Source organism: Odontesthes bonariensis, chromosome 18, assembly GCF_027942865.1.
Source record: "Odontesthes bonariensis isolate fOdoBon6 chromosome 18, fOdoBon6.hap1, whole genome shotgun sequence".
Lineage (NCBI taxonomy): Eukaryota > Metazoa > Chordata > Actinopteri > Atheriniformes > Atherinopsidae > Odontesthes > Odontesthes bonariensis.
The window spans coordinates 3,663,750-3,902,104 of NC_134523.1; the positions used below are offsets into that span (position 1 = coordinate 3,663,750).

At 41.7% G+C, this 238,355-nt stretch overlaps 1 protein-coding gene across 4 annotated transcripts; it reads right to left on the reverse strand.

Moving 5' to 3' along the window:
• Positions 1-66,561: 66,561 nt before the first annotated feature.
• Positions 66,562-199,635, reverse strand: khdrbs3 (KH domain containing, RNA binding, signal transduction associated 3). Of its 4 annotated transcripts, XR_012767184.1 has the most exons (11): positions 199,201-199,635; positions 148,871-149,001; positions 139,137-139,253; positions 128,038-128,184; positions 126,217-126,356; positions 113,224-113,404; positions 99,857-99,939; positions 83,959-84,011; positions 77,419-77,558; positions 75,321-75,375; positions 66,562-67,170 (listed from the first exon to the last, which is right to left on the reverse strand). XR_012767184.1 is itself a non-coding variant. In XM_075449845.1 (9 exons), the coding sequence occupies exons 1-9, from the start codon at positions 199,289-199,291 to the stop codon at positions 77,467-77,469; spliced, it is 1,032 nt and encodes a 343-aa protein (XP_075305960.1). In that variant the 5' UTR covers positions 199,292-199,635; the 3' UTR covers positions 76,715-77,466. The 4 variants fall into 4 exon arrangements, 3 of the variants coding, with proteins under 3 accessions (XP_075305960.1, XP_075305959.1, XP_075305961.1); XM_075449845.1 differs by lacking the exons at positions 66,562-67,170; positions 75,321-75,375 and having other exon boundaries at positions 76,715-77,558; positions 113,224-113,401; XM_075449844.1 differs by lacking the exons at positions 66,562-67,170; positions 75,321-75,375 and having other exon boundaries at positions 76,715-77,558.
• Between the last annotated feature and the right edge of the window lie 38,720 nt (positions 199,636-238,355).

Genomic DNA, 238,355 nt, shown 5'->3' on the forward strand with positions numbered 1-238,355 from the left:
CCTACCACAGTGAGAGAACAAGGTCTCATCTGCTGCTTTATTTCACACTTCACTTACCATATTCTTCACTGAACAGGACCTCCGACTTATCAGAGCCCCGCACGTCCCACAGAAACGTTGTGCAAATGATCCTTTGGTCTGTGAAACCTAGAGAGGAGGGGACGCACATATACTCCTGCACCAGTTTCCTTTAAAAGGCCAAACTATTTCCCAGGTGAGACCAAACGGAAATATCTTTAGCAAAGTGGGTGTGAATTTTCACTGAGTGGAAAGAAAAGAAACAGCAAGGTAACTAGGTGAGGTGAAAAACAAAGTTGAATCAACCCCCACTGTGGAATTTCAAAGGTCTAATAATAAAGCATGGCTGCACTTTATGTAGCAGCAACTGAGAAGTAAAGGTGACGGACGTGACTAATAATTGATGCATTTTTGTAAAAAAAAAATAAAACAATCATTTATTCCTGTTGGTGAACTCAGTTTCAACCCTGCAACACTTTTTACCACTTTGGCATCAATAAAGTATTAATAGTTAAGGGCAAACTGTATGGTTGAATATATAATGGTGGAACGCTGTAGACATGGTGTGATAACATTTGATGAGACCAGATAAGGCCTCGAGAGGTCAGTGAATGCCACTATGTCCTCGAATAACTGACTGTAAATATGTTTCTGAGAAACATTTTCATCACCTGCGACATGATACTGCACACACATAAATGCCACTTGCCTGTCATGTATTATCACGCCCTGTCTCATAATCCTGACAGAGCATTGCCTGTGCATTGTTCTCTGCTGATATGGTCTTGGTTAGCTGTGCTTTGAAACGTTTTCAATTGGACTGATTGGATGCTTTTTATTGCTCACGGCATTTGGATAGCAGGAAATGAGAGTAAATTGAATCAGCGCTGTGAGTGACAGAAGCATTATGGCCAAAGGGTTGACTGTCAGCAGGGAAGAAAGAAAAGGCAAATCACAGCGGTTGTGTTGCTCTGAGCCATTAAAGTAAACACTTGCTGGAGATGTAAACAAATATAATAATATTATGTATAGCAGATCATTTCATTTTTAACAATAAATATACAGTATTAAGATATATGCCACTAATATTTAGGTAGGCATAATGTAGGGTAGGAAGGGTTATGCAGATTTCTGTAGTGCCTGCTGCAGGGGAGGACTTGAAAAAGGATGTGTCCAGAAGGGGAATGATCTGTATCGATTTTTCCCTGCCTCTTTCTTGGTTCCTGAAAAATGCAATTCCTGAAGCGTTGGCAGGGGAGCACTAATTACCAGGTCCAATATTTCACGAGAGGTGGCTGTGGCTCTGGACAGGCAACAGTTATACACCAACAGAGTCAGTGCTTTGATTTCTCCAGCTCACATGTTGGTATGAGTGTATGTATATGGTAGTGTTGTGGCAAATGCCCAGAATAGGATTACAAAACATGATTATATTTGAAGATTGCTCATGTTGCTTTAACTGTAAACACCACCGAGTAGCCTTTACGACCAGTAAAGCACTGTTAAATGCAGTCCTACTGCCTAAGTAGCGACAATTTCATATTTTTTACTGTTGCCTAATTTGAAAGACCAAGGTTGATGTGCACAGAGTGGATTTGGTGTAAAGTATGACTACTTATAACTGCTGAAGACCATTGAGGGGTGTTCGAATGTCACAGGTTTAAGCATGTTTAGTTACTCAATCCCTGCTTGACCATTTCAGAGATCTGTTCCTTTTAGGTTTAATGGTTGAACCCTTTCAAATTTTCATTTGGTACACTTGTGCTCCCCTCATTGAATGGAATTGACCTGATTGGAGCCGCTGCAACTTGTTGCCTCTATTGTGTGGCACATTTTTAGATCACAGTGCAGCCAGGGCTACACTGAAGTGGGGTATCAAGAAGGCCAAGCACTGCTCCAAGCTGAAGGTTGAAGAACACTTCTCCAAATCCAACTCCCAAAGTAGGTGGAAAGGCATTCAGGTCATCAGTGACTGCAAGCCCATCAGCCCCCCCACCCTCATCAACCAGGAGCCTGCAACCAAGGAAGAGCTGACTGCTGACCACCAACCCCCCAACACTCTCCTCTACTGATGTCAGAGCTGTGCTAAGCATGATGAAAGCTGCTGGCCCCACGGCATCTCTGGACGGGTGCTGAGAGTGTGTGCTGTCTATCGTGCCAGTACCGAAACACTCCACTCCAACATGTCTCAACGACAACTGCCCAGTAGCACTCAGCCCCATCATCATGATGTGCTTCGAGCAGCTGGTCCTGGGACATTTCAAATCCTGTCTCCCTCCTACCTTGGATCCCAACCAATATGCCTACCGCAAGAATAGGTGCTCCTCTCACACCTGGAAAATGAAAGCACATACGCCAGAATGCAGTTCATTGCCTTCAGTTCAGCATTTAACACTGTCATTACTGGTTATTGAACTACCTGACCTACAGGCCCCAAAATGCTCAACTAGACCAGAACTGCTCCTCCATCCTCTAAATACCCTCCATCGGCGTACCACAAGGCTATGTGATGAGCCCATTCGCTCTTCACTAATGACTGAATGGTCTGACTACATGGTTTTAATACCATTATTGAGTTTGCAGATGACACGGTGATTGGCCTCATAAAGGACAAGGCATGAGTCAGGATGAGGTGGACCATCTGACTGCATGGTGTGATGCAAACAACCTGCTGCTCAGCACAAAAAAGACAAAAGAAATCATTTCAGGAGTTCAGGAGGAAAGGTGACACAAACCAGCCCATCCAAATCAACGGTGTGATGGTGGAGTGTGTGTCCCACATCTCACAGGATCTCTCCTGGACAACACACTGCTCCAGCCTGGTCAAGAAGGCTCACCAGCACCTCTTTTTCCTGAGGATTTTGAGGAAGAACCACCTCTCCTCGAACATCCTGTTGAACTTATACCGCTGCACCATCGACAGCGTACCAACTGTTTTACAGTCTGGTACGGGAATTGCTCTGTGTGTTGCAGAATGTGGTGAAAACTGCCCAGGGCATTGCTGGAGCCTCACTTTCTGCCATTGAGGACATATTTAACAAGCGTTGTCTCAGGAGAGCACACAACATTAGGAAAGAACTAGGACTACCAGGTTCAGGAACAGCTTCTTTCCAACAGCCGTCTCCCTGCTGAACTCTGCCTCCCGGTGACCCTCCCACTTTTCATCACCGCACATATACACACACACACACCAGATTGTACTGCCTATACTCTATTGCACTGCCATTCATTTCAGTTCTGTACTGCGATCACTGCACTTTCTCTGTACTTTAATATAGTCCAATTGCACTTCTGTAAATGATGAATATCTAATTACATATAGTGTATCATTCCCCACTGCCTGTTGTATATACTGCATATTTCCCATTAATAATCTGGATTTTTGTATATATATCCTATTATACAACAATTATTACTCATGCACTTCTGGTTACATGCAATCTGCATTTTGTGGCCTCTTACATGTGCAATGACAAAGTTGAATCCAATCAAATGTATGAATCAATTGGGTGTTGTCAGTTGTCAATTAATGAATCGTCATGAAAAAAGCTTATTAGGTTAGACAATTGTGCAAAAAAGGGGAAATGCTTGCTTGGGATAGAAAAGGAAAGAAGTGGATACAATATGGGAATTAATCTAAAGGTCAGCTAATAATTCATTTCTCCCTAAGGACAAATTTACCAAGGTCATGCAGCACAGTGGCACTAAGTATTTCTCACCTCTGAAGCAAATGAGCATTGTGTCATCATACATCAGGACATGATGGCTTTCATTTTTCTCAAAAGCTTGATTTTGCTGTTATGACAGTCTGAGTGATTCAGTTTACGCCTGCACGTCTGGTGGGTCTACCTGTCGAACACCAAAAAGAATGAAAATGGTTTCACATATTTGATTGGAATGCAGGTCCTCAAAGGATATTGTTGTTGGGTGTTGTTCATGTTTTATTTATCTTGTATTTCAAGGTGAAAAAAGGCTTCTCTCTTTTCTTATAAGTTTGGAACACACACAAAAATCCCCGCACTGAATCCTCCAGATACCACAACAACAAAGAGAAGCCTTTTCACTCGCTCAGAAGGAATGAACAGGTTGGATATTTATCCTTCTTTATTTGTTTAAACTGTGGCTTTGTAAAAGAGATCCAGATAACTCTGTAATTTTCACAAAACATAGCATTTTATACTCCCATTTCACCTTGATAGCTGAAGAGAAAATTGTTTGCAATTTCTCATCAATCAGCTGGATCCAAATTTCTGGATAACCAGATACACTGGTGGAGATTTAGTTGCAATTACAAATTGAAATAAGGGCTATTTTTTTTCCATATTATTCAAAATCATGTTTTTGAAACAAATCATTCAATGTTATCATTAAATTACAATAGTTTTGGGGAATTACGCCTTTGAAAGTTAAGTCTAAAGTAAATCTCTGTTTTATGGTTGGCAGACAACAATGTTACTAATTATCGCAGTGATTAACTGAATCTTTTTCTGTTTCACTGGGATTATTTTTTCTATTAAAAATACTTGCTTAAAATGAGCAAAATTACCGCTAGCAGCCACATGATCGCAATAGTTGTGTAATAAATGTACATTTTCATAATTTGTTTCTTGACTCAGACAATAAACATTAGTCAAAATGGACGATTTCATAGATCAGAGTTTTAATATAAACTCTCAGAAAATGTACACTCACATTTCTGAGGGATCTTAACTTGTTTTTGTTGTTGGTTGTGTGCTATCTTTATTTGACATTATCAGCATCATGGTGGTAACATTAGTTTATCACTACTACAACTCAATACGTAAAAATGTTGACGGCAAGTTGACTGGTTCTAAAAAGAGCACCTTACAGAGGCAGAGACTCTTAGAGGTAAAGCTGCCGGGCAGAGGTTCAGCAATCTGCAAAAAGCTATGTCTACAAAGTGCAGAGTAATTTCATAATGCTCATGAAAGTAAAATTGTCAAGACTTTGAATATTCCATCATAGTTCACACAAGTATAATCTTAAAACTGAGCATGAACTCAGGAACACTTTTAATAATCACTGTCAGTGAACACAGTTAATCGTGCCATCTACAAATGCAGGTTAAAAGAAGAAGCCATGTGTGAACATGATCCAGGCGTGCCGTCATCTTCTCTGTGGTGAGACAAATCAAAATGGGAAACTGTCTCTGGTAAACACCACATCCGTGGACGAAAGAGGGGAGGGAGGATCTGTTTTTTGTTTTTGTTTTTTAAATCGGCACTTAATGCAAAATCCTGCCTTTCTCATGGTATGTGGGTTCATTGGGGCCTATGAAGCTGGCAACTTACAAATCTGGAAAGACACCATCGATGCTGAAAGGTTTGTTGAGCAACATATGCTACCATCCAGACAATGTTTTTGTCATTTCTATCTATTAGAACACCGTGGCTTTGTTGTAGTCATAATGGTCAGTGTGTTGGAGTGGCCTGCTTGAAGTAAAAACCTTTCATCAATTGAAAACATGCGGTGCCAGATGAAATGGAAAATACTACAAAGAAGACAGTCATCCATTCATCCATTTTCTATACCCGCTTAAGCCAACTGTCGGGTTACAAAGAAGACAGATAAAAATGGGACAACATTTCTCTCCCAGTGGTCAAACAAAGTGTTTGCAGACATTTAGGAAATGTTAGAAGAATAGAGAATGCTACACAGATATCCCTGCACTCTGTTTTTATTCATATTTTACACAACATCCCACCTGTTTTAGAATTGGGGTTGTATATAAGAAGGAGGCTGTTTCAATAACATATAGTGTACTTAAAATGTTTTCCCATACAGGATACAATCCCAGCTGTAATTACCACAAATTGCTCCTCGGTAATTCAAGGAGCATATGCTGTTTATCTACAGCATATTGACAAAGAGAGATATGAGTATTTCAGATTAAGACATATGTTCGTGTACCTTTCAATGCAGTGAATATGTGCCCTTCTCTGCACCCTGCCAATGACGATTCCTGCAACGTAATCTTGTTAGAGCTGAAAAAAAAAAAAAAAACTGCAATGGAATGGAACAACTTGTATTAAAGTCTTGGCTGCAGAACATGATCTTTCAAAAACTTTTCATGGCAGCCTGCCTTCATCAGGAGTTCTGATGAGTTATGACATGTCTGTGGTGAAAAATTATGCTTAAAAGTAAGAGACCAAGCGATCAACATCTGTCGGTGAAAGTTTGACAGCTTTATGGGAATTTTTTCATAATTGCAGACCAAAAGAAACCTCAAACTACCTATTTTGTAAAAGATATAGTAGGGGATAGCATTCCATATAGAGGATGGATTAAATACAAAAATCTTTCACCAGTTTATTTTAAAAGTGTTGTTGAGGATTGAGAAGTCTATAAAATGAATACCACCAAATTCTGCAGAATCGATTGATACAGATTGTTTAATATAGTGAGACTTTCTTTTCCATACAAAGTCTAATAGAATTCTATCAACTTTTTTAAGGGTACAATTATCCACATAGAGAGTCTGAGCTGCATATGAGAGCATGGACAAACCTTCATCCTTTGAGAAAAGGATTCTACCTTAAAATAAATCTCTTTGAAGCCACAAGTTTAATTTGCTTTGAGTTTTGTCTACAACAGAGAAAAAAGTTGTTGAACATCTTTGTTCGGGATCTTTGGTTATAGTAATTCCTAGATGACTAACTGGGATTTCACAAATAGCAGTATCGGCATATTCTTTAACGGACATGAGTTCACATTGATCTAAATTCAGTTGGAGGCCAGAAGCTTCTCGCAAAAACAGGGTGGTATCGTCGGGCAGCTGACTGATAATACGTTTACCTGCAACTCTAATACCATTCAGAGAGCTCTGTGTGATGTATGTGGCAAGAAACTGGACCGCAATCAAAAGTAAATAGGGAGATATTGGGCATCCCTGTCTGATGCCACAGGATACCAAAAATCTTTGAGAGGTTCCATATTTAGGTTTGATAGAGCTATTGTTGTTGTTATTAAGATCCTGATTGTGTTACAGGTTTTTGAACTAAATACACATTTTTCTAATACCTTGAAAATAAAATTGTGCTCTACATAATCAAGATTCATGCATGGAACCATGGAGCCAGTCCCAGCAACTGCTTCCTCTTCTTCTTCTGTTGGTTCTGGAGCTGATTAGACTCTTTGCCGACTCACGTCCTGTTTAGTGGTATAAAGTGGCATTACATAAATGGTCAGTCTGCCCCTGATAGTTTCACAGTTTTATCTCAGCTGCATAGTACAAAAGCATTATTTATGTAAACCTCAAAGGCACTGCTTTTTCCAATTCTGTTGATGATTGTGTTTGAATTCTTATCGTTTTAAACATTAATTGTACAGAGAGCACCTTTAAAGGAATAAATGAGCAAGATGCAGTTTTGTGGTGGTTAAATAGCATAACATAGCATGCTTGTTTTGGAGCCTGCATCTGGTTTAAGTTAACCAATGGTGTTCTGGCATATTTGTTTGGACACTTTTTATCATCACTACCTGGAAACCATAACTGCTATTTTTCAATGTGTGTTAACATTATTGCGTGTGACACCATCTTGTTGTCTGCCATTAAGCTCCCATAAGCTGATTTGTCAACACATTGTTATGTGCCAAGTATAAAGCCGTGAAGCCTAGGAGGACATGTATGAGAATAATAGAAGGCCAAGGGGGACATTAACTCACCCGTGTATTAATTGTACTGACGGTTGTCTGCAGCTTGAAATTATGGGAGAGCTGGTGTACAGCCAGATGACAACAAGCAACTAAACAGGATGCATTAGGTTTAGAGTAATAGGTGGACAGTCCTAACTTTAAACACTAACCTTTTGACTTCTGACGGGCACATTTCATCACCAGAGATAAAGCAAATGAAAAAGCTATTTCAAATATTTTTCTCAGCTTTGGATGGTAGAACACCAGCCTACAAGGGTAACACAGGGGCTTCAATGTGATGCCTTTATGAGAAATGTATGCATAGTTTAATGTATTGTTTAACATTTAATTATTTAACATAATTGACCAAATTAGTCTGCTGGCTATGTTTATAAAAAGTGGGAGTCTTTAAGAAGAGAGGTTTTATAGGGTGACACTAAGGGTACAGGGAGCCAAACAGTTGAGTTGCCTCTGATTTAATGCCCTTCACCCCAAGCCCTGCCAGGCAACCTCAGAGCTGGATGGTTAGCGGACCGCTGGAGAGTCTTCACAAGCAAATTGAGTTAAGTAAATCACCACCTGTGTCCCACCAAACAAGATGATTTCAGGCTCAGAGTAAGTGAGCTATGGCGTCATTTGTCTTGCTTCTCCGTTTCCCAAGAGGACTGAGATTAAATGAGCCATATTTATCACCTGTGAAAAATGTTTGGGATATGGTCTACCTGTCGTAGTGGGAGACACTTTGATAAAGCCAAACAAATGATACACCTCAGTCCAGCTTGGACAGACAGTGATTCACATTCGCAGATTTACAACTCATGACAAAGAAAGTGGTTACACTTATCATTGTTGCCACGAAGGCCCAGTAAACCTGCAATAATTTAATCCTTAGGGATGTCATCTGTTTTCTCATATCAACAGACTTCCTGAGTGTCCATAGCTGCAGTATTTTTTGCCCATAGCAAAATTGCAAAATGCAAACACCCTCTGACAGAGGAGATGATACTGAGCCGGCGATAGCTGTAGTTGGACAAATGATGGCTTTGATGGCTAATTAAAGCAGTCAGCTGTCAGGAGAGCACTGGCAGAGATTGGAAAGTTTTGATACTACAGTCATGTTTATGCTTTCACAGCTCGCTGTTCTCTCAGGGATTACTGGGTTGCCGAACATGGCTGTGGTGAGAAGGAGGAGAGAAGAGAGGAACATCAGATTTCCCCTTCTCGCGCTGGATGTGACCACATTAATTATAGATCTTGGGAAGCAGCAGTTACATTCATTCAACATATTTTTAGAATATGAGAGGCTGATTTATGTCTTTGATCAAGACGAAAGGTGTCATCTCACTTCAGAAAAAGGATACTGAAAGCAGCTTAAGGTTGTCAGACGGTGACGTTTTGAGAAAGCTGAGGTGTGAATCGTCTATTTATGAATTCTTGCCTGAAGCTTGAGGTGGAGGTGAAGGCCTTAACTACAGTGCCTTTGACTTTTTAATGAATAACAAACACTTACAGTAGAGAGCACAATCTAAAAACATCTTCACCCGTCATGACCAGGGGTTTGTAGATATCAGAAGAAAAAAAAACTCCTAACATAGATTTGACTGAAGTAGGACCAGTATGAAAGAAAAAGCAAATCTTCTTCAAATGCAAATATGCTCATAGCCCAGAAAAAGATTTCCCTGCACAGAATTTCATCAAAGGAGAGGTAGAACTTGTAATTAAGTAACTGCTCTTACCTAATATCTTTTTTATTAACTTGGTATTATTAATGTCTTAATGGTTAATCATTAATATACCCTGCTTTATAACATAAAAAATACAAGCCTATCTTGGCTGATCTGTGCTGCAGCAAGAGCGATTACCTCTATAAAAGCAGAAGTTCTGACACTTTGCTGTTCAGAAGCATTCAGGTTTGTATTGACACAATGCCAAGGAGGCAGTAGCAATGATCTTAGAGAACCAATTGTTGCTGCCCATCAATCTGGGAAGAGTTGTACATTCATCTCTAAATTATTTGGAGTCTATCATTTTACAGTGAGAAAGATTATTCACAAGTGGAAAACATTCAGTGCAGTTGTCAGCCTTTCTCATAGTGGACGTCACAGTTAGTTCTCCCCAAGGTCAGACCATAAATTGAGCTACATCTCAGAATCTACAGGCCTCACTTAGCATGTTAAATGTTAACGTGTTAAATGTTAATGTTAAACATCTCGAGCAATGTCTTTTGGACAGACAAGAACAAAGTAGGAGATGGAAATGTTTTGGAGAAAACCAAACACAGCATATCGGCGCACGCACCTACTGTTAGGCACGGTAGTGGAAGGCTGAGGATTTGGGCTTGTTTTGCAGACACAAGACCAGGACACCTTGCAGTCGATCATGAACTGTTTACTAAAGTATTCTATAGTGAAATGTGAGGCCATCTGTCTGACAGCTGAAGCTCGGCTGAAACTGGCTCATCAACAGGACAATGATCCCAAACACAGCAGCAGATCTACTGTCTGAAAAAGGAAAGAATCAAGGTGCTGCAATGCTCCAGTCAAAGTCCAGACCGCAGTCTGATCAGATCAGATGTTGTGTCCATAGTCTATAGAATACTATAGATCTACAATCTAAAATGACAGATGATCAGAACTGCCAGAAAAACTACTTCAGCACCATAAGCAGGTCAGTGGCTTCATGAGAGCACTGCTTACAGTTCACAGTTAACACACTGATGATGGTGAAGTAGCAGGCCCAAAAGTAGGATCTGCCCTAAGCTGAATGCAGTCACCTTTAATACTACTGTTGCAATGGAATGAAAAAATGTTTGCTTTGCCAAAATAAAAAATAAAAAGATTACACGGCTGATGATTCAAAACTTTTTATCAAATACAAGCAGGTAAACTCCCTGACACAGAGCTGAAACAAGCAGGTTAGCACACTGAAAGTTGTCCCGTGTCTACTCAAACAGGGTACCCACCAGCTGCTTGGCTCAATCCAAACTGTCAATTTTCTCAGTTCACATACTCAGTATATGAGTATATACATACTGTCTCCTCTTTATCTTGACATTAAAGTGCAGGAATGGAAGCCTTGTTCTGTCGTGTTTTGTACTGATCATAGTTTTCTGATAAAAAGCTTTGTTTCTTGTATGTCTTCTGCCTGAAAAAAATAACATTAATACCTTTTAGGATTCTTCACAAGATTATGGACTTTTTCTGATCCTGAAAAGTACACAGTATGCTTTTATATGCACAGAGACATAAACTCCATTCATGCTGCAAGGGTTAATGATTAAATCCTGTGTCAGTATTTCTTAACAGATTTTGACACTTATCTTACCATCTGTTCGTTGGTTGTCTGTTAAGACAACAATATCACATACTCACTGTATGATCCTCTGTTATACACTCGTTGTTATTCTGCTTATCGTGGGTGATGTGCATGTCCATTTTTGCTTTTTTTAAATTTCTAGGTCTGAAAAAAACTCAATCAGGAAATATTTTTTTTTTTTTAAAAAGAAAAAATTAATCATTCAGAAAACATACTTTGAACGTGTTCTTAAAATAAGATTAAATTTAAAAAAAAAATGACCAAAAGCATTTGTATTGTGAACAGTTTTTTTTTTTGTTAGTGTGATTTTCTTCTTTCTAACGTGAGCAACAACTGCACACTAAAGAATTTCATCAAGATCAGCACAATTCCATTGAAAGGTCTGTTCTGTAGAAGCATCAGGCCTAATGTAGGCTGCATTAGATACGTATGTAGAGCTGCTGGAATGTAATGTTTTTCAATTTTTCCAATTTCATAATACTGTGCTCTCTCAGCCAATCTCTAATCATACCTGCATTTCCAAGAAGACTTTTGAATTGGCAAAATAATACATTGTCACTGACAATTTACAGCTTCGTAAAATAAACTTTGTACAGCGATTAGAAGCAGAAGCGTTCAATGTTTACTCACACACTGGTTGCCATTCATTTAGGTCTATTTGTAGCGTATCCATTAGACTGAGATGTGTGACTAATGGATGAGAAAGCAACTCACTTGCTTTTTGTGGATGCTGAGGGACCCTCACATTCTCATATGGCACCTCAGAACGATGAGGCCATTAGGACTTGGCACAGAACATGATACGTCTCAACTCTAATTTGTTTAGTCCAGGGATTCAATTAACTCATCTAAGAGCTAATTTGCAAAGGAGATGACTGTCCTTCCTTCTCTCTGGTGTTTTCTAATGTCACCTTGGGTGGAGTTTGCTCTAAATTTGGTGCAGAATGATCAATATTGTGAGCAGAGTAAAATGACAGGTGACATCTTCTAAAGGGTGATAATGGCTCCCCCACCACCTCTGATACGAGCAGCATGCCAGTGGCCTCTTCCTACGATCCCTCCTGCGGTCTGTGTGAGGTGTATCATATCAGCTGATTGTTTTCAATGTGACTTTGATTGATATCAGATCCACACTGTTGTGCAGTTCACCACCCAGAAGCTGGCTGACAAGAGGTATCGGTTACTTTTAAGTCACCACATTGCCTTCACTACTACACCACTTAGATACATGTGATGGCACCACAATACTCCATATCTGCTCCATCTGCCCGTCCAGGATGTGTCAGATCATGTAGATCAAAGGGAATGAATAGAGTCACTCAATTCCGACAGATCGATACACCCCTCAGGACAATGTCTGTACAATATGACAGCTCAGGTATCAGCTATTTCTATCTCTATCATTCTTCTCTATCATTCTTCTTTTTATTTGTCATTTCTTGTCCTTCAACCAAAGATGGAACTGTACTTTTGTTTGATTTGCTTCAGTGACTTGATAGCGAAGTTAAAAGCTGTAAGGGTAGAACATTTGCAAGGAAGGATATATAGTTAATGGCTACAGGAAACTTAGAGCAATCATCATTCATAATAAAATGTGTAATAGTGTAATAAAAGATAGATTTCTGATAGCAAGCAGTGACAGTTGTGCTTGCCGCCCTTGTCCTTACCATTTTGCTCTCTTTCTCAGATCATGGTTTAAGCCCAATGCCAAAAATGTAGTGCTATTCATAGAATGTTTGTAGAATATAAAACACTGAATTAACCATCTTTTGATAATGTGGATTTGCATTTTTAACCCAAAGACGCTATGCCCACCCATCTAGTAACTGGGAGCAATCTGTGCATTACAAGATAGTCATCTCCGAAAGTAAGGAGGGTAATTTATTGATGTTGTATTGAAGACTTGAAGATAAACTGACACCATGAACTTACTGAGATGATGTTTACTGAGTTAACAAATCAAGTGAGAAGTAGGATTATTTCTCTTAACCCTGGTATACACTGTGCGATTATTATTTCACCCAGATTTAAAAAATGTGAAAGCATAGTGGGGATGTCTTTGATTGTGGCTAAAAACTGTAGCCCTACATGTACAGTGAGAGAGGTTCAAAAGGTTTGCGTGACTGCTGTTATGACCTACGTCTACTAACCTGCTCGTAGGAATGTAGCGTGAACGAATGTGTCGATAGATGCTTTGCTTACGGCATTGTGTAAAATCAAAACAGACTACGTATAACTTGTGGTATTCAACTAAGAAGTGAATCAAGTTGAGTTTCAGCAGCCGAAGCATTGGGTCCAGTCGAATTGTCAAAAAAATTCATGTGCTTCTTTTCTTGATATCGTTGGGGGAGTATATCATGGGGATAAGGAAAGACGGTGGGAGAAATTTAAAGGACTTAGGAAAAGACGATTGTGCTGCAATATGAATCTGACCACACTGACACTAAGCTGTGATGTGAGTGTGCAGCACTCAAACTAAAACTGTTTAATATTCTACAAAAAAAGAGCTTTAGACCCTTCATTTAAAGCAGTCTTATCATGTAGTTACTCAGATGCTATCTCCTATATATCATATTAGTGTAATATGATATATTATATTACTTTTATTATCAAAGTCTGTAATTAACAAGAAGGAAAGAAAGGGGCACAAAAAGGAGAGAAATTGCTGTTACAAGCTGCTCACTCACCTTCCTATGCTCATATTTATCCATACGAGTCACAGTTGGTTCGCTATGAAAGTTGCAGCCGCAAGGAATTGTTGGAAAAAATGATCTTCTCTTTCAAAAAGGACAGCCCAGTGCTTAATGGAACAGCTCCCATCTACTTGAATGCTCTCACAAAGGCTTATGTGACGACTGGGTCAAAGGATTGTCATCTAGCAGTGCCTGGCAGACATCTCGGGGTGGATGTCGATGCACCACCTTAAGCTCAACCTGGACAAGACTGAGCTGGTGTTTCTCCCGGAGAAGGGCTGCCCATTCAGAGACCTGGCCATCACCATGGATGACTCCGTGGTGACATCAACCAGGACTGCGAGGAATCTGGGTGTGACCCTGGACGACCAACTGTCGTTCTCACCAAACATCGCATCAGTGACCCGTTCCTGCCGATTCCTCCTCTACAACATCCGGAGGAACAGCTCCTTCATACCTCCAGGCTATGGTCAAGCCCTACACCCCCGCCCGACCACTTCGCTCTGCGGCCACCAGGCGCCTGGCTGCCCCGTCACTCAGGGGTCCCTGCGCACGATCGACACGGTCACGGCTTTTCTCTGTTCTGGCACCCCGATGGTGGAACGATCTCCCGACTGATATCAGGACAGCTGAGTCGCTGCCCATCTTTCGCCGGAGGCTGAAAACACATCTCTTCAAGAAACACTACCCTGATCCGCCCTCTTAGGACATCACCTGCTCCGTCCTAGTTCCTTATGCACTTATTGTTTCCTCCACCACTGGCACCCTCTATATTTTCATTACCCCCTACCCGAACCAGGGTTTGCATCCCCACCCCACTGTGACTGGTGTGCAGTTGGTGAGAGGCTGAGGTATCTGACTTATCGCACTTACTCTAGCACTAGTTTTGCTCTTAGCTGTTTGGTTTTGGAAGGAAATGCACTTGTGATTTCTTGTGACCTGAAGTTCTTTTGCCTACCGATGTTGAACGCACTTATTGTAAATCGCTTTGGTTAAAAGCGTCTGCAAAATGACCGTAATGTAATGTAATGTAATGTAATTCAGCAGGTATCGTCATCTTACAATCTGAAGACAGCAAACATGATGTTGTAGCTTGTTGCACAGGGTGGCTTGCCGTGAGCTTAGTTGATGGTTAGAATACAGTGTAGTCTGACATCTTTTTGCGACCAAAGGACCCGTCCCCTCCTGACCTGCAGATTGAAAGAATTTTCCGACTTCCCTTTCATACCCAGCTATGTCCATATTTCATACACAGTCTCTGATGCTGCTACAGGAAGTAGTGGGCCTTCTGTATAGGGAGGAAAGTAAAGGTGTTTTTAGGTTGGGGTGGTCAAATTAAATTTTACCGCAAGTTCATTAAGGAAGATCTGTTCCTTAGCATCTACCCTTATCCCAAAGTGTGGGGGTCTTTCCCCCTCTTCTTATTGAAACCTTCACTCTCTCACTCCATCAAGCCCATTTCATATTTAATCCGATATTTAATATCAGAATTCTGGATCAATCCTCTTCTTTCTTGAGTTTTTAAGTCTGTTCTTTCAAGTGTAACTTGAAGGTCATCAACCCCAGTGACTGCAAGTGTATGAATGTTTACAACAAAATAGATATTTTGCAAAAAATTGTCAATATAAGCACTACAATAACACTGTTTTTACAATCAAAGTTCTTTACACTTAAAAAAAGAAAGTAAATAACAACTCAGATGTGGGAAGCAGCAAATGTAGGAAGAGAAAATATGGATCCATGTGGGAGATTAGATGGGAGGGGAGCAAAAAACATAAATACACAAGGACATTACAAACAACAGCTTTATTAAGGACACCAGAATAGACAAAGAAAGACAGAGAAATTGTGTACATCTGAGGGAAATTGGTTTGTGTTGAAAGGAGAGCGAGTGGAGAATTGGATAGGGATAGTGTAGTGGTAAAATTGCCACCTTTCATGTCGGTGACCTTGGTTCAAATCTGCATGAAAGGTACTACCTCCAGTAGGGGTCCTTAGGCAAGACCCCCGTTACCCTATACCTGTAAGTATCTTTGGGTAAAAGTGTCTGCCAAATACATAAACATAATATAATTGAACCAATGTGATGCTGAGTTGGCTATGCTAGCTAACAAATTGCTCATTAGCTAACATTTTCACAGTAGGCTATTACAAAGTTTTCCAGGGCTGCATGGTGTGGTGGTTAGCACTGTCACCTCACAGCAAGAGTGTTCCAGGTTTGATTCCCAGCTGGGGCCTTTCTGTGTTGAGTTTGCATGTCATCTCATTTGCATGTACAAATATCTGGGGCTGCAGCTGGATGACAGGTTGGACAGGACAGCAAATGTAGACTCTGTACACAGGAAAGGACAGAACCGTCTGTACTTCCTGAGAAGGCTGGGGTCCTTCAACATCTGCAAAAAACTGCTGCAGATGTTTCACCAGTCTGTGGTGGCAAGCGTCCTCCTCTACGCTGTGGTTTGCTGGGGAGGTAGCAGCAAGAAAAGGGACTCTGCCCAACTGGACAGACTGGTGAGGAGAGCTGGTTCAGTGGTGGGCACAGAGCTGGACTCTCTGGTGACAGTGGCAGAGAGAAGGACCCTGCAAACTGCTGTCCATACTGTACAATGCCCACCACCCTCTGCACAACACCTTCATCAGGCAGAGGAGTGTGTTCAGTGGCAGACTGCTGTCTCAATCCTGCTCCACCAGAACTCTTTTGTCCCTCTAGCCATCAGGCTGTACAACAGCTCTCAGTGATACTTCTGCTACTTGTACAGTCACTTTACATTTTTAAATAGTGTATAGTTCTATAAAACCTTTGTATTGTTATGTTTGGCTACTGGATGCTTGAATTTCCTTCTGGGTCAATAAAGTATCTATCTATCTATCCATCCATTGATCCATCCATCCATCTATCTATATATATATATATATATTTATATGTATAACTAAATTACCCCTAGCGGTGAGTGTGAGCATGCATGGTGTCTCGTTTGTCTCTATGTGGTGCTTTTTGGGAACTGGCGACCTGTCCACGGTGTACCCTGCCTCTTGCCCAATGACAGCTGGGATAGGCTTCAGCCCCTCCATGGCCCTAAATTGGATTAAGTGGGTATAGAAAATGGATGGATGGCAGGATAAAGTTTTCTATGACATATCAGAGTATAACAACAACAACAAAAAAGAGGTGGTTGTTTACAATTGAAGTATCAAATGGGAATAAAACAGAACCCAAGGATCAGCTGGTGGGCTATTACATATAACAAGGTATTCCATAACTTTGATAGATTTAATGACTTTCAAAATCATTTTTTAAAAAATAACATTTTGCTCTTTTGCTTAAGGTTTCTAGAGGAGTTCCCAAATTATCCTTTGAAATAAACCGTTAAGTGCATCAGATGAGGCCATGTAGAAGGAAAGTTCTAAATCGTGGTTTGCTACAGCAATAGTGGCTCAAAAAGGATCTCCTAGTTAAATTGGATTGTTGGTTACCTCTTTGACTAAGCTCCTTTGTTTGTGATTTTTCAGTTTGAGAAAGAGAGAGTTTGAGAGAAACGACTCCCTTTTAACAGGAGGAAACCTCTGGCAGAACCAGACTCAGGAAAGGTGGCCATCCGCCAGGACCAGCTGGGGTTTGAGAGGACAGAAAAGAGGGGATAACAAACACCATAAAACCATACCTGTTGAGACAGAGAAACACAAGTTAATGACAACAATGATGCCAAATGCACGTAATGTCATACGAGGAAATAAAAGGGGGTAAAAAGAGATAATACTAGCAGCTGTTTCCACAAGAGATGGGGCTGAAAACTGAAGGCTCTGCCTTTTAGCAACTCTGGGAACCACGACTAAACCTTCAGTTTGAGAGGAAGTCTGTTGGTTGTTCCAAACTCACAACTATCCTGTTAAAATGATGGAGCCAAGGCTACTGTACTCTTGTGCACATTCAGTCCTGAGGAAGTTGTTTTGCTTTGTTACCCAGCTCTGGGCTGTACCCTAAAACAACCCAGTTTCTAAGGCTCATGCCACTCTAAAACACACCGCTAATTATGAAACCTTTATATGAATAATTATGTATAAATGATTATGTCACTTGAACCAAACATGGATATGAATTAAGTTCATTTCAAGGACCACTGACAAAAGAAGAGGACCAAAACTCAGATGCAAGTGTGATAGCAAACACAAACTCATCTAAATAGGATATATCTGTATTTTATCTTATATTAAATTCACAAAACACTCCCAAATTCTGTTTTTTGCTGTGCCACTGAATATTTTAAAGGATCCATTTGCATAGTGTCAACTGCTGATGTATTCTTGTTTTGTCCAGGGAAGTCTTAATGTATACAAACGTACACAATTGGAAAATCACCCGAATACTATTCAGCTATCTCGTGGCAATCACAAAATGAGCATGCTGACAAAGCCTATATATTATCGCCAACACCATTTGGATTCTTTTCAGAAAAAGAAAAATGGACCAATTTTCTTGAGGGGAAGTAAAGGAGGGGATGAGCTAACATAGGTATTAGGCTCCTTGTGTAAATGAACAACTGTGGTCAACAAAAACATGCTGTGATTCATATCAGTGGAAAATGCAAGCAATTTGTATGGAGGCAGCCTTTTTCTTTTTTCTTTTTTGTCAGCTCTATTTGCTGGATTTCCATATCCTCACCCACACCCCCGTTGTTCTGCAGCCCCCTCTCGCACTGGCCAGCAGGAAATAGGCTTTCAGTGCTTTCTAGATGACTTCCTGAAAGAAATGAATCTCTCACGGAAAATGAGAACAATGAATAATGAAACGCTGGATGAGATGTGTCTGACCCATGCTATTCATACAACCTGGATTGTCGCACAAAGCCATGTATTAGAGTGAAGGTTGAGATCACAGGCTGGAAAGAGCTATGGGCAGGGCCATTAGAGTGAGGGGACACAAATAGGTTTTCTTGGGTGCACGTATAATCATTTGATTTAGGATGGATGCAGACCAGAGAGTCTCAGTCAGGATAAATGTTGCATTTGTGAGGTAGATTATGTGTCTTCCCTTCAGTCATACTGTAATATCCTACAGTTTTTTCTTGGAATGGTGGGATTTTCAGTTATGGCCCTTTGACAACGATTTCAGAATGTGATCTGAAAAAGATCTAAAAAAAAACATCTAAAACATGTTCTAAAAAAAATTAAAAGAAAGTTTATCGCCTTTCACAAATTGTGAATGCCTTCAATGTAATTGAATTCAAAGTTCTCCAGAGAGGAATAATACAGCTAGAACAGAGCAGGCCATTTTGCGCTGCCACTTTACAGCAGGAGAAGTGCCTTAGCTGCATCATAACCCGAAAGAGAAAATAAGCCACCAATGAGAGGAAATCCAGCTGTAGAGTTCCAGAGGCATACCAGGGCAAGAATGTACCTCCTATTAGCCTCAGTAGGATGGCTAAGAAAAGTGGAGAAGAAAGAATGAATAAAAATAAATGTTACTTGGGCCATTTAGGAGGGGAAAAAAGAGAAACCAACTGCAGCCCTCGAGCTGCTGTTGCAATCCTGACATGAAGGAGTCAGCTTGAGCACTTACAAATCTTTGTAATCCTTTCAACATAGAGCAGCATTTGGCAGACCCCTGCTCCTCCAGGGTCTTAGAAATAGAGTGTGTATGTGTGAATGCACAGGTCTGTCAGTTAGGGTAAGTTAGGCTGTGCAAAGGACTTTTGAGAGTCACTAGTGGGAGAGAGGAAGCACAGAGGCTGCTCAGTATGAAACTCCACACTGCGCTTTAGAGCTATCATTTACCCTACGGGTGCCTGGGTGGCATACCGCCGTGTTCTAGCAAAGCCTGTGAACGACAAGATCAAGTAATTACTGAACACTGTCAAGGCTTCTGACTGTGTGATCATGTCGCACGTTTTCATTGAAGTGAATAACTCCAGTGTTCCGTGTATAATCGTACTGAACGTGGAGGCAGGGGTTCCTATCTCACACCCAGTGACAACCGCTGTGTTTCGGGTCACTGATCTCCGTTTACGATTCATTGATTTTGTTGTACAACAGCAAGAGACACAAGGCAAGACTTTGCCTCATCACCAGCACTCCTCGTGAGGCACCAACAAACAGAGGGGGGAGGGGATGGGGGTGGGAGGCTACCGTGCCACAGCAGCCCAATTATGTGTTTGTAATAAGCCATTGTTGTCAGGCCAGTTGCTGGGTCCCCGGAGGAAACTTCAGTGCTGGCTAATTCCACCAGAGTTGCCAATTCTAATCTAATTCCCCGCATCATTTTCATTTTCTAAATGTTGGGATGGGTAATCAGATGATTGATTGAAGAGAACTGCTGTTCTGACAGAATACTGACATGGACACAGCTGGCTGCCTGTCAGAGGGGATGGCTGAATGATATATGAGTATCTGTGCTACAAACAAAGCAAAAAACATCCATGTTTGCAAGGTGATGCTGTGGTCTTCTCTAGTATCAGTGTTCACTCATTACGTGAGCATGTGAAGCATATCCAAAAACCTTTTTCCCTCATGACTGTTGATCAAATTCATACATTTTTTGCAATGAAGTTAGGCATCTCAGCAAGCTGCCAACAATTCTGTATCAGAAAGGGTTTCATGTAAATAAGAGTCCAAACTCAGATCTTAACCTCTTTTACAAAGAATGAAGCACCTCAGCAGCAAATAATCATCCATTCCCTCCTTAATGTTAATGAAGGTTATGATTACAGTGCAAAAGAGTGATTCTGTAATGCAGAAATGCTCCCACACATGATATCAAACTCCTTAAGTACAGCCCTAATCAGTACAAGGGAAAATAGTTCCAGTTTATTATAGTTTAAGCTCTATAGCTGCTGTTTTGATCATTAAAAAAACATTGAAATGCTATAAATAATCTGTTCACTTACAATATAATACAGCAGCAAGACAAAATAAAACTAAATAATGAACACTGTAAGCTGCACAAATGTGGATTTAAGTGCAAAGCTAAAGCACTAGTTTGAATTACATTGTACACATTACATTGTATGGATTGTATATTGTACACACAAGACAATATATCAAAAAAACAAAAACAACAGAGAGCTCTTACATATTGCTCCAATGATTAATTGATGCCAAGGAAAGGTAGTTTTGATTGATTAGAGTCTCTTTATCATGTTTATTGATTGCGTTTTGGTTTGCAGAGGATTAGAGCGACATGTTCAGGAAAAAAAAATGCTGCTTGAGGTAATGAAATATGTGGATCTATTGAATTGGAAAAATAAATGCTTTCGAAAATACTGTGCTGCAAAGCTAAACCGACGGGCTTCTGAAACGATCATCATTTATAGGGACAAGCTGGGTAAGATGACATGGCTCATGCCGTTCAGCATTTTTCATGCAACAAGATACCACTCTGTGGCTAAACTGTTTCCACATAAAAGGCTGGGCTGAGAGAAGAGTGCATGTGGCAATATGCGAAAGAAAGCAGGATCAATAACCAATCTACGGAGCAGACAGGGTCAGGTGGGGCATGGGGAGGTTACCATATACTGCCCCTCAATTCATACAATGGAGAGCTCGTCTGTGCGTGTGTGTGACACTTTTAGAATACAGCGTTGCTCTCACAGGAACATGTGGGGATGGTAGAAGAGTGGAAAGGATGTGAAGAGCATACAGGAGAGAAACCATACAGGAGCTTCGTGACGCCTCAACTAAAACAGTTTCAGTCACAGATATTAACTATAGCAAATTTATATTTTAGATGATGGGAACAACACGTTTCACAACATTTCTCTTACAAGTGAGAGCAAAAGAAGCTTTAAACTGCTTTTGTCTGTATATTTTGTGAACCATAAAACTGTGCTTCTGACTTTTTGAAAGTATACTGACTTTAGTTATGCAGATTCCTGGGTCTGCGACTACCCCCAACCGCCTGGGGGCTCAGATACGGCAGTTTGTGATTTTGGTTTCCATCCCTGCACCACACCGTTTTACTTTATGGTTCCTTGACATTTTTGTGGGTTTTTGGTCAAAATTAAACTCGCTTCGTCTTCTTAAATATATTCCCAGAAAGGATGATAAACGTTAAATGAGTGCACAAAAAAAAAAGATCCTTTATCAAATTTACTTTTGCTGTAATGCCTACAGTTATTCACCAACACAATCCTCCAAGTAGGATTTACTCTTTGTTTTTACTGACTCAAACCACACAAAATCACAGAACACCCAGTGAGCACGAGGAGCTCAGGTGTGGGTTTGCTCCTGCTTGGCAATAACCCCTCTCTCAGTCCGGCTGTATTTATGGTTCTGGTTTAACTCAGCATGCCGGCTCCTAAAACAGGAGAAATTCAGCAGGGGCAACATGACGAGCGTGGCTACAAATGCGAATTCAATCTAATATTTAACGGTTTCAAGCAGCTGTCTTCACCTGACCTGCAGGAGGTATCACAAACGCCCTTTATTGTGCGATTGCTGGTTATTCCTGGGTGGCAGATGCTCAGCAATACATAAAACTAATTTACTACATTCTGTCACCACCGATGCCTGTCACTGTAAGTTAAATGTTAAGATACATTTCAGAGTTCTTACTTCTTACTAACCCTTTGCGTTAAACACATAGCAATCTATTGATCCCAATAGCTTTTCTGATCTGTGACTTAGCAACAAATTTTAAGATCATATTTCTCCATTTTCTACTTCACAGCCTTAATGCGTATTGCTCCCCTTGGGTTACTGTAACAGCTTGTGCAGCTCAAAAGGTTTACAAAATAAGGTATTCCCTCAGCTGAGAATGCATCACTGATTACATTTTGTGGGGAGAGCTGTGAGTGAAAGGGGTCTGCCTTTTAAAGTTGATTTAAATCCCCTCAAATCCTCTGCAGGTCAGGTATGGAGCATAAGTTATGGTGATTTAACCCGCGGGAAGCTTCTATGATAAAATCACTGACCTTGTTGAGATCAGTTGTCCTCATGGGGACCAGTGCTCAGCCCTAATGAGGCAAAATATCATTTCTTGGGTCCTGGTTAAGGTTAGGGCTTAGATGTGAATTGGGGTGAGGTCAAGGTTAAGGACAGGGTGGGTTCAGGGTTTATTTGTCCTTGGTTAGAATTTGAGTGCACAGGCCTGTTTTCCAAGAACTGACGTCCCTCCACCTCCTCTCTTACCTTCAAGATCTCATTAGCGACAATGTGTGATTCATCAAATGAACAAAAGCCAGAAGGAACGACACTGTCTTCAGCATGTAAGTGCTACGGATGCAACAGTTATTATGCAGCCCACATCAAGCAGAGCACATTTTATATAAAAAATAATGCAAGTATAAACGAATGTCAAAGATATGAAATGAAGCCTTTTATGAAGATAATGTGGTTTACTTTTTTTTACTGAAGAGACATCAGTATTGTGCACAAAGTAACATTTAATGTGGTGACTTTTAGTAGGCATGGAGGGGTTGGCTGTGTTTTCAACATCCCTCTGGTATTAGTTGTGCTCTAGTAGTCTTTAAAGGGTGAATTGTATTTATTTATACGTTGAGAAAATAATTACTTTAGGTGCTGAAGTTTATTCATTTGATTTCCTACTTTAAGTGAAAAGAGGAAAAGTGAGTCATTTTGGACGCAAAGAAAGGAAAGCTGATTAATGATCTTTTAGTTCAACAGGATGCATTGAGTTTAGTTTCCCTGAACTGGTTTCTCATTATCCTTCTTCTTTGTCAAACGGTCCATATCGCTTTGACACAGATGGTGAGTTGACTTACTGCGGGTTCTGTGGACCAATACAATCCCAGATCCAACTCTCCTGGTGCTGTAAATTTGTTGCTTTAATCTCGGTCTCTCCAATTTATAGTTTTAATATTGTGTGAAGGAATACAAAAAAAATAGTATTTGCCTGAAAAAGGGATCCTGAATTGGTTATGTGGCTCAGTTCTCCTGGTGAGAAATAAGTTAAGCATTTATCTGCCGCCTGTGTCGCCTTCCTCCTTAACTCCTTAAAAATGTGTAGAAAAGTTTTAGGCTCTTTCTGTTTGGCTGAAGTGTTCAAAGAAAGGTAAAGCAGCATGTGATTTGAAAATCATTTCCATTGCTGGTCTTATATGTATTTGGAAAAATGGTGGTAACAATATTGAGGAGATTTGGGAACGCAGCAGGAACATCCAGGGGTCACATCAGTGTCATCAACCCAGTGTCACAGCGAAACATTTAATGTTTAAAAAACTTATTCTACTAAGTTGTGTCCACAGCCCCAATTTTTGCCGTTTTATAATACTATATGGCAAAAAAATAACTCCATATAGTAACACGTTGTCACTGCATTTTTTATGAAGTCGTGTCAAAACAAATATTTGCATTATGACTAAGACGTGACAAGGTATTCAGAGTTTTACGGGAGTTTGGGGGAACTTTAAACAAAATGGCTTGCATCAGGAGAGAAGCTGCAATAATGTATCACATGAAAATATCCTTTTTTTCCTGGATTACCGGCTGCTGAGTTGTGCTCTCCTGGTTAAATACAGAGCATCATGGACACACAAACCAGACATCTTCTTGAACTACAATGCTTTAAAAGTGGCGTGAGGTGGCAAGAAACAAAAATCGAATCTGTGCTCATCAGAACAATTCCAAGTTTTTTTGTTGTTTTTTTTAACCTCAAATATCACGATATTGCAGAGGACCGGGCTTATGATATATTCTTGCAGATAAGAATGTGATCACTAGTAAACGGTCAATGAACTTCAGGCTGAGGGCTAAAAACAGGGTTGGGTAGTAAGAAAGTATTGAAAAACAGATTATATCATTATTGGCTTTGTTCACTTCACGGGATTTGTCTCATTAAATGTTTACATCGAGGTCCACGCCAACATCGTTTATTCTCCCCTTAAGAGTCATCAGTTTAAGTGGAGAATGTAAAGACAGCGTCATTTAACAGGCACTTTGAGATCCCAGCCATAACCTCAGTGGCCAGAACAGACATCATAAACCTTGTGAACATTAAGAAGAATTAAATATAACCCCGAAACACAACAGGAACATTGATTCGGCTATTATATTGACGTGAAAACGAGACTTGTATCACGCTGTTTTGCTATATAAATAAGCAGCTTTAAGCAACGTAACACAGCAGGCCAAATAACTCACTCAGTTAATTAAAAGTGTTAAAGATCAATAAAGCTCCTGGTCCCTCTCTCTTAATTCTCCTGTATTAATTAAAGATAGTTGCTTTGAAGTGTACTTTTTTTCTTTTTTTATGTCTGGTTAATTAGAAACTTTGAAGCAGTAAATGGCTTCAAACTAGATGAACGAGAATTGGTTTCATGCAGCTGAATTTGTCCATTTAGTCCCGCAAGGTGGTGACACGAGGGTGAATTTCAGTTTTCTGACTGATCTGGTTTTACAGTCAGAATCTAAATGACATGCTAGAGGTCTGGGCATTACAAAGCAGCATTACTCTGAAATTGCTTGGCAGTGGCCTCGAGCAGAGGGATATGAGGCAAATGGATTTCACTGCGTCATAACCTTGACCACAGTAGCTGCTCTGCTTTGAGCTTTTGCCACTGATGCACTCGAGGGCCACTTTCTGCCAGTATTAGCCCTCCATGTTGTCCAGCCATCACAGCGCTGAGAGCCCAGTGGCAAAATATAATAAAATGAAATGTCAAATCAAAGAGAGGACACAGAATGGTCTTTACCACAGGGCTTAGAGTTTTGAGCGAAATAGAAAAGTAGATTTACTGCTGCTATTTTCTGTTTCGAGTAGATATGTTGCCAATTGAATCAATGAAACATGGAATGAGTTAAATTCAGACTCCACTTCTGAGGAAAGGCTCATCTAATGACAAGAATCTTTGGCAGTGCAACACTACATTGAGGAATTTATGCAAAGAAGACACAGAATTCTCTCAGTGCTAATGTATAATGTATTTGTCTGTATCATGTATTCAAGTAAGCCAGTGGCATTTAGCTGTAAATCTTGCAAAACAAATCAGTACATAATACCATAACCGAATATCACATAGATGCTTAAACAATTCATTTACTTAATCAAATAGTTTAGTTTAGTTTTTCTTTTCCATATGAAAACGAAAAATAATCAATTTACCAGTTATAGGAAATTATATTATTATGAAATTAAGCGCAAAACCTTTGGAATAGGATTGTGTTTCTTTTATTAAGTAAATGTTTGTGAAAACAGAGCTCAACAACAGTTCCCTGAAACCAATAAAATAACAGAATTTATTTATGAATTTTATGACTGAGCAGATAATCCAGTCATCTCAACATCTCATCAGGTCACTCTACTAACTCCCTCATCAGGAACACGATACACAGCATAATCATTTTGATTGAAATTTTGCTTTTTATGACTTGAGTTTGATCAGCCTAATTTAGGAGTCACTCAAACCACTTGATTCATTCAGTTAGTCTCTGTGGAAGCATTTCTAAGTTGTTTGCTTTGATTTCTAATTATTGTTCTCTCAGGTTGTTGATTATCCCATTTAGGCCTGAAACGCCTGGAAAAGAATGCCTGTAAAACCTATGGGCGATTTCAGAAAGACCCCCTAAAACCTGAAGTTTTTCTGGAAATTCAGATATTGTGTCAACGCCTACTAAAGGATTGATTTCTCAGCCTCTGTAGCAGATAGCAACAAAATTCAAAAAGTATTTGAGAGCTTACACCTGTGGCTTTCTTTGGAAATTGAGTTTATTTACATACACCTTCACGAAAATAGAAAATGTAAAAAGTAAAGTGCAGGAACAGCGCTATTTTCAATTAGAAAACAGTAATAAAATAAAATAAAATACAATTTTATTTATATATATTTATATTTAAATTATTTATTTATCGATTTATATATTTATTTTATCGCCAGTAATCTCTTCGTACTGGCAGCACAAGGAGTCCCATGCCCATACACATTCCAATAAAAGTTTTCATCTCCGGCACAGTTACGTGTGACCACCTTGCCATCTTTGCTCGAGCTGGAGTCTGAAGTACCTGCTCACTGTATCTATTCGTCTCGGAAACGAGATGCGCCCAAAGCTCCTCAGTAAAAACATGATTAAATGCCTGCAACGGTGTGGCATCTGCAGGTAAATCGACTTTCATCCCTGGTGTGCGGTTGAAATCTCTCCGTCGATTACGGTGGTAATTGTCAGTCTTCCACTCACATTCAAACCCTTCAAAATCATCCTCGTCGTTATCGTCATCCTCAAACATATGTGCTCGCCATAAATCTCGATCAATTGGGTCAGCACGTTCATCAGCATCATCAAAGCCAAGAAACTCCTCACAATCGCTACCGTCTGAAATTTCTTCCCACTGAAAGTCCTCCATGCTTGTTCGTAACTTAAAGCTGCAGTCTGCAAGATTTGTTGTTGTCATATGTAAAGTCCTACTTTTTGGCTTTTTCAGAGTTTACATGATCTATCAGAACGCTTGAAGTTGAAAACGGTGACCTCCGTAGTCGCAAAATGCAAGAAATGCTTATTTTTTAACCGAAAAATAAAAAGTTATTTAACTTCCTGTCCCGCCCCTTCAAAACACATGAGAACTCGTGCACGTAGACGTGCACGCCAGATGCGCCTACACGACTCCTCATTCATCAACTCACCTGTCATTTGCGATCATGGAAGACACAGTAAGTAGACTAGCCCGTAATGAAGTTCAATAGTCTAGATAAATAAGCGTGGGGACGAGCCTACCTTGTATCGCGCGTGCACAATCGGTGATTGACAGGCAGCAGAGCCCAGCTCGTAACCTGATTGGTTACCTTTTACCGGTCCGGTCTGCAATTTTGTAAACAAACCTGCTGGCTTTGGAGGGACCTAGCGGGACATATAGGGGACCTAGAGAACTCATTTTTTTTTGTATTGGGGTATTTAATGTGCTACTTTCAGAATCCCCGGACAGTTCCAGGCATTATGCTTGAAAAAGAGTTGCAGACTGCAGCTTTAACTTCAAAACAATGACACGAGGAACATGACGACACTCTCACGTGTCTATTATAATGCATTTAATTGGCGCAGAGGTCAATAATTGGTGCAAAACAACCTTATACTGTACATGAAAAAAGACGTGTACGCTTTCCCGCCTTAAAGGTAGAATAACGCAAGAGCTCCCCCGGCTTTAAAGGTAGAAATGCGGCAATGCTTTCCCGGCCTCAATGGGTTAAGCCCTCATGAACCCCAACGATTGGCCCACCGCTCCCCCAGCCCTTTTCTCATTTCTTTTTTTTTGGTTGTTTGTACGTCACTGGTCCCTTTTCTCAACTCCTTTCCTCACTTTTTTGTCTCGCCCACAGGACAAAGCAGACACTAAAGCCGTTTTCAGACATGCAAAGTCTTAGAGACAGTCTTAAATGTTAAATTGTGCTAACTTTCTCCTGAAAGTCTCTGGTGTTCATGTGTGAAGGCGGCTTAGAATTAAAAATAAAAGACATCTTTGCCTCAGCAACACAGTTTCAAATCAACATCAGTGAAATGTGGTGTGTGCACAGCTGCACAGCTGCATCATCATCATCTGTGTTTTCTGATGTAATCTTGTGTTTTGTCTTTACTTTTTTTTCAAATTTATGATACCAGTCTTTATGTGTTCTGTGGAGAAAGTGTCTGAGGAGGGGGAGGTCCGGGGATCTCTGCTGAGACGGCTGCCCCCAGTAACTCGGTAGGTGGCAGAAAATATATAAAAGCAGTATTGATTCATGCCTTGAATGTACCAAGGGAATGATGATAATAGACATTATTTTACAGCAAAATGGGTCACAAAGAGTCAAAAGACTGTTTGAATCAAAGTTCGTGAATCTTTCAGCAGCATAGTGACCTCAAGCCCACTTCTAACAGAACAGCTCTGAAGGAGAGCTGAAATCCATCATTGCTGAAGGGACCTCTGCAATGGTAGAATGGCAGAAACGTCCAGAAGATTCCAGACCTCTAAAGATTTAGGAGCTCGTCACCCATCTGGATCTAAATCTCAGCTATTATGTCAATCATTTTGTCTTCTTGTAAAGTGCGTTTTCTACCAGTATTCACCAAATCTAAAAATTCCACCTTATTTATTGATGTAGTAATTCACTTATTTATCGATATTCAATTTTTAAGATTACTCTGAATTACAGTCCAAGGGTTGCACAGAGGTGTGGTGGTTAGCTCACAGAAAAATGTCCCCAGGACGAATCTTGGCTAAGGCCTTTCTGTTTGCATGTTCTTTCCAAGCATGTGTGGGTTCTCCATGGGTAGTTTGTTAGGTTAATTAACCCTAGGAGTGATTGTGAGCATGTGCGATTTTTGGCACGGACCTTATGGATGAGGTAATGGTGGGGTTGAGAGGATGACACATACTGAATACGTGAACCAGGTATAAGGTTTGCCAGGAGTTTAGAGAAGTGGTTCAAGCGACGCCCTTTGCCAGAACCTAACGAGTTACTTCATTTGAATAGAATGTAAAATACAAAATCAAGTTCTGAAAACAGTTTAGGAGAAAACCAGTGGTTCAAAGCAGTATATGAAGATGTGAGCTGCAGTTTTGTTTGCGGTAACCATGGATTTATGGTTTATTTACAGATGTATTCTTCATTCGATACAAATTGTTTGCAAAATTAATTTAAGGATGAGTTTGAGGATATGTTGAGCTGAAAAAACGCTTTGTGGTTTGACAGCTGCACTTCATCACTTTTGAAATGCATTAAACATCCATCCATCCATTTTCTATACCCGCTTAATCCGTCGGTCGGGTCACGGGGGGGCTGGAGCCTATCCCAGCAGTCATCAGGCGAGAGTACACCCTGGACAGGCCGCCAGTCCATCACAGGGCCACACAGAGACAAACGAGACAAACAACCACACACACTATAAGTGGGAGTTGGAATAAATATATATATATATTTATATATATATATATGTATATATATATATATATATATATATATATTTATATATATATATATATATATATATATATATATATATCTATATATATATATATATATATATATATATATATATATATACATATATATGTATGTATGTATGTATGGATGTATGTATATCATGATAGATTATTACAATGTCTGTTTTAATGAAATCCATGATGTTTTCCTAATCTTATGGGAAAGTCCAAGTGGTGTGGACAGGACTGAGAGACTCTTCCACCTGTCAGTTGGGTATGTAGTGCCGTTCCGCAGTCCCTTTAACCTCCAAAGTCTAACCTTTTAGCCTGTTGAATATGACACAACTGTCAATATGTGACTCACATTTTGCTGTGAGACTGGCTGTGATTTCCACCTTTTTCTTCTGTACTGTATTTCTGTGACATTCTTCAGAACAAGAGTAAGGCGTTCCTGCGGAATAGTTTTTTTTTTTTTTAAATATATACAGATTTTGCATTGTTGAAGCACAGTGCCCAAATGCTACAATGCTGCTACTGTATTAGACTGTTGACTTATGGACTCTCGATCATCATAAGGTTGACTCCTGACCAAATTTGCTGCAGTCTATTATTTCATGTTTATATTTATCCGCAGTTCAGGATGTCTCAACCTTAAGTGTTCTATCAAAAAAAATGAGGACAAGATCTGCAAGTAAAACAATTTAGGGTGAGAATGTGCCCCAACCTTTTGCTTCATGCTTCAACAACAAATGTGTTAAAAACAACACGTAATGTGCTGAATCTTAAAACGCGTGCCATCAGTTCAGGGACAACACATGTTACAGATCTGACACAAGTAACACGTCTATTCCTTTAACACATCAACTGTATCAATTAGGTCAACGCAAAGAAGTGTAATTTTCACAATACATATATTAAAACATTAATTTAATTGAGTACAGATGACATTTTAGAGGGTTTTTTTAAACAAAAAAAACCCAACATAATTAACATAAGATTTATGGTTTATAGTGCACACAATCTTACTTTCTCCATGACAATATCTCAAATTAAATATAAATAAAGAATACATTTATACTGAACCAAATGTATGAGTGATGGAAAATATTTGTATATAACGTATGAAAATTCATTGATTAGTTTGATCTTTTCCCCCACTTCTCTGGTTAACTCTCCTTACAAATACATCAGATTGTTAAGATGTCCAGAACTGCCAATTCGCATGTTGTTCTGAACAATTATGTTAAAAAATCTACAACAGCTAACAGAGAACAGTTGTCAGAGAGTTTTCAGTCTCAATTTTGTGGTACATATTAACGTTGCACTGAACATAACACCAAGCCACAGTTTAATCACTATTATAAGAACCTGTTGAAAGATTTGACCATGGTATTTAGTTAAAAGAGTAGGCTGGGTCTGAGGACTTGGGGGGAGATACACGCATCACCTTGGCAGAAGTTGTTGAGATGGTTAAAAGCTTCCTGGCGGTATGGCGCTGGGAATGGACTCTATTGATGCTCAATGCTTTGGACTTTGTGGAGCCTCTCCGATCCTGTGTAGTCAAGTAATGTAAACTCAAAGGTTATAAAAAAATGTTGAGATATGACAGAGTAATGAGAAAATACTGTTAACTGTTCACTCTCAGTGCATTAAGTCAGCATAAGACCAAGGGTATGATGAAGAGAGTGAGTAGGTCTGTGAACACTTTGAGAAAATCCTGTCATTTTCAACATCTGCATGAATATTAAAGTCACCCACTACAATAACTTTATTTTAGAATAAAACTCAGAATAATGGCCAGGTGGATGACACACAATAGCAAAGAGAAGAGGTTTTTGTGATTTCCACTTTGGGTTGGAAAAACCCAAAAGAGCTAAAGCTAGTCTTGGGTCTAGGACTGATTAGTGACTCTGATCTGAAGATAGCTGCCACTCCTCCTCCTCTGCCTGTGGTTTGAGGAATATGAACATTTAGATAGCGAGTGGCCGTTGATTAATTAATGCTAACATGATTCTCCTGCTGCAGCCAGGTTTCTGTAAGACAAAATATGTCAATATGATGATCACCAATCAAGTCATTCAGACTTGGAAAGGAAGCTGCAGAGAAGTCTGTAAGACTACAACTTTATGAGATGTACTTTGGCCCCAAACCCTTTCAAGCTTTGTAGATCAACAGCTGTATTCTAAAATCAATTATTTGATGGACATGAAGCCAGTGTGGGCACCTCAGCACTGGAGTGGTATGATTAATTTTTCTGGTCTTCGTGACAACTCAAGCAGCAGCATTCTGAATAAGCTGCAGGCTCCTGGATGACTTTGGATAGATATGTCAATGAAAAATATGATGAACTAGTATGTGAATTAATCATTTATAGCCCATTCAAGTAGAGGTAGAGGAGTAGAAACAAAGTTTAATACATCAAACTCTGAAAACCACACCCAGTTGGGAGAAAACATTGTGGGCAGAATAAACAAGCAAAGGCTAAAAAACATAGAAAATGCCTGTGTCTAACCAAGTTTTCAGCACTCTTGTGCAACTCAGTATCCTTACCTTCCTTCTACAACTGTGAGATCATCTTTTTTGGCCTAACTTAAAGAGATATTGGAGCCTAAAATGTAGATTTATATTTTCAAAACACACAACAGGTACATAGGTCAAGGACGTTGGATATAGGATGGCCAAAGGGCCGCTTAACGCCCCTCTCACGCTTTAATTTCTGTTGCGGATCCTTTCTCCCGATTTCAGTTTCTTTTGTTCACTCTGAGGAACAAACCTATGCCTGAGCAAAAAGACATAACTTGCTAGGGCAGAATGGGGCTGTAGTGTGCATTATACACTATGGAAGCCTGGGGACCAATTAGATAGGAAAGAATTGTGTTCTCCAGTAATGTCGAACAGAGCTTGTCTCTTTCGAGTCATGATTATTAGTTTGTCCTCAGTTTCTTATCTCCATATGATCATGTTGTCGGGAAAGTCTTTCTTGTTGTGGAGAAATGAAGATGACAAAGGTATGGACAAATGGTAAACATTAAACTGGGAGAATTTTTACCTCTACCGAGGAGGTTTTGTGATTGGTGTGATCTAAATGTCTGTTAACAGTATTACAAAGCTCTGCACGGATGGAGGTGGGATACCTGTGGTGCTCGGAGGACAGATGAACACTCTTTGAACACTCAGAGTACTCTTTGTTGTGTTCTTTGTGCTCCTGCTAAACATGTTTTGCAGGACCCAGTGCTGTCCTGCTGGGGGAGGCTGCTGCTATATTGGGGCTGGATGGAAGCTACTGGTCTACAAAAATGTTTAGTTTGGCAGCTAGCGTCAAAGAACGTCAATGTAACAATGGTGATTTCCTCTGAAGAACACTGCAGTGTAACAAGAGAGTAATGGTAAAGCTTTTCTGGGTAAAAAGACTCAGGGAGGTGGAACTTGAAGCTTGATTTTATCAGCAACAAACTGAAACAGAACGAGAAAGCATACAAGCCAAAAACACTCACACCACCAGTGTAGCTAACAGAAGGTCACAAGAGCTGGTCATGTTTACAGACAACAGCAAACCAAGGGTGCAGGTGTGTAAATCCTTAAAAAAAAACAGCATCGTATTTCGAATCCAGAAGCTGAGGCAAATGTGCTGCAAAGCTTCTCACTACAACGAGCTGGTGGCCCGGAGCTCCAAGTACCAGAGCTTCATAAGTTGTTCAGATGAGGTGTGATAACGTTTAATGCCTGTAAAGAAGTTAGGGATACAAAGTCATTTAGAATTTTCCCTCAAAATACAAAAATGAAGAAAGTAAACACAACTTTAGGGAAATATCACTGTTTGGAAACCCAGGTCAAAGGTGTAGGTCATGTTTATTTAGAGAGCACTTTTTTAACAACTTAGGCTTTACATAGAAAAAACAAACAAAAACCCAAGAAAATCCAAAGATGTATTACATAAAGATAATTTAAGCAAAAGATATATACACACGTCACACGAAGGCTTTTGTCTCACCCAGGTCTGAAAGCCTGGGAGAAAATGTGAGTTTTAAGAGAGGATTTAAAATTTTCCAGAGATTCTGATGACCGGATATGCAGCAGTAAACTATTCCGCAGCTTAGGGGCAACCGCTGCAAAAGCTGGATCGCCTTTTGGTTTTTAGCCTGGATTTAGGTACATCCAGGTATAGTTTGTTAGCAGACCGCTGAGCTCTGATTGGTCTGTCAACATTTATGAGTTCAGCTTAATACTCGGGGGCCAAACCGTTCGAAATTTTAAAAACAAACATCAGGATCTTAAAATCAATTCTGAACCGGACAGGAAGCCAGAGGTAAGGTTTTACCCTGGCCAGAAGTCACAGCTGGAAAAAGGCACTTTTGACTACAGATCCAACTTGCTTGTCGAATTTTAGACCACTGTCAAGAATGACACCAAGGCTCTTCATGACAGAGCTTTTTTTTTAACCGAGAGAGGGGGGCGGAGAATCAGCACAATCACCGTACAGTCTATGACACCCAAACGCTGTGACTTCTGTCTTACTGTCATTTAGGTTTAGGAAGCTGAGGCTCATCCAAATCTTGATGTCACTTATACAGGCAAGTAGAGTTTGTACAGAGTTTTTACAGTTAATTAAGTTAAAAGGGCAGATTAATCTAAACATCATCAGCGTAACAATGAAAAGACACATTATGTTTGCGGAGAATGGATCCAAGGGGCAACATGTACAGTGAGAATAATAAAGGCCCTAAAATAGATCCTTGCAGGCACCCCAGATGTTAGAGGGGTCACACTGGAAGAAAAACCTCCCAAATGAACTGAGAAGCTCCTGTCAGTCAGGTAGGACTGGAGCAGCATGAGGGCAGCATCCTTGATACCAACATACTGTTCCAGGCGTGACAGCAGGGTCCTGTGATGTACCGTGTCAAACGCCGCTGTTAAATCTAATGTTACCATGATGGCAGCACACCCAGAAACAAGAAAGTCCTTTACCAGAGGTCTGGTCTCACAACACACATGGATGTTCAGATTACCTTGAATTAAAACATGTTCACAGTCAACCATAACACCAGAGAGGACATTTTCAAAATCCTGTATGAACTCCTTACTATATTTCGGAGGGTGGTACACCGCTGAAAAAACCATGGGAGGAGAGCAATTGAGTTCAAAAAGTTGCAGCTCAAAACTGGAGAAGGTGACAGATGGAATCTGCCGACAGTGAAAGCTGGATTTATACACACAGGCTACTCCACCACCCTTTTTCAGGGAGAATTTCTGAGAACGCCATGGACTCACCAACATGTATCCACGTCTCCGCCAGGCACATAAAATCCAGCTCACGAGATGTGAAAAAGTCATTTAACAGGAACGAGCATTAATCAAAGCTATCTTCAGTGTGAACTGGGAAGTCACGGTGATAGATAGAGTACGAAATTTTCTTTCCCCAAGGGAGGTATGTCAAATAAAACCACCTGAACTTAGAGGACAGGTGGAGCACGGTCAAAGGTGGAAACCTTTCATGTTTGGTGCACATCAGATTGCTTTCTTTTTGTGCTTATTCTTGAAGGCCAGTGCCCTAAAAAAGGTGTCACTGCAGAATTCTAAGTATAAGATGACTGTTGACGTTTGAATTCTTTCAAAGAAAAAAAAAGTAGTGCTGATAAACCATGCAACCATGGAAGGTTTTTTTTTTTCTCTCCATGGAACTCAACATTAAACCTAATTGAAATATTACTTTAGGAAGTCAGTAAGGAGCCAGGGCCTTTATTAAATATGTCATTCTAGGTGGTGACGCAGAAGGCAACAGGGCTTATTTGAATTTCTTTAAGATGTTTCACTGCTCATGTTAAAAGGTGCCAGTCATGCTAGGCAGTATTTCACTCAATCGCACAGTACTGCCTTCAACTGCATGACTGAGAGCCTACACAGCTAATATTTCATTTATGATATCCAGTATATCTTTAGGAAACTATCAGGGAAATAATGGCATTTTCCACAGATGATTCACTCCAAAACCCTGAGCGCAAACCACTCTGGAGCAGGCCATGTTCCCAGCAAGCCACCACGGTGACCTGGCCAGCTTAAAAGAAAACTACTTCTGTGACACTGCAAACTTTGACCCAAGGCTCGGCACATCCCACAGAGCCACCAATCTCACTTCCTCGTATGCCCCTCTAGACATCTTCAAGGAAAACCAGTGCATAAACAAAAACAAGGATTTCTACCGAAATTTTATCCCAACTCCATCTGTTGGTGACGATTCAGGGTGGCTGTAGCTCGGGAGGAAGAGTATTTGTCTGCTAACAGGAAGTTTGGTGTTTTGGTCCTCTGCTTCCCCTGTCCACAGGGGCTGTCCTTAGGCAAGACATTGAACCCTATAGGGGTTATGATGGATTGACTATGATGGATTAATTGGCTTGACTGTCTTGTCCTGCATAGCCTGTAAGACTGTACAGACTAAGTGCTGTGTAAGTGTGAATGGATGAATGTGGCATGCAGTGTAAAAATGCTTTGATTGTTCAACACGACTAGGGAAAAAAGCTCTACAAATGCAGTCGAGTGGCCCTACAGATGACCCAGTCCATATTTTGAAAAAGGGTTTACATAAACACTGTTGAACCCGGAGGAAGTGTCTTTCAAAAGTAGTAATACAGACAACTTATAACAGATATCTCCACATGTAACTAAGGAGCAATGTCATAATGATTCCTTTAAAGACCTTTTATAATGTGTACACACACCACTTTGATATATAGGTTTCTGTTTTAAAATAGTTTACCAGAAAGCCCCATCTTTAACTTAACCGTATGGCTTTGTTATATGGGTCAATATGCGTTTGTGTGGCAAGTGTGGGAAATAAATGAGCTGAAATGTATTCTGCTTATCATCCACATTTTACATATAACCCACATTGGCTATGCTCGGATTCATGGATTAAAATACTTGGAAGATATGGATTAGGGAAATGAGATCATCCTCCATCAGTTTTTTTTAGAAAGGCCAACAAAAAAATGATAATTGCAGTTTAGAATGAAAATGAACTGACTGCGGTAATTAGTCCAAATATTTTTCAGCAAAATATCAGCTAATTGTTATAAAACTGTGATGAAATTAACTGGAAAATCAAGCCTTCCAGACCAGAGGCAATGCAAGAATGTGAAACCATGTATGCTGGGATTCGTCCAGTAGGCGAGGAATTTGCTGTTGCGTTTGCCAACCTGGCGAACCTTCAGAGTCAGATAATCTTTCTGACACTGGTAGTAATGAATAATCCACCCACTTTCACACTGCATTATGGCCATTTTGTGCAATCAAGAAAAAAAAAGAAAAAAAATGCCAAACTGTATCTTTAAAGAGATTGAATGCATCAGTATAACACAATGCAACAACAACAACCTTGCATTGTGAGAGGGGTCTCCGTCCTTATGCCCAAATGAGACGTGATGCATTGTGGGACAGCTCCACTGTTCGCTCATGCAGCGATATTATCAACACTCCATGGATCAAGCAGTTGTGGCATCCTCCTGGGATTCCAGATGCTGCGGGAAGGATTTTTGTTGACCTCACAGCAGACCTGGGATCAGTGCGTTGTGTGTCTGCATCATCCTCGGGCCCTTTTTAGATAAGGTGTGCATAATGGGAAGGTTTCTCTCACTGAAGGATGAATCAATGTGGCATGAAGAAGAGAATTTCCACGCCATTTCCCCCCCTCTGATTACCCCACCACATACAGCTCCTTAATAGCTTGTTGTGTGTCATAAATCTCTTTTACAACCATAGCATCACAAATGTATTACAGTGTATGCCTTACATATTAAGGCAAAGGTGTCCTCAGGGTTTGATGCGTGTTGTGTGTTGAGACAGCAGTGGAAGGATTCAGGCAACATGTTTAATTTGTAGGGCTGTCAGGAATGTCTTAACCTGCACATAAAGCCCTGATGTGCAACCAGTCTGCTTTTCTTCAAACAGCTCTCTGGTTCATAATAAAGCTGTCTCTGTGTGGGGTGAGGGGAGGGATGCAGCTGTTTTCCCTTCACAGGTGGGAATGCAGTGGACATTTCTGCCCACAGGCAAAAGCAGAAAACATTCATTCTAGGGTGTGCAGGGTTGCTCAGGGGTCAGTGAGATCTGCTGTCACTGTGATCTTCTCTGAACCACTCCTTGAATAAGAAAATGCTGTTTTCAATCCGACAGTTAGAACTGTACCTGTATGACTTGTAATCTACATTTACAAATCAAACAGCCGATCAACAGAAATATTGTGATTATAAATGTAATGTCCACTCTCCTTTTTTTTTTTTTCTTTACTTTTTATTCGTTTTTAATTGGTAACATACACATACTATGTGCCAGTTGGGCACAAAAACATAACATGACATGACGAAGGGAGGATTGTGCACTAAGTAAAACGGCAGAATCAACATAAGCACATCATACATAGAAATATAAGGAAGCTGCTCAAAAATAGGGAAATTTGTTTTAAATAAAATCTTAATAGAGGGTTTGAGCTAGATCTGTATCCATCTATATGAAACCAGGTCTTACAGCTGACACATAGCTGAGTCATTTTGACCAGTTCTCTTCAAAAATATCAATTTGGTTTCTTAATTTCAATGTAATTCTCTCCATAACATATATATTATATATGACACCAATCCACTCATTTATTGTTGGTTCTTCTTTCTTAAGCCACTTTCTGGTCGGAGACTTTTTACACCCTACTAACAACACTCTCAAAAGTTATTTGTCCCGCTCTGTGTATTCAAGTCCATCCAGATGTCCACTCTCCTTTTGGCTATGTTTTGGTATTTACTATGTCCTGAGAACTGTCTTTCTTCCTGAGCAGGTAGAGGCGTAGAAGTAGTGCCAATACCAGCGCCATTGAATGAATATTTTAAGTCACACGCCTCGCACAACTTAGCTTATGCAGCATTTTGGGGTATACAGAGGCTGCAAATGCAATGAACCTTGTAAAGGTAATTAATTTCAATTCAATTTTATAGTGCCAATTTACAAAAAAAAAAAATATCTTAGGGCAATTAGAGAAAAACAAAAATCATTCCTATTGGACAAGCACTTGGTGACAGTGGGGAAAAATAACTCCCTTTCAACAGCAAGAAACCAAACAGAACCAACGGGAGAGAGGGTGGACATCTGCCTGCCTCATCTGGTTGATATGATGACACAGCAAGAAAGAGACAGCAGCAAAGAACAGTCACTGGGCTGGTTGGTTAGTAGAGCCGGACATACACAGTCACCTGAGGTCACTTTAACTGTGAGCTTTGTTCAAAAGGAAAGTTTATACCCTACTTTGAGAAGTAAAGTGGTGCCTGCCTCCTGGATCCAGACTGGGAACTGGTTCCACACAAGGTGATCTCTCCAGCTGCAGTCTCTGCTTCACATTCCACTTTTATAACTCTAAGAAACACAAGTAAGCCCGTACTCTGAGACTGAAATACTCTCTTGGGACAATAGGGTACCACCGAGTGTTTAAGCTGCGCTCGAGCTTGCTCATGAGGTTCTATTGTGGAGTTTAAAGGGAAGCTGTGAAGACAAATTCTAATTAGAAGATTAGAATATCTCCTACTTGCACCAGTCAAAACTCAAAACTGTTCTCTGTTCTTTCACTGAATCACTGCAGAATTTTAGATCAACAGAAGGCTTTTCAGAGAGCTATTTGGACATTTTAATAGTAAAAAAACAAATGCACAAATGACTTTTCTCTGCGTTACTCTGAAACATGGTGTTTCTAATTGTGTCAATGTTGTAGCAGTGGAAACAAATATTCCAAGAGACATTTTTTTAATGTATGAATTAAAGGCCATATATGGTAAAAAAAAAAAATAAATAGTGACCTAATATATGCTTTAGTGTGAGACTGGTGCAAAGTCTACAGAGTAATCTTTTACCCTGAGTCGTAGTGTCCCTTTAGCCTAACGTGTACCTTCCCAGACTATAACAACTTTAGCTTGCATATACTGTTACTTTGAATCAATAATGTGAAATGTCACAAAATGTAACTGACTCAGCTTTGCTCATAATGCTAACACAGATTAGGGTTTTAAATTCCCACAGTCAAGGGGCCAGAATAGGCATCTTTGGTGCAAAAGAGAAATGTTACCTTTGGAAACAATTTCAAAAGGAAAATATCGGGACATAAGACTGTAAAATGAATCTCAGGGTAACGGTCGTGCAGCAAAACAACAACCTCAAGATGAAGAAGAATAGAGGTAGAAGCGAGAGAAGAGTAGGACTCTGAAAAAATTACTTTACCAGTTTGGTAAACTAATTGACACTAATTGAAATCAATTGCTTCAGTTGGCATCATGTAAATTAGGTTATCCAGTTTAACAAGTTTCTTCCCTGCAGGAAAAAGCATCTGATGTAATGTAATGACCGCTACATCAATGCCAGCTTATTAAGTACTACAACAAGTTCTATTACATGTTGATAATTTGTCAACATATAAAACCACTAAACTCATTTAGCTTGATATTTGCCGATGAAAAGATGAGTTTAACAGTCAGTAGTCATTAGTAGCGGTCTTCAAGCTACAGCTCTTAGTTTGATTTCAAGTTTACAAAAGTTCCCGAGGGTGAAAACATGAAAGCATGATGCCAATGTTCATTTGGACAACAGACAAACAAAAATATTTATTAGTTTCAGTGGCAATTATTTCATCATTCTGCTTTAGTTTTATTCAGCAAACTTCCTTCAGTCTATTTTTGGGATGTTTTAGGGTGTCGAACAAATAATCAAAGCTATTGCATTTCAAACTTTATCTGGATACTTTCTTGTCATTTAATCAGTTTCAAGAAAATAGATTTTGTAAAAGTCAAATTGATTAATAAATGTTTCAAAGAGGTCAATTATTTTTGAAATTTCACTTATGATTAAATCAGACTGAATCGGACGTTCAGTTTACCCCCAGATGGAGCAACATACCTGCTGACTCAGCAGCTGGGGCAAATGTGAGCCACAGAAAAAAAACATTTTTCATCGAGGAATGCTGTTAATTTACATTGATAGAAAACATCCTGCATTTTGATTAGATGCTTTCATTGTACTTGTGTCTTTTTATCCATTATACTGAGAACCATATCACTAAAAAATATTACTCCCCAACTGTCTCCCCATCAAAACTAAAGAACATAAAGATCTAAAAAAAAAAAGGTCATCATGAGTCATCGCAGGCCAAATATGTCACGAAATGTGCTTTAACCTTCAGTTAAACCAAAAAAGCGACCTTTGTTATGTTTCAGTGTTGCTTTAGAGGTGCAAATGGCTATATTCACACTTTTCATCACTGGTATGTTTGTGCAATAGACCAATTACTGGTGTCAGCCAGCTTTCCGGTTAGTGTTTAGTCATATTGTTTCAGACAGAAGTGCAGTCTGTACTGGAGTTCACACACCGCACACAGAGCTCCAGCCACATGGAGAGGCGATGGGCTTTTTCTTTGCTGTCAAAGCTACATATGCAAATGTGAGAGCAATGTACCAACCGGTCATGAAGAGCAGTGGGAGAGCTCCACGCATTAGTCATCCCAGCAGAATGAACCGCACTGACAGAACCACTAATTAATGGTTAAAAAAAGATTCAAGAGTGATTTCCATCCTGCTCCCCTCCACCTAATCAGTTTATAATAGCGTTTTCGTCCTCTGGGATGATAATGTCTTCTCTCAGATGTCTGCTCACTCTTTCATTAGGCTCTTGCTGGAGATGATATCGATTTTTTTTTCTTTTTTTTTTTAAATTTTTGTTGGTACTTTGTGCTAATGGCACATGGTGAAAGAACCATTATATAAGACAAAAGAAAGGAAAAAAAAAAGAAAAATACAAAACAAAGGCAACATAGTAGGAAGGAGTTCAGGATAAACAATTAGTCAGCACGCAGGAGTAACAATTAGTAATTTATTATCTAATTTATTACAGTTTTCTTGCCAAAATGTGTTTACTATAGAATTAGAAATGGATTTTACATTTCTAACTTTTAAGTTTGAGTTTTAAGTCAGGCCAGTATCCATTAAGATGGAACCCCAACCATACTGGATGGTATCGTTCCTGTTTTGTGTTCATGACAGGAATTAGAGTCATTCATTACACCAGAAATGTGGGATTTCCTGGTTTTCTCAGACGAAAGTGATGCCCCTTTCAGACACGAGATATGTAAAATAAACGGCTCCATCCGTCTGTTACAGATATGGCATTCAGTCATTCAGAGATTGGTTACTTTTCTGTTGATGTTTTCTTATGACATCATTCAGACATGGACTTGACAAGATGCACATTATTTGCCGTTCATGCAAGATTGTGAGGTAAAGATTGGACAGGAAACGTATCACCGAGGCTGTCCACAAAAGGGGCCAGAACAGACTGTACCTCTTAAGGGAACTTTAGTCCTTCAGTGACTGCACCAATCTGTGGCATTTCTTTCCAGCCATCCGTTGGGGCAGCAGTATCAGAGGCCGTGACTCAAAGACACTGAACAAACAGATAAAGAGGGCCGGCTCTGTGCTGGGGACTGCTCTGGAACCCTTGGAGCATGCTGCACAAGTTAATGAACAAAAAGAACAACACTGCCCATCCTCTACATGAAATTGTGTTGAAACAAAAAAGTGTGTTCAGTAGGGTTAGGGTTAACCCTCTTAAGCTATGTTCAGAGAATATAAAGCCAGCAGAGCTCTTAGATCCAAGGACTCAGGTCAGCTGGTCCAGTCCAGAGTCCAGACTAAACATGGAGAAGCAGCATTTAGCTGTTACGCTGCAAACAAATGGAACAAACTGCCAGTGGAGATTAAACTTTCACCAAATGGAGACATTTTTAAATCCAGGTTAAAGACATTTCTGTTCTCATGTGTCTATGCATGAAATCTGCACGATATCTTTGAACTTATCTGGACTGTTGCTTGTTTTTAAATTCATTTAAATGATTTTATTTGTTTCTCTTTATCTTCTTTTATGTATTTTTAATGCTTCTTACACTCCCTGCTGCAATGCTTTTATTTTATGTAAAGCACTTTGAATTGTTTTGTACATGAAATGTGCTATACAAATAAACTTGATTCGATTTGATTTGATTTGATTTGATTTAAGCTACACCGTAACAGAATGATAGACATTTCTGCCAGCAGCCATAACCATGAACAATGAAAGCTTAGGATGATTGTTTATTAAGATTGGGTAGTATTTAAAGTGATGTGTAACACCAAAATCCTGTATATTGGTCTTTAGGCAATATAGAGCGATCACTGGTAAGCTGGTAATTTGTCCCCAATAGAACCTGTCATTGACCGGCGTTAGCAGAAAACTGGTGCAACACTGATGTTCATTGGTTGAAAATATGCAGTTCAAAGGAAAGCAACCATGGTATGCCAACGTGAAGCAGTGTAAAAACACAACATAGTTTCAGCTCTTAGCCCATGAGGTTTCCATTGTTACAGAAGGTAAAAATGACCTCTTCTGTTGCCACTCTTTAGAGCAGCTGCATTCATTTCACTTTGTGTCAATGCCCCCATTTATTTACTCCGCCATTTTAATTTATATCTCATTAATCAGTTCTTTTTCGATTCCTTCTTAAATGTTTAAATGTATCTATTTCTGTATTTTCCATTTTCTTACTCCATTTTTCCCCCCACCATTTCTTTTTAATTTATTGAATTAATTAATTTATTTTTTTACCATAACGACATCTTTGCCTAAAAAGTGGTGGAAATCACAAAATTGTTTGCAGCAGGGCACAGCAGAGATGTTTTCCCTCGTTATTTTCAAATAGTTTCATCAAAGAATATTGAGAAATATGTTTTTATTTCATTAAGTGTATGCGACTTACAGCACACTGTGAACTGAGGTGTGTGTGGAAGGGGGGGGGGGGGGGGGCTATTGTATCAGGAGGGGTCTGTGTCAGTGCTTCCTTGAGAATATGAATCGTGTTTTTTCTGCGTAATACTAAGTGTAACTTTTAACTGTCGAATGAATAGAAAGAATGCAAAGCACGGAGGATTCACAGTGAAGTGTTATTGAGGGTTTTCTCTTTGTATCACATTAGATCATTATGTGTTATATAAGTGTAATTTTGAGATATTTGTCACAGACCTTGTGTATGAAAACTGCCTACCCAGTATATGGGATTATATGACTGAAATAAAGACCATTTGCTTGATAATTTCAGCCTTTAATCATGTTTATTCCCTCCACCTGAAAGGAAAGGATTGAGAGAGCAGCTGTCGCCGGGGTGACACCGAGTTCATCCAGCTTTGCTTCGGGATTTGCATCACCAGCCTCATTTAAATAAAGGTGTCTGAGCAACAACTTGTTTATCACAATAACAATTCAATCGAGAGTTTGTCATAGACGGCTGCACTGACACTGTTTATTTGGATAAACAAAAATGAATCATCGGCCTCGTCCTGCACATTGTGAGTGTAATAATCATCTGCCGCAAGTGAAAGTTGGAGCTCGGTGCACACTGTTGAGATCATTTAACTTCTCTGAGGCTGAAACGTCTTTCATGGGTTTATTTTTTGTCTTATTGATACTTTGTTGAGGTGGATCCATGTTGTTTACAAAGACAGATGCTTCCCTGCTGCTGTCTGGTCATTGTAAACAACAACAGCGTTTTTCTCTTCGAAGGCTGAGCAGGATTATGATGGATGCAATCGCTGGTCTGTATTGATCCGGCTCATGCACTATCTGTACTCCCACTAATCAATACGGCAAGAAGCATGAAATTTTCTCCAAATTATGTCCTAGTTGATTTGTATGTTATTTTTCTGTAGACCAACAGTATTTATATGGCACATATATATATAAATGACCAATAAGTTACTCACACGGGGCCAATAAAGACTGACACATTGAGAGTGAGAGTACAAAAATACATCTGAAGAGGAAAAGAAGCACACAATGAAACGTTATATCAGCTGCAGAGCCATTTTTTAAACAATATGCAGTGTTTTTATTTATTTTTATTGAGTTAAAGCAACACTATGTAACAATTCTACCTTAAAATAACAGCTTGAAAAAAATTGTGCGGCTAGAATGAGTTTTAATATTACGATTGGCCTGTCTCCTATGCCCCTCGGGGGTCTGAGTTGGAAAAACTGCGCTATGTAACTTTGCTGGAGCGGCCCGGTGGCGGCCCGGGAGCTGAGCGGAAGTACTTCGACTTGCTTTCTGGCACTCCTACCACAGACCCCTCTCACGCTCCCAGGTATAAGGCTAAGCTAGCGCAACATTGTCAGTACGATCATCATGGCAGAGGCACCGAAGAAACTGAAGAACACATTGACTGATGAAGCAAGGAAGAGAAAGAGAGAGGCCGATAAAGCAAGAGACCGGACTAGAGTTCCTCTCGGAACAGCTTTTACTCGTTGGCGAGAGCTGAAAGCAACATTTGGATACAAGTTCGATTCAGAGCTAGCCACCTTTCTGCTGGATTGGTAAGTAGCTTATTTGCTGCCATGCTTTGTGCTGTGTTGTACTTGCTTGATGTTTCACTGTGTTCGGAAAGTGACTCGCTAGTTTGTTATAACTGAGGACCCAGCCCGATGACCCGCTCGGGAGGACCGGCGCCGCGATCTCTCGGCAGGACACCATGCCACAGGCGCCCCGCAGCTGAAACGGAGCCGCGGCCCAGCTGTGGAGCGCCTGCAGCCGGCGTCCCGCCGAGAGATCACGGCACCGATCCTCCCGTGGCGGCCGCTTCCAGCGGTGTTTCGGGCCCACCAGGACCCAGTTTGGTGGCCTGCTCGGGAGGATCGGTGCCGTGATCTCTCGGCGGGACGCCGGCTGCAGGCGCTCCGCAGCTGGGCCGCGGCTCCGTTTCAGCTGCGGGGCGTCTGTGGCATGGTGTCCTGCCGAGAGATCGCGGCGCCGGTCCTCCCGAGCGGGTCGTCGGGCTGGGTCCTGGTGAGCCTGAAATACCGCTGGAAGCGGCCGTCATCCAGACGCAACTCCTGGAGAAGGCGGTGAAATTCTCCGAGCTGACTGCGCCTCCGGAGGATGTCAAAGAGGCGTTTGAGGCGATGGAATTTAATTTACACCTGCGGCAACGATCGCGCGATGAAGGCGGTGCGAATATTCGCATCGCGTTTGGTGTGAACGCACCGTAAAACTTTTGATTACTCTTACCTTCTCAGTCGACATAGCTTGCACCTTCTGACTCCTCGCCGGTTCGTCAACAAACGTGAAATGTGAAAGGGTGTTGTATTTACGACAGTGTCGTATCCGTCCAAGCCTGTAGGGGGAGCTCCAGTTCTGGCTTTTTGAGAAGTTACATTGTACCGCTTTAAGGAGTTAAGGCTGATTTATGGTCGGTGACGCAAGACGCGAGTGTAAGCCACTATCTACATCACATCCGGCGGCGTGTTCATCTTCCGGTTTCATCCCCTAATAAAAGACCGCTTCTTCGCTTTCTACGCCAAGGTAGAAAGCGAAGAAGAAGCATGAATCCACTCGAAGAGAGACTTGCCGAAGAGCTCCTGGCGGTGAATTTCCTTTCATCGTAGTAGGCTTGTCATTGAAAAAACCCGCTGCTCTACCTACTGTCCTGGCGGTGAATCGCCACGCAGCACACGCAACCGCCGACAAAGCAAAATGAAGCATAAACGTCTCGAGCCATTAACACAAGCGCAAGGGCAGTTAAAAGAGGTATAAATTAAGCTTTAAAGGTCCACAGTCCAGACAGGCAGCGTTGAGAACAAAAGGATACCGTAGTTTTGTCACCTTCAGACAAACTGGCAGCGGCAGATTTAATAATTCAACTCCTTGACCTTGTGTTTTCCTCCCGTTGTGTTCATTCCCTCTGAAAAATGACATGAAAGTTTTTGACCCAGCTCAGCCTCTGTTGATTACTCTAAGCCAGCTCTTATATCAGAGATGCTTTGTTTCCTGTTCTGTTGGTCATGGTCACTGTGCATAAAGGACCTGCTCCTCCCCAACACGATTTGAGTTGGTGGGTTTCTTGTTGAGTATTGGCATTATATTGTGGTGCACAAGACAGGAAGGTGAAGGATTCTGAGCATTGAAAAGTGGCAGAGGGGTCGAGGATGTATGCGGCTTCCTTGAGAAAATTGCTGCACCTGCCACCTTTTTTCACAGCGCAGTTTTCAGAAAGCCGGTGTTGCTATGGCCTCATTTTTTGAAGCAACCAATCCTATGTTTTTTTTGTCTATTCCAAGCAGGAAGCTGTAACACGTCATACTAGAATGAAGAAAAGCCCCTTTCTGTGAGCAGAGAACTATGTTTAACAAGATGTATTTGGGAAAATAGGCTTAAGATATACAAAGGCTGATGGGTAGGGTAAAGAAATGAAAAGAAACTTTAGTTATTGCAAAGGAATAAATGCTGTTGAAGTGGAGATGTGTTGCCATGATGTAATAGAATTGAACCAGAAAAGAAAGTACTGCTCCTTCAGAGCGCTGTCTTCGTGAAACGCCGTCAGCAAGCACTCCCGAGTGCCCTGTCAGCGCCTTTCTGCCAAAGAAAATCATCATGTGGACACAGGCCCTCAGATTTGTTAATATAATTCAAATATTACATTTGAAAGTGGCTGAGCTTTCTTCTGTGTTTTTCCATCTCTGTTATAATGAGCACCCTATGGGAGTTATCACAATTGGAATAGCACGAGATCAGGTGTTTTTCTTTTTTTCAACATCAGCTATATACTTTATGCACTATGGATTTCATACATTCTTATTTAGTTTTAATCAAATATCACCATTTATCATTCAACCTATCTTGTATGATCTTTTTTGTGTAGTTACAAACAGAAGCCTGGGAAGTCTGGCGTATAAAGTTCAACTCTTACTTTCCTTTTTATTGTACTTAAACAGTCATTTTCCCCCAGTTTTGAACTTCCAAACTTCCGTTATCTCACTTTAGGGACACAACAACGGGATATGCTTGGAAAACATGTTAAAAATGAAAAGCTAAGTTGTTGAATTTTGCAGCACTCATCTGTGCTGTAGCCAAGAAATTTGTAGAACTATCTTTTATTCATTATTTCATTTGTTCTCTCCAACGGAAGGGAGTGCACATTAACAAACGGTGCTGTGGGTGTACCATGGGCTACTGTTCATCTGCAGTGCCAGGACAAATGTCACATGTGGTTTTAAAGGATGTTGCAGTCAAATGGGGTCATTACAAGTTTTACCATCCAGCTGTTTTAGAAACATTTCGAATTGGAGGATAAGAACAATTGGATGGAAACGCCAAACATTTGACATAAATTTAAAATGGTGTAAGAGGTTTTCTTTTGGGAGCGGTAGAGGATAAAAGGAAGATGCAACAAAGTGCAATGCTGTGGAAATAGATCCAGCTAAAGCTCAGTGAATAAATGATTACATTCAAAAACCACATGACTCATTGGTTTTGACCCCCCAGAACTCTTCAGAGAACTCGCAGTTGTGGTATTATTTGTTCTTTAATGTCAGTTTTATGTTGTCCACTGTGTACTACCCCTAGGCTTTCTAACATGTTAATTTATTCTGTTTCCTTTCACTTCAAGTTTGACGAGCCTTTTTTTAAATAAATAATCTCACTGCACTCTTTTGCTTTTCTGCTTGAAGAACCAGGGACACCTACTACTTATCTTGGAGGAACAACCCTTAATGATAGTAGTGGATAGAAACATGCATTTTCATCTGGCGTTTATGAAAATTCTCTTTGTCGACAATACTTTTGAAAGGAAACCCGTCAAGAAACACGTCAAGCCAAGAAATATAGACAAAATGGAGCAAATTGAGTTGCATTGTTAGATACCAACTGAAACATGGAAAACAGAAGCAAAGATGTAAAAATATGCACATTAATCAGACACAATAAAACCAAAACCAAGCAAGCACGCAGTCACATACCATGAGAATAATTATCACCGATGAATCACAAATTAATTCACTTTACTTCAATATGTTTGAAAGAGATAAACTGTATTTAGAAATGCTGTCACAGTAATGTAGTGTCTACACACAAGTAGTAGTGTCCACATTTTCACATGTTGAACATATATGAATGAACATACATTTAAAATGAATACACTCACTTTCACTTCTAAGGTTTTATGGATCAGGATATATTTAAAAAAAAATAAATCTTCTGGTCCTTATCAGATCTTGGAATTAGGCAAATACGACCTCAGATGATCAACATTTATTTTTTAAAAACTAAGCCAGATGAGGTGTGGAAAAACTAAGTCCATGCTTACTGCTTCCATTGGTTTTAAAAGGGTAAGTATCAGCTAGCTGCTGCTTATCAAATGTACTTGATTATCTGCTCATCAGCCAGTGTGAGCACCTCTGTAAAAGCAAATGTTTTGTCAGTTTGCTGCTCTGGAGCATTCAGGCGTGTGATAACTGAATGTCAAGGAGGAAAGACATCAGCAACGATCTGAGAAAAGTAATTATGGCTACCCACCAATGTGGAAAGGGTTTCCAAATTATTTGGAGTCCATCGTTCTATAGTAAGAAAGATTCACAAGTGGAAAACATTCATGACAGCTGTCAGTCTTCCCAGGAGTGGACGTCCCAGCAAATTCACCACAAGGTCACACTGTGCAATGCTTAAGGAAACTGCTAAACATCCAAGAGCTACATCTCAGACTCTGCAGGCCTCAGTTAGCAGGTTAAATGTTGAAGTTCATGACAGTACAATTAGAAAAAGACTGAACAAGTGTGACTTGTTTTGAAGGGTTACTGGGAGAAAGCCTCTTCTCTCTCAAAACAGTAAAACAGCACGGAGGCTTAGCTTAGTTTGCAACGTCAAATGTGAACAAACCACAAGACTTCTGGAACAATGTCCTTTTGACAGATGAGCCCAAAGTACAGATGTTTGGTCATAATGCACAGCAGCACGTTTGGAGAAAACCAAACACAGCATATCAGCACAAACACCTCATACCAACTGTTGAGCTCGGTGGTGGAGGGATGATGATGTGGGCTTGTTCTGCAGCCACAGGACCTGGACACCTTGCAGTCATTGAGTCCACCATGAACTCCTCTGTATACCAAAGTATTCTAGAGTCAAATGTGAGGCCATCTGTCTGACAGCTAAAGCTCGGCTGAAACTGGGTCATCAACAGGACAATGATCCCAAACACAGCAGCAGATCTACAGCAGAGTGTCTGAAAAAGGGAAGAATCAAAGTGCTGCAATGGTGCAGTTAAAGTCCAGACCTTGAACCGCTGTGTTGGGTCCTTAAAAGAACTGTGCATAGACAAATGTAAACAAACATCAATGACCTGAAGCAATAATGTAAAAACCAGTGGGTCAAAATTCTCCTCAACAATGTTAGAGACCTCTGACCACATAAAGAAGACGATTACTTCAAATTATTGTTGATATGGGTGGCTCTACAAGCTGTTGATGAAAGCACGAGATGTATTTAGGCTTAGCTTCGGTTATATACTAACACAGAGTAATATGTAATCAGTTATTGTTCATCTGAGGTTGAATTGACCTAATTTCAAGACCTGGTACGGACCAAAAAGGGCTTAAAATCAGACCTTGGCTGCCTCTGGCCACAACTTTTCAATTTGAGAGTGAATCACTTTTACCTTTAAGAAGGAATGCAAAGTAAAATGCAACTGATTCATCACTTAGTGACGTATTTATGATATGGCAGATCACACAGGTTCATGAACATGCTAGAAATCCTGGCAAACTAAAAAGATGATTTGTTTAAAACTGCCATAGCAAGATGACACGATCAACTTTAAACAAAGACCAAAAGTAAAAAGAGCAAGTCAACTTTTTTTTACTTGCCTGATTCACAGAGGAGCTCCATCTCATACAAACATCGACTCCATTTAACTTTGTGTTTATACATCAGAGGCAGACTGTGCAGCTGAGGGCGTCAGTCAGAGTTCATGCAGACTGAAGGACAACGATGCCTGATCGCCTGCTGTCACAGCCTGGTCCTCCTCTGGTCCCCCATGCCAAGCAGCCACATGCTGACCTCTGACCTCTGGCTAGTCATGGGGTTTTGATCCTACCATCAGCCAGCGGCAGCACAGCTGTAGTAGCAGAGGGAGGCATCCTCGGGCCCCAATTAGGCTCCTGAGTCCCAGCCGGCCCGCTGCGGAAGCCTTCCTCCAGGGAGCCGGAAGCCTGACACTGATGTAGCTGAACAGCAGCTGAAGGGGAGGGCAGCGGGAGGTGCTACCTTTGAGGCAATGCCAATAAGTGGTTTAAAAATGTATGGCACCCTTGTAAAATTTTCATTTCATGCTGCCATAGCAACAGATATGCGCTTGCGGCATGATTGGTGGTAAAAAATAGGGGGAAAAAAAGAAGAAAAAAGGTCACATTATTTCTCCTTTTCTTGCTTTTACTTTTCACACATACCTTCACATTTCAGTGAGTCTGATGGCGAGGAAGTCTTAGTGACAAAGTGCTTTGTTAGTGCAGCCTATTACCGACATATTTAGTCAGGTTCAGATTCAGGTTCATAAATGAACTTAGGTTATGTTTGTGCTTACTGACAAAAAGAAGACAATTGTAAAATGAGTAAGAGTACAATTTATTTTTCATTTCTTTCTTTTTTTATCTGATGTATTAGCCATGTTACTGCTGAAAAAGTACCACAGTGGGAAAAGAAAAAAGCAACTCAGAAACATGGATGAATGCTGCTGTAGACAGCAGTCAGCGCGCTCTCAAAATTTTTTGCCATCTAGAAAAATTCAAAACACAAGAAATTCACAGTGGTTCAAGCTAACACTATAAGAAGTAAATTTGACCCGATGTCAATTTTACATTACAGTTATCTACTTTCAATATTTTCACAATGGTAGACCATCTTTGTTGCTAAGTGTCGTTGCATGTACGGTGGCAACCTCAACATGTATTAACACTGATAAACTGTGACGCAGGTCTCACTGCATGCGGTGAGCAACATGGACGTTTTACAGTTAAAGAATATTTCGATTGTAAAAATGCATTCCCCTGTGGCCCCGTTCTGATAGGTTTTTAGCTAAGCTCCCTCTTCAGAATTCCCTCCTGATTCTCCAGCTTGATAAAGTTCTATTTTCTTCTGCAGGTAAGACTCTGGCCGTGTTTATATTATTGGACCACTGCAGGCTGGAGCTATCTTCAAGCCAGTAACTCTGGGTTTCTAGCCAATAATCTCTTTGCATTTAAATTGTGGAGCTACTGGCCCTGGAGGTTTGCACCAGTTTTTCCCCAATATTCTGTGTTGTCATACATTTTAACCAACCTGCGCATAAAACATAGAATCTATACATAGCAGAAAAAACTATTTTAAAGATTGTGCATACAGGCTAATAGTAGAAAAAAATAATAAAATAGTCACACCTGAAGCTCAAACCAACTTTCAAATTGTTGTTTTTTCTTAATTATTCCAGACAATGAATCTACAGTAGTAACTTTATAATTACTGGTAAGTTTTTCATCTTAAGAGAAGGATAACAACGGTGATGTACTGAATAAACTAAATAGGTGGAGATGGATAACCCATACTGATGAAAACATCCACTTGTGTGTGTTTTTAGAATCGGCCTAAAACCACATTCTCCTGAAGCATTTCCAACAGAATGCCTCTAGGGACATGGCCCTAAGCCTTTCTCAAGTCCACAAAACACACGAATACTGACTAACATGGCAAACCCTTACGCACCCTCCAGGATTCTAGCGAGGGCAAAGAGCTTGTTCAGTGTTCATTCTCAGATAAAAACGGTTTCTTCTGACGTTTGACGGTTTTCCACACACTTCTCTCCAGCACCCTGGCATAGACTTTCCCAGGGAGGCTTGTTATGATCCTCTATCGCTGGAGCACACCCGCCTGTCCCTCTGTCTACCCAAAGGCACCGTCTCTGACCCCCATACTGTGTAGAAGCATGTCAACCAAGATACCCCAAGGGCCTGACAAATCTCATCCACCCCACAGTTGTTTAACTGCCTCAGCAACCTAAACCCCAGTGATAGTTGAGCTCTTTCTCAGAATATCCTGGCCTAACCCTTTTATTCCTTCTGCTTCATAGAGAAGATAGCACTAATATTATTTTTCCACAGCTAAAGCTGTTCAATCAAGCCTCTTAAAGGGATAGTTTGCCCCTTTTGACATGAAGCTGTATGACATCCCATACTAGCAATATCGTGCATGAACATTAACCCCTAGCAGTATTTACTGCTCGGAAGCAGGGGACTGTAGACCTGTTTCACGGTCTACACTGTGAAACAGGCGCGGCTATCGGCAGCACGAAGTGATACAAAGGGAGAGAAAATAGCGCCAAGCGATTGTGAGGTCTGACTTTTTCCTGGACAACAATTTTGTGATGCAAATATATTACTCTTTTGAACGCATATTGTTTTGAGAAGCAAGACGCTTTATTTTTGTGGCCCCAGCCAACTAGCCGGACACAGTAGGGGGTAAGTCATGCACGATATTGCTAGTATGGGATGTCATACAGCTTCATGTCAAAAGAGGCGAACTATCCCTTTAAAGATGCTTAACGCTCTATTGTAAATACTGTATGCTCTTTAACTTGAACTTTTAAACTGTGGTGGATTGTTACAGTCACAGCAGCGCCATCACTTAGTCAGCCCAAAGGTAGGGTTTACCGAGTAGTACTTGTCCTTTTTGTTTTCATAGTTTATTCATAGTGTATTTTCCCATCTGATGTTATGCAATGTTCATAGCACAGCACTTGGATGGCAGCACCTTTCCAATTCATGTTAATGAGCATCTTCCAAGCTGAATTGTGGCCAGCAGGCTGGCAGTCCAAAAGAGTGAGAATCTATGCTGTCAATTATCCAGTGTGAAAGTAGCCTGGTAGGGACAGCTTGTGGCCTCATCGCTCAGCCACCAAATATAGTCAGCCTAATGTGCGCTTGCCTATCCATCAGCGCCTTTACGACACTTGTTAAAGCACATCAGTTTATTTAAATTAAGCTTGAGCCCTGCATTGTGAGAACAGAGTAGTTCAAAGCAAAGTTTGGGTTGACTTTTGAGGCTTCACATGAGGGGCTTCCTACCCTATAACACACAGACAGTCATAATGTGTCTAGGAGACGTTTTCGATCAATACAAAATGACTCAGTAATTGTTTGGCCTGGAGCTGATGTGTCTGGCTCCCTTCCCATCCCAAATGCCCCGCTGCTCACACACCAACACACACCTGTCAGAACCCCGGACTGGCATTTTCAACCAGACAGCGATGCAGGACGACACTAAAAGCAGCCAATTGAAGCCACAGAACATTTCGAAGGTTAAAAGTGAAGCTGACATGCTGACAAAGCTGTATTGTTATTTCTGTATTTATCATGGCAGCATGTTTCCTCGTGAGCAGGCATTTCTGTTGGAGTTCTATTCTAATTAACCTAGCACGCTGCTCCACAATGTGAAAATGGGGCTTGTAAAGAGGTGGGAAGGTCTGTGCCAAACACCTGGCAATGTTGTTGAAATTTCTGCCACAGACAGACCTCGAAAGAGATCATTTTAAGTCCCTGTAATTGGTCTTTTTGAACCTTCACCAACCTTTTGTCTCATTTTCTTGGTTTTGACAGCAAAGGGGGATCTGAATTTGATCCGCTCTAAAACCCATTTTCTCATCTTTGCATGTGCACCATGTGAGGAAGACAAAGCTCTCATTAAGGACTTAGTGTATGGTGATGGTAGCCCTATCAAATTCCACCAGACCAGCTGCTATTCAGCAAGGATGCAGACTTCCCTGGAGAGACCCCCTTTTGGGTTCACCCCCTGTCAATCACTCCAATGCTTTGTTCATTTGCAATTTTGCTCTTTTTGTGTCATTTAATTACATCAGAGAGAAGTAAATTGTTTCTCTGGCATTAAAATAATTGCATTTTCAAAAATTCAAACTTCTGCATTACTTAATCCCATAAAGACCTTCTCATCTGGGAAAACACAGAGGAAAAGAACACATCTTCAGAGGTGAGGGTCATGGTTTTAATATGAAGCGTTTCCTTATAAAACTCATCCAATGTTCCTGAAAAAGGTGGCCAACGGTTCACATGAAATACAGAATCATCCTAAAACTGCAAAGTAAAAGACCCATTCTGTATTGAATCATTCCTATTTTTGAAAATAAGTGCAAATCTAAGGGGTGGGAAAAATTACGATCTAGGCTATTGCAAAAGGGCAATGGGTATGAAAATGAGACTGAAGGACCCCTCTGCTCTTCCTTAGCTTGGCTGCCATGTTGTGTTTAACTACCCAAACAGAGATTGAAAGAGGTAATCTACAGATCTGTCAGCCAAAAATGACAGAAATACAAAAAGGAAAATGATTAACAGTGATGGATATGTTTGAGCAAATGTGTCCGAGCCCAAGAGCACCGCTTGCTGCTGGTTTTTCCCAACATGTCACAAATTACACCAGAAGAAAAATCTCAAGTGGAGAGGCACCAGGAGAAAGAATTCTCAAAGAATCTTTCTCTGGTTAATCTCAAGTTTTGTCATCAAGTTTGTGTTGTTTGGCATAATACCTGTGGTTAAATTAGGTCAGAGCCCTGTTGAGCAGAACTCAAGTCTCCGTGCTTTCAAATCATACGCTGTCAGAGCTCAGTTCTCTCTTTCAGTATCACAGCATTACTCCTGTAGTCCTCTCTGAATCAGCTTTCATACATGTTTTGCACAGCAGCATGCTGTTTTTAATATCGTTTTGATTTGAATTTGAGGCCAAAGCTGTTGCTGCTGCTATCATTGATTATATGTATGAATGTGCTCGTCTTTTGTAAGCTTTGGGTTCTGTGTTAAAGGCTCAATGTGCATCTTCCTCCACTCTGCTGTGAAAACAATTTTCTTCAACAAATGTAGTTAACATTATGATTTAATTCTGAACATTAGCTTTAAGGCTACAGCTATCTCTCTCAATGGAAGAAAAGGATGATTTATATTTATCTAGCGAACATTTATGTGGACTGCAGCTCATTCATTTATTCTGAACAGAAAGCTTCTGAAGATGAAAGTTGTTTTACTTTACATTCATATCAACTGATATTCAATTTAGCAATACAAAAACCTTTATTCTTTTTGAAGCACTGGCTCTTATTTAGGGGTTTGTCTCAGCTGCTCTGTTGCTGCTTCTTTATTAATTCTTATAATTCATTGAGTTTAGCTCATAACTATGTTTCTCTAAGGGAATGATCACCATGCCATGCTCACTAACCCACTATTCAGCCCTGTAGCCTTAAAGGGATAGTTCGCCTCTTTTGACATGAAGCTGTATGACATCCCATATCAGCAATATCATTTATGAACATCTTCTTACCCCCTGCTGCGTCCTGTGAGCAGAGTTCCAGCCTCGTTTTGGTGTTGACGAAGGTAGTCCGGCTAGTTGGCTGGGGCTTTAAAAATAAAGCGTCTTGCTTCTCAAAATAATATGCGTTCAAAAGAGTAATACATTCGCATCACAAAATCCTCCCTCCAGAAAAAGTCAGACCTCACATCGCTTGGCGCTATTTCTCTCTTCCTTCATATCACTGCCTGCTGTGTAAACTGTGCAGAGCGAGCAGTAAACACCGTAACAGGTGCGGCTGTCGCTAGGTGGCTGACCGTATTGATATGAAGGGAGGCAAAAATAGCGTAAGTTACATTGTGAAAATTGGTTAGCTAGCTCTATACCTTCAGGATAGCTCCTTACAAACGTATTGCCATCGGTGAGTTAAAGGGTGAATGAAACCCAAATCTCAGTCATCTCTCTCCGAAAGACAAATAACCTCGCATAAAATATCAAGTGGGTAGTTATTCTGATTGTTGTGACTGTAAATTTAAATGATTTACTTCCACTGGACTGATCTGCCATGAGATCATGTGACATGGTTCTGCTTATCTTGTCTAAGTAGAAAGTCCAAATTTTATTGTTACACAGCAAGAATGTCTCTATATTTAACCTTCATCCGACAGCATTTAGTTCTGACCTGTGTCGTGTTGAAAAAGGCAGCACAGATTGCTATCATGACAGAGCTTATGCAAGCATGAAGGCAAACACTGCGATCCAATGGATGGAACACAGAGGCTGATAAGATCTTACGGTTTTCTGTTGACTTGACTGGATGATGACTGGCAGGCAGGTGGCAAGAGAAATGAGATATTGGAGTAGTTAATGTTTTTTGGGGAAAATAATGTAAAAATTGTGTGAAGGACCACCCTTATGGGCTTCATGAGCGACATACATGTCACATGGGCGCTTCCACATCAGAGACGTCATCCTTTGGTACGGAAAGTTTGTCTCAATTCTAAAGGCTCTAAGTGTCCAACAAATGACCTGAGAAAAAAAAAAAGAAGGCAAAATTAGGAACAACAAAGACAGAGTACATTCAGAGTGTAAACATTACTATCACCAGGGGAAGGCATTTTGAAGAAACCTAGTTTAATTTTCTGTGAAGAATGACTCGAGTAAAGACAAAATAATGCTAATCTCACCAGCTCTTGGATGAATGTGACCCTGTTGGAACTCCGGGGGAGGATTTCTTGTCTAAGATACCTCTGAGATGTGATATTTTTCCCCAAGTGATTTATTAAATGGGGACGGCTGTAAAACAGAGGAGGGAGGCCCGGTATCATCCTCCCGAGGGACGTGTATTCGCACAGCTTTGTGACAAATTAACATCAGAAAGTTGTTTCGCGAAGCAAGAGTTGGAGGTAGCGGGAGGGGGAGATGATTAATGTCTTTTCAGCACTCCCACGGACGGCAGTCACGCCGACCATTCAGACAGCTCTCAGCCACATCTTATTGAGCTGTTTAATTAAATCTAAAACTAAATTACCTTTTTGTACTTGGCCTAAATCTGGTCCATCATAACATGCAACAATCTCTGAGGATGAGCAGCCTTATGAGGTTTCTTCATCTGCAAGGCAGTTTTTCCTTCTTTTTTTTCCCATGAAGGTAAAGTAAAGTGGTTCTTGTGTGATTATCTGCGATGGAATTCTGATTAAGTATTCACCGTTTGCCTGTCGGAAGGCTTATATGTAATTAAAACATGAACCAACTACACGGCTCTAGAACACGTTCCTTGTGATGTAAACCTTCTGACCGTACGGGTATTCCTCTGTTTTGATCCTAGAACAATGTGTGAAATAAAATAAAATTATACAGAGGAAGCAAGTAATATGTAAGTTATGTGACAGCAACATGCAATGTAAGTAGCTCCTCTTCTACTGACCGTAATGTATAAAGAAGTCTAGCTCATTTACCATCTGCCTGTCAGACCTGGCTGCTTGGTTACAAGGCTGATGAGTCCTGCCCAAGGTGAGAAACCTATTCATCCAGAGGAAAATAGTAATTGAACTGTATTGCCGTTTCCAGGTAATGTTTAAGCAATCCATATATATCCACCTCAACCAATTAGGCTAGGTTTTTGCTTAAATCTAACAGAAAATTAAAGGAATGTTCTTCTAAAAAGAGCATGGGCAAATGGTTTCTTCCACTGAAGAATCAACTTTTTTTTTATATTTGTCGACCACGCCACATAAAATTGCACAATGACCTTATAGATGTTGCCTGGGACAAAACCTGTGTTTTTCCACCACTGCTTGCATAATTTTGACACATTACGAAGTAAATCCTTCCGAAAAGGATTGTGCTTCTTTCACACATTTCTTTGAGATCAATTTAGATTCTTTTGTTGAAGATCAGAATCATAGATTTTGTATTCTTCAATGACAAAAATAACCCGAACCCAAATAAAAAAGATTTGGTCAGGTTTTGGGAGAGCAGAAAGAAATCCTGTTGTCTGGGTTGGAAACTAAAAATGAACCATCAGTTTCTTTGCTATGTCCAGTATTTTGTTGTCCTATCTTCATCTCCATGCAGATTCTGTTTCTCATGTATACTGTTGCTCCTTTCAGAAGTGCAACAGTCAGCAGTCGGCTCCCTCAGTTGAGCAGACACCATTAGCATGAATTAAAATTGCACATCACCAAAGTTTGGTTTTGAAGCCTGTGCGACGCCAACAGCGTATATTTAGCACCTTATTTTGTTAAAAGCCTGGATCTCTTAAACAATGAAGGAAAACGCACCTTGAACCAAAGCTAATACTAACAAGCTTTCCAAAAAAGTTCAGTAAGGAAGCTCTTTTCCCTCACATCTATCCTTTTAGGGTTTGGGCCTTTCATCCTGCTACACTTTCCCAAGCTGCCAAATCCACCTCATTTTTAATTCTCTTGCTACTGCTTTGATTCCGTGGTCCATCTGCCTGTTACTTTTGGAGCAAATCGATCTGATGCCCATTTAGTAAAACTCTCCTCTGTTCTGTCATAGTGCCTCTAAACTAACCCACCTCCTCCTGATCTCCACCTCCTACGGATTCCTAAGGAACTTCATCGGACTCATGCTAACTCTCCTCATCTACCACCATCATCTAGACTTCAGGGGATGCTATCATTTCCCTTTTTGTTTTGTCACTGCTCCATCTAGATAATTCATCAGAGTCTGATCGCCAAGGAAAATTGTTTTAAATGAACCTCTTATACATCAGTATATCTCTGCATCGAGAGGAGTCAGATGAGGTGGCTCGGGCATCTGGTTAGGATGCCTCCTGGACGCCTCCCTGGTGAGGTGTTCCGGGCCCGTCCCACTGGGAGGAGACCCCGGGGGAGACCCAGGACATGTTGGAGAGACTATGTTTCTCGGCTGGCCTGGGAACGCCTCGGGGTCCCCCCAGAAGAGCTGGAGGAAATGGCCGGGGACAGGGACGTCTGGGTTTCTCTGCTCAAGCTGCTGCCCCCGCGACCCGACCCCCAGACAAGCGGAAGATAATGGATGGATGGATGGATACATCAGTAAATGTGGGTCATCCTTTCAGCTAATCTCACCTTATTGAACCAAAACCCATAGCCGACCATTCGTGTTCGTGCATTTCATGTTAGCATTTCAGCTACGTTGTGCTGAGTAGGATATGTATTATATTCTAGTGCACATGAAAGTGTAGTAATTAACGCAATGAGATATTCAATTAAAAATTGGGGAGGAAAAAGATAAAAAAAACTGTTGGAAATCATGAGTAGCAAGGAGGAGAGGCAGAGCCAAAATTGCTAACATTGTGCAGTTAAACAAGCTGAAACTCATGCCAGGGGGAGTGAGAAGGGGAGGGTACTTCATAGTAAACCACTATGAAGACTCTAAGGGGGGGGGGGGTACTCCAGTCTTTTAAAACTTTCAAGTTCAGGTTTTATGCAAAGTATAGGTACATATAAGTTCATGTATATTAGATTATGTTTAAAGAAATATATTGGGGAGATGGGGATTTCTGCTAATGGATGTACCGACACATTTTACGTCAATGCATGGCCAAGTCCTCACACAGCCATATGTAAACTAGGCACCTGTATCTACAGACCTAAATAAATCTGTAAAATGTAGTCAGTGACCAAGTTTTAATTCCTAAAAATTTAACTGGAACGTTTTGTCATGTGGACCAACACAGCTATTAAATGCTCTGATATGAACGGGGGTCATCGAAGGTGTTCTGCTTCAATTAAATTTCGAATTTGCTCTACACCCAGAATGAGGTTGCAATTAAATAGCTTAAGCACCTTTTGTAGATGTTAGGGATGATGTGAGTCGATGAAAAAGAAGCTCACAAAAATCTCCCGTTACAGGGCCATAACAAACAAGAGGAGCTAATTCTACCAACAACACACTGTTTGACAGTGGTAGTTTATTCACAATTCAATAATCCTATTTGATAAACTGACTGAAAAGTATTGCTGTCAAATAAATAGTATTATAAAAGCAAGACCCTCAGGAATGTTGTAGATTAAGGGTAATAAATGGCACAACACACATCTGCTTCAACACTGTATTCAGTTAGCAATGTGCTTATGTATGTGCTGTAGTTTAGTTCAATCAAAATATAACACATCTGACCTCTGCCACAGAATGCTTCTAACAGGAGTGTTTCTAATAGTGAACACGCTAAGGGGTCAAAGTGTTTGCAGGCTGTATTAGTTTCTAATAATAAAGCAAGAAAGGAGAATAAAACTGAAAATAAAAATGGATGTGAGTAAGAAAGAAAAGGTCACACAGAGGCAGGCGATGGAACATAAACTCCTCCTCTATGGTGTCAGGAAACAAAAGAAAAGAAAAAAAGGTTGGACGGACCATCCAGGAGGTCAGGAGGTCCGTCTCTTTGCTTTTATTCTGGTGGAGCGGAGAGAAAACAGCTCCGACAGCTACATCAGTGCGGGATGAGATGATGAAACTCTAACAGTGAGACGTGTTCAAGTGGCTGCCCGGGGGGGGATCACCCTAAAACCTGAGACAAAATCAGCACTCAGGCTGACCACAGACACAAAGAAACAGCTCTGCAGTCCTCCTTATCCCACTTTACTCCACAGGCTCCATGTGCTTTCAGCAATTGATGTGTTGTGGTTCTAAAATTGTACAAAAGCTTTTTACAATCATTTTATTTTGATGAGCTCAATAAAGAAAGCATTTACATCAAATCCTTCAAGTCGGAAGCTCTAAAGAGCTTCAACTATGGCACACTGCCGTTATGCCGACAAAATCTGGTGATAATACTGTTAAAGTGGCCACAATGGAATGGGTGGTGAGGGACATAATGGAGTCATAATAGTTCAAGATAGATGAAGTAAACTGCAATTACTTTACAATCTATTGTAAAAATTGCTGTTTTACACCTCTCAGACAGAAGAAATCCCCTACCTTTAAAAAACCCAAAGATAATTTAGTGAAGTGCGAAAATAATGGGGACATGAATTCAACATTTTCCGAAAGTGGTCGAAAGGTTCATGAGACGAATAAAGTGCCCCGAATTAGTTTTGCTCTTTCTCTCTTTCTCCTCTCTCAGCCTAGCAACCCGGAAAGGTGTTCTGTGCAATGGCTCATCAGAACAGGAAGTGACGATTCATTAATAAAGTCATTTTTCACGACTCGTGACGTTCCTTTTAGAGGTGGTGATTTATCAGAGGGCGGACCCATTCTTCTTCCGTGCAATAAAGCCGAGCATTCACAATGGCACACTCGCTCAATTGTAAATGTGCCGCTATATCACAGCAGTTGTCACTGATAGTTTGAAAAGGCATTTCCGAACCCTTATAACCCGTCCATGCCCTACGCTGCATGGCTGTAGAGGGCTGAATAAATTCATCACGTTTGGTCTGTCTGACAGTCATCTGCCTGTTCCTTTACCACAGCGGGAGCCGTAGTCATGTACCTCTGCTGGGATTTTACTCCGTGCCTTTAAGTAACCATTAAAGGCCTTGCACTTGCACCCTGTCATTATGTTGATGTCTAAGTGGCAGGAATATGTGGACTTCACACACATGCTGCTGAAGTTATAATGGTATTCCAGCTGCATGCAGCGCGGTCAGCCTCCTCCTATCAACTAAGCGGACAGCTCATCGATCCTTTCCGTGGTTATTTACTGTTTCGGGGCAGAGTAAGGTACAGTGGCTGAAAGAGGGCATTTTAAAGGCCAAACAAGCTCAGATTGGAGGCAAATGTCATTTAGAAGGTCAATGTACCACGAGCAGACATAGGTGTTAAGGTGAACTGTGTAGGTGATGGGCTTTTAACTTTTCCTCATCCCAAGATGGTGTCTTTGCAGTGTTGCCCGACTCGATGGGTCCGTTCATACTGAGCTGGTGTACGGAAAGTGTGAACAATTGTTTTAACCAGTCGGGTGAGCCACAGTGCTGGGGGTGTACAGAGGCATCCTCCTCCCCGCTGCACCTGGAATGATTAACAAACAACTCCATCGATAAAACATCCATTTATTAGGCGGGTTGACCTCATCAGATTCACACCAGCTTTATTGCGGATACATGTTGTTTTTTTTTACTCACTTGGACCTGCAAACCCACGGTGCACCTTTATGGGTCCAGAGGAATGCCCTGCGTTCGAGGGCCACTGAGCAAAAACCTTTAAATGACTGCAGCCACAGCGGCTCCACTTATCCTACAAGAGCTGCTTCAACTCATTATTTTTGGCTCAGTCGTAATACGGCTCCTTTTGACCTAGTAAAAACTACTACTTTTGTGCATGGGTGTGTGTTTTTATTTATATATATATACATATATATATATTTATATATATATGTGTGTACGTATCGATGGCGGGGGTACGAACAGATGGACTTTAATCTCAGATTTCACAGGGCTGAGAAATGACTTCAAAGTGGAACAGCCTGAAGGATGGAGGCAGAGAAAAAAGCCCAAAGAGAGAAAAAAAAACATGCGGCAGCATTTACATGAGGAGAGAGATGTATCCGAGGCAGCGGTGGAAGAGAAACATGCAATATTTAAAAGGTTGGAGACTGAGACAGCCTTTACTACACCAACTTATTTGATCTGCAAGTATTATTTCAAGGGCGTATCAAGGTAAATAATATCCCTGCAGTGGTGGGTTTTTTGAAGTTAGAAAAACACGTCAACTACAAGAACGTCTCCCGGCAGTCATGTTTCCTTCTGCCTTTTGTTGGGGAGTGTCAGCCCTCAACAGTTAATTAAGTTCCTTGATGATTTTCTGTCTGACATGACGCACTACTATCAAAGTGCAGTGCCGAAAAACATTTAATATTCTTTTTTTTATCAATAAGCAGAAAACTCTAATGACACATATGAACACATATAGAGGCTAAACACGTGAGAGTATTTCAAGCCTTACAGCAAACATTTAATGCACACTTCCGAATACATATACTGATTTTTCATACACGTGTGTAACATTTTTTTTAGTCTTGCTCGTGTTTACCCACAAAGTACACTAACAGTATCAAATTTTCTTTCATAGTTTTATGTTATAATAATTCTTAGTTTTATCCTCCCATTTTCTATCCATTCTCATTTTTTCCACCTTCCATGAGCTTTGAAACACTTATATTTCCCAGAAAAGTAACATAATCTTCACTTTGAATATTGTAAGAACGATATCCATCAGCTGTGTGGCTGCTTTAATTCTCCCCTGCTGACTCACAGTCCTGCAATGATCAATCCCTCTCAATCTCAGCACCCACTTAGGAGGCGAGACACCCTGACCCGCGGTCACGTTAGTGCTTTGGCTGCTTCCAAAGGAGACACGGGGACCCTTCAACAAGCCTTCCACATTGATCAGGAGGTTTTAATATTAGTGAGATTAAGAGCCTTTCAGTTCATTACAGCCCAAATGGCAGGAGGTGGCCGCTTTACATCCCCAACCTGATTAAGAGGAATTATAGATAAGCTGACATCACGGAATCAAAAAGCCTCAGTTTTTTATGCATTTTTTTTCCTTGTCCAAGGAATCCAGAATGAACCATTACTAAAGTCAGAGGTGGGGAAGGTAAAACTGAAGCTGGAGCAAAATGTTAGGAACGGTCTCTTTCTGTACTCATTTTGAGTGAATGTAATTAAAGGAAGTATGTGTAGAATTCGGAGATTTCGCTCTATGATGCCACCTAATGGTAGTTAGAAAACGGTGCCACAGATTCACTAAATAAATTGGCATTTTTACCATGAAAACAACAAACAAAACATGTTGTATCTGTACCCGTTTTCCATGTTGAGAAAAACAACCTTCAGCTTTTCAGCGCTATATTTTCACAAACGCGTGTCATCAAATGCGAGTAAGTTCGTTAGTTTCTATGGGACTCCTGATAGGCGTGCGACACTCTGCCTTCTGTTTCCTCACAGAATTTGCCACAAGAACACTGAGCTTCTGTAAGTGTTGCAATGCATTTGGGAGAGGGACCCCCCTGTTTACCAGGAGGTTGGGTAAACAAAGTAGCGAACATGCTAACAAACTAGTTTAACTATTTAAAAATGTATTGCAGTCTTTAGCCGACATTGGTTTTGAAATTATGGGATTCTAGGTAACGTGCGTACATTATGGCTCTTACATTTTTTTTAACAAAAAAAGTCAATGCATGGCCAAGTCCTCACACAGCCATATGTAAACAACACACCTGTATCTACCGACCTAAATAAATCAGTAAAATGTAGTCAGTGACCAAGTTTTAATTGATTTTTTTTGTCATGTGGACCAACACAGCTATTAAATGCTCTGATATGAACAGGGGTCATCGAAGGTGTTCTGCTTCAACAAATTTCAAATTTGCTCTACACCCTGAATGAGGTTGCAATTAAATAGCTTAAGCACATTTTGTAGAGGGACTAAAATGATGTGAGTCGATGAAAAGGAAGACCTTTTGACTTACCTTAAACTGCTCATTTTAGTCTTTCCCATTGCTGTAGGGACGTTGTAGGAACAGAGCCAGGTTAGCTTTCCACTTTTTAGAATGATACATTAATGTGGCTGCTGGCTGCTCTTAGCTCAGTAGCATGCTAAGTATTCAGGAATGGATGAGTGCGAAGATTTGCCGAACAATCCTGGAAACACAAGCAACGTCCCCACAACGAGTCGCATTTGATTCCATTCCTCCAACTGACTGATGCACACAAACATGTTTTATTTGGCAACGACCAAAAGTTTGACCTCTTCAGGACCTCGTGACTACATGAGCGATGCACCTGTGAGGTTTTGATGGCCTTAAAACCTCTTTCTAATCATGTTGCACAATTGCATGGTCACATTGGTTTGTATTCTAAAGTGGAAATGAACTTGCCTCTCTCTTACAGATCACTACATCCTCCTTTGTATGCAGTCTTAATCAAATAAGCTGCTCTTACTTTATTAACTCGGACAAGCTTACTCCAGATAAGCCTGTCGCTTTAAGCAACTTTAAAGTGAGAATCAGGCCCCGGAGGTGATGAGATTTCATTCCGGTGGCCCGAGATGTGGGCTTGGGGTCGTTGTGTGATTGTCTGAGGCTTGGCCCGATGCTCCACAGAGAATCACTTTCTCTAATGGAAAACTATTGTCTGCCACTGTGAACATACAACTCAGCCTTTTTGGACTTATGCACGAGACAGAATGAAGCTTTCTATCTGCCAGAAAGCTATTTTGGAATTGTAATATCCACTGTAGCCGACTGTGATTAGGCAACACATGTGGAATCGACTCTTTTATAAGACCGTGAGGTGTTGTAGCGTTGCAGTGATGCAGAAAAGAATAAAAACTCTGTGAAAGAAGAAAGCGTACACAGCCAGTATTTTAGGTTTAACAATGGGAGTCAACATTTACAACTGTCACAACAATGCAACTGTAACCAGGTTGAAATTATATATTTATGTTAACATATAAAATGTCACCAAATCCTGATCAATATTGTTTTCTATATGGTTTATATATGTTTTATTGCCCATATCTATGCCTAGGTGTTGTATTCAGACCACAGTGTTAATACCTGTACTGTCGCTTTAAGAGGTCGCAGGCTTTATGCCGTCATTACGGTGCTTCTCTCAGTTCGCGCCAGACTAGCTGAGAGGAGGTAATGTATTGTTTTGGTCCTCATTTTTGAACATTTATTTCGGTTTTTGAGCAATGTAAACTTGTTTTATGCGTGTATGAATGTTAGGTTTTAGGCTGTGAACATGCAGTTAATGTGTCGGTCGAATATGAACTCTGTAAACAGACTTTTTACAAGTAGACAAAGTTTCCACATGCCAGTCTACAGGGTTTTCTTATCTGCTAACAGGAGCTTGAGACCTGTGTGCTATGTGGAGGAGACTGCATGTTGCAGCGCCTTATGTGCTTTTCTGTTGACTTGTACAGGTATGTGCGTTATGTTTATTATAATTCATTGGGCATAGTGTTTACATGTATTTACACTGGTTGCATTAGGCTTGTTAAAGAAATTCATATTATGAAATACATTGAGTATTTTATAATTCATGTAATTCATTTTCATATTTTTTATTTAAAAGTATTTTTGCTGTTGATACTAAAAGAGTGTATCAGTCATGTATTTATATGCAGTTCGCGCCAGACTAGCTGAGAGGAGGAGCTTGAGACCTGTGTGCTATGTGGAGGAGACTGCATGTTGCAGCGCCTTATGTGCTTTTCTGTTGACTTGTACAGACAAATCCATCATCTTGCCTCCAGTAAAAGAGCAACCAGCAGCTGGTCGTGGTCCGAGTCTTTCTTCATTCAACACAACAGAACACAACGCAGAATATACAAGGGTTAACGGACGTGCATACAAACTAATATAAAAACTGCAAAGGAAAATGCACGCCCGTTACACAACTATGAGGCACTTAGTGAATTACTCATTCATTAGGGGCAGATTTGATAAAGATTAATGAACGCAACAGTGTGACAGCAGAAGGCTCTTTGCTAGAATTATGACTTCCCTCTGTCGACATACTGCATTATTTATTCAGTCATCCTTCCCAGCAGGTAACGGTGAACGTCTAACATAGGAGATACACACATCCTCTCCAACAACAGTCAGAATCAAGAAAGACAGTTCAGGTTCACAGTCGGTTCAAAGCAGTCCTGTGTGTATGCAGACGGTATAAAGAGTCAGTGAAGCTCTGAAGGAAATTTTCTTCAAACGTCCCAGCGGATGAGGAACTCCATTTGCTTCACGACCATCCTCTCCTCCCTTCTTCCTCTGGAGAAATGATAAAAGTGTGATACATGCAATATCGTTTTCCCTCTTTTCTGCATCTCCATACAGGTCACTCCATCTTGTCCCCCCCGCAGGATTCACCTCATTCCAGACTGTTAAAAATATGAACGTCCACTGTTTGGCCAGGGGAGATCCTCAGTTGGATAGCTCTTTTCATCAAGATTCAGTCCGATATTGTTTGGGTTTGAATGTTTGGGGAGAGGCATGTGTGTGGTTCATCAGGTCTATTAAGGAAGGAAAGAAGAGAGGGGACAAAATGAGATCTCACAGTAAAGAAAGAGCAAAGCAGTGAAAGATTTTTTTTAAAGAACATGTTCGATCATGTTCCGTCATTTCAAGTGTTTTTCTGCTTATGCAGTCGGTCAGGCATCATATTTTCCCGCTTAAAGGGATAGTTCGCCTCTTTTGACATGAAGCTGTATGACATCCCATATCAGCAACATCATTTCTGAACATCTTCTTACCCTCTGCTGCGTCCTGTGAGCAGAGTTCCAGCCTCGTTTTGGTGTTGATGAAGGTAGTCCGGCTAGTTGGCTGGGGCTAAACAAATAAAGCGTCTTGCTTCTCAAAACAATATGCGTTCAAAAGAGTAATACATTTGCATCACAAAATCGTTTTGCATGAAAAAGTCAGACCTCGCATCGCTTGGGGCTATTTTTGCCTCCCTTGATATCAATGCGTCCAATGTAAACTGTGCAGACCGAAGTGCAGAGCGAGCAGTCCGCTGCTTCTGAGCAGTAAACACCGTAACAGGTGCGGCTATCGCTAGGTGGCTGGACGCATTGATATGAAGGGAGGCAAAAATAGCGCCAAGCGATGTGAGGTCTGACTTTTTCATGCAAAACGATTTTGTGATGCAAATGTATTACTCTTTTGAACGCATATTGGCCCTCATTTATCAAGCCGTCGTAGAAAGCATCGTTGATATGAGCGGAGAACTCGTCGTACGCAGAAGATCAAGTGAGATTTACAAAACATGCGTACCACACCAATCCCATTGTAAAACAGAGCGGCTGTTGATAAATCCGGCGGGTGAAATCCATCGTAATGATCCTAACCACGCCTTCTATAAAAGGGCCGCACCTCTGGATTTGCGACATGGATAGACGAAAGGCGGCAAAGAAACGCTGTCAACGCTGTTGACAGCTGGGACGGCTGTCAACAGCGTTGGCGATGTAGATCGCAGACCGGACGAGTTATGTATTTTCCCTACTGTGATGGTCAATAAAACGTGATAAACTCCAGATTAAATGAAATCTAAAATTTAACGATGTTTTAATTTTTCTCCAATAAGATCAGGAAGAAGTGGTCCGATATGAAATTGGCCACAAAAAAGGTCGCAGCTCTCCGACGCAGCATGTCACAAACGGGAGGGGGGGGGGCTCCGATCCAGGTTTGGATTTGAGTGCCTTGGAGGAGAGGGTGGCTGATCGGAGCTACGTCTTTTTTCCTTGAATAACAGAATGTGCAGGCTGGTGGGATCTCTGGGTACGGGGTCCTCTGGATGTACATCTGGAAATGGCACTCCATTTTTTTGGGCAATGTATGGAGAACCCCGCATGCAATAATAATATTGCATACCTTTTCGGGCGTATATAGAAGGGTTCCCCCGCAGCCGAGAGACAGATCCACCTGCCCTTTAGGTGCCCTAACCTCTCCACAGTGCGCAGTGTTAAAGCGCCTCTCCTGTTCGGTGTGAGGGTGCGCGGTTGAATAATAAGCCATCACTCTTCCAATTACGGAGTTGTACTTCTTTAATTTATTTAATTTGCGTTTATGTTTATATTTATGTTGAAGTCAAATAAAACATGGGCCTTCTTTGAAGTGATAAGTCTGTAATTTTAACCTAGAGATTTGTTGCGACTCCTGAGGCACGCACTAGTGACGCTGCTGTTTATGTATGCTGTTGCAGTCACCGCAAGTCAAAATGGAAAAGTGCGTACACGCCCTCAGACCTGTCGTGGCGATTTCATCTTTCCTGCGCTCACGATGGATTTGATAAATGCCAACCTTTGCGCAGAAAAGAACGTACACCCGACCTACGCACGTTTTTCGTCTTACGCAAGTTTGATAAATGAGGGCCATTGTTTAGAGAAGCAAAAAGCTTTATTTTTTAAACCCCAGCCAACTAGCCGGACTACCTTCGTCAACGCCAAAACGAGGCTGGAACTCGGCTCACAGGACGCAGCAGGGGGTAAGTCAATGTTCATAAATTATATTGCTAATATGGGATGTCATACAGCTTCATGTCAAAAGAGGCGAACTATCCCTTTAATACAAGCACAGGGTGCCATTTTCACTCTCCGGTAAAAGAGACCCTGTTGTGGTTCAGATGACATAAAAACATACTAATGGCATTGGTACAAAGAGAAGCAGAGAGTCCAGAATCCCCCGGAGGAGACTGTGGAAGGGCAGCTGAGGGTCAGGCTTTCTGGGGGTGATTCTGAAGGATTTCAGGAGCTCAGGAAACATGTTTTCATCTTTAAACATCCATTACGAGAACACCAAGTTGCCTCAAAATCCCATTCATATTTAATATGTCCTGATAATAGTGGTGTCCCCTACAGAATATTTCATTTTGTTCTTCTTAAGGGTTTTTGAATCAACACCCATGCAGGTTAGACAATGCTTGTTTGGAATACTGGGCTGTTGAGTTTCATCTGTGGATGAGCATTATGACACTCAACTGAAGTAATGGCCCATTTCATCTTGGAACCCTTTGGAAGAGTCCTTCTTTGAGGATCAAAATATTTTTTTTCACCTTAATTTCACACCTATTTGAGTCTCAGAATATGATGATGTTAACATCAGCCCTTTTTTTGAAAAAAAAAAAAAAAAAAACCCAAAGAGGACTGTTGAATCAATTCTCTACATCCTGCTTTGAAGCTGCTTCGGTCGGGTGAATGAAGATCTAGTCTTCAAGCGTTAGTATTTCTTCATTAAATCTGACCCTCGTATTTCGTGTTTTCAGCTCATGCAATAATTGTATTTAAAAAAAAAAAAAGACAAAAACGACAATTTAACCAACTATTCTACGGACTTCATGGAGGGTTTGTGGATTGAATCTCCAATGGTCACAAGACACAATCTTAGGCTGTGTTCGAAACCGCCTACTACATACTACAAACTTGAAAACGGCATACTCATCGATCAGACAGTATGCAGAGCGTTTACACACAGTGCACTTCACTCCTGCCCGAGCCGAAATCAGCCGGCCTGAAAAGCTGATTTCGCTTAAGCTATAAACTCTGTAAATATATAACTTTAGCAACATTTGAAACATTTTCAGGCGAGAAAGTAGTCGTTTAGACCCCCAAGGTGTTGAAAATCTGACAAAATACCGGCTATTTACAAGTTTGTTCCCACGAATTCGGCGCTACTAAAGCTAGCCGCAGTGAGCAACGCACTTCCGGTTATGCCGTTTTGACTGCTCTCGTCCCGTTAACGGAATTTGACCGTTCAAATGGCGATGGGCGACATCACATTATGTTGCATCTTGGGTAGTTTGAGTGTGACAAGTAACCTCATGATGAATACTCAACATTTCGGCGAATCTAGTATGCATCTAGTGTACATCCAGGAACTTAAAAAGGTATGACTAGTAGGAATAGTAGGAGAAGTAGGCGGTTTTGAACACAGCCTTGGTCTCTGTTTGATCCCAAAGATTCACTATTCGCTATTTTGACTTCCTGCTTCTGAAGAGTGCAGACGTGTCTCTGCTTCCTCCTGCGGCTTATTGCTTTATTCGCTTTTAAATCATTGTACTTCTTTCCACAAGCCTTGGATATAATTTTATTCTTTTATTCTTTTTCTTTTAATTGTATATTTGTAAATGGTATTAGCCCTCCTGTTTACAAAGAGAATCGGACAGAACAATGTCTCCTAACCCTGCAGTATCAGTGAGCTGCACACAGTGTGAGCTACTCTTTGCGAAGGTAGCACAGCTCGAGAAGAGGATTGAAACGCTGCAAGACATTCGTAACAACGAGGAATTTATTGACTCCATTATAGCTCCTGTGCAGGCTGTGGAGCCTTCATGTGCCAAAGGACTAACTCAGATATTTCTACACGGGATCACAGCTGATGTGGAATCTCACACTGCAGACCTGGCTGACACACTTCTCTGCTGGATCTGTCCAAATGACACTGGAATATGTGGTGAAGCTTCCAAACAGGGTGGTCTGACTGACATCTCCCACTGGAACAGTGTTGGTGCCAAACCAAATCATCAACCCCAGCCAGGATCTGGTCTCATGTTGTCCGTCGCAGAGGTAAACCCAGCAAGAAACCTAAACCTCCAGCACTCACTCCGCCACCTGAAGTTCTATTGCGTAATAGATACGATCCGTTGACTCAAAATAGAGTGTGTAATGATGAATGTAACCCAAACATGAAGACAAACAAGAGAAATGGCCCCAAACCTCAGCCAAGGGCTAATCAGATCATCAGGAGAAGCCCAAATCCCACAACCAAGGTGAGGACTACAGAAGCGATCGACACCTCCACACAAAATGGAATAGACACCATTCTGATCGGGGACTCTATAACACAGCATGTCAGAATGGCAAAGACGGAAAATATAACTTTTTCTGACACATCAGTCAGGGAACTGATAGATATTTTGCCGACCATTCTGTCTACTCATCCAGATGGCACGAGGATCATTGTCCACACAGGGTCTTTTGATATTCTGAGAAGGAAGACTGGCTCTGAGATCCTGAAGAAGGATTTTTCTCTGCTGTTGGAGAGACTGTGTCACTATGGAGCACACCGGGTCTCCATTTCTGGCCCCATTCCTACTGTGGGTAAAGGAATTGAACTTTTCAGCAGACTTCTTGGCCTGAACACATGGTTGTCAAATACATGCATCGCCCATGGGATTAAGTTAATTGATAACTTTAATATCTTTGGAACTGTAAGGAGCGTTTCAGAGCTGATGGCGTGCATCCCAATCGAACTGGATGCAGATTACTTGGTGCACACTTACGTCATGCTGCTGGGACGGCAAACCCAAACGTGACTGTACAGATTAGACTGAAGGACACAGCAGCGAGGCAAACAACCCCCAGCCCTCCCCCTCACCAGACCCTTTACTCCACATTACATCTATCTAATCTGTTAACGGTACCACGTACAACTTAGAATACAACAGAGACCAGTGTAAAAACTCCACAAAGCTAGCCTTACTTAATATTAGATCTCTGTCCAATAAGTCACTGTTAGTTATTTAGTTAGTTAGTTGACTTCATAATTTCACACAATTTAGATTTTCTTTTTCTGACAGAAACATGGTTAACAGAGAGCACAAGTGCTACTGTTCTTAATGAAGCAGCCCCCCCAAACTTTAGTTTTATGGATAAATGCCGAAATGGGAAGAAAAGTGGGGGTGAAGCTGCCTTATTTAAAGATACATTCCATTGTAAAGAGATCTCATTTGGTGATTTCACTTCTTTTGAATATCTTAGTTTTATTTTAAAGGCTCTTCCTAAAATCCTGTTCTTAATCATTTACAGATCTCCAGGATACTGTGCAAGTTTTATTGATGAATTTTCTGAATTATTGTCTGTTATTTCGACTGATTTTAACCATTTTATCTTGACCGGGGATTTTAACATTCACATAGATAATATGACGGATGGTAATGCCAAAGAATTTTCTTCTGTGCTGGACATGTTTGGTTTGTGGCAACATGTAACAGAACCAACCCACCTTCGAGGTCACATTCTGGACCTGCTCATTTCTAAAGGTGTTGATATTTCTTCTGTTTGTATTTTATTTGATTTACATATTACTCAGAATGTTCAAACAACCAGCTTTTCAGTTAAGAAGGGGTACATCAATGAGAAAACAAGTGCTCAGTTTAGGGAGGCCATAGCTATGTTACCAACAATGAGCGCAGAGTCGGTTGAAGGAATGCTGGATTATTTTAACTTGAAAATTTTTAATGTAATGGAAGCTGTTGCACCGATAAGAATTAAGAGCACCTTGATCAAACAGAAAACCCCATGGAGAAACACCACTACGGTCAAAAACCTGAAAAGAGAATGCAGGAAAGCTGAACGTAAATGGAGGAAAACAAAGCTTCAGATTTACTATGAGCTGTACAAAGAAAGCCTGCATAGTTATAACAATGAGCTGTGCAAGGCCAGACAGCTGCATTTATCTGAAATGATTAATAAGAATGTCAACAATTCTCGAACTCTGTTTGCTATGGTTGAAAAACTAACAAATCCTCCTAAACAGTCAAACCCAGACCTCCTCTCCACTGAGAAATGCAACGAATTTGCCAACTTTTTTAGCCAAAAAATCAAAACGATCAGACAAAACATTCACGCAACACAGACAAACAAGAAAACTAATCTGTGTCTAAAACCTAGAAATAACTCTGACATTATGTCACAATTTAATATTGTAGATTTAAAAATCCTAGAGGAAACAGTTCGGCATCAGAAATCAACAACTTGCACTCTGGACATAATACCATCTGACTTTTTAAAAACTGTTTTTACCTCAGTAGAAAGTGATCTCCTACGAATAGTTAACAGCTCACTGGCATCAGGCATTTTTCCCAAGTCACTAAAGACAGCTGCCATTAAGCCACTCCTAAAGAAGAGAACTCTAGACGCCTCTATGATGAACAACTACAGACCTGTCTCTAACCTCTCTTTTATATCTAAGATTATTGAGAAAGTTGTATTTAACCAGCTCAACGACTTTCTGAATGAAAGTGGAAGTCTTGATAACTTTCAATCAGGCTTCAGACGTCATCACAGCACTGAAACAGCTCTGGTCAAAGTGTTAAACAACATCAGGTTGAATACTGATTCTGGTAATGTTTCAGTCCTGGTTCTGTTGGACCTCAGCGCTGCGTTTGATACTGTAGATCACAGAATCCTGTTGCACAGGCTGGAAAACTGGGTTGGACTTTCTGGAGCAGTCCTTAACTGGTTCAGGTCCTACTTAGAAGGCCGAAATTATTTTGTGACAATTGGCAGCTATGAATCTGAGCGAGTGGCCATGATTTGTGGAGTCCCCCAGGGGTCAATTCTTGGACCTCTTCTGTTTAACTTGTATATGCTCCCTTTGGGTCAGATATTGCAGAATTTTAACATCAATTATCACAGTTATGCAGACGATACACAACTTTATGTGTCTCTGTCACCATGGCGACTGCAGCCCAGCAGACGTACTGTGTCAGTGTCTGGAGGAAGTAAACACCTGGATGAGAGAGAATTTTCTACAATTAAATGAAGAAAAAACTGAGATCATTCTGTTTGGTAGCAAAGAGAAGAGGGTCAATGTTGGTAAATATCTTGAGACTCGGGACCTTACAATCACTGACCAAGTTGGTAACCTCGGAGTGTTGATAGACTCAGATCTGACTTTCAGCAGCCACATCAAAGCTGTCACCAAGGCAGCGTTTTACCATCTCAACAGAATTAAAGGTTTCCTCTCCCAAACAGACCAGGAGAAACTCATCCATGCATTCATCTCCAGCAGACTCCATCACTGTAACGCTCTTTTAACTGGACTTCCCAAAAAGAGCATTAAACATCTGCAGCTCATCCAGAACGCTGCTGCTGGAGTTTTAACCCGGACTAAGAGATCTGAACACATCACAGCAGCTTTAAAATCTTTACTCTGGCTTCCACTCAGTCACAGAATAGATTTTAAAAGCCTGCTGATGGTTTACAATCTGTGATCTGTTCAGAGAATATAAACCCAGCAGAGCTCTTAGATCCAAGGACTCAGGTCAGCTGGTCCAGTCCAGAGTCCAGACTAAACATGGAGAAGCAGCATTTAGCTGTTATGCTGCAAACAAGTGGAACAAACTGCCAGTGGAGATTAAACTTTCACCAAATGTAGACATTTTTAAATCCAGCTTAAAAACATTTCTGTTCTCATGTGTCTATGCATGAAATATCTTTTAACTTATCTGGACTGTTGCTTGTTTTTAAATTCATTTAAATGATTTTATTTGTTTCTCTTTATATTATTTTATGTATTTTTAATGCTTCTTGCACTCCCTGCTGCAATGCTTTTATTTTATGTAAAGCACTTTGAATTGTTTGTACATGAAAGTGGCTATATAAATACATTTGATTTGATTTGATTTGATTATATGAGATAAACAAAAAACCATGAGACGAGCAAAACATGCATTTTTTAGCAACTGAAAGAACTGGAATATTATCCTAGCCTGTCCTTTCTGCTCGTCTTCAAAGTTCTTCCAGACTTCGGGAATTGCCAACACCGTTGACCCATTTTTCTTTTTTTTTAACCCTATCATTGGATCACTGTATATTCAAATGTGAACATTAAAAAAAAAAAAGAAAAATAAAACACCATACACATATTGCAGCAAACAACCTACCGTTAGCACCAGCGACATAATGCGACGAGCAGCGCCGTGCAGCCGGGACTTTGGCCTGGAGAGGAATATAAACTGTGAGCTTTCAAGTTCTCCACATAAAACATTGTTTGTAAACCTAGAAAAAAGACACGTCTTATTGTTAAATTATTGTAACAATGGGTATATTTTTATCAATGTCTTAGATTAAACACATTTTGTTGAAATATTACTGCTATTTATCTTTCTTCTTTTTTTTCTGTAGCTTTTTTCGTTACAGAATTTGAATTATTTCTAGCTTTGCGGATTACGGACTTACAGAGACAGGAAAACATATTACACTGAAGTTTAGAGAGGGTTTATGAGCAACTATGTTAGGGTTAAGGTTAAACTGGGTCTGGTTGTTTACCTTGTGGGACGGAGGTCGTTTTAAACAGCTACTGCCATCCTCTCTCTGCGGAGGTCAGCTGGGGTTCAATTTAACGGACGGGTGCGAGGGCAGGCTCTTTAAACGACTAGGAGAGGGTCACATGACCGGAGAACAAAAAGAGCAAAGACAAGAAGAGAAAGATAACCCCTCCCTCCCCTCCTCCACCCCCACCAGCCCTCCCCTCCCCTCACTTCACCTCACCCACTCAACCCCCACGCAAGCGCCATATTGAACTCAACATGGCCCCCGGTGGAGGTCGGCGGGGGGGCTTCCGAAGAGCCCTTTCTGTCGGGGTAAACACAATTTATTGCGTGTTTACTGATGATGCTTGACGCGAACATCGAATTATATGAGCAAACAGAGTTTCAAGAGTGGCGATGTTGTTATCGCTAAATCCTCTAAATCTCAGCTGGAGAGATTTCCTGTGAAAAAGCATCCCGTTTTAAAACCAACTGGGAGAGAATTCTTATCAGATTACCAAGGCCCTCTGCAAGGTCACAGCAGCCACTGGATGTTTGCACTGCTTGCATGTGCTTTTGGTCACGCCAACTTTAATTCCCACTTAACTTGTGGTGTTTTATCAAGTTTTCTGATTCTGTCCAGGCGATAATTGTTCTACGTCCCCACCAAATGCTCCCAACACGTCAAGCATTTTCATTTATCTCTGTTAGTTTAAATTATGAAGCGTTTAAATGAGTCCATAATTATTCTCGTCAACACAAGTGTTTTTCTTCCAAACATTTATTCGGCATCAACAAAGAAGGAAATATTAAAGGGCTTACATAAGCTCAAAATTAATATCGTTGAACAGATCTCCAGATGGATGGATGATTTAGGGTCTTGAAACTCAAAGTTAAGCTGACACAGTCGGCCAGGTATCTTTTTTTTTTTTTTTAAATTACAAAATGACATCAAAATGACTCATTGAGAGCATCTAATGAAAAGATAAATAAACACATACATTAAAAACTGTTTTGCATCTCCGGTCGTTCGGTGTACACAGAGTGTGTGCGGCTATTTCTAGATGTATTTATGTCGATGTTTGGGGGCAGGATGGATGAACACAACTACACAAGCTTTTTAGAGTTAATTAGCTGGCAATATCCACAGTTGCACACCATGCTTTTATAAGCCCTTTAACACTAACAAACTATTATCTTACAAAAAGGGAGGAAACAGCAATACAATGTGTGTACAGTAGGACTTTTCTCTTTTTTTTTCTTTTAGTTTGCAAATGTTTCATTTACAAGGGACACAAATTCCACCAGTTACCCCCCAGAAAAAATGTCTACAGTTAGAAACTTTCCTAGAACTAGGCTACTACATTTCAGAGGTCAAGGTCTAAAGAGTGGAGGGTGATAAATTAAGTTGCACCGGTTGCCGCAGACACGATGTATCCAACGGCTCGCAGTGGCTCGCTAATCGTTACCAAGTAAAATCGATCGATGCGGTGCCAAACTTCACAGTCACATAGCTGAGAGACAAACTTAATAAACTACGGAATCTTTCTTAATCTTAACGGCAAGTCAATTCTCCTGGAGGAAAAGGGTAGATTACGTAAATTTATTTCCACCGTTTAACCATCGGGACTATGTTTTTTGCTAATCGGGGGGGGATTCCACGATTGAAAATTATTTTGCGGTTTACTTTTCAATTCTAAAAAGGTGGGAGCGTCCATAAAAAATCCATTACTTGGGTTGAAACAGCCACGAGGACTCAGGTGCTGGTTGTATAAATAGTTCAGTATCTGGAGTACGGCTGATCTCTGTACACTGCCTTGGTCGTTCGTGCTGACGGAGCCTTGCCTCGATTGTTTGCCCACTCCTCCTGACCTGATTAAGAAGGAAAGACAAAACAGACGGGAAACAATTACAAAGACGTTGCCCTCAAATCATTCATTGATAACAACACTTGAAAGTCTTTGGAGCTCCTTGAAGTCATAATGAACATTCTCTCTTCTGTGAAAATATAGAAGTAGAGATTTGGGAGCACTTTGAGTGTCTGTTATTGACGCTGCATGTGAAAACAAAAGCTTGCTTTCGGGCTGAAAATACAAATGGCGACTCACGCAGAGAAAGCTTGAATTTTCACCTGGAAGGATTCATCTCGGATAATTGAATGAGAAGATCAAATAGCTACTTGAAAAGGACCCGTTTAGTGGCTTCTAGCAAAAAGGTCACAATTACCATTAGCCCAAATCAACCCTGTTCGCCCCCTGCTACTGTCAATGTCAAAGTGCCAGTATTGACGGCACCCTTTGTCTGATCTTCAGCCAGCGCCGAGACTTCCCCAGAGCTGAGGCTCACAAAGGCTTGTTCTTTTCTTTTCATTTTCTGTGTAGAGGCTCTCTGTTGGCAGCACATAGCCAATACCCCTTAATTAAACCTGTCACCCTTCCAGTGACAGTCACTTTGAAGAAACACACCAAGGTAACCTTGTGTTTTGAGAACAAGGATGAACATCAGCGCTGTTTATCTGTTTCCTTTCAACTGTCACCTTCTTTTCTGTGTGACCCACACAGCATTATCATTATCATTGTTACACCTTTTTTTATTTTTTGTGCAGGTAGGTAACACTAATGAGCAGAGGACGCTTAGTTCTTCCCCTCGCTGTGTTCAGAAAAGTTGGGAAAGTTTTTAATGGCTTTCACTCATTTCTAAAACCACATTCGTGAGAAAAAAAACAAAACAATGAAAAGTTATTATAAAGACAATAAAGAACTGTGCAAAAGTATTGAGCCATCCCTCGTTTCTTTATACATTATCAGGAATACGGCAAATAATTGCAGTGATATAGTGGAAACGTAAAGTAAAAGAAACACAGTATAAAAGGTAAAAACAGACTATTCTAACTATCTTGAAAGTCATTTTTGTATAGCACCTTTATTCTCCAACAGTCTGAACCCTCTTAGACAAAATTTCTATCATTTCTTAAAGTAGTCTTCAGCAATATTTCTCCAGGCTTCTTGAGGAATATTCTCAAGTTCTTCTTTGGCTGCTTTTTGTTTTATTCTCTGTCAAGATGATATCACACTGCTTCAATAACTTTGAGCTCTGAGAAGTATTCATCACTCCACAAGACCTGCTGCCACTGATTTCCAGCCCAGTTCTTGTATCATTTAGCATACCTCAGTCTTTTCTCCCCGTTTCCCTTCCTTAAGAAAGGCTTCTTGGCAGACACCCTTCCATGGAGACCTTTTCTGATGTGGCTTCAGTGAACAGTCGAAGGATCAACTGAAGATCCACATGCATCACTCTAAGAGCAAATCCCGCCTCCAGTGGTCTACTGCTGTAAAGCTTTTTAAAGGGATAGTTCACCTCTTTTGACATGAAGCTGTATGACATCCCATATCAGCAACATCATTTATGAACATCTTCTTACCCTCTGCTGCGTCCTGTGAGCCGAGTTCCAGCCTCGTTTTGGTGTTGACGAAGGTAGTCCGGCTAGTTGGCTGGGGCTAAACAAATAAAGCGTCTTGCTTCTCAAAACAATATGCGTTCAAAAGAGTAATACATTTGCATCACAAAATCGTTTTGCATGAAAAAGTCAGACCTCGCATCGCTTGGGGCTATTTTTGTCTCCCTTGATATCAATGCGTCCAATGTAAACTGTGCAGACCGAAGTGCAGAGCGAGCAGTCCCCTGCTTCTGAGCAGTAAACACCGTAACAGGTGCGGCTGTCGCTAGGTGGCTGGACGCATTGATATGAAGGGAGGCAAAAATAGCGCCAAGCGATGCGAGGTCTGACTTTTTCATGCAAAACGATTTTGTGATGCAAATGTATTACTCTTTATTACTCTGTATTACTCTAATACATTTGCATCACAAAATTGTTGTCCAGGAAAAAGTCAGACCTCACAATTGCTTGGCACTAGTTTCTCTACCTTCATATCACTGCATGCAGCCACCTGCCGACAGCCGCGCCTGTTACGGTGTTTACAGCTCGGAAGCAGGGGACTGCTCGCTCTGCACTTCGGTCTGCACAGTTTACACAGCAGGCAGTGATACGAAGGTAGAGAAAATAGCGCCAAGCGATTGTGAGGTCTGACTTTTTCTGGATGAACGATTTTGTGATGCAAATGTATTACTCTTTTGAACGCATATCGTTTTGAGAAGCAAAACGCTTTATTTTTGTGGCCCCAGACAACTAGCCGGACTACCTTCATCAACACCAAAACGAGGCTGGAACTCGGCTCACAGTACGCAGCGGGGGGTAGGAAAATGTTCATGAATAATATTGCTAGTATGGGATGTCATACAGCTTCATGTCAAAAGAGGCGAACTATCCCTTTAACCATATCAGCTACCTCTGCCGAGGTGATGGGTGAGTCTTTCCTCAAGTCCTCAGACTCTGCCTCCTCAATGGAGGACATGCTGGCTGGATTGAGAAGATCCTCAAAGTGCTTATTCTCAGTTCGGATCAGCAGTTCTCCATCCAGGCCAAGCGCAACCTGTCATGGTCCCTGCTTTCCCATTCTGAGTCACTGAATGGTTTGCCAGAGCATCCTTGAGGCCAACTGAAAGTCCTTCTCCACCAGCAGGTCCTTCGGTTACCACACCACAGGCACCAACAACCTTCAGGCCACAGCTCCTGGAAGCCGCATATCTGCAGTGAAGGTCCTGAACATGGTTCATTCAGATTCCATGTCCCTAGCCTCCCGCCGCAGATGAGAAAAAAATTCTACCGGAGGTGTGAGATGAAGATCTGGCGGACAGGGGCCTCCACCAGACATTCCCAGTTCACCCTCACTACCCATTTGGGTTTGCCGGGTCTATCTGGCAGTCTTCGCCACCAATGGATCCAACTCACCACCAGGTGGTCATCAGTTGACAGCTCCGCCCCTCTCTTCACCCGAGTGTCCAAGACATACAATCACATTTCTGATGGTACAACTACTAACTGGATCATTGACCCGGGGCCTAAAGTGGCCTGGGACCAGGGACACTTAAGGACACCTTAACCTCGAACATGGTGTTTGTAAGAGGCAATCCTTGACGAGCACAGAAGTCTTGAAGACTTCATCAAGTCCCCCTGGAGAACTGTCCAGGATCCCACCCAGAGACTTCGGGTAAAAAGGCCAGGTAATCCGAGCTTCTGTTTGGTGCATATGCACAACATTTTCCCACCTGAGACCTTCTTGCTCACGAGGGAGAACTCCAACGCGCTCAGGTGCCATACTCTCTGGGCAGTATGAGAGAGTCCAGCCCCTCTCCAGGAGTTTGGTTCCAGAGCCCACGCTGTTTGTGGAGATGAGCCCAGCTATATCTTGTTGCTACTGCTCTACCTCACAAAGCAGCTGAGGCAGCTGATGTTCCGCACGCCGAGAGCCCTTCTGCAACGCCAGGAGTCGGCAAGCCCAGACCCCCGCATTTACCTACCGCCCAGCTCACATGCGTTCAACCGGGAAATTCCTCCTCGCAAGTGTTGAGCCAACTTGAAGGTGGCTTCATCTTGCTTATTCAAGCCTCCCCTACACCGCTCCATTGAGGTCTTAGTCTGACCCCTCCCTTGAGACCACTTTTCTTTGGGAGACCCTGCATCCCTGACACAGCTGTCAGAGTCATAGGGATACTCAAACCCCCTCCACCATGTTATAGTAAAGGTATAAATTGTGATACTGGCCTTGATGGATGATGCTCTGTCCAACTGGACATGTAGTTGTCATGACTAATGAGGATAAATTTGTATTATAAAAAGAAAACGAAAAATAAATATCTCGTAAATTTCAGTATTGATTGTGATTTTGATAAATACATTTGAAAAAAAATAAAGAAACCAAACAGCGGAGCACTTGGACAATGGGATTGCTAAGGCCAGTGCCCCAACTTGTAATTTGATATTTGAGTCATTCATTTCATATCTAAGTCATAAACACAACATAATTAATTTGTTTCAGTTCAGTTCAGTTTAGTTGTTTAGAACCATTCCATAAAAAAGTCATCTTTACAGGAAAAGGTCATTACAAGTCCAATTAGACACAGTCCAATACAATCCAATTATAATCCAGGTCAGTCCAATTAGTTGTAATCAAGTAACAACAATTATTATATTCTTCCTTTGCCCTCACTCCACCTTTGCACTTTCTTTTACTACATTTGGCTGTGTAGATTCTGCATAATTATGCTGACATGCACACGCATGACAGAAACATTTCTCCACTTCAGCTCCGCCTTGGCATCTGTTTACAGTCAGTCAGTTTATATCCTTTGTTTTTCTTTTCTTTTTGCATTCCTGCGCACTGAATAATACATTTCGATAATCCAATTTGAGGACTGAATTAGGCCGAAGAGGCAACATAGTATTTTCCTCTTTGCACCGACATTGTGATAATTTTAGCGAATTGAATTGCATGCACCAAAAACCATACTCTGAATAACTCAGGTTCACACAGAGGCCACACATACAACACGTTATAAAAAATGAATCAACCCTCTGCTGTAGAGCAGTAGCGGAGCACTGCTATCATACCAATGCACTCTGCAGCAGGTATGTCCTTGGCCCACTTCTTACTGGGTCTTGTCAAAAGCTGACAGTGGTTTGTTGAACATTGTCTCAGTTGTGTTAGTTTTATCTGAACTTTGCTGAAGCTGAAGCACTCTTTTCAGACACCATAAACTTCTTTCAAACTGAAGGGCAAGCATCTAAAATGCCCCATTCAGAAAGCACTTTTGTTTAGCAGATTGACAGACATTACTAAGATATGTGGAAACAATGTCACAGGGAGAAAATCACATGGTCCAGTGAGACGTTAGCTGATCAATTTCAACTGCAGCGAGATAGAAAGAAATGCAACAAAAAGCATCTTTGCAGACTGAATTTTAGTCTATTAAGAAGCTTTTGAATGAATTGTTCTCTTTAATGTCTTTATACTATAAGTAATCTTTTATTTCTAACTATGTTTTTTTTCTATGTTTGTTTGACTAAACATTTGTACCAGAAACTTCTAGTGGATATTTTTATGGAATACACTTGGTTTTCAGCCTTTTTTTTAAGTCATTACATCCTAAAAATCAACTGGAAAGCTGTTTGCTCTTAGCAAACATGTGAGCACCATGTGGCTGTGGAGCAGCAGCTCTGATGTTCTGCCTGTGTCAGTGTTTCGCTACTGGTCATCCGCATTTAGAAAGCATTCTTATCTCTATTTTTAAATCTTTGGTTGTGTTTTAGAATCACTCTTCTGATGTCCACGTGTGCGTTAACCCTTATTCGGTTTATTTTCTAGTTTTCTGTTTTGTTCGTCTTGTTTTCAGCTCTCCCTGCACACCTGTTCTCCATTAGACAGCCATCACACCTGCCTGTTGTTAGTTATCAACTCCCTCAGTATAAACACTACTGGTTTTCCTTAATTCGGTGCCAGGTCCTTGTCTTCACCATCTCGATTTGTCATCAGTCTGTATTCTGCTTGTGAGCCTGCATTTGGATTCTCCACCTCTGCACTTCATGACACACACACACGTATTATTGATGAAAAATAGAAGTTACGTACAGCAAAATATGACTGAAGAGCAAAAACAGTTAAACTGTTCGAAGTTGCTGGTCGGGATCAGCTAGATTTTGGTTCTGAATTCCAGATGTATTTTCAGCTGGGGTTTTCTTAGGGGAAAAGGATGTTTATACGGTTCAGTTTTAATTAGGCCAGTCACTAATAATTAAATCGTAATGTGTGTAATCTTATATATATGTGTGTGCGTGTTTCCGTATTTATTTTCAATATATGTCTGTTAGTCTATATCAAGGTTAGTTGAATTATTAAAACCAAAAACTAACATGGACAATTATATAGTTAATAGTTGTTTTTTGTATGCAAATAATCGTCTATTGAAATTGAATGACATTTCCCATATGGCTACAGGAATTGCTGCTGCAGCTTTTGATACCTTGTAAAAGTTTTCCCAATGATTTCTAGAAAAAATATCAAAATAATGCGAGATAATTCAGATATGGTGTAAACATATGACAAGATTGCAATTTTGAGTTTCCCTTCCTGGAGGTTTGGCAAGACTTAAACTCCACTCTCTTTGTAATTATTCTATATTTAAATGGGCACTGCTTCCACCGACTAATCCGAATGAACTGAAGAGGTTCTCATTTGCGACAAATCACTTTTAAACATGCTCGTGCTGAATGTGTATAAAACGGCTCTCCGTTAGCGAGGTGCTATGCCAACTGAGATAAAGCAGAGCAGAGTCACTGACACTGTAAATACTGTAGGAAGATAGGTCTGCAACTCACCGTACGAGTCATACGATTCCCCACTGAGTCCGTATTCATAGTAGTCATCTGAGCTGTAAGCAAACAGAAGAACGGGGTGAATATCAGAGTTCATCAGGAGATGAGCTGCATATTCTTAATGTAAGAACATGTTTAAATTTCACTTGTTATGCAGACTGTCAAAATTACATTCATCACATCGTAATCATATCTAATTAATGCAGAGAAAATGTAGGAAGTTAGGTATCAGATTTGCATATTCTGTTGGCAACTCGTAAAAAAAAAAAAAAAAGGAAAAAATAACAAGAACCAGCTTTCAATCACTCAAAAGTTTGGACCCATTTGTGGCTCCGCAAGGCAATTTTCTCCTCCGTATTTCTGCACAAGCTTCCTGTTCCGTGTTGCTGCATGGAGATGTATGAGAGGTGGCAACATTAATGAAAAATAAAAAGATGTGGAGGCAAGTTGCATGGCGGTTCATTTCTGGCTTGTTTATTTATTTATTTTTTTGTTTGCAGTCACCGGTGAGATGCTGACAGAACAATCCTGCGTCAGTATCACTCAGTAACAGCGCTATCATTCAAGAGAGGCAATTCATCATAAGGCTGCCACTGAGCCGACACCAGCCATCACAGCTGGGTCCTCTCCGCCTGCCTGTCAGTCAGACTGTCAGCCACAGCGGCACCTCTCTGCTCTTCAGATTAGAGAGCTGAAAGCACCATCCAAAACCCCCAAACACCACGTCACCGCCGCCTGACTGCTGAGGGCAAAGAGGTGACAGCTATGACACTGGAAAAGCAACAAATTATATTTTACCCTTGTTAAGTTGCTTTTTTGCGCTGTAATCCTAAAAAGCCGACCTAAGATCCCAAAGGTTGAAACGCTCCGCTCCTTCATTAAATCACACCACGGTTTGCAGCTTGGCAGGGAATCGTTTTCTGCTGTTAAATCTGTTTTCAGTGATAAGTGTCTGTTTCACCAAAAATTAAAAAAAACAGAAACATTGGGAAACGGGTTGTTCTTAATCATCATCAGTCTTTTTTTTACTTTGTATATTCCAACACATTCATAAAAAGGTGAAGATACCATCTCTTACACAAAGCCCCGTTTCTCCCTTTCCCAGAGGAACACATCATACCATATAACTTCATGTGCCATTTAATATTTTCCATTCATTTTTTTTAGATTAATTTAGTCCTTCTAAAGCATATGGACAAACTAGGATTGATAGGCTTGCTGTGCAAATTTTATCAAATGATGCAGCTCAAGCAGTTAACTGGTTTGTGGTAGCTAAACCGTTATCTAGGTAACTTTCTGGCTTTGCTAGCACTCTGGATCGCCAGTGGCAAATGGATGGAAATACACAATATGATGTAAATTAAATCTTTGCTATCAAGCAATAAAGCATTTTTTTGTGAAAGTAAAATCCAGCGATACCCATTTCAGGAGAATAAGTGTTCATATGCTAAACAATACGCTACTGCTAATGAAATTGGGAGAAATGAGAAATTATTGAGGGTCAAACAGCTTCAGACATCCCAAGTCTCCCGGAAGTTCCGGGAGTCTCCCTGATACTGATAGTTAATCACGGATGCCCGCGAGTCGGATAAAATATCCCGGATTTTAGACTATGCGAGGGAGTGTTTTTTTATTTTTTTCAATGCGAGTGAGAGCGTGCAGGCAATAAAATAACTCGTGCACCATGCACGTTTTGACTGCGCAGGCACGAGAGAGAGGGGTGTGAAACCTGTGCGTATCTGTCCAAAGCGGTGCTCTGTTCAACGAGCGTTCAGGGCGACTGCTTGTCAGAGGGCGCGCTGATTGGTTTAGTCAGCAAAATAAGCCAATAACGTTCGGTGTGGGATGGCTTCGATTTACTCTCTGACAGTCACCTAAGTTACCACTCAAAACTGTGCATCCTGCCAAATGGCAGAGGGTGAATCCTCGAGTAAAAAACTAAAATATAAGACTCATTTTACAGCAGAATATACTAAAGTGTATCCATGTCTAGAGAAGGTGAAGAATGATGACAGCGTGGCGAGGTGCACTGTATGCAGCAGTGACTTCAGTATTGCCCACAGCGGACTTAATGACTGTAAAACATGTGGAGGTAGGCTGAACGCGCCATCATCTGCATTTTATTTCTGTTGGTTAAATGCTGTTATAAAATAAAGCAAAACATATCAAAGACTTATTTAAAGTATCAATACACATTTAGTTACTAAATTGTGTAGGCCTATATCTAACTAGCTATATCCAGCCTGTCTGAGCCTTTTAAAAAATCCCCAATTTAATATGTTGATAAATAAGCAAAATTAGAGACACCCAAAATTAAATAGGCGGCATTTAGCATGCATTTTAGTCATGTTAATACAATCATTTTGTATCCTTTTATTCCTTTTTTTTTATTTCTGATTTTCACGAGGGATAAACAGACATGACCAGCTGAGGACAGGGTATCAGTTTAAGCTCACTGAGCGCACTTCAGTAGCTCACTGAGACAGGAGATGGCTCCCTGAAGAGGCCTGCGACTTAAATTAGGCTTAGCATGAATTTTACAGCAGTGCATAACTCAACTACAAACAATGCCAAGCCAGCAGAGGCAAACAAGGCTGCTCTCCTGGGCCTGTCTAGCCTGAAGAAGCGAGACCAGCTGCTGTGGTTTCCAGTCGGCCCTCACGGCGGAGGTGCCACCGTGCATCTCCCATGCATGTCAAGTCACTGAAATATCCCTGACACCACTGAGAGGGAGACAGAGAAACATGTCACCACTGAATGCTTGTTTTGACTCATCATGTTGTGTACCCCGAGACAAAAACTGACAGATAATTAAACAATTAGATATGCTAAAATGCTCTGTATTCCAGATAAGTATAGTCTTTGAAATAAACATCAGCTTTCTTACTGACAGTAAATCAAGTTGTTACAATTCACAGGTGCCTGCACACAAACTGGGAAATGTTGGCTTTGTCTCTGTCATATTAAGTAATACACAACATCCAAATACAGTAACACAAACCAGGATGATACACCACCCTGCTAAAGCCTTCTAAAAGACTTATTTACATGTCTTTGGGAGCATTTCCTTTCCCCTGGAGCCCATATGGTACAGAATCTCAGAGGCTGGATTTATGAAGTTTCTATATTTATTTATTGTAGTGGAATGCACAAATGTTAGTGTTCTGCTGTGCTAAAAGCTGCCAGTGCAGATGTGCTCTTACCACAAAGATGAGTGCAACAGAAACTGTCATTTCTGGGGTGATATTTTGTCAAAAATTGTTGTGCAGCTTCTTGCGGTCGTTACTTTCTCCTCTCAATTACAGACTCGTGAGTTGCATCTTGAAGGTCAAGGATTCCTGTAACATTCTGACTGTGATTCTGACAGGCAACATTTTGGGCATATTCAAATTGAAGAATTCATTTAATTTGTTCGTGCTGTAATGTCAAAAAAACTCCTGTAAAGTTTTTCACTGTTGAACACTACACTCAAGATTACTTAAAACGGTAATATGGCTTTGATATTTGGCAATTCAAAATCTTTGTGAAATCAAACAGGATGTTTTTGTTGTTGTTGTTGTTGTTGTTGTTGTTGTCGTTGTTGGAGATACTTTGCTGTTTACATGACTTATATGCCAGCGTCTAAAATAAGTATCGCACTGAGGGACGGTATACTCATTTCTTTTTCAATAAAGCAGTAGCAGATGCTCATTGGTGACTTGTGTGTCCTCGGGCCACTTCAGTTGACCAATCACATCAAACTTTGCTCTTCGGCTTGAGGGTAGCCTGTCTAACTTCTGTTTTTATAGGAAATGTATATCCATCCAGAAGCAAATGGCCCTCTGCTAGGATTTGAGAGGAAGAGTGTCTGCTTTTCAAATATTTGGTAGACATGTTTGGTTGAGCGGTGAATAACACATTTCTGTGTGATGTGACACGCTTGGAACTGAGATTTATTCCGCTCAACTCCAGCTTTAAAGCAGCAACATGTAGGATTTACTGACATCTGGAGTGAGAGTCGCTGCCAGCACATCAACATAAATCATAAAAGCTGCAGTTTTTATAGTGTCATTTTAAAACTGCATGGGCTATACAAAATTGCTACATTGTCCAAGGTTGATGCTGCCATGAACTGATTAGGGTAGAAGGCGATTTAAACAAAAACTTTTGAAAACTTTCAGTGTCACATCCTCTTACGGTCTATACATTCATCATCAGGCAAGTCAAGAGAGCACAGCTGGCAGCTGAACACAGGCGTGAGAAGAGGAGCCTGTGGTTGATCTGAAGTGAGATATCACCCTGTCATAGGTGTGAAAGTGCTCTGACTTTCTAAATAGGTCAGCTTTTGATTTGACATTCATTAGCAGAAGTTGTCCGTTGCTTTGTGCCTTCCACGAACTTCAGTGGCCGGGAGAGAAAAACACAAATCACCGAGATGAGGCAAACATAACACCCATTAGGTATGTGTGTCTCGTCTGATTCCAGGCCTACATTTCCACAGGTAGAGGCCCTGGCTCTCTAATTCATCTGTCATCGCTGTAAATGCTCCATCTTAAGCACTGATGTTGCAGTTCCAGGGCACCACGAAACAGATGGCAGTGTTAAATCTGAATGATGTAGTACACGTCCCTCGTGGACTTTGTTTTCTTACATCGCCATTACTCTTCCGGTCCTCTGTGATAAATTTGAAGAAACCTAGCAGGACATTACAGGAGGCTGCAGAGATAATGCGGCGCTGGTCCGGTGTGGAGAGAAAGCACTTTTCTTCCGTTAGCCTACTTCCTGCTCCGTACATACTGCGCACCGATCTCGCCTGTGCATTGCAAAGCAAAGAATAGTTCCTGGAAGCTTCTTGTGTAATCATGCTTTTCATTCATTCTTAGCACAAGGTTGAAAAGTAAAATGGTGATGAAAAATGCCCTTCATTGAATGCTCTGATTATACGGCCTCTGTGATTTCATCCACAGATAACATTACAATGAAGACAGATGAGGAAAAGAAGGCAATTTTTTTCCCTCCCCCCAACAATTTTGTATGAAATGAGGCACATGTAATTTCAAATGAAAACCTTCGTTATGGATACACTTCTGATTGCTCAGTGTGGTGGCTGATTGCAAAGCTAACTCCACCGCTGACCCCCTGCTGGAGAGACACAAAGAGGGACAAAATGGCCCATAGCAAAGATTCAAATTTTCAAATAAATGTTCTTTCTGGTTTTCTGTGGATCATTTATGTAACGAAATTTCTCAAGAAAACACTGCCTCCCCAAGTAAAGTCAGGATACCGTATTCTGTCAAATCTATTATCAGGAGATTTGTTTTGGTTGCTGCATTGTCACTCTCTGGCATCTGTGTGATGCAATGTTATTAAATTTAAATTTGTGATTTTCTTTTCTTTTTTTTTCTCGAGACACAGTGAGCTCTGTAAATGCCGCCCTCCTCCCCCTAACGTGGCCCAATTCCCGCCACAGCGCCCATCACTCATCTTGACAAGCCGTCTACCTTGAAAACAGCATCGAGGTGCCCGGCGTCTGTGAAGCCACCGCAGGGGTTTCAGAAGCAGACAGCTAACACGGCCTACAGACACACCAATATTACGGCTTTACAAACCGTCTGCCAAAGGGTCCTGACGCAATAAGCGGCCCTAACGGTAGCAGTGCTGAGAAAGGCTGAGTGATCAAACACTTTGTGTCACCTCATGCAGTGGAAAACACTGTAAGGATTATAGCCGAGTGACGGCTGACATGCATGCGAGTTCTGCGTCTGTGTGAGAGGACAATTTTCTAAGCTGGACTTTGTCAGCCAAAGGTCCCCTGGTGTAACATGAAAAGAGAAGGAGGGAAAAATAAGGAGAAATGGCACTAACTGGGCTCAGGTCAAACCAAGGTCTCTATGACACTAAGGGATACGCCTATCAAACGTGCTTATTTACATCAAAGGGACAGGTAGATATACAGCTGATGTGTCGGAGCGCTTTAGCAGAGAATCTTGGCAATTATTTTTGCCCTCGCAATCAGCACGATTGTAAGGACGGCAATGGTCGTTCCCGACTGAAGTATGCACAAAGTCCAACGTTGCAGTGACATGCATGCCTGGCCAGAACTATGAGTCAACACTCAGTGGGGTTACATGGCCCTGAAAGGATCAGATAATTGGCTAAATTACAATATGAGTTGGGCAGGGGTAATTCTCCTTGGATATATGGCGGTGAATGAATCGAATCAGAGGCACAAAGCATGTCATACTCCGATATGATAGGTGGCGCTGTACCCATTTCAACTATAGCTAATAGAGCCACTTCCGGTTGACCCGTTCAACAACAAAGTCAGGCATTCGAGAAAATGGCGAACGAAGAGCAAGATGAAGCTGCGTCCCTCTACATTTGGTCTGTGATGAGCTGCTTATTGCACAAACGCCATGCACAACGGTGCATTCTCCATCGCTGTGTTTTTCTTTCTGACGGCGACTACAACAGTAATGTCGTCTCTCCCGACTTTCGGTTCCCGACCCCGGGAAAAAAATCTCGAGCATGCGCAGAACGCAAAGTCCGATTCACCGCGTCTACAAGCAGGTTTAATTTGACTTTAAACCGAGTTATCTCGGGGTCTGAATCCGATCTAGAGTAACTCGATTCGACCCAGTTTCTTGTCAGATTAAGGTGTCTACATGAACTTAATAACTCAGTCTTATTGTAATTTAGCCAATTATCTGATCCTTTCAGTGCCATGTGACCCCACTGACTGACTGAGACAGGTGACCATTGAGATCTTGCTTCTGGTTAATCTGATACTCCTTGGATTTCTAGTGGCACAAAACAGTTCAACGCTTGTCGTATTCTGAGAAATCCACTACACTTACGGTACATTCATTCAGACTAGGCAATGGAGGAACACATCAGAGGGCAATGTGGGGTTCAGTATTTTCCCTAAGGATACTCAAACATGTCGTCTGGGGAAGTTGGGATCAGCCTTCCAGTTGAGGGACAAACATTTTTCTCAGTAATATATTCTATCACATTTTAGTCTAAAGCTGCCAAGAGGTTGAAAATTTGGTTTGAGCTTCTTTGGTTTTGCAATCCCTTTAGATCTCATCTGACTCCATCATCATGTCAAAATAAAGTGGGACTGTGTGAAGTCCTTATGAACAGTCGGTGTACCGTCTGCATTTGGCAGCATCAGAGTGTCCTCAGTTTAAATGAGGGAGGGGAGCTGATGAGCAAGGGAAGCCAGCGATGTCTCGAGATGATGAAAAGAGAAGAAAAATCGAAAACAAGTCCAAATAAATCTAATTTTGCATTGATTCACTTTGGAATCAGATGGTTTTCGATATTCACGATGTTTTCCCAAATGAAAAACACCCGTGTTGAATAAGTATTCAAATGAAAATGTGTGCTAAATATGTCTAGAACAGCGTGATTGACAGGCCGCCTGGCCGTGGTGTACCCTGCCTGTTGCTCGACAGCTGCTGGGAGAGCCTCCGAGATGACATCTCATTAAAAAACAAACAAAAGAAAAAAAAAGAGAAAAGCCAACAGGCTATTTGATGAGAGCAGATTTTTTTTGGGTTCATGAAACAATAAGTCAACGGGAAAAGGCCCAAAGTCAACAATAGGGGAGTCTGATAGAAAATCTATAAATCAGTTCCCCTCTGGTGTTTGTATACTGGGACAGGGACAGCAGTCCAGTTAAATGGAGCTATATAACTGGGGCTGGACTGAACTGTGTATGGAAATGCGCTGACTGATTTGTCCCCAGGATAATCCCAATTTTCATGAGGGTGATAGATGAGGTAACTATTTATGGCACTTCTTTACGTCCATAAATAAGCAGAAAAGCTCACCCGTGCTGGCCTCTCCAAATCCTACATATCGTATAATACTGTACAAAAGTCTCGAGCCACCCCTGATGTCCTTACATTTTGCTTCCATATAGCCAGGCTTTCTTTAAAGCTTTTAAAGTGGTCCTGAGCAATAGTTCTGCGTGCTTTTTGAAAGTCTTTTAAAGTTCTCTTTGGATATTGGCTGCTTTTTCAACTACACCTTTTTTCCTGGCAATATCTAAAGAAATGAGGAATGGTTTTCCACAGTGCTGCATATTCATTTTCTGAAGGTGCATGCAGAACAATACTATGTCAAGGGAGCTGCCCTGGTTAGACACCCTCAATATTTAGAGGACTTATCAGCAGCTTTGTTTGGGAGCTCTTGCAGATAACTGATTCTAAAGTGCGACACCATGAAACCTAGAAATCCTTCCATTCGTCTCCGGTTTCCCCCATGCCCACCTCCTGTGCTAAGATTTACTGATGCTCCTCGGGGATGCACGCTCTCTTTTCAAATACTGACACAGCTATCCTTGTGCCTGCGGGCCTCCAGCCGATGGTGTCGTGCACCAAAGCAAGGTGTGAGGGAGGGTGCAAGGTGGCAGCACGGGAAAGTCTCTCAGGTGTCAAGCATGAAATAATGCTTTGATCACGCCCGTGCTGTGAGAGATCACCTCGTCGTGACCTCAGCGAGCGTCCAGACAGGGCTGTGCTGCCGCTGTCATCCCTCTCATTTCCCTACAGAAAAGTCACCTCCTCTCTGCTAATAAAAATTAAGGACGCTCTCCACACATGTAGCCCCCTCCAGCTTGCTTGACCTTAGAACTTGATTGGTAGCTAAGCACTGCAGCTCTCCATTACTCAAGAGATAAAGCCCTCCGCTGCCTCTCCAGAAAAAGATGATAGCTCAGTGCTCTGTGTCGTATAAACACGGTGAGAGGAGGCTCTGATCGGGGAGCTGGTGGACCGACTGCCACGGCTGTCGTGCTGAAGTCGCACTCTGCGAGGTTCCCCCAGGCGTCAACTCTCCCCTCCCAAAGATGTAAATGTCGTGAAATGTCTTCTGGGTGTCTAAAAACAGCTTTTTAGCTCGAGTCTCATGTCTTAAGGTCGTGAGTGCCTTATTTGCCTTTCAAGTTGTATTATGTCTAAATGACTCAGCTGTGGCGGTTTTGTGTGACACAGTGTGTACGCTACAGTCACACAGGTTGTCTTGTTTCATTTGTCAAAGTTGGCTTTTGCCTTTATGGACAGCAAGGCGCCACAGAACATTTTGTACAAGTTAAACGCGGCAGAGGATGTGATTCTATCACTACTGCTGTTGGTCAGTGTCACACAGAGACGAGAAGCAAACGATCACATGCACTGGCATCGCGCATTTAAGCAGCTGTGTGCAGAGATTCTGCAGACGGGTGTCGTCTCACGTGGAGGAACTCATGTCATATGTTTGTGTCTTAGTGTAGCGACCAATCCCTCCTTTGTTGCTACTGGATGCTGATTGTTTAGTTTTGACGTGTACTTCGGGCAATAATCCAACGAAACCTTCCTTTTGGCTTGAAATAATAATTAGCTTTTAATTTCTTTATGAAGCCACAATACTTATACTTTGTCCATACAATAGACAGATATCGCTTAAGCACAGTCGAAAACTGTGTGCTTCCCACTCATCAGCATCACCTGTGCCACACTGAGCACGCTGATTTAAACTGCCTGACCCCCCGCCAACATCCGGTAAAGGTCAGTGCACCGAAGAGAAACTGCCGCCTTGTGGCTTGGCAGTGAACATGTTCATAAATAAAACATGGCTCTTACACTTAGTGTTCTCTGATTGTGAGACTTTATCCGAGAGCAAAAACTGTACAAATACTTTCTATTTTGGATAAAAAATCCCTCCAAACATTTCTCTGTGTGAGATGTATCTGTTTCATTCAAACCAAATTAAATATTTCAAGGTCTTTGAAAGCAGGAACCATGACACAATTTACAAACTAATTGGGTTTAATACGCCAACTGTAAGACAAACACTGAAATACATCTTATAAAGAAAGACTGCGATCCTAAGTTAGTTTTACTGAATCAACTGTTGTCCTTCATCACTGAGACAATCTAAAGGCACTCAGTAGAGTTCTGGAAGCACATCGTTTTATACATGAATTCATATGCTTTGCTCTTGTTGGAGGTAAAGTACCAAGAAACGTAGCAATGTATCAAAGAGGAACAGAAAAGCAAGCAATGAGGGACGTTAATAGAATAGAACAGAAAAAAACCTGTTTCCATCCATCAGTTTTGTGTCACACACTGGCAAGTAATATTTGCTATACTTGTGGTTTACCTTGTTTTAACATATATATTCCTTGTTTACTGATTGCTGTTACTCGCAAAACTTCTAATTGCAGAGCTGTGCTAGCACTCTGCTTGGGTGCCGGCAGACTTAATCATGCAAATACAACGTGAGCTCGGTGCCTTTCTTTATCACTGCCGCAGTTTGTTGCCGTAAATATCGGTCGGTTTGTTGGGTGATTCACTGCAGAGCGCTGCGCTGAGTTTGGGATCCTGCCCGCCCCAATGAAAATCTCGCGAGAGCGGGAGGCAAATGGTGAGGAATCTAGCGGGAGCAGGCAGGAGTGGGATGAAGAAAACAGTCCAGCATCGGCCACTTTACAGCACAACTTCTGTTGTCCTAAGCATTTGTGATGAAAATATTATCAACAGACAGATAGAAAAGCTGGTGTTGTAAATGCAGAAATCACAGTATGATATCAACACAATATTATATTCAGTATACAGACTCAACCATAAAGCAAATATTTAGAGGGCCTTTTAAACACACACATTCTTATCAACAAGTAGATTATTATCACACAATAGCGAAACATTAAGGTGACACCATTCTGAAACAGTCGTCTGGGCACTGGACACCTGCAGCGTGAGGAAAAAGAGAAATCACCGCTGAATTCTGCGAGTTCTACGGTGGATGTAAATCAATGTAGAGCTCGTCTGCTTTGTTCAATCCATAAATGTAAGTGAGATGATGCGTAGTCAGATATCATATTGATGAATTCCAAGAGCAAACATTACCCCGCTGCATTTCCTAAACTCGCATAAAAAAATCTGCGTTATTAACAGCCTTGCAACGGGTTTAAGAGCAGCCGCTTTTCCTCATCCTTTCCTTTTCCTGCTCACCGACAGCCGGCCTGTTTCCAGCATAAGCCACTGGGGTAATACCGTGACAGAGAGACTGTAAATTGTTCTGCTTGTTATCCTCCGGCAACTGAAATTCTGCCATGCAGTTGGAGCTCCGGCTGGTGACTGAGAGCTCCTTAGGCAGCGAGAAACATTGTTAGGAGACTTCTTGTCCACATAGACGAACTCACACACACACACACACACACACACACACACACACACACACACACACACACACACACACACATTGAGACAAAGACAGTCTCCTCAGGGCCCGGCCACAGCTGGGACCTGCTCTGACTTTCCTCAAGCTGCAGGGGAGAGTAATGCACCTTTGTCCATCACAAAGCTAAAGAGGGCTGACTGTAAAGTGGAAGCTTCGGAGGAATAAGAGGCACCGAGTTGTGTTGCAGTATTAACCGTCGTTGCAACAGTTAAAGCGAATAAAAGGAACGTTTTAGACCTTAAAGTAATATGTAGTACGGAAAAGCAATCCTGACGTGAGTAAACATGCATTGTGCCTACATACAAACAACCAAAACATGATCAGTCCATGTCTAGTCATAAAAACTGCATGACGCTTCTGTTGTACACATATTTAGTGTCAGCCTGCGGTAACAGCAGCTTTTCAACCAAATCCAAAGACACAAATAAGAGAAGAAGTAAGTGAATCAGCTGTCTCTGGAGGCACAGGCTTCTAAGTCTGGGCCCTATTAGTCTGCTGCTTCAACCCCCCCCCCTTCCACCAGACAGCAGACATGAAAATCTCTTCGAGTCCACCTAGCCTGCAGCCTCTACATGATGGACTCTCTCCTTCTCCTGTACTGTCACCAAACCTGGCAATAAAGACACACTCGCCGTTATTCGCGGGGGCCGCTTTGAAAAGAAATAGCTGCAGATTCCCGAGGCGGACCAGCGTTCCCCCGCAGCGAGCATCTGCACACACCCGCCGCCAACACTTCAAGATAAAAAACCTCGGCGTGTTAGAGAGGCAGAGGAGTGTGTGTGTCAGCTGGAGCCAAAAAAGGAAAAAAAAATAAAAGAGGAGATAGCACAAAAGATGGATGAAGCCGCGGTGACATACAACCTGACACATCCACAAAAGAAAACATCGACCACCCCGCTCACAAAAGCCAGGGGACAGAATAATGCAGCTTTTTTTTTTCTCTTCTTCTTCCCTGGGACAGTTTTTCCCTTTAATTCCCCGGCTGCTGTCAATTCTGTCCAATTTCCGTCACTGTAAAGGTGGCGACAATTACTCTTTTTTTTTTTCCCAAAGTGGCATGGCCTGGCATACAGAAACGTTCGGCACATTGTGTGCTGATGAAATACGGTGGGAGACAAAAGCCTTTGACCTTGCACGGCTTGGAGAGTGTGATAGCTGCATGGCCATAAGAAAATCAATATTCTGCATTTAGCTGTGCATGACCCCCTGTGTTAAATGGAGCAGCATGCCACGAAGACGGTTTATTTTGCAACGACGTGCCAAACACAAAGAGTTAGATGCACCTCAAAGCTGGATCATTTGGAGGGTGATTAAAACAAAGATAACTAGTTTTATCGCAATGAGCTGCAGGTAATTCCTTGGAGGAAGCTGCGATTACATCACTGAGATTTCATTTAAGGGGCTGAGATTCAAAGATGAGCTTCTCAGCAACTATACACAAAACTTAAAGTTTAAAAATGAAAAAAAAGTTAGAATCTCGCTTAATTGCCACTTTTTATCATCATTTGTGAGCGGAACTGGGACACCGGGGGCGGCAACGTGTTCCACTTTTCTGAGTCGATCTTAAAAGGACGACAAAGGTCAGTCAAAACACGCCACGCTCCACGAAACATGTTCACGGGAAGCGTTCCTTATGAGTTTCAAACAGGGTATAAAATGAGCATAAACGACTCCAACCAGCTCATGCACCACCGTCCTGCTGTGTTCCGCCCGCTACACTTCAAAATCTGCTCGCTCGTATCGTCTTACATTTACTAAAAAAAAAATATCCGGCCTGCATGAAGCTCTCGCTGCCCACAGTCGCTCCGCATAAACTCCAGACACATAAATCTAACTTACTGCATATTCAAGTGTTCCGTACAGCCCTTCCAGCTGTTGAGAGCGCTGTCATTTCCTAGATTTAGTTCAATGCTGTACAATAATCTGTGATTTTGTTGGGAATTGTGTGTCGTATAACCGCTGTGATTATGGGCTCAGGCACTGCAATAAAAGGCTCAGGTCTTCCTTCTGCTGGACTCACTCCTACATTGAGCTCATATTCGATACATGTTACATAAATTGAAGGCCCACAGATAGAATCACACACTAACAGGGACAGCATCATTTCCAGGGTAAATCTATTCATTTTAAAATGCCTCCAAACTTTCACATACATATAAAACTACTACTTGAAATCATTTTTCATTTGTAAGGGGATGTGAGAGGCACATCACCAGGCTTAAAACAGTATTTTGACCCTTTTTCATAGAAGGTAAAATACATATGCAGTAACTCATTTCATTATTGCCAAACATACAACACCTTTTATGTAGATTTATTCAGAGAAAGCCAACAAATAACAGCACTACTATGCTACATTCTAAGCCAAATCATTTGCACAGCAGAGAACACTTATTATACTTTATTAAGTGTTATATATGTTAATATTCTTCATTAGGAAATAAAAAGCAAACAATATGTCAGCTCTGACGTAAAATTAAAGCTCCAAACTATTCTTTAATATGGAGAACTACTATATTTTATATTTTAATTTACATTATTTTGCTGTGGAGTAGGGTTATTATTATAATTATTATCATTATTATTATTATTGTTAATTGCAATCAATCGCTTGACTTTGTGAAGTTAATTGGGATTTATGTAAGGGATACGACGAGGTGTCTATTATCAGAAATGAATGGACGACCATTACTTTCAGATAATGGACACCTCGGAGGGCATTATCCCACTTATACCATGGTCCCTTACCAAAGAAAGAAATATTCAATCAATCATTAACACTTTAATGTGTTTTAGAGTTAAAATAGCGAGTAGTCACAGCCGAGCGGACTATTTAATATCTCCCGACCGGACAGACAAAATGTCTCTGAGAGCGGGGGCAGTGTAGCTTTCAAAGATGATGTCCATGTCTTTGTCAGCCAGGAAGTCTCTTTGTGTTTCAACTGCTGAGGTCGGGGTTTTCTTTGTGTTTATCTCGTCCTTGTCATCCTAATTAGTTCAATTCCTCCGGTGTCACCTCCTTGTGTCGCTTCTCCCTTTTCTTTTCTTTTCTTATTCTCTTCTCTCTTTTTCTTCTGCTGCATCCCAGTCTCCCAAGTTATCACATTCAACAAACGAGTTAAAAGAAATTATAAAATTGCTCGTGTTTTTTGTCTGTCTTGCCGTTGTGATAAATAAACTGTGAAATAACGTTGAGTCTCTGTTGCCATGGTTACCAACTAGCGTTTGAGCCAGCGCAATAATTTAGAACCGTCATCAGACAATTTGACCGGTGTGTCCATTATCACTTTTTAACCTACACCCTCCACCCAATCAGAATTGAGTATTCACCCAGACCGCTGTATAACAATCATGTGTTTAACTTTATAATCTGTTAAAAAACATAAAATATATATATATAGATTTTGAAATATTTCTCAGTGAAAATGTTCTGTTGTTCTATCAGCCGAGCTTTCACCTTTAAGGTGACATTTCGGTGTGATGTGGGCGGGAGCTGTTTTGGGAAGATGGATGCAGATGAGGAATATGTCAATACAGAGCTGATTCATTTCGCCATGATCAGTCAGTAAGTGTCTGGAAGGGTTCAGCTTTCAGAATTACTCAACTGAATATTGTTCGCTGTGTGGAAATAGAGACGTCCTTTTTTTTTTGTACTCACAACAGACTCAAGCGATCATGTACAGCTGACAGGCTGTTGGGTTTAGAGGTAAGAGGTGCATCTGTGGACATAGCAGCAGAATGGGTTGAAGGAGTCCATGCACCAACAATGATCATGGCGCCATGGCAGTTTTTCATAAAGTGCTGCCTGAGGGTTCAAAGATTACAACAAGTCAACAGTGGTGTCGGTCCTGGGTATTACCGCCCTGCAGATGTTGAAATACCAAAGTTCTTTGCAGTTTTTAATTTACAAATATTTTTTGTGATGATTCTCTGACAAAGTTTGACACAAACGGGTGAGCAATGACCAATCCTTACTGACAGACTGTCTTTGGTGGATGCTCCTTTTATACCCAGTCCTGACACCCTCACCTGCCACCAACTAATCTGCTGCTTCCAGAACAACGATAGCTTTTCTGTTTTTCTTTGCTTCTAACCCAACTGTTTCTTACTTGCATCAAATGTAAAAATTGTGTCTGATGAATAAAAGTTCCAATGAATCAACTAATTGCACTTTTAACTTTTTATTACATTGTGAAACCTTTCCTGGAAATGTGGTCTGGACATTAATCCTGCAATAAAATCTGAGCGAAGGTCAGCCGTTCTGTCATCAAAATGGAGCTTCATTGATTTTCGCAGCTTTTGTTTTAAGTTGGTCACGAGATGAAATGGGGCTACTTGTTGTTATTCTGTTTCAGAGCAACAGTAAACAGTGACTATTTTAATGGATGTTCGTTAGTGTCAGCATAAACACAAAGATCCTCAACCAAATGCTGGTTCCTCCGATTCAGCAGATGCTTCTGTGACTGCAGTACTCACAGATCAGGGGACGAACAGGCTATATGATCCTTTATGCTGGAGGATGAAAACCAGATGTTGTGTGTTTCTATCTGTTCAACAAAAAGGCAGAGCTCGGTGCTCAGATACAGTAAACCTCGCTGTGGGAAGTCGTGCATGGCAGAGTTACCTGGTATTGACATAAATCTGCGGCATGAATAGCTAATAGTGAGGAATATATAAAAAAAAAAAAACTTACTTTTGTCCTTGATTGGTGTAGTTGTTGTCATATGACTCATATCCTTGGTCATCGTAAGCTGTTCCGTAGCCGTCGTCATACTCCTGAAAAAAGCGAAGGGAAATCACTGTGTCAAATCCATGACAGTGGGACGTGAAGACTGTCGCATGTCCCTGTGTTTTCATTTCATCAGCCTCTCAAAGGATGGGGCTTGAACATCTGTTTGTGCTCATGCAGTCTGCCCCCCCCCCCCGCTCACTGTTCCACCCTGCACTCCACCCAAGGCTCCGCCAAGAGGAACATCAAAGCGAAACCAGTGCCGTGCCCGTCCTAATTTGGGATAAATGGGACTTATGTTCCACAAAAGGCATCGACCCCCAGCGACACATTTCTCATCCCCCACACACTTCTTTGCTAATTCCATCTGCGACCTTTTTTGCATGCTTGAAACGAATGTCTGTAAGATTTAGCAGCAGAAGAAAATACTCATCACACCCATGTTATTATTAAGGCCTTAATTCCTGATTAAAAACATGCAAATGACAGTATTTGAATCAACTCTTTTATCTTTAATCCCCCAGCAACGGAGTGTGTTTGATTCTCACAGGAGTCCCGAATGTAGCAAGACTTACTTGTTTCTGGGTAGCAACAGTTGCTCAGGCATCAGTTTTCCTAAGCTGCTGGGGGAGAACTGGCTGCTGCATTTATGGAATCTAATTCTTCGGAACATCTTGAGAGCTCGGCGGTCATCGTTTGCGAATGTGTTGTTCACATGCGTTCTTTTTTTTTTTTTGTGAAACTGTCTGTCAGTTCTTCTCTCAGCTTAAAGGGAATTCCATTCCTCGCTGGCATTTGTCCTGCAGTTGCCGGAGCTCTTGCAATGTCAACAATTCAACAAGCTGTTGCAGGGAGCAGCTTTATTCAGCAACTGTACTTTTCATTGTGTCAAACCTTTGCATTCCTCTCAAAAAAACATCATCAGCGGGAGTTCTCACAAAGGGATTCGGTGCTGTCAAACCGATGGAATTAAAAGGTTTTCTAGCAGAGAGGACATAGTGGATTTTGATTTAAACTAAAAACACTGACAAACAAATGTAATTTCTATGAGTGACAAACAAGGGAAAGAGGGTTGTCGACAGGCAATTTAACTTTGGGGATATTTTCAGCAATAAATTGTTGCTTTTAAAGAACTCCCGTTTCTCGTTCCAGCAGAAAATAACCAATCTTTGTTGTGTTTAACTGACTGGAGTTTTTTTCTTTTTAGATGCGAGTTAAGTTTTAGTGTCTATTGTCCAAGTTTTGTCACGCCCATGGACTCACGTTTTTAGTTTCATGTTTTAGGTTATGTTTTTGTGTTTCAGTCCATGTTTAGTTTTTAGTCATGTTTTAGTTTCCCTGCACTCTGCTAATTAGTTCACTCACTTCACCTGTGTTATTCCCCACCAGCTGCACCTTGTCACTAATCACTGTCCCTATTTAGTTTCCTGCCTTCCCTTTCAGTTTGTCGGTGCTTTGTTTGTTTCTACCCCTTCATGCCATGCCACGACTTATCCTGACGAAGCTAAGTATTTATTTTTTCCATGCCAAGTCTTTTTGTATGTTTTTCCACAGTTAAAGCTGCAGTCGGCAGGTTTTCAAAATTCCGAGTCTAAGTCGGAAAATTCGAACTGATACAACTTTCAGGTCCCTCCCCCAACCTCTAACAAGCTCCGAATCGCCCCCCAAACCCCTCCCCCTCTGTGGACGAGGTTGTGCACGTGAGTTCACACCAGTGTTGCCAATTTAGCGACTTTGTCGCTAGATTTAGCGACTTTTGGCCATCTCTGGCCACAAAAAAAATAATCTAGCGACTTACCGACTTTCGGGCTCAATCTGACTGAATCTAGCGACAATTTAACTTGTTTTGTGAGTGAAATCAGTTGCCCTGCGACACCATACAAGCCGAGACAGAAGCACTGCAGGACGGCGGCAACCCGGCATACCGTCATTTCCTGTCAAAACGGCAGTTTCAAGCTATCTAACGGCTAGCTACAACGAGGGTGGGTTCACTTCCTGTTTTCAAAACAAAAGCACCTTTTTTATCGTAATGGCTTTCCCTATGATAAAAGGCAACGGGTATTTTATTTTGTCAAAATAACCGGAAGTGCGTTGCTCACTGCGGCTAGCTTTAGTAGCGCCGAATTCGTCGGAACAAAATTGTAAATAGCCGGTATTTTGTCAGGTTTTTAACACGTTGGGGATCTAAACGACTACTTTCTGGCCTGAAAAGTTTCAAATGTTGCTAAAGTTTACAGAGTTTATAGCTGAAATCAGCTTCAGGCCGGCTGATTTCGGCTCGGGAAGGAGCGAAAATATATAATATGGGCGTGGTTACGTCACTTATGACGTCATGACGCAATCTAGCGACTTCTAGCGACTTTTCAGAGAGCCAATAGCGACTTCTTGTGATTTTTTTTTTTTGGCAACACTGGTTCACACCAGTGTGAGCGCACACAAGCTGGGGCAGACTCACGCTCAGCAGCGTGTGCACAAGCTGTGATTGACAGGTAGGATTCCTCCACCCTAACTTGATTGCAAGCATGATTACAGGCTTCAGAGGGAGCTACAGATTTCGTTACTTTTCCTAAACAGCCTATTTAATATTCTACTTCCAGAATCCCATGACAGTTCAAGCTAATATGACTAAAAAAAAGTTGCCGACCGCAGCTTTAAGTTTTTTGATATCCGGCTCAGCCGCGCTTTTCGTTTGTACTTTGTTTTTTGACCCCTTGAATCCTGAGAATTAAACCAAGTTTTGCTTTTGAAGTCCGCATCCGTGTCCTCCCTCCTCACCCCATACCTGACAAGTTTTGCTCATAACTATTCCTAAAGTCGTGTCCTTTCATTTGATATGATGTGTATAATGACTGTCGTGGCCTAAAAGGCTCTTACAGGGCCAAGATAGTCTGAGCACAGCCATTAGCTGGGTTTCCATTCACGAGTGGAGAAACTCTGAAAAAACTGAACAAAAGAAATGTGGATCAAACGTAACTTCACTGCAAATTGAGGGCAAAATATAGGCTGCACAGTGTGCCAAGAAGTAGTTGTCAGAACCGGAGGCAGCAAAAAACAACACCTGTGGTGGACTCATGATTGCATGACAGTTGTGGATCTCAGTGATCCACACTGATTAATCGCATTTGTACGCAAAATCCCAAAAAATGAACCCAAAAGTAGTGTATAGCTTTTAGCATTTAGTTTTATTTTAAATGTGCTGCCATATGAATGAAAGTGCCATAACATTTGTTGTGCAAACACACTTTTAACATCAGCATCTTTCTGTAGTTTTTATGTAGAAGCCTCGCTAGCTAACGTAACGAGTTGACACCGGGCAGCAAGCCGAGATGCTGCGGCAAAGCTTGGCATTCCTCAGGCTACCTGGTGTAGTCTAATTAAGCAACGAGAGACGGTCATGAATGCTAACGACGGAGAAAGAAAACAACGCCGCCCGGGAAAAGCACCTGAGGAATGCCAAGCTTCGCCGCAGCATCTCGTTGGCTCGTTTTTGGTAATTTGTCATACGCCTCGAGGAGACTACGTTTTTCATTCAGAGAAAATTACTTCCTTTTTCCAGCCATGATTCGCACGCTTGCTGCCCGGGGTCAACTCGTTACAAATTACGTTGGCTAGCGAGGCAGAAGCAGACGTCCAGAAAGAAATCAAGGGAGCAAAAGATAAAATAGCTACACATAGTTTTAAAATTATTTTTGCACATGTTTACATTCAGAAAATGGCCAAAAATTAACATTCTAAGTGGATTTCTTGATTCCTATAAACAAATTATTTAAACAGCATTTGTATAGAAATGATTCTGTCCCAAGCCTTTTGATCTATATAAGCGGTTGATTACTATATCCGTGACCACTATAAGCGGTTTCCACTGTAATAAAATAAATAATAAGTGGGTTGAGCAGGCGCCCCATGTACAGAGGCTATAGTCCTCGCTGCAGCTGGCCCCGGTTCGAGTTCCGCATCGGACGGCCCTTTGCTGCGTGTCGTTCCCCCTCTCTCTGCCAAATTATTATTATTTTTAATTAAAAAAATAATAATTTAATTAAAAATAAATAAAACCCGCCTTAATGCGCGATAAAATACTTATCGGCGTTAAATAATTAACGAGTTAACTCGCCCAGCCATAATTTTTACCTGCTCCAATCTATAATGTTCCACACGATCAGCGTGCAGCAGATTTACCGACGCAAATTGCTTTTTTTTTTTTTTTAGAAAAACTGATGACGTACCACCAAACGGACTCACAAGAAAATGGGAAACAAGTCTGAATCTAAAAACTGAATCTATCGAATCATCTTCACTGACACATTTCTCGCTGCCGCTCAACATAAGAAGAAATTAATTTCGTAGAGGAGCACATTCTCCCCGCAATTAAAGAAAATAGTCAAGAAGTGACTGCTGCATCTAACATTCAACAAAGTGTGCATTTGGAGATCAGAAGGGATGTAGGATGGAGCTGAACACACAGCTGTCAAACCAAATAACTGGGCTTTAAGATCCCATCCCTGTCAGCTTGAATTAAAAGACAACTAAAATGGGTTTGTGTATTGTTAGAAATGTCATCACATTTGAAATGAAAATGTCTCTGTTTTCGTTGCCCATCACCTCAAAGCAGCGTCCTATTTCAATCTGTTTAAAAGTCAGCTCTATTATACAGTGCCTACTGCATGCTGGAAAATACGAGTGTGGCTGCGAATATTCAATGAGAATGAATTCTCGGGAGGAGAACCAAAAGGAAAATCCCAGAACTGTTGTTGTGAACGGAGCCTCCGTTATCAGACCAGATGCTTTATTTGAGTCAGCTGCTCTAACCAGTCACTTCTTTCTCACCGCACACTTTTTCCACTCGAAACAAGGCCACATGCGTGCTCGCCAATCCAACACGCGGAAAAGTTCTATCGAGTTATTACATAAAGATATTTCCAAGGATTTTCTATTGAATACATAAACCACACATACAGTAGCACAAGAAGGCATGCGAGACAGACAATTACCACCAAGATATGAGGCTGCTAGCGTGGGCAGACGTTAAACGGAAAATGAACTTAACAAAGAAATTCTTGGCCGCCGAGTTAGACAATTTGATGACACACTGAAATGGTTGAGCTGAAAAGGTGGGGCTGATTAAAAATAATGAGCTGTGTGAGCCACGACCAGTCCACCAGCACAACTGATATCATGAACTTTCATAGCAGGTTTAACGTGCTGCTTCTTTGTGCTACAAGTTGCAGGTCATCTCTGAGGATCAAGCAGGTGTCCAACAACAATGGTAACGTCTCCCTGACAGCCACAGAATGTCTTTTCTTTGATTTGAACCTGGCTCCATTGAAATCAACCCGTTTTCTTTCAGCTTTCTGGAATATAGCTGTAGCTATCGCATCAGCCAGCAGTTGTTGAAGTTGAGTCTCTCTCACGCAGGGAAGACACCAAACAGAGGCAACCAGCCGCAGTCTGAAGATTTAGGGTCAAGTGAACAATGCAAAGATTTATCGAATAAAAGTTGATTGAGGGATTTAATTATCCAGACTTCTCAGAAAAATGTCTTTACTCTGGAAATAAGGTCCTACTTGAGTCCTACTCTGAGAATAATTAAAGTTTTTTTTTTTTTTTTTTTTTTTTTTTTGCTATGAAAAAAAAAACTACTCGCCTTAAAATGGCTCGATTTATGACTATAACTTTCTCCCAATTAAGTAAATGAGGATTTATGAACATGTTAATATGGCTCTGCCTATAATATATATATATATATATATATATTTATATATATATAAATAAGACCCAGCCTAGATGATGACACTGCCTGCCCTGTTTACCCCTTCTCTGTTCATGCTATGCTATGTTTAGCACGTTCAGTGTTGGGGTAATTCTGCAAGGCATGTTATAACCGGAGAGTTGAATTATACAAGTGAAACTATTAGAATCATGATGTATTCACTTTCTCTCACTTTGTTCAATTTTGGAAAAGCACCGCCGCATGGCCGGTTGGCTGGCTCCTGGCGAGCAGCTCCCCCAGCCAGCGTGTCCCCCAGCCAGCGTGTCCCCCAGCCAGCGCGTCCCCCAGCCAGCGCGTCCCCCAGCCAGCGCGTCCCCCAGCCAGCGCGTCCCCCAGCCAGCGCGTCCCCCAGCCAGCGCGTCCCCCAGCCAGCGCGTCCCCCAGCCAGCGTGTCCCCCAGCCTCCAGCTCTCCCCGCTCGCTCGGTTTTCACGTGGCAGGTCCTGGTTCCTGGCGGTGAGCCGTGGCTCGTCTTTTGGTCCTGCTCCACCTAGCTTGTGCTAACAGTTCCTTTTGCTTGCTCAGGCCTCTCTCATTTCATCGGCTCCTCACAGTGCACACAAAAAGACAGATTTGGACCAACACATCCACACTGATGACTGAGTACAGCCCCAATTCCAAACAAATTGGGACTTTTTCAAAAAAAATTATGGCAGGAGTAGCACATCTAAAAAAAAAAAGTTGGGAAGAAGCCACACAAGGCTGGTTACGTTATTTTATTGATCCCGGAGGAAATAGCTCAAATGGGTAAAAGGCAGAGTCTCTGAGTGAAGTGAAGATGGGCAGAGGTTCAGCAGGCAGCTCTGCTTTAAAAACAGACATGACTCTGTCATGGAAATCCCTGCATGGGCTCAGGAACACTTCCAGAAATCAATGTCTGTAAGCAGAGTTCACAGTACCACCCACAAATAAAGGTCAAAGCCCCATCATGCATACAGGAAGTCATCCGTGAACGTAATCCAGGAACACTGCACTTTGCTGTGGGCCAAAATGAACTGAGGCCAAGTGGTAAACTTACAATTCTTTGTCTTTTCTAAATCATGCGAGAGTTGTTGTCAAAGGAACACGTGACGCCACACAGTGGAAAACAACCATCAAATTCAAGATGAGCTCATATTTTTCAAGAAAAAGTCAAATTTCTTACTTCCAACATCTGACATTGTGAATAGAATATTGGTTGATGATACTAAATTTGCAAATCATGGCATTCTGTTTTTTGGTAAACTTTTACTCAAAGTCTTGGGGTTGTAGATTATTAGTCATCGAGGTCATTTTATACCTAATACTCGAGCTAATTGTAGAATGTCAAGTTTGTTCATAAATACTGTTACGTGACTTCTATCTCTTTCTTTTTAATTTCTTTTTTTTTTTTTTTTTTGTTCTTGACTTTTCAACTCTCACTATGAGGAATTCTCTCTAGTTTCTAATCATTGACATGAAGCTGTATGACATCCCATATTAGCTGTCAAGCCCATGGGATTTTCCCCATGTTTTTAGTTTTATGTTTTATCATGTGTTAATCATGTCTTAAGGCCGGCGCACACCTTTACGATTCGTGTACGTTTTTGTCGGCCCGATGACTTCGCATGGGAATCGTAAAGGTGTGCGGTAGCAGCCGACAAACGATTTTGTCGTTTCATCGGATCAAATCAAACATGTTTGATATTTCCGTACGGATTTCCCTTGTGCCGAATACAATCGTATGTGTGTGCGGTCTCTGGTCCGATGTCATCGCGCAGGATTATTTAAACAGCCAATGGGAATCGTGCACTTAGTCACGTTGGACGACTACGACACAAACATGGCTGCCTCCAGTTTGAAAGTCACGTGATTTGTGGCTTCCTATTTCGGTCATGTGACAACATTCGGTCAACATTCGGCTTGGCACTATTTTCTCTCCCTTGGTATCACTGCGTGCTGTGTAGACCGAAGTGCAGACCGAGCAGTCCCCTGCTTCCGAGCAGTAAACACCGTAGCAGGCGCGGCTGTCGGCAGGTGGCAGCAGGCAGTGATACGAAGGGAGAGAAAATAGCGCCAAGCGATTGTGAGGCCTGACTTTTTCCTGGACAACGATTTTGTGATGCAAATGTATTACTCTTTTGAACGAATATTGTTTTGAGAAGCAAAACGCTTTATTTTTCAAACCCCAGCCAACTAGCCGGACTACTTTTGTCAACGCCAAAACGAGGCTGGAACTCGGCTCACAGGACACAGCAGGTGGTAAGTCAAGCTTAATAAATGATATTGCTAATATGGGATGTCATGCAGCTTCATGTCAAAAGAGGCGAACTGTCCCTTTAAGCGAGTCCTCCTCTTGTCTTACTGGTAAATCTACCGAGGTGCTGTCCACTCACATAGGACAACGCCAGCTTGTATTAAGGGCCGCATTAAACTTTAACAATGGCATGTTATTGCCATTTATTCGAGCAGCCACTCTATAATTGAGTTACAAGTGAGCTGAGAGGAGAAACATGCCTGGTTTATAAATCACATTGGCACATTCAAAATGATTCCTCACTCTGTTGTCTGTAACGTGGAAAAAAAAAACAGTTTCCTAATGGAAAGCAGACAGCGATGATGGTGTGAGTGGGGCTATTATAATATATGTGGTGTGTTTGCATTGGTATACCATTTACTCAAAATATTTTGGAGCATGACAATACCGCGACAGCGATGTGTTTCCAGCACTAAACAGGATTAGTGTGACAGTGAGAGGCTGAGGGGAGGGATGATGAGACAGAGAGGGGAGAAGGAGAGCAGCCCCTAAGTGAGTCTTTCATTTGTATGCCAGTGCATGGCTGAGAGGCATGTTGTTAAAAGATAAGGACTGGCCTCTGAGGCCACTGAAAACTAACAGAGGGTCTGGCACCGCATGTTACAACAGCAGTATCACAGCCGCTCCACTGTGCTCTACAATACCACTGTAACAGATAGGATGCCACTGACACCCGGAGCAGGCTTTTCAGGAGCTGGATCTGCTCCCCGGAGCCTGTGCTCCATCTAAATTAGTTCAACAACTCACTGTCCTCACATCACAAACTTCATAATATGCAGGGCACATACGGGATGATCTGTGCTGGAACCTAAAAGGTTCGAATTGAGCGGATGGAAAGAAGAAGAAAAACTTTGCTCTTCCCAGATGACTAAATCATGACACCATCTGCTCAAGGAAAAATGTCCCACCTCTAAACAGCTGTGAGACACAGTAACTTTAGATTATTTGGGATAAAAGCAATATAAACTCCCATGATGTCGCACTACAGAGAACAAACAATCCACCGGTTGCAACCCTTGCCCATCGATCTTGATCTAAGTTTTATCAAAGCAGCTACGTGTCACTTATTCAGCTCTTCCTGCCAGCATATTTCAAAAAGCTGAACCGGCTGGAATTTGCTGAAGCTTTTCTGCTGCAGGGGTAGGAATAATACTCACGCCATCACACTGCGGATGCCAAAAAGTTGGCCCCATGCATCAAGATGAAGTATCACTTCCCGGTGTAAGGCTTGACGAATGTCTTACCTCCTCTTATTCCAACACGTTTGGTTTTGATCTTAGCCGAGTTTCAAATAAAGCCTACTCATGTCTGCCAAGTTGTATCTGTGGAATCCATGTCATTAATAAATTAGCCCCGCAGAAAGGCATCTGCACACTGAGACGCATCAATCACTGCTGCGTTTGTCGCAGCGTGCTGATCCCGAGGGCCTGGGGCCAACACAAGCTGATGCAGACAACGCACAGACAAACCTCTCACATTTACACCTGTGAATAATTTAAAGTAACCAATAAAACAGATCTACTTATTTCTTGATTATGGAGAGAACATGCAGATTGATGGAGAAAATACCTGAACACCACAGCTCTGACTGGCAGCAGACTTATGTGGAAAACAAAGTCTTGGTGTTGTCAGTTGGAAGCCCAGTTCTGTTTTTTTTACTTTCAACATTGAAATACTTTAATGAGCATGAAGGCAAACCACTTCAGGAGTCCTTATTGTACACCTAAAACCTGCATGTAGCTGCAAGGATGAGATGCTGATTGGTCAGATCCACAGTGCCTCAGTCACAAATACCCCATTTCGACCAGCGTGGATCCAGTACTGGTTCAGAACTAGTGTCTATTCTTTCAACAGCCTCAGAATCTGCTCTTGGCCGAGAAGACTGGTTGTAGATTTCAGTCTTTGTTGTCTACATCTATGAAATGTTTACGTTAAGGACTGGGGGTGGGATTATACAGAGCAACGGAAACAACTAATATATGCCGACCACCATGCTTAAAAACCACGGAGCCAGTGCAGCATTAAGTCTGCCTCTTCTAAGGGAAAACAATTAAAAAACAAGCTTCAAAGCAGACGTGAAATCGAAGCAGAAGGGGAACTGCCCCTTCAGACACTGCTACGCTCAGCAACACATTGTGTCAAACGTGCACCGTGCAGTGACGATCGGTGGCTGACTGGACAAAGTGCATGCGCAGCACATAGCTTGGCAAGCGACAAAGCTGACAACACCTTGCACGGACACGAGGCATCCATTCAAACACAGAGGGCAAAGGGAAGGAAAAGCTAATACTGTCTGTGTATGAATTTCCTGAACTGTATGACATGAGTTGTCGTGATCTCCCTTATTCCCACAATGCCACTGTTTAAGAATGCAGAACCCTTCTGCTGGGTATTGCAACACTGTGTGGCACAGTCGTGATCCTTTTCTCTAAACACAAACAGGACTAGTAGCAGGGCTTATATATTATTTTGGTTGGGGAAATGCACCTTCATTAGGGGCAGCGTATACACTGCATACAAACAGGAAGCCTCACACCTCCCAAATCTGCCTGTTTGCTCTGCAAATCCCGATTCCTCACTTGACCGGTGACGAATGCAGCTCATCTTTCAGTCTACAAGCTCATACATTTTTTAGTGGCATGATGATGTGGCTCTGTGGTAGCTCTCTGGCCCACAGAAGAGGTTTGAACGTTGAACCAGCTCCAAAGTTGCATCAGCACTGGCTCAGCAGAGGTGCCTGGTTTAAGATGGTCCAAGGGGATGGGGGTGGGTAAACTCAGAGCCTGACAAAATGGATTTCTCATCATCCTATAACTTTAGAGAGAATCTACAAGCTTTGTGATTGTAGGTAGTTATCTATATTCATCTATGCCTAGTAGATTTGTTTAAAAAAAATAAAATAAATCAATGATCCCCATGAAATTCAGGGGATCATTGATCACCACCAGATTAAAGCTCCAAATATCACAGCAATGCATGAATCATGAATCATTGAAATGTCTCCCCATAGAAATTCCAGATGATTCCAATCTGTCGGAAATAAAAAATAATAACGTTTTCTCAGCAATTGTTCCATTCATCAGCTTCGTCTCAGGTGAGGAGGTTTCAGCCTGATCTTTATGACTGCTCCTGCTTACACACACGCAACGTCTGAGATATTTTCCTAACCGTTACATCCAATTTAGATTGACCGGCTTCAAGGTGCAACGAACTCGACAGCAGGAATCAATTAACAATGCTGGGATCTATGCGGAAGAGGACATGCAGAGAAGTGCTTGAGGGGGGTTGATGGATTCTTGCCACAACAGACAGCAAAGACTCACAATCCTAAGAGAGGATTAACGGTATCTGGAGGGTTTAATGTAAACAATAGCGGCCCAAGAGCACCGCACACTTCTTGGTTTTCTCACTCAGAGGAATTAAGTTCACACGTGAACAGACCAAAAAAAAAACCCTATGAAAGTGAGTCTATTCCATTTTCTCCTCACATCCCTCTCCACGTTGAAAATGTTGGAGCTGTATAGAAGAGACGTCACGCAGCCTCTTTTTTAGAAATGACATCATTTTTAATTCTTCTCCAATGGGATTAGCAGCAGGTAAGGCAGCCGTCTCACTGTTCCTAATGAATGACATGAAATGAGATTTGGCTGCAATCATCGTAACCATTTAAGACAGATGGGGCAGCCAAGACCGGATCACGGGATAATAACATTTTAGTGGTTTTGTTTGGTAACAATTGGATTCGGAATAATTTAATGCTGATGCAAACAGAAGCTTTTAGAGAACTGGATTATTAAACCAGACAACTTCCAGACAAAGATGCCGTAAGTCTGGTTTTGTCGTCCCCGACAAAGCCGCCAAGAGATAACCGAGATCCGGTTGTTTTTGTCACCTGCAGCTGAACATGTGTTTTGGCCTGTGGCGATGACGTGCGGCACAAAGAGAAGACGCATGCGAGCCAAGCGGAGACAAATGCAGGCAGCACATGTGAAAAAGAAACATCTTTGTCATTTCCTTGATGAATATAAGAGCCTATTTATCAAGCGCTCGATGGAGAGCCCTTGTTGTGTGATAGTGATGTATTCATATAGTACAAAACAACTAATTTGCAGCGATGGGGTAAGATTTATCTTGTGGCAGATGTTGGGGGTCTGCCCCCCCCCCCCGCCCAACCAGACACACAGGTGCAGGTGACGGGGGATGCAGTTTACAACTGTGACAATGATGGGAAACAGCTGGTCCAGGAGTCATTCTCTCTGACCTCCATGCATTCGAATCGCAACCTCTGAATAAACCTGTCAGATATGGTTAGGTATGGGCTGCCGGGGCAATTTTCCAACGCAGGCCACCGCCCCTCTCCCGTCTAGCTGCTAAATATTCGGCGTCGATGCTGCCGTCTCTGGGGTACTTGCTTTGACGGTGCAGCAGGAGACTTTCTTGGCAAATGCATAAAGGCTCCGACTCTGAGTCTAATGTATTCGTCTCTGGCAGCTGCTGATATTACAGACAGGTTCACATAAGAATGTGCCGGTAAGCTAGAAGAACAGAGCACAATAATATTTGTGCTGACGTATTCATTCTTTGTTTAAACATTTTATGTACCAAGACTACATGGACAAATAAATGAATAAATAAGGTAAATTATCTAGTGCACATATGCTTCTATTCAGCTCATACTGCCATAAAACTTAGCACATGCATTTTCCTTTTTAAAAAGGGACAGTTCACCAAATCACAAAACACCACATTTCCGTAAATTGGATCATAGTGACATTTTATACATAAAAACCTCATCTGGAACCCTGATGATAATGGCAATACTCATTGCTGTAAGTTGTATGCTACGGTCAGGAGGACCCCTCCCTGTCTCAAAGGAGTGATATAAAGCGGGTTTTTATTTATCCACGTTAGGACCCATCTGTCGGGGCGGCAGCAAAGAAACCGAAGTGATAAAGGATGCCGACCCTGTGCCGGGGACTGCTTTGGAGCCGACTCTGCAAAGAATGCTGTAAAAGCTGCTCCGCGTAATGGACAACACTGCTCATCCTCTACACGGCATACTGATTAAACAACAGTGTCTTCAGCCAGAGGATACTCAAGGTATCTTACACAATGACTCCATAATAGCTATTTGCTCTTGTTATCATTTATAATGCGGCCATATAATTTCCCTTTGGGGATTAATGAAGTATTACTGGACTGAAATTCAATTCAATGTATTTCTGCAGTAGAATGCATTTGTGTACCTGATCTCAAAGCTAACGTGATACATTGTTATTAATATACTTACATATTCACCGTATGTGTCCTGGACTATGGGAGGAGCTGGCCTGTAGCCGGCAGCCGGCGGGGCGCCTCTGGCTCTCTGGACCCCTCTTCCTCTGGAGGATGGAGCCCGGCTGGGTGGGGCTCCTCTGGGGGCTGCTCCTCGAGGCACCGCTGCATGCAGAGGGGGCACGCCTCCACGACTCCTTAAACAAAGCACAGAAATCATCCATGTTTCCATTGAAAGAGCAAAAAAGCAAAACATTCTCGAGGGGTAAAGAGATGTGTGTACATTGCTGCGATGGATCATTGCAGATCGTGTTCAGAGGATCTTTGAGGCATTAAAGCAGGGCTACCCAAATCCGGTCCTCGAGGGCCGACGTCCTGCAGGTTTCAGATGTTTCCCTGCTTCAACACAGCTGATTCAAATGAAATGGAGCTCTTCAAAAGGTTGTTAAACCAGCTGATGAAGCATCGATCTGAATCAGGTGTGATGGAGCAGGGAAACATCCAAAACCTGCAGGACGTCGGCCCTCGAGGACCGGATTTGGGTAGCCCTGCATTAAAGGATACTGTTAAAATTACTGGATCATCAATACGAGTCCACTTCATTGCACATGTTCATGGTGACATGCCATAATTCATTATGTTTGCAGTCTGGCTGCCTCCTCTACTTCCAGCCCAGATACAGACTTCCTACACTGGCCAAAATAACTTGACAACAGCAGCGATGAATATGATCCATGTGGCAGGCAGGTTATAGGTGTGGGTGGAGAGAAAGGAACAGCGCGGGCGGAGGGCTCGTTCTTCCATTCGAGGTAAAGTGAGTCATGTTCATTACTCAAAACATACCATGTCTTGTGGCTGAATTGCTTTTTTGTCTAATATGAAAAATGTAGATGAAAAATTGGAATCTCTGCCTGTTTTATGACAAATGTTTCCTTTTTGTCTGGGTGTTTTATGCTGGAGGTAAAGCCCTGTGTTTGGACTCAGAGGAGCCGACTTCAAACACATTTTTGATATTCCTGTTTTCGATATTCTGGCTTCAAACAGTCAATACTGCGGCAAGTGAATTCTGCCTTTAAAATTTGAGCAAACGGGCATGTTGTTGATAAGAAAAAAAAAAAAAGCATTGATAAAACAGGCAAACACAACTCTGACCGGTCCTTAATGAAGAGGCAGACAAATTCAAACTGTGCTTTTAGAAAATCAAAGTCTATCAGACCTTGTGGTTCGGTAGCTTTTTACACCAACTGAGCTTTCTTTCAGAGGGAGTTAACTGATCTGAAGCAGCGGCAGCAAATCACCGAAGCCGCTCTCCGGATCATTTGCTTTCCATGTTTTTCTATTTCTCCTGTATTCCATGCATCTGTGGTAAAGCATCCCTGATCTGGGGCATGGGAAGGGAGGAAGGAAAGGAATAAAAATGAGAAAAACTCAAAACACTCTGACTAGGGTAGTGGGGGATGTGACTGAAAGAGAAAAAAACAGCACTGACAGTTAATTTGCCTTTAAGAACAGCACTCTTCTGGCAACAGCTGAAGTCAAAGGAAAGAGAAGCAGCAGTTGAGAAGTCGCTGCTCAGAGTTTTGGTACTGATCAAACTCGTGCAAATGAGTGTGAATACGTAGTGAACTTCCTGTGTAGGAGGCTGAGGGACCTCTGTCCTCCAGCACTCAAATAAGACATCGTAAATGCTAATTATGGTACAATTTAAAACAAAGTATATACATTATATTCTAACTCAGAGCCAGACAAGTATTCCATGTCGGTGACCTTGTTCGTCTCAAATCTGATGAAAGAAATATAAAGTTTTCCTTCTAACAAACAAACAACACAATTCTTCTTTTAAAGCACAGCGACGACGCAGAGAGGATAAAAGCTGTCTGATGGCCATGAGTACTTTTTACTTTTGGTCGTGAGGTCTTAGAGGAGCAGGAATTAGTTTGGCTTAACAGAGACTGGGAGAGGCAAGGATCCATAGTTTGCATCCAAAGCCTTTTACACAGGCGCAGCTTTGCTTTCCTGAGCGTCGTCAGACACTGCATCACTGACACTAGGCAGCGGTAGCCGTCAATGTTATTTAACTACTAAGGCAAGGCAAGGCAAGGCAAGGCAAGGCAAGTTTATTTGTATAGCACAATTCAACTACAAGGCGATTCAAAGTGCTTTACAGATGCATTAAAACAGTAGAAATAAAAAGCATGATTTAAATTTTAAACAAAAAAGAAAGAAATAAGAACAATAGATAGAATCAGATAAAATCATTAGTTAAAATGTGATTAAGTTTTGAAACTCAAGCTTCAGATTTGGAGCTTTATTCAAAAGCAGCTGAAAATAGGTGTGTCTTCAGCCTGGACTTAAATACAGTCCAGGATGTGTTTCAATAGAGTGTTTCAGCTGATCTGAGGCTTTCTGGGAGTTTGTTCCAGACAAGTGGAGAATAGAAGCTGAACGCAGCTCCTCCATGTCTGGTTCTGACTCTGGGAACTGATAGAAGACCGGATTCAGATGACCTGAGGGGTCTGGAAGGTTCATACTGGGTCAGGAGGTTACTGATGTATTTTGGTCCTAGACCATTCAGAGCTTTATAGAGCAGCATCAGAACTTTAAAGTCTATCATTTGATGGACAGGCAGCCAGTGTAAAGACCTCAGAGCTGGACTGATGTGGTCCACTTTTTAAGCTTTATTAGGGTGCGATCTCAACATCTGGCCTGTTCAACAAGTGTTCCTTTTGCCAGCTTGTGGTGGAGATTTGTAAAACTTCATGTCCCCACAAGCAGTTGAATCAAGAGAGACTAATTTACTGATATCGAGTGCTAAGCAGTAAATGTGTTTAGATGGAAAGTCAAGAAAAGCTTATGTGGGTTGTAGGGTTGGCGTGCTATGGAAAAAGGGAAAAATGAGGAGAGTTGCGTGTGCCAGGGAGAAATCGCTGTTCTATACCGAGGTTCCAAAGGAGTGGCCTGGGACTGGAATCTAGGGACAGGGACTCCAGACCTGGGGCCTCATGTACAAAGACTTGCGTGGATTTCTTACTGAAACATGGCGTACGCTCAAACCCAAATGACCTCCAACGTCGGATGTCTGAATCTGTGCGCACGCATCAATCCAAGCACATTTCGTTTGTACATCCCAATCAACGTGGAATTGAGCGCACATGTCGGAGCACCCGACTCCTCCCTGTCCACGCCCCTACTTTAATTTGCAAATCATATTTAAATGAGCCCTGCACCTGTGATTCCCTTCTGTGTACGGTCAGAAAATAAAGATAAAAGACTGAATAAGACGGGAAAAAAGATAACTTCACGGAAAGCAAGATGTCGGTGCTACTTTCTGAAGAGGAGGCCCGAAAAAATGTGTTCTTTGACACGCTGTCCTCCGGCATAAGCAGCAAACGCAAGAGGAGTGGGTGGGATAATGAGAGTGGGTTAATGTTGTGGGGTAAGAGAAGCCACATAAGCAGAGGTGAAGAAGAAGTGGTCCAACATTAAGGTGGATGTGAAGCGGAGACTGGCTGCCCACCGCTGCAGTGTGGCCAAAACAGGGAGGGGGGGTGACCGACTCTGTTTGAACAGAGAGTCGGCGCAAAAATGGGTGACACTGCTCTCTCTGGGGTGGTGGGAGCTCATGTTGGTGACTCTGATTACCCCCAAGCTAAATACCGATGTTTTTGTGTAACTCACAACAACGTGTTCATACAGTAACGTGCAGAAGTGCGCCGGGGAAAAGGTGAGGCTGATTGAGACATTTCACACTTTACGCACAGGGTTATTAATATATGCCCACAGAGACGATCAGGGGCTTGTTAGAAAGATCTTAAGCTGAAGTTTACCCAGCAAAAAACAGCAAGAAACTAACTTTAACTACCGACTGATGCAGTGAAGACAGGATAGAAATTGGGAGCGCACATGCTCAAAGCGCGTCACGGGGAATAATATTAGGACGAATACAAGAATAAAGTTACTCACCAAGAAGCCAGGTATCGCGGCACAGTGCCACCCTGTAAGTCTGTTCCCAACGATGCTGTTACTCAGAATGTATGAATCGTGCGTTGAACCACGGCACCTCGCCACAATGTTGGTTAATTGCATTTACGCATCACATATGATCTTACATCGATCGAATGAAAATGTTCCCTGTTAACATACAAATTCATCATGTGATTGCGCTTTTATAGCAATGTGTGCGCAGTCGATAGCTCCGATTACAAAATCGGCTCTCGCTTCAAATTGAGCTTTAATGTTGGCCTGTTGGGAATTTGATATACGTGGCTGAGATGCGGATAATTCTGTCCCACGCGGCTGGCATGGCTCGACTCAGGGTAGACTGGCACAGTCCCAATCGGTTGGCCAGCTCCCTCTGGATTGCCCCGGTTGGAACCCCAGTGTGCACATCAACTGTGAGCACAGGCAGCGCATGGCTCCTCGCTGTGTTGCGCTCCAACGCCGGCCGCAGCTCTGCACAAAGTTCCAGGAGGATTTCCCTCAAAACGGCTAATGAGTCAGTCGCCATCATATGCCAGCAATCCTCTCTGTTGTAGTGTCTCTTCGAATTGCACCATTTGCAAAGTCTTCTAATACTGCTAAAGCAGCCATTGTTTTTAATGGTATGCATTGCACCACTTTGCACTGCTTTTATATCCACTCGTGTAATTGCAGACACATGGGTGCGTTAATTGTTTATCAGTATTAATTGTTCATGTGTCTCAGATGTGCACATCACTGTCTGAGGACTAATTGTTTTCACATTTATTTATTATAACAGTTTCCCAACATCACCTTAGGTGTCGCCAAAGAATCAACAGCTGGAGATGCAGAAAAACTAGTCCATGCATTTGTTACTTCAAGATTGGACTACTGTAATTCTTTATTATTGGGCTGTCCCACATCCATCCATCCATCCATCCATTATCTGCCGCTTGTCCGGGGATCGGGTCGCGGGGGCAGCAGCTTGAGCAGAGAAACCCAGACGTCCCTGTCCCCGGCCACTTCCTCCAGCTCTTCTGGGGGGACCCCGAGGCGTTCCCAAGCCAGCCGAGATCCAACGTGTCCTGGGTCTTCCCCGGGGCCTCCTCCCAGTGGGACGGGCCCGGAACACCTCACCGGGGAGGCGTCCAGGAGGCATCCTAACCAGATGCCCGAGCCACTTCATCTGACTCCTCTCGATGCATTTGACACAGTGAACCACGACATCCTTCTCTCTACCCTGGAGGGAATGGGGGTTTCGGGCTCTGCACTCTCCATGTTCTCATCCTACCTGACAGATCGCTTCTACCAGGTCACACTGAGAGGGTCTGTGTCGAAGCCACGTAGACTCACCACCGGGGTTCCCCAAGGTTCGGTCCTGGGTCCTCTTCTTTTCTCCCTCTACACATCATCTCTTGGTTCTGTCATCCACTCCCATAACTTTTCCTACCACTGCTATGCAGACGACACCCAGCTGATTCTGTCTTTTCCCCCTTCTGACACCCAAGTGGAAGCATGCATTGCTGCGTGCCTGGCAGACATCTCGGGGTGGATGTCGATGCACCACCTTAAGCTCAACCTGGACAAGACTGAGCTGGTGTTTCTCCCGGGGAAGGGCTGCCCATTCAGAGACCTGGCCATCACCATGGATGACTCTGTGGTGACATCAACCCGGACCGCGAGGAATCTGGGTGTGACCCTGGACGACCAACTGTCGTTCTCGCCAAACATCGCATCAGTGACCCGTTCCTGCCGATTCCTCCTCTACAACATCCGGAGGATTCGCCCCTTCCTCACCGACAAGGCAGCACAGGTGCTCATCCAGGCTCTTGTCATCTCCCGCCTGGACTACTGCAACTCCCTCCTTGCTGGCGCCCTGGCTTCTGCCATCAGACCTCTGGAGCTGGTTCAGAAAGCTGCTGTTCGTCTGGTGTTCAACCTCCCTAAGTTCTCCCACACCACTCCCCTTCTCTGCTCTCTACACTGGCTCCCTGTAGCTGCTCGCATCCAGTTTAAGACTCTGGTGCTGGCCTACAGGGCAGTGGAAGGAACAGCTCCTTCATACCTCCAGGCTATGGTCAAGCCCTACACCCCCGCCCGACCACTTCGCTCTGCGGCCACCAGGCGCCTGGCTGCCCCGTCACTCAGGGGTCCCTGCGCACGATCGACACGGTCACGGCTTTTCTCTGTTCTGGCACCCCGATGGTGGAACGATCTCCCGACTGATATCAGGACAGCTGAGTCGCTGCCCATCTTTCGCCGCAGGCTGAAAACCCACCTCTTCAAGGAAAACTACCCTCCTCTGTCCTAGTTCCTTACGCACTTATTGTTTCCTCCACCACTGGCACCCTCTATATTTTCATTACCCCCTACCCGAACCAGGGTTTGAATCCCATTCCTGCTTTTCTTACCTCTTTTATTTCTTCCCCTACCCGAACCAGGGTTTGCATCCCATTCCTGCTTTTCTTACCTCTTTTATTTCTTCCCCTACCCGAACCAGGGTTTGCATCCCATTCCTGCTTTTCTTACCTCTTTTATTTCTTCCCCTACCCGAACCAGGGTTTGCATCCCTAACCCCGCTGTGACTGGTGTGCAGTTGGTGAGATGCTGAGGTATCTGACTTATCGCACTTACTCTAGCACTAGTTTTGCTCTTAGCTGTTTGGTATTGGAAGGAAATGCACTTATGATTTCTTGTGACCTGAAGTTCTTTTGCCTACCGATGTTGAACGCACTTATTGTAAGTCGCTTTGGTTAAAAGCGTCTGCAAAATGACCGTAATGATGCGGAGGAGCAGCGGTTCAACTCCGAGCCCCTCCCGGATGACCGAGCTTCTCACCCTATCTCTAAGGGAGAGCCCGGACACACTGCGGAGGAAACTCATTTCGGCCGCTTGTATTCGCGATCTCGTTCTTTCGGTCACTACCCACAGCTCGTGACCATAGGTGAGGGTAGGAACATAGATTGACCGGTAAATCGAGAGCTTGACCTTCTGGCTCAGCTCCTTCTTCACCACGACGGGCCGGTGCAGAGCCCGCATCACTGCAGACGCCGCACCGATCTGCCTGTCAATCTCCTGCTCCATTCGTCCCTCACTCGTGAACAAGACCCCGAGATACTTGAACTCCTCCACTTGGGGAAGGATCTCATTCCCGACCCGGAGAGGGCATTCCACCCTTTTCCGGCTGAGGACCATGGTCTCAGATTTGGAGGTGCTGATTCTCATCCCAGCCGCTTCACACTCGGCTGCGAACCGCTCCAGTGAGAGCTGAAGGTCACGGCCCGACGACGCCAACAGAACCACATCGTCCGCAAAAAGCAGAGACCCGATTCTGAGGTCGCCAAAACGGACCCCCTCAACGCCCTGGCTGCGCCTAGAAATTCTGTCCATAAAAATTATGAACAAAATCGGTGACAAAGGGCAGCCCTGACGGAGTCCAACCACATATTCTCTGAAAAGCCTTCAGTTGATCCAAAATGCTGCAGCCAGAGTTCTGATGAGAACTAACAGGAGAGATCATATTTCTCCAGTTTTAGCTTCTCTTCTTTGGCCCCCTGTTAAATTCAGAATAGAATTTAAGATTCTTCTCCTCACATATAAAGCTCTTAATGACCGAGCTCCATCATATCTTAAAGATCTCATTGTAAGATATTTTCCTAACCGAGCACTTCGTTCCCAAACTGCAGGTTTACTTGAGGTTCCCAGAGTTTCTAAAAGTAGAATGGGAGGCAGAGCCTTCAGTTATCAGGCCCCTCTCTTGTGGAATAAGCTGCCAGTAAATGTCCGGGAAGCAGACACCCTTTCCACTTTTAAGACCAGGCTTAAAACTTTCCTTTTTGATAAAGCTTATAGTTAGGGATGGCTCAGGTGATCCTGAAACATCCCATAGTTAAGCTGCTATAGGCCTAGACTGCTGGGGGGCCTCATCTGTCACACCTTTCCTCACTTTACTCTCTTCATGTACATGTGACATTATTGTGGTCATTAACTCGTGTTTCCCTGTTCCAACAGATATCCTTTGAATGGTGTTACAGTGGTTTTTCCCCTCTTTTCTGTCTTCTCAAACCCCAGCTGGTCGAGGCGGATGGCCACCCTTCCTGGTTCTGGTTCTGCCAGAGGTTTCTTCCTGTTCAAAGGGAGTCGTTCCTCTCCACAGTCGCCTCAGGCACGCTCAGGACGGGACATTGGACCGAAAAAAGAAAAAAAAAGTTTCAGTGCAATCTGTTGGTTTCCTTAGCTAGGAAATTGTTTTTGAATTGGCTCTATATGAACGAATTGGATTATTTTATGAATAATTATGATTACAATTAATTGAATTCCAATTGGCTTGAATTGGACTTTATTATCTAAGTGCCTTGAGATAACATTTGTTGTATTTGGCGCTATATAAATAAAAATGAATTGAATTGAATTGAATTGAATTGAATTGAGAAAAGTGCGTAAACCAGCCCTGAAGTTGGCGTGAGGCACCGCACATTTCCACGGTCTTTTCACTCTTGATACATCTGATCGTTGACGTGAAAAGGTGCGTACGCCACTATTTCGTGCGTACGCACCCTTTGTACATGAGGCCCCTGGCCTCCACACACCTCCGAAGGATCAAGTCATTTGATCACCTTTAGTTTAAGGTGATGTTCACTCGTTATACTCCCAGTTCTAAAATTAGTGGTGGCAGCCATGTTGAATGTTGGCGCATACCTGCCTAGTTAGAACAGTGAAGTGGGTACATGCCTTCTATTCTCAGTAGTCTAACAATGTAACATGTTGCTCCCAACACTGCTCATTAGCCAGGCTGATTATAGGATATGCTAATGTCCAGTCAAGCTTAAGCTGATCCATTTGGTAACTGAACCAAATACAACTTTACACCTAGGTTCCATAAGCATTTGCCATCTTATTTCCCACTCCCAGCCGATTGGTTTCCACCATTGGCTGATCAAAAGCTGGCTGTAGCGAGGCCATGACCTCCACAGGCCTCTCGCTAGTCAGAAACCGTCCCTTTTACTACACCACGGTCATTTTGACAAAGTGTTTGTTAAATTTGGGCTACTGATTGATCTGGACAAAAAAATTGATCATCAAGGTCACTTAAGTTTAATCTGAATATCCACTGCACTCGTCTATTATCAGGAAAGGTCAGGCGATCAATAGGAGTCAATAGGATTCATCTCTTGTTGGTCATCATTGCCTGTACCAGAAGATTCATCAATCAATCTCATTGATGAGGAGATATTTTGTGTCTGAAGTGTGTGCCAGGGTGAAATCCCTGAACAATGCTGAGGTTGCAAAGGAGCAGCCTGGGACCAGGAATCTAGGAACAGAGACTCCAGACCTGGCCTCCACACACAAATCGAGTCACTAGCTGTTCGAAGTGCGGTGTTTCAGTAGAAAGCAAGGCCCGGAAGAGAGCTTACAACAAGGGGAAATGCCAAGAGGCCAAGGCGATTGGCCTACATCTGCATACCGTGCGGAACGCAAAAGCAAAGCCCTGGGAGAGTGATGGTGGGCAGCTGGAGCGAGGCGGCCAACAACTGTCACTACCAAGAAGAGATCCCCAGAGTGATATTATCCTGGTCAGGCAAGCAAGCTATGCTGCCTCTATTTTAACTGAACATTTATTTTATCATTCAGTACATGCACACGTAACCACAAATGAAAAAAAAAAGTGAACATTGTAGTTACGGAGGTTGGTTGGGGTTGGTCTATCCATACCGCCATTCAGATTTTGGGTTTATTGGGACAACACTGACGGCTCGTTGTGGTTAGTCATTTCATTCCGTTGAGTTATCTCTACTCACTGTTTGCAGCCATGGGAGGAACTCAAGGACTGGAACTTTTCAGTATGCCACAAGTTATTTTCTAGCAATCACAAGAGATATGGAATGGGAACTGTTTGAAGTTTGATGGAAGGTCAGTAGGTTAACTCATATGCTGATGTGCTGCCTCTTCTTCCCGCTACAGGTCAAGATGCCACTTTAAAAAAGCAAGCATGAAACAGACAAAAAAAGAAAATCAAATTCCATTTAGTCTGTTTTTTCTAGGAATAATCACCTTGTGTTGAATGAAAAAAATGTGTGTGATTGAGATAATGAGACCACGCAGTTGGAAACGGTTTCCTAGTTGGAGGAAAAACGTTGTCAATGTTTAAAAAAAAAAAAAAAAAAAGGTGTAACACAATCTCATGAGGACTGGGCCACAAATTGCATGACACTTCAACGAATTGAAATTCAATCCATTCCTTCAATAACAGCTTTCCTCTCCTGCAGCCATATTAGAGCTATATTAAATTACCGCTAAAGCAAATCAAATATATTCTGCTGCTGCTGCTTTACATTAAAAATAGTCAAGACCGCGGAAGCATTTTGTCTCCCAGTTTAAAGCTCGCTAACTGCCTCCACAAAACCACACTCAGTCATTCTGTTGGATTTTTTGGACGACGGACCTTCATCAAAGACCGTGGGAAGTAATAAGAAGCAGACTTAGCTGCAGTTTACTGGCTGTGCATCTCCAACTCTTCAGCGAAACAACCAATTTTGCCGCCCGCCGCTCTTGTTTGGCAATCTATTTGTGCTGCGAAGCCCTTGTGTAACATGTCATCAGTCCAGCGTTGCTCACAGCATCATAAAACAGGAACTTTATCAACTGATTCTTTATTAGATTGGGTAAGTGTGTCTGGCAGCGATTCCAACAGATACACAAGTTCCTTCATGAGTTATACTCCTGACCATTTGGTTTCTCAGAGAATATTTGCTTCAGTCAGACATCCAGTACCTGCAGTATTCACACAATGGTGCTGTTATCAACACGACCAGGACTGAAATCTTGAGAATGATAAGAATAAAAAGGAGATAAATGGTTGACAACGGGGATGTTCAACTAATGATCACAGAGCCATATGCAGCCTTTCCATCACTGGACAGAATTACAGGAAGTATGCTGAGCAAGTAAGTGATCAGGGAAGCTTGAAGCTTTTCTGACAACTTCGCCTTGCCTTGGCTCCCTATGCCTCATTAGATTTGTTTGGCTTATCACTTATCTGTTTAAGTTTGCTTTTGGAAAACAATAAAAAAAAACGCTAAGCGGGTAAAAGTTCCACAGCAACTTTAAATAATCACAGCTGCGCTTTAGTTGTTAGGTGTGTGCCAAACCTTCCTCTTTGGGATTCCTGCACAGTCAGCATAGTTAGAAACACCCAAGCTCATTTTCCTGCCTTCAGAGGAACCCATTCGAGGCCATTCATTCTTGTGAAATATGTGGAACAGCTTCCACCCTCGCGTTAAACGGAGAGTTTTTGTCTGGTTTGTTGTTCCAAGTTAGATTTTACTGTGGTTTTTCCTGTTGAAACTATTTTACATCGGTGCAGACACATCGTGATCCACTCTGCATTTGCATTATTTACAGCTTCTCAAAAAGCTTTCCTAAATTACCCATTCCACTGGAATAACAAGATTTACTGTCAAATGTTTTTCAAGATTATTCAAACAGAACTACTTATTGAGGCACTGATGGGGGCTTAAAACGGGGGATAAAAGAGACCAACATCATCTGTTGGCAGGTGAAAAAAAATAACATTTTGCTCGCTTTTCAGTCTCTTTCCTACATCCATGTTTACTCTCACCGCGTTGGGCACTGTGCCAGCAAACTGTGACACCAACATGGCACCTAACAGCTTATACCGACCCTGATGTCACTACAGCATTCATCCTTAAACAGTAGGTGTCTCTAATGAGAGAAGGACGGCGCTACATTGCAGGAATGGCACCAGAGGAAGTTGTACAAAGAAAAATGATTTTTGTAACATTAACAGCACCTTTTCTGGTTTTGATGGGGCATAAAGATGCCTATGGAGACGGATCTACCCTCAACTTTCCCTGCAAACACGCCACTCACGTGCGTCACAACACTGTACAAAAGTGTCTGGACTGAGAGTGGAAAGTGGAGTGAAAAGGATTTGTTGAGAAGCGACTCGTTGTGTATTCTGGTGAAGTGAAAAAGGTACAACACTTCGAGATGGTCAGCTTTTGTAAAACGAAAAAACAAAAAACAAATCTCTACCTCTATCAGCCAGGTGGGAAAATACCACAAATATGGTTTGGTGGGAGTCACAAGGAAGGCTGTGACAAAGAAGAAGGACTTTAACCTTATTCTGGTGATGCATCAAAGGACAGAAAATGTTCAAACTGAAAAAAAAAACTTTGAGCATCGCACTGTTCTAAGAGTTAAATAACAGGGATAATAATAAAGTTGGCAAATTGCAAAACAAACAGGAAGCTGGAAAACTTAGGCCCAACCCCAGTTCCTACCCACGGCCCTATCCCTCCATTTTACAAAGGCAAGGTGTTCCTTTTCATTTAGGGATCAGAGAGTACTGATCAAATAGCTCCTCGGTCGGAATGTTGGAGGCCGTTTCAGATGACCACTTCTCCCTGATATCAAGACTAAGATTGCAATGTGTTGATATTATGTCACATTATCAAAGGGGGGGAAAGTAAAACAAGTTGAGGTTGATGTACAGACCCCAGTTTTCCTAGACAACGATATTTCTGACGATATTTCTGACGATATTTCTGACGATATTTCTGACGATATTCACCTGACTGATAAATCCAAAAATAAATACCCCAAAGAAGCTGGTGAGTGTGGGGGTAGGAGGCAGCGAATCCAAGCTCAGCAACATTTTACTTGTACAGATGAGCAGTCAATACAAAACTGTTTCTCTACTTTATCTGTTTAATACTGCTCCGTTCACTTCAACTTTCTTTGTTCACTGTAACAAAACCTCCAGAACGGCCCCCAATAGCTAAATAAAGCTAGCTATTATTTGTGTTGTCGAATAAGGCAATGCTAAATGTGCTGGAACTGTAAATGACACCATTAACGCCGATAATGCAACAGAATACTGTGTACATCCTTTTATAGGAAAAAAAAAAAATAGTCTTCCCAGTAACTCCTTAACTGTAAATAATACTCATTTCCCAGCTGAATCGAAGTGTGCACACAGAAACACACACAAACAGACAGCGCGCGTACAGATTTGGAGGCAGGTTACCTGGGAGGCCCCGGAACAGGTGTCCCTCTTCCACGGGCGGCTGACTTGCCCCTGACCGACGGCACCTTGGCATCCTCCGAGCCACCGTTCAGGTATGTGAGCTCCTGCAGCTGGGCCTGTCTGATCTCATCATTGTAATCCTGCACACGGAGAGGCATCGTGTTCATACACACGCACACACACACACACACACACACACATACAGACAGCGAGAGACTCGCTTTCAATTACACTGTATTAAATTACGTCCTTTATCTCCAGGGCTACAGCCCCGGGAATATCTAATTAATGCACTTTACTGTAGTGCCGTGACCACTGTTCCTGGAGCAGCAAAACATTTCAGATCTCCTGCTGATAAATCCTCCCGACCCCATTTGCCTTTATCTTCTCATGCGGTTGTTTTATTTCTTATGCTTGTTTTTTTTTTTTGCCACCGAATTAAAACACATAATTAATATGGAAATAGGTCTTTAATCACAAAATGACTGATACGATTGTCATGTGATGTCTCTGTCAACGAATACGTTTCTTCAGCGACAGCGAGAATCTGTGACGCTGACGGGGGGGTTGGAGGGGTCGGCCCATCATTTACAATGAGATGAAAATGGTTATAGCTCTGAGCATCGGGGAGATCATCCATAATGAACAGAGGAAGAGTAAATAAGCTCCATGCAGCATGGTGCTGCCAAGGAGGGTTTGGCCCATGCAGAGAGATTCCCTCCTGCTTTCTTTATATCCACAGCATACACAGACACTCCAATGGCTCGCACAGAAATACAGCACGAGTTACAAAGACGGTAAAGGAGCGAGCGGGCTCCCGTGTTACTCGCGTCACTGTTGACAGGCTGAAAACGAGGTTGGCCAGGCCCAAAGAGCAGCTAGAAGGAGAGTTGGGAGGGAAAAGAGAGGTGGGAGGAACTGTGTGTATAGCCGCATTCGCACTGTAGGAACCTTTGGCAGTTCCTATAACCTTTTCAGGAACGGGGCCGTTTTTTCCCTCATTCGGACATACAGGAACTCGGGACCACGGCCCTCAGTTCCTATAACCATTTTAGCTCCTTCTCCTCAGCTGGGTCTGTTCTGGTTCTATAGGAACACATCTGACAGAGGTGTTTGGTGGTTGGTAGCTCCGCCCCTTGTCATGCTGTCACGGCTGAAATGTTTATTCATACGACACGGACAGAACCGGCGCGTGTTTAACAAGTTAAACTTACACGTGGTCTCATTTGTCTGCGGCGCTCTGCTCTCCTTCCTTCATGAAACCAAGAAGTAACGCCCGCGCTCGATCCTTCGTCTCCTGACTCTCTCTGTGAGCTCTTCCAGCCTCCATGTTAGACGCCCGATGTGATCGTCCATGATTAATATCACCATCATGCAGACCATGAACACGGTGGCCTCCCCGCTCTCCATATTAGCTTCTTTCTGGTGTTTTTTCTTATCTCCTTACTTTTCGCAGGTTTGGTTTTGTTTTGTTTTGTTGTTGAATGTGGCGCTAAAGTAACACATCACTCTCGCAGACGGTTGCGTCCCATCAGTCTCTATCAGGTCCCGACTCATGTGCGAATGCAAACTGAAACAGTTCCCCCGAGGAAGGACAGTTATCAGAACGTTATTCGAGGAGGACCGTTCTTAGAACTGCGTTCTTAGAACTGCGTTCTTAGAACTGCGTTCTTAGAACTGCGTTCTTAGAACTGCGTTCTTAGAACTGCGTTCTTAGAACTGCGTTCTTAGAACTGCGTTCTTAGAACTGCGTTCTTAGAACTGCTCTGTCCGAATGCAGCTAATGTGCAGAAGAATGAGTGGAGGGTGAGGGGAACATACCGGGATGAGAAACTTCTTGATCTCCTCCAGAGCGTGGCCCATCCTGGCGTAGGCCTCGGCCGGCGGGGCGAACACCTCGATGAGGACGTGCAAGTCTTCGTTCAGGTGGTGGTATTTGGCCTCGCCGCTCTGCCGTAGCTCTTCTTCCTGATGACGCACAAAAAAAAAAGAAAAAGAAAACAAGACAAACGAAAACAGTTTTTGATTAGCAAAGATCTGTAGTCTCTGGCTTGATTTATGTTTTCCTGCAGGGAATTTTTCCACAACTGTTAGCTTAATGAGGTTTGATGCCTCGATGCTGACAGACTAAACACAGGCGTGTGTCGCTGCAAACAGGCAATCTTCGGCATCTTCAGCGCTTCACATCATTGTGCCTGTCACATTTAACAGATCGCTTTTGTCCTCCCAAAGCGGCCTGTCCTCATAAAAAAGATGATGTCCACTGTGTGCTAGCATGCACTCCACCGCGATATCTGCTCTGCTTGTTGCACATTAACGCATCTACGCAATCGCTCTAACGTCATTAAAGCACATTTAGCAACTCTGGGAGGAAAGTAAAGTTCTGATTTCTATTTCCAGTGAAAAACTAAGAATTCTTTCACCAGTTTACATGAGAAGGGTCTGTTAGGAGTGATGTGATTAAGTAAAACACAGAGACGGCCTGTAAGCAGCTGAAAACAGGGAATATCGGTCTCCTTACATCACAGAATGCAGGGGTCATGCAAATCAAAAAACAAACATTCCACTTAAGACAGACATGAGGATGTAAAAGCAAAAAAAGTATTTTTCATTTTTTAATAAGGCTGATTTAGTTTATCTTCCAGTAGGAGAGAGACTGAAACGTTCCCCATTTTCAGCCACAAAATGTCTCCACATCAATGAGATGGATTGACGCACGTTCCTATAGAGACACCGACACCGATGACCAGCTGGAGATAAGCCCGATTGATTCCTATCGATCACTTGATCTTTCCTGCAGATAGACGGCTGTAGTCGTCATTCAGATTAAACCTAATCGATCTTTAATGATTTTTATCCGGATCCATCAGCAGCCCAAACTTAACAAAAATGGCTTTCAACATGGCTGCCTTTGCTAGCTGTAGGACTGGGAGTACGACAAGTGAACCCTAAGTTAAAGGCTGTAGGTCTTGACTGGAGTCTTTGTGACCCATCAAAGAATCTGTGGTTTCCTGATGTTTGTACCTCATTTTGACGATGAGAAAATTCCCGTAGCAAAGCCTGAAAGCACATCAAAGCCTGCATGCCTGCTCATAGTTCAAAGAGGGATTCGTCATTGAAATTAGGGTGGGCGAAGTCCCTGATCAACAGTCTGGTTGTACACGGACAGGCTTGTACGTTATTGTAATTAACATAACATGTACTGATGAAATTATAAAACAGAATGCACAGTACCAGCACAGTACGCTTGAGACAGTTCAAATGTTTTGGGTGCGCACTTTTTGCCACCTCACCTTCGTCTCTAATACACTTTTTCCCCATTTACACCACTTACACTATAATAATGGGTCCGATGAAGGTGGGGATTAGAATTATAAAAGCAAATTTTTGCCCTTTTTTGACAATTTGTCCAAATTTTCTGAGGTCTTATTGAGGAGTATGAGAAAAGGTTTCAACACAGTGGCTCTCCTCTGACCCTGACTCAAACAGTTCTGCTGGCAGCACTGTTTGGAGGGGTGGAAACTTCACCAAAAGGTGTGCTCAACCCCACCCTTCTGGTGAGGTCAGCAGCTCCTCGCTGATGTGAAATGCGTGTTCCTCAGGTCTGAAAAAACTTCAGCAGAGGAGGTAAAGTGAACTTAAGGAGTGACGTAAACTCACCGGCCACTTTATTAGGTACACCTTGTAAAAGGTTGGAGCCCCTTTTGCCTTAAGAAACTGCCTTAATTCTTCGTGGCATACTTTCAACAAGGTGTTGGAAACATTTCCCAGAGATTTTGGTCCATATTGGCATGATAGCCCCACGCAGTTGCTGCACATCTATGATGCGAATCTCCCGTTCCACCACATCCCAAAGGTGCTCTGTTGGATTGAGATCTGGTGACTGTGTAGGCCGTTGGAGTCCAGGGAACTCAGTGTTGTGTTCAAGAATCCAGTTTGAGAAGATATGAGCTTTGTGACAGGGTGCATTATCCTGCTGGAAGTAACCATCAGACGATGGGTACACTGTGGTCATTAAGGGATGGAAATGGTCAGCAACAATACTCAGGTACTCTGCGGCATTTGAACGATGCTCAGTTGGTACTAAGGGGCCCAAAGTGTGCCAAGAAAATATACCCCACACCATTACACCATCACCAGCCTGAACCGTTGATACAATGCAGGGTGGATCCATGCTTTCATGTTGTTTACGCCAAATTCTGACCCGACCATCTGAATGTCGCAGCTGAAATTTGAGACTTGTCAGACCAGGCAACGTTGTTCCAATCTTTCCAAATTGTCCAATTTTGCTGAGCCTTTTCGAATTGTAGTCTCAGTTTCCTGTTGTTAGCTGACAGGAGCTGCACCCAGTGTGGTCTTCTGTTGCCGTAGCCCATCTTCTTCAAGGTTCCACGTGTTGTGCGTTCACAGATGCTATTCTGCATTCCCTGGTTGTAACGAGTGCTTATTTGAGTTAGTGTTGTCTTCCCATCATCTCGAAGCAGTCTGCCCATTCTCCTCTGACCTCTCACATCAACAAGGCATGTTCGTCCACACAACTGCCGCTCACTGGATATTTTTCGGAGCATTCTCTGTAAACCCCAGTAGATCAGCAGTTTCTGAAATACTCAGACCAGCCCGTCTGGCACCAACAACCATGCCACGTTCAAAGTCACTTAAATCCCCTTTTTTCCCATATTCTGATGCTCGGTTTGAACTACAGTAAGTCGTCTTGACCACCTCTACATGCTTAAATGCATTGAGTTGCAGCCATGCGATTGGCTGATTAGCTTTTTATGTTAACAAGCAATTGAACAGGTGTACCTGATAAAGTGGCAGGTGAGTGTACTTTTGAAATGAAAATCAGATTGGCTTGTTCAATGAGGAACTTTCAAACAAAGGGGAACTAAAAACATTTTAAAAAATCCAGGTTGTGTTTTAAGGGAGTTTTGCTGGCGACTTCAGGCAGGAAACAATGATTTTTTCATAATATGCCCCCTTTAAGTCATTTCCTGTACAGATTTCACATACAGAATGCACCTGTTAATGTTACTGTTTGGTTCATGTTTAGCTAACCCTCATCCAAAACACAGACCAGAAGAAGCACCATTTCTTTTTGCCATCAGTTCCCAAAACATTCCAGTAAAACGGACTGCAAATGGGTGGTGCTAAATAGCCCATTGAGGCTTGTTAGAATATTGTACAATAATGAAATATGAATTGTAAACTGTTCATGAAGTCATTCCAGTCGGAAACAAAGAGGGGATTTGGTTATGCTCGTAATATATTGGTACTGTATCTCCAAGTTCACTATTTAAGAATGTAATAGGATGAGGAGCTGAGCCATAAAATAGACTCTCTAAAACCATGGGGGAAGTTTTGCAAAACTCCTTCAACATTGTTTCATGCAGGCATTTGTTGTTTCGTTCCACTCAAACCTCTAAAAGCAGAGCCCTCTCCACCTCCACCGGCTGCAGCATTTAGGCAGCAACAAAAGAATGTTCCGTGCAAACATAGGGGGGCCGCTGCACAGGCCACTCACGCTCACCAAAAGCAGGCCACTATAATGTTATTGATGGAAAGAAATAGGACAGCAAAAGCCCCAAATGTCTTCCACCGCATCACGCAACGGAAACAACAGGTTTGGCGTCCTAGTTTCTCCTTTTCAATAAAAAAAAAAAAAAAAGGGAGGGGAGGCAAAAAAAAAAAAGTCTTCTCGAAGGCATTTCCAGCGGCGGTAACTTCTTTTCCCCCTTCTCCCTCTCCAGCGCCATGCTCACCAGTGTCTCTGATGTCATCTAATTATAAATAACCTTCTTTTAAGAGTGCATGCGGTATGTTAATGATATGTTAATTCCTCCCATAAATCTGTGCTTTATGAGCCGAGGGTTCCTCTGTGCATAGCAGCAGAGCTGCTGGTGTCGAGCAGGTTGTCGCAGACAACTGCCTGTAGATCCGTCTCTTCTCTTCCCTTTCGAGTGTTCTGGGGCTTATTTGCATGAAAAGCAATCATTATTAAGTTATCATGACTGAAAAGCAAATGCACTGGGTATACAGAGTAATGTTGAAGTGTAATCTGTGAACTTCTAATTTGAGAACACTTCTTTTACTTCACGTTTCTTGAAAATTGTCTCTGTTGCACATAATAAAGCTGGTATAAAACCAGTCTTTACCTACGTGTGACCACATCCTTTGCATGTGATGCTGTAGCAGTTCTCATACCCCAGGCGCTGATAAGAAGCATCCATGATCCAATAGAGTCCTGTAGCAGCTAAGCAGCCCACGGCAGGAGATTACAGCTGTCTGTTTCTCATATCTATTGGCAGCATCTCCCCTCTGTTTACTTATTTTCTCTTTGTAAATCTGCCTGTGAAAAGCCGTTCGCCTTGGAAACAGGACGGCAGAGCACAACTCTGGACATCTGAGCTACCACAGCAGGAGCTCTGAGGTATGGGAAAAATGTCAAGCTTCGAGCGTACAGTTGAAATGTTTAAGGACAGACACTGTGAAATTCTGCCTGCATAACAGATGATGCATCTACTGTGGTGATGAACTGCACCGCTCTATCAGCCCCGCTCGTCGGCGCATCTCACAGCAGAAGTGGGTTATAAACACAGAGGCCAGATACTGTCTTGCCTGACATGCATTCTTGAATGTGAATAACTAGGAATTGCATCTACCCCCCCACAACAGTTCTAGATCCAGAACCCTAAACTTCACTGCCCAATTACTGCTGTCTATTCTTAAGCAATCATTTTCAGTTGTTTTCCTCTTTTGGACTGTTATTTTGGCTTTTCATTGGCCAATACTGTGAGAAATGTGAAAGGCTTGTGTAAAAGTAGTCCCTTCAGGGCTGCTGTTGTAACATAATTGACCAAACATGGCGAATGTTTCCATGGTCAGAAGCCACTGTGCAACTTTTTCATGTCTCCAAACACTGGCAAGGCTCTCACTATGACAATATTCTCAGAATCTCATCAAATAGGCTGTGAATATATGTATATATGCACACACACACACACACACACACACATATGCAAAGCCACCTTGTCTTGAGTTTGAATCTCTGCCATGTCTGTGCTTGAAAGCTAAGTGCACAAAATCAAGAATAATCATGAGTATTGAGATTTCAATGGAGGCACCAAAAAACCAGCCTTTCTTGAGATATTTTGAAGTGGTCTTGAATAAGTCTTCTGGCTCTCTGTCATTTTTATCAAGGTTTATTTTTGGACATGGGCTGCTTATTCATTCCACTCCTTGTACTTGATCATTTTCAGAGGAATATTTTTTTCCTTTTAGTTTGTGAAGCGTCTTAACATGGTTTGATAGCCATAACATGCTCCAACAAGGTGATTTCCAATGAGCTATTAGCTTAAAATGTGTTGTATCTTTCAGTTCAGTTCAGTTTGTCCTTAAAACATCTGAAGAAAACTGAACAAGTAGAGGACAAAAGGGAAAGTATTAGGCCTCAAAAAAACTATCCAGAGCAGATGATCGGTATCTAAAAGTCATGTCCTTAAGAAAAATAAATTAAATCCATAAAAGACCTGACAGAGGACCCTGAGAGATGCATCTGGACCTTCAGTTAATCCATCAATTGAAGCCTATTCACTGAAGCCTCATCAGAAATGGTCTCCATGGAAGGGTGGCTTTCAAGAAGCCATTCTTAAGGAAGGGAAGCAGGGAGAAAAGGCTGAGGTGTGCCAAATGACACCAGAAGTGGACTGAAAATCAGTGGCAGCAGGTCTTATGGAGGGACAGCGAACAGAACAAAAGGCAGCCCACATCCAAAGAAGAGCTTTGGGATGTCCTTCAAGGAGCCTGGAGAACTGTTCCTGAAGATGACTTAAAGGGACACTATGTAATAAATTAAGTCATTTATTAGCTCAAATCAACATATTCATTCATAAATTAGTCCTCATTGGTGTAAAATTATCTATGTCAAAAATCTCAATTATCCTCCTGAGTGAAGAATAACTTGTTTGTATCTACATAGAGCAGGTAAGCTCTATGGAGGCTGCCATGTCCTTCCGGTCTATGAAAAACGACGAAGTGCCGAGAGGGACATAAAGCACTTCGAATCACGTTTTCCCCGCCAGGCCTGCAAGCGGAAATGACGTCATTTTGACGTCACGTCCGCCGAATGGCTTATTACTGGCGCCAATGGTAAATAGATTTTATCTCGTAAATTATCCCACTAATAATGCATTGATTGTTACCAAACTTCTGCCGTAGTACACATTGGCTCTTAACTCACAAAACGAGGCATTAGAAAGTTTGTAAGTTTACCGGGAGTTTATTTAAAAGAACACTTTCCAGATAGCAACTACACACTGCTGCTAACGCTAACGCTGCGTCGACGTCACTTCCGGTAACTCCCGGAATATGACTAATTGCATTGTCTGCACACCAAAGGCTATGTCAACTTATGTTATCTGACATTTATCTGTCATCTGTATTTATAGTGTTATTGTATGTGTGTTCCGTAATCCTTTGTACTGTGTGTCTTGATGTCTTTTTGTTTGCATGGACCTTGAGTCTGAAGCTATTGCTTCTTGAATCTTGACACATACCGCCTGCCGTAGTTCAAGAAGTTGCAACGCACATTTGAAAACATGAGGCGCTAGAGAGCAAATTCATTCGACTTTGCAAAATAAAATTGCACCACTAGATGGGGGAAGAAATTACAAAGTGTCCCTTTAAAGAAATTACAAGAAGGCTTGTCTAAAGCTGGGCATACACTGTGCGATTTTTTTCAATCGCGGTATTCAGCTGCTGCTCATACTGTACGAGTGAATCGCAAGGGTTAAAACGTCACAGCTCACGATTCCTGTTCTCACACTGTACGATCCGATGGTTTGATGCGATCTGGCTGCTCACACTGCACGACACGTCGGACTCGGTCGCCGGTTGCTGCCATGCTGTTCTGTTGTCTTCTTCTTCTTCTGTTGACAATTTTCTCTTCCATACCTATGTTCGCGCATGCGTAGTGTGACAGGATGAGGTCAATCGGCTCGTGCAACTGCTTCAACTGTGCGAGAGCCTCACGAGGAGCGACCAGGATTTCAAACAAGTTTGATTTTCATCCGATCGATCGGGAGGTGGTCGGGAGGGCTTAATCGTTTGTAGTTACCCCATGTATACTACACGATGCGAGACGCACGATTGAGCCAAAACTCGGCCCGATCTCCAAAATAGTCGCACGAGTGAAAATCTTGTCGACATCGGGCCAAAAATCACACAGTGTATGCCCAGCTTAAGAGGGTTAAGGCTGTGTTGAAGAATAAAGGTGCTTAGACCAATGATTTGACTTTGAAGCTTGTTAGTATTGTACAACCCTGTTTTTGCCTTATATTCTGTATTTCAGTTGATGTTTGCACGTTTCAATAAATCTATTTCCTTTTTTCCCTGCCTACATATAAAGAAATGAGGAGTGGCTAAAGACTTTTGCACGGTACAGCATCGCTGATGATTGTCAATAAAAGGACCGATGGGGCATTTTGCACAAGTTGTAGAAGTTATTGAAGTGCATCAACTAAGACAGACAGGAGAGTTATGGTGGGGGCACTGAAGCACTGCTTCATCACTTTAGCAAACTTTAGAGACGCTAAAGGTATGTTAACCAAGCTTTGTGGTGGGTTAAGCATAGATTAGAAAAATGTTGTTTATTTTTTGTTCATGATCCAATCACGGTAAAATGATCATGCTAAAAGTTAGAAGAAGAAACGGTTTCTACTTTCCTTTATTTTGTTTTGTTGCATTGCTATTGTTAATTGAACTACAGCATCCCTTGGATTCTCAGTTGGCAAACTGACTTACTTGATTTATTTGCCACCGCATACACAGACAGCAAGACTCCTTTTGAGGTTCAGGACAGATGTTACACATGCAGAGGGTATTTCTCTAAACAAGCAGCCTGTACGTAAATCAAACCTGACACATGACTTAATAAAAGTGAGACAAAGCAATGTGATTGTTTTATCTCTCAAAAAAAATAAAGAGGGAGTACAGGTCCCGAGGAGGAAAATTTGATGAGTTAATCATGTTGCTAAACGAGAAGGGGCTGCAGAGCACAGATGCCATTATTTCATCTTGCTCTGACAACAGCAGGACCACCGAGGTGCCATAAGCAGGCGGGATGACTCTGACTCCGACAGCCTGGAGCCTTTCAACCTCTTTGCATTCGCATTCTTGTCAGTACAAGATCAAGGTCCCGCAGCAGCAAATATCTGGGCAATTATATCAGCTCTTGCAGAGCCTTTGCAATATGCTTAAAAGTATAATCTACAGAACATTGTGTAGTTTCTCCATCCAAGTACAAAAAATGAAATAATTATTGCTATCTCGTGTTTTCCACAGAGTGAAAACAGTAAATTAGCTTCTTTATTGCTAGACAGGTGCAACCAAGAAGTACAGTACGCCATTACATTTTTATCAATGCATATAGAAATGCCTTTAAAAGCAACAGTGCCTCACTTAGTGCTTCTGTGCACACAAGACAGCTTGTATTTACTTGTCTTGAAACAGCCTTTGGGTCCCTCTTTTTGCACCGCATTGACCCAGTTCCTTAACTTAACTAGAAATGTTGCACGCAGACGTCCACAAGGACATATGCAGTGAAGCTGAAAACAGACAGTCAGCAACCAGCTGAACAAAGAGCATTAGTTTTGCGCCAGGAGTGCATCCCTCAAACCCTGCAACCAAAAACAGAGGAAGCAGCCCTGCCCGCAGCGTCCCTGACAGAAAGTTGTCTGTCATAAATCCTGTGTTGGCTTTGTGCAGACAGGTAAAGGCTGCAGAGGTCAGTCTATCTCCATGACTGATCTTTCCTACAGGTACTCGAGAGGAGTCGACTACCAAAGACTATTGATCACGGTAATCAAAATAAATGCACTGTATGATAGCAAGAATCACTGCAACACTACCAAATCACCCCTGACACAGAGAGAGAGAGGAGATGAGCCAAGTGAAGTCGTTTTTATTCCTAGTTAAACAGTCCAGTGTGCAATCAATTCTGCTGCTAAAGAGCCGCTGTTAGAGACATTTACGTCCTCTCTTTATGCGCTGACATGATCATGGATGATAGAAGTCTTTTCTCCGGGTTGCGTTTGACATTTCGGGATACTAAAAACAGTCGTGTAAAAATGAAAGTTGTGCGGTTTTACACATCCGGATAGAATTAAAAAGTCTTTGAGTGAAGGTAAACTCAGGCTCAAAGCACAACATATTACACGGTGTGAAAAATTAAGTACACCCCATTATTCAGTAGCTTGTAAATCCACCATTAGCAGCAATAACGTGGTGTAATAATTTTCTGTATGATGCTATCAGTCTCTCACACTGTTGTGGAGGACTTTTGGCCCACTCTTCTTTACAATCTTGTTTCAGCTCATTGATTTGCAGCATTTGTTTATGCACAACACTATTAAGGTCCCCCCACAGCATTTCTACCAGACTGAGTTCTGGACTTTGACTGGAGCATTGCAGCACCTTGATTCTTTCCTTCTTCAGACATTCTGCTGTAGATCTGCTGCTGTGTTTGGGATCATTGTCCTGTTGATGAGCCAGTTTCAGCCGAGCTTTAGCTGTCAGACAGATGGCCTCACATTTTACACTGGAATACTTTGGTATACAGAGGAGTTCATGGTGGACTCAATGGCTGCAAGGTGTCCAGGTCCTGTGGTTGCAGAACAAGCCCACATCATCAGCCCTCCACCACCGTGCTTGACAGTTGGTATGAGGTGTTTGTGCTGATATGCTGTGTTTTTGTGTTATTATAACCAAACATCTCCACTTTGGCCTCATTTGTCCAAAGGACATTGTTCCAGAAGTCTGGTGGTTTGGTGAGATGCAGCCTAAGCAGTGCTGTCGTGTTCTTTTTAGACTTCCTAAAATGTTTTCCTCTTGTGAATAATCTTTCTCTGCAGTGGAGAGAAAGATGATGTCTTTCCCTCAGGAAAGTTTTTCACTCACTTCTTCTGCTTTTTGTCAAAGTTTTTGTTAAATAAATGATTAAACCGTGTAATATGTCACATGTTGACATTCTGTATCATTTTTGCCTAATGAACATATCTGACACGTACCAGATAATCTTTTCAATAACTAACAAGTGGAACCTAAGAATTGAAAATAAAGTAGGGTGTACTTTATTTTTCCCATGACTGTATATGTTCTTCACAAATTCCTATTTTGTTTAAATCACTGCAGTGAATTTAGATGAAAAAGGGCATCAGTCTGGATGATGTGTTGACTCTGAAGGATGTTAGGCCTGTTCGGCGATCATTCTCATTTCCATAAACGTTTGAAATTTGTTTTCAAGCCGTAACTCTTTTGGCAGATGTTTTTTGCGTCCCGAGGGCTGTCAATCAAACGTAGTCGGAAGGCGCTGACGCGACCAGAGACAAGCAGATAAAAGGCAGAAATTTTTGAGATCCACTTCCTCCAAGTTGTAATGAAGACATGAAAAGGCAGCCACTTTAATGATAGGGAAGATTAAAAAGTGAGTGAAGAAAAGTTCTCTCAATTTGTTGTGAAGTGAAACTTAATTAGGATCATTTTTAATATGCTGAAGATGGGCATGTTGTCTATGAAAAGATAATTAACCAATTAGCTCATTGTTACAGCCATTCATACGCAAACTGTTGCTTGTTTCCAGCTTGTTTTTCTATGATTGCAATCTTTTTGTATTTTGCCATTATGTAGCTCGATCATGAAAACACACGCCATATGCTCCAACAATATGAATAAAAAGAGTGTTCGAAAGCTTACACCTCGTTTTTGTGAAAAAAGAAAAAACCTGATGGGGAAAAAAAACTGCGTTAACAACACAAAATGGTCTCAACACCTTCAAACCCTGTCAAAGAGCAGCAGAGCAGCATAGGATGGTGGTGCAGGTAAAAGAGGGAGAGAGCTGAAAGTGAAAAATCAGACTGCAGGGTTACCTTCTCTTTGTCTCGCATGGATCCCTTTCCCAGAATCGACATCTTTGTGAGGGTGTCCTCTTGTAGTCTCTTTAACGAGTTCCCGCGCGGCCCGAGGAGTTTGCCGACAAAGTTAAACTGCAACAGAAAGAGAAGGGAGCGCCGATCGGTCACAATCTGAGTGTTCCCGATAAGGAGAGAGACTTATGCTGATGAAAACTTACCTTTTTCACAAATAAGGTGTCTCAGTTTGTCACCTTTCTTAAGATGCTTTTTTTGCTGATTTACTTTCCCATACTTTACATTTTTTATGCCTCAGTGTTTGTAAAAAAAGAAAGTTTGCTTCAGAAGTTGGTGAAATGTGCCTGAACCCATGATTATATTTCTCCCAATGGTGCTTGTATTCAAAACAAAATAAATGCCGTGTAACTTGCTGTAGGGTTAAAAAACAAATTTTGTATTTACCTTTAGTAACTCTGTCTTTTAAGGTCGTAAACTGTGCATATAACTATGAATAACATTTCACCTGAGAGCATGCAAAGGAGGCTGAAGCACTTCTACTAGCAGTCTTCCTCTGTAATAATAAAGCCTGGGTGTTACCTGACGAATAGAAACCGGGCCAAAAAAAAAAAAAAAGACTAGATACAACCCATAAAACAGAGAGGAGACACTATTTCCGCAGATCTAGGACAGTAAAACACACTGAAATTGAAAGTGAGATCCTGGGTACCTTTTTTTCTCTCTTTATATATGAAGCTGCTCCAGTGTACGTGTACGGCATTTCAGTCTGAGAGAAACATCCCCACAGGGACAGTAAGTCATATTACTGCCCACTAGGCTTCCAGCAACAACTTCTCACTTTCTATTTAACTGTTGAATCGTTACCAATTCTAATTTACTGATTAGGACCAAAGGTGCGAAGAAATATATATATTTTTTTTTTAAATAAAATCCATATTCCACGCCCACGATGTAATATCATAATTGTGTGCCTGAGTCTTTATCCACCCCTCATTACTTTACATTTTGTTCCCAAGCAGCCAGACTCTCTTCTCACCCTGAGAAATAGTTCTCTGGACATTGCTTTCTCACTCATCTTCTGCTCTTCTTCTTTTGTTTGTTCGTAAAGCCACTTAAATCTGACCGATCAATAATTCGAGCATTAAAAAAGGCACCTACCTCAAGGGATGAACCAGCCTACACATGACAGACAACTTAGCAAAGAACCATGTTTTCCTCAAAAAATCAAAGTCGCTTTGAGACTTTTGGACTGTAATGTAGCAGCAAGCAAATACTTCATGCACAAGATCCATCTTGTTAAGACGAGATGACAATATGTGCATGCAGGTTATCTTGTGTTGACTGGACAAAAATCCTTTGTTATTGCCATGCATCAAAAAAGGGCTGAAAGAAAACCAGAAAGAGTCTGAGGTGGGTATCAGGCCTGATACCAATGATGACATCGAAGACCCTCCCCCACTCACCCACAACCAACAGGGCCGAACGAATCCCACTAGCATCCTGATACTAGACTCTCCAGGTCAGTCTCTGATGTTCTCTGTCCGTGCTGTCACTGGTCAGAACTCTTTGGGCATCATGGGGGGGACTCAGTATTAGGTAGGGGCTCATAATGTTACAGCTGATGAGTGTATTTTAGGCAGTAGTAGCTAGAAGATACAGCAGTTTTACGGACAGAATTGGATCTAATCAGTAATCTATTGAGTACAAAGTCTTCCTAAAATGGAGACTCGTCAGATTGGAAAGAGGTTTCGCATCAGTCAAAGTGAGACTGGAAGTATCATGCACTGATTTGGGGGGAAAAAAAATCCGAAATTACATTCAGAATACGAAATCGAGGAATGGTCTCAAAAGACCTTGTTGCTCTAATTGTGCCCTTGTAGGGTACAAGGAAATTGGTACATTTTGTACCTTCTTGTCCATCCATACTTTGAATACTTCTGTGCTCTGAATGATAGAAATCCACCCGCTGAAGACAGCCATTGCAACAGTTTGGAAGGAAACCAGAGTACCTGAGGAAAACCAATTTGGCCAAGATTCAAGCAGGGAACCAAACTGGGAAGCCTTAAGGTCATGAAAGGTACCATTATGCACCCGGAGTGATGATTTTGTGCCTTTGATATTAAACAATGAGCCACAATATTTCGATGAAAGGCCTTATCTGTACATTGCAGAGGATGTTTCTGAGATGTGTATCTTTTCTCTGTGTCTGGGAAACTGTACTAATTTGTCATGATTAAACAACATTCAAGGTCGTGGTACTCCATTCCTGAAATGGAGCTCTCTGGACAAAAACGTAAAGTGTTGGAATATTCAGATTTAGCCTTTCAACGTGGAACATTATCATAACCTTCTTGTGTGTTATACATTGAACTTGACCTCCTTTAATCAAAGGCTGCCCAGGTTAGATGCCTTCACAAGGCCGCCGCTTTGTAGCCATAAAACAGCAAACTCTGCGCTTCACTATGTTTAGGTTCGCGGTGCGCAGACACCCATCAAACTCATATAACCTTAAAACAGACAAAGCACAACTGCACCGGCAGCCGGAGATGGTCAGGGAAGCAGGAGGGGAGCAATGCCCCCACTCGCCCCACCCTCTACGGTTTCCTATAGCAGTGAGTTATTCAGCTGTCTTCCACCACTATCTAGGTCATCAATTAGTGAGCAGGAGGTGAAAAAAAAAGAAGAGACAGTTTTGTTCTGCCCCTCACCTATCTCTTCTGCCTTTTGTTCAGAAAGCGAGTGCTTATTAGGAAACTACCGCCAATTCCTGGGTGAGGGATTTGAGAGGCAAGCTTTAGTGATTCGCTCTAATGCAGTAACCACTGTTTTTTTAAATTTTTTTTTTTATCCAGGCTGAACTCAAGCATTTCTCAGCCACTGTATGCTCCTTAAGCTTTTGATCTGTGATTGGGTGCTAATTCAACTGGGTAATAAATCCAAGTAGCCAATGGTCTCCTGGCACGTTACGATCTGGAATCGATGAATATGTTAGACGCTCGTTAGCATGTGGGGATTTTAATGCGCCGTTTTCAACCATTTTGTCCGTTCCACTTGTGTAAATTGCACACTAATTTCATACATATTGCATGAATTGCTGCGTCAGGAAAGAAAACTTGCCCACCCTCTAATGGATTCCGGTTTACAAAAGGATCATCAAAGGAGACAGGTGCACCAGGGCAAACAGAGTGCGTCAGGAAATGTGCTGAGTTAAACCGATGTCCGACACATCCATCATTTCCAACTGGATGGAGCCTTGATCGCTGAGCTGTTCCATCCCTCGAACAATGATCCGCCGAGCCGGATCACACAGCCGGCACCTCTCTGCCTGCTACAGCTTTTGTGCACCCGTTCCATCCTTCTGACAGTTTGTGTATAAGACACGGCGTTCAGGATGTTTGGAAAGATATCTCAGTCGACTGACTCCCAACTGTGAGCTCGCCGATGGGTAAAAACACTTGAACGAGCATAAAAGGCTTGTTTTCTGATGGAAAAAAAGAAACATTTTTAAAAGAAACTGAAATGACAAGAGAGGGCTCAATCAAAACCAAACAGACTTGATTCGATTATGTTGGGAAAAGTTGTCCGTAGAGGACAATTCTAAACAGAGATGCAATCTTCTGAAAGAGTAAAATAAGAGTAAAAGTCCATCAGACGTAAAAGAAAAAGAAAAGAAAGCTTTTCTGTTAAATCGTGCCCATAAATGTCCATTAAGTTTTAAGTAAGGAGTGAGCACACTGTAGAGTCCCCTCATAGGTCCCCACCGTCACACTGGTTTGCAGAATGAATAAAGGGAATAAATTACTGATGCACACATTTAGGCAGACTGAGGTTTCCGTGCAGCTAAAGTAGGTTAAGAGTTACAGCTCAGCCAGGGGTTGAATCCCTTTCTCTCAAATGCTCTGGTATCTAATCTCTGTCGACAATAACGGTGGAAAATAGAAAGATACAAAGAAGAGCGTGGGGACCAAAGATCACGGACAAAAATACAAACTGCTGCAAACGCGAAGGTGTGAAAGTCAGACTGAGCAGAAGCGGAAACTGACATACAGTACATCATTCCGCCCACAAGCTCAAAGCTCTGCTCATCTTTGGTAGGTAGTATTGCTTTTCAAATGAAGCAAAATATAAACTGGTGCTCTAAGCTAAAACCTTAAACAAACTATAAGCAAAATTAGGGAAAGAAAAAGGAAAAAAAAAAGTTGGATTGCACTGTGTGTCGCCTTCTTCCTGCCAAATCTCACCAGAATAATACGAGTATCGTCACAATTCATGGCTGTTGGCCTACATTATGACATCCCTCAGCTGCTGTTTTCTCCAAGGCAGAGTTCACATAACTCAGCAGGAACTGCAACGCATGGACATAAAATGTGTAAACCATAAACATTTAGATTTAGCATGAATTCTAACCCTTACCGTGTACTTTTGACTCCCGACCCCCAACCATTTGCTAGTGAAAGTGCGTTAGAATAGTAAAAAATTGATGTGCTGCTGAATCAAAACTTAAACTGTATCTATGTGGGGAACAGAGGAACGGAAATTTAGTAACTGTAACATTTTATGGCATTTGTGGTATAACTACAATGTTTCATGCTGTGGACCATTGTAGCAATTTCACACTTTGTCATTGTGATGCTTCTCAGTGCATTTACAGCCACGCAGATGGTGTAATGCAGTGGTCAAAAAGCTGACTTTGAAGCGTTGCCAACGGCAATGATGAAGCAATTTTCACTTGCTAGCTAGCATCAAGGCATTGATATAAATGTGTTGGGGGGATTGTTGAGTGTGTCTCTATTCTAAAATGTCATCTTCACTAGGGGTGGGTATTGGCAAAGAAGTCACGATTCGATTCGATTCACATGCCACGATGCGATACTATCACGATGCATCACGATACTTGAATTATTGCGATGCATCGCGATGCATTGCGATATTTTCACTGAACATACAAAAAAAAAAATACAGCCATTACCAGTGGCTGACTGGCTGTGTATGATCTGGATAGTGTATTCAATTGATACATAACTCAAAGCAAATCAATTCATAACTGTATTTATTGAAACAACTTTTGGAGGTATTGCCATTAAAACAAATATTACTATTACTGGACACACTCCTCACAAAAAGTGCATAGGATTTATAAAACTTAAAATAACAAAATAGGGATGATCAGTACAGACAAAAAAAAGTGCATAGGCTTTATAAAACTATAAAAAAATAAAATAAATATTGCAAACATCCCTTGCAGCGAAATGCATCAATTGCATGTGTCCTATCATTAAAGGCATAAAAAGCCCCCCCCCCCAAAAAAAAAAAAAAAAAAAAAAAAAAATCGATACTTAGCGTCAAGAAACGATGCAGTAGATTGCGAAAATTAGAATCGCGATGCATCGTCATGACAATTATTTTGCACACCCCTAATCTTCACTGTGAAATAATAAATGTGTGGGTAGAGGCTCGACAAACTATTCATACTCGAGCTACAACTTACTATCGTTTGAAGCGTCTGAAATCAGAGTGAAGAGGAGCAAACATGAGCAACAAAATAGATTTTTGTTTTAGCTACAGCATTTTAGCAGCTACCCAACTGCTACGCCCCCGATCTATGAGGACACTAAGCTAATTCAAAAAAAGAAAAAGAAAAGTCAGGGAATTAGCAAGCAATTAGCAAGTTTGAGCTGTTGCTAGTTAGCCAAAAGTATAAAAGATTTAACGGTTGAATCATCAAGCCTTGTGCGTAAGTGGCATTAATTATAAACAAATTTGTCAATTCATATTTTAGCATAAACACGCCGGGAATCAGCAGCCCATAGGTAATAGATGAGAAGTTTTTTTCCTCCAGGCTGTGACAGGTCGAGTCTGGCAACAACGTAATCTAATATTGCATGTGTTTCACAGAATATTCACTGACATGATGTGATGCTATTAGCGCTGAGCTATTTTCAGTTCCAGACTATTTAAGAAGAGATCATGCAGATTTGCTTCGTATTTGTTTGATTAATGCGAGCAAATGTCAAAGACAAGTCTTAATCTGAATATTTAAACACATCACCAGCCAGCCGGTACGCACACATCTCCATCTATGGACGAGTCCTACTCAACAAATAACCGTAATCCCTGCTGTTTATCAGATATCAAAATCTACTGTGATTGATGCTTTGGGTTTTGCTAATGCTTTGGTTATCATGGGGGATTATGTGACAAAAAACCTCTTTGGAATTCTGCACGGGTTCATATCTTTAGTCTATGTTAGAGGATTGTGCTGCTGCTTCCTGTAAAACCGGTGTGTTTAATCACTGACTGTCACCTTTGTGTTGTTGGTTGCAAGAGAAGGAAGTGGAAAGAATCGGAATTCTTGCCTGCTCGTGCGGCTGAAACATAAACCCAACTAAAGATTCATGTGAACCATTAGGGAGACAAGGGACAGAGGAAGTGAGAGGATGTATGATTCATCAACTTGAAAAAGGGTGGGGTTGCAGAGGGGTGGGGTTGGGGTTGTTACTACATCTAACATCTTCTTATCATTCGCTGAATGTATTTCTGCGACTCGGGTGGAAGGTGTAAGAGAGCCAACGCAGAGTAATTGTGCTGAGGGCAGCAGGACAGGAACGACAGCAGGAGGATAAATCACCACTCCCAGCGCAGAGAGAAGCCACAGTCTGAACTGGAAATAAACCAGTGGGACTCCTTACGCCTCACTAATGACCTGTGGTGCTTTCAGCTGAAAGATGCTCTCTAGGAGAAGCCCAATGGATCCAGGAAATGTGCATTTGAATTTCTTAGTTAACTTGGTGTAACATTATGTATCACGATGTCATTTGAAATCCTACAACGACTGCTGTCATGTCTGTTTTTTTTAAGACTGCATTACAAATCACACAACAAAACGCTACATTATCATCAATATTATCCCTCCGAAACTCTAAAAATTAATCAGCAAAAAGTCATCAGTCACAGCTCTATGTTATCAGAGTCAGCAGCCTGGAACTTGCAACATGGCGTCCTTGCCTGCTTCATTTTGATAAAAAGCTGTGTTTCCAGAGGATGGATTTAACTCCTTTTAAATGGCTGTTTGGAAAATGGTTGTGCCACTTCAATGCCAGAAGCCAAAGGTGATTCTTGCAGCTCAGGAGAAAACCCATTCAAGTCAGGCCTATCAGTCTTGCCATTGCTACCTGTCAGATAGAACAAATTGAATTTGTCTTTCTTTGGTGGCTTGTTGAGGCTCTAAACAGCATATTAGTGGCTCTACTTATCAAAGCTGTCAAAGCAAATCGGTTTAGCTGTGAACCTAGGTGACTCAGATCAGCCTCAGATAACACTATATGTAGCACATAGTTAGTGCCTGTCAAGATTGTTTGAAACAATTAATTTGGGCCCTACAATATGTCAAAATCTGTTTACTAGAAGTTCTTTTTCTAAAAGTCCCCACAAAACGAATGATTTTTGATACGGTGATTAGCAGGTAGAAAAGAAAACTAAAAGAAAACACTTTCATGTGAATTGAGGCTAAATTGGGTTTATATGTTTTACCTTTTTGAATACTTCAGATTCCTTCAGTCACTCTATTTTAGCTCTGAAGCTTATACTCACAATTAAATATTGTCACTCAAATGAGTTAGAAACAGTCGCTGTGATAGCTAATTTCATAACACTTTAGCTAGCAAATTGCTTTATCTGAATTAGTCTCAACTGTTAAAAGTGTGTTTAAACCTTTTTCCCCACAAAAGCTCCATACAAAACGCTTAGTGGAGTTCACGTTGTGATTCTCCACTCCCATCGCATTATTCATATTAAATCGAACACAATATTATCGCACAGCAACTTGTTTCTTGTGTCAGCACTCTAACACCCCATCCTGACTGAACGCGAGCGAGCGATTGATAAAAAGTGATTAGAATGTGTACTTTTCAATCAGCCTGTCCTGACATGCCAGCGATGACGCCGACCCCTTAAAAAAAAAAATTGCCTGCGCTGTCTCTATTTGGACGACATTTTGCGGCGTCCCGCCCCTAAACACTTCTTATTGGTTGAAATGAACAGGCTGCTTCCTGTTGACAAGCTAGTTAGCAACAGGTCAGCATCACTCAGGGAATAATGGACGAGGAGAAGCTGATCTTTACCGTGGAACAGCACCCAATGGTGTATGACCCCAAACACCCGTACCACAAAGATCTGAACCCAAGGGAGGCCGCATTGGCGGTAATCGCCAGAGAACTCGGTGTTTTAAGTGAGTACTTTCTGAACCAATAGAATCACTCCCGAAAAAATCGTCACGCTGCATATCAGGACACCCTCGCGAAATTTCGTCGTCGTATCGCGTTAGTTTCGCTCGCTCGCTTTCAGTCAGGATGAGGTGTTATAGAAAAATATGTACTGATGAATGTAGTATCTTGTAAAAACTCTTCATACACCTACAACATATAATAGGGTCATTCTTTTATGAATTCATGAATAAATAAGCTAAATCCTTCTAAATGTATACAGAGAAAATGATTAAATTTGTAGGGTTTTTTTCTTGGAAGCAATGCATTGTGGGATACTTATAGCACATATTTGCTAGCTGAGCAAGTATCAATTATACGCTGCTTTTAGAAGTGTGTTTTAGGATACTTTAAGAAAACTGTATAATATATCAAAAAACATATTATACATTCGAACAACACTTCAAAATGGTGAGCTCATTATGTCCAGACAGTTAATGTTATACCTGCTACATGTTAGCACATCTTTGATGATTGGATTTCACGCTGAGCTTCCACACAGCAGTTGTCTCCTTGGCTTACTCCTCTTTTACTTTGAGCAGCCAAACTCAAATCAAGAGAATAATTAGAGAAGCCTAAACCTCGAGCTACATAGGTCCGGCGTTTCACTCATGTGCACCGCTACCCTCCCACTGCCCTCTCAAGCAACACAGTGCAGGCTACTGCTGTCCTTCTCCTTGGAGGGCTGAGGTGAAAACTTGAGTAATGGCCCCTCTCTTAGAGCAGTCCTCTCACTTTTACACCAGCCTTCCCATCATGCTCCCAGTGGGAAATCCCTGTCATGCAATGAGCTCCAAAAAACAGCAATGCTGGTGAAGGCTCCTGGTGGCGAGTCCGAATTGCACTTAAAAAGGTCTCCCATTGTGAATCTGACAATCATGGACTTTCTATATCAAGAGGTGTGTTGTGTAGCACCATACAAGTTGTTAAGTCTTATTTTTTTGCAGCTATTACTGCTTGAGAAAAATAGGTTCCCACTGCTTGAAAAAGTCCTGGAATCAAATGTGTATCATGGAAAATACACTCAAATACACACAAGGAAATTAAATTCGTTGTTAGATAATTACTGTAAAATCGGGGACTGTATTCATAAATATTCATCAACAAATGAATACTCAGAGACCTTAAAGCGTCGTTAAACAGGGTCAGTGAAACGGAGGCGACGATGTACATGAGCTGAGGAGTCAGTTCAAAAGCTTCAGCGGTTCTTCAGGCAGTAAGTAACATCTCTAACATAGTTGTACCCCAGTTCTGTCAGCCAGCCCTCTGCCTGTACACATGATATGTTACATCTAATAACATAAGACATCAACAAAAAGTGTCAAGTGGCTGTTGGAAGGAATTCAAATCAAAATCAGAGCCACTGAAGTTGGATTCATTATCTATAAATAACACAAGCTAGGATTCTCCATCTGTGAACTTGACGTTCTTGGAAAAGTCTCTGGTGGCGCTATCGTGATTCGTGTCACTTACTTTAGGAAACTGCTTGACTGGTATTAAAACTTTTTGGCCCAGTTTCATGTTCTTGTTGATGACGACATCGATGAACTTCTCCTCTTCCTTCCCGTCTTCCTTCCCCTCGTCTTTCTGAATTTTTTCAATCTCTGGAAAAAAGGAAGGACAAAAGAGATGAGTCGTTATGGAAAAGCAGCAAAGAAACAGGAGAGGTGCAATCCAGTGGATGTATTCGTCATCAAGAATAAAATTGGGACTATTCAGATGGAACAGTTTGGGGGCCTCTCCTGAGTGTAATGGGAACTGGGGAGCCCACCTTCAAGGTCTTTTACTCCGCTCGATACTCTACTCAGTCAGCAGATTGAAGCGTTGCACCCACCACTGGGTTCCAATGTTCCACTCGTACATTCAACCAATCACTGTGCTACATCGTCGGGGCTGATCAACTGATGGTGGAACATCACTGTACAATGGTTGCCCTCATGTCGGAACTGAGAGACAGACCCTGAGAAAGCAGTTCTATGAACCGGTCGGCCGTAACTCCTCCAGTAGTTAAAGAAAAATTAAAAGGTGTCTGGGTTCCGAAACAATGCTATTTGCACCCTGCATGACATTTTTAGGCAGGCGTTCAGATAACAATACTCCATCTGCCGTGCAATTAAGGTTAAGGTTAGAGACTCTGGTGAAAGGACTGAGTGTGAACTCTGTTTGAGAATGCTGATTGGGTGACCAATCTGACTAATCTTCTTTTCAATTATCTAACTGCATAATAAAGCTAAAAAAGCTTCTTTTTTTTAAAGCATTTCATCTAATTGTATGTTTTGCTCAACATCCAACACTATGAAACAAACAAATAATGTAACATATAAAAAGTCGATACGGGCCAAAAAACAGCACCCCCAACCGTGTTGCACATGTCAGTATACTTTGTCAGAACAAATCCATGTACAGTATGACTCACATAGCGGCTAACAAGGTTTTTATTCTCGGAAAATCAGCCTCATTAATCCTGTTTTTACTGCCTTCAGCATCACACACTTCATCTACCGGCTGCAGCTCAGTCACCACGAGGACTTTTGAATTTTAACAGATAACAGGGTTTTACTCGGGCGTATGCTTTGGTCCCGGCTTATATAAAAAGACTGAATGGAAGGACACAAGAGCTCGCACCTCCAGGCTACCAAAAATACTGTCTGTCACATTTCTTCCCTTTGCAGAGGTAGACTTTGATGTATTGGGAGATGTAACCTTGAACGTTTAATCAGATGGATAACATCTCTGTTTCAGTGCCAGGAAAATGTTTTTTTGCAGAGAAGGGAGCAGGGAGGTCCACCACAAAGACTCCAGGCTAAGAGCCCGGCAGAGGGAGAGGATAGAGCGAAGGGCAAACTCCATCACAGATTTATTTCTCCTGTGTGAAATGATTTTTAAATAGGAATTCGGGGAGAAAAAAATGGGATAAAACGGGCAAAACGTGACGCTTCTGCTTTTTTTTTTGGTTCAGATTTTTGAGGAGTGTTGGTATGGTTTTGTATGCATGGTTAGTATTTGCCTCGACGGTTAGTATGAGGAAAATAACATTTTAAAAGCCGTTTCAACCGGAGAGCACGTTAAACGTGCTCACGTGTTCAAACGCCACGCGAGGAAGCATTCCACATGTTTCAATTAAGGGAAGCGGGGCGCAGCAGAGAGGCAGTTGTGACTCCCCGAACAAAGCTCTGCAGCGCTGCATTAGCAGAGTGTAATTAAAACCTGATATGGGTTTTAAGTAGGATAAAAGAAGTATCAGAGAGATGGCGATATGTTTAAGCCTCACTTTATCCCAAGGGGGGCAGAGAGTGCACATGCTCTGAGCAAAGACAACATTAATATTAATGCATCGCCTAGCAACATGCCAAGACAGAGTTTTCTCCTTCCACCGGGCGTTGTCCTCAAAACACTCCGGCTCTGATGTGTTGGGAGATTGCGATTGAGATTACGATGTGTGTGTGTGTGTGTGTGTGTGTGTGTGTGTGTGTGTGTGTGTGTATGCGGCACACTTTGGTCCCAAAAGTTAAGTATTTGGGACGCAAACTGAACCTAAAATCGATCAGCGGGTGTAAAGGCTCAAAGTGCGGCTTCAAAAGGGCTCATCCTGGCGTCAAAGGATCAGCATGTCACCACGGGATCTCTCTGAAAGTTCCTCTTTGAGAGCAGTTTATGAGAGGAAACGTGGCGGTGGGAGCTGGGAACCTCCTCCACCTCAGAGGCATTACACTGTGCTTAAACGAAAGAGATTAAACATGCATCCAAGAGACGAGCACAATGCACCTGCTGTTTCGCTTTTCTTTCCCACCGGCTCGCTCGGATTCCTCCGCTCTGACAACATTTGGGGGCTCAAAGGGGAAAACACAAACCTTTATTACCTCTGAAAAATGGAGTCTTAGAACTAAACGAACAATATCTTTAGAAAGCTTTTTTATCACCCGTAATGGATGCAATTGTTCATATATGGCTCTTCCATTTCATAACAATGACGAGTTGTGGAACTATGTGAACAATGAAGGGAATTCAGTGGGTCGACACGGCTTTTGAAGCCAATATGCTGCTCAGAGGTGTGAATGGAATGAAAGAATGCAAAGCAATGCAATGTTTGACTCTATAGCCCTTTTTCCATCAGATTCTGTAGCGAATTAAAAGTTATATCGCATTACTTTGTTGCGATATAAGATGCGTTCGGTTGGTTTTCCATCAAACAGAACGATTCTAGCAAAATAAAATGACATCACCGGAACGTGCTGATTCGCATTATTCTGACTCGACCAGATGATTTTCCATTACAAAAGTGGCGAATTGTAGCGAATTAGAATGCTCGGTAGCGGGAGTTTAATTGCTCGCGCTGTTATTGTCAGCCTCCTGTTATAACAGTTGCTATAACTTTCAAGGCTACGTACTTTTTCACCACCGGCTTTCATTTTATTTATTAGGCTAGTTACTTATTTAGAGTTATGGACCGCAGGATAGGACTAAACATGCTGCTAGTGCTGCTATGTCAGCTTATAGCCGTCAGAAATTTAAGAAGGAGGATGAGAGCGAGGCGAGAATTAATTATGCTGCTTCAGGACCTTCCGAATTGTGTTTAAAAAAAGCAGAGTCTCTGCTCTCGACCAGTTGTTTCTTTTATCATCGGACATTGTTGTTACTGGTTGTTGCTGCTGTTTTGATACCGACAGGATAGGTGAAATGGGGCGGCTGAGCGGCTCAACAACAACATTCGAATCCTCGCGCTTTACCAATACCATATGCGCATGCGTGGCTAGTCTGAATCGCATTAACCTTTTCCATCACTTCTGTAGCGATACAACTTAGCCCTGAACCACCTATTTCGAGCGAATTGATTTCATGCGACAAAACAGGCGTCCTAGCGATTTAACCGTTTTTCCAACTTCTTGATGCGCATCAAATTAAAGCGAATCATGTCGTTGATGGAAAAAGGGCTTATGGCTACTTGGCCTACATAGTGTTGGAGGTGTTCCGTACAGTCAAGTGAAAAAGAAAGTAAACTTAAGTAAAAAGATGTATCATAAAGCTGACATATCAACTCAGCCATATAACAGATTGATCACATGAAAAAAGGTGAGAATGTTCTCAGATCAATCAAGACTTTCAAGCCATATAAGTATAATCAAGGTTGAAGTTTAAGCCCCTGTGATTGGAACCTTCTTTGACGGGTGTTTTGTGCGCGTCAGTGAGTATGAAGAACAGACATTATAGCTCCTCCAGGGTGCATGACTTATTGATCTGAAGGAATGAAGTACCGACACAACACAGGATACACACAGAGCGCTGGAGGGAAGGCCGGCCTAAACAAAATCTTACAAATTCTACAATTCCTTTAATCCATATGTTTCTCTGCACAGCTAAGAAATGTTAAAAACAATTTCTGCGTGAGAGTTTTTTTTAAATATTCTCTCATATTTAACGCTGTACAAACTCAAAGTATATTTGCACTCAGTGAAACCCATCTGCCAGGATGGTGACACCCCTCGACGGGGCGCCATCCCAGCTGTCTGCCTTCCCATTAGAAGTGGAATCGCTTTAAAGCCGCCCCGTTATTAGGCATTTCCATTTAGAATTCATAAGCTATGCAGATTCTGAGGGACTGCGCGTGACGTGAGCTGCGAGCTGGAGAGCGGAGTTGGAAGACGGAGGCAATTGGGTCATTTCATTTCAAGCGTTGCGAGACATCATAATTTGCACAGTGGGTGTGCCGACATTGTAACAAGACAACACAAAGAAACTGACATCTAATAGGTTCATGTGGTGAACAGGTAACATAGTTTAATATGGAATTAAAAGTTCTTTGGCTTGTTAGTGCTTCTGTTATCAGGGAACTATATGGTCATTCGTTCTTCTATTATCACGATTACATGCTGACTGAATTTTATTGAGCAGCTTATTTGTTTCTCATTTTAGAGCTCCACCGAAAGTGTTTCTTATTTCTAGGCAAATACACAAGGATTTTTAGAATGGTAAAACTTTAAGCAACTCACGCCATGCTATCTACTTAAAATGTCGTTTGCTTGCATGTTTTCTGAACAATAACATTTTCCAGAAGCTAAACGCCACCTTCGCTGAAGGAAGAACTAATTCTTTTGTTTATTGGTTTATTCGTTATGGGTGGATTTGCAAATCATTGCCCCAACCTCTTTTTGGGGTGCTGGGGCGCCCAACCAAGTCTCTTCTATGAAGGCCAATGGATTGGTGCCTTCTCCTATCCCCCTCCTACCTCCTTTGAAGTGTTTGTTTCTCAATTTATCAGCGTTCAGTCGAGGGAAAATGGACGTTATCGTGTATGAACATGTATGGAGATGTAGGACGTTGACATGACGATGAATAAATTGACGTGTAGTTGCAGAATTTCTTTTTGGCCTTTTCTGTGAAATTGCGACATTTTCCACTATGGACTAACTCAGTTATGAGGTCTGGTTGAGTCATTCTAAAACTTTTGGTGCCATTGTGTAAATGGTAAAAAAAACAGAGATTCTCTGAGATTTACATTGTCCCTGGTGCTATTCATCCAACAACTTATCGTGTTTATCAAATATATATACATATATAAAAATAAATTGATACCCCAAATTTACAGTTGGCACAAAACTTTGAACTGGAGCTCAACTGGCACGTTTTTACAGTGTATCTGAAAGCTGTGGCAGAGGCTTCGGTAACATGAGCAAAAATAAAAACTCAGCCCGATGTTTAATTCATAGAGCGGATGGAGCTTCGGTTTATAGCCAGTATCGAGGCTCTATTTTGTGGAACCAGCTCACTGTTGCATTGAATTAATTGCAGAAAAAAAAAAAAAGACACTTTTTTCTTCTTTTATGTTAACGGTTCCACCTGCAAGTGTGTATCTAAATGTGGTGTTTGCCTAACAATGGCCCCCCCAGGCAATGTATACTTCTCCCAAAAACCTTTTAGCTGTAATGAGGACAGTTTGTCTGGCTTCCATCTGCCTTTGTACCACGCTAATAAAAGCCTTTGGCCTCAAACAGGAGGAGAAGCATCTGACATTTCAGTTTAGTAACACTGGCATCTTTCATCGTGTTTGATGTAAAATGTTGTCTGTTGAGTTAAATTTGTTATTTCCAGCTGACACAGCTCACATTCCTAATCACAAAGTCCCAGAGAAACAGACAATTTTCCTGTATTCATTGGTATTTTATGAACATTATCCTCATTTGCACCGCTCATTTTACCCGAGGAACCCTTTAGCTCTCAGTGTGTTTCTCTTCAAGAATAATTGAATTGAAAATCTGAAGGCAGAGTTTCTCCTATTGTCTACCAATGAAAAAACACTTTTTCTTCTACATATCATAATGGAAGGTTATCGGCTGTTTTCAGCCCCCTTCCTTTATGTAACTGATACTGTATGCACCAGACAGACTCATTATTTTGTTGTTTTTCAATTATGGGTCAAATGAACATTATGTTTCAACAGAAACACTGCGTTTTGCGGGTTCCATCCAGCAGGGAATGCAAATGGAAAAAAACAAATCAAAGGGCTTTGATGTCACCCAGACAGTTGAGATAATAAAACCAAATTGTAGGAATATTCAATCCTCCGCATAGAGAAAACATCTTTTCCACAGTCTGTGGGAGGTGGGTTAGGAGTGGGGCAGACTGAAACAGATCAGATCATGTTTCCCGTATGCCGCAGCTTGGGACAACCAGGCAATATGAACAGGGTGGCGTCCACGAAGAAGGAAAAAATGAAAGGAATTTAAGTCAAACCGTCACAAGTTTAGCGAAGATGGCAAAAAAAGGAGGGTTTACAATGAAGCTTCTTGTTCAGATATATAATAATAACTGTGTAAATAAAGAGTGAAGTAACTGGTATGTCATTGCGTTAAATTAACTGACCGTAATTTCAGTTAAATGAAAAAAATTGAATGAATTGGATTATTTTGAAAATAATTATGATTACATTGAATTGGACTATACTATTTTAGTGCCTTGATATGACATTTGTTGTAATTTGGCGCTATATAAATAAAACTGAATTGAACTGAATTGAATTACAAACCGGTACTTAAACATGAGCTCAAACTGGCTAACGAAAAGCTCGAGGAACCAACTGATCACAACAAACTGAGTGTTGGCGGCTGTATTCCAAACCTCCTCGAAATATTGAAAAAGGAGCTTGTTTTGTTGTTAAATGAGATGTCAGAGAGAGAATAAAGTATCATTCAGTGACAAACTTTCAAATTTGGGATCCTCAAGGTTGGAACATTTCTGATTTAAAATACCAATTATCTAAATCCATTACAGAGTAAGATTGGGACCTTTGTGTAAATATCAATTAAAAAAATGATCTTGTCCTAAAATGAAAAGATAAGATTTAAGGGAAGCGTTTTGAATCGGTTTGGTTACCAGTTTATCCGGTTACCTTTTTTATTCATATGACTCATGGTTACGGACTTTAACTCTACTTTGCTACAGTCACATGTTGACCATCATCTATTAGCTGAATAAAAGACAAAATACAAAATAAACCTGAAAAACAATTTGACCGACTGTATTTATTAATAACGTTATCGTGGATTTTTCCACTGGCCACAGTAATGAGTAACAATTCTGATATCGAGCCAGTCTTACGAATAAACGTGAAAGAAACGCTGCTGCCTTTTTCCTTTATAAGTCCAACTACAAACCATAAATCGATCATTAAAAATAGCTTCAGCTTTAAATAGAAGTATTCCAATCGTTTGTCATAATTAATATCACAGTCTGGACGCGTGACAAAGATATCAAAAACCCTGCTGTCTCCCTGCCTGAATGAATAAGAACAAACAATGACGATTTGACCCTTCTTTTCCAAACCCCCACCACCCTGACTGCTGAAGGTTTCGGGCAGTCAGTTTCCCCCAGCACACGTTTCATGTGTGCTATGAGTGTGACCACACACAGTTAGTGTGAATCATGGTGTCATGGCTCTGACCCTTGAAAGAAAAATGCTTACGCTCTGGAAAAAAGAAAAAGAAAAGCGTCTCGACTCGCCCCTGTCCTGAAATCTCAATTTCACTCTGGCTCCTCCGCTGCCTTGACAAGGTCAGGCTGGCAGCAGGAATTCGTCTCGCCCCCTAATCTGGAGATTACATTCTCGGCGACCGGGCAAAGCCCTCCCTCTCTCCCCTTCCCTTTCTGCCTCTCTCCCCGCAACCCTGCCAGCCTGGCTCTCTACTGCGAGGTAACGAGCCAAGACCTGCTTACAGTGTAGAGATAATGTCCACGGATTAAGACAGAGAGCCCCTCGAGTGGTGCCTCTTTCATTCTAGTATCTGGCCTGTGAAGCGTCATAAATACACCCAGCCGGTCACACACTCCACTCTGTGGATCTCCGTTGAAGTCCCACTCTGTCCTCTTATGGAAGTGAGTCTCAGCATATGGTCCAAAGCCACCAAACTCATTGGTAATGGCTACAGCGTGACGAAAAATACAAAAAGAGGATTTTCAAAGCAAAAAAAAAATCATGCGGGCTTTAGGGATGCTCTTTTTACCCTCAGGGTGAGTCACCAATTTAAAATGGTTGTGTAAGGACGTTAAATTTCCCTGAAGATCCCTCTGGGTGGCTGGGTTGTTTAAAGTGCATGAGCTTGGATTTTTAAGGCCCTATTAATGCTTTAAAAATACTTTTTAATACCTTAAAGATTAGAGAGTTGCGGCAGACTTCTGCACCTTGTGCGACAGCATCCCACATAAGCCAGATGTGGGCGGTTTGCTCATCACTTGGTTAGTTACAGGCTGCACGTGTGCTTCTGATCCTAAACTACACTTTGAGCCTTTGTTTGAACAAGGTTCGGAATATCGCGACTTAACTTAAAAAGTGATCTGTGTATTTCTGAGTGTCACTGACAGACATCATTCAGGACGATCCGGTTGTGCTGTGAACAGCGGGTGCAAGTTCCACTGCAATTTCAAAAGAAAACAATCAAAGTTGCATGAATACGGAGTGAATTTAGTCCTATGTAGGTCAATATTATTCTATTCCCGTGATAAAATATTCTGTTTTCACACAATAGACGGGGAGAGCATCACACTGCTGAAGTAAAACTGATTTTCTGTTGCCTATGGAATGGAACTGAAATCCCTAAAACAAACCAGATGAATCTTTTCTCTATGACGTCATGAAAATCATGGATTTACTATGAGTACTTTCCATTTTTCTCATACATTAGAGAAAGTTGAACAGAAAAATTTAACAAACTAGATTGAACTTTCTTATATTCTATTTGCATCTTTAAAAGAAAAACTATTTTTCATCTTCTTTTGTCCGTCCAGCTAAGCCGTGATGTGGCTCATTTCTGGACTTCCAGAGCAGTACAGAAACGTTTTGTAAATGGACTTTTTTCCATTCTTAAATTCACTGAGAACCGAATGATTTGTGCCAGTTTGGCTTGGACGACGTGTAAAATAGGTGCATTTGTCCACATCTTCAAAATGTAGAAGTATCACAGTGAGTTGTTAGAAATTGGAAGATGGTAGCAACGCTGGTGTTTGTGGAGGTTAGGACCGATGTGACATGATGCAAACTCATATCATGTAAATCACTTCCAACTCTAACCGTGCATTTTTAACTCCGATCCCTAAACATTCACCACGAAAGAAAAAGAAAAAAATGAAAGGACAGTGGGGAGCATTTTATGGAGTGGGTGTCAAACTTGTGATCTGTTGAATGGAAGTCGGCAGACTGCTGCCTCCCGCCACCTCCTCCTTACAAATCTTTGTGGCCAAATCAACGTTGAACGTGAACATCATCATGTAACGCAGAGATACTCCACGAGCCACATGCGGCTCCTCAAGCTTTAGTTGGCGGCTCGCACTCGCATAGTAGCTATAACAATATGATAACAATAACAATACATTTTTTCAAATAACATACAGCGAATACTGCACAGTATTAAGTATTTTTATTAAGTATTAATTAAGGCTTAATGGTGTTTCCTAAAGGGGGAACTGTTAAACCTGGCAACGCAGCCCGCTTAAACCACCGTCACACTTGACCGCAGAGCACGCTAGCTCCTTTAGCCAGCGCGAGATGCAGGCACAATGGATCGGTTTTTAATTAAAAAAGGGCAAAAACCAGCACAAACACCATGCTCATCCTGAATGTCTCACTATGATTACAACAACAAACTACAAATACAACATGAAGAAAGTCAAGGACATGCACGCCAGGTTCCGCTCATCCCAGTATTAAGGTAAACATGGTCTTAATTGAAAATGTATTGGCTGTGTTGTTTCTTTTTTGTGGGATGTTTTATATGTAGAAATGCATATTTGCAAAAGGGGACTTTAGTATGTTGTGGTAAAAGTGGCTCTTCTCTTGATTTTGCTCTGCCACTGTGGCTTTTGTGAACAAAATAGTGAGTATCCCTGCTGTAACGAGACGTCGAACATAGACTTGATGGTCTATGATGAGGCCAAATTTACCAACAGCCACATCGGTTCTTTTAACTGTTGCAAGTGTAATGGTCAGTGGGACCATTGCCGGATATTTCCAAACTTCTTAAGACTATTCCACTGTGTGCTTTTCAAATCCAGGGAACGACTGTGAGCACCCATTCTACTCAGGGAGCATCCGTGACTTTAAGAAGCACTTACAGACTGTAAAAAGAGTGGTAACAGTATCTTTAACAGTATGTATGCCCCTGTTTATTCAGATTAAACGGGGGCACCTGGACGTTAAGCTGTCGGTTTCCGTCCACGTTACACACCAAGAGAGAGCTGATGATTCCACAATGGCAGTCTAACTCTAGAAGACACCCACTTACTGTCCACAGCTGCGATTACAGCTCGGATGAATCCCTATCTGCGTTTAATGAGATGTTTTCTTCTTCATCGGACTATCTGCCCGTCTACTGAGAGCAGCGAGAGCCCCAGTGGCTGAGCTACGGCCCGGATGAGCAGGTAGTAAAGAAGAGCTGTAAAGATAAATCATTAAGAAAAGAAGAAAAAAACAAAACCTACTACACCCCAACCTATTTTCTGTTAACCTGACAGGACCACCGCACAGCCACTTTATCCCACAATTATAAGCTGATGTTTATCGTTTCGACATCGCTTCTCCTAATGAAGTTTCCCATAAAACTGTCATTAGGCTGTAAAAAGGTGGGGGGGGGCCGGGGAGGAGAGATTTGAAGAAGAAAATGAAAACCGTGCAGTTTAATGTACATCATTATCTGGGACTCATCTCAGTCTGCATTATCAAAAGACACTGAATCATCATAACTCATAATGACCAGACCACCTTCATTTTTCATTTCATTTACTCACTGCATGTCAATTATCACTGCAGACAAATGTTTGAGAGTGCTCCTTAAAAGCGTTTGCGGCCTCGTATTCTGGCAAATAAAAAAATTCATTTCCACACTAAGTCCTCGAGCATTAGGGATACGTTAAGGAGAATGTGAGTGCTTGTGATGCTATCATGTGCATACTACGCTCCAGCATTTGTGGAGCTAACACTCACAGCAACGCTTTCCCTCTGATCGCAACAAGCTCAGTCAACCTCTGTTCCTCACTGAGGCAAATCAATTAGGTGGCCTTCGTCTTTTCATGGTGGTGAGCATCAAACAATTCAAGACGGCAAAGAGATCAATATTGTAAATGAAATAAGGTGTTTGATGTTCTCCAGCAGCGATGCACTCGTTTCCACACGGAGACGGTGTTTGGCACCCACCGCCAGGCGCTGGCAAAGACTCGGCTCAGCTCTACAAATACATCCTCTGTTGCTTTATTACCGCAGATCAGATGACACTTTGGTATCAGGGATTAGTTGTCAGTGCCACGGAGTGCATATGCACACAGTAGACGTTTATCCGTCTATTCATTTGAATTCATTGCACACTTTTAAAGATATCAAGGTTGATATCATACATCCTCACTGTATTTTCTTACAGAGCGTGACTGATATGCCATCGAGTGCAGCAGCTTCAGAAGCATCTTTGGAACCTAAATTATGCCTCCACTGTTTTTGTGCCATTAACTTGTATTTTAGACCCTCTCCCAATCAGACTGTTCTATGAGATAGTTCCCTTTCACTGAGACTTCCATATTGGATTTAATCAATCTATCTTTATTGACAGGCGATGTACCACAGACGTTTCATTTAAGCTGGCCGTAATTAAACCTTTAACTAATTGCGCACCTATGTCCTATCTTCCTTTCATGTCTAAAGTTCTTGAAAAAACTGTCACAGCTCATCTTTGAGATCGTTTAGATAGAAATAATCAGTTTGAAGAGTTGCAGTCGGGATTCAGAGCACATCATAGCACAGAAACAGCAAAGATCTCAGGGCTGCATTTGATACGATTGAGCGCAGCATTCTTCATGTTATTGGGATTAAAGGAAACCACATAACGTTGGATTAAGTCATAGTACTCAGATGGATTCCAGTTGGTTCATGTGAACAATGAGTCTTTGTCACACACCAGAGTTAATCATGAAGTGGCATAAATTTCCATTGCTACCCAAACGATCCGCAGCTTTCCTTATCTATGCAGCCGGATGAAACCAATCAGTTGGTTAGACCACACGCATGTCTCAAAGGCATAAAGACCTGGATGACTCTGGATTTTCTGCTTCTAAATTCAGATTAAACGGAAGCTGTTGCCTTTGGACGTCAGAACTTCAGGAAACTGTCGAGCTCTGCGTGGTTTCTCTGGATGGCAATGCCTTGCCTGCCAGTACAACCGTGTGAAACCTAGATATTACATTTGACCAGGATCTGTCCTTTCACTCCCATCTAAAACTGGTCACGAGGACCACCTTCTTTTCCTTTGCAGTATTGTTAACATTAGGAACATGCTATCTAGACTGATGCACAAAAAGTAGCCCATGCGTTTGTTACTTCAGAGTTGGACTACTGCAGTTTCCTTTCTATCAGCCTGTCCCATAAAATGATCTGAAAAGCCTCCAGCTGATCCAAAATGCTGCAGTGAGCATGAGCAGGACAGATCATACTGTGTGTCTCCAGCTTTAGCTTCTCTTCATCGGCTCCCTGTTAAATTAAGAATTAAATTTAAAATTCTCCTGCTCACACATAAAGCTCTTAATGAACAGGCTCCATCTAACCATAGGAATATCATAGTTTGATATTTTCCAAAAAGAGCATATCCCTCTGAAACTGCAGGCAAACTTGTGGTTCCTAAAGTTTCTGAAAGTAGAATGAGAGCCTTCAGTTATCAGGTTCTGGTCCTGCTGGAGGGCAAAAAGTAAGTTTTCCCCTTTACTGTAACCTCGTTCATACTCAGGAGGGGAGTTGAATTGAAGAGAAGATTCAACGTGATAACATGACCTGGCATAACATGACCTGCTGTGGTCCGTCACGGTTGCTGTAGCAACACCATGGAGAGGCGTTAATCTGGACAAACTTGGCCACCGGACCAACTTTTTAGGCTGTGGTTGTATTGTCATCTTCAGTTTCACATTGGGCGCCACTTAGAAATGTTGGCAAATTGCTGATATTTCCAAACGAAGCTGTAAAGTAATTACCTCTTTAAGAGTGCTTACACCACAGTCAGCTTTGAAAGTTACCGTTAACGTTAATTTACCTCCTCACATTCTCAGTGTACCTTGCAACATTAACAGCTGGTTGCTGTGACAGTGTACACGGGAGCATCTCTTTACGCAGTAGGGTGGGAAGTATTCCTAATTGCACCGAACGATATATCAGCCACCTACAGCCTCTTCAAATCTAGGCTAAAAACCTACTTATTTAGGATGGCTTTTAATACCCAGTAGTATGATGACACTTTTATCTTATTTGATCTTATTTGATTTTGTTGTATGTTATTGCTTTCACTGTTCTTTTATTGTTTTTATTTGTTTTTACTTCTTCTCTTTATTTATTACCTGCTGTAAAGCACTTTGGTACATCGTAAGGATTGTCTGTAAAGGGCTGTATAAATAAAATACATTTACTGCAGTGCAAAGAATGGCTGCTATGGAATGAGTAGCGCATGAGCAAAGTAGAGCGAGACACTGGATCGGAAAAAAACAAAGATGTCTTGATTTAGCTGAGGTTAGACATTTTAAAGCAGCTCCAGACGCTTAAAAAGATCCCTTATTCTTACTGCTCAGGGAGCGGACCGTGACGAGTTTTACAGTTATGAGGGAGGACCTAATGAGTCTCAGAGGGCCTTAAAGAGGGAAGACTGACTCCATGCTTGTATAGATGATATTTCTCCTTTGAGGAAAAAAAAAATCCTTCAAACCTTCCATTTGTTCTTCTCCCTCGTTCGCTTGGCTCCTCGATGAACTTTCTGCAGTTTTGTGAATAAGTCGAGGCCATTAAGGATCCAGAGCCCCCCGAGCTTCTCATTTGTCTACGCTCGTTTTCAAATAAAGTTTGCTCACTCAGGATGAAGGCTTTGGCTGGAAGTGGTAAATGTCACGAGTGGCACGTGGAAGATGATCTCCGACACACTCACAGCGGGAAACATCTCAGGCTTACGGTTTACGGATGGCCGTGCTGAAAGAAGGTGTTTTTTTGACCTTGAACTTTACTCTGCGGGGGAGGAGAAAAACAACCGAAAAACGCAGACTGAGTGCTGAGACAAAGGAGGAGGGAAAAAGGGACCGCTGTGTTCTTTCCTCTTACTTTTATTTCACACGTGTGAAAACTGTTTATCAACACTTTTGCTTTTTTATTCAAGTATTCACGGACTTCACAATTGCAAAATTGTAAACAATCATTTTGTCCTTTCCTCGTATGGAATAACGCACCACATCATTTCTGCATGAAGGATCACTTTTACAGGCAATGTATATGCAAAAATTCTCTAATGACTTCAGGAACTAATTAAATAGTTATGTGATATGTATATTCCACATTTCCTTTGCTTGAACCTTCATTACACCACTGTCAAAAGTTTAATTACAAAAGGAGATTAAAACGACTTCATGACTATCAAATATTAATGCAGCCGGTGCGATCATTCCTCTCGGCCCTAATATTTCTTAATAGCAGCCGGACTTGCAGGAGAAACTTTTACTTACACGTCATCTGTCTGCAGGAGACCTGACCTCAATGAAAAGCCAGTGACAAATTATTAAAGACGAAGCTTTTATCTCCTATATTATTCTCAATTTAAACGTCCGCTCAATTACGGACGTTTCATGTTCCGTGAGGCCCATAACATCATGGCCTTACTGCCGCCGCTCGCCGCCTCAGACACAGTTTGGACAGCAGTGAAAAGTACTCCAGCGCCTTCTCTGCGTCCCATGACGACCTATAGAGTTACCGTAAGTGATAGCGTTGAATGGAGCAGAAACAGATACACCCCGGTCTCTTATTTCCAGGCGCGCACACAGAAAGCATTGTTCACTTTTACTTTTTTTCATTTTTTTTTTTCATGTGCACCCTGCACTTTCAGCCTAAGACTGCTACGAATGGAACACGGGAGCTAAATTTAGCTGAAAGAGCATAGTGGCAGAAAGCGTTGGAACAGGAAACCAAGGATGTGGGGGGGGCAGCAAATTAAGATGCTAAACATTAGCCCGTGAATCATTAATTTAAGAGTGGAATTACATTTGTGCCTATTACTGTGGTTGAGCACCTTCATTTATTTGACATTAGATGGTTTTACTTGCAATTACGGAGACTAAACTTTCCACTTAAGAACATTGGACTGTATGTTATCATTATGTTGTATCTCAAATTTGTTCTCGAGCAGCTCTGTACGTTTTCTAACCAGAGGCTTTTGTGTAATATTTAATTCACATGCTCTGATTTTGCAAAGGACGCACTGACATAACAGCCTGAAGTTGGTACATTCATGTCTTGGAATTCACAAAGATCTATATACATATCCTTTAGCAGACAAAAAGATTTTGTTGGGCCAGCGAAGGCACTGAAAAGCCATTTTAGCCGGCAATGAGTTGACCTCCTAAAAGGTCTTTTGAAATACTTTATTTTCTTTTTCACAAACGATCACATGTTAGATGTTATGACAAAGTTTGTCTCTTACGTCTCCATGAAAAACATCGAGCTCATTCATGGATAGAGTGATGAAGTAATGAAATACTGCAATTCAGTTTAATTATGTTGTCATAATGCAGACATTAAAAGGGAGAAAAAAACGATTACGTCAACAGTCGGTATCAGCTAAGGGTAATTTTTCTTAGATAAAATAAACCGAAGAATTAAGCCTGACTCTGATCCAAAAACTTTTTTTTACCTTAAAATTTGACCCCCTACTATGCCTTCCCCATCCACATACCCTTACCTTAAGGGTCACAGGACCCCGGGCCCTAACCATAAGTTCCCCCCCAGGCCACGAAAGACATAGAACTTTATTTTTTAGAAGTGTTGGTGAGCAGAAACCGAAGCTTGTAAAGACGGACACATCCCATTTCATGCATCCCAAATAGAAATCTAAAATGGCGGCTGTGTCATCCTGCCCACCACCAAAAAAAAAAAAAAACATTCAGTCGTGTTTGCCCACAGGAGGGGCTCACAACAGCTTCAAGTGGGCGCTGTTGGAGGAGTGAAAGTGTGAAAATTTGTAAATGCGTAAATAGGGGGAACACGCCTATGTCATTAATGCATTTAGAGTCGTCCTCCGAACTGCAAACCAGCCAACATGGCTGATACCGGCAGTCATAGGACAGGGAGCGTCACAAGGGAACATAGACGGGGATCTTTAAGGTGGAGTGCAAAATCAGCACACTGTGGACATTACCAGCTGGCCAGAAATAGGGTTTCCTGACAGTTACATGTACCTCATTTCTACATCGAGAAAATTAATGAAGCAAACCCTCAAAGCACATAAAAGTCTGAATGGCTGACTGTAATTGAAAGGGGGGGATTTTTCATTTAAATTAGGGTGACTCCAAAGGATGAGATGGTTTTATAGAGAAAGGTCAATACCAGCAGTGTTTTATTTTACTCCGTTTGTAAGGAAAACTGTGAGCTTTCTGTTCTTGTTTTAGATTCATCTGTGTCGTGCAGGTCAAACTCAGCCAGAAAGATGATGCTAACACAGACTGTTAAGGTTCCGTGGACTTTAAATGGATTCCAGCTGTCTCTGTGGGTTGCAGCCATGCGTTTGACTCTCTTTTTTGGAAGTTTGTGGAAAGAAAAGCCCAACTCTGCTGAATATGAAAAATGAATTTAGCCCGTAATGATTGCATAATTTGTTTTATAACTTCATTGTTTTGCTTTTATTTTCAGCTGAATTGTTTTTACTTTATTAGTTGAATGTTAATACCTCCATTCATTTGCTTTCTCATTCTGTAAATGAATTATTTGATTGAATCGGTTCAAATTCCTTTATTTGCACATTTATTGAATCTATTTCTCTGCATTTCCCTCCTATTTATTTCCCTTTATATTTCTGTAATGTAATGTATTTCTTAATTAAATCAATCAAATCGATGTTTTTTTTCCCATGTATTTACTTTTGCATTATTTTTGCCTTTGCATTTTCTCCCCTTATTTATTTCCCTTGAGCGCATTTACTTCGGTCTCCTTCTCTGCATGCATTTTCATTTCTTTATGCAAATGAGAGGTCTCTCTCTCTCTCTCTCTCCATCGAAGTGCAGGCAAGCTTTGACACATCTTGACTTTGATACTTTAAAAGCTTAATTTTTGCGAGCGGCTTTGATTCGACGTGACGACAGGTTTTATGTCCCAATGACCACTGAAAGGGGGACGATGACGCTATTCCTAGATGGCTGCCACATAGAAAGACTCGCCCCTATAAGAACCAAAGGGATCCACACGAGGTGTCCTCCTCAGTTGATATGCAGCTGACTCCATATTCAGCACCTGGGTGTAATAGAGGTATTGATCTTCTTTTGAAATAAAAAGAGCAAAAAATCTTACACCTGATCAGAAAGGACTTGTCTTCATGTACAGAGCAACAAAAGAAGGTATTCATCCGTCTGAATGTTGTGGTACTATTCTTATCTTCAGTTGTTTCCACATGCACGTTTAACAGATGGAGGTTTCTAATGTATTTACAATTACATTTAGGTTTTCTTCAAATGCTTTTGCTAGTGGTGAGGTCAACGAGCAGATATTTAGGTCTGATAAATTATCAAAATCTTTGGAGGCTTTTAGTGCGCAATATATCTGGACAGCGAGTGTAGAGAAGCAGAGGATGGCAGAGAGAGAGAGAGATGTCGATGGGGGAGGAAGGAGGGGAGTCAGAGGGAGAGGGGCAGGAGTGGTTAGCAGTGTGCAGCTGGGGCCGGCTGTGCTGAACGGGCAGCAGCCAGGCTGATGGATTACACCGGCCCTCTCCTGGGTAAACGGACACCGCCACCCCTCCCCTTTTAACAATGTCTCAGCCTGTATCGTCATTGAAATGTCTCCAAAGATGGAGGTGAACATGCAGCTGAGCCACTTAATCTGAGAGGCTGAATTTCTGCCACAAGCAGTGGATGTGAGAGACCCCTGCAAAGAGATCTTTTCTAAACAAGTCTGATATCGTTTTCGTTGAAACGTCTACAAAGACCAATATCCCCCGCGAGCCAGGAGCTGGGCTGGAAAACAAGACAATCCAGTCGTTAATCGATTCAGTCAAGACTAATTGCCAGGAAAAAAGCCCATATTGCTTTCATACATATCTCCTTATTGTCATTTGCCGCGCAGCCGTGAGCGCAGTGGCTCCTTTGCCGCGACTTGACATGCGGTTTTACAGGTTATGACACCAAGAGTCACCACTGCTTCTCTCAGCGTTTTCAGGATCAACCGATAGATACGCAAGCTGCTTCAATGAGGACCACGTCTGAAAGGTCGCACTGCTTAAGAGTGTACTCTGACTAAATAAATAATGAGTAATGGGAATGTAAGGCAGCAAAGCAGTGCAAATGAACCCCCCACCCGGCCAAACACACTCACTTTCACATTTCCTCTCTCGGTGTGTATATTGGAGGGGCCGTCGTCATGTTTCCCAGGTGCCAACTGAGTCCTTAGCAAAGCCCTTGACATTTTCCAAACTACTTCATCAAGCTGTGAAGCTCGGAAATCCCACAGTCGTGCCCCTGTCTGAGCACTTTCCTTTGCCGAGCTGCAGAGTAACAAATTACAGGAACTGATACTCAGCCCCTGCCGTTTCAATCCCCGTTTTTGCAGTTTATCACCAACGGAACGCCAAACTTTTTGTTTTGGAATTAAAAACAAACGCGTGGCACACAGTCACGTCATTACTCCTCACGTTTAGTCCACCTAATGTGCTGCTTACTTCTTTAGTTGATAGATGAACTACTGAGTTTTTGAAAAGCATTGGCTTTATGTTCACCTTCAAATGTTTATACAAGCACCAACAAAGTGGACAGCTGCTTGATAAAAATGGGCTTGATACAAACCGATTAATAAATTGGCATGCTCAAAGGAGCCACAGCCCAATTTAAATGTATTCCCATAAGAGGCAAATGCACCTCCAGTTTCCTTTCTGTTTTGTTCCTGTTTTTGGTCTCTACCAAGTCCTGTGGGGAAAAATCAGACCCTCGTGTTGGCTATTTGATGCTAAGCAGGTAGTGTATAATTGCTTTTTAGAGCTTGTTAAAAGAAAACAGCCTCCCTGTGAAAATATAAATTGTGCTGTCTGCGCAGGACAGCTAAAAATGGAGCTTAAACTTCCCACAAATCTTTGCAATCTCTCAGGTCTCTGGTAGGGATGAAATATGTATGTGCTGGCCCACCAACATATTCCTAATCCCTACCCATCACATAATGAGGATTGGTCAGAAGCCCTCCGTGTCAGTTTTCAATAGGCCGGTGCTCTTGTCCTACTTTTTTCTTGATTAAAATCAGACCCTAAAGGTATTTAGGAATAAAAGGCACTTGATTTGGGGTTAGAGATGGAAAGTACCAGGTTAGAGTTTGGAGTTAAAAACATAGTTTGGGTTAGGACTTTAAAGTCTGCTCAGGGTTCAGAATTAAAAGATCTTTCTTTGGCTGAGGTTTGGGTTGGAAATCCTGTTCTTGGTCAAAGTTGGAAAAAGATTCCAATCAGGCCGTTGATACGAATGGACTTCAAAACCACAGCAACTGTTCTTTTTTTTTTTTTGGTGTGTTTTAATTGTCTTAATTACTTTACAAATCATAAACAAAATGATAAAGATAACTGTGCTTTGTGCCATGCTTGATCATAATCATCATTCTTGATGCTATCCACTGCGACTCACCTACTGACGAATCTGCAGTTGGTTCTTGAAAACAGCCCCTTTCATAGCACAATCTTCAACAGGTCATCATATCTGTCAGCCTTTTTCGTATGTGGCCAAGCTTTTAAAGGCCGAGAAAGATGTGAGCAGAGCCTTCCTTTATTGTCCTCCTCCTCTAAGTGATTAAATCAACTGTGAGTGCTCACATTCGCTTTGGGGCCTCGCTGTAGGAGCGATAGTGTTGGCCTGTTGATTCTGTGTTCGCTGAGTCACCCGGCGTGCGCTGCCAGCCACTCAATGGATCTCTGGGAAGCACATCAAACCTGGGGTCTTATGAAAGAGGATACGCAGAGAACCGCAAAGGGGAGCCAGCATCGTGACCAGAGCGACGGGGAGAAAATGATCAAAATCATCAACGAGAATATAAGCCTTTGTGAGGCTGATTGTGTTTGCCCAGAGCCTGAAGCTTATAGGGGTCTTGTCCAGCCGGAGGTCACAGGTTGCTGCCGGGCTCGCAGTTGCAAGGATTCTGCAATCAATCACCTAACACGGAGCTTAACGAGGAGATCGGTTCACCGTCTTTATTAAAGATATTGAATTACTTAGCGATTTTCATTCGCGCAGTGGCTTTTCCCTTCTTTATCCCACCCTGAAGCAGCCGATATGTGTGATCAAGTAGCGAGCAAACTGATGGAAAATAATTGACTCAGTGTTGCTGGACTTGCCTGGGGGCAGAGATTAAGGAAATGAAAAAGAGTTCATGGAGTTATTCATACCGCTCTCCCAGTCTCATTATCGACCACACACCAGAGGGGATGACACTCCAGCTTTCAGCACCTGCGTCCTCGCAGCCCAGCTAACTTTGCCTCGACTCCAAACAACATCAGAATGGAGAAAATGAAAGCTGTAACTGCAAGCAGCGGTGGGGTGGTGGCAGGAGGGGAAAAAAAAGCTATCACGGCAGCCGTGGCTCCGTTGACTGGCAGCTTGATACTGTAGATGCTGCCTTTGTATTCCTTAGAGTTGCTTTAGTGTGTTCACATCTCCAACGTGTATATGCACGGTTATGCATTGAGGGAAAAATAATAGCAAAAGCTTCTGACCAGTCAGTGTTGTTATATGTTACACACACAGTGCTGCACAAAGGAGTGAAAGTATAACTGTCGACGGGGCACAATTCTATCCTTTTACCTTCCTGCTCAGTCATTTTGGCAAACAGACACAGTAGTAGGCGGTTATATTTGTATAGGCCACCAAGGTTTACGATCGAGCTGCTCCACCAACTCCTCCACACCGCGGAGAGCCTTCTCCCCGCATCTGCAGCGGCCAAATACACACAAACACTCCAGGTAAGGCCAGTGTTGTGGGGCCACATTCATTCTGCAGATTGTAGTTTTCGTTTGACAAACATTTTTCGGAGGCCGAGTTGTACCCGAGCAACGGGTGGGGCAACTCTGAATGCGGAGAGCTCTGAAGAAATATCGGCTGGGGATTTACTGTGTATGTGTAGCAAACAAATGGTGCTGAAAGATTAGAAAAAAGGCAATGTTAGTATAAAAACCTAATGTTTGCTGAGTTTGTTTGTGATGTTAAACCTGTACCAGTGACACCTCGCCACCAAATGGCTCAACATTTTTGATCATGTAAAAGACCACTGGAACTGCTACCAAATTCAAATCCAACATTTTCCAACGTAGTAAAGGGTCTATATGGGTCTTTGGGTGCCTGATCAGCAGCAGGTTTAAAACAAAACTGAAGTTTAAAACTGAATAACCTGCCACATGTCCTTCTGTAGGTCAGACAGGACACAAACTCAAGTCGGGATGCAACCAATGCAAGCGTTTTCGCCTGATGATGCCAGGAAATGTAGCATGAAAGTGATCTCTTTATATCAGTGGTATCCTCTCTGCAGTCATGACCTGACATAGAACAACAAAATTAGCCAGTGAATGAGTGAGGGATGTGCTAGAGCCAGATTTTTACAAACAGAGCAAAAAAAGACTTTGGCTGTGTTCGAAACCGCATACTTCTCCAACTACTCCTACTACTCATACTGATTTTTTTCCCGGATGCATACTAGATTCGCCGAAATGTTGGGTATGCATCATGAGGTTACTACTCATACTCAAACTACCCAAGATGCAACGTAACGTGACGTTGCCGATTGTCATTTCCTGTCAAAACGGCAGCTTCCAGCTAGCTACAACTAGGGCAGGTTCACTTCCTGTTTTCAAAACAAAAGCACCAATTGTATCGTAATGGCTTTCCCTATGATAAAAGGCAACGGGTATTTTATTTTGTGAAAATAACCGAAGTGCGTTGCTCACTGCGGCTAGCTTTAGTAGCGCCGAATTCGTGGGAACTAAATTGTAAATAGCCGGTATTTTGTCAGATTTTCAACACGTTGGGGATCTAAACGACTACTTTCTCGCCTGAAAATGTTTCAAAATGTTGCTAAAGTTTACAGAGTTTAGAGCTTAAGCGAAGTCAGCTTCAGGCCGGCTGATTTCGGCTCGGGTAGGAGCAAAATGCATTGTGGGTAAACGCTCTGCATACTGTCTGAGAGACGTCGTATGCAAGTATGTAGTATGTAGTATGTAGTATGTAGTATGCGGTTTCGAACACAGCCTTTGAGTCTTTGAGCGGCATAATTACAGTCAAGCGTCACGGTCGTGCGTAATGGCCGTGGAATAACTTGCTATGAAGCGCACTATGGCTCGTGCACTTCTTTAGGCCAGGGCTGTGTTGGAAGACAACAAACGTATCGAGATACATCGGTACATCAGAGTCTTCCTCCTATATGTCTCCACACAAGGCTGTGTACCGTACGGGCTATGTGCTCATCTGTCATTCAAACTTTCTAAACACCAGCTCAGGATCAGTGGATGAAGTTACATTACAGCTGATTTGTGTTTTATCAGAGTTGCTCTGTGTGACTGTGTGATACTCTGTAGTTACACAATTACCAAGACTCACTTCAGTAGATACACCGTAGGTGGTTTGTAAGCATCTGTGCAAGTGTAGATAAGTGCAGCAGCTACCACGGCTAGTACCACTAGATTTCTGATGTTGCCTAGATACTGTAGCTGCCGGCTGGTAAGGCTCATTTAAACACGGAGGTTAACAGGCCAACTTGGAGAAGTTGGCACAGTCTGATGGTCCTCTTTGTTCCTTTGTTCTCCGCAGTTCGGTTATATATTTTGCTCATCTTTTGCTTTTTGCTCTAAACGGCCATTTGCAGTGGCACTCAGTCGTGAAAATGGTGGTTCTGCAGTGCCTCTGTTTAAAACTGAACAGACAAATGACATCATGTTGGTTTGCCTGCAGGAGCCCTGTGCTTCTCGTTAGGGTGTTTGAAAATGTGCGTTCACAAATGTTTCAGCGAACGTACACAAAAAAAAAATAGATACCCCGCTTCCTCTGTGTGACAGAATGTGTTGCTCCAACAACAAAAAAAAAAGGTAAGCCCTGTATGAGTGATATAGCTGTCTGTGCGTCGGCATCTGGGCCAATCCCGGCAGCTGAAACGCAGCAGAATGTGCGGGCTGACACAGACCTCCATCTCCCAACGGCTGCGGCCACAGCCGGCCTGTCAGGAAGATGAAAATATGCCTTGCTTCATTTAGTGCTTTGGGGATCCTGCGGAGAAAAGGGGCAGGTAGAGCTAATGGACTTCTCCAGGACACAGCGGGTCTGTCGACTCAGCAACGCCGCCGGCCGTCTCTCCAGCGCGCACCATTTTTATGACAATCTCTAAGAGGCCACAGCAGGCGGACGGGGACCCAGGAGCCATCACCTCAGCGCCCCGGTTGTGCAGGATTTACTGTAAACAAATCAATTTTCATGGAATTTCACTCTTTTTTTTCTTACAGCAGGCTGTTGATATTAATCACGCACCATGCTTTTTTCTGGCAGCACAGACAAGTCATTTAGTCAGGGGTTAAAATATACTCCTCAGGGCTACTTTCACATTTTAGAATGTGTAATTATTTCTGTTTCTTATTAAAAGTGAAACTGCCAAAAAAAAAAAAATCTCAGTGACTCATTAGGACTGGTACACGAAGGTGTGCGCAGGTCTCGCTTGCATCTTTGCATGTATTTGATCGCCTCTATGTAATCACACATTTCTGCCAGCTGACCGAGAGCAGATCTGACATGAGCTGTCAGCCCAGCGTGTAATAAGACAGGTCCAGCCGCTGCGCTGATTGACAGAGAGGAAATTGAAGTGTCACGCCAAACATGTTAACCATATTTTGCTGTGTGTCGTCACCCACTGGCGCGCTGCTTCAGTCAAGCAACCCGAGCTGAGAAGACAACAGCGGGGAGGAAGAACTGAAGGGGAGAAAACGCTGGAATAACAGGGGTCGTTTCCCAACTGCACAGCTTGTAAACCGCAAGGTTAGACATCGCTGTGAAAGGCAGTCATCCTGTGCTGTGTCCTTTATCTTAGAGGCATAGCTCGGCGTATAACTGCCTGATGGTAATCCTTGACGGTGTTGTCAATATCAGACCAGTGACATGAGAAATACCAGCAAATAAGCTGTGAAAACGATAAAAAGAAGGGAGTGTGAAGGCTATGCATACTATTTTGGACAATTGCTCACAATGCAGCATAGTGAATAGTGAAGATGCAGCTTTCTGTCATCTGGAGGTGAGAATCCGTTCTCACACTCATTGCACAGGCATGTGTAATGCCTCAGTGCACCACCACCCACTGCACATCATTAACATGGCAGCTGAAAAACACGGGGCAGTTGTCCACTGCCGTCATTAAGTTCATCCAGCTCAGGTCTGACTGAGCGCTTGCATTACACCGTACCTCATGGGGTTAAAGGATAATATGAATTCTACGCAGAAACATGTGGACTGCTGTGCAGTGATTGCAAGGAGCTGGCAGCCGAAACTCTCCGTGAAGCGATCGCTGTGAAAGCCTGGGTGTGAAACATGCCTTTGGAGCACATACATGGAAACGGTGGGCAGGTGATAATAGGATGAAATCTCAGCAGGTCATGCACGAGGTCCAGTGTTGTTAACTGTGCTGCTGCATCATTAGCAGTCTTTTTTTAGAACTGTCAAATACAAACATATACTGATAAAACATTTCAAAATACCCTGAAATATTCTCTATTAATATCAGTTTGAGACATCTAACCCATTCAAATATGATGAATCCACACTAAGAAAGATTAGACCAAACAGATTAGTAATTGTATGAGCATATGCAGTCAAGTTAAAAAGGGAAGTACACCCTCATTTAATTCAAAGTTTTTATGTATTAAGACGCAGTTAAACTCATCTGGTCTTGAGGACCAGGACTGGAGCATTGCAGCACTTGATTCTTTCCTTCTTCAGACATTCTGCTGTAGATCTGCTGCTGTGTTTGGGATCATTGTCCTGTTGATGACCCAGTTTCAGCCGAGCTTTAGCTGTCAGACAGATGGGCTCATATTTGACTCTGGAATACTTTGGTATACAGAGGAGTTCATGGTGGACTCAATGACTGCAAGGTGTCCAGGTCCTGTGGCTGCAGAACAAGCCCACATCATCAGCCCTCCACCACCGTGCTTGACAGTTGGTATGAGGTGTTTGTGCTGATGTGCTGTGTTTGGTCTTTATGACCAAACATCTGTACTTTGATCTCATCTGTCCAAAGGACATTGTTCCAGAAGTGGAACTTGTGGTTTGTTCACATTTAACATTGCAAACTAAGCTAAGCCTCCATGTTCTTTTTAGTAAGGAGGAGGCTTCCTCCTGCAACCCTTCCAAACAAGCCGTTCTTGTTCAGTCTTTTTCTAATTGTACTGTTAACATTGAACATTCTAACTGAGGCCCGTAGAGTCTGAGATGTAGCTTGTGGGTTTTTTGCAGTTTCTCTGCAGTTTTCTCATTGCACATTCTGACCTTGTGGTGAACTTGCTGATATGTCCACTCCTGGGAAGATTGACAACTGTCTTGAATGTTTTCCACTTGCAACAATTGCTTCTCTAAGATCATTGCTGGTGTCTTTCCTCCTTGGCATTCTGCTGACACAGACGAGCAAACTCACAAAACCTCCTCTTTTACAGAGGTGCTCACACCTGATAAATCCAATGCATTTGATGAGCAGCATCTGGCTGCTACTTCCCCGTTTAATTCTCATGGAGGTAGTAAGGGTGGACTGAGCGTGTCCCACGCTGCTTCTGCATCCCGACTTGTTTTTGTTAAATAAATAACGGCAGAGAGGAATATCTCTTGTGTTGTTATTCATATGAGGTTGTGTTTACCTAATTTTATGACCTGGTTGGGACCGGATGATTTAAAACCTTTTAAATGAAAGAGGATGCTCTTGCTCTTGAACATGACTGTATGTCAGAGTCAATAATATGAAGACACTGTGTTAAATGCTGTAATCGAATCCAGTGCCGATCCAGGGTCACAAAACCACTTCGAAACACAACAGTATTTTCAATTTCTGCCAAAACTATCAAGATACATTCTTTAAGGAAACAGAACATGTCCTGTTTAAGATGATTTTAGCATTGCCGCAGGACATAAGCCATCGAGCATTGCTGTAATTGTTGTGTTTACTACCCTGCTTTCCAGAGCAACTGACGAATAAACTACAGAAGTAAAGCAACTCTAACAGAGTGCAGACCGCCTACACAATATATATAGATATCTATATATACATATATATATACATACATATGTATATATATATCGTTGTCAAAACACTGTTCTCCATCTCAGCCTTTTAGCTCTGCAGCTGGTATTCGGGAAATGCAAGCTTCCCCATTTTCCTCCCTAGTTTTGAATGCCTTCAAGCAATTTGGAGAAGGTTCAGCTTTCAAAAATTCAGGCCTTTGAGTGCAAAAAAACACTGAACACGTTATGTGAGAAGAGTAAGGCCCTTTTACTATGTTGATTCAGAGGCCAAATGCTCAATCAGTTGCTCACAAAGTGAATCCCGCACCACTCTCGAAGATGAAAGAACGTGTCCTCGAGGAGAAACAAGAAAATCTTCACTGTATAAGAAGGCTTCATTAATCCCGGCATAATTGTTTCAGCTACTATCCACCTGCATCAGCCAGGTGAATTAAGAAAGAGATTGGGGCTGCACTCCAGATTATTTTTCATTAGTAATTCATTAAAACAATTATTTTGGTGATACATTGATTAAATGTTTGTTAAAAGTGATGTCTCAAAATACCTTATCCTGTCCAACTAAAGGTCCAATACCCAGAGCATCTGGTGTGTGGTTACAGATTACCCTGAAAATATCATTGATGAAAAATATTTCTCAAAGGATTTCTTGAGCAGTTGATTAAAAAAAAATTGAATTGAATTAATCTTAATTAACAACAAACAATCGTAATCCTTCATTTGGGGACATTTCTTGATGATCTTTTTTCACAGTGGTAACATTTTCATATCACTGTTACAGTTTTCTTTGTAAGTCAATTTGTTTTCTGATAGAATCACAGTAACTTTCAGGGTTCTATGCAAAGTGGTTCAACAATCAATATTATTTCCACCCCCAACGAAAACCACGCAGGTCCATGTGAAGGGTAAGATCAACGCTGGGCGTGAGATTATTTTTCATTAATACTTCATCGAACAATAACTTTGGTGACACTGACTCTACGTAAAGAAGCAGCAAAACTAACTTTTAAATGTAGAATCAGCCCATCAAACAATTCAAGGCCGTTTCTTTCCCCAAGGGTCCATGTTTCGACATATATTCCCAACATCGATGTTAAAAAGTAGCAACTGCTAATGACTGTTCTGACCTCCCTGTGACCTCCCTGTGACCTCCCTGTGACCTCCCTGTGACCTCCCTGTGACCTCCCTGTGACCTCCCTGTGACCTCACTGTCTAGTGACTGAGCTCTGGTTGGAATAATCTTTCATATCGGTTTCTCTCGCTCGTGTCGGCTGTACAAACATCCGCAGGTTGCGTATCGGCCGTCTCACCGCTCCACGACTGCGTTATGCTCACTGTATTTACTCAGCAGACCTTGAAAATGGCCTGACTTTTTCCCCAATTATTCTTGTTGCATAAAAGATGTGATGGTGCGATGTAAAAATCATGTTTACTTTGAAATTAAGAATACACAAACACTTAACTCTCACATCCATACAGACATCCTGTGTTGACTTTGCCTGTATCTGTATCTGCAACCATACTTATATCAACTGGATCTTAATTGTGAGCCAGTACACTATTGTAGCTACTGGACTTTAAAATCGATCCGGGGTCGGCATATTACTGGGACTGCATCTTTGAAGTGAGACCAAGCCTCCAGATCATATCAGTGAATCTTTGCGCCCCTTACTTTTAACACAACTTCTGTTTTTCCTGCGCCAGGAGGTTTTCTCCCTGCTTTCTCCCTGCTTTGCTTTCTGGATTTGAATCTCTATTTATAAACAGCTACAACATGCAATATAGAATCATAGGAAATTCTTCCGCTTAAGGCAAATTGACTTTACAAGCACAGTAGGTTTTCTGTGAATCCCGGGCCCCGAACTGATGGATGTTCTAATCAAAAAAATGCACAACCACTGAGTGAAGCTACAGAAAGCACGTGCAGTAAATTCAGGCTAAGTGCAGTCATTGTGGTTTTTTCGTCTCGTCAAACATGCTAAATTTCTTATTATCCTGGTTCAACATACGGTTTGCTCCTCCTGCTGCTCTCGCCCTCCCAAGCTTAGTCCCAGCAGACGTCTTCCAGCACTTTGTTCAACGTCTCATTAATTATGTCTCAGCTGGAATATCAGTTCAGAGCTCCCGGCCGTTTGACTAAGGCAGAGGTAATGGAACCCGGTGCACTGAAGCTAAACCAGACAGCGCAGGGACGGTGGCTGGGACTGGGGTTGCCAGGGTGGAAAGGATCTAAACCTGAGGCTAAAGCCTGCGCTCAGGTTGAATCAATCTGAAACTACAGTTTGGCTTTACAGGAGTTTGTGGGTTAGGCTGGAGTTCTAAAGCCAAATACTACATCTTTCATCTCAAAAAGCCTAGAAAATATCCTTACCTGTAAGTCGTGACCTTAACTCAAGTGCCGTAGAGTGTGAGAGTCTGGAGAAATACTTTAAATCAGCAAAAAAAGAAAAAAAGCTAACAGGATGAAAGGTAACATCATATCAGCGTGTGCTGTATTTAAAGCGTCAGCAGAGCAATGCTTATCAATAAACATTTCCTAAATGCAAAGCATTGAGAAGGTCATGGTCAATTAGATGTATAAAATAACAGCGATGACATTCAGCTTGTCACAAAAGGAGAGGGTTCATCCCACTGGGGCGGATGAAGTTGAGACCCACTGCTGCAGCCACATCTGCTGGACGCCAATGACTGATGCCAGCAGAGACAACAATGTTTTTGCCTTTGTGCAAATTGAAGAAACATAACCATAAATTTGCAAGCGGCAGATCAATACAGCCCAGACGCAGCCAAGTCCTGAGAAACGTATCCAAGGGAAACCATTCGATAGCGCCGATTGGAGATGGACCGGCTGCCTGCTATTAATCCTCCCACCAGCCACAGGCCGGTGGCCAACGTGAACCAGCTTGAGACGTTTAGTGACAGATTCCACCATTAAAGCTTGCACTTGACGTTAATACCCGGTAACTAGACAGATTTTTCCGTATATCATTGGTGCAATCATCGCCGTTCATCAGATGTGGTCCATTAGAGTGGTCAGGTTACAGAGGGCGGCGCTGCGGCCCTTTCCTTTCACCAGCATCACTCTATACTACATCACTAGGCACTGGGAAACAAATTCAGTATTTCACCTCGTATTGCTTACATGACAGATCATTGATCGCCCTGAGTTGGATTTCCAGCATTCCCTCCATGGGAAGATCGAGGGCTCCTTTCTTTACAGTCTACAGTTTTTGAATGTAATAAAGCAGTAATTGTAATGTAAAACTATTCTTAGTTAGAAACAAAAGAAGGGCTCCTCTTTTTCCTTCAACGACAAGGACAGACCTGGTACTATGCTTAATAGTAATGTTCCCATTATGCACAGCAGCATCTCCGGAGACGACCCTCAAATATGGGACTACTCAATCATGACGAGAGGAACCCATGTTGGAATGAAATGGGTCATACGGTACTTTAAATAAATATGATAATGAGGCAGACACCCCCAATTGCCAGGGGGGTTAGTTGTGTTATATGGAGAGAACATTAGAAGTGAATAATTCTCCGACGGTGGATGTGTTGTGTGAGTCGACAGCAGCACCGGTCGAGGTTCGGTGAGTTTAGCCGGGTGTGATTGGTGGATTTTTGAGGTAAAACAAAGCAATAGTGTGTGAGGCAATGAGGCGTCTCATTAGCAAGTCTTGTTAATGGCCTGACATTAGCAATGCGTACATCAGTTGGTAACATACGGAAGTTTAAGTTACAGGACAGTAAGTTAAGTTTACAGAAAGTAAGAGTAATAACGGAGTCAAATTTAAAGATGGCAACAGAGATAAACTTCCTGGTGGCAATACGGTAACATTTGTGATTGTAGTAATTAAGTTATTGTACCAGTGCAAAATTTAGATGATAAAAATGGTCTTACAATTTAGTGTCATAAATGCGGGAATAATGAATTCCTAATATTTCAACTGACAGTCAGTCCACCTTCAAAACTGGTTATTACCGTATCACCGTGCTGAAATTCAACCCTTGTGGGCCTGTTTCTGTTTTATTTAACCGAGCAGCGACCCCAACATTAGTAGGCGTACTGATTATACCGACTATGTGAATCAGAGATGCAATAAGCTTGTTTTTTTTTACTTATTCTATCTTGTTTTTTTTTTCTGCCTTTTACGAACATGTATTTTCAGTTTGGATATTTGGAAACATTATTATGCCTCCATTATATCGAGCCGTAAAAAGTGAAGCAGATGTCAGTAATTAGTACACACAAAATATTTGTATTGATCTGATTCAGGCTTTTTAGAGAATTTCAAAATAACGTTTAAAGGTTTTTTTCTTGAATCTAAATGAAGCACAAATGAACCGCAGCTGTAAAGCCGGAGGTTGAGGTATGAAGAAAGAAAACCCAGCTGAAGACTTCAGTGGATTTGGATTGTTATAGGAAACCTGCACTTTTCTGCATACTGAAGAATGTTAAAAACAGAACAGTTTTGACACAGAGGATAAAGACATGAGAATGAAAGAGGAACGTCCCAGGAATGAGCTCTGGATTAGCGCTTTAGCTCTGAAGGAAGTAAAGAAAAAAAGCTTTAAATGAGGACCTTGTGGTGAAGGAATGAGATCCTTCCCTCGCAGCAGGGGCCAAAATTATGTCTCACGACCTGAGCGACCTGAGAAGCTCGGCGGGGGTAATGGCCCTCTGAACAATGAGATCTATGACACATGCGGCGCTCTCTGTCCTGCAGCGCCGTGAATTCTCCGGGCTGGAACGCCAGTGAAAAAAGAGCCAAGCGGTCGGAGTGATGTCACGTTACGGGAGGGTGTAGATGTGTGAGGTGGCGTGTCCTGAGATTTGGCTTCTGTTACACATCACGCATCGACCGGTCATGTGACCTGCTCTGACACACACTGAATTCTTTCTTTTTTTTTCTTTTAAAGGTTTGTTTGATGAAAATGCTACAGTATTTTTCAGCGATGTTTTACGATGTTGTAAAGGCACGAATTCAAACGTGATGTCATGAGTTGTTCCATCTCTGGGAGAGTACAACATACTGTAGACAATGCACACACTCTTAATTCCACACGCTTTTTTTGAGGGGCATATGACGGCGTGAAAACGTGACAAAAACACTCGGCAGGTGCTACTAACACTGATTTTTTTCTATAGATTTGTCTGAATAGAAGCTCCCGTGCGCGAGGCAGCGCTGAAACAGTGACCCAACACAGAAGGCTGCGAGGTCTCCTGTGTTTGTGTTTTGTTTTGTAAATCAATGCACTCTCCCGCATCGATTCAGAACACGATGCTCCTCAAGCATGCAGGTGTTTTTCATTTATGCTACAAGGTTGCAGGCGCTTTGCTCATGCACTCCCTTCCTAAGCAGTCGTACTGTTAGCCTCTCTGATACTTTGCCCTGATTCTGTGCCCTTCAAACGTCAGATATGAGTGTCACTGCAGTCAAACCTAACCCCTCAGAAAAAGGAAAAAAAGGAAAAAAAAAAGACTCTAATTCCTGCCCCTGAAATGCAATCCACTCCTTCTGCGTGTCTCTCTCGGCGCGGCGCTCTTATCAGCTCCTCCGGGGTGAGGAGCTGTCAATACAACAACCACAGAGAAAGAAAACCAGTCCTTCCTCTTGATTCTTGTATCAACGCGGCACATCTTCACACAGTGCCAGCGCTGGTCAGACGGCAATTAAAACCACCCCATCCCTCGGTGGAGGCACGGGCACGCATGAACCACAGATCTATAAACCTGATTTCTATCCGTTCACCTCTTGCAGCCTCTCATCGACACGGCAGCTCGGCAGGCGTTGGCTGTGTGGACTGCATGCTCCCTGTAATTACAATCATCTTCACCAGAGATGCATTACATATGACAGCAAAGAATTGAGCTGTGATGGTTGTGATCCCATCACTAATGAATGAGCTGCCTGCCTAATAGCTCTAGCTGCTCAGGCTGGAGAGGTTTAGCTTATAAATACCTCTGTGGAAGACATGCCGCAAACTGCAAATCATTTATTTCAGCTAAACTTTAGTTTTTCCAACCTGAAAAATAAAATCACTTACTGAGATTCACCGCACGCATGTCTCTGAGCCGTGACTCCTTGTTGTTAACAACCCAGAAACGCACTGACTGACATTTGCTTTAGCAGGAATTAGTTTATCTGGAGTCAGTCCCACATTCACCTTCCAGATGCCATAAATTCTCACTAACACACCAAACGCTGGAAATATTCCACGACAAATTAGCTTCCACCAGCTTGGGTAACATTTGCTCTCTGCCCGACTTCCTTTTGGGCAGAGACAGCGTGCAAGTGTCGGCTATAAATGAACCCAGACTGCTAATGTTAATACGTTGCTATACATCTACAGTATATCGGTGTGTCCTCAGTAAGCCAATGAAATCAAACAAAATCAGCTTAAATTCACTGAATGACTGAGGAATCCTCTGACTGAACCGTTCTGTAGAGTGTGTTCGGTGTTGTCCGTTATGTTCATTGTACGTTCTTCAGATTTGTTCAGTTTTGGTGGTCTTTAGGGGGGGGCTTAGCTGAACCAGAAGATGTACCGTAAGTATTAGGGATCTAAATTTGAGGAAAAATACAATTTGAGATCACAAGTAATTATTCAACCCTTTTTCCAAATGGGTTGACGTGCAGTCAGTGCAACCCTGCGGACACAACTGTATAGGATGCTATATTTGGGCTGACACACCAAGAGAACCAACATGTCCAGCTTGGTTAGATATTATCATCAAGAGCTGACCTGTTAAAAGAATATGAGCGACGAGCTGGAAAGTTGATCAATATTTATTAAATGTAAATGTATTTTATTTATACACCCCTTTACAAACAATCATTACGATGTACCAAAGTGCTTTACAGTTGGTAATAAATAAAGAGAGGAATAAGCAAAAACAAATAAAAACAATAAAAGAACAGTGAAAGCAATAAAATACAACAAAATCGAATAAGATAAAATAAGATAAAAGTGACCATCATACTACTGGGTATTAAAATCAATCCTAAATAAGTAGGTTTTTAGCCTAGATTTGAAGATATTACTTATAAAAGAGATGTTAAGACCACTTGGTTGGTGTCCTAAATGGGCTGATTTTCAGTTTGACCAGCAACCGGCAAATTCAGAGAGGCACCAGGGTGTGATGTGTTGTGGGTGTTAAATGTGTTGAATGTGAGACAATACGATGGTTTTGACTCATTTTGCAACCGTAAATCCACCAATAAAACGTCCCTTTAATTGTTCCGCGTGAGCACTGGCGTTTTTGTGGGGAAAGACATGTGGACTGCTGGGAACTACTGGGAACTGTTATGTTATGCTATGTGTGTGTTATGTGCCGAACAAATCCTAAATATCCTTCAAAAAATAAATGTCCTTGCACCCCAGCTGTGCCTTTAAAGATTTCAAAGATTTGTATAATCATGCATTTTGTGTTGCCGATGCCACACAGATATACAGAATGTACAGACTAATGATGGCCTCCGAGATTGAAAGAAAACTAACGAGCAGAGTGACAGAGATCCGCTTCCAGGTCAAACTTTAACGAGCCTCTCATTCAGCAAATCCTTTAACAAGAAGTGATGCCAAATGGCGCGGCAAAGGACACATCAGCACCGGTGTCCAAAAAAAAAAACAGCGGCAGGCGAGAGAAAGTGCGTAACTGGGCTTGTTATCGAACCGGGTGTTTCTGGTTTTACTATCAGACTTAATGAACGCGTCACAGCAAACGGGAACAGCAGCAACATGTCAACAGAAAACGGGGCAAATGCCACAGCTGCTCACTGTGCCGTATCACCCAAAAACGAGGAGGTGGGGTAATTCATGGAAAAAAAGCACAAATTAATAATCTTGCTCCGCAGCCTTTTTTCTATATCCAACGCTTTTGTTGTCATGTCTTATGAGAGAAACGGAGGGAGATGTCCCGAGAAACTCTGAATAAAATTAGGCTTTAATATCAGGTTCTTAAAATAGAGATGGGAGACACAGCGAAGGAAGGCAGCCGCCGCAGAAGACTGCTGGTAAATGAGCATCCGTCTCTCCTCCTCTCATGGTGCATTACAGGGTAACTTTCCCTGCTCCAAAAACCCAGAAAATGCACTTAACTTTCATTTACTGATATCCCAGCGCCCTGTCTCATTAAAGATTCATGGCCACCATCACTGAAGCCTGTCCTTCTTTTTCTGTTTTTCAAAAGGTGAGCCGGACATTTAATACTTAACCCACCGAAGAGGATAAATGCCGTGAGCAGTCGCTGATGAAAGAATAATGGCATCTGGAAACATTTTTGCCTCGTTGCATTACGTCAAACTAACACTTAATGTAAATGTAGGCTGATGGGAAAGCGGAATTGTGCACGGTGGAATCCTGCGATATCCTCCATGCTCAACATGGAGAAAAGTATTTATTTCAGCACAAACTGATTAAAAAGGCTGAACTGAAATAAAAGAAATGAAACACTTTTTCAAGACAAAGAGAGCGAATCCATTTCTAATAACCGAAAATAACAAGTTTTTACCAGAGAAGTGTTCTGTCATCCTCACTGCTTGTTGGGCTGCAACATCTGCTGATCAGTGTGGGGTCGAGCGACGCATGGAAACATGGAACTCTGGGACTGGAAGCATTTTTCTTCTACATACAGCACTGTGCAGAACCTTTGAAACATCTCTGTTTCCAGACTCCCTGCTATTTTTTTAAAGTAATCTTGTGTGATAGCTTTCCAGGGTTCCTGAAGGCCTTTCTTTGGAGGTTTTTCTTTTCACACTGGCTGCTTTTTCACTCGATTCTTATTTTTCAGTCAAAACCTTGCACCTGACCGTTTTCAGAGGTAGGTTGTTGTTGTTTTTTTGGTTTTATGCTATGCCAACACTGGCCTATGAATCATCCAAGCGTATAAAAGACACCTCACTCCAGTTTGACAGACATAAAACAGGCATTTTGTACCAGCAAGGTGATTCCTAAAGAGCTATAGGCTGAAAACTCTGTATATCTCAGCATGCTGTGCACTGCGTCCTTAAGAGAATGTGAGGGAAGTGTAAGATCTAAAAAAACTACCTACAGCAGAGGAAGAGCATCTGAAAGTGATGTCCTTAAGAAATGAAAAAAAAAAAAATACAGCACAGACCCGACCTGAGAAATGCATCTGGACCCATCTTAAAGGGATAGTTCGCCTCTTTTGACATGAAGCTGTATGACATCCCATATCAGCAATATCATTTATGAACATCTTCTTACCCCCTGCTGCGTCCTGTGAGCAGAGTTCCAGCCTCGTTTTGGTGTTGACGAAGGTAGTCCAGCTAGTTGGCTGGGGCCACAAAAATAAAGCGTTTTGCTTCTCAAAACAATATGCGTTCAAAAGAGTAATACATTTGCATCACAAAATCGTTCATCCAGAAAAAGTCAGACCTCACAATCGTTTGGCACTATTACTGAAGCAGTGTGGGATCGTGCTGACAGAGAACAGAACAAAAGGCAGCCCACATCCAAAGAAGAGCTTTGGAATAGCCTTCAGGGAGCCTGGAAAACTATTCCTGAAGACTGCTTAAAGAAATGACGGAAAGCTTGCCTAAGAGGGTTCAGGTTGTGTTGAAGGATAAAGGCGCTCAGACCAAATATCGACTTTTTCATCTCATTAAAACTGTATAAACTTTTGCTTTATATACTGTATTTCCACTTCATTTGCACACGTTTCAATAACTCACTGACTCTATTTCCAATTTTTATGTTAATATATAAAGAAACTCGTAGCGGCTCCAGATTTTTGCACAGCTCAGTAGAAATCCCTCAATCAGCAGCCAAAGGGCGTGAATCCATTTTGAGTTGCAACAAACATTTAGTGCAGTGTACAGTTTGCAACATTCACAGGGAGGGAAAACGATTTCCAGCATGGCCAGGGTAGCTGCGAGCCCTCAAACTGTGAAAAAAAAGTATTTTAGGCTCTGGTGAGCATTTGATATCTCATGCCAAGGATTAGCCTCACAGAAGTAATGAAGAGGACCGTATATAGAGTTGGCACATTAATGCTCTCAAGTTCAGAGGGTTCGAGGGATGGAGAGCTCGCTAAACTTTATAAATCCTGCTAGCAGCAACCGCAACAACACAAATAAGGTTATGATCTGCAACCTTGGATGTTTATCTCATGTCACACTGACATTTGAGCGCTGCTCCGCAGCATAATATTGCAGCTAACACATTATTTACAGAGTGTGGCTGAGTTACACCATCTGTTTATAAAGCAACAGGCTCAGGCAGATGCTCTGCCAGCAAACAGGCACAAGGTCCCCGGGCTTATCTCGGCAGAGGTGTGCTGCTGCTCCTCGGCACCAGCGAGGTGGAACGATAAACATAATTAAATTGAGTTGGATTACACAAAATGGATCGGATCAGTTGGGAAGGCGGAGAAGCTAATCCAGTGCAATCCTCTCTATAGAGGTGCCAACCACACAAAACAACATAAATAAAGAAGAGGGGGAGGGAGGCGGAGGCTGTCACGAGGAGATCGAGGCGAGGCGGGGACACAAAAAGGACCCCTTCATAACAAAAAAAACACAGCTCCAAAGTCTAATATCAGCTCAAATAGTGCAGTTTAGTGCAGGAAATAAGAAACTGAGCTGGAAGCACATCTGTTTTTCCACTGGTTCGCAAACAGAAATAAAAGACTCTCTACATAAAAAGAGGACACTGTAGGTGGACAGCTCACAGGGATTGTCTGGAAAGGTTCAATAATGTCAGAAATCAATAAGCAATTCATTTCCCTGTCGTGTTTGTTTGTTTTTTTTGGAAGGAAATTGCATTCATTTCCCAATATATCAGGAATGAGAAAAGCTTCCCTCATGAACACAATGTGCCACTCTTTCTATTACCTGTCGTTCATCATTCATTAACACGTCAACAGCAGCCCTCCTATGACCGCTTCTTATTTTCATTTCAGCTCCTGCTCCCCTCCTCCGTTACATTTTATTTTACGCCCCCATCCTCAGACTGCATTTTCCCTTTTGTAACTGACTTTCATACAATCCCTTTACAAATACCCTTTCCCCGGGGAAGGGCACTCTTACTTTCTCCACAGCTCCTGCTAAACCACTCCTACCCTTCCTTTTTTTCAAATCCCCGTCTCCCTTTGTCTCCCAGATGCTGCACACAGAATGATACAGGCGCGACTTTCTACCACTTTTCCAGCTAATCCGGTGTAATCCCGGTCTGTCTTCGTTATGTCTTGGGCAGCATTGCAGAGTGCATTATCATCATCGAGTGAAATGATGATTAATGGATGCAGGAAAGAACAGAATTAAGGCTGAACTATTGAGGTTAGGACGTGAGCTACGCTCAATATCCGTCCTGCAAAAGAAGATCTATCTTAACAACAAGTTTGAAGGAAGTCAGTATTCTTGGTTTGATGTCAGTGTCATTCATGTTTATTTGGAAGAAGACTTGCAGCGTTTAAGCATTTTAAAGAAAAAGAAAGGTTTTGATGTATTAGCATAAGGATCTTAGGATCTGCGTGCACACTAAATGATCTCCTTACCAGAGAGGTGGAGTATCAGCTTTCAGCATCCTCCTGCCTTAACGAGTGCAGTTTGCATTATTAAAGCTGCACTGGCTGGACGCTTTAATTGAGTCTCTTCTTGGACAGACGTCCTTGCAGACTGCTCAAGGCACGCCCTCGGCAATGTAGGCGTACAGGTGGAGGAGGAGGAAATGCCCATCTTTGTGGCATTTGAAATATGAATGCAGCATTTATGCTGGAGCTGCATGTCCAACATGGAAACCTGACAGTTTGGACATTAAATCAGCCGGCAGAGCCCAGGGCAAAGCTAACCGCCTGGTGTAGACCGGATGCAGCAGGATGCAGGATTTGGTGTTGCAGGGAAAGACCAGTGAGCCAGCAGCTAGAGAGGAGCACGCGAGTGTCAAGTTGTGTTTTGTGGTTGGTGCTCATGCTGTGATTGTACCAAAATTATAACTGGCTTTTTGTAGCATACATACGACAAAAGGGAATCGTATGACGTGTCCCGCGTCGGTATTTTATATTGCCTTAACACAAAAAGAACTGTGTTTGAATATATTTAGCATGAATTGTTCAAAGACAGTCGTGTGTCCTCGTTTCCCAGATGTAAAAAAAAAAAAAAATCTTAATCTGTCCCAGATTGTTCATGCTAATTTTTACCATTAAGCAGTTTTTCATAAACCTCACACACATTTAGCCAGCACCTGAGAATCACTGGTGTTTGACACCAACCGTTTGAACTGTAAAACTTTGCCTACAGCAAATACAGAAACAATTTGCATTCTTATTTCTGTACGTGACTTTAATTTAAACTTTAAAGTCCCTTTTTCCCTGCTGCTTCCTTTCCTATAGTCACTAACTTTGATTGTCTTTTTTTGCTGCTGATTCGGCGCATTACGATGTCTTATTACCTCAGAACAGTTACCTGTTCCAATTCAAACCAAGGCAGAATTAGACACCAACAGTGGATGCAAATGTTACTTCAGGATATTTCTTTACAAGCGCCAAAGCAAGGTTGCTCTTGAGTTCAACACCACCTTAGAACTCTTATTTCTACTGCCTTGTTTTCATTCATTTCCTCTTTCTTTTTAGTTTCAGTAGCTGTTTGGCTTGATTTAGGCACAACGTTTTCCTGTTTAGGCTTAGGAACCAAAACTACTCAGTTAGGATTAGGAGAAGCTGTTGGTTGGGTTGAAAACAACATTAATGTCATATTATGATAGGCCATAGGCCAAGACATCGTCTTCACTAGCTTGGAAATCGTGCGGTACCTCAAGCACAAGAACTGCAGATACACAGGCACTGCCAGTGACAACAGAACAGGCAAACCTCCACTCAAGTCCATCAAGGAGATGGACAGGAAGACTGTCCCTCAAGGCACATGTGACCACATCACTAGTGATGATGGGATCTTGGCCCTCAGGTGGAAGGACATCAAGATTGTCAATCTGCTGTCCACAGACATGGGGTTGGATGTCATGTCCTCAGTCTACCGGTACTGCAGTGACACCAAGATGAAGGAGCAAGTGAGCTGCCCTGCTGTCATCAGAAGCTACAATGCCAACATGGGGGGTACAGGCAAGAGTGGCATGCCGGTCCACCTCTACCGTACCCCAATGAAATCATAAAGATTTGTTTGCATTTGCGGTTGATGTCAGCCTCACAAATGCCTGGGTCATATACAGGCGGCACAGCAAGGCACTTTCTGTGGATGGCCTATCACTGAGGAACTTCAGGATCCAGGTGTTCAGGGGTACCAGCAGCCAGAAGCCAGTTTCGTCTCACCTCTGAAGGAGCTCAGCACTTCCAGGCAACCCCAGCACCCCCTGTCGATGTCCCCAAGCTTGTACAGGGACACTGCTCTCACACCCCACATATTTCTGACCCGTCCCTGTTCAATGCCCCTGTCCACACCAACCAAGACCTGCAAGTACTGAAGCAGGAAGGAAAATACCTTGAGGTCAGATGTGGTCTGCAGGGTCAACCAGTGCCTCAATGCTGAGCACAACTTTTTAAGCTTGTTTCCACTATGCAGTCCGGCACGGGTCGTTTCAGAATGGTTCGCTTATTTCAGTGTTTCCACTACCACGAAAGCGTACTGGTCCCATGAAACTATTACCATTTTTGTAACCCTTCTGCTTGGGGTACCTTGTTTCCACTATGCAGTCCGGTATGGGTCGGTTCGGAACGGTACGCTACGGTACGGTACGGTACGGGTCGGGTCGGGTCGCTTTGGGGTCAGCTTGCGTTCCCACTGTACAAAGGGGACCCTCAGGGGTGGGCGGAATGTGTGCCGAAGCGTAAATAGCAAATAACAGCAAATAACAAATAACATCCATAATTTGGAACCACCTCCAAGCTTCTTCAGCTTAATGCGACACTGGCTCGCCGTCCGGTTGAAACCACTCTCTGCCATTTTTGCGGCAATCAGCTGGAAAACTTTTTCATTTCGCACAGCACCATCGAGCTCCCGCTGCACAGCCTCCTCACCAACAACGGAGAGCAGAGCCTGGAACCGGTCCTGTGTGCTCGGTACCCCAAGCAGAAGGGTTACAAAAATGGTAACGGTATGGATCGGTACGCTTTCGTGGCAATGGAAACACTGAAATAAGCAAACCGTTCCCACCCGACCTGTACCGGACTGCATCGTGGAAACGAAGCTTATCATTAAATACCATGAAGCTGTTACTAAGTCACTTGTTCCCAAAGTTGGCCCTGAAACAATATTGCTGTCAGGGCTGTTTTTGTATTAATTATGCCCTTGTTTTAAATAGCTTATTAGCAATGTTTGTGCACTTCCACCAGCAATAGTCAGTGTTGTCACAATTATTCAAAGAGCCAGAAAGTTTTACCCCGAGTTTTACTGATGTGACTGGGCTATGAGATGGGATATCTTTGACAGAACCAGTCCTTTATGAAAAATTTGATTATATGAATTTCCCTTTAAATTAAAGTGTTTTTCCTCACATCTTTCTCATATGTAGGTTTTTGGGAAATCTGTTATCTGAAACCGGCAAGAAACCATATATGGTCGTTTCATTTATCTTGATTTTAAACATAGAAATGAGAAATCTTGACAAACGTCACAAAAGTCAAACGTGTCTTGTATCACAGTCTTGTAATGTCCAGTATTTCATAAGTGCCCTTTAATCAGGTTAACTCTTTAATGTATAAAATATCAAACACAAAATGAATTGACACAAATTATGAAAACAGTCTTCTAAGTAAAATTAAACCGATTTTTTTTTCTTCTCATTTCTATAATCTTCTTGATATTATTCTAATTTATGTAGAGGAGATAAAAATCTTTCTTTTTTTTAGTGAAGAAAAGCACCCAGATGAAGCTACAAGCCATTCTTTTTCTTCCAGCCATTTAATAACACGTTGAAACACTTCTCACTGATAACTAGTGAGCTTGTTTGTTTACATGTCAACATTAAGTAGGTACTCCAGGTTTGACATTTCCGCTGCACTGAAACCTCTTGTGTGGAGGAGCTGAGTGAGAGAAGAGTCAACTCAGACTATTGTCAGCTCATTACGGCTGCCATAATGAGTGAGAACATGTGCCGCAAATTAGCAGTGAAATCAAAGAAGCCGCGCGACTCTTCACATCTGCAAACAAGACGCTGTCAGGTATTCTAGCTGGGGCCATGCCTGCATTCGGCTTGCCCTACTTTTCACCCCTGGATTCCAGTAAGAGCTGCTTCAGAAGAGACGGGAGCTGTGCAAACACCTCTCAGCCACACCGCCGCCCAGCAGCTACCCCTCTGAAGGCGAAGCGTGTTTCTGGAGCTGCTCTGCCTGCATCCTTAAAGTTCACTTGCGAGTTCACTGCGTCTGCGGGTCGCATCGGAGCTCAGGCCTCAGCCACAGATGTATCCGGCGCTGTGGCTGAGCTTTAACCTCCAGCTCGCTGTGAGGCTCAGCGTGTCGGCCCGGCCGCAGATCATTACTGCTATGAAGCACTGTTTGCCCAACAAAACGATCTCTCTGCCTTTGATCCAACGCTAAGGCTTCTTTATGTGCACTTCGTGACCGTAGCCTATAACCCAGGAGCTGCTCTCATTAGTGGCAAGAAAAGCTTAAAATACCCCTCTGTTCTGATGTTGAGATGGAAATGTATGAATAACCGATGGGGCGTCATGATTTCCCACCTGCACAGGTTGTGCAGATAATGTATCTTTTTTTTGTTGTTGTTTCTGTTGTTTTCTTCTTTGCGGGTACTCTAGCTGAGACTGTTAATGGAATGCAAACAGGGCTCCTGCTGCGGAACACCCAATTAAAAAATAGTAGATGTGAAGCTTATGTGCACAAATTAAGTTCTGATGTCCAAACTGGGCCAGAGGTCCTGAAACATTCAGAGCGGGCTGCGCGCTGCTCTGCATCCACATCCTGAACAAACAGAATAAATCTGGCGCTGGGGGAAGCTGCGCTTTTTTCAAACGTGGCATTTGCACAGAAACAAGATTAAATCGGCTTTTGAGCAAATTCTTTTTTCACAGACCTTAATTATGACACATAATAGCGTAACATAAGCAGTACCCCGAGCCACCGACTGTGCTTTTTATCAAACGGTGTCAATCCAAAGTCACTCTCTTTTATAAAGGAGACATAAGGAGAAAGAACGTGGCGTTCTTGTGCAGTAGAATGTAATACTTCCACGCTGACTTCAACAACCAAATTTTGCATGAAAACCTGTACCTGTACCACATACAGCACTTCCATGTTTCCTTTCTTCTAACTTCTGCACATCTTAAACATGCATTTACGATATTTGTGACTTGCTATACAAATGTCTCCCCTCCTATTTCTGGGGTTGAATTTCTTGGAGAGTTTTTATTGGAAACTGCTTGAATTATTTTAGGATGTTTATCAGTGTGGGTGGTTGGCCTCTCATCACAGAGTCGACCAGCCCAGGATCACAACATCTATTTCAAACTTTGAAATAGGCCTCTCCTCAAACGGGAGACAAACAGCTCCTGGATAACGTTGTATATCCATCGAGTATCATTTTAAATTAAGTGTCTTTGGATTTTAAACTGTTTCCCTGGAAAATTAAAATCAAAAAGAGGAACTGATGAAGACTGCTTGCTAAAAAGAGAAAGAGAACTATAAGGAGAAATTGTTTCCTCAAACTGAGTCAAAGTGGTCTTCCGAAACAACATCAATTCCGGTAAAATCTTAATTTTTAATCTTAATCTTGGTAGATTTCAGACACTGAATTATGATTGAATAATTTTCCTGTTCGACATTGACTGGTAGATTTTAAAAGTTAAACTTCCCTCCCTGTTTTCATTCAATGAATTAAAGAAAACAAGTTTAAATCGTCTAATATCACAAACATGTATGTTGCTGACATCTAATGTTAGTGTGTGTTTCCACTCTTTGAATTCATCACTGCTGTCAGGCAGAAACTTTTCAATGCTGTTGGGTAACCATAACCACATCTGTCTTTGGGTTTCTCAAAGATCTGGTAAACCAAAGGGTACTAACAAAGAGTTTGTGACCAAACCCCACCTCCATCTTTAAAAGCTGGAAACGGTCTGTGTAATATAACGCCTTCTCACTTAAGCTAGTTTCCACAAAGTGCTTAGCAATGACTTTCTCTATGAGCTCAAATGAAATCGCAAACCATTTCAAATGTAAATGAATGTTTCTAAATGATCGAAGCGCTTGTGGTTGAAAATCAACTTGTGTTCTCCTGTGAATTAAATCTAACTGAGACATTTAAGTTTGTGCATATGTGTGGAGGGGGGGGGGGGGGGTTTGTAGTGTGAATCCTGACTGTCTTCGTGCCTCGTGCCGACTGAGTGCGGCAGCTCCTAAAACTGAAGTAGGTTTAGTAGACGGATGCCAGCGACTCAGATGGATTATACTTAATGATGATGTGGAAACACAAGGCAACCATTCAACACTTATAAAGAATGTATGAGACATTCATTTGCTTTACTGTTATTTAAGTTCAACTTCACTTCCAGGGCCTGCGGCCAGTCGGAGGCAGTCTAACCTAACAGTTTCATTTGTTGTTGAGTTGTTCCTAACTGAGTGGAATGACCACCACTTTCTAAGTTGAAGCCATGATTAGAGCTGCTAGAGGTTGTTTTTAAACTCTAAGGAAAAAAAGAGCTTTCAGTGCCTCACTCGATTATTTCACCGAGTCATGCTAACTGTGATTCATGTCAGAGATCAGGTCAGGAGGGTGAGTGTGAGACGACAAGTATTTCTTTTTTATGTAGCGTTTTCTTTTTAAATGAACAACATTGATAATTAGGTACTATTTTACATATAGTTGTAAACATATATATATATTCGTGTTAATGTGGTTACATGTTCTTAAGTGTTTCTCTTACCAAATTTCCTTAACCCCATAATGTTTTCCATCGAGGTCTTTTTCTGACTCCTCGACTGTATTCAGTTTAAAACTCGATGCTCAGTTTTGCACGCAATTTTCTGCACTTCTGTTTTATTCGTCCTAATGGAAGCCGATTTCTTTTTTTCTCGCAAATCCAAATCTTTTCCACACGTGCGCAAAGTTGAATTTCTCATTGCTGTTGGTGTGATACCCGGAAACAAGTCTTTAGGAGGGAAAAACAACTGCGGTGGACATCCACAGGAAGGAAATGGAGAGCTTTTCTTCGGGAATTACTTTCATCTCTGGTAATATCTGGGATATTCCATCATGTCTGGGAAGATGCCACAAGGATTTGTTGTTTAACAGCTCACACCATCTATTTCATCTTTCCCAGGTTAGACGCAGTCTGAAAAGTTGTTTCCATCTTCTGAATGCGTATCAAGTCTTTCTTGAAACTGTCGCCTCCTGTGAACATATCAACTTTTTTTAATGGTTTTCATTTTCCTTTTCTTGTTCTCATGTTCTGAACGTGAATCAAAAACCAAGATGGAAACACTACTGCTGGCTGACACCACTGCTGGCTGACAATAGGTATAATGCAAATACTTTTGCGTTCTATAGTACTATTACCAGCATCATCCTCGTAAATATTCATTAAGATTACCAGTACATACTATTTGAAAATACCAGCATTGCCCTGCCCTATTACACGATGACTGTATGTTTGGCTCAGAGTGCTTCCACAATGCAGGTGACCTACAGCTGTCTGAAGACCCCCTGTCAAGATACACACACACACATACACACACACAGTGCATGCTAGGCCTGCAGTGAAGACTCAAATCCAAAGTCCTATTTAACAAAGTGAGCAAACGTCCTCCCAGTCACTGTTTTTCCACGTGTTACATCCACATGGCCTTCTAGTTTTCTCCCTTTTGTGTCGGTGAAGAGAACAGCAGGCTTGTTCCTGAGAGGAAAAAGCCCTGCAGTGGGTCAGCTATTGTTCAGGTATTGTTTATTGTTGGAGATGCAAGCAGAATACAAATAATAAAGGAAAGTCTTGTAGTAAGAACTGCTTTCAGTTTCATGCTAGCACAACAGTTCAGTCCACAGAGAAAATAATTGTTATTTGCGGGCCTCTGTAAAGGCAAGAGCTAATTTAAAGTAAAAGACAGATGCACCTCATGCCACAAAGGGTTTTTTTCATACCTGAAAGCGGCTCATTAGTATGCTGCTGAGGATTTTTCATTCCATGTAGACTGCTGGTCTCTTACTTTGGCTTAAGATTCTCCTCCGGCTCCATGTGCCTGCTGCTCGCCGTATGAGGCTTGTCACAGAGCAGAGATATTGGTGCATGTGGGAGAAGAGCTCTACGAATGGCCCAAACTTATCAAAGCGGCTGTCCCCGAGCTTTCAACACAGTAACGCCACCCGCCGCCCCTCCCCTCCTTCAACCCTTGTAATTTTTTCCTGAATGGAAGTCTCTCCAGACCTGGGGTAATCTCACATTTGCTTATTTGCACACAGTAACTCTAGGAACTCCGGCTTCTGTTCCTTGCATCCCCTGCCAATTGCATAATCGAGTCCAGAACTCATCAGCAAGATGGCAGAAGAAGAGCTCCATTAAGCTGCATCGTGTTCCATCTGTTGTGTAAGAGAGCGATAACAGTATTTACAGTTTTGGAGTCGTGGCGGACTGTTTTGGCCAAATTTTCTGTGCGCAGCGGCGTTCTGCTCGCTCTATAAAATGTCAGATTCAGTTTGCGGCCACGGCAACTGCAATCCTTGCCATCAGTAGGAATGTAATACATTAACTTTATTGGGAAGGTTAGAAGAGAAATGGTATTAGGACGAGAACTTTTCCTGCACAGTTTCTTTGTCCAATAGTTGCAGCCGTGTGGAAAAAGTTGCGCAGCTGGCTTCCAGCTCGTATTAGGCCTTCACCACTCACTATCAATGAGGAGAATGCGCACCCCTGAAGATGAAAAAAAACATCTTAACCCAGATTTGACTAATGATGCGGCTGATCATGAAAAGTGCTGAGTGATATCCGGTGTCATCTCCTTCTGAGAGTGGAATTAATTCACCTCGCTGTACGTGAATCAGCTCTCTGAGGGACGCATTAACCCAAGTGTGTACGCCGGAGCGAGGCTCCAACCCGAGACTGACATCGAGTCATTACATCTGTTATTCCAACACACGCTGCCCAAAGGGAAGCTATTCTAGAAGTCTGGAGCGCATTCATTTCATGCTTTACCGTATATGATTATTATTCTGGTGTTCTTTTCCTATCTCTCTGGTATGAATGTGTTTGCTTCTGATGTTTGTTCTTTATCTTATATACAGTACTGTGAGCCACCCCTGATTTCTTTATGTTTTGCTTCCAAGGAGCCAGACTTTACTTCACTCTTGAATCTTTCAAACAGGTCTTGACCATTAGTTCTTCAGGCTTTTTGAAGGTCTTTCAATTACTTTTCTCTTTGGACATTGGCTGCTTTTTCACTCATTTGAAAGTCCAGTCCTTTTACGTGACAGTTTTCAGAGGAATGTGTTTTTGTCGTTTGTCTGTTAAGCCACTTAAAGGGACAGTTCGCCTCTTTTGACATGAAGCTGTGTGACATCCCATATCAGCAATATTATATATGAACATTTTCTTACCCCCCGCTGCGTCCTGTGAGCAGAGTTCCAGCCTCGTTTTGGCGTTGATGAAGGTAGTCCGGCTAGTTGGCTGGGGTTTAAAAAATAAAGCGTTTTGCTTCTCAAAACAATTTGCGTTCAAAAGAGTAATACATTTGCATCACAAAATCGTTCATCCAGAAAAAGTTTGAAAAAAGTCTCACAATCGCTTGGCACTATTTTCTCTCCCTTTGTATCACTGCGGGCTGTGTAGACCGTACGGACCGAAGTGCAGACCGAACAGGTGCGGCTGTCAGCAGGTGGCTGAACGCAGTGATATGAAGGGAGAGAAAATAGTGCCAAGATTGTGAGGTCTGACTTTTTCTGGATGAACCATTTTGTGATGCAAATGTATTACTCTTTTCAACGCATATTGTTTTGAGAAGCAAGACGCTTTATTTTTTAAACCCCAGCCAACTAGCCGGACTACGTCAACACCAAAACTCGGCTGGAACTCGGCTCACAGGACGCAGTCAAATTTAATAAATGATATTGCTAATATGGGATGTCATACAGCTTCATGTCAAAAGAGGCAAACTATCCCTTTAACACCAACTAATGAATTAATCAAGCATTAAAAAAACCACCTAACTCAAGGGATGAACCAGTGTTGTGTACAGAATGATGGCTTTAGGCCCTTTGTAAATGGAAGCCTTTTTAGAAGACACATGGTTTGTTCCCATTTTTTTTAGTTGCATGTATAAAAATGCCAAAGATAACAGTCTGACAGACAGAAAATAGTATTTTTCCCCCAACAAGGTGATTCCCAAAGAGCTATTAGGTGAAAACTTAGCACATCTGAGCATGGCGTGCAGTAAGTCCTTAAAACATTTGAGGAAAATGGAGGAGTGGAGGATGAAATAGGAACAACATCCAGCAAAGACCTGAGAGGACCTGAGAGATGCATCTGGACCTTCAGCTGATCCACCTACTGTTCACTGAAGCCTCATCAGAAATGGGCTCCATGGAAGCGTGGTTGTCAAGAAGCCGTTCTTAAGGAAGGGAAATGGGGAGAAAAGGCTGAGGTATGCCAAATGACACAAGAGGTGGACTGAAAATCAGTGGCAGCAGGTCTGATGGAGGGATGAATCAACATTATCAAAGCAGCGTGCGACCATTCTTACAAAGAACGGAACAAAAGGCAGCCCACATCCAAAGAAGAGCTTTGGGATGTCCTTCAAGGAGCCTGGAGAAATATTCCTGAAGACTGCTTAAAGAAATGATGTTCAAGCTTTTCTAAGAGAGTTCAGGCTGTGTTGAATAATAAAGGTGCTCAGACCAAATACTGATTTTAAAGCTCGTTAGAATCGCACAAGCTCTGTTTTTACCTTTAGAAACTATATTTTCCTTCATGCTTGTTCATGCTCCGTGTCTCCTGTTTCCCTGCATGTATAGAGAGAGAAACTAGGAATGGCTGAAGACTTTTTCACAGTACAAAAACCACTGCTGAGGCCTGCCATGAACAGGAGACCCCCCCCCCCCCCCCCGAATCTCAGATTTTAATGGTAAAACAAAAGCTTAGATTAAAAAGAAGAAGAAGTGAGCAAACACTGAGTGACATTTAAAGGTGGAATCGGTGGATCTTTAATATTTCATTCTCTCCACCGCGGCAAAGCTTGTGCCACATTTTCAAAGGAGTGATATTTTTAGGATTTGTATCAGCAGACTATCTGAGGAAGAAGTGCCAAACTCTTTCATGCAAGAGTCTCCAAACAGTTACAAAATGCACAACAAAGCTGATAAATCTGATTCTACGGCTATGGGTTTTTGTAATATTCCTTTACGGTCGAGCTGAAATGAAAGTAGAGCTGTTCCCTAACAACTCAGCTTAAGTGTTTAGTGGCTCTGTTTGTTAGAATTAGCTGCTTATGTCTTCGTGATATATCTCGTGTTGAATATTCTTCTGTTTTGGACCGTCACTTATCAGCTTGAAAGAACTGCATGAGTGTTTTTTCTGACATTTCACGCAGAAAGTTTGATCAATGAACTGACCAGATATTGAGCAGAATGACACGAATTATAATAAGCTGCAGATCTGAGGTGATGCAATACCCATACCGAAGGGGCCCAAAAGGTTGAGAGAATGCACCGATAACTCTTTCTGTCTGTGACTTCCGAAACTAGACAACATTAAAATGAATTCCTGCCTCACTTTGTCTTAGGAACCCTTTTATGGACCCCTTGAGGTCCCTCAGTGTGAGAACTCGAAGAGACACTGCTGTCAGAATAATAACAGCAGCAGGAGCTGCGCACAGGGATTCAACAGACTTAATTACAGTGCATCAACACCACTTACAGACTAGGGCTCCTTGTCTGCTACTTTTAAAGCCAAACAACGTGGACCCTCGACCAAAGCCAACGAGTGGTCCTTGATGGATGCACTTGGATGCTGTAGCAGTGTCCTTCCCACATGAGTGGGCTCCACAAGACCGGGTCTCAAGAAGTGTTTGCAAAAAAAAACCTCCACGGCTTCGGAGCAGAGGGTTGTGCGGTGGATTCATCAAAGCGTCTCTCCTCTCAGTCGTGTCTGCTTCTTCAAAGTGGGGGACACGTGTGCATTTACATGAGAGTGGGACTGTTTCTAACACGCGCAGCTTACAAATGTCTGCACGGGATGGAGGAGACACCGAGATGTCAAGTGGCTTGGAGTGTTGAGCCTCCTCTCGGAAACTGGGGGCTGTAATTCCACACTACATGTTAATAACTGGGATAATTTCATGTTCAGATATTCAATTGGTCAAAACTTGCACTTTAATAACAACCTGAATAGGAGGCACCAACGGTAAGAATTTCATTGAATCTTAATGAGCCACTAATTTAAGTCAGGGGCGAGGCTAAGGTATTTTTAGTGGTGCCAAGGCACCACCGTGAGATAGCTCGGCACCCCCTGGCTAAGCACATTTTTAAAATATTATATTATGAAAAAACTTTTTTTTTTTGCTCAAGGATGCATTATTTTAGTGACCATTTTATTTATTTTCTAGCATTTGTTTTTGTTTTAACTCTTTACTCCCAAAATAAATGTTGAGTTCTCTTCAATATTTGTCTCAGGCTCTCTGTTATCCCTGTCAAGCCACAAGTCTTTTGAAATGAAGAGGTCAAAATTTAATTTTGTAGGGGAAAACACTACTCAAAGCAAAACTAATACGTCTCCAAAATTGATAAATGTACTAGTTCACCTCAATTAGTGAGAAATAATTTGCCTCTGTGAGCACTGGGGGCTGGGCACCCCTAAAGACCAGATCCTAAAATTGCCTCTGCTTTAAGTAGAAAGTTATTAACCCAAACCTGCAGGCCGAAGGTAAGGTCCAAAAATCATCCATGACACAAATAAGACCTCGCTATTTAAATGTGACCAAACAAGAAATTGTGAGTACACCCTCACACCTCTTATTTATGAGTGGAAGTAGGCGGGTTGGAGGTATCATGCAGCCCCCTCCAATCAACTGTTAGACCTCAGCACAGTGGTGGAGACTGAACTGTTTACCTCAGTATTCAATCACGGACATTTACCTTGATCCAGTAGCCGAAGGGAATGCAGAAAAGACGGGTCCATCGTGTCCTTCTCTGCCATAAGCTCCGGCAAATACTTCTCGCTCTCCATCTCGTCCGAGACTTCAGGCTCCGAGTGGGCAACTCAAATACACTTCAGGCAAACACGAAAAACAAAACTTGCTTTTGACGTCCGGGGGGCTCCAAGTTCGAGTATTTCTGCGTAGCAAAACCGCGGGCAATAATGTCACTCGTGCTCGCGCTAGAACAGCATTTCTCAGTCCTCTCACGGGACCCACACTCACACTCTCGCGCGCGTACAGTGAGCGTATGGATACGGGCAGCAGGTTTTTATCCCATTGAAGTCTCGCTCAGTCCGCACAGCCGACAGCCGCAGCGCTTCACAGCCGGGGAGCTCCTCTCCTCTCTGGGTCGGCAGGCTCTTTGAAGCTCGCTCTGTTGTATCCACAGCTGAGGTGAGGCGGAGGCGGCTATTGGTCGCCGCGCGAGACACGCAGGCGGTGGAAGGGGCGGTGCCACACGCGGGAGCTGTCCGCGGTGCTGGTTCCTTCATTAACATCTCATTGTCATAAAAGTAGAGCTGCGGGGGGAGGAAGTTCAGAGACGCCCAACTAGGACAATAAAGTAAATGAAACCGGGCTAACACAGCATGTTTGCCTTGGTGCAATGTTTAATTAATACACGCGTTCTACAGCAGACCATCTTACTTTCTTTTTGAAGATTCCCAGTAAGATTTTGAAAACTTGCTTTGGAGAAAAAGCTGGATGTTTTCGATCACATTAATATTCTCAGGAACTATACAAAATTTTAATAACATATGTATTTGTTACGAGCATGACAAGGTTGAAAAAAAGGGGCAAAAAACTAAATGTGGTGCACTTCTTTACAATTCTACATAAAGAAGAAGAACCACTGTTTGTGCACCATGAGAGCACAATAAAAACTTAACTAATAAAGCTGATTTCAACTTAATTTTGAAGCACAGTCCCACAGAGCAACATTAGGCAGTAACACAGGATAATATTAGACTGTCATACATTTAGTCATTTAGTGTTGCCATTAGAATATTTAATAAGACTGCTAGGCTAACTTTTCAGGCTCAGATTAAGAGCTGCAAGTTCTATATTTAGCTTAAAATAAACAATTTATTAGATTTCAACGTGATTGATGTGACATGTTTTGGGGTTTTCTGTGGTTTTTTTAATGGTTAATTCAAAATTTGCTCTTTGCTACAAAATATCAGCATATCTCAACATGGTGCACGGTGCATCTTTAAAAGATGTGAGGAAACTGGATAATTGATGGACAAAACCTAAAAAGGTGGAAGACCTAAAAAACTACTGACAGCAAATTAACAGTATCTGAGAATGATGTCCTTAAGAAATAAGAACAAATGACCTGACACGTGACCTGAGAGGTGCATCTGGACCTTCAGCTGATCTACTGTTGACTGAAGCCTCATCAGAAATGGTCTCCATGGAAGGGTGGCTGTCAAGAAGCCGTTCTTCAGGAAGGGAAAAAGGGAGAAAAGGCTGAGCTGTGCCACATGACGCAAGAAGTGGACTGAAAATCAGTGGCAACAGAATTAAAAATGTAACATTTGTGCTATGAATTATTGACAACATGTACATGTACAGAGGTCAGGGGGTCTGGAGAGAGGTATAACAGTATCTACAGCCATCTGTAAAATACAGTGGGGGGTCTGTCATGGTTTGAGACTGACTTTCAATCAGTTTAGTTGGAATCTTAACAAAACTGATCATCAGTTTTTGATTCACCACACAAAAACATTTGGGAAGAGTCTAATTGGCACTGGCTTCAGTTTTTTTAACGTGACAATGATCTCAAACACAAAAGCATACTAGGACCCTCTTTTTTTTGCCTTTTATACTCTATGTCCTGTTATGTTTGCACATGCTTCACTAAATCAATAGGTAAATCAGTGTACCTATTACTTTTTTCCCTGGCTAAATAGGAGAAATGAGGGGAAGATCATTACTTTTGAAAAGTACTTCAGATTACGTCTTAATAAAATTATTTTCAATCAGATCTCTTTCTAATATATTACCTCTGTTTTTACAGAAAATAGTAAATTAAAAAAAGAGTGCAGATACCACAGTGGCCGGACAATTTTGAGAACACAGCCAACGGGGAGGGAGACAGCAGGAACGATAAACTCCTTGATGAGTAAGAGACACAGCGATGAATCAGTAAATAGATATTATTTTAGGTCAGATACAGACTTTTTCCTCTTGTAATTATAGTAATAATAGAAAGACAAGGTGTGGGCATGTGAATGACCTGTGGTTACCAAAGACAGATCCACCCAGCATATATATACGACTATGAATTGTTATGCAGTGTGCCAGGAGTACAAATAAGTGCCCTTTGTGCAGTCTGAAAACATCTGTGGCACATGATGTAGGGGCACACGTCACAATTGTCTGTACTGTTAATGGAACGTCTCAGGAGGCTGCATAATTGTCCTCTTTAGTCATTTAAGCAATTGATTAGGACTGCATGACTCCTTGGGTTGCTTTTACTTGTAAGAACAACCTTGTCAATACCTCTCAGGAAATCCATTCACCTTCTTATAGGTCAATCGTTTTTTTTCCTCCAGGGCGTGTTCATGAATTCATTAAAAAAATCTTGTTTGAACAACACGGTCACATAAAGCCCTGTTTGATTATAGTTGAGGCTAAACTTGATGAATCTTCATTTTTGTAAACAGAGACAGACAATGACATTAAGAGAGTTTATCCAGGAGGCAGATATCGAAAAAAAATAATAACAATCCAGCTACACAATCCACTGTTTTTCATACAGCTTCATGGTTCCTGGAAACACACAATGAATGCAAAAATTGCTTCTCTGACCAATTCATTGGATGAGAAGGAAACAGGATTTGTACACGAGCTTCACATTGGTTAGAAAATGTGCAAAAAAAAGATAAGAATTCTGTCAATATATGTGGAGGATGCTGAGGTGGCCTCAGGTGGGCGGCTATCTGTAGGCTGATCGACACGGCTTATATAATTGAGATTCTTCATTTTTTTCCTCCATTCTATTTCAATAACTTGGAGAAAATGTGACCCAGTGGCTAAAACCAAGAAGAGTTTATTTGTATTTATCAATATTTATGTCCTTTGTGAACTTTGAAATGTGCTTTTGGTTATTTAGTTATTTACTGATGATTGTTTTTGTGTGGAATTATAATATATTTAGAAATTAGAAATCAAGTGGACTCTGGAATACATGTATGCGTATATATATATATATATATATATATATATATATATATATGTATATGTGTAATATACATTTTTCATAGCTTTACTATATATTATTGTATAAATACAGTAAAGCTATGAAAAATTGATGCATGTTGTAACATATGATACAACTGATCAGACATGTGTCATAAAACTTCTCGTCTTAAGTATGATGGGGATTTTCTCCTCACTGATTCCTCCTAGACTCTTGTTTATGACTGATTCATTGCAAAGGGAAACGCATTATGAATCAGCTTACTTTTTAATCTCTCCCGGAGACCATTAAAAACCGGCTCAAATGCACTAAGCTCCTATTCAGAGGAGCGACTTATTTATAGAAATGCTTGCCATCTGTTGCTCCCTGTCTCCATAAACAAAGCCTCACATTATCATGGAGTCAAACTTGCTGTCCTATCCATCTTGCTCAAGTCGTCTGTCTGAAAACGGGAATTTGCTAAGTGGCTGCAACCCATCATCTGCAGTTAAAATGATTATTGTTTATGGGGCGATGTGTTTATGTAAGTCAACCACAAGGGCAAAAGCATGGGTGTAAACAAAGCAATGAGAAATGTTTTGTTTGAAGTGTGTAAAGAATCAAGAACAGCAGGCTATTACACTGACAGAGTGGTATCATGATCATTAGAGAATGGCTGCCCCTTTGTCACCTGTCCAAGCCCACAAAATATGTTGTTGACTTCACCTGTGTGGCCTGTGCAGCCCTTCGGAGCATCAGGTGTGCTGTGCACACAAATACTTTTAACTGCACGAACGTCTTGAAACACCCCTTGTGTATTTCCCCTTGTGAAGAAGAAATAGGTCTATGTTTTTCATGTATGTGCAAACATAAATAGAAATACAGTATATAAGGCAAAAAACAGAATCTGTGCAATTCTAACAGGCCTGAAAGTCAATATTTGGTTTAAGCACCTTTATTCTCCAACACTGCCTGAACCCTCTTAGACCAGCTCTCTGTCATTTCTTTAAAGGAGAACTGCGATATTTTCAACATTAAGCCTCTTTTCTGAGTTGTCTGCAATGTTTTAGAACCCCCCTCACCGCTTTTTTGATGTTTACTGCTGTCTCCGGTATTTGCCTAATTTTGATTCTTCTCAACCTGCTTCAGAATGGCAAGTCATGTGCATGTCCAAAAAGGTCCGTAAAAGCACAATAAACGTCCGTTTTCAAAATAATCAACTCACCGGAGTGGTTACTGGTGTGCACTGGTAATCCATATCAAATTTCGTTGCGAAAAGTTGCTTCTGTCGTGTTTTATTTGGCAGCTCGTTCATGCTCGCACTATTTTCTTAGCGGTGGCGGAGTAATATCAACGAAAGTCCAGGACAAAATGTCAAATAAATCACGACAGAAGCAACTTTTCGCAACTAAATTTGATATGGATTACCAGTGCACACCAGTAACTACTCCGGTGAGTTGATGATTTTGAAAAAGGACGTTTATGGTGCTTTTACGGACCTTTTTGGACATGCGCATGACTTGCCGTTCTGAAGCAGGTTGAGAAGAATCAAAATTAGGCAAATACCGGAGACAGCAGTAAACATCAAAAAAGCGGTGAGGGGGGTTCTAAAACATTGCAGACGACTCAGAAAAGAGGCTTAATGTTAAAAATACCGCAGTTCTCCTTTAAGTCGTCTTCAGGAATAGTTCTCCAGGCTCCTTGAAGGACATCCCAAAGCTCTTCTTTGGATGTGGGCTGCCTTTTGTTCCGTTCTCTGCCAGCATGATCCCACACTGCTTCAGTAATGTTGAGCTCCGGGCTCTGGGGAGGATTCATCCCTCCATCAGACCTGCTGCCACTGATTTTCAGTCCACTTCTTGTGTCCTTTGGCACAGCTCAGCCTTTTCTCCCTGTTTCCCTTCCTTAAGAACGGCTTCTTGACAGCCACCCTTCCATGGAGCCCATTTCTGATGAGGCTTCAGTGAACAGCAGATGGATAAACATCTCTCAGGTCCTGTGTCAGGTCTTATTGGATTTTGTTTCTTTTTCTTCAGGACATCACTTTCAAATACTGTTAATCTGCTGAATATATGTTTTTAGACCTGACACTTCTACTTTTGTGCTTCATGTCTCCAGTTTGTTCAGTTTTTTTCAGCACAGACTGCACACCATGCTAAGATGCCACATTTTCAGCAAATAGCCCTTTGGGAATCACATTGTTGCTGCTAAAATACTATATATATATGCCCGTTACACTGTCATCTTTGGTATTTTCATAGCTGCAACTAAAGAAATGGGAACAAATTGCATGCATCCTCGCAACAGGCTGCTTGTAACAAAGTGCTTGAAGATTCCATTTAAAAAAAGTTCTTAAGATTTCTTTATGTTTAGATAAAAGACTGGTCCAGCTGTGTCAGACACCTTTTTTATGCTTGAATGATTCATGGACCAGTGTTAAGTGGCTTAAAAAGATAAAACACGTTCCTCTGATAATTGGTCAGGTTGATAAATAGGCTGAACATAAGTTTTAAAAAAAAGCAGCCAATGTTCAAAGAAAACCTTTGAAAGAGCAGAAAGTTTGGAAAACTGTTGCTCGAGAACACTTTAAAGAATAAAAACATGAAGAAACATAAAGAAATGAGACGTGGATCAAGACTTTTGTACAGTGCTGCATGTCTGCACTCTTGTGTTTTCATAGTCTATCTGAAACAGAACGCAGGGGCAATTAGAGATCTGGTCTTCTTCTCAGTGGCTTGATGCAAGTGCTCACTGATTTAAAAGGGTGCATTTTTCTTGTCAGCTTTCAATCTTCATAAAATCCCATTTCAGCAAGAGGGTGTCACCTGAGGGGTAATTAAACCTTGATATGTCCACGAGCTGATTGCCTTGTCACTTAGTGTCACATAAAGAACATGAGCGGGGATCGCCGAGCCTGGAGGGTTTTGTTTTAGCTCTTCTAAATGGACAGCATTACACTGGCAAACGAGGCGCAATCTCACCACCTTAAAAAGGGGGCCTCTTTTAATCAAAACATATTGCTGCTGCAGACAGATTGCAAGGAGAGTGACAACACTGCCTCCTTGTGACCATGTTGCATTGCTTAAGCAGACTGGAGAAAGAAACCTGTTCTAATATGAGTGTGACTTCCACTGTATGAGCGCTGTATGAGATAAAAAAATGGTGCCTGTGCTCGGAGGCAAAAGCTTTCTTGAAAATGGGGCAGTTTGTTTAATTCAAAAGTGTAAAAGAGTTGGACAATCTCATGTTTAAATCCAAAAAACTTTAGTCAAAGAAAAGAATTGTTTTAATTGGTTGCTATAAAATGAGAGGAGAATCATAAGGTAACCATAAATTCAGACGAAACTGTTTTTGTGCCTCTGTGCTACCCCATTTCATGTTATTAGTCCCCTCTTTGACTTGTTTTAAGGATTCTACAGTCAAAAACAAAGGAATAAGGCTAAATTGCTTTTCAATCTCAGAACACTGTGCTAATATTTTCCACACTGTCCAGTAACAGTGGAGTAAAACACAATTTATCCTGCGGTCACTCTTGCCTTCCAAAGTAATTCCAACAAAGCTCTTCTTTCAAGACATTGTTTTTCTTCCTCGTGCAGCCCCACGATGCTGCCTCCAACACAAAGGGCACCTTATTGTGGCTACTAAATGGAGCACTCATACGCATTAAGGAGCCATTCAACAGAATTATATTGCCAGTGCCAATCTTTCAGGTGCATTGATCATGCATCGTCGGCTGTGAAGTGCAGACTCTGGTCTCCGCTCCTGGAAGTGTTGTGCAAAAGAAACCTAATGAGAAACTGTCAGCAGCACACAGGTAAACAAATCAATGGCATCCAGCAGTGCTCCCAAGGTCAAGACAAACACAGAAACCCACTACAGCCCATCCTAAGAAAAAAAAAAAAGCCTCTGCAGTAAAGGGTGCAGTCAGTGTTTGACTTGTAGCTGATTAACAGGGTTCAAATGGGATGACTCTACTTTTCTTAAAGAATCCTTTTTCCTTTTAGGAGTAGTTTGGGGCGTTATTAAAGACATTAATCTTTGCTTTCTTGCTGTGAATGTGATGAGGAGACTGATATCTTTCCAGTGATTGTACGTTGTAGCTTTGCAGTTAACACAGTAAGGTGGGTAGCTATTTTTTTCTGTCAGTTTTTTTCCGTGATCGGTCAGCACAATCTCACAGAAGTTCATGGAACTGTCATAAAATTGTATCTATTGAGGATAAGTTACCTGAGAAACAAACTGCTGTACACAAACATCTGGACAGGTCTCCAGTCCATCACAAGACCGCACGGAGACAAAAAACCATGCATGTTCACACTCCTCAATTTAAAATGATCAATTAACCTTACATGCATATTTTGGGATGGTGGGAGTACCTGGACTGCCAGGATTCAAACCAAGAACGCTCTTGCTGATAGGTGGCAGTGCTAACCACCACAGCACTGTGCAGCCAACAAAGTAAACAATAAAAGGAAAAAAACATTTGCATCCACAAGATGCAACCAATCTGCACCAAATTTCATTAAATGTAGTGTGAATATGTACAACTTTTATTAAAATACAACGTTAGGCTTTTTGGAAGGCGCACCGTTGGAGCTGTTTCTTGTACGTTTTTTCTTTCTTTCGGTCTGACGGGGTAAGGCTATCATTACAGGATCAAGTAAAATACATTTCTTCATTTTCAATCTTCATGCTAAGGCTACAAAGCTAACCGTCTGCAGATCTAAGTCTCAACAAGGAAGCTACAATCATACTGTTACAAAAGATACCCCTGAGGCTGCATATATAGGTGCACACCATTTTTATCTGCCTATTTTCTCAATTAGCCAACAGTCCATACAGGATGGGGCATGTGTATGTATGAAAGCTTGTGTGTCAGGATCTGGGTTTTTTGGTTATGTTTTTGTACTTTGTTTTTGGTATTTTTATTCAGTGCTCTTTGTGTTTTCTTTATAAGATCAGTCTTTGTTTCATTTCATCATTAAGTCTGTTTTGTTATTTTCTCAGTTTCCTGGGTCCTCCCTTAACACACCATGACAGTGTGAGTATCAATGCAAATATGTAACCAGATGCTTTTCAGATCTTTGGAACAGTGCTCTAGAAGAGGAACATTTAATTTTGAAAGAGAAAAAAAAAGGTCAAGTCTGCATTGCTGTGTAAAACTGAAATGACAAATAATATAAAAGTGCACTCAATAACTTCTTCCATTAGGCTTTGTGCTGCTGCAGATGATTATGTTATCTGCACAAATGCTTGTTTGAAGACTCTTTTTAATTCTGCCTGCCTACAGATAAATGAAGGCTTCAGTGGCACAGATTTTCTCTTTTTTTTTTTGGTTTCTCTGTACTAAGTAGGGGCTTAATAGAGCAGACTGAACAAACCTGAATCAAAGCGTGTGGTAAGAGTTTCTCGTAGTCCACTTATATACCAGAGAGAGGCACAAGGTCAACAGCGGTAATTATTCTGTGGGAAGCGTGCTGGTCTTCAGTGGGTGATTCCATTTCCTGTCATTAGCCACAGCGATTAAGCACAAGAGCAGTGATAGTGTGATAGCATCAGCAGCCACCGCACAGCCCTGGGCCGCTCTCAGTACCCTCCAATATTCTCTAAATGTCGCTTTGCATGGGTTAAGCCTCCTGTTGTGGTGAGGTAGCCTGAGTGCATTTATGAAGCCTCTCTCTGCTTGCCTTATTTAGCAAATGATCATATTAGTTATTCCAGTATAGTTAATCAATCCCACTTCCCTTCTTTCTGTGTCTGTGCGTCCATCTGTGTGATAAATGAGGCACTAATCATTTTATATTAAGTCTGTAATCCCATCTTACTCTCAAATTGAGGGAAGCACAACATCACACATTATTACATAATCCATACCAGTTTTACTCATACAGTAGCATTTCACAACAAAATATCTCGAGCCATAATGTGGAAAGAAACCTGATATTTTTTCTAGGAGCAAGCATTGGCTGACAAGAATAAATCTGAAATATGTCACAAATGCAAACAAGACAGACGGAGAGCAGAATAAACATTTATTGGAAGTTGTGCCTTCATTTGTGTCACCTGACCTCAATAATTCTAATACTGACTCTCCCTAAACCCTTACAGTTCATACTGTTTATTCTATTCATTCATGTAGGGTTCAGAACAACAATCTTTACCAAACCTTGAACTATACAACTATTGTAAGTGTATTAATACTCTAATTGCCAAGGGTGATTAATCCTTTTATGTTTCAGAGAGTGGGAAAAGAGTGTTCTTTAGGAATTATGGCCCTGGTTTACAGAGACATAATATTCTGAGGTGCAATTGTGATTAGTAAAATTATGTCTTTCCATTTTCCATAACCACTTAATCTAATTAAGGGTTGCAGGGTGGCTGCAGCCTATCCTAACTGTTATTGGAGGAGAGGCGGAGTATACCCTAGGCGAGTCATCAGTCCATCACAGGGCCACACAGAGACAAACAACCATGTACACTCACACGCACTCCTTGGGACAACTTTAGTCACCAATTAACCTGACAGCATGTTTTTGGAGGGTGGGAGGAAGCCAGAGTGTCCGGAGAGAACCCACACATACACTGAAAAAAAACAACTCATAAGATTTACTTAAAAAACCCTTTGTAAGTATTTGCACTCAAATGATTTAAGTAATATTTAATGCTGCAATATCAAGTAAATTTTACTTACCATAAAACATAACAGTTTTGAAGATATCAAGTAACATTTACTTAATTACATCTAAGTTTTAAGTTATATTTATTTAAACAAATTAAGTAAACTCTACTTCTTTTTCATAGGCAGGAACATCATTTTACTCAAAATTTTAAGTAAATTTTATATATCTGAAGTATTTGCTGTTATGAAGTAACTTAGTAGATTGTAACAATACACTTTCAGAGTAAAGTTTATGTAGTATTTCTAGGTTTATGTACATACAACTATTAAACATTTAAATTGTATGAGGAAACCTAAGTAAAACTTACTCTTCCCCCATAATTCATGTATTACGTTAATAAAATGTTTAATTTTACTTAAGAAGCTCTAGTTCTTACTGAATCTTAAAAATACAAGGTAGAAATGATGACAGTTACTCTAATAGAGTTTACTTCACCAAAAAGTCACTTTTTTCAGTGTACACGGGGAGAACATGCAAACTCCACACAGAAAGGCCCCGGCTGGGATTTGAACCTGGAACCCTGGCTGTGAGGCGACAGCGCTAATGACCACACCACCGTGCAGCCCTTTGGAGTATGTATGTTACTGAATTATTCTCAGCATTGTGTATATATGTAAGGATTCATTCTTTGTGTTCCAATTCTATGGTGTAGTTTTAAGCAAATACTTTGTGGACTATATAGTGTGGTCCTATCTCAGTATTCTATTCCAGCTAGTTGCCTTCAGCAGGAAGGCTATAAAAAATCAGAGCTATAGTAGCTCCACTTGTAAGTTGGTCTATTCACAGTAAAGTGTTACGAAGTGTAAATAAGTGTTAATGTTTATCTTTGGAAAACTACTTAACCTCGTGTCTCTGACCAAAAAGTGAAGCAAGCGTCAGCTGAACTGAAAATGGCAAGAAAAACAAGAAATAGCCACATACAAACACTCCACCATCATCTTGGCAAACACGTTGACCACTTTCATGAAAGTCAACTTTAGAATCTAAAAAGCGGTAAAAAGTTTCTCGACCCTGACGATCAACAAAACAGATCAAATTTTAAATTGTGTTATGGTCACTTCAACTCCCTGAAGGAACTCCTTCTGCACTTCCTGTGAATTCAAAGCTGTCAGACTCGGTTTAGTTTGGAGACTTTGTTTTGTTTAGAGCTGAGTCAGTAATCTACAGAGGGCTGTCAGGGTTTTGCAGATGCAAACAGTGTCCAAGCGCTGCTGTAAATGGGGTCGATGAGGTCAGTGCACATCTATCTGGGTGCAACATTAGCACTTGCTGTAATCATGCCTCTGTCTGCCAAACAAATGTGAGTAAGCTCTTTAGCTGCTAAGTACCCTGCTCTGTTCACCTCAAAGTTTGCCCATATGCGAGGCACTTTTGCAGGTAACATAAAGCTGAGCTGGAAAAGGTGTTGCTGAGAGCAATGAGAGGCAGTAATGTGTCTGGCTGCAAAACAAAAACTGGGGGATAATAAAATGCTCAGAAATGCTGAAGTGCATGCACAGCTGATAATTCTATTCAACATTTCTCTTAATTCAACTGTAAATGTCTTCGGGATTTACCTTAAAAACATTATCATTTGTTGCTCATTTTGCTGAAAATAGCTAAATGAGAACATTTCGCATATTTTTGGTCACTAATTGTTTGTTTGGTTTTATTATAAGCTCTTTGAAAGGGTAAGTTAAGCAGCATTTTTAGCAGATTTTAGGCTCTTTTAGGGGGTCCTTTCCTCCACCCCTTTTATGACCCCTGCAGGAACCAGGAGCTACACAAAGTCCCAGGGGAGAAATTTTACCTCCGGCTGTGGTCAGGAGGTATTACTTTTGAGATTACACAGAACTTTCTGGGTGGGACTTTGCAACCCTGAAAATCACCTGAAAGTGCCACCATTGCTCATTAAATATGTTAACATTTCATTTATACCTCAGAAAAAGTTGTTACTGCTTGTAAACTCAAAAATGTGTAACATGAATAGATTTTGAGGTTATATACGTAAAACACACTTCCTGCTTTAACTATGTACCTGCCATGGCAGCGCAGTCTGACCTTAAAGGTGTAATAGCTGATTTTGTTCACGTCGAAAATTTGGTCGTATCATGGATTATGGTTTTAAACTGTAAGATGGCAATATCTACCCAGGCTGTTATTTTCTGTCAGCCAGCACACAGATAACATGAAGGCAATCACACCCCATGAATCTTAGGTGCCATTTATATTAATCTGTTTCTATATCGTTTCTATCGCGGATGCACTGTCCATTTACATTAAAATACTGGAATACGACTTCATAGGTGGAAGGATTCAAAGACGCCGGAGCCCACGTAAGCATTCGCATACGATGCTGATTTTAGCAGTTGTAAACGGTGAAAAACGAGGATACGCAGTGCTGAGCCCTAGCTACTCGGCTTTTATAATGAGAACCCAGCCACTGCAGCAACGCAAGCCGTACATGGAGCGCCGCTTTCGGGTTAGACCGGGAAGAAGCAGCGCATGGTGGGACAATTTCATGGACCAAGTTGTTGTCGCCGAAGAATGGCGCGAGAACTTTCGAATGTCCAGAGCAGCCCTGATAAATCTGTTAATATAAAGCAGTTGCTCATGCTCCAGATGCAAGCGCGATCATGTGATGTGATGGCTGATTAGTCATGTGACTAGCGAATCAGCCGATCCCCGTTTCAGTGTAAATGTAAATAGTTTGCAAGACGCCGACACGAAGAAATGGTGAAATGAATTAATGTAAACAGAGCCTAAAACTACCCTTCATGTTTACAGTCCTGAAGATACTCTACACTTGCCCCAAAGGGTATTTAATGTAAACAGAGCCTTAAAATGTGTAAGACCAAATCACGTGGTTTTTTTGTAGCTCGAACCATGTACTTTCTGAAATGAAGGAATCGCGATTGGGCGTGGAAGAAGAAATGTGCGGTGACTGAGATGAATGCTGCATGAACATCCAGAGATTAACGACCTCTGGCTTCCCCTTTTCAGCATCTGTAGCCAAACGCAGAGGGTGACATGGACAATGGTCACGCCATCCATCCATTTTCCTCCGATCCAAGGTCGGGTCAAGGTGGCAACAGGTCCAGAAAAGAAACCATTACCTCCTCCTAAGGGAACCTAAGGCATTGCCGGATCAGAAAGGATATATAATCCCTTTTAGCAAATTCTCCAAGGAAGACAATCTGGAGACATCTTTATCGGAACTACCTCAGCTGACTCTTTTCAAAGCGAAGGAGCAAGATGTACAAGTTTCTCATCCTAGCTCTACCCGTAAGGCTGAGCCCAGCCACCCTCCAGAAGAAACTAAATTCAGGGGCTTGAATCCGTAATCTCATCATTTTGGTCACGACCCATATCTCATGACCATAGCTGAGGGTTGGAACAAAGATTAACCAATTAACTGAAAGCTCTGCCTTTCGGCTCAGTGTTCTCTTTATCATAACGGACCAGCTTGAGGCTTCTTACTGCCGATGAAGCCCCAGTTCATCTGTTCATCTCTTGCTCCATCCAACCATCACTTCTGGACAAGGTCCTTAGATACGTTTCTCCTTTGCTTAAGGTAAAGGGAGCATTCCATCCTTTTTTGGCTGAGAGTTTCAGATTTGGAGGGCCTTGTCTATATATTATAACTTAGGCTGCAAAACTACAGTGAACGAAGTAAAGAAGGCATAGTGACTGTACAATTTTGAGCCTTTATAGTGAAATATATATTGCTCTGTGGATCGATGCTGATATTTTGCGTTTTCTCATGAGTTTGGGTTGGCCATGGTGGAAGAGAAGCGGCAGTGATCAGCGGTTTTAAAGCAATACAACCTTGATGTCAGATTGTGTCACAGCAAGTACATTTTAAGGCACAAATAAGAATACAAAAATGTTGCAGAAATGTGTAAGATGAATGGATTTTAGAGTTTAGACAGCTTTCTGGTTTCACTAACAGTGTAGCAGCTGGCGACCAGCTGAAACCTCAGCTCTTTAGCAAGGAGTGGAGTTAATCTGCTTAATTTACCCTGTACATTAGACCTTAGTAGAAATGCTGAAGACTCAGCAATGAAAATAAAAAAAAATCTGTTTTTTTTTTTTTAAACCCAGATTGTTTAGGTTCTGTGGGTTTTTGGTAGAAATGTGCTTTTTGTCTGATACTTTATATATCATTTATTCAACATTGTGAGGAAACTGCAGAAACCTCATCATTTTCTATGGCATGCTCAAGACTGTCTAACTGGGCGAGAATAAGGAGAAGAAGGGCCAATAACAGCAGAAATAGAGCTTGAAAGCTCATTACCTATAATGGAAGTAGCAAATAGCAGCTGGATGAAATTAATTTACTGGAAATTTTCTGGGGCTTTCAGCCACATCATAGCCTTTATAGTTGTGTAAGTTGGTATGGAGTTTCGACAGAGCCTAAATACCAAACTTCCTATACTGTAAACATCGAAAGAGCCATTTGTGAACAGAAACAGGATTTAGCCTCCGTCCTCATGTTCAAAAAACAGCGGGGCCACATACAGATAATCAAAGGATGACCATGTCAACTGGTAGTTTCACCTTTTTTAAAAATTCGTCGGTCGTTGAAAAGAAAAAGAAAAGGCATGAAGGCAAAAATAAAAATTTTGTGCATTTGCAAAGTGCAGAACTGAGGTTTGCTAAACCTTCTCCATATGCCGTGAAATATCAGGATACATGGAAAAGACGAACTGTAAAAGCAGGACGACAAAACTCCTATCGGGCCAGAAAGGATTATAATATTCATCTCTAAGGTTTTCTTAGGTGGCAGGACACGATTTCATCGTGTAGCAAAAAAGGACAGGAAGGTCACATGTTCGATCTCAATAGATGTCAATATCTGTCACTGCAAGTCTGCCTGGATAATAGAGTCGGTTACTACAGTACGGAGCTGTAGATTCATTTCAGGGGAAGGAAAATCATTACCTGGAATTCACTATTCAGCAGCACTTAAGTAAGAAGGACTAATCTGTTCTACATTCTCTCAAGTTACAGGGCAGAATTAAAAGATATACATGGTTTGAATGTTTCGCTCTCATTCTCTTCAATCACTTAGAAGAGTAAAGAAATACAATAGATGTTCAGAAACACTCCAAATTCTGGTAAGCAGAACTGGGTGCGTGTAATTTTTTTATATCTTCTAATTAAAATAAGTAGAATTTAAAGAATGGAACAAGCCTTAGAGGGGTTTTAACTTAAAAAAAACCCAAAATAATGAACACACAAAGCCAAATAATCTAAATAGTGAGGTAGAATTCTCCATTAGATATAGTTATTTGTACCAGAAACCTGAAACATGCACATAAATAAAACCATTGCATTTGTACTGATGGGCAAACTTGAGCATTTTTGTGAGAAGAACTCCTTTGAAAATCTTTAATTAAGTGGAATATTTATTTTCTATCCACACACACACACAAAAGAACACCACTAAGAGAGGAAATGAACAGCTGGGGCTAGAAAACGTGACCTCATGGCAGATCATATAATACATCAATTGGTTCATTAAGCTGAGACATTGTACAATAAGTTTTGCTTCTACTGCTTCATGTTTCTTTGTTTCCACACATTCACACTCCTGACAGAATGACTTCTCACTCTTTACTAGGACAAAATATTTCTTATTGGTGGGAAGCCTGGGGTGGTGGAAGCCCCTGACCTCCAAGTGAGAGATTGCTGGATCAGATCCCGTCCTTCACACCCTTTTCCTCAGTCTGTTTACTTTTCTATTGGCCAATTACTTCCTTTTCTACTTTGCCTTTAACCGCTAATGGTTACAGTTAGTAATTAAAGGTAGACGGTTTGGTTCAGAATTAATAAACATCGTTATGTTTACATGTTAAAAAATACATGTTTAGGACAGAATACCTGCTAAGGCTGAGGGAAAACAAAAGGAACATCAGCACTCCAAGAAAGCTCTTCAGACCTGTGGATATCCAAACTGGGCCTCTCTGAAGCTAGAGAGAACAGGCACAAACATATTGTAATTCCATGTGGCAGGAGTCTCAGAGAAACTTAGAAGGATCTTCTTCAAACATGACATTGCAGTGCACTTCAAACCCAAGAACACCCTCAGACAGAGACTGGTTCATCCAAAGGACAAAGCACCCAAACACAAACTGAGTGGTGTTGTGTATGCAGCGCATTGCAGCGAGGAGTGTGTGGACCTCTATGTAGGAGAGATCAAATAACAGCTCCTCAAGCTCATGGCACAACATATGAGAGCCACCTCCTCGGGTCAAGACTCAGGGCCTGGTTACATGGAAACGTTTTTCACTATAACCGATATTTTTGCTTATCGTTTGGCTGTCGCGGCCATATGGAGCCGGCGTTCTGGGTACCCCAAAATGATATTTTTGGAGAACGGGTTCCAGAGTGGGAAGATCTAGGAATGCCGCCGTTCGCGTTGCCATTGTTACAGCCAGAACGGATTTGTTTACACCTGCGTCACAGCCACATGACCAACGCCAGTGACGTATACACATACGTCAGTGACCAGAACCACAGCCCTTTTACAGACAGCCGTTCCGCTTCCTATTCGCCCCATTATACAAAATTTGGCTGCAGTTCAGTTGACTTTGTCTGGGGGCGCTGGCGAACGAGTGCAGAATGTCCATTGGCCATAGGGCTGGCGCTAATAACTCAAAAAATGTCCCCGCTAGCGGCTGAAACCTGAAAATATTACTGTGATTTCTGACAGAGGGATGTGGATTTATATCAAAAGTACAATAACCTGGGAGTTATATCTTTCTGTTTTCTTACAAGTCTGGCATTTGCGAGTCAGTCTCCGCTAGCATCTAGCTAACGGAATCTGAAGAACGCACGGCTGATTACGACCGGCTGCTTTACGGCACTCGTCCACTGTGCCAGAGTGCTAACCTGGTGCTGCTAACAACAACCAAAGCTTAAAGTTAGCAAAGCCCACAACTTTAATATGCTTTATAGTACCTATTCTAGCCACGCAGACCCATAACAGGATGCACGAGCTGAAATCTGTAACTATTTGAGCTAACACCTCTCTGCTAGCTCAGCGCTAGGACTGACCATGCCGTAAAGTGATGCCACATGCGTGACGTCACTCGTGATGCAATACTGACAATAAATGTGTATTTTAAACAAATCTAGTGAGTCTAAAAAATCAAACCAAGTGCCGTGTGAAAGGATAATTTATCCTGCCTTTAGGAAAATTAAAATGAAAAAATATAAAAAAAATCTATCCAAAGCAATGGCTGCATCTAATGCCCCTTTTCCACCGAACATTTTTGTACCAACACAGCTCTACACGGTCCCACTCTACCCTGGTTGGGAGCTTTTCCACCGCGGGTTGAAGGTGGGACCCGTTACAATTTTGAGCCCCGGCAAGTACCTGCTTCAGAGGTGGGTCTAGTAGGTACTTGTCGGTGCTAAAACTTCACGTGATCAGTGCTGTCCACTGATTGGTCAGGTGAAATTACGTCATACACGCAACGAAGCTCGGGGAGCTTTATGTATGAAACACCCGCCATGTATGAAAACACAACTGCGAGAGAAACAGAGAATAAACAGAATTGCGAAGATGGAAGACCAGAGAAGGAAAGCCAACCCGTGGACAGTGGGCGAGGTGCAGACCTTTCTGTGTGTGGTGGCTGAGGACCGTATACAGAAGGAACTGGACAGAGCAACACGAAATGAGAAGCTAATGGCTAACCATGCTATCACCGGAATTCTCAGCAGTGCCGAGACAAGCTGAAGAGTGATTACCGGCAGGTAAAGGACCACAACAGCCGGAGTGGGTCAAACCGAAAGACATGGAAGTGGTTCGACCAAATGGACGGCATTTACGGTCACCGCCCGGCGAACGGCGTGGATTCGGTGATGTCTTTGTTGGAGGCGATGGAAAATGGTAAGTGTTGTTCTTATCCCCTTGGTGCAACGCTTATATCTTAACAAATGCATGTTTTATATCGTAACAAATACATGTTCAGTCTTTAACTTGTGTAAAAAGTTACACAGGTGTCTCATGTAAGTTGTTCTGAGTGAGCTAGCAAACAACGCTGTTTTGGAAGGCTAGCAGTGTCTCACCGATGCGGTTACGTGTATGCGTTTTATATGTTCACACTTTTTTTTTTTTTTCACTCAGACTCGGTTTGTTCAACCGATGAGTGTTCGGTTGCTGAGGTCAGCGAAGATCCTCCAACCCCGCAGGCTTCAGAACCGACACTGGCATCACAATCTGCAGCTGAGGCAACAGCTGCTATCTGCATTCCACCGGCACCAACACTGGCGCCTGTATCTGAGACAACTCCTGCTGTTTACTTTTGTGCTGTCTTTTTTAATAAAGAGCTTGGTTTAACTGAACAATATGGATTGTCAACTGCATTACACATTACACTCCATCTTGTGTTTACTTTTGACTAACCGCGGCGTGACACTTTGTAGTCACCTGAAACCGACGTCACGTTAGTGGTGACCGGGCCGACTCCGCCCACTTCCAGGCCACAGTTTGGGTGGAAAAGAAAATGTTACTGGTGCCGTGTCGTGTGGTGTAGTGTTGGGCTATATCGAACCGAGTAGAGTAGGGCTAGCTTGGCGGTGGAAAAGGGGCATAAGGTGGATCTCATAGTACCACCAGAGAGTTCTGCCTGCTCTGCACTGCTTCGTTGGCGCCCCCTAGAGTGCAGTACCACCCGGAAAAAGCCGCCAGCTTTCTCTCTCCTCATAATAGAGACTCTCTGCCAGAACAAAAAGCGGCTTCTATTCAAAATCCGGAAGAAGAAGACAACACAACAAGGACAGACAGCGATCATCATGGACCCCACAACATTGATAGCAGCACTGCTGCAGACACTGCTAACTACAGCGGCGTTGTTGAAGGAACAACGTGAGCTTCGCGATGGTAGAAGTAGGGGCGTACACGCATTGCTTCTTCTATTGTTTCGGTGTAACCGGTGGGGGTGGCTTACAGCGCACATAGAGGTGTGGCGTGTGTACTGCATCGTTTTCAGCAAGCGTGGCGTTGCCATGAGGACCTGATATTTTTACAGAAGCTTTCCTGTGTGGTCGCAATAATTTTCGTACTCTGTTTAAAAAAAAAACCTTGTTTCATTTTCGTGTAGCTTGTAGCCTCAGCAGTGCACCTACATCTCAAGGAGAAGGGACACTCTTTTGAGGACAGTGGAGCACACATTCTGTACAGAGAAGACGGATGGTTTGAGAGAGGTTCCAAGGAAGCCATCGATGTTAAACTGGAAAAAACAACTTTGAACAGAAGAGGTGGTCTCAGGTATCACCTTCCCAGCCCTACAATTAGCATGGTCTCTCCTCCCCAGGCAGTTTCACAGCCATTCACACCTTGGATCCAGTGTCCAAAACTCCCCCTTTCAGACAGACAGACAATTCAGAGGTGATAACGACTCAAACAACAGGCACATCAGTCAGTGGGTTCTGTGACACATATGACAGTAACAACCCTCTCCCCACCATCTAGCTCAGAACAGGAGAAGCCTTTCGGATGAGCTGAAAGCTTCAAGAAGTCCAGTTGCCGATTGTTAGCTCGATTCTTTCATTGGAAGCTCAAGAACAAGCCGGAGGAATCTCAAGTTAAATAAAGTGTTTATTGGTGGTCACACTTTAAGCATATCAGCGCTGGGCTCAGTGGAACAGAGCTCCCGCAGGAAATCCGTCAGACTGAGCCTCGATTTCTGGGTCTCATTTGTATTTATAGCCTTATAGGTTGGACTCACACTCGACCGAGTATGATTGGACAAGAGTAGGTTCAACATGCTTTGTCATATTCTGTGGATCAGCCAAACAATGTGTGTGTGTGAATCTGCACCTGCTTTCCCAGGCTAATTGTTTTGTCTCATGATTCCTGGATCACTTTAGGTCATCGTGGAAAAGTACAGAGACTATTTCATTCATAATGTCTAAGAACAAAGCCAATTTTAACACCTTGTTCAAGCTCTCATGAATGCTTGCATATATTTTTATAGAGCGATTTTAGCCCATTATGGTGATTAAAGAGAAGCATGTTTTTCAAAACAAATGATCATGTTCAAAGTCAAAGTCAAATTTATTTGTAGCACATTTCATGTACAAAACAATTCAAAGTGCTTTACATAAAATAAAAGCATTGCAGCAGGGAGTGTAAGAAGCATTAAAAATACATAAAGGAATATAAAGAGAAACAAATAAAATAATTCAAATGAATTTAAAAACAAGCAACAGTCCAGATAAATTAAAAGATATCGTGCAGATTTCATGCATAGACACATGAGAAAAGAAATGTTTTTAACCTGGATTTAAAAATGTTTCCATTTGGTGAAAGTTTAATCTCCACTGGCAGTTTGTTCCACTTGTTTGCAGCATAACAGCTAAATGCTGCTTCTCCATGTTTAGTCTGGACTCTGGACTGGACCAGCTGACCTGAGTCCTTGGATCTCAGAGCTCTGCTGGGTTTATATTCTCTGAACAGATCACAGATTGTAAACCATCAGCAGGCTTTTAAAATGTATTCTATCTGACTGGAAGACAGTGTAAAGATTTTAAAACTGGTGTGATGGTGTTCAACATTTAATATATTTTCTATGTAGTATTGTATATACATATATATAGATATATAATATATATATATAATATATATACATATATAATAGAAATGTATGTATGTATGTATGTATATATATATATATATATATATACATATATTATTTTACACAGTGCCTCAACCTTTTAAAATTTGTATTTTTATCATCAGTGATCCATGAATGTAGGACAATTTACCCACATCTGTTGAAGGAATCGAGGGGGGGGGGGGGGGGGGGGGGGGGGGGGGCTTTTTCAGTTGCGTGGACAAAGGTTTCTGTTATTACTGGAAAAACCACCATTATTAGCAAAATGGATGGAGGCGCTGGAGAAAAGACATAATTGGCTCCGACTCTATTCCAACCACCAAGCATCGCAGTGGTCTGCAGGAACAGGGAAACATCTCTTTCAGAATAGGGATGAGGACAGCTTATTACACAAAGAACAGCATTGAGTGGTGGTTACAGAATAGCAAATTCAAACGACTGATAACTATATTTTGAAGTAGAAATGCTCAACACAAACACTGAAGCCCCAGGGTAATGGCAGCTTGCTCGACACTGTAGATGCAGCACTCAGTCAGTGAATGGAGCGAGAAATCACATTCCTCTTCCACATGCAAGATGATCTGAACCTGAAAATTACACTGGGGAGGTGACAGACAATTGAAATTCATAATCGTAGGAACATCTGAGGTGTCAGGACATGTGGATATTTTACATATTTTACATAGACTCGTTGTCATTCATTAGTCATTTAGAGTCGAATGCTGATATTTCTCCGATGACGGTGTCGAAATATTCAGAAAAGACATCTCTGTGCAACATATAGAATTATTGAATGTGATTTAAAAAAAAAGAATTAATAAAGATTAGGAGACTTTAATGCACATGACAAGATTCAACAAGTAGTGTAAATTACAAGTATTAAAGCTCATTTATCCAATTTTAATTTTGTTTTGCTATGTCCACACAATTGACAGCAAATTCCCAATAATCCCTCTGCAAGATTTCTTAATAATAATAATAATAATAATAATAATAATAATAATAATAATAACTTGGATTTATATAGCGCCTTTCAGTTGTACCCAAGGCCGCTTAACAAGAGAAAAGAAGGGGGGAAGGGTAGGGCCGGAGGGGTGGGTTTAAGAAGAGTAGGACATGGAGAAGAGATGTGTTTTTAGATTCTTTTTGAACTGTAGTAGAGAGGGGGCAGAACGGATGTGAAGTGGTAGATTGTTCCATAGGGTAGGGGCAGTTGAAAAGAAAGCCCTATCTCCATATGTTTTTAGTCTGGTGCGAGGAACGGAAAGTAGGTCCCGGTCTGAGGAGCGCAGAAGCCGCGACTGGGAGTAGGGGTGGAAGAGATCAGAGATGTGCTTAGGTGCAAGTGAGTGGAGAGATTTGTAGGTCAAGAGAAGGATTTTGTAGGTGACGCGTGCTTTGACTGGGAGCCAGTGAAGTTGCTTTAGGATGGGGGTGATGTCCTGCCAGGGCTTGGTGTGACTGGCAGCTGAGTTTTGAACATAGTGCAACCCGTCGAGGGCCTTACTGGGTAGCCCAGGCAGGACACCATTGCAGTAGTCCAGACGGGAGGAGATAAATGAGTGGATGAGGGTCTCTGTTACTCGGATAGTGAGGGCCGGAGTCTTGAAATGTTTCTGAGGTGAAAAAAGGCAGATTTAGTGATACTCTTGATGTGGGACCGAAATGAAAGGGTGGAGTCCAGAAAACAGCATAAATTTAACTGTGAGTAAGACATTTCATAGTCCCAGGATATTAATCATAAGGGAAATTGATAAGAGGTTAGTTTTTACTGGCTTGTTAAATCCCTGTGGGCTAATGAGTATTAATGTCCACAGAATGAGGATTGTGAGATGATCTGCAGATGAAATAAGAAATGCAACTGAAACTGCTCTGCTTTGGTTAGAGCCTCCCTCTCTACAGGCTGAAGTGGCTATGGAAAGTGGACAAATGTTTTGACCTCATTCAGTGTAAGCCAGCTGTTCATCCTTTGTTTGAGGTGTGCCAAACTAGCCACCACTCAGGGAGTACACGAATATGTTTCCCAGTGACAAAGTAACAAAGAGACATTTGTGGTTGTATAGGGGTAGTGTAATCGGTAGGAGAGAACAGCTTCCTTTTCTGTGGGCTGTATAACTGCAGTGTTATGGTGACTGCCTCTGTCAAAGCTTTTTCTTATCTCCTCCTCGGCTCTGAACTGTCTCCTCGTTGGCAGATTTACGTGTGAGTCAGCTGTTAAATAGTGCTGTTCGAAAAATTCATTAAAATCTTTATTCACAATATAGTGTACAAAAAAACCTCTGTTAGATTCGGTTCTTTTAGTTGGAAGCTCAAGAACGGACCGGAGTAATTCAAGTGAAAATGAAGTCTTTATTTGTAGTCACACGTCAAAGCATATCAGCGCTGGGCTCAGTGGGAAAGAGTTCCCGCAGGAAGTCTGTCAGACTGCGCGCCGATTTCCGGGTATCATTTGTATTTATAGCCTCATAGGTTGGACTCACATTCGACCGAGTATGATTGGACATGAGTAGGTTCAACATGCTTCGTCATATTCTCTGGATCAGCCCAAAACAATGTGTGTGTGTGTGTGTGTGTAAATCTGCCCTTGCTTTCCCAGGCTTTCCTAATTGTTTTGTCTTTCTACTCCTGGATCACTTTAGGTCATAATGGATAAGTACTGAGACTTATTTCATTCATAATGTCTAAGAACAAAGCCAATTTTAACACCTCAGAAACTTAGAAATGTAGCTTGCTTTTGAAATTTGAACGTAAACAATGGGGCAACGATGGCTTTAAGGATATTTGTTCACCAACAGTTGTTTTGTTCGGACATGTCTGGTTTTTTTTTTTTTGGACAACATTATTCATTATAAGGCTATTGAAAATGATTTTATAGTCGCTGCTGCAGCCAATGCTTGCGTGGGGGAATATTGGTTTTAGTGTCACTTTTATGTCAGCTCTGTGGAAAGATATGTTAGATACAACGTGTTCTGAAAACAGCCTACTTGTGCTGTCTTGTCACCTCAGATCTGGTGTGTACCTGTCAGGACAGCTTTGGTTCACGCTACATGTAACTGTGAATATATATTACATAATTCCGAAGACCTGCTGCATTCATATAGTGTCAAGAATGTATCAGCGGCTATCTACCTTTATCCTGAAGCAATCCTCTGTATAGGGAACACTATGACTGAGTGATTAATCTACCAAACACAGACATAAATCCCAAGCTAAGCTAGCCAAACCAATGTACACTTAGCTTGCTACCAGGCCAGGTTTAAAGCGATGCTAGAGAATTTTGTGAACCGTAAATGATGTACTACTGACTGGTTTTAAAGTACATTGCCTTTAATAATGCACATTCCCAGGCCAGAAACTGCCTTTGAATGCTTGGAGGCTCAGATACCATCGTTCACAACTTTGGATTCAAGCACTGCCCCACACTGTTTCGCTTTACGGTCACTTGACTTTTAATGATGTCTTTGTGGCCGCTTCAACATGCCAACATATTAATGTGTATGTAAGTACATGTGCAGGGTTCACATGGAAATTAGTTTTATGACACTGGTGCTATATCACTCAACAGTAGGGGGAACCAAAGAGCAAAACATTTGCCAAATTCTCTAGTGTTACTGTAATGGCAGCAATAGCTTGTTGATAATGGGTATTATAAAAAAATGTAATGCTGTTTTGAGATATTTTAACTCATATCAACTCAAAGTTGATATGTATTTAAACTGTTTAGCAAGCTCAATTTTCTTTTTACAAGTGAGCCTGAAAGACTGAAAAGAGGAGCATTATTCTGTTTGTGGCCCCATTCATAAGACAAAATTTATGGATTATTATTTTCTAAAGAAAGAGAAAAGACGTCAATTTAAAACCAAATTTAATACAATTTGGTGAACAATACAATGTTCATTTCGTGACATCATTTTTTGATGATGTATTAGAAATTTTTCGATCTAATAAATATTTGATCCACCATGCATTTCAATCTTAGCTGATTTGACCCCTTTATCCAGAACTCAGTGTTGAATTAAAAACTCGCTATGTAAGCATTCATGTAGTGCAAGAAATATGTGCAATATATTTCTTAATATCTTGCCCCATATTGCCAAAAAGTCTGTTTTATACTTGTATCAGATTAATCCATGCTTATACATCAGAGATGAGTCAATCAATGAAAATGTCTCTTTGATTTGGTCAACAACTTACGGTATTTCAGGGTTATTATGAGACTGTGTCTGAACTAAATGTACTTCTCAAGTTAAAAGTTAATGTGAAGCTGTCATGACATAAACAGCAGGCAGACATTAACTTACACATTTTCGCAGTTAACAATTCTTTTAGCTGCAGTCGTCTCTTGACTTAAAAGCTGTGTTCTTTTATTAATAAAGTATATATTTTCGCGCCTCTCAGGACAACCTGCTCTTGTGACGTGTCAGGTGGTTAGTGTATTTTGTGTGGAAGAAGTGACAAATGGCACGTTAAATGTCCCGTTCTATGTGAGAAGAAAGCGTGAGTTAGCAATAGAAGAATACATTCACTGTTCTCTGGAGTGGAAGTTTCGGTTTTCTCAAGCCGGTTTTCACGAAGAAATCCTGCATATGTTGAACTTGCTTCACAGTACACCCCTTCACCTTCAAACCAATACTCACCTGAATCGTTCACTCACCTTTTTTGTAAATAAATTCACCAAAATCCCCTCCCTGAGTCAGGATTTAGCTCCCAACCATACACATGACAGGTGACATGTTAAAAAAAGATCAACACCATATTACCTTCCTCACTCCACAAAAGAAAATAAACAGCATCTCTGAGAACAAAACGGCATCCCTCCCAGCACTTCGTCCCACAGCAGAGCCTTTCTGAACTCCTCCAGCAGCTGTCGGGCCGGACGATTGGTTTCTGCTCTCCATTAGAACTGTCAGCTCCACTGAATGACTCTCTTTAATCACCTCAAATATCATTCCACACAATGCCTTTCAATCCCCTCCAGAGCGGCAGAGAAGACGAAGGCACATCAAGTCAGCAGTTGCAAGCTGGCAGCTGGGAATGTCTCACACACAAACGCATGAGGACGTTTCAGAAAAAGAAAGCAGGACTGTTTTGGTGTGAAGCAGCAAAATGAGGAAAGATGAAAAGGATCAGAGTTTATCACGTAAATTCACGCCAAGTTTGTCTGCTCCCATCAGCACGGCGCAAGTATCGCTCCTTTGATTCAGGATGTGCTCTCGCATGCATCACACATCCCTTGAGACAGGATTTTGATATGACCAAGTGCTACCACTTGATGGCATAGATCAAAGACACAATTTTCTGCTTGTCTGAAATTTCAATGTCAAAGTATTCGCTGGGAAGCTTTGTTTCAACGGTCTTGTGAGCTGACCACCCACTGGAATAACTATCTGCCCACATTCACGCTTTGCTGCAGTGGAGCAATGTCCGTGAATCCCAGCATCTTCTTCCTGTGATTTGTATCGTAGTGTACTTTCCAGCATTTACACACCACCCAGGTCCCATAAGAAACTCTCATGTTACATGTTATGCTCACAACTGCTCTGTTTTTTAGCTTCGTCCTTCACGGAGGGCAGCAGTCATAAGGCCGAGGAACTTGCTGATGCGGTAGCTTTTCTCTGGGGACTGTCCGCTCCACTATACCCGCCCTCATTTATAGAGTTGCAGGGTGAAAAACCTGCCCTTTTTTTCCATTTTGAATTGAAGAGGTCAAAGGGGAAGTTTGTTTGTATGCAAGCTTTCTCTTCCTGGGCAACGTAAAGCTAAAAGAAGCAAATTTGCACCATTTTTGACAAGCTAGCAGAACTGGTATGTGTGACATCTTGCGCTTATTAAAGTTTGTGCTCTAAAGGACGATGCACTTGGTAAATGTGCAGCCAGTTGCTCTTGGCTTTGTGAGAAATACAATACTACAAGCAAATAATGACATCTGTACTTGGCTAACAGCTACAACAGGAAGCCTGCATGGACATTAAATTTGTACCTTTAACTTTAATTACCAATTATGTGAGCAAGGGGCTGGGCTTAGATGTTTGGTACATTACAGCTGCCTTAATCACTCATTGATTTGTTTCTTATTTCAACTCTCTTTCAGCTGCACCCCTGCAGTTTGGATGGAATCTGTCCCTCATGACTTTCCAAGAAAAAGCTAAATTTCAATTTCCCAAATAGTATTAAAGGCGTGTTTTCTGTCATGTTCATCATTAACTTTGAAAAGGTCTTTTATTTGAATTTCATTAGGCTTCAAGTTGAACACATATGTCGGCCATCTGCCTTGACCGGTTTGGAATGAGACCTACGCACTGCAGTTCTTAATGCTCATTTCCAAATTTTTGGAATTGAGCATTAATGGTTGTCATTTATGGTTGTTCAAATTATAATTAGGGCTGGGCGAGTTAACTCGTTATTATCGGGTTAACTCGTTAATTATTTAACGCCGATAAATATATTATTGCGCATTAACGCAAGTTGTATTTTTTTTTCTTTTTTTCCCTTTAATGGATAGGAAAGTTCAGAGAGACAGGAAGCAGGGGGCAGAGAGAGGGGGAACAACACGCAGCACAGGGCCGTCCGATGCGAGACCCGAACCGGGGCCAGCTGCAGCGAGGACTATAGCCTCTTGTACATGGGGCGCCTGCTCAACCCACTATGCCACGGACCATCCCTGTTTTATTATTGTAAAAGTCTGTTGCTCACAGGCTTTTATTTTGTAAAAGTCTGTTGCGGAACCGGGAAAGAAAGTAATTGGCTGATCCACCAAACATGGAGAAGGGTACGGAACTTTTACTCGGCCATTTTCATTTTAAAGTTCTTCCAGACGGAGGAGTCGACAGAACCAAAGTCATCTGTAAACACTGCCAAGTTGAATTGTCTTCTCAGCGTAGTAGTTCCAGTCTAAAATATCACTTAAAGGCAAAACACACAACTGATAGCAGCAAGTCATTCAAGGAAACAGACAGTGGAGCGAGGCTTCTACATAAAAACTACAGAAAGATGCTGATGTTAAAAGTGTGTTTGCACAACAAATGTTATGGCACTTTCATTCATATGGCAGCACATTTAAAATAAAACTAAATGCTAAAAGCTATACGCTACTTTTGGATTAATTTTGGGATTATGCGTACAAATGCGATTAATCGTGATTAATCAGGGAAATCATGTGATTAATTACATAAAAAAATGTAATCATTGCCCAGCCCTAATTATAATTTAAATGTGACCGCCATCAGACTCAAGTGTGAACAGTCTACGCCCTGAAGTGACCCACATGCGCAGAAGAAGATGTGATGTCACACACAGCACGCTGTGTTTACTGAAGTAAACATGGATGCTACCCGTGTCAGCGTGTGTGTATCAATTCTGAAGTTGTTGTGCAAAATTATGAGGAAGTCCAAAACCTCACTTTCTTTCCACTGACTAGCTCCATCCAGGATGCCTGCCGTGCTTGTTTCACCCATTCTTTCCATTTGATCTCGTTGTGTCCCGCCTCTTCCGGCGCAGAATTCTGATGTCTCACTTCAGTGACGTAAAAGTTGGATGAAATGCAACATGACCGCTCAGACTGAGGTTGCTTTGAAAAACATCAGATATGCATCTGATGATTTGATTCTGGATTTGTGCTGTTCAGACTGTCCCAACAAAAAAAAATCAGATATGGGTCACAGATGGGCAAAAAAGTCAGATTCTGATCACTTTAGCCTGCAGTGGGAACGTAGCCATGGAAGATATTTTCAATGATCATTAAAGCATTTGTCTTCGGGTGCATATCTCATGACAGTCATATCTTGTGATGATTATGTGACCTTGGCTTTTAGTAACGGTGCAGCTCACTACGAAACTCAACCGAGATAGTTCCAAAAAGAACGTATGAGTATCAGTCAAACAGTACTATATGCAATGGAAAAACTATGAAAATGAGCAGCAAAGGGAAAAAAGCCATTAGTGACTTAATCGCACAGAACGATCAACCTAAAGATTTAAAGGATTAGCCACAAAAACTTCTGGTCATAACATCAGCAAGAAAAGCTGTAGCCGTGTTCTAAATAAAGATTTACTTATTTATGTTATGTGATGATAAAGTCATGCTTTTACTCATGATAAAAAAAAAATCACTTTCCCTGAGGGAACCTCCCAAAGGGATTAATAAAGTTGTCTATCTATCTATCTATCTATCTATCTATCTATCTATCTATCTATCTATCTATCTATCTATCCATCTATCTATCTATCTATCAATGTGTTATTTCTTCTTAAGAAGTCACAAAGTCTAAATGTCAGCTGCTGCACTTCTTCAAGTGACGAATGTCACCTTTTCTGACTGACATTAACTGTGAGTGGCAGTCCAGGTTTTTCCTGTCATGAAGTGGAGCTTGCCGTATCTATTACCTGTGTCCTCTTCAACCTTTGAGGGACAAAGGCCTATGTTTCTGTGTGAAAGGACATGGCTCCAGCATCAGGCGGCACATCCTTCTCTGTCTCTGCAGGGCCTGCTGGGACCTCTTAGGTGACAGCGTCCCTCGAGCTCAGGTGGAGGGCTTCCTCCAACCGGCTGCTTGGCTGCCTGCCTGCCCCTGTTCCTCCGTGCTCGATGGACATTGATCCCCCAGCAGCGACACCGTGTCCCAGAGAGGGGTAAGCAGATCCACCTCGTTGCCTCCAACAATCATTCTGCCCCTGTAGGGACAGGTCGTGGTAAATTAATAGTGTGCTTGCAGCGACTAGATATTGGTAATGTATTTGCTATTGATGGAGTGAGATAACATGAGTAGCTTCAGCCTTACTTAACACAAAACATAAATCCTCTAAGGCCACTGAGGAGGAACGGCGTGGGCAGAGTTATTTCAAGCTTTTAGCCAAGTACAACGCAGACAGATTAATTCAATTCATCTGAGTTATACCGCAAGCATCAAAAGAAGAAGGTTGACATACTGATCTTTGTGTGATTCACACCATAAAGCCACAGGCGAGGACAGTTTAAATCACTTTGCATGTGTCCACCACCTATAAGACTCACTGGTGGTTTAAAAAAAAAAAAAAGAAAATCAGTCATTCATTTGATGAAAGCTGCACTTTATCTAAAATTTACGACATAATCCACTTGATCCTTCATAAGAGCTGTCACAGTGCTACATATTCACTGTTTAAACCCACTCTGAACCTCTGGATTTCACAGGCTTTAGTATAAACTCATAAGACTGACCTACTTTAAACATGCTCTCAGATGAAAGGGACACGGACCTCAGAGTGGGCCAATCAGTTGCAACGTCCAAAAAATAATTACACCCTTTTGTCTTACAGCATGGGAAACACTTTTAAAAATATATACTTGCAAGCGTTCAACTAAAAAAAGCAACAGATAACAGAATCTGCAAACTGCTTTGTCCCCTTATTTCATACTTGATAAAGCCACAATGATAATTTCATGACATCCACCATCTTTCATTATTGGGCTCATCTTCAGCTGTCGTACTGAGACTAAAAATATTAAAATCCCACTCCAGCTGTGATTAGTCCCTGAAAAATACATCTGTGCTGCTTTGTAAGGAAGATTTTGAAGTTTTTGCAATGGAAAAAAAAAAAACACCCAAACTTCTGCCCATCAGCAGATGACAGGGTCTGAACGGTTAGGCAAGGCAAGGCAAGGCATCTTTATTTATATAGCGCATTTCATACCACAGGCAACTCAATGTGCTTTACATAAAGACAAGGCATTTAAAAGAACAGCATAAAGCAGCATAAAAACAAGCAATTTAAAGAGAAAAAAAATAGAATAAAAATTAAAAACACAGTTAAAAGCAAAGAAGAGGGGAAATAGAAAGATATAAACTCAACCATAAGCACACCAAAAGAGAAATGTTTTTAACCTGGATTTAAAAGTGCTTACAGTTGGGGCTGATTTCAGTTCTGCTGGTAGTTTGTTCACAATGACCTCAGTTTTTTCTTGATTTAACTGAAGGAAATTTTGGTTCATCCACTTTTTGACTTGCTCTAAGCAGTCGCACAATGACTCTATAGGACTGCAGTCATCTGGAGACAGTGCGAGATATATCTGTGTGTCATCTGCATAGCTGTGGTAGTTGACTTTAGAGTTCTTCAGAATTTGACCCAGAGGCAGCATGTATAGAGTGAACAGAAGGGGTCCAAGAACTGACCCCTGAGGAACTCCACATGTCATAGCCACTCGATCAGATTGATTACTTCCAATGGTCACAAAATAACTCCGCTCCTCCAAGTAGGACCAGAACCATTCTAGGACTGTCCCGCTGAGTCCTGCCCAGGTTTCCAACCTGTTCAGCAGTATACTGTGATCCACAGTGTCACATAAGCACAGGTTAGCTTAGTCTCTGTTTAGCACTGATAAATATTTGGGTATTCAGCTATAGTGTTTAAACCAAAGATTCTAGCGAAGAGAAGGCTAAGTTATACAAGGTCTCATGCAATTAGAAGTATCTTTCTTTTCCGTCCTACAATGTTGTTATGCACTGCTCTCTGGTCGACCAGCCTTCCAACTCAATCAGCTTACAGGTTGAGTGCCGTAGCTCCAACTTTTATGGTCCACTCCGCCCAGCTTGTGCTGACTTCTTCTCTAGCCTCTCATGTCATCAGTCTCTTACAGTGCATGCAAAAAGTCCCACCCTGCAAGTCGTCAGGATTTGTTCCTCCAGTGTTGCACATGGAATACACAGACTGTCTGACGTCACCTTTCTGAGACTGAAGGTGGTGCTCTGCAAAGAATAAATGAGGAATGGTTTTGACATTTGCATGTCTTGTAAAACCTCATTTTTAGTTTTGGGGGACTTTAGAGTACCATAGAGTATTTAACTGAATATTTGTGTGCTTCTGATAGATTAACAAAAACCCCAACACTCAAAGAATGCAGGGAAAACAACTAATAAGAGCTCCAAAGAAGGAACAATACAACCCAACTGTAACTATCAAGCAAACTGCAGCAATGAACCAAACCTTCTTGTCGTCGTGCCATTCTATGAGGGCTGTTAGCGCACATTTTCTCAAACATATGGGTCAGTGGGCTCTTGCTCTGCCTACAAGCAGATTGTTTCCCCCATTCATTTCAGCATCATTCTGAAGCGTTTACTTGAACAAGCTACAGAGTCCTCATAAGAAGGAAGAAGGGGGGGTTGGATGGCTCCAGTTCACGCAGCGCTTGAGACTGCAAAACAACAGGGGTTTCTTCACCTTCTTGTTTTCATTGATTCACCCCGTCCTTCATTCTATATACTTGACAACAACTGATTTAGGCAGTTTTGTTTTCTGGGTATCGTTGGACCAAAAACTATTTGGTTCAACAGTGGGGCTGAAAAATATTCTTTCACAATGTCATGTTATGTCAGTGCTTATTGTTTTGTTGGTTGCTTGGATGAAAGACCAAACTCATAATTTTACATTATGAACTATTAAGAACAACAAGTGCCTAGTAGCCCGCATGGAAGGCAAGACTCTGTACTAATAATACTCTGTCTATAGAATGGCATGATAACAAGTTTTTATGTTTTTCAATTCCCACAGGTAGCCAATAAGTATAGGCTAAAAAACACAACAAAGAACACAAAGAGGCCTAAAAAAACCAGCTAAACAGACCAAATAGAAACAGCACAAGTGAACAAATAAGTGACTCACTACAACCTAAACTAATACGACAGTACATTTAGAGTGCAAATATGAAACTAAACATAATGGAAAAACTCAAAAGTGTCTTAATCTAGACAAGATCGAAAGCAAAATATGAAAAAATTTAAACTAAAGACATCTAATTCCCATTCAGACATTAGTAACGATCTTGTCCTCAGTCAATATGTTCCAGACAGCATGAAGAGAGGAACCCCCAGCGCCGTCGTTAAAAGAAAACAGAATTGGACAACTTCATGTAACACAAACTATCATCATTTGCTTAATTTACTCAAAAATTATGTGTCATTATTTATGTGTTTGTGTATTTATATATATAAAAATACAAATACCAGATTCACAAAGTCATGTTATTGGAAATATCTTATCAGCACTTGGGCAGCCTTTTGGTCAGCATTGGGCGCACTCGCAGGCACTCCTTCAAGGATTTACAAACCATGACGCAAAGACACGGTACTGTGGCGTGCTGGCACAGATCTGCTGCTTATGTCTTGATACCAGATGCAACAGGAGACTTTTAGAATCCTTGCCTCAGTGGGTAGTTTTGGCAGTACGTTAAAGACAAGCAGTCTATTTTGCAGACATGCAATTTCTCCTCTGAAGGACACATCAGAAAAAAGGTAGGCACTCCACATTCAATGGAGTAAACCTGAAAAAAAAACAGGCTCGTGGTGAGTGACCATTATCCTTGATTAGTTGGAAATGAAAGGGAAGCAGAGAGAGAAATGATGACCATTTATGGACCACAGACAATAAACTCAGAGCAGATTGGTCAGGCCTCTGCAGATATCTCAGATATGTTAATGAATTTGACCACAAATATAGGAATGTGGAGGGGGCGTGTTGCATCAGCTGCAGGAGAGAGGTGTGCAGAGAGCTCAGGGGAGCAGCAAGGAAACTAATGGAAGATAGGATCATGAGCAAGCATCAGTCTTTCTATGATCTTGTGGAAATCCAAAAGGCTCTCAGCTACTCCAGAACCTTTTAAAGTGCTGTACTTTCCAAAGATGACCCACAAAAGACGTTTTTTTGTCAAATAAAAGATCATTGAGGAGGTAACACAAAGGGTGAAAACAATCAAACTTTTTCTCATAGAAATTGATTGAATTACTGAATTCAATACTGATTCAAAAGACATGATGGGACATTTTTATTTTATTTTTTATTTAGTTAAAAGCCCAACAGAGGAGGTAAGATAAAAGCAAATGGTTGAACACCGTATATACACATAAATAGAAATCCACTGGCCTTTGAATGGTTTATACACACAACAGTCTCACAGCAAAATATGAAACTGGCATGAAAGCTTTATCTATCGACTTGTTTACAGAGAAAAAGATGATAATAATAACTGCACGGAGCAATATGGTCTTGAGGTTCTTTGTGAAATTTCGATGAAAGGACTGTTTATCACCTTTAAACAAGCAACAGAGTATGCATTTGGAGCTTGAAACTGTCAAGCTGAAGAACTCAGTTTGACTCCCACTAACAAGTGATGTACCCTGCCACTCGCCCAATGACAGCTGGGATAACCCTTGACTTGATATTTCAAAAGCTTAAAGAAATTGATTTCAATAATGACTGAATTGAACTTGACGAATAAACTGAACTTGTTTTTAACTTGTTAGCTTTCTCTGTAGAGTTTCCTTGGATGATATTTGTTGTGTTGAAAGCGTATGAATAAACATAATTGAACTGAATATTAAAAGCTTAAAAGAACTTGAACTGCTGAATTAATCCCTTATAATTCTTTGTCGGTCCAAGTCTCACAACCCTTTTTTCTTGATGTATGACTTTCATAAGGACTAAACCCAGAACAGAGACGGTAATTTATGTTATCTGTTTGTTGATCTATGGTAACACAAAGAGGTAGAATAAATGACTCTGTAGAAACTCATATTTCACAGTAAATTTAACATGGGTTGATAAATGGAAACAATCTTCTTGAATGTATCGTTGCAAAAGAAAACTGAAATGCATCATCGGTGCAGATGTTGGAAACATACATGGGATAAAGCAGAAAAAAAACATCTGGTTGGATCACTCCTTCCAGCTTAACGGGCTCTTTGGTATCGGCCTGAAAGCACATGACAGCATGCCATATTAGGAGCGCCGTTTCTTATTAATCTGTTCACATCTCGAAAAAGGTTCTACAAGGAGAGACCGTTCCATTCCACTGCACAGAGAAAATCAGCCTCTCTCTTAATAGCTCTGGGCAATTCCAGACCACACAAAATGACAAGGGAATCAATTTCCCTGGTTAGGTTATAGATGGATTTTCTTCCCCCGCTCTTTTCATAAGAAATAACTGTGATATATAATATGAATAATAAAGAAATCCTCCGGAGTGTATCACACTGAGGGCTACTCCACTTTTTCTGCGACCTAATGAACGCAGTTATTATCATGCATTCAGAGGAAATTTGAGAAAATTTGAATTCGCTGATCTTGCTTTACATTTTTTACCAAACAGTGGGGACTTAAGTAATGTAGCAACACTTACATGTGCTCTGATTATTAAGTAGGGACGAAATGTCTTACAAGCCTGTGTAAGAGTTGACAGTTAACTTAGTTCTGCTGACATAATGATGAGACACTGAGTGCATGGATAGAGCCTGACCTCATGTGGAGGATATGGCACAAAGCAGTTTCAAACATGATCCATTCGGGACTTCCTCATTTCATTGATTATAAACACATCACACCAGTTTTAAAATCTTTACTCTGGCTTCCAGTCAGTCACAGAATAGATTTTAAAAGCCTGCTGATGGTTTACAAATCCCAGAACGGTTTAGGCCCATAATACATCTGTGATCTGTTCAGAGAATATAAAGCCAGCAGAGCTCTTAGATCCAAGGACTCGGGTCAGCTGGTCCAGTCCAGAGTCCAGACTAAACATGGAGAAGCAGCATTTAGCTGTTATGCTGCAAACAAGTGGAACAAACTGCCAGTGGAGATTAAACTTTCACCAAATGGAGACATTTTTAAATCCAGGTTAAAAACATTTCTGTTCTCATGCGTCTATGCATGAAATCTGCACGATATCTTTGAACTTATCTGGACTGTTGCTTGTTTTTAAATACATTTAAATTATTTTATTTGCTTCTCTTTATATTCTTTTATGTATTTTAATGCTTCTTCCACTCCCTGCTGCAATGCTTTTATTTCATGTGAAGCACTTTGAATTGTTTTGTACATGAAATGTGATACAAATAAATTTGATTTGATTTGATTACGTCTCAAGGTCAAAATCACCCGTGTATCTCTACAGTAAATTAAAAGGACACTATGTAATATATTAAGTCATTTATTAGCTCAAATCAACATATTCATTCATAAATTAGTCCTCATTGGTGTAAAATTATCTCTGTCAAAAATCTCAATTATCCTCCTGAGTGAAGAATAACTTGTCTGTATCTACATAGAGCAGGTAAGCTCTATGTAGGCTGCCATGTCCTTCCGGTCTATGAAAAACGACGAAGTGCAGAGAGGGACATAAAGCACTTCGAATCGCGTTTTCCCCATTTTGACGTCACGTTTGCACGCAGGTATAAACAGAGCCAGTCTACGCCATTAGACATTCTCTGGTATAAACCAGCCTGAACGGCCTGCACTTTTGTTCGCAATGGAAGACCATAGTTATGCCACGCCACAGGAGGAGGGAACATGAGCTTCTTGAATCTTGACACATACCGCCTGCCGTAGTTCAACGCACATTTGAAAACGCGAGGCGCTAGAGAGCAAATTCATTCGACTTTGCAAAATAAAATTGCACCACTAGATCGGGGAAGAAATTACATAGTGTCCCTTTAAACTAAAAGATTAGAATATGGGTACATTTTAATGCAAGAACATGTGACAAAAGGTCCATACCTTCAAACATTAAAGAGGCATTTTTACACTGGCTGGGGCTGCACGTTGGTGTGGTGGTTAGCACCGACACCTCCTGGTTCAAATCCCGGCTGGAGCCTTTCTGTGTGGAGTTTGCATGTTCTCGCCGTGTATGCGTGGGTTCTCTCTCCGGGTACTCCGGCTTCCTCCCACAAAAAAAATCATGCATGTTAGGTTAATTGGTGACTCTAAAGTTTCCCCCAAGCACTGACTGATCCAGGCTCTTAGTTACTATTTTATTAGGTGCTGGCAGCAAGAGCTGGTCCAAGCAATCTGGAAAAATATCCTGTATGTAATTGTTTACCCTCCAACAAAGCAGAAATCAATCTAAAATGCGTTTCAGAACTCTTATGTATCGATCTTTATCATCAGTTTGAGATTTGAAACTAAATAAAATGCAGCAATCCTCATATTTCCTCAAGATTTATCTCATTGTAGGCCATGTGAACCTACAATATATCATGCTTTATGTAAAAATCTTTCATCAAATTTGTAAATTTACAGTTTTAGAAATCTCAGGCCTACCACACGTTCATCTTAAACGGATCAAACGTCTCTTAAATTCTGCGACAGTACGCGATCATCACAGTCGCATTTTTTGTTTCAATATTCTCCACATATTTTACATTCAGGGTGGCAGGCAAGCCAGCTCATTACCTGTACCTTCTTCTTACCCAGACACTCCTTTGTTGTGTATGCAGAGTGGAATTTTGCTTGGTTTTTACATTATTTACTTTATAATGCTTCTGTCCAAACTTTGTTGCAGTCCTGAATGCAAAAGTGAACGTATATTAACAAATAAAATCAAGCTGATTAAACAAAACATGAAATAACTTGAGTTTATAATGTCTGCATTGGAAGAAAAGGCAAAGGAAATGTAGGAATCACTCTCTTGATGTTTGAAAAAATAATAAATTGATCAATTACTCAGTAATATTAGTAGTTATAGACTAACTCAACTGCAGTTTTCCTGTTTTGATAAGTGTATATATATATATATCTATATATATATATATATATATATATATATAGATATATATATATATATGCATATATCCCTTTAAGTTTTTAGTTCTTATCACTCACTTATCATTTTCCATTCCCTTCACACACAGCTAGAGTCCATGCTGTTTATGACAGCATTAAGTCAACACGTACATGGCTTGTGTTTAATGTAAATACACTTATTTCCTCTGTGTCCGGACTTGCGGTAGGCGGGACTCTGTTGCCATGACAATGACGTCAATGTTGGTGTCGAGTAACCAAAGGTCAAAATAAAGACAAGTGAATGAAAACGGAAGGAAACTTAACAGGCTGCCCAGAATAGGACATAACATGGCCAAATCGGCTCAAACTTCGAACTAATTTCTCGCTCTGGATGTTGACGCAGTGTTGTTGGGGAGCAGTCGTTTTCTTCGCCGGTGAGGAAACGTCAGACAGCAGAAGGTTAGGGTCACAGACAAGCTAACAGCAGCTAGCTGTGTCAGTGAGCTAGCTGCAGCTTAGGTCGTTGGCTAACAGGAGCTTGTGCTAACAGTTCCCATGTTATATTGTTTGCTTTGGCAGGGTGTCTGACAACACAAAGTTACTTCAAGCGGCTTGCTAGCTATAGCATTCACCTTACGGCCGTTGACGCTTATTACTGATGGCTATCTTGCTGTTTAAATGGGCTTTTTCAGTGTTGGAGACATTCAGGGTAGGAACACAGAAGCCGGCCTGCTATGGGTGCTTGTTTTCCAGCTGTGTAAGTTTACTTGTGTAACGTCCCAATGCCGTGTTACTGCAATAAGTTGTCGAATAGCAACACCTTTAACTGCACTGTCGTCGCAAATGTGTAAGCTATGTTGCAAGTTAATGGGACACAGCAAGCTAGCTTGTTAGTCTTTTCAAAGCAGGGCAGAGAGTCCCGTTCAACTAAGTTATTTAATAGATGTATTTGACTTACTTGTTTGAAGACAAAGCTCATTTATCATTGGACTTAACTTGTGCTTTGCCCTCAACTGTACATTGAAAGTCACCCTCATCAGTTTGATTCGCCACCTTGACTTTTGCTTTGTTGTGAAAATAAGGCTCCTTTTCCCCCCCTCAAGTTTCTTTTCCTCTACCTCTTTCCCTTTTTTTTTATGTGAGGTTATAGACGGTAATAGTGCTGAGTTAATTTCAGATGTAATCTACTGAGGCAGTCCGTTATCCTAGTCAGCTGGCCTTTTCCCAAAAGGTTTCCTGCTCCTTTTCCACTGCCTTCCTGAATGTTACGCAATGACAAACCAGGAGGGTATCAGAATAGTTAATTAGTTTTTGATTGAAGGTTGTAGCTTGTTTAATATTCTCGCATAATTTTTTTTAGATGCTTGGTAGCAACCTCAGCTCTGTTGGTTATAGCTCGTTAGGTGATCCTCAAAGAAAAGCTACTTAGAGAGGTTGTTGAACGAGCGATGGCCACACTCATGCAACAAGAAAATGAAGGACGTTTCCTTCAAAGATGAAGAACGTGAAATTGTGACATTGTTCAATGTCTTGCAGGGGGCATGGAGACCATTTGAATATAGAAAAGTGAAAGTACTTGTGAGTGACCTTTGGCACATGCTTATTTTTAAAGGGCAGCTGTAAACCGTTGGTGTTATTTCCTCATGATGCAGCATCAACCAAGTCCTGGCAGCTGTGCGTGCAGCTGCATTTTTGCCACCCATAAACAGAGTGAGGAAGTCGATGGCAGAGGTCGGATCTGGACTGGAAAAATGGGAAGTGACATGGCGAGTCGCCAGAGGATGTCCTCAGACCATCTTCTTCCAATGCGTTGGGTGAAGAATTTGAAATCATTTTCAAGCTGGACTGCGTCGTGTTGCACGCTGCTGAAAAATACTCTTGACTCCATGCCTGCTATCAGATTAAAGGGAAAGAGGGAAAAAAATCATCCGAGTTCAAAGTCACTCGGGACCTGTAGAGCATCCTTACAAGGAGGATCTGAGGGTGGGAAGCGGCGCGCACAAAAACAGCAGCTCTACGAGGCAAAACAGGCATTTACGCATGAAATTAGAGACTTACGAGCGCAACGGATGAGGTTTTTAAAGTAAAATGTGCATTACAA

Coding starts and splice junctions, on each gene's coding strand:
- khdrbs3 (XM_075449844.1), bottom strand. CDS start 199,291: ATGGAGAGCGAGAAGTATTTGCCGGAGCTTATGGCAGAGAAGGACACG. Junction 128,185..139,136: donor CCATGCGAGACAAAGAGAAG/GTAACCCTGCAG, acceptor GTGCGTCATCAG/GAAGAAGAGCTACGGCAGAG. Junction 126,357..128,037: donor TCAAGAAGTTTCTCATCCCG/GTATGTTCCCCT, acceptor CTCCGTGTGCAG/GATTACAATGATGAGATCAG.